At 40.8% G+C, this 288,358-nt stretch overlaps 2 protein-coding genes across 17 annotated transcripts; one reads left to right on the top strand and one right to left on the bottom strand.

Moving 5' to 3' along the window:
* The first annotated feature begins 28,792 nt into the window (after nucleotides 1-28,792).
* On the top strand, nucleotides 28,793-110,331 carry LOC144685385 (uncharacterized). Of its 9 annotated transcripts, none has more exons than XR_013577715.1 (25): nucleotides 28,793-28,949; nucleotides 39,336-39,692; nucleotides 58,197-58,268; nucleotides 62,925-63,032; nucleotides 66,806-66,892; nucleotides 66,988-67,071; nucleotides 71,986-72,042; nucleotides 75,499-75,555; nucleotides 75,731-75,823; nucleotides 78,590-78,682; nucleotides 81,333-81,410; nucleotides 81,615-81,701; nucleotides 82,786-82,860; nucleotides 85,615-85,710; nucleotides 86,565-86,642; nucleotides 89,433-89,603; nucleotides 90,199-90,282; nucleotides 90,403-90,474; nucleotides 92,265-92,348; nucleotides 92,476-92,568; nucleotides 99,704-99,781; nucleotides 100,661-100,834; nucleotides 103,145-103,234; nucleotides 107,750-108,332; nucleotides 110,185-110,331. XR_013577715.1 is itself a non-coding variant. In XM_078549787.1 (25 exons), the coding sequence occupies exons 3-25, from the start codon at nucleotides 39,494-39,496 to the stop codon at nucleotides 110,277-110,279; spliced, it is 2,205 nt and encodes a 734-aa protein (XP_078405913.1). In that variant the 5' UTR covers nucleotides 28,896-28,949; nucleotides 34,763-34,841; nucleotides 39,336-39,493; the 3' UTR covers nucleotides 110,280-110,331. The 9 variants fall into 9 exon arrangements, 8 of the variants coding, with proteins under 8 accessions (XP_078405914.1, XP_078405911.1, XP_078405915.1 ...); XM_078549787.1 differs by lacking the exon at nucleotides 107,750-108,332 and adding an exon at nucleotides 34,763-34,841 and having other exon boundaries at nucleotides 28,896-28,949; XM_078549788.1 differs by lacking the exon at nucleotides 107,750-108,332 and having other exon boundaries at nucleotides 62,943-63,032.
* A 22,289-nt stretch (nucleotides 110,332-132,620) lies between these two features.
* On the bottom strand, nucleotides 132,621-263,098 carry znf618 (zinc finger protein 618). Of its 8 annotated transcripts, none has more exons than XM_078549795.1 (14): nucleotides 261,537-263,098; nucleotides 179,218-179,510; nucleotides 167,387-167,473; nucleotides 163,053-163,130; nucleotides 162,512-162,556; nucleotides 156,393-156,482; nucleotides 152,634-152,714; nucleotides 149,390-149,479; nucleotides 145,127-145,210; nucleotides 143,890-143,931; nucleotides 143,595-143,678; nucleotides 140,786-140,863; nucleotides 138,148-138,306; nucleotides 132,621-136,343 (listed from the first exon to the last, which is right to left on the bottom strand). In XM_078549795.1, the coding sequence occupies exons 2-14, from the start codon at nucleotides 179,414-179,416 to the stop codon at nucleotides 134,827-134,829; spliced, it is 2,634 nt and encodes an 877-aa protein (XP_078405921.1). In that variant the 5' UTR covers nucleotides 179,417-179,510; nucleotides 261,537-263,098; the 3' UTR covers nucleotides 132,621-134,826. The 8 variants fall into 8 exon arrangements, with proteins under 8 accessions (XP_078405921.1, XP_078405922.1, XP_078405923.1 ...); XM_078549796.1 differs by having other exon boundaries at nucleotides 262,144-263,096; XM_078549797.1 differs by lacking the exon at nucleotides 261,537-263,098 and adding an exon at nucleotides 194,446-194,537.
* Nucleotides 263,099-288,358: the final 25,260 nt, after the last annotated feature.

Here is a 288,358-nt window from a genome sequence, read left to right as displayed (position 1 = left end):
GGAACAGAATCAAGGGTTCCTGGGGTTGCGCTCAGACCTGCAGCCCTCACACAGGCACTGACCTCAGGTGGCCAGTGCGAGTGTGGGAGATGGATGGGGCACCCAGTATCCCAGTTTGGTGCCCGTCCATCAATGGCAAGCAGGGAGGTCCAGAGCGACCTCATTTTGGTGCACGAGCTGCCTGTCATCTCTGTGGCTCCTCTCAGGGCGCTCTGGATGATGGCAGCAGCTCCTCCGCCCCTCTGCCAGTGAGCGTGGCATCTGATGAGGCTGCGGCGACTGGGGAGATGGTAGCCATGGCACTGGTCGCTCCCTCCCAGACGGGGCCAGCACAGGCTCCACTGGCCAGTGGACAATTGCCAAGGTCATCAAGGCCAACAAGACACCAGAGTCAACAGGCTGCCCCCAATGCCGCTGCCAGCGGGGGGGCGGTACCAAGACATAGCACTCGCAAACGTAAGTTTAGGGCACAATCAGCACAAGAGGGACTGGTCACAGGCGACCTTCTGGTGTGTATGTTTTGTTTATGTTTACTGGTCTGGAAGTGAAGACCAGAGAAGGGTATGTTAATTTTTACGGATTGTCAAAATGAGATACATTTTTTTGTCCCACTGAGTACGCTTCACCTTTGTATTTTTTTGGTGCAGGATACGCCAGTATGTAATGCTGGACATGAGTGGCTTCAAACCTTATTACACAGACACTGTGTAGACTTTGGGTTCAAATGAAAAGGCCATTTCAGACATCTGGGATGGAGGAGGCAGCCCTGGCATGAGGTGGAAGCAGGTCTTTGGTAGCCTGGCTGAAGGAGCGTTGGATCAAGGCATCTCTGGTGTCTCTGCTTCCCTGAAGGGAGGACTGGCTCCACACCCTCAGCGTTCTCCTCACCGTGCTCCTCTTCTGACTCACTACTGGATTCATCCTCTGTGGCCTGTGGAGCTGCATCAAGATCCTCTTCCTCCAGTGGGTCCCCCCTTGCCAGTGCCAGATTGTGGAGAGTGCAGCATGCAACCACTATCAGTGGCACCCGCTGTGCGGGGTATTGTAGTGCTCCCCCTGAACGGTCCAGGCATTGGAAACACATCTTCAGCAGACCTATGGTTCTCTCTACCACCCGCCTTGCGGAGGCGTGGCTCCTGTTATAACACTGCTCAGCCTCTGTTCTTGGATGGTGGAGAGGCTTCATGAGCCACTTTCTGAGGGGACAGCCCTTGTCACCCAGCAGCCATCCATCCAGCCGGGCTGGAGCACTGAAGAGCCCCGGCACCTGAGAGTGTCTGAGGACGTAGGCGTCGTGGGAGCTGCCTGGGTACCTTGCACAGACTTGTAGAATCAGCATCCTGTGGTCACACACTATCTGCACGTTCATGGAGTGGAAGCCCTTCCTGTTGGTGAAGGCACCGGGCTCACCTGCTGGCACCTTGATGGCCACATGTGTACAGTCTACAGCACCCTGGACACGGGGGAAGCCAGCAATGGCCGCGAAGCCTCTGGCTCGCTGTGTCTGGCTGGCCTCGTCCATACGGAAATAAATAACTGTCATTACCCGCCTGAACAGAGTTTCTGTCACCAGCTTGACATGACTGTGGACAGCTGATTAGGAGACTCCACACGGATCCCCCACTGACCCCTAGAGAGGGCTCCTTTGGCATTGCACCTCTGACATACTGAGGTAGCTGCATCACCGTCTGTAAACTCTGACAGCAGGGTAGTGGTGTCTTCTCCGGACCCTTCTGCCTTGGAGTTGCTGCTGGCCCTTAGCCCCTTCTGCCTGCACCTCTCCTCCCACAGGTCCCTCCCCTGGGAGCTGCATTGGGACATCTGGCTTCCTCTCCCTTCTGCCCCTCTCTTCGTCCTCAGAGGAGGTGCCTCCAGTGGAGATCACAACCCCCTGTCTGATACCTGGAAGGGTCCACATGGTCTTAATATCCGGGGGTCTTGGTGACATCAGTGAGTCCTGAAATGATGCCTAGAAATGCTAAGAATGAAACTCAGAATGTAATTGAAGCTGTCATGTTTAAATAAGGAACCAGCAGCAAACTATCTCCTAAACTCCTCACTATTGACTGTCAATGCTGCTGACCCTTTTTATCCTGCCCTTGAATAAGGTTTTGCAAAACATGGGCTCCCCTCCTGCCTGTGTGCCGAGCGTGAAAACGCACAGGCAAAATCAGGTTCCATTGGGTTTTTAATGGCCTCAAGAGGCCTCTTAATTGATGGCGGGCGCAGCACCGATACCCACGTGTGCCCGCCAATCTGGAGATTGCACACATGCGGGATGACGTTGGGATGCTCACCTGACGTCTTCTCGCGCTATTTTATGCCCAATCGGGTCAGGCGCGCGCCCGCCCATGAGGCGTGAAATTCTGCCCAATGAGAACCTGACCAAGAAGAAATCGGCTTCATTTCCCTGTAAAGGTTTATCAATGAATGTTTAATGAATCATCACCTGGTTTTGTTATTTATTGCTTGTTAAATTGTATTTGGCTATGAATCATTGCATGGTCATGCACCAGACTATAAAATACTTTTGGATACTCGAACAGCTGTAAATCTTCAGCTACTCTTGCAGAACCAATGACCTTGGTAATTCAAATATCTTACACCTGTTTTAAAATGCTCATTGGCATTACTAGTGCAGAGGAAACATCCCTTAAAGAGCAACTGTTATTGTTACTATGGAGATAGAAGATCCACACAGTTCCTATTTCTGTGATGTATTTCAATGAGAATTATGCCATGTGTTTAACAAAAAGTTGCTTTAATTGGGCTAACAGACCAACCAGGAAAAAGTAAAGTATTCATTAATTTTGTTTTAAACATTTTAAAACGTCTTTTGTATAGCATTCATGTCCTGCCACACTATTCCCCTCAAACCCATCTACTTTGACACCGGATTTAAATAACTTTGTTTATTCTAATCGTCTTCTATTGAAAACTCTTAACTCTGAATCCAAGGCTGGTGATACTGTTTTCTGCACTGACATCATCCTGAGGCCTGTATAAATCAGGCCTGTCTCCCACTGCACTGCCCTGCTACCTCTCTTTGTGCCCCTGTCCTCCCCGCACTGGTGTCTCCCTCATTGGTCCAAGGACTTTTCCATTCCTGTCCCTTTGCCCAAAGCACCACTGATTAACCACTTCTCACCTAACCCTGATTGCCTGTACCCTTTCTCCTTGCATTTCACACTGAGAAAATCAGAGGGCTTCCTCGTCACTGGAAGTTAGGAATTACAGCATAACCACAACACGCACTCGAAATAATAAAACATTTTGCAGCTGGCTGCTAGAGAGACACTTCTGTAAACGTTTTCAGGGAAGAGGAGTGAAAGCCAGCACACTGTGTGCCTGTCGCTTCACTTCACCACTGGCTCATTCAGAAAAATCATTTGCTTTTCCCCATATATCTAATTAAAAAGAATAAAGCAAGAAACATATAATGCCACAATTCTGAAATTTGAACAAGGACTGAACTTGTTCTGACAAAGCCACAACTCCCTGTGGTGCGATGGTAATTAGGGTGAAGGAAGACTTGCATTTTTTTTTACGATTATATATAGCGTCTTAGCTCATTTCCTAGAATCTTTTCATTTTACCTACGCTAAATTATTTTGAAGTACAATGACAGTTGATATATAAGCAGACACAGCAACCATTTTGCACATAGTAATATGTCACAAACAGCAATAAAAATTAATGATCGGCTGTTTAATTGTTTGGCCAGTGTTGTTTGAGGGGTGAATATTGGCCTGGGCATCAGGGCATCCCTTGCTCACCAGGAACCCTTTCCAGCCTTCCATCAAAGTTTTCCCAGGTGAGATCTGCTCCAGGCATCACTGCTGCTATCAGTTAAGATCATGCCAGGATTCGATGGCATAATTGGACACCAACATTGTATGAATATTTTAGAAGGTTCCTGGGCTGCCTGGGAGATTGGTAAAGATAACATGTTTCCACCCAACACCATCAGGCTAGTTAAATCCAACCACATGATATTAATCCTTCCAATGCACCACACCCATTTGGGTGGGTAGGATTTAAAATCGATCATGTTGTTTTAAATAAAGCAAAATATTCTGAAGTTCCTCTTAAATTTGTCATATTAATTATGAAATATTTCAATACATGGCCTTATTGACCTGTAGCTGTGGGAATAGTTCTGTTGGTCTAGCTGACACTAACCAGGGTAGTTGATGGCTAATAATTGCAATACTTGCAATACTTAAACCTGGCAAATGAATTTCAACACAGATAGGTGTGAGGATTACAATTGATAAGAAAATTGTAGAAGCCACATATTACTTGGAAAATTGTAATGTAAATTGGGCAGAGGAGTGCTGAGAGTCTAAATCAAAATACACAAATCACTAAAAGTAGCAAAGTAGGTTAATAAGGCCATAAAAATAGAAGCAGACCAAGCACTGGGTTCAATGGTAAGTATGAGAAGTTATGCCAAACTTATATTGACTTGGTTAGACCACACTTGGAACCAAAATTGTACACTGTACTTCAGGCTCTTAAAAACGATACAGGCATTGGCGAGAGTTGCAAAAAAGATTTTTTAAAGGGGATGACACTAAAAATGCAAAGTTATACCAATCAGGGAAAAACTGAAAGGCCGGGTCTCTTTTCTCTTGAAAAAATAGCTGGAAAGTGACCTAGAAGGTTTTAACATTATGAAAAATTTTGATAGAGTATTTCCACTTGTGGGCAAAAGCAAAATTAGAGGCTACCAATATGAGATAGTCACCAAAAAATCCAACAGGGAATGCAGAAGAAACTTCTTTACCCAAAGAGTGGTGACAATGTGGAACTTGCTACCATAGGGAATGTTGAGAAGAATAGAAAAGATCCATCCCATGGTACAAGTCAGGAGTGTGATGGAATACTCCATACTATGCTGGATGAGTATAGCCCCAACAACACTCAAGAAGCTTGTCTCCATCTAGGACAAAGCAGAGGCACTCGATCCAACATCTTAAACATTCGTTCCCTCCACCACAGGCGCTCCATGGCTGCAGAGTGTACCATCTACAAGATGCACTGCAGCGTCTTAGCAAGACTCCTTCAATGGAACATTCCAAACTCGGGACCTCTGCCACTTAGAAAAAAAAGGCAGCAGATGCATGGGAACACCACCATCTGTAAGTTCCCCTCCAAGCCACACACCATCCTGACTTGGAACTTTATTGTCATTGCTCCACTGTCACTGTGTCAAAACCCTGAGACTCCCTTCCTACACCACATGGACTGCAGCAGCTCAAGGTGGCAGCTCACCACCATCTTCCTCATGGCAATTAGGGATGGGCAATAAATGCTGGTCTCCTCAGCAACACACGTCCCTTAAATGAATTTTGGTCCCTTACTGCAATCACATACTACTCTAACAAGTGATGAGTGAGTAAGCAATGGAATGTTCTAAGCAAGAAATAAATCATTTGCTCTCACATTTTATTCATTGGGTGTTTAATTTCTGAAGAGAGAAGACTGACAAGATCGCAGTTACTCTATGCAACCTGCCAGCTTCCTAGCAATCGCACAACACTTGACAATTGAGTGCTGAGATCATTGTACTCTCTGGGTAATTGATCTCATTGCTGTTGTGGGATATCCCTGTGCATAAAATGGCCACTTATAGTGTGGACCTATAGTGGGGATTCGTTCTTTGCTTAATTCTTTCTCACCTTCTTCTGCTTTTCCTTGTTCTAATCCTTTTCCCTTCATTCCTTCCAAATGACAGGTAGGAATAAAAGGAAAAGTGGTTAACAATATGTAATAACAAAAAAAGTTTACAATATCATTGCTTACCTCCCCCTCCCTATCTCAATAGCAATTGCTTTCACACCTTACTACCCCATGCCTGACCTGATATCACAGACCATTTCCTCAGGCTACTGGTGGCAGACTCCTACTGTGAGCAATCCCAACCTCTGCCCACCAGCCACCTAAATATTTCTACTAGATTTGCACAGGAACAAGGCCCAGCTGTTAAAATTGGCCAGGCCCCACTTTTCTTCACAAATTCTGGTGGGCCTCCTGCCATAGACCTTGGGTTAAAATCAACCCCTATGTTTAGAAGACAAAATCTGGTTGCCTCTGTTGCTGTGGCATTGTTACCAGGCTGGCTGCTGGTCACTGAGCAACTCACCCCATCTGCAGGGTTTAATAATAATTAGTTTTTAATAAATCAATTACAACTATACAAAATTGAATGAGAAAGGCAAATAGGAGTCAAGAAATCAGCTGATGGAAAAATACTTATTTTAGGAAATTACTTCCAAGTCCTGGGATTTATAAGCCAGAAGCATGTCAAGCTAATTTATTATATCAGAACGTTCCATGTTTTCACAAGGTTTTTCAATAATGAACTAAAATACATGAACATATTAGGCTCTAAGAAGGACAGGATTATTATTGCTTTGGGAAAAATTTGATTCTGCACATAGCAAGGGGTTGAGTTATATATTGACTCCATAGTTAATTATAGGACCTGGACTCTTCATCATAGAAAACTGTTGTGAACAGCAGTTAGTGTAAAATTTAGCTTACCTTAACAAGAGTAATATTCTAATTTAGATTTTTGGTTTCCTCAGCTTTAACAATTTAAGCAGCTTCATTTTGCAATAATATCTGAAATGCCAACGTGTTAAGTGACAATACATGATGGCTAAAAATAATTTATCATAAATGTCACCTATTCTTGGGAGGTGGTGGCACAGTGGTATTGTCACTGGACGAGTGTTTCAGAGACCCAGGGTAATGATCTGCGGGCGCAGGTTCGAGTCCCGCCAGGGCAGACGGTGAAATTTGAATTCAATAATCTGGAATTAAGTCTGATGATGACCACGAAACCATTGCCGACTGTCAGAAAAACACATCTGGTTCACTAATGTCCTTTAGGGAAGGAAATCTGCCGTCCTTACTTGGCCTGATCTACATGTGACTCCAGACCCACAGCAATGTGGTTGACTCTTAAATGCCCTCTGAGCAAGGGCAATTAGGCCAGTGATGCCCACAACTCATGAACAATTTAAAAAAAACCCCTTAAACAATGCTCAACTTCATGTGTTAAATTATTTTCTGATCAGAGTACACATTTTAAATATATGTATATACTCTACCTTTATTTTTCCTTGGGAGGATCTGCAGCTGGCCACTAGGATGTGAGCAACAGGGGCAACTATAGAGTAATGGGTTAATGGTTATGTTAATAAGACAATGGTGTTGATCATGTAAGCATGCAATCAGGATCAGATGACCAAGAGGCTCCAAGACAGCAAAACACAGAACAGACTACCCATAGAACCATGTGCTTACCATGCAGTCCTGTAAATAGTGTAAATAAATAGTTTCTAGAGATAGTCAGTATATGGTTTTTTTTTCAAGTCGCTCATAGAATAAGTGAACCCTCTCCAAGACATGGTGGCAGCCTGGAGGCCACTGTTTAAGAAACTGCAGACTGGTAACCTACAGGTTAAAACCTTGGAACAGCTCGACTTTGCAACAAAGAACAACAAAACCAAAACGTACCTTGGTAAGGGAAAGTAAATCACGCATGATGTTGACAGCCATCAAACAGCCACTACTCCCACAACCTGTCCAACACATTGAGGGTCTGTAGCAAGGAAAATGATGGGAGCTCTGGAGGAGACGGTTAGGAAGGTACCGAACGGCTTTGAGGTTACAAGGAGAAGAGCAAGATAAAGCACAGAAACACCAAGTCTATACCCTTTTATATGCAACTGGGGCCATAATTGATGATGTCCTGGCATGAGAAGGAGCCCAGGAGATCTCGGCATCCTACAACAAAGTTATGAGAGCTTTTGATGATTACTCCAGCCCTACGAAGAATATGGTCATTGAACAGACACGGTTTAACCATAAGAGCTAAAAGGCAGGGAAATCCATTGATTCAATTAGTAATGGCTTGTAGTGACTGGCCAACAGGTGTGACTACAGAGCTTTAAAGTCTAGTTAAGGTAAGTAAAAAGGAAAACAATAAGTAAAGTGAGTGTTGGTTCTCTAGACAGTGGCAGTGGGGAGTTTATAGTAGATAATAAGGAAATGGCAGAAGAAATTAACAAATATTTTGCTTCTGTCTTCACTATGGAGGATACAAAAAACATTCCAGTAATAGCTGCAAATCAGGAATTGAGTGGGAGAAAGGAACTTGGTGAAATTGAAATCACTAGGGAAATGGTACTGAGCAAATTGGTGGAGCTGTGGGCTGGCAAGTCTCCGGGTCCCGATGGACTACATCCTAGGATCTTAAAAGAGGTGGCTAATGAGGTAGTCGATGCATTGGTGTTAATTTTCCAAAATTCCCTAGATTCTGGAAAGGCTCCATCAGATTGGAAAGTAGCAAATATAACCCTTCTATTCAAGAAGGGAGGGAGGCAGAAACCAGGAAACTATAGGCCAGTTAGCTTGACATCTGTCATGGAGAAGTTATTAGAATCAATCATTAAAGAGGTTATAGCTGGACACTTAGAAGAGCTTAATGCAATAGGGGAGAGTCAGCATGGTTTTGCGAAAGGAAAATCATGTTTAACCAATTTGTTGGAGTTTTTTGAAGGAGTAACATGCGCAGTGGATAAAGGGGAGCCTGGAGACATACTGCACTTGGATTTTCAGAAGGCATTTGATAAGGTGCCAATCAAAGATTATTATGGGAAATAGAAGTGCATGGTATAGTGGATAACATATTAGCATGGATAGAAGATTGGTTGGCTGGCAGAAAGCAGAGAATATGCATAAATGGATCTTTTTCTAATTGGCAGGATGTAACAAGTATACTCCCACAGGGGTCTGTACTGGGGCCTCAACTTTTTAGGATTTACATCAATGACTTAGATGAGGGGAGTGAAGACATGGTAGCTAAATTTGTAGGTAACACAAAGATAGGTAGGAAAGTATGCTGTGAAGAGGACATGAGGAGATTGCAGATGGATATAGATAGGTTGAGTGAATGGACAAAGATCTGGCAAATGGAGTTTAATGTGGGAAAATGTGAAGTTGTTTGCTTTGGCAGGAAGAACAAAAAAGCTGAGTATTACTTAAATGGAGAACGGCTGCATAATTCTGAGGTGCAGAGGGATCTAGGTGTTCTAGTACATGAGTCACAAAAAGTTAGTATGCAGGTACAGCAAGTAATTAAGGCGGCTAATGGAATGCTATCCTTTATTATGAGAGGGATTGAACATAAGAGGAAGGATGTTATGCTTCAGTTATACAGGGTATTGGTGAGACCACACCTCAAATACTGAGCAGTTTTGGTCTCCTTATTTATGGAAGGATGTAAATACATTGGAGGCGGCTCAAAGGAGGTTTACTAGATTGATACCTGGAATGAGTGGGTTGTCTCATGAGGAAAGGTTGGACAGACTGAGCTTGTTTCCACTGGAGTTTAGAAGAGTGGTGGGTGATTTGATTGAAGTTTACAAGATCCTGAATGGCCTTGACAAGATGGATGTCAAAAGGATATTTGACAGGTGAGTCCAGAATTAGGGGGCACTGTTTTAAAATTAAGGGTCGCCCTTTCATGACGGAGATGAGGAGAAATCTTTTCTCTCAGAGGGTTGTGCGCCTTTGGAATTCTCTGCCTCAGAAGGTGGTGGAGACGGGGTCATTGAATGTTTTTAAGGCAGAGGTGGATAGATTCTTGTTAGGCAAGGGAATCAAAGGTTCTTGGGATTAGATGGAATGTGTAAATCGAAACACAAGGTGATCAGCCATGATCTTATTGAATGGCGGAGCAGGCTCGAGAGGCTGAATGGTCTACTCCTTTACTATTTCTTATGTTCTTATGTTCTAATTCGTGACTTCATCATAGTCAGCATGCTCGGCAATGTGCTATTGGGCCTTCTGCAAACCAAAGAGGATTTGGCCTTAGAAAAGGTTGAATGGTTTGTAAGGAAGGCTGAGCTGTGACAGTACAATCAGGGTGTACTTTGGGAGATGTCAAGGCTCCTGTATGTAGGCCTAAAGTTAGGAGCCCCACCCACTGAAAAACCCATGAAAAATCCCACCAAAACTGCTAAAAGGGCAGGAAGAACCCTTCCACTTATTTTAAAATGTTCCAGATACAGTGCCAAACACAGTACTGCTGCAGAAAATACTCTGTGGCAAGACCAGACATTTAAAAGAATTCTGCAGATCTAAAACACAATTGAAGGGAAGAGGGAGGGAAGAAGCTTATCATCATTCTAAAATACAGCAAATTGGAAATGAAGACATTCAAGATGAAGATTTCCTCAGGGAAGTAAAAGATCCTAATAAAGCAGCTTTGGTCTGTAGAGCTGGATGTCAAAGATTACAGAACATAATTTAAACTGGACACAAGTGCTGGGGTCATAGTTTTATCAGGCAAATTGGACCTGGTTTAATAAATGTTGAAATCCAGCCATCAAAAATGCAGGGGCCAAGAGGCAGACCTCGAAGTGAAGAGGCAGATCAACTATAACTCTTAAATATAATGACAAAGAAATTTAGGAAACTCTATATCCTGTAGAATCAGCAACTTTCTTTGCTGAGCAGGGCAGCGTATTGAGGCCTTGGTCTTCTACAAAGGGTCGATGAGGTAGCATAAGATGACAGCGGGGCCATATTTAGCAATGAATTTCCTAGGTTGTTCTGGGGACTAGGAAAGCTTAAAAGTGATCACATCACTCTACTCCCAAATGTCAAACCCATCTGTTTATTTACTCCTAGGAGGGTACTACACCTTCTGATCGGAAAAGTCAAAGAGCAAATTGACAGGCTGCTGCGCCAAGAAGTTCTCTCTCCTGTTACAGTGTCTACAAAGTGGTGCTCAGGTTTAGTGATGTTCCCTAAACCTAGCGGTGCAGTCAGACTCTGTGTTGACCTGACACAGCTATTAAAGCTGTTCAAAGAGATGTCCTCTGTTGATGACAATCTGGCGAAGTTGTCCAAAAGTGTCCTTTTTATGAAGCTGGATGCCAACAGTGGTTTTTAGCAGATTCCCCTTGACCAGGAATCAAGGTTGTTGACAACGTTCATCACTCCTCTTGGTCGTTTTTGTTTCAATCAACTTCCCTTTGGCATATCCTCTGTGCCAGAAATCTTTCAATGCATGATATCCAATATCTTCAAAGGCAAAGGCAGCATTATTTGTCACATGATTATTTGCTCATCCATGATGCTACAAAAGGAGAATACAGCCATAGAGTCTGGGAGGTTTTAAAAGTGTTTGAACAAGCAGGCCTCACCCTGAGCAACAGATGTGAGTTTGGGAAGGCCACCCTCAGATTTTAAGGCCACATTATACACCAAAAAAGGAATAACAGTAGAGCCCTGAAAGACCAGGGCAATTAAAGAATTTTCACAGCTCAATTTCACAGCCCAATTGTGTTGCTGACATACAATGATTTTTAGGCATGGCCAATCAGGTGGGGAAATTCTTCCCAAACCTTTCCGCCATCAATGAACCTCTACAAGACCTGATGAGAAAAGTTCAGCAGTGGTATTGGGGAGTCGAGCAGATGAATACGTTTGACAAGATTAAACAGCTGTTTGTCTCCTCGGACATGCTTGCCCCTTATGACTCCAAACTGAAGACAATAGTGGCAGCTGACGCATCAGTGACAGGACTTGAAGCCGCTCTGCTACAGATCCAGGAGAATGGCAGGAAAAACCAGTTTACTATGCCTCTTGATCGTTGACGGAGACTGAAAAATGTTATGCAACAATTGAAAAGCGGGCACTAGCAGCAACATGGGCCTGCGAAAAATTTTCAGGTTACTTAATGGGATTACAAGTCAGGATTGAGATGGACCATAAACCTCTGGGCACTCTCCTGAACTCCGAGAAAATTGCAAAGATGCCATCAAGAATACAACGTTTCCTGCTAAGACTCATGCGGTATGATTGTAGAATAGAGTACTTGCCAGGAAAAGTCCGATAACTGCCGACACACTCTCAAGAGCTACAGTCAACCAGGTCAAAGAACCTCACTTGACACTAATCTCCGAGGTGGAAGCATATTTTTCAACAATAACGGGGCCTTACCAGCCTCTGAAAACAAACTCTGGGAGATCCGACAAGCCCAGCTGACGGACATAGAATGCAGTCAGGTCAGGGCACACTGCCAAGGCAGTTGACCCAAATATGTCCCAAGCAATCAGGTATTAAGACAATACCATGAACAACAAAAACATCTGATGATTGTTGGCGACCTTCTGGTCTTCAACAACAGACTGGTAGTCCTGCGTGTGATGTGAGAAGGCATTCTCCAAAAATTCTATGGTGTTCATTTGAGCATTATCAAATGCAGAGCACGGGTACAACAATTGGTATGGTGGCTGGGAATTCTTAAATCCATCAAAGAATTTATGTCCAAGTGCCATATTTGTGCCATCAACAGCCAAGAACTGACAGAATCATTACTACCATGAACATTTCCATTCAGACCTTGATAAAGGCTAGGGATGGATCGGTTTGACTTTGGAGAAAAAAATCATCTTCTCGTCATTGACCATTACCCTCGCTGGTTGGAAATCAGCATAGTTCATACCACAACAGCAGAAGCCAAGTAAAAGCTTTGAAACACATTGACTCTACCCATTGCATCCCAGATGAGGTAATCTCGCACAACGGTCGACAGTTTATGAATGGGCATTTCTGACAATTCGCAGCACAATATGGATTCTACCATGTGACCAGTTCACCACACCATCTGCAGGTGAATGGTGAAGGGGAGAGAGAGGTGAAAACCCAAAATGTTGATGAAAAAGAACAATGACCTAGAGCTAGCCGTACTTGACTACAGGGTGATGCCATTAAGGAATGGCTTTTCGCCAGCTGAATTATTGATGGGGAGTAGGCTAAACACCCATCTTCCTTTGCTCCAACATCAACTTAGATCTAACATCACTTTATGAGACCATGACCAAGTAAGCTGCCACGAGCAAACACACAAAGAGTAACAGTCCAACTGGTATCACCACTGACATAGATCAGGAACACAGCTCACATTAGAACCAGAGAAAAAGATCTAGATCAGAAACCGTCAGGTGGAAGGTATGGTCATAGACCAAACCCAGCAGCTGTGGTCAGAACACTCGGGGTTCGACGAAGAAATTGAAAGTCTCTGACACCTCCTGAAGCTACAAGGAGACAGTCATTCCAGTATTATTGTGATGAGGCTGATGACACAGACTCTACTGCAAATATCCCCAGAAATAGCGTTTAAGTCCAAGAACCAGGAATACACCAGCACCCACAACTGAGTATGCTCAAGACGAAATCAGGCAGAGCACCAGGCAGACTCTACTTGTGAGGTTATGACTTTGGGGGGAGATGGCAGGTATGTAAATAGTTTAACAAAATAATGTAACAGTTTTAAGGTTATACTTTGGAGAGATGTAAAGATGAATGGTGACGTTAATGAGATAAAGATATTAATGATATAAGCATGACATCAGGGTCAGATGACCAAGAGGCTCCACGAGAGCAAGACACAGAATAGACTGCATCCATAGAATCATGTACTTACTGTAATGTACAAATGTAATTAGTGCTTAATGGACAAATGCAAATAGCAGTTTAAGAAAATAGTTTCTAGAAAAACTATACACCGACTATCTCAAGTCACTCACAGAATAAGTGTAACCTCTTCAAAACAGTAATGTGCCCTTCCTGGAAGTAAAGCTACCTAGTTATTTCTGCTCGAGAGAGTTTGGTCCCAACTATACTGCTGAGATGAGCCAATAATTGATGAGAATAGGTAGCTTTCATGCTTGAGAAACCAGTGTCAGAATTTGCCAAATAACAATCCACTCACATTAATGCCTGTTCATACGAAAATCACATGTTATGTATCCTGCAACAAGGAACCTTGGTGCTAATTTTTAAAAATTAATTTAGGGATGTGGGCAGCATCTATTCATGATCCCCAATTACCCTCGAGATAGTGGGGTTGAGTTGCCTTCTTGAACCGCTGCAGCCCATGTGGTGTTGGTACATTTATTAATGAGAAGTCAATTTTGAGAATGAGGAATTTGCATTTGAAATCCAGAGATGACAGCAATTTGGATTTAGGAGATATTTCTCTAGCTGTGGAACTTTGAAGCAATGCTGTAACAATTTGTCTGGGATAAGTGTTCAATTGGTATCCTAAGCAACTGCAAGACAACTTCAAAATTCTGTTTTATTATATTTAAATCCCATATTTAAAATTACACAAAATTTATTTCACACTTACACCATCTTAATGAGTACTCCTGAGATAGGAAATAAAAATTGTTAAGTCCTCAAGCTTAAAAATCCAATTAAAGTTCCATAAATATTTGACATTTAATCTAAAACCACTAAAAAGGCGAACAAATGGGGACAATATACAGATTCAACACTTACAATAGCTAATTAATATTTTATGTAGATTTTTTTCAGATCTCTAGTCATACAATTCCAATTAAAATACCATAAATATTTGACATTTCATCTGAAACCATTAAAAATGAGAATAAATGGCACAGCGTTGCAAATGAAGTACTTAAAATGGATTTTCTATTTATCTAATCATGGAACATTAATTTTAGAATTGTATTTCTTTGCAATCCAAACTAGCAGATTCAACAGTTTGGAGTTTTACAAAATATTGGGAGGTAAAATGATTAAAAAAACAAACTTTTGTCTCCCTTATTCACTTTACAGGTTTATTATTGGCTTAGTATCCACTGGAATAAAAGATGATAGTGATGAATAATCAGTCACAACTGACCTGAATTCATTAAAATTACCTCATGGAAGCTACATTCCTAGCTAGTAGTGACTTCTTTCCCGCCAATGCATAAAAATATAATTTGTAAAAAATGGATTTTTATTCTTTAAGATGTGCCAAAATTACAGTACTGTGGTGGACACAGAGGTTCATGAAAAACAAATCCTACATCGTAAAAGAAATGATTGTAACATCAAATAATGTCACCTGTTTTAATACTCATAGAAAGAACGAGCATTTACTTAGCACCTTTCACAACTTTAGGGGCAGAATCTTCTGCTCGGCGAGTGGGGGGCAGGGCCCGCTCGCCAATGCGTGAAATGATGTGGGATGATGTCAGGTGTGCGTCCCGACGTCACCCCGCATCATTTAGATTTTCAGTTCGGTGGAAGTGCAGCCGAATTGGCTGCGCGCCTGCCAAACTATCAAAGGCCTATTAAGGCCATTAAAAAAGCAATTAACATGATTAATGGGCCTGCCCGTCCAATCTTAAGGTTGGCGGGCAGGCCGGGAGCCCAGGTGGGCTTCTGAGAAAACATGAAACCTCATCCATGGCGGGACGAGGTTTCATGAGGGTATTAAAATGTTTATAAAATGTTTAAATAAAAAAAATTGACATGTCCCAGCTCATGTGACAATGGCACGTAAGTGGACATGTCAGTAATTTTTTTCCCCTTCTTTACTGAAACTTTCAAACTTGAGCTGATCTCCCTGAGGTAGCACTTTGCCCCAGGGAGACCTGTGCACTCTTACACATGTATGCGCGAAGGAGTGCACTCCCAGCTCAGGGAATCCCACCTCCTCCCCCGCCCACACAGGGAGCGCATAGCGCTTCCTGGCGAACGTCATGCTGGGTGGGCCAATGTAAAATGGCAGCCGATTGGGAACCTGCCTACTCGCGCCAGCCCCAGCACAAACCCCACCCCCACAGCTGGGGGGGAAGATCCTGCCCTAGCTTTCCCAAAGTGCTTTCTAGCCGATGCAGTACTTTAGAATTGCAATTGCGAGCCAGGAAACATATGATTTTTTTCACCAAAGAGTCACCAGGGAACGGATCCCCATTAGTACTGGCAGGCCTACAGCTTTTTAACACCTCAAGGAGAGATAATTGGCTGGAGGTGGGGCCTCTCACTCAGGAGGAAGTCCCGCCTCAGAGCAGCTCGCCAATCGGATTGGCTGGCAGCTCATTTGTACCAGCAGTGCCAGGGGTAGCAGTGGCCAAAACTGGGACTAGGTTCCCAAGTCCCCAGGTTCAAAGTCTCAGAGTCCAGGACCAGATAAACGCAGGTAGTCTCACAGTTGGGTGGGAGGTGAGGCCTGATGAGTAAAGGAGGTGATTGAGGGAGGCAGACTCCGCCCCCCCCCCAACCCCTTTCTGGGCTTCCCTCTGTAAATGAAGATCTTTTGGGGAACTTCATTAAAAGGTGGATAGACAATGGCTAATATTTAAGGAATGAACGCATGCATTGCAACCGTTATACATTCCTTTCTGGCACAAAAACACAACAGGAAAAGCAGCCCAACCGTGGCTAACAAAAGAAATTAAGGATAGTATTAGATCCAAAGGGGAGTCATATAAAGTTGCTAGAAAAATAGCAAGTCTGAGGATTGGGAGCAGCTTAGAATTCAGCAAAGGAGGACCAAGAGATTAGTTAAGAGGGGAAAAATAGAGTATGAATTAATTTGCAAGGAACATAAAAGCAGACTGTAAAAGTTTCTGTAAGTATGTAAAAAGAAAAAGATTAGTGAAGGCAAATGTAGGTCCCTTACAGTCCAAAACAGCAGGATTTATAATGGAGAGCAGGGAAGTGGCAGTGTAATTAAACAACTACTTTAGCTGTCTTCATGGAGGGAGACACAAATAACTTCACAGAAATGCTAGGGAGCCAAGGGTCTAGTGAGAAGGAGCAATTGAAGGAAATATGCATTAGTAAAAAAAATAGTGCTGGAGAAATTAATGGGACTGAAAGCTGATAAATCCCCAGGGCCTGATAATCTACATCCCAGGGAAGCAAAGGAGGTGGCAGTGGAAGTAGTGGACACGTTATGTCATCTTCCAAAATTCTGTAGATTCTGGAACAGTACCAGCAGATTGGAGGGTGGCAAATGTAACCCCACTATTTAAAAAAAGAGGGAGGGAGAAAACAGGGAATTACAGACCAGTTAACCTAACATCAGTAGTAGGAAAATGCTAGATTCTATTCTAAAAGATGTGATAACAGGACACTTAGAAAATACCAACGGGATTAGGCAAAATCAACATGGACTAATGAAAGGGAAATTGTGTTTAGCAAACCTGCTGGAGTTTTTTGAGGGCATAGCTAGTAGAATAGATAAGGGAGAACCAGTGGATGTGGTGTATTTGGATTTTCAGGAAATTTTTGATAAAGTCCCACATAGGAGGTTAGTGTGCAAAATTAAAGCACATGGGATTGGAGGTAATATATTAGCATGGATTGAGAATTGATTAACAGACAGGAAACTGAGAGTAGGAATAAGTGGGTCTTACCTGGAGTGGCAAGCGGTGACTAGTGGGGTACCGCGTGGATCAGTGCTTGGGCCCCAGCTATTCACAATGTATGTCAATGATTTAGATGAGGGAACCAGATGTAATATTTCCAAGTTTGCTGATGACACAAAATTAGATGGAAATGTGAGCGATGAGGAGGGTGCAAAAGGACTTCACGATGATTTAGACAAGTTGAGTGAGTGGGCAAATACATGGCAGATGGAGTATAATATGGTTAAGTGTGAAGTTATCCACTTCGGTAGGAAAAACAGAATGGCAGAGTATTATTTAAATGGTGATAGATTGGGAAATGTTAATGTACAAAGGGATCAGGGTGTCCTTGTACACCAGTCACTGAAAGCAAGCATGCAGGTGTGGCAAGCAGTTAGGAAAGCAAATCGCATATTGGCCTTCATTGCAAGAGGATTTGAGTACAGGAGCAAAGATGTCTTACTGTAGCTGTGCAGGGCCTTGGTGAGACTACACCTGGAGTATTTTGTGCAGTTTTGGTCTCCTTACCTAAGAAAGGATATACTTGCCATAGAGGGAGTGCAGCAAAGGTTCACCAGACTGATTCCTGGGATGGCGGGATTGTCATATGAGGAAAAATTGGGTCGAATAGGCTTATATTCACTGGAGTTTAGAAGAATGAGGGGATCGCATTGAAATGTATAAAATCCTGATTGGGCTGGACAGACTGGATGCAGGGATGATGTTTCCTCTGGCTGGGGGGGGTCTAGAACAAGGGGCCACAGTCTCAGAATGTGAGGTCGGACATTCGGAACTGAGATGAGGAGAAATTTCTTCACTCAGAGCGTGGTGAACCTGTGGAATTCTCTACCACAGAAGGCTGTGGAGGCCAAGTCACTGAATATATTTAAGAAGGAAGTAGGTAAATTTCTAGACACCAAAGGCATCAAGAGGTATGGGGAGAGTGCGGAATAATGGTGTTGAGATCGAGGATCAGCCATGATCATTTTGAATGGCAGAGCAGGTTCGAAGGGCCAAATGACCTAATCCTGCTTCTATTTTCTATGCTTCTTTGTATCTATAAATTTCCCCAATTGATTTTCCTCCTTTCTTGTAGGCACCTGGCTCCAAATGGGAAAATGTTTGCCGGTATGAGGAAGAGTTCAAAAGGTAACTCTTTCATTTTGCTTGCATTTCTTGTGCGGTCCCATAACCATGGCATAAACCCTATTGGGAACTGATGCACCTACTCCAAGGTATCATTTGGATCTTTGTACACAATCATTGCTATTTTCAACACACTCTTTCATTGTGCCAAAGCTGTATAGCACACTTTCCTTGAGGGTCAAGTTGGCAACCAAGGAACAGCGAACAGAAGCTGAGGTATGACTATTCAGTGGGTGGACGGCGGGGTGGTGGTGGTGTGTGTGGGTGGCAAGGCGTCTAGAATGAGGTCAGCAGCCACAGAAGTACAGTGTTGCCTGGCCACCGAACAGACACACATCTGTTACTCCTTCTAATAATGCATACACCTTCCACTGCTACACAGAGGTGGTTGTTGACTGCGTAATGATCTTTCTGTGCCTCCTTGCAACAGGGAATGTTATAATTGTGTTGCTCTTACAAACAGTGTTTTCACTTGTAGGTGTGCAGTGTAGACTGCCTGATGTGACAGATGTCTCTTGTCATAGATTCTTAAGGATGAAGCAGCGTTAAAACTATAGACAGCAGTCACCTTCCCTTCTGTGCAAAGAGCAATCCCTGTTTCAGATGTTGCTTGCAAGCTATCCTGCAAGTTAAGCGTTGTGAGGATGAGGTTTTTAAAAAAAATAGGTACAATTTCTAAAGCCTTTTTTTCTGGCTGAATTTTTTAATAAACTGTAATTAGGTTTAAGGGAGATACAATAATTTTCATAATGTTATTGGAATTTATTGTAAAGTAGAACAATAGTGGGGTTTGTGTCTATGGGTCTGTGTGTATGGGTTTTAATTGAATTACAGACATCTGGTCTGGGTGCTTTGATGTATCAAGAAGAGAAGCTAGGTTTGAAATGTTAAATAGGTAAACATGGCTGGAGTTTTAGAATGTGAGGTGTAAAGGGAAAATTTTCATTTTTAGATAAAGTGGAGTAGTGAATTTCAAAGAGGTGGTAAGATGTTACACCTGGCCAACAAAGGCTAAGCCAAACAGGGTGTTTATTTTTCCCAAAACTTACTGATAAAATTGGTACTATGAAAGATTTTTATTATTAGAAAAGCAAAGTTGAAAAGACATGTTGGGACAATGGGATTTACATTGAAAAGGGAGAAATCTGTTTAAAGGAGGTGAGGTTGTGCGTAGGAAAGAAGGCATTCTAAGTTCTAACAAGTGTGAAAAACCTCCAGCCTCTGTGCCCAAACAGCTGTCTGCAAGAACTGAAGTTTAAAAAACTTACTTTGAATTTGACTGTTCAGGGTATTGTGTTACTTTGCATGGATCTTTTAAAATCTTGTGTTTTTACTGTTGCCTTAATAGAGGTGTAATTGGGAGTTAGATTAATCAGCGGGACTAGAAGTTATTATAGTAGTAATTTGTAAACCTATGTACGTGCTTAAAATATTTTTTTTATTTAATAAAGGTTTAATTTAGTTTTTTAAGAAATCCATAAGACTTGGTGGTCTTATTACTACTGAATTCAAGGCAGGCATCTCGAAATATACAAATTGCAGAACAGTTGTGGCCGTTGTTTCAAGTTTCCCTTTGGGATTTGAGCAGCTCAGCATTTACCATTGGCTGCGCCATAACATTAAGCTAATGGAAAGAGTGCCAGCTAGCTGAATATACAGCCTGCCTTCCACCCCCAAGTGGGATGAAAAGGAACAGACTCTAAAAAATGAAAGCATGAAAGACCCCATATCCTGTTGACTTCTACACTATTACTGTTCAAAGATTTGAGGTGAAACATCAAAAAATGTAATTAAATGATCTACAACACAATGACTATGGCAGGCTTGGTAATCAAATTCATCTGGAATATACAGTCAGAAAGGCTTTTTAAGAGCTTTTTAAAAACTAAGTGAGAGCAGAGATCAGAAGGATATACTGAAAGGCTGCAAGAGCCAGGTCTCTCTCTTTCTTGGAAGTATTGAGCATGGATATTACAGAGTAATCATCCTGAGAAGAGGAATCTGCTGCAAACTAAGATCTTTTGGGGATAAAATGTTGAAATCCGCTCCATAAAGCTACATCCAGAAAGACGACGGGACAAAACGGCCAGAACGTGGAATCACTGCATAGAGATCAACCAAAGGACAGTTGACCATATATTTCTTTGATTGTTTATTTTCTTCATGAACTATAAAAAAATCTTTAAGTCTATCCTCGCATTCTACAATCTGTACTAGTGTGTGTGTGGCCCAGGGAATGTGCCTGTGTGAACGAGGGTTATGAATTACCTATTTTTTTACTTCGGGAAGTAGGGTCAATAAAGTTATCTTGTTCTTTGGTTTAAACTCAGAAAACCTGTCTGATTAATTCTTTATAATCTGAAAGCGTACACAATGGAATTCCTCGCTAAATTCATTAAAAAAACCCTGTTACAGCCAGATCTGGAGTGGTAGATTGGGGAGTCAATTTTTACCCCTCCTCACGTGGTCATAGCATAAGGTAAAAGTCTGTGACTGCCATTTTTACAAAGGGGACCTGGTGAAGATAGTTTACCTCTGACAAGCCCAGGGTATGTGTGGTGGGTTCGTTAAATGCAGATCCCAGGGTAGGAATGAGAAAAGATCTCAGGTGCTTTTGCACCTGTGTTTGTTGGCTCCTCATGAACGACTTCATCTGAATCAGGCAATCCTATCAATATAATGAAGGCAAGTATTGGTAAGAGGAAAAGAAACAAAAATGCAAAAATAGTCAATTGTCCAGTTAAGAATTGCTGCATGGAACAAACCTTAACTAACAATGTCAAAACTATTCGCTATACCAATTGAGTAACATTGACCTACCTTTAAAAAGCCAACTTGACTTACATAATAGGATAGATGCTTTAGGCAGCATTTCACCCAGAGCCAATGACATTTTGCATGGCACCTACTCTGAATGAAAGTGTGTCTTTAATGACATTTGTGCTGATAGTTGTTACAATCTCAGCTGATATTAATACTGGACAAGTCAGATCCCAGAGTGAAACCTGGCTTGATAGGTCCTAGCATTTTTTTTTTAGAAAGCGTGGAGGTAAGTCACTGAAAAAATTCACAGGAGGCTGCTGATGAACTTTTAAACAAAAAGAATAGAACATTTATTAAACAAGAAAAATAAACTATATTACACCAGACAAAAATGGTTGGAAAGATCTCACCACAAACACGAAATGACTCAAATATTCACGATTCCTTCTCCCCAGCTATATTTTTACAGACACATACAAATTTGGAAATATAAAACTATTTATCATATCTGTCTTATACTCTAACATTCAGGGTAAGAATGCAGCACATTGAACCAACTGGCGAACTGTGGTCAGACAAACCACATGCCAAAGTAAGTAACAGGTGCGACCAGACAGATTCAATGGATTTCTCATCAACCCATCCAGACACTTGTTACACTGTGAGCCAACCAGTCTCACTGGACCTCCATCTGTTTCACGAGGGTTTCCAATCTCCACCTTCAAAGAGCTCGCCTTGGAATTCTCTCCAAACGTTGCTCCTACTTGGACGGCTTTAACCTGGATCCACCTCCAGGGTTTCAATGTTGCCTTATGAGATTCCTTTCCCTTGGATCTCCGAGTACACTCACACTTCACCTTCCAAACACACTTTCAGATCTTCTACCGTGTCAAGCAGAACACCACAGCTCCAAAAGGGTGCCTTTGTCCTTACAGCCCTTAGCACGGAGTTACCAACGTTCGGCTACCCTCTCGGATCTTCAGGCTTCTCTCCAGCCCACTTTGCTTCAAGTCTGCTCCTCGCAGCCCTCTCTTTCTTTAATTTGGAGCCTATTGCTCTGCTCCTTTTTCTTGACTTCACTTAACAGAATCTGTTTCTGATCTTTGTCCTTGTCCCTTACCTGGGACCTTCTTCTGGGGCCTGATTCTGCCCCACTCCCTGGTTTGGGACTTTCCCCCTGTCCCCCTCCCCATGTCCTGCTCCCTAGGACACCTTCTCTGCAATGGCACTTCTCTTCAGGTCATCAGACCTGCAGTTTTGCGCTTTTTCACTTTCCTTCTTCTTCTTCTTTTTCTTCTGCGTATGTGCACAGGGCCGGCTCCCGGCGTGAAGATTTGAAAAATAGACGCACTGCACATATGCAGAAGTCCCAAAGTCGGCTGGGAACTGTAGCCCTCGAGTTCCTGATCTAAACTCAAGGTAAGATTTTTTTCCCTTTTTTTTGTTCCATTACACAGTAGACCCAAAATCACATTCAGGGTATTAAAGGACAGGTTAATTTCTTACTACCTATCCTATTTCTGCCATTTGGGAAGTCTGAGAGTAAGGTCATAGTCTCAAAATTATAGCCAAACATTTCAGAATTGAGTTTAGGAACCACTTTTACATGTAAAAATGGTGACAGAAATTTGGAATTCTCTTCCACAAACATTGATGTGAGATCAATTGTTAATTTTAAATCTGAGATGGATAGATTTTTGTGAACCGATAGGTATTAAGGAATATGGAACAAAGGCAGGTATATGGAGTTAGGTCATAGATCAGCCATGACCTCGTTAAATGTTGGGTGCAGCATGCTTGCGAGGCTAAATAGTCTACCCCTGTTCCTACATCCTCCAACTTCATCTCAAAATTGGGAATAATGCAGTTTGGTTTACAAAATTGGAGACCTAATTATCTGTTCCCCACCCACAGTGAGGCTCCATGCCACAGACAGATCAGGAAATATCAAACCTATTGTGTCGTAATACTTATGCATTTGAAATCCCAATAAGACCCTCGCCTTACACTCTAAACAGTGGTAGCTGTGAGGAGCGTACAGATTAAAGTCAAAATATTCACTAAATTCACCATGCAGTTCTGGATACTTATGGACAGACAAACATGAGATCCTCTCCCTGTTTCAGCCTCAAGCGCTGGTTGACATCCACAGGCTCAATTTTTGATTGATCATTCAGGCAGATAATTTCCTTTCAAGCAGCTGCTGCTGTCACAATCCAGGTCAAACGTAGGTGAGGCAGCAACCACTCGACAGCTGACAACCTCCCAGCCCCCCCAAATTCCCTCAACAGCCGCACTTATCTCGTCAAGGATGCCACACGATCTGCAACAGCTTCTTTTCTATAGCCTCTTGTTAGCATCTTAACTCAGCCAACTCCTGTGAAAAGATAAACCGTCGGCTGTTCCTCTAGAACTCACCATATGTAGGCGACTAACCTGAACATAAGTAAATCCAACTGATACCTAGTCATTTTTATAAAGACAGGAAAGGATATAAAGAGTTAAAAACCTCCCAAATATTTTATCTTTTCACTATTGAGTGAATCTAGCAACCTTTACAAAATTCAGGGCCTTCTCCCAACATTGGTCTGATGGATTCTAGCTTTTGTTTTGGCATGGTAGATATCTTATGAAGTGCCTATTTATACTTAGTACTTCATTGCTAAGTGTATGATACAGAAGGGGTCACATTTCTATTTCAAGTCTGTTACGATCCCTGTAGAAATGGATAACTATTAAAAAGAAATTTGAATTTCTTGTTAATCACTGAGAGGACAAGTTATCACATTTTAAGATGTTTACTACAATAAACAGACTAAAAGTGCTATTGTTTAAACGCTACTTTTTGTAGGCAACTTACACTTGATTCTACAGAACATAACTTTTAACACAGCCAACCCACTATCAGGTGTGTGGTACACTGCCCTTTAAGCAGACATTCAGTTCTCCCAGAAGAAGTCCAAATGATTCTTAGCTCCCGAGGGTTTATTTCCAGTCTTTCCTTTTCCCAGCCTGGAAACTTAATACCAGAACTGTCTTTCACGGTGCAAGTTTTCCTGGAGACTTTTCCTGCTAGGTAAAGTTCGGCAATTCTTCTAGCCTCGAATTTGTTTTTTCTAATTCAAGCGTAAGCTCCTACCCACTTTCCTGTGCAGTGAACCTCAGCACCTTGCTGCCTCTGGCTGCTCTCCCTCTCCAACAGTCTGGCAGACCAACTTGTTTGAGTTTTCAGGGATATCTTAAACCCTCCCTCTCTCAAAGTCCATTTCCTTGGCCCATGTGAATCACACGGACCTTCTATCCAGGTAGGAACGCTGATTAGTTATTTTTGAGATTCCAATTTGAAGCAAGTGGACAGTTTCAGTTTAAAGTACAACTGTTTATAACCCAATATTCTCAACACTTTTCTGGGACTTTGAAGACTCACAATCTATCCACTGTTAGGTGTGAATACTTTGCACCTTCTTCTCAGTGAAACAATCTGAGCTTCCTCTAATCTCTAACAATTAAACTGCCAAAAGGTCAGATGACCCTTTCCTTTTACATTAAAGAAACAGTTCCAAAACTTAATCTTATAAACCTCAACAGTAACAAGATACATTTGCAGCAATTTGCTAAAACTACAAACACACCCATTCTACAGAAACAGAAACAGCTAATATCCTGCCACCTTTATATATACTTTTCAACTGCCAGGTAATATTTTCCCTAGATGAACACTATACTAATGTTTTTGCAAGTTTTATCCTAAAAGGATTTTATATATATATATACATGCATGCAAGATTAAATTCAGTCTCAGTTAAGTGCTTGGACCACTTAAGAACGTGAGCCAGCCTTTAATGTTTGCCTCCTTGTCTCAGTTTTAGAAGGTGGTTTTGAAGCCCAGACAGTCCCGCCAAGTGGAGGCTGGATCGCTGACTCTGAATTATGGGTTACAATTTAGTGTGATACCTTAGCTCAGTGGTGTGAATGGCCTCCCCTTCTGGTATAAAGATGATTCATGCCACAGTCTGATAATCAGCCTGTGAATTTTAATCCCAGCACATTCTGTTAACAAGGCACCCCCATTTTTGGGTGTTTTATTTATTTCAATTGTTCTAGTCTCAACAGCTTTTTGGGAGAGTTCCACATTTCCACGATGTTGTGTGAAAAATTGCTTCCTGATTGCACTCCTAAATAGTCTAGCTCTAACCTTAAGCTTCCTTGTTCTGGATTCCCCAACCAGAGGAAATGGTTTCTCTCGATTACTTTAAAATTCACCTTTCATAGTGATTAAGCAGAAGTGAATATCCCTGTGTCACTTTCACCGAGATTTTCATTAATTTTAATAAGGAGCAGATCGCACAGCTCAGTATTTGATTAGACACTCGATGAACCGAGCTTCCTGCTGGTGAAACAGTTGATACACTGGTTTTTGGCAACAGACCAGGTGCGATTTCTAACGTCCAAAAGAAAATTTTAAAAATAATTATTAGCTATGAGTGCATACGTTTAAAATTGGAATGAAATGTTGATCCTCAGTTTTTTTAAAAATTCAACCTGGGGCAGGGGTTCACCTTGCATTTGGATCACTTCATATTTAATATATGCAGTAACACAAGCTAGAGGAGCAAACAATATCTTATAATTTAGACAGGAGAAAATGGTGAATTATAACAATAGCATTATTTATGGGCAAATTTCAGACTGAGGAGAAACGTTATACAAATCTGGCTGCTGCATTGACTGACAAAATTTTTCCTCACATATACAAGATGGTGAGAGTTGGGAGCGCAACTTTCAAACTTCAATCCACGGCATTACCTACTGGCTGGGGACTACAGTTATATTATTTCAGACAATGGTTTACATACCATATTTCCACTCCAAAAGTTTATTTGTACATGGACTTAGAGGGCTGACCAAAAATTGTGCGGATATACATAAGATTTTCAATATATAGATTTACATCGAGCATAGTTGCCTAGTTTTATGTTATTTCATATAATTATATATTTAGATTAATACAATATATTATCTTTATACAGGTATAGGATTCTAATTCTATTACATCTTTATAGTCTCCTGGTCTAGTTTCAATTGCCCAAAGAGATTGGATAAGAATTCTCCTGATAGACGGATAAGGAGTGTGCCTATATTATGACATACAAAGCATCACAGTTGTGTGGAACAGGCAGGATGGACCTCATGGGTCTCTTCGTATCATTCATTGTTCATATAATCATATTAATATTTTTAGGTGTTGTATGTTTCTGAAACTTAGATATTGTTTTAATCATTATGCAACAAATTGTAATTATCCAACAGACGTGTGTATAACTGGCTTGGGTGACTGACAGTTTTATGTATCAGGAATGTGCAAGGGGGCACAGGTTTATGTAATTAATTAATCTTAATCTATTTTACCCATGAGAAATGTTACAGGAGATCCATTAGTATTTAATAAAAATTAAAACCATGGTGAAGCAGACAAGTTTTCATTAAGCATGGCATTTTGTATAATCACAGTTTTGCTGATAAGGAAGGTTTTTGACCCATCTTAATTGATCCTTCCAGAATGGCTCTAAAGTCTCTTCTGTTGTTGCATCCAATTGGTTCTTAAACGATTTCAGAGTTTTCACATCTTCACTACTAAATCTATTTAATTGCTCTTTGTTTTAAGGACATCCTGCTAGCAATCCTAAATTTACCTTTCACTACTTTGGATCTGTGTCCTCTTGTTCAGTTTTTATGACTTAATTCATAATTAATATTCCAGATTTACCTTGCTCATTTCTTTAACAATCCTACATGCCTCCAATACGATCACTTTTCAGACACTTCCTTTCAAAGCTGAAAAGTCCAAGTTCCTCCAAACTTTGTTCATAATTCAGATGTTCAGGATCAGGTTTGTGGCTTCTCTGTACTTTACTTCCAGCACTTAATTGTGTCTCTGGTGTTGCCGCAACCAGAATTGGATACAGCACTGAAGGTGCGGTCTGAACAGAGCATTATAACATTTAATTAGGAATTCCACTGACTTATAGCTCATTGCTTTGAATGTGGTGGTGATGATTTATCTAGGTGCTAGGCCAACCCCAAGACATTCTTATCCTTGAAAAGCATCAACCTGACTTTGAAACTAAAAGACTGGCAAGAGAATTGCAAATGGATTTTTGTGAATATATACAGACATTTCATTTTTCATGTGGCTCAACTGGTAGCCCACGTGCCTCTCAGTCAGAAGGTTGTGGGTTCAAGTCCCACTCCAGGATTTAAACATTCAAAAAAGGCTCACATTGCAGTGCAGTATTGAAGGAGACCTGCACTGTTGCACGTGTCATCTTTCTAATGAGATGTTAGACGCTAATCCAGACATTAAACATCTGCCCTTCCAGGTTGATGTAAGCAATCCCATAGCATTATTCTGAAGGAGAGCAGGGGTATTATTCCAGATGAACAGTTACAGCTCAATCAACATCACAAAAACAGGCTATCTGGTCATCACATTGCTGTTTGTGGGAGCTTGCTGTGTACAAATTGTTGTAATGTAGGAACCATGGTAGTCAATAACTGCACATTGGCTGTAAAGTACAAGACTTTCTTTTTCAGTTACAAGTAGCGCAATCCAGCTTGATTTTTTTTAAGTGTAAAAACCAGAATTAATGGTCTAGATCTTCAAACTGGGGTCCACAAAAACCTTCCAGGGGGTCCATTTATGCCTGGCCTTATGGGTGAGTGACTGCCCAAGGCACAGTGGTCAAACATAAGCGATGAGTGGGGGTTGATGTGCTTCTCTTTTCCTGCTGCTCCTGTTCTGTCTTGGTTCCTGCTTTCTGTGTTCTGCTGTCACAGTGCTCCTGCCCTTCCCTTAGCCCAGTGTTTCCCTGTTGTTATGTCTTGTGGTTCCCAGAAGTTCGAAATAATCACAATTTTAAACTCAAATGCCGGAGCTCCGAGTGTATTTCTCAGAGAACCCCATGTGCTGTGAACTGATAGTTTGATACACAGACTGTAGTGAGTGGTGTGGCATTCTGGATACTTACACATAAGCATGGGCGTATAGTTCCTATATTATTTCAATAAGATTTAAAGACTGTGCTTTGCTTTTCCCAGGCTGTGCTCTTTTCATGCTCCTGTTCTCTTGTGCTTCTGCTGTCCCCCTCCCCTATGCTTAGGGCTCATGTTCTCTGCGCTCCTGCCAAGGATAGACAGACTCTACAATGAGAAGCCAGCGTACTCATCTCATTGGTATAAATAAATAACTGTTTTCTTGAAGCATTGTTAAACATCTTGTACAAGCAGCACTTCGGTATTATGAGTATTAGATAGTATTGTAAGTAGATAGGGAGAGGGGTGGCCTCCATTGGAATAAGGGATCCTTGAAGCCAAAAAAAAATAGAGAGCAATTGGCCATAATGCAAATTGTTAGGAGGAGTGACCCCCAAACCCTGAGCCCACACTGTGCAACAATAGCAGCAGCAGCAGCATCCTGCATCCTGCAGCCATGCAGAGCCAGTGCACAACCTCCCTGGTCCCCATGGCACTGGTCAAGCTGCAGCAACCAGGGCTCACCTGTCAATCATCACCCGGGCGACCATCTCGCGAGAGGACGTCAACTGACGCCGGCTCAAACCCCCCGCCCCGCCCCCCTCCCGGACTAATTGCTGTGAGGTAAAAAAAAAATCAAGAAATTATTATTATTTTTGTAAAAAAAGAAAGAGTAAAAATTTATAGGCGGATAATATGTAGAAAAGAGAGAAAAGAAAAAGAAGTAATCGGGTTGGAGATGGTGCGAAGGCTCGGGTTTGGCGAAAGGTCAGTTGGACGGACGGACGGACGGGCGGTTGTGTTTTGGCCGTTGGGGGGGGGACAATGTCTGAGGGAGAGAGAGTGGGAGCAGCTCTGGGAATCTCCTCTCTAAACCCTTTGTCTGGTGCGGGAAACTAGCGTTTAAAATATAGACATTGGCCCAGTTGGAAAGACCCCCCCCCGCAAACACTGTGGATCCAGGTGATCCGCAGCTAAAAAGTTTACCTGAAGGAGCCGCTGATCCGCCAGAAATTGCTGGATTGAGCTGGGCAGCAAGGTCAGGAATTGGGGGATTTTCAGCTCCACGGGCGGGATTGCACTCTTTTCAACACTTTGATTTAAGTTCTTAATTTTTCATCTATTATTTGCACTAATTATTTCCTCAATAACTTCGTTCTGTAATTTACCTTTTAAATATTCGGTTGAAAGTAACTTTTGAATGACACTGGGGGTAAGGGTCTACAATTAACATTTATTTGCATTTATTTAACGTGTCAGATGTTGTTTCACACTCCTATTCCACCGAAGTTTGATGCAATACAGCATAACTATTGGAAACAGCAGAGACACAGGGATTCAGAAAGAAAGCAAGGCAAGTTGGATTAGTTCTAGATTGCTCCAACTAAGAGCTGGCACAGACACAATTGAAATGGTACCCTGATGTGCTGTAAACCTCTATGGTTGTACTACTTACAGAAAACATCTTAAAAACTCACGCTGGTGAAAAATGTTCCACGCGTGAGAAAAATTCATTGGACATTTGGGAAGTTTATAGGTTGTGACAAGACTTCAATAATTATTTAACAGTGCACGGATTCAGTGAAAGTAATGCTGATTTGAATTCTAGACCTCAAAACGGATTCAGTGACAAATAAATTTCTTGGAAGAGATCAAGTCCTTACATCACGATTCCTCCTCCTCCTGTTTAGAATTTCATGAACCTGGAACTCCAAATCTTAGCTCATTGGCAAGTTTGCTGCCACAAGTTTGCCTCAAAAGGTTGGCTTTGGAGAAATACTTCATAGACTGATAATTGGCGTTCTCCTGATTGACACCTTATGGGATTGCGTTTTTGGCAAATTTTCAAAATATGCAGAATAGATGGTATGCAATAGAGCTCCAGATGCGGAGGTTAAATTGCTGTTTCTCGTTGTTCCGTTTCTCACTGAGTTGAAGATGGTGATGCAAGACATGCAAAAAGCACAATGAGGGTCACCAGTTAATACTTTTGCTGAATCATCATGCTGCAAGCTGTCTCCAACAATCTGCTGCCCAGTGTGTTTTTCTCTGTGATAAACATGCTTGTTGTTTATCAATTTCATTTTTGTATTGTGAAATCCTTTCCACTTTATTTTGCTGTGTGGTGGTTAAAGTAATCAAAATTAAAGTCAGTCCCTACAATGTATTATGGACACACACAATTGCAACCTCTGCATGGCTTTTGTTCCCCTGCTGTTGATTCCATCACAATTTCAGGTCACAGCGGTTAGAGGTGAAATGATTGTTCAATGCTGAAATATCCTATTTACAGAGGTTGAATAAATTCAAGAGGAAAAGAAAATCCTCATGCTGATCACGCATTTGCAGGCTGCATTAAGTTATGGAAATAATCTGTACATAAAAACAAAAATGCAGAGAAATATTAAACAAGAAACAGAACATACTGCAGCTATAATCGTCAGTCAGGATCAAAAAACCTGAAATAATTCATTTGTCCTTTCTCCTCTCCGACTGAGCTGCTGTTCATTCCCTGGTTTACCATTATTTCCAATTGACATATCTAGTGCATGCAATTATAGTAATTTCTGCAGTAGTATCTTTGCATGTTGATCTAATGGCTAATGTATCCAGACATTTGCCTCAAAATATCAATGGCTTTGGTTGAAAAGAGAATGTGTACAGTCTCTTTCTCATAATTGTCTAATTATGTACTGAAAAAATTATCCACCATCTTGAATTACTTAAAGAAAATAATTCAGTAACATGATAATTTAGGGAGGAATAAGCCATATGAAGGGATTTAAATACAGAGACAAGACTTTCAAATTGGAGTACAGAAACTAGTGTATGTTAGCAAGGCTCCTTCGACAGCACCTTCCAAACCCATGACCTCTACTAACTAGATGAATAAGGGCAGCAGATGCATGGGAACACCAACACCTGCAAGTTCCCCCCCAAGCCACTCACCATCCTGACTCGCTGTTTTTTCACTGTCATTGGATCAAAATCCTGAAACTCCCTTCCTAACAGCACTGTGGGTGTATTTACACCACATAGACTGGAGTGGTTCAAGAAGGCAGCTCACCACCACCACCATCTGCTGCATTGAAGCTTGATACAATTTGCATAGCTAATGGAAGCACAACAAAGACACAGGGATTCGGAAAGAAAGTGGGGCAGTTAGGTTAGTTTTAGAGAGTACCCCAACAAAAAGCCGGCACAGACACAATAGATAATTTGCCAAAAACTCAATCCTCTCAAATGTTAATCAGGAAAATACCAATTATCGTTAGATGTGAAGTATTTCTCCAAAGCCAGACTTTTGAGGCACGCTTGTGGCTTCAAACTTGCTAGTGTACTAAGATTCGGAGTTCCAGGTTCATGAAATTCTAAACAGGGGAAGGACCAGAAACTCTGCAAATTGGCAGGAATCGTGATGTAAGAACTTCCAAGAAATGTATTTGTCACCGAATCTGTTTGGAGGTGTAGGATTCAAATCAACGTTAATAGTGCATGGATTCAGTGAAAGTAAGTAATAACAGAAGTCGTGTCACAACCTATAAACTTCCAAGCTCTGACAATATCAGGCATGGGCAATAAATGATGGTCTCGCCAGCGATGCCCACATCTCATGAGTGAATAAATAAAAAGAGAGATGGGCGAGTGGGACTTGGTGCAGATAAGGATATGAGCAGAAGTTTGGATGTTCTGACTGCAAATAGAGGATAAAGAGGAGATCATACAGGAGAGTTGGAGATGCACAGTGGTGAGACATGATGAATTGAGCTTAGAGCATCATGAATCAATGCCCAGATTCAGAGAAAGTTGGGGAATAGGAGTCACTCATGAAATTGTTTGAGGAGTGGGTTACACTCTCCACTGGACAACCCAAGTCACATGGCAGAGGAGTAAGGTGCAGTGAGATTGAAAACCATAGACCAAGAGCAGTGAAGTCAAGGCAGCTAGGAGAAAGTGAAAGGCAAATGCACAAAGTCAGTGCAGATGAGGGAGATGAGGACGTAGATCAGGAACTTGGGGAGTCAATCTGACCCAGCACAAAAAAAAGAGTGGTGGAGGAGTTCTGAAGGATTAGTGGAGTCAGCGGTCATGAGAATCAAGTGGAAAGCAGCAAGGGAGTAGAATCCAGAGAATGATGGGCATCCACAGGAACAGATCAGAGCTAACTCAGTAGATGATGAAAAGCCTCAGTGGCAGAGCAGAAAAAGGATACTGGAGTAATGGCACTTTAGAGAATACAGTCAATAAGAGCTGACTAAAAACAACTGATCTCACTAATGTGTTTCTAAAAAGATAAGTTAACAGTGTTTTGAAATAGTCTCAATCTCAGTTCTAGTTACACCACCATTTGGTTGGTTGTTACCTCATAATTAATGTTATTCCATTGCTAATACCACTAAAGTGCTGTTTGTCAGTTCAGTCACTTCAATGTTCTTAATTCCGAGTCACTTCAGTTAACTGGGTCCCTTTCTCTAACAAGACACTTTCATTTCCTAGCTTCTTATTCCATGTGCCTGTATGTTTTTTTAAAATTCATCCATGGGATGTGGGATTCGCTGGCTGGGCCAGCATTTATTGCCCATCCCTAGTTGCCTGCTGCTCTTGTCCTTCTAGATGGTAGTGGTCGTGGGTCTGGAAGGTGCTGTCGAAGGAGCATTGGTGAATTCCTTCAGTGCATCTTGTAGATGGTACACACCGTTGCTACTGTGATAAAAACAAAAACAAAAAACTGCAGATGCTGGAAATCCAAAACAAAAACAGAAATACCTGGAAAAACTTAGCAGGTCTGGCAGCATCAGCGGAGAAGAACAAAGTTGATGTTTCGAGTCCTCATGACCTTTCAACAGAACTAAGTAAAAATAGGAGAGGGGTGAAATATAAGCTGGTTTAAGGTGGGGGGAGAAGTGGGTGGGGGGTGGGTGGGGTTGTAGGGACAAGCAAGCAGTGATAGGAGCAGATAACCAAAAGATGTCACAGACAAAAGAACAAAGAGGTGTTGTCACAGACAAACTCTTCCGACTAGGCACTTTACAGCCTTCCAGACTGAATGTTGAGTTCAACAACTTTAGATCTTGAACTCCATCCCCACCCCCTTTCCGTTTCTTCCCCCTCCCTTTTGTTTTTTCCAATAATTTATATAGATTTTTCTTTTCCCACCTATTTCCATTATTTTTAAATCTATCCCTTTTATGCCCTTTTAGTCTTATTTCACCCCACCCCCACTAGAGCTATCTGTACTTTGCATGTCCTGCTATCCATTCTTAATTAGCACATTCTTTTAGATAATATCACCACCTTCAACACATCTTTGTTCTTTTGTCTGTGACATCTTTTAGTTATCTGCTCCTATCACTGCTTGCTTGTCCCTACAACCACCCCCCCCCAACTTCTCCCCCCAGCCCCCCACCTTAAACCAGCTTATATTTCACCCCTCTCCTATTTTTACTTGGTTCTGTTGAAGAGTCATGAGGACTTGAAATGTCAACTTTGTTCTTCTCCGCCGATGCTGCCAGACCTGCTGAGTTTTTCTAGGTAATTCTGTTTTTGTTTCTGTTGCTTCTGTGTGTCGGTGGTGGAGGAAGTGGATGTTTGAGGATGTGGTGTCAATCAAGCCGGCTGCTTTGTCTTGGATGGTATCAAGCTTCTTGAATGTTATGGGAGCTGCACTCTTCCAGGCAAGCGGGGAGTATTCCATCACACTCCTGACTTGTGCCTTGTAGATGGTGGATAGGCTTTGGGCAGTCAGGAGGTGAGTTACTCGTCGCAGGATTCCTAGCCTCTGACCTACTCTTGTAGCCACAGTATTTATATGGCTAGTCCAGTTCAGTTTCTGGTCAATGGTAATCCCCCAGGATGTTGATAGTGGGGGATTCAGTGATGGTAATGCCATTGAACATAAAGAGGCGATGGTTGGATCCTCTCTTCTTGGAGATGGTCAATGCCTGACACTTGTTGTGGCGCAAATGTTACTTGCCACTTGTCAGCCCAAGTCTGGATATTGTCCAGGTCTTGCTGCATTTGGACATGGGCTGCTTTAGTACCTCAGTCGTCGCGAATGATGCTGAACATTGTGCAGTCAGCGAACATTCCCACTTCTGACCTTATGATGGGAGGAAGGTCATTGATGAAGCAGCTGAAGATGGTTGGGCTGAGGACACTACCCTGAGGAACTCCTGTGTTGATGTCCTGGAGCTGAGATGACTGACCTCCAACAACCGCAACCATCTTCCTTTGTGCTAGGTGTGACTCCAACCAGTGGAGAGTTTTCACCCTGATTCCCATTGACTCTAGTTTTGCTAGGGCTCCTTGATGCCATACGCTGTCAAATGCGGCCATGGTGTCAAGGGCAGTGTGCAGGGCCTTACAAGATCATAGCTCTCTCCACTCTTGAAACTTGCCCAAGTTATTGCAAGAATCTTTCTTACTTTACATGAGCCTTGTTTCTTATCAAAGTCACATTCTACTATAATTCCTGATTCTTTTACACCTGGACATTCCTTAATATTCTTCTAAATGCTGCTGTTACTATCTTTTGCTCAACACTGCTGGTTACTATCTACTGCTCATCATTTATGTTGCAGGAGAACTGGAACATGCTGAGAACTGGATTCCAACTGTGAAATAAGGGGGGTAATTTTAACTTAACTGGCCAGGTGGAGGGTCAGTTTTATACCGCCTTCTATCCCCACTGACTTCAAAGAAGAGGGTGATGTGGCAGATGATGTGTGCCGGGTGGATCAAATCCACGAGGGAAACTTGATCACGCGGTCACAACAATTTTGCAGTTTATATTTTATTTGGAGATGCATACCTTGAATTCAGAAGTAATGAAGCAATAAGACTACCACGACTTCAGAGATTTTTTAGAAAACTAAATTAAACATTTATTAACAAAAAAGATTTCAAGCACATACATAGGTCTACAAGTTACTACTATAATAACTCCTCAAACCCCATAATTAATCTGACTCCCATTTACATCTCCATTAAAGCAACAGTAAAAAGAAATAGATTTAAACAGGCCCAGGCAAAGCCACAAATACCCTGAACAGTCGAATTCAGAGTGAGTTTTCTCAGCTTAGGTTCCTGTAGACAGCAACTTGATGCTGGAGGCTTTTCAAAACTAAAGTAAAAATACCTGGAAAAACTCAGCAGGTCTGACAGCATCTGAGGAATTTTCCTTAGTTCTGTTGAAGAGTCATATGGACTCGAAACGTTAACTGTGTTCCTCTCCGCAGATGCTGTCAGACCTGCTGAGTTTTTCCAGGTATTTTTATTTTTGTTTTGGATTTCCAGCATCCGCAGTTTTTTTGCTTTTATCCTGGAGGCTTTTCAAACTTGTATTAGATCTTAGAATGTCTTCTCTTCTCTCACATAGCCTCATCTCCTTTATGCATGTTTCTCCATTTTTAATGCATATTCCATTGTTCCAGTATATCTTTGCAACTTTACTTTTCTCATAATATAAATCCTTCATAGTACTAATTTTATCAGCAACCCTTGGGGAAAATAAATAGTGTTTGGCTTAGCTTCTTCTGGCTAGGTGTAATATCTTACCATCTCTTTGAAATTCAAACTAACCTCATTTATCTAAAAATGCATATGTTCCTCACACCTCACATTCTAAAACTTCAACCATGTTTAAGTATTTAGCATGTCAAACCGAGCTTCTTGTTGATAACTCAAAGCCTCCAGACCAGCTGTCTCCAATTCAATGAAATCCCACATACACACAGAGAAACTAATCCAAACCCTATTATTAACCCACATTTACAATAAATCATAATAATATTATGAAAATTATGATGTTTTCATGGCAAGAGCAAAGTCATGTTTGGTGTAAAACCAAGTGCAACTGATTGTCAGTTTCCTGATGAGTTGGTCAGTTTAAATTGCCCTCTTAAAAATATTAACTTTCACAGAGAGTGAAATTTTCAAAAAAAAATTAACAGCTTGTCATCTAATGCCGTTGATCTCCTGACTTTCACCATCCCACTCGGTTTGTGCAGCAACAGCCAAAATGTTTTAAATTAAATAAACAAAACAACTAAATAAAAAAACAAGACTTAAACAAAACAAACTTAGCGAACTGAAATGTTTTGTTTGAACACCATATTTTGTGAATCTATTCAATGAGTGGCGTCGAGAAAGGCCCGATGAGAAACTCATGTTTCTAATTTTCTCTCTGAGAACAGATCTTTCCCACAGGAAAGCAAAATAAATGAATTCTTAATTTGAGGTAGAGTTTCTGACAGTTTTCAGTGGCTGGAATATCCATGCTTAACTATTTGTGTACTGAATGCCCATGAAAAGATTTTAAAAGGAACATAAATCTTGTGCCACAGACTGCAATGTGTGTATCAAATAAATCTCTTACTAGCTTTTACAGCAATGGGGATTTATAAAGATTCACCATTTTGAGGGCATTAGTTTAAAAACACTTTTTCTGGAATTTAAAATCAATGTAGAAAGCTACCTTTGTTTTCAAAGGTTTAATTCTGTATTCCTGAAAACTGGCTTTCAAAACAATTGTTTCACATGAAAACTTGTCACGTATTTAGAAAAGTTGATGGTTAGAGATATGAACCTCAGTCTTCTCTGGAGCTCACACACTCAATCCCTCGCATTTTGTGTTAAGTCTTGCAATGCTGACATTTTTGGAAGGGTGGGGTGGGGTGGGATTGTGCCTGTTAGCTTTTTGGCTGTCAAAAAGAGTTGTAAATGGAATGCTTTGCCCCAGGAGTGGTGAGGCTGAGACCGTAAATCATCTTAAGGAACAGTAGATAAATATCTGAAGTGAAGTGGAGGAGGCTTCAGGGCTAGCGGAGACAGCAGGACAGTGGGACTAGTTTTGAACTGCTCTAGCTTGGATACTGAGCTGAATGGTCTCCTCCACTGTAAACTTCTGTGATTCTGCTGCATATTTTCAACATGAGATTTAGTGGCACAAAAGATATTGCACAAAGTATTCTTAAACAGGTATGAATGAACATCTTAATATGAGCAAATTAAATCTTTTAGGGGCTAGAACATTTCTGGTTAGGATCTGGACCTGAATTTAAGAGATGTTGCCAATGTGGTTTGAACAAAGATAGTGTGAAATTGTTCATATTCTAGAATTGTATGCTTGGATATGCTCAGAGTCACAAGATTGTCTTTTCGTTTGTATCTTGCTAATGTTCAGAGTATGCATACACAAAACAGAGTTCGTGGCAATAAGGGAACTTGGATGTTTGGGGCCAATCTGCTTTTTTCAACAAAAAAAATGCCAGATGGTTGAAGCCAGTGAAACAGTGGTTGTGTTTTTCTCTTTGAATTTGTTAACTGCTGAATTCATCAGTCTCTACATTTTTCCTCACAATGGCTGTCAGATGTAAGAGTTGATGATGCCAAAATGTTTTTGTGATACAGCGTGTAATTGTCTTGTTGCATAAATAAGTTCTGGTAATTATGTTGTTTTGTGGAGGTGTGATCACTGTCATAAATGGGAAATTTTATTATCGAAAATACTAGGGAAAAATAACTCTAGGTGTCATCTGAAAATCATGGATTTCACAAACTCAAGCAAAACATCCCACTAATGGTAACTAGAATCAATTGCAACTGACAAACCCACCCACGCGTTTGTTTCAAAACCTTATATATTTTTATAAAAGCAAAAAACTGCGGATGCTGGAAATCCAAAACAAAAATAAAAATACCTGGAAAAACTCAGCAGGTCTGACAGCATCTGCGGAGAGGAGCACAGTTAACGTTTTGAGTCTGTATGACTCTTCAACAGAACTAAGGAAAAATGGAAGAGAGGTGAAACATAAGCTGGTTTAAGGGGGGTGTGGGACAAGTAGAGCTGGATAGAGGGCCAGCGATAGGTGGAGATTGCCAAAAGATGTCATAGACAAAAGGACAAAGAGTGTTGACGGTGGTGATATTAGCTAAGAAATGTGCTAATAGGTGACATTAAGGGTAGCAAGCAGGACAAGAAAGATACAGATAGCCCTAGAGGGGGTAGGGTGGGCTAAAAGGTAGAGATAAAACAATGGATGGAAATACATTTAAAAATAATGGGAAAAGGTGGGAAAAGAAAAATCTATATAAATTATTGGAAAAAAGGGGGATCGGAAAGGGGGTGGGGATGGAGGAGAGAGTTCATGATCTAAAATTGTTGAACTCAATATTCAGTCCGGAAGGCTGTAAAGTGCCTATTCGGAAGATGAGGTGCTGTTCCTCCATTTTGCGTTGAGCATCACTGGAATATTGCAGCAGGCCAAGGACGGACATGTGGGCATGAGAGCAGGGTGGAGTGTTGAAATGGCAAGCGACAGGGAGGTCTGGGTCATGCTTGCGGACAGACCAAAGGTGTTCTGCAAAGCGGTCACCCAGTCTGCGTTTGGTCTCTCCAATGTAGAGGAGACTGCATTGGGAGCAGCGAATGCAGTAGACTAAATTGGGGGAAGTGCAAGTGAAATGCTGCTTCACTTGAAAGGAGTGTTTGGGCCCTTAGGCGGTGAGGAAAGGGGAAGTAAAGGGGCAGGTGTTGCACCTTCTGCGGTTGCATGGGAAGGTGCCGTGGGAGGGGGTTGAGGTGTAGGAGGTGATGGAGGAGTGGACCAGGGTGTCCCGGAGGGAACGATCCCTATGGAATGCCGTCAGGGAGGGTGAAGGGAAGATGTGTTTGGTGGTGGCATCATGCTGGAGTTGGCGGAAATGGCGGAGGATGATCCTTTGAATGCGGAGGCTGGTGGGGTGATAAGTGAGGACAAGGGGGACCCTATCATGTTTCTGGGAAGGAGGAGAAGGCGTGAGGGAGGATGCGCGGGATATGGGCCGGACACGGTTGAGGGCCCTGTCAACGACCGTGGGTGGAAAACCTCGGTTAAGGAAGAAGGAGGACATGTCAGGGGACCTTATCATGGTTCTGGGAGGGAGAGGAAGGTGTGAGGGCGGATGCGTGGGAGATGGGCCAGACACGGTTGAGGGCCCTGTCAACCACAGTGGGTTGAAAATCTCGGTTAAGGAAGACATGTCAGAGGAACTGTTTTTGAAAGTGGCATCATCAGAACAGATGTACCTTATATATTTTTAACTGTATTTAAGTGTGGAGTATCTAAATCAAACATAATTAGAACTGCAATTGTTTATTTATTTTATTTATAGGTGCTGTGGCTATCAAATACTACCCTTGAAAAAGACAAAATAGGAAACATTAAGAGACAAGACCAAAAAAAACAAAATTTCACAGCCAAGAGCCGATGCTTGTTTCTCTACTGTAACTGTGCCAATCGTGAGGAGCTGCCAAGGCTGTACTTGAAGAAATGAATTCTCGAGAGGCCCACCGAGCAAGGAGCCCAGATACCCATCCCATCACTGGAGAAGATTCTGTTGAAAGTAATGAGATTGCTTTTCTGGTGGGGGAAGATGGACAACTGCATTCTCTGCAAGAGGAGAGCCGTGAAGTTTGGCATCCTGAGAACAGCCCTGAACAAAAAAATGGGATCGAAAGTAATGGAAATGGTTCGTAAACAAATACTGCACTACAAATTTGTATCACCTCTAGAGTACCCATTTTGGCATTCTTTGTTATCCACTACGGTGTGGTGGCAAAAACTTGTCCAAGACTTAGGCTGAGAAACACCAAGAAGATACAGTGGATAACTGTGAGCTGCCTAGTTATATTTCATTGGTGAAGGTGACCTCAACTCTCTAATGATATGTATTATCACTTAATCACTACTATTTCATTGCAGAACCACCTCAATTTTTTTTAAACTTACCAGTCACGTTACATTTACAGTGAAATTTAGGTCCACTGGTGCTTCTCCATATTAATGTGATAGTTTTTTTTTTAAATCAGGCACTATTTTCCTTCACATGTGGCTGTATCCCTTCATGTGCACAAGGAGTCCATCCTAATTTTACTTTATAAAGGCTCACAATTTAGGGGTCATTTTCTATTGTACGCCACTTCAAATTAGAAGCTGTCCTGTGATCAGGAGAAATCCTGACAGCAGGGGAAGAGACTGCCACTCTAGATTGAAATTCCTCAGCAACTATTTTTAGTGCACTGGTTAGCATATTTGCATCAAATTCCTGAGTACGCTATTTTAACATTGGTGTTAACCATTTATTTTAAAATACACAAAAGTTGACACAGACCTATTAAGCTCTGCATTACAAATAGCATGCAGAGGATTCTCAAACTCTATACATGTTAGGAAAGAGCTATACCACCCCATAAATGCAGGTGGTTAATAAACTGCAATTCCTTCTTGCACACCTGACACTTTTGCTGCACTGGACTGACCAGTGCAACATCACAGCACAATTAGGTACAGCTTTAGAAGAAAGCAGAATTCTAAGCATTTAAATCTGCGTTGCTGCAGAAAGTGCTTTGAGATGAACATGGTGCTTTGCATTTGAGTTTAACACAGTAATTTTCTAATATTTGTGTTCAGCAGGTTCAGAAAATGAAGTAGATATGCACATTCCAGATGATATCAGTGCCAGTAACAGAATTAAAACAGAATATAATATTTTCCATAATGGTGCTTATATAAGCATTGGTAACATAGTAACCCAGGCTGTTTCTAACAATATGGGCACAAACTCCTTACAAACAGCTGTGTGGCAAAAATGAACATCATCCTACTTTGCTCCTGCCTCAGCGCATCATTTGCTGAAACCTTTTGTTTGTTTGTTCCCTCTAGACTTAACAGTTCCAACATTCTCCTGGCAGGCCTCCCCATCCTACAGACTCCATAAACTTCAGCTCTTGGAAAATTTTGCTGGCTGCGTCCTAGTCCACACTATTTTTTTTTATTTGTGGGATGTGGGCTTCGCTGGCTGGGCAAGCATTTATTGCCCATCCCTAGTTGCCCTTGAGAAGACAGTGGTGAGCTGCCTTCTTGAACTACTGCAATCCATGTGGTGTTGGGAAGGGAGTTCCAGGATTTTGACCCAATGACATTGAAGGAACAGCGATATATTTCCAAGTCAGGATGGTGAGTGACTTGGAGGGGAACTTCCAGGTGGTGGTGTTCCCATGTGTCTGCTGCCCTTGTCCTTCTAGGTGGTAGTGGTTATGGGTTTGGAAGGTGCTGTCGAAGGAGCCTTGGTGAATTCCTGCAATGCATCTTTTGATGGTACACACTGCTGCTACTGTGTGTCGGTGGTGGAGGGAATTAATGTTTGTGGATGTGGTGCCAATCAAGCGGGGCTGCTTTGTTCTGGATGATGTCAAGTTTCTTGAGTGTTGTGGGAGCTGCATTCATCCAGGCAAGTGGGGAGTATTCCACCACACTCCTGACTTGTGACTTGTAGATGGTGGACAGGCTTTGGGGAATCAGGAGGTGAGTTATTTGTTGCAGGATTCCTAGCCTCTGACCTGCTCTTGTAGCTGAAATATTTATATGGCTAGCCCAGTTCAGTTTCTGGTCAATGGTAACCCCCAGGATGTTGATAGTGGGGGATTCAGTGATGGTAATGCCATTGAACATAAAGGGGCGATGGTTAAATTCACATTTGTTGGAGATGGTCATTGCCTGACACTTGTGTGGCGCGAATGTTACTTGCCACTTGTCAGCCCAAGCCTGGATATTGTCCAGGTCTGCATTTGGACATGGACTGCTTCAGAATCTGAGTTGTCGTGAATGGTGCTGAACATTGTGCAATCATCAGCGAACATCCCCACTTCTGACCTTTATGATGGAAGGCAGGTCATTGATGAAGCAGCTGAAGATGGTTGGGCCGAGGATACTACCCTGAGGAACTTCTGCAATGATGTCCTGGAGCCGAGATGACTGACCTCCAACAACAACAACAACCTTCTTCCTTTGTGCTAGGTATGACTCCAACTAGCGGAGAGATCCCCCCCTGATTCCAATCGACTCCAGTTTTGTTCGGGTTCCTTGATACCACACTCTGTCAAATGCTGCCTTGATGTCAAGGACAGTCACTCTCACCTCATCTTGGGAGTTCAGCTCTTTTGTCCATGTTTGAACCAAGGCTGTAATGAGGTCAGGAGCTGAGTGGCCCTGGCAGAACCCAAACTGTGTGTCAGTGAGCAGGTTATTGCTAAGCAAGTGTTGCTTGATAGCACTGTTGATGACCCCTTCCATTACTTTACTGATGATTAAGAGTAGACTGATGGGGTGGTAATTGGATTTGTCCTGCTTTTTTTGTACAGGACATACCTGGACAATTTTCCACATAGCCGGGTAGATGCCAGTGTTGTAACTGTACCGGAACAGCATGGCTAGGGGCATGGCAAATTCTGGAGCACAAGTCTTCAGTACTATTGCTGGATTATTGTCAGGGCCCACAGCCTTTGCAGTATCCAGTGCCTTCAGCTGCTTCTTGATATCATGTGGATTGAATCAAATTGGCTGAAGACTGGCATCTGTGATACTGGGGACCTCTAGAGGAGGCCGAGATGGATCATCCATTCGGCACTTCTGGCTGAAGATTGTAGCAAATGCTTCAGCCTTATCTTTTGCACTGATGTGCTGGACCCCTCCATCGTTGAGGATGGGGATATTTGTGGAGCCTCCTCCTCCAGTGAGTTGTTTAATTGTCCACCACCATTCACAGCTGGATGTGGCAGTACTGTAGAGCTGAAATCTGATCCATTGGTTGTGCGATTGCTTAGCTCTGTCTATCACTTGCTGCTTATGCTGTTTGGCACGCAAGTAGTCCTGTGTTATAGCTTCACCAGGTTGACACCTCATTTTTAGGTATGCCTGGTGCTGCTCCTGGCATGCCCCCCTGCACTCTTCGTTGAACCAGGGTTGATCCCATGGTTTGATGGTAATGTTAGAGTTGGGGATATGCCAGGCCATGAGGTTACAGATTGTGCTCAAGTACAATTCTGCTGCTGCTGATGACCCACAGCATGGATGCCCGGTCTGGAGTTGCTAGATCTGTTTGAAATCTATCCCACGTAAACACAGTGGTAGTGCCACACAACACGATGAGGGCATCCTCAATGTGAAGGCGGGTCTTCTTCTCCGCAACTGTGGTGGTCACTTCTACTAATACTGTCATGGACAGATGCATCTGTGGTACGTAGGTTGGTGAGGATGAAGTCAAGTATGTTTTTCCCTCTAGTTGGTTCCCTCACCACCTGCCACAGGCCCAATCTAGCAGCTGTGTCCTTTAGGACTGCACCACCTTGGTCAGTAGTTGTGCTATCGAGCCACTCTTGAAGTGAACATTGAAGTCCCCACCCAGAGTACATTCTGCGCCCTTGCCACCTTCAGAGCTTCCTCCAAGTGATGGTCAATGTGGAGGAGCACTGATTCATCAGCTAAGGAAGGGTGGTACGTGGTAATTTCCTTGCCCATATTTGACCAGATGCCATGAGACTTCCGGAGTCGATGTTGAGGACTCCCAGCGAAACTCCCTAAATCCCATTCATCTATCATCTTAACCCACAGTAAACGCCATGTACCTATCACCCTGTGCTTGCTTAACTGGGAGCCAATGTAGGTCAGCAATGTCTCAAATGTTTTAATTCTCATTCTTCTTTTCAAATCCCTCCATGGCCTTGCCACTCCCCATCTCTAACCTCCTCCAACCCTAAAACCTCTTTCTATATTCTGATTCTGCCTTCTTGTGCATTCCCTATTTTAGTTGCTGCACCATTGGCAGCCATGCTTTCAGTGGCCTTGGCCCTAAACTCTGGAATTCATTCCCTAAACCATTCCACCTCTCCAGTTACCTCCCACTTTTAAGAGCTCCTTAAAATCTACCTTTGATTAACCTTTCAGCCTATTGTTCTGATGGCTGAATCTCATGGCTTGGTATCAAATTTTGTTTGAAAGCTTTCCTGTTTAGCTCCTTGAGACTTTTAAAATATGCTAAATGCATATGGCCCAATGCACGTTGCTGGTGGATGCAAGTGACTGTGCTTGCAATCTGGTAACCAGCATTTGTAATGATGAATCTTTCGTTAGAATAAACACACTTAAGATGAATGGAATTGACCATAAGATATTATTAAAGGCCTGGCAGCATCTTTACTAAGCAGGAAGGCCTGGTGAGCTTTGGAACAGCCCTGATCTCGTTTTAGGTATTTCAAATCCAATCTTGGTTCTGTTTGCCTCACTGCCCTGAATGTAATTCTTGCTGTTTTAGTGCATCTGTTCTGGTATCAAGGCGCAAGATTTAAAATTTTAGACACTTACTTACGTTATGCTGTGTGCAAAATATAAAGTTGTTAAATCGATTGTAGGAGGTTCAAGAAATTTATTGAGATGATACTAGGGATGAGAGGCATTACCTCTCGACTCGAGAACTCTTTATATTTTAAAGAGTTTAAGAACTTTGTGAAAACAAATTGACTAAAATAAAACTTCAAACTTTCAGATTACGTTTTTAAGGTGAAAACTAAAGGAAGCTTAATAGCATCATCAAAAAAAAACACTGGGACACTGGTGGGGATATTATTTAGGCCTTTGTCTAGTGTATACAGGTAGCACCTAGTCAGTGGTTGAGGGGTTGACAACTCCCCAGGATTGTTCTGGAGTCTCCAGTTATTAAAACAAAGTATTGTGCATTTCTTTCATTTTATTGAACTCCACTGGGCAGGATTTTTAGTTTGGCGGGTGCCCACAATCAGCGGGTCCAGGAGCGGCCGGGGAATAGACCACCGACCGCTATCGGTCCCCCCACCACGGTTTCACGCTGGCTGGCCAATTAACGACTAGCCAGCATGAAAGGTGTGCTGAAATACTCTGCGCTGCCGGGGTGGGGGTGGGAGGAGGGCGAGCACTGAAGTCAGCATGGGCGCAGGGGAGCGCTCACAGGCAGAGAGCTGCCTCAGGGAGCTGAAAAATTCAAAAGCAACAAATAAAGATTTTAAAACTCTGAAAAAAATGTCCACGCATCAGAATCAGTCTGAACATATGGATGATGAAGATTCTGTCCAAACATTTTTAAAATTAATATCGGAAACCTCATTCCACCCTTGGATGACATTTCCTCAAAAAGGCAAAGTTCGCCTGGCCGATTCGCCTGCCCGCCAACCGTAACATTGGATGGGAAACAAAAAATCTCCGGTAATTACAACGTTAATGGCCTTAATAGGCCTCTTAATTGTTTGCGGGCACGCTGCCAACTCTTGTGCGTGCCCACCGACCGAAATGTAGCGCAAATGCACGATGACGGGGCTCGCCTGATGTCATTGTGCGCTATTTCATGCTCGAGCGGGTTGGGCGCGCACCCGCCTGCTCAGCGAAAAATTCTGCCCATTGTTTTAGTGATAAAGATCTTGCAGATGGGCAAAAAGCTTTTTTACTAGCCGGGCAGATGGAAGTGGGAAGTCATGTGATGGAGAACTTCCGGGAATAATTCCAACCAGAGTTGGCAGCAGTGGTGGTGGGGAATAAAATGCTGCCCATTTCTTGACATTGTCGCTAGGGTCTTCCCAGGCCTACTGCTGGGCAGCCATAGTGTCTGCTTGCATCAGTGGGCTTTTATACACAGCACACATCCCACCTGATATCAGCTGGTGGTCTATCCACAGAGGAGCCAACAGGCAAGTATTTTTGAGGCATGGTTCCACAAAAATCAGCCTAGGCAATAAGGCCATTGCAATGAACACAGCCCACCCCCTCCACGTAGTCAGATCATAAAGCCAACAAATGGTGTAAATTGCCGTGAATGAGTACATTTATAAAATGGCTTAGAAGATAAATGCACAGACTGATATTGTTCTGAACTATTCAACAGATCACAGCAGACCAAACAGTTAAAAACAAAAGTTAGCAATACACAAATTTTTACATACAGCCTTCAGCCCTTTATCTTCACCTGTTGAGCTGAATGAGGGAATATTTGTAGTTCTGTCAGCACAAAACCAGCTTGAAAGCATTATCCAGCTGTCCATTTACCAAACAGTGTTGTGTGAAATAGTAATGGCAATAAACTCCATAGTTTCTGCGCAGTAACTCTGGGTTCTTATATCACCACAACACAAAACATTGAGTCACATTACTGTGATCTAATTCCTAAAAGTAAAAAGCACTGAAAGGGAGGTGGGGTGAAGTTAATAGCAATTAAAAAAATAAAATTGGACCTTGAAATAGTGCATTTTTTTTGCATAAGGTTCTGTTTCTGAAATAGTCAACAAGATTACCTTGTTAAGGGGAAATATAGTTGTATTATTTGATGCTCAGATGCTGTAGTAACACAATAAGCAACAGAGGAACTTCCTGTTTCATTGCTACAACTTCATATTTGATGTACAAGGAATGAACAGACTGCTACCATATATTGTCACCCATTCATAACATGACTTAGCTTCACAGACAATACAGGACAGTGATAGCCTCAGTAGATATGTGACTGTGCCACTGAAATGAAGGAAGGCGGGCTCAGCAGAGTTATAGGTGTGTTAAAACATTCAAAAAGTGCCCTCTGGAGGATTTGGGCACAGTGCATCCAATTTTATTTTAGAAGAAAAGGCATTACAAATGCTGCTGATGAGAAATCAAATTTAAAGAAAATGCCTCACCTGAACTGTGAATCTGGGCAGTATCAGTATTCTACCTTGAAGAAAACAATGTTCATTGATGCATCTGAATTAGTTCTGACCTCTGAAGAAAATAATTCAAAAACTGAGAAACGTATTGTTTTACCTGTTAATGATACCAAGCTGTTGGGGATGTGGTGGTAGGGCAGCTGCTGTTAACAGGGAGCAAGCCACTGTGACCACAGCAAATCTTGTAAGAAGTCTATTGCAGCAAAATAAAAGGTTCAGGCAGTTGGCAGGTCTCCTTACTAAAGTGAATTCCCACTGAGAAACTTTGCAGGGATTGGGTAGATATCCAAGGAAAGTCAAGACAGAAGACAATTTTTGAATAGCATACAATTTATACAGAAAAGTGCAAAGCATGTTAGATTATAAGCTGGCAATTTTAGCTGAGATATTTAAATGTATTCATGTGACATTCCTCTGACTGATTTTGTTAGAAGGGTTAATTTGTTTATTTTAAGTAGGCTTTTGTAGCGTGAGTTTCATAGCAACTCGTTTTGTAAATGAGTTGAATGGTTTTCTGCTCATAAGACTACCAGTAATCGAGGCTAATAACATATAAATTCAAGGGATCCAGTGCAAAATGCCTTGGTAATAAAAAGCTGTGATCGCATTCTTTTCTGGCACTATTCAAAACGCTTTCAAAACAGCCAATTGCTCACAGGACAGTAAGGAAATCTGCTGCAGCCCGAAACTCCTGTTTTACATGCTGTTGTTTATAGGAGAAATTGACATGATCTATTCTTTGGACCCATGCAACTATCAAGTTTGGAGATTCAGGCTGACCTAAATTTAGAGGTGCTTGAGTACAAATTCAATGTGGTTATGGTTATTTTACATCCATTTTAGAATTCTAAATTCAATTAGACTAGACGGCACTGTGCAAGATTAGACTATTTTAACCAGGCCTTCTTAAAGGGATTACTGGAAGGTCAGGCAGAATAATGCCAAATTTTGACGACTTTTGTGAAGTCAGAAGGTGAAGAGTGCTTTACCGAGGTGTCAGCTGTGGCTCAGTTCATAGCACCCTCGCCTTTGAATCAGAGGGTTGTGGGTTCATGTCCCACTCCCGGAAACCAAGAACTGTGAATGTACTCGAAAGAGTTACAATCTGTGACTGTTGATAACTCCAACAAAATAACAGTAGGCCATCCTAACCTACTCCCACACCCACTGTCCCCTGGACTTAGCCAAGGGCCACAGCTGACAGATTCATCCCCAACCAGTGAGTTGCCTGATTGGATGTCCAATTCATGCCTTTGGCTCACAGGAATTAAGACAAAGTATAAGCATCAATTTAGGATGGCCCTTGGTGCCTCTTGTTCTGGCATGCGTTTCCACCATGCTGCTTTTAATAATATAGTCAACCAAGTAACAGTAGACTTGGTTTTTCATAGGTAAAGCACTGATTCTAGCTGCATGTCTTTCCACAGATCTTGGGTGGTGTTACGGACAGGAGGTGGCGTTAATTTAAAAAGCACTATTTTCTCCTCTCATCACCTGTCCGTAAACGGAAAGGTGTTTTGATTGATTTCCCTCTTTATAAGCGGTGGCATATTCCCCAACCCCTTGGTTTTTGTGATCCAGTTTTCTATTAATAACCCCAGAGCAAACTCAAGATAGGATGAACTCAAGGGTTAGTTAAAAGCAAAATACTGCAGATATTGGAAATCTGAAACAAAAACAGAAAATGCTGGAAAAACAGGTTGCACAACATCTGTGGAGAGAGAAACAGAGTTGACGTTTTGAGTCCGTATGATCCTTCTTCAGAGCTACAGTGAAGTAGAAATCACATTTCTACTTTATAGCTCTGAAGGGTCATACAGACTCGAAACGTCAACTCTGTTTCTCTCTCCACAGATGCTGTCTGACCTGCTGAGTTTTTCCAGCATTTTCTGTTTTTGTTTCAAAGGGTTAGTTTATTTGCACAAACTCAAAATGCATAAGGAGTGTCACACCGTTGCCTCTTTTGCATTCATAACAGTAAAATTGGGATAGAGAAAAGATTTACAGTGTGGAGACCACAGAGAAAAGAAACATTGGAAGGCTCCAGAGTCCAGAATCAAAATTCAATGAGGTATTCCTTCATGGAGGTCAGAGAGCTGAAAACCAGTGCTTGATAATTCACTTTTCTGATGGTGTTGACTTTACACGATGAGCTAGGCATGCAAAGGTGGATCAGTCTTTTAGGCGGTGGTACAGAATTTCCAGCAGAAGTAGTGTAGATGGAACCAGGTGTCCACTCTGGGTCAGAGCACCTTGTCGGTGAGGCTGCTAGTCAGATGATAAAAAGTCAGACCGAGGATTTGCAGTTCAACAAGACAATATTACTTGTTCCACAAGCCAGAGGCCCATGTCACATGACTCCCATCTCTCCACACTGTCTTTGACAAGACGGGTATCCTTCGTCTGGGTCCTTGAGATCGTTAAATGTCTCAACCATTCAGAATTGAAAGGAAGGTTGCAGGCCCTTTGTCTTAGCAGACGAGCAGACTCTTGTTGGCCAACCTGGGTTATGAAATGCAGATGGCCTTTGTATTGTTCTCTTTGAATTTGGTCTGCGCAGCCCACCGGCAGATTGTTAGTGACTATTCAGGGATTGTGATGTGCAAGTTTCCCCAATACTCAGATAGCTTCTTTTGTTTGGGGTCACGGACAGACATAGGGCTGAATTTTCTGTTCTGCGGTGCAGGGGCAGGCCCTGCACGCCTACGCGTAAAATGACGTGCGGTGATGTCGGGCGTGCGTCCCGACGTCACCGTGCGTCATTCCAATCTTCCGTTCGGGGGCGCGCTGTGCGCCCGCCAAACTGTCAAAGGCCTTTTAAGGCCGTTAATTAACTAATTCACCAAATTGGCAGAGCTGCCCGTCCAACCTTAAGGTTGGCGGGCAGGTGAAGAGCCCAGGTGGCCTTCGCATTTTTCATAAAACCTCATCCATGGGTGGGATGAGGTTTCATGAAGGGTTTATTAAATTAATAAATATTTTTCAAACATCTGATAAACATGTCCCAGCTCATGTGATGCTGTCACATGAGGGGACATGTGTAAATGATTTTCCACTTTCTTTATTTTGAACTGAAATCTCTGAGGCAGCTGCACAAAAGAGCACAGGCCTCGACTCTCCCTCCTCCCCCAGCCTGCACATGTAGCGTTGAGCGCTACTGGGCTTGCATCATGCTGGGCGGGCCTTAACTGGCCTGCCCATGTAAAATGGCGGCATGCAGCTTATCGCAGGCGGCGATTGGTTCTGCGCCCGCCCGTGCCCGCTCCCGACCACCCTGCCTGATGGGAGAAAATTCTCCCCCTAGATTCAGCCATCCAGTTTGAAATTTTTAAAGATAGCAATGAGTATATCTCTATATATTTTATTAAAAAATATACTTAGTTTAGTTTTGTGATCCAGATCTGTGATTTGTCCCTCGTTTAAGATTTAATATTGAGAGTAAAATTGTAACTCCCAAAATCAGGTGGGATGTAAAAATTTATAAAAGACTCAAACCCTACTCCAATCTACCTCTAACTCACCCACTTCCAGTTTTAATGGAGGTGGGGCAGGGAGTGGGCAATGATCCTGCTCCCAGGAAGCAGGTATCATTTAAAGATTTTAATGAGGCTGCATCTTAAATTCTGTTGGCCAAAACATCGATGGATTGCCCACAGATCCCCCACCTTAAATTCCCTTTAAAATAGATGGGAATGCTGGGAATCATTAGCATATCCAGCAGTGTTTCCACAAGTGCTTGTTCATCTAACACACTTTGCTACATAAAACGTTAAGAAATTATACATGAGAAAACATGGAATGAGAGCAAAACATTTGGCCATCATTCATATCCCTTCTGCAGACCAGATACAACATATCTCCATCATTGACTTAATTTCTGGGGGCTAAACTTTGTATAAATAACCAAAAGGAATCAGCCAAAACCTCACACCTCACCCATTTCTATTGTTTAATCCTGGCATCCTTCCCTCTACAGACACCTCTTCCCCTCTCCAGGCCCGGGCTGCACAGAGAGTACTGTGCACTGCTCAGTCTATACTAATCCTTATAAACTTTCTTGTATCAATTATATTTGGTTGTATGCACAAATGGGGCGGGATTTTCTGCACCCGCCAGCCGCTGCGATTTTCCGGTCCCACCGTAAGTCAATGGGCTTCCTTCCCCTCAGCGTGTCCCGCCCACGACTGGGCCAGAAAATCCCGGCCATAGTGTAAAAAGAAGTGACAATTTAGTAAATATTGTCTGTCACAAAGGAACTGGAAATGTTTGTGTAACGTAAGGTACAACTTTTACCCCTAGATGTAAGCTGTTGAAGCACATGCAGCAGTAATGGGCAACCCAGGCTCGTGAGTTGGCTGCATGAGTGGCCCTCCTCCATCTCAGTGGGCTGCAAGATTGAAATCGGGCATGTGCACTAACCATGACCCCATGAATAAGATTAAATATATTTAATACATGCTGAATTTTTCATAAAGAGTTACAGAAAATGTTTAATCATTCAGATATTAATAGAACTGTCATCAACTTCAAATGGTAAAAACAAAAGAAATATTTAGGCTGCTGCTTCTTCCTCTACTTATTGATTTTGCACTTGATTCTGCTTATTATCATGCCACTTCAACACAAAGCGATCCATTCTATAATTAGGGGCAAATTAAATTACTTTTCCTAACTGCGCTTGCATACCTAGTATTTGTGGGGCGTGCCAATTGAACTGTAGCAGCATGGGCACAGAAGGAGCACACGGCTGTCACAGTCAATGTTGTGTGCAATTGGCGTGCACCTCACTTCATGTGACCTTGCTTTGCGTGCGTATCACCTTAGTAATACCGGTAGGAAAAAGCTACGTGAATGGAAATCAGCGGAATCTGGCAACCCTGTGTGTGGACAATGGTCAACAAAATGTTTCACGGTTTGCACTCAGAATGCTGATGGGTGGCATGCAGCATGTGGGCTGCAGGTTGCCCACCACTAATGTACAGTATGTACACCAGTATAGACTGTATGAATATAAATGGTGCAAGGAAAGATTTTAGACTCAGTGTTGAGCAGACACGTAATTCAAAGGTGAAGTGTAGTGCTGATATTGTAAATCAGTAGGAGGCAAGTTGTATGTGACTGTTACAATGTCAGGAATGACAAGAGTATGTTAAATCAGCATGTTTAAGTGTTTACAGTAAACCTGTTTGAATGTATTGAGAAACTGTCACTTTTCAGTGAATAAAGTGTAGCAGTGCATTTTAGGCTTAGGCACACAGTTAAAAACAAAAAGCTAAAAGCTACTGCGGATGCTGGAAATCCAAAACAAAATAAAAACAGAATTACCTGGAAAAACTCAGCAAGTCTGGCAGCATCGGTAGAGAAGAAATCAGTCAACGTTTCGAGCCCTCATGGCCCTTCAGCAGAACTGAAGCATAGTTTCAACAAGGGAGAAATATAAATTGGTTTAAGGTGGGTGGGGGGGGAAGAGACACATTGAGGGTGTGGTGTGAGCAGATAATCAAAAGATGTCAGAGACAAAAGGGTCAAAGAGGTGTTGAAGGTGGTGGTCTTTGTCTGAGAAAAGTGCTAATTAAGAATGCAAGACAGGATATTCAAAGTACAGCTCTAGTGGGGGTGGGGTGGAAAGACTAAAGGTTTTAGTTTTAGATTTAAAAATAATGGAAATAGGTGGGGAAAGAAGAATCTATATAAATTATTGAAAAAAAAGGCGGGTGGGGGGGGGAAAAGAAACGGGGTGGGGATGGGGGGAGGGGGAGTTTAAGATCTAAAGTTGTTGAATTCAATATTCAGCCCAGAAGGCTGTAAAGTGCCTAGTCGGAAGATGAGGTGCTGTTCCTCCAGTTTGCGTTGGGCTTCACTGGAACAATGCAGCAAGCCAAGGACAGACATGTGGGCAAGAGAACAGGGTGGAGTGTTAAAATGGCAAGCGACAGGGAGGTTTGGGTCTTTCTTGCGGACAGACCGCAGGTGTTCCGCAAAACGGTCGCCCAGTTTGCGTTTGGTCTCTCCAATGTAGAGGAGACCGCATTGGGAGCAACGAATGCAGTAGACTAAGTTAGGGGAAATGCAAGTGAAATGCTGCTTCACTTGAAAGGAGTGTTTGGGCCCTTGGACGGTGAGGAGAGAGGAAGTGAAGGGGCAGGTGTTGCATCTTCTGCGTGGGCATGGGGAGGTGCCATAAGTGGGGGTTGAGGAGTAGGGGGTGATGGAGGAGTGGACCAGGGTGTCCCGGAGGGAACGATCCCTACGGAATGCCGTCAAGGGGGGTGAAGGGAAGATGTGTTTGGTGGTGGCATCATGCTGGAGTTGGCGGAAATGGCGGAGGATGATCCTTTGAATGCGGAGGCTGGTGGGGTGATAAGTGAGGACAAGGGGGACCCTATCATGTTTCTGGGAAGGAGGAGAAGGCGTGAGGGAGGATGCGCGGGATATGGGCCGGACACGGTTGAGGGCCCTGTCAACGACCGTGGATGGAAAACCTCGGTTAAGGAAGAAGGAGGACATGTCAGAGGAGCTGTTTTTGAAGGTAGCGTCATCAGAACAGATGCGACGGAGGCGAAGGAACTGAGAGAATGGGATGGAGTCTTTACAGGAAGCGGGGTGTGAGGAGCTGTAGTCGAGGTAGCTGTGGGAGTCGGTAGGCTTGTAATGGATATTGGTGGACAGTCTATCATCAGAAATTGAGACAGAGAGGTCAAGGAAGGGAAGAGAAGTGTCAGAGATGGACCATGTGAAGATGATGGAGGGGTGGAGATTGGAAGCAAAATTAATAAATTTTTCCAGGTCCCGACGAGAGCATGAAGCAGCACCGAAGTAATCATCGATGTACCGGAGAAAGAGTTGTGGGAGGGGGCCGGAGTAGGACTGGAACAAGGAATGTTCCACATACCCCATAAAGAGACAGGCATAGCTGGGGCCCATGCGGGTACCCATAGCCACACCTTTTATTTGGAGGAAGTGAGAGGGGTTAAAGGAGAAATTGTTCAGTGTGAGAACAAGTTCAGCCAGACGGAGGAGAGTAGTGGTGGATGGGGATTGTTGGGGCCTCTGTTCAAGGAAGAAGCTAAGGGCCCTCAGACCATCCTGGTGGGGGATGGAGGTGTAGAGGGATTGGACATCCATGGTGAAGAGGAAGCGGTTGGGGCCAGGGAACTGGAAATTGTTGATGTGACGTAAGGTGTCAGAGGAATCACGGATGTAGGTGGGAAGGGACTGGACAAGGGGAGAGAGAAGGGAGTCAAGATAACGAGAAATGAGTTCCGTGGGGCAGGAACAGGCTGACCTCGCGGAGGCTGAGCGTCAACTCGCAGACGTTTCCTCCTACCTCTCCCTGGACCATGACCCCACCACAGAACATCAAGCCATTGTTTCCAGGACTGTCACTGACCTCATGTCCTCTGGAGATCTTCCTCCCACAGCTTCCAACTTGATAGTCGCCCAACCTCGGACGGCCCGCTTCTACCTCCTACCCAAAATCCACAAACAGAACTGTCCTGGCAGACCGATCGTGTCAGCCTGTTCCTGCCCCACGGAACTCATTTCTCGTTATCTTGACTCCCTTCTCTCTCCCCTTATCCAGTCCCTTCCCACCTACATCCGTGATTCCTCTGACACCTTACGTCACATCAACAATTTCCAGTTCCCTGGCCCCAACCGCTTCCTCTTCACCATGGATGTCCAATCCCTCTACACCTCCATCCCCCACCAGGATGGTCTGAGGGCCCTTAGCTTCTTCCTTGAACAGAGGCCCCAACAATCCCCATCCACCACTACTCTCCTCCGTTTGGCTGAACTTGTTCTCACACTGAACAATTTCTCCTTTAACTCCTCTCACTTCCTCCAAATAAAAGGTGTGGCTATGGGTACCCGCATGGGCCCCAGCTATGCCTGTCTCTTTATGGGGTATGTGGAACATTCCTTGTTCCAGTCCTACTCCGGCCCCCTCCCACAACTCTTTCTCCGGTACATCGATGATTACTTCGGTGCTGCTTCATGCTCTCGTCGGGACCTGGAAAAATTTATTAATTTTGCTTCCAATCTCCACCCCTCCATCATCTTCACATGGTCCATCTCTGACACTTCTCTTCCCTTCCTTGACCTCTCTGTCTCAATTTCTGATGATAGACTGTCCACCAATATCCATTACAAGCCTACCGACTCCCACAGCTACCTCGACTACAGCTCCTCACACCCCGCTTCCTGTAAAGACTCCATCCCATTCTCTCAGTTCCTTCGCCTCCGTCGCATCTGTTCTGATGACGCTACCTTCAAAAACAGCTCCTCTGACATGTCCTCCTTCTTCCTTAACCGAGGTTTTCCATCCACGGTCGTTGACAGGGCCCTCAACCGTGTCCGGCCCATATCCCGCGCATCCTCCCTCACGCCTTCTCCTCCTTCCCAGAAACATGATAGGGTCCCCCTTGTCCTCACTTATCACCCCACCAGCCTCCGCATTCAAAGGATCATCCTCCGCCATTTCCGCCAACTCCAGCATGATGCCACCACCAAACACATCTTCCCTTCACCCCCCTTGACGGCATTCCGTAGGGATCGTTCCCTCCGGGACACCCTGGTCCACTCCTCCATCACCCCCTACTCCTCAACCCCCACTTATGGCACCTCCCCATGCCCACGCAGAAGATGCAACACCTGCCCCTTCACTTCCTCTCTCCTCACCGTCCAAGGGCCCAAACACTCCTTTCAAGTGAAGCAGCATTTCACTTGCATTTCCCCTAACTTAGTCTACTGCATTCGTTGCTCCCAATGCGGTCTCCTCTACATTGGAGAGACCAAACGCAAACTGGGCGACCGTTTTGCGGAACACCTGCGGTCTGTCCGCAAGAAAGACCCAAACCTCCCTGTCGCTTGCCATTTTAACACTCCACCCTGTTCTCTTGCCCACATGTCTGTCCTTGGCTTGCTGCATTGTTCCAGTGAAGCCCAACGCAAACTGGAGGAACAGCACCTCATCTTCCGACTAGGCACTTTACAGCCTTCTGGGCTGAATATTGAATTCAACAACTTTAGATCTTAAACTCCCCCTCCCCCCATCCTCACCCCGTTTCTTTTCCCCCCCCCCACCCGCCTTTTTTTTCAATAATTTATATAGATTCTTCTTTCCCCACCTATTTCCATTATTTTTAAATCTAAAACTAAAACCTTTAGTCTTTCCACCCCACCCCCACTAGAGCTGTACTTTGAATATCCTGTCTTGCATTCTTAATTAGCACTTTTCTCAGACAAAGACCACCACCTTCAACACCTCTTTGACCCTTTTGTCTCTGACATCTTTTGATTATCTGCTCACACCACACCCTCAATGTGTCTCTTCCCCCCCCCCCACCCACCTTAAACCAATTTATATTTCTCCCTTGTTGAAACTATGCTTCAGTTCTGCTGAAGGGCCATGAGGGCTCGAAACGTTGACTGATTTCTTCTCTACCGATGCTGCCAGACTTGCTGAGTTTTTCCAGGTAATTCTGTTTTTATTTTGTTTAGGCACACAGTTCCCTGGTTTGGAAATATAACTCTCTGTTCCTTCATAGTTGCTGGATCAAAACCTGGAGAATGGCCTTCTTAACAGCACTGTGCGAAGTACCCTCACCACATGGAATGTAGTGGTTTAAGAATGTGGCTCACCACCCACCACCTTTTTTCAAGGGCAATTAGTGACGGGAAATAAATGCTGGCCTTTCTGGGGATGCCTACATCCCATGAACAAATGAAAAAGCTTCACACCCTTCCAGGTGCAATATTGAGTTAATCAATTTCTGATAATAACCTTTGCGCCCCTGTCTCTCCTGGTGATGATTCTGCTATTCCCAATTACACCTCTCCTCATAGACCCATCATTTGTTTCTTGTCCCAACATGCCTTTATCATTTAATCTCTTCTGCCTTCCACCATATCACAAATCTTCCCCTTTGGTTCTTTTCCTCTTTCCACTTTTCCTGGCTCTGCACTTGCTTAAAAAATAACTGTTGCACCTCTAACTTCTTCCAATTCTGATGAAAGTCATCAACCTGAAATGTGAACAATTTCTCTCTGCACAGATACTGCTCGATCTGCTGCTTAAAAACAAATTGTGTTTTAATTCAGATTTCCAATATCTGCAGTATTTTGCTTTAGTAGCAGTGCATCAGTTACATACACAAACCCCAATTCTCTCTTCCGTAGTTACAGGTGAACATCCTGCATATGTGTAAAAGTTCCCATCTATATATTACACTAAGACATACATTACTTACAAGGCTTACATTCCCTGTCAAGTATTTCCAGATTAGGAATTCCTATGTCTACATTGAATATGGGTTTTGACATACATAAACTCACCACTATGATTACATAATCCAATCAAATTGCTCAAAATATCCCCTCCCCCAAGTAAATGGAATGTGTCTAAAATACAGATTTAAACAAAAAAATTAAAATAATTTCTCATCTCACAATAACAGATTGAATTTTTGCTGTACTTGGCCTAAAGATTTATGTCTTTGACCCCAAGCACTGGAATTTGGTAATGTTTCAGCATAGTCCCATGATCTTGTGCTCAGTTTAAAATCGGAGCATGTGTTATAAACCTAAATTCCAGAGATGCATCAGTATCAGGGAAAGTTGACATATGAATATAGACACACGAATTTATAATGGAAATATAAAAATATGTGCACTTAAAAATAGGGACCAAATCATAAGTATGCTCTGGTCCAATTATCTTCTGCCCGCTGGCTCCATATCATCTGAAAACTACACTTGGTTTTCTGTGGAATGGAGTTAAGACCAATTGGGTGTATGCAGAAAATTTAGCTGGGGTTGCAGCAGCCATTTAAAGGAGATGTGCTTTGATGCAAGGTAAATTTATGCAGGCCCGGAAATATTGTCAAATAATGGAGCACGAACCTTGCATTTTGCATTTGCTGCTGCTGTCTGAAAATGGGTGAAGAGGGTTTGAATTATGGCATTCACGGCCACAGTCCTGACAGGATAACACTTTAGCCTGTCAAGGAGCTGGCACTGTAGTGGGCGAGTGCTTTGAAAGAGGCACTCCAAGTGCAGATGAGAAACATGTTCACCACCCTGAGATAACCTGCCATAGTACTCTGTCCAGCATTTCCTCTAAAAGGATGAGTGCCAAGTGTTTCATATAAACCAACTATACCTGAGCCTAGGGTCGAACACAAAGCATTTGTAAATCTTTATCCAGGAAGTAACTTTAAAATAAAAAAGTATATGTACATTAATTTACTCACATATACATTAGGATGAAAAATCTAGATTGTAGCAAAAGACTACTCTTGATTTGAAGATGCAACAATTAGGAAGAAGACCCGAGCACAAAGTATGGCACTGGTGCTGTGATGGTTAATCTCTTCAACTGAAGACAAGATCTTTTTGCTAAAATGTATATCAGAACTGCACAGTCCAATCTGTATTCTCATTCAAATGGAAACTAAGTAAAACTATTTATTTTACAGAATGTCACATCTTTGCACCAACCAGCTCATTTCAGCAGCACAATGAGAAGAATGATTTGCAGCAGACCTCTGGTAAATATCTAAAATATTTTGAGAAAAGAAAAAAAAACTTGCATTTACATAGTACTTTTCACAACCTCAGGACATCCCAACGTACTTTACAGACAACGAAACAGTCACTGTTATAATGTATGGAGTGCTTTCTAATGAACTCTAGTAATTAAAATGTCACCAAAATCTATGGATCGGAGTTTGCGGTTAGTGATGAAGAAAGGGTGCTCGTGTTGACCTTGAATACCTAATACCCAACCTACTCATTGTGTTTTGAAAAATTTTAGACATAAAATTGGAACCTTGATCTGACTGGATCTCCATCAGTAATACATATCTAGTAAAAAATTGGGTCAACTTCTCACCACGACCCTAGCTGTAATCGTTCTTAAAGGGATGGCCTCTGGAATTCCCACAGTCTACTGCTGGGATCAAGCGATCTAGCTGACTAGAATGTCACCTCAGTGGCACTACAACTGAATGTAGGCATGGGGATTCCCAGCATGAAACTGGAATGATGTCATCAGGCTGTACAAGCAGCCAGTCAGGTTAAAGGATTTTCACAAACAGGAAACTAACAGCATAAAATAAAAATCACTTTTTTTAAAAAAGAGCAAATTACAGATTGAGACATATACATTGGGTGAAGGTAGAGCTTAAAACATTCCGAAACACGTTATAAAAAATGTAGTTTAAAATCTACAAATTAATCACTTAATGCACGATTGTAAAACTCTTTTCAGGGCCAGTTCAGTTGTTCAAATTTTATTAAATCACATCACCGTTAAAAAACAGTTATGGAAAGTTGAAGTTCTCACTAATTTCTACGCAGGGTCCAGGGGTCCACTGCAGCATGTGCACCGAGTGACAGACTGCAATTTTAGGATTTCTTTGCTAATCTATGCACGCCTGATATTCTGAGGTTGGTCAGTTTCAAGGGGGGCAGTGATAGCGAACCTTGACAATTCATCCTGAACACACCCTGCAAAACCTGGGCCCAAGGCTTTAAGTTAAAGAAAAAAAAAATTTGGTATAGACCTGTGTAAAAATTGCCCATGTACTATTTTACTTTGTGCCGTATATTTGAGTATTCTTTGTTCTGTTTTTTTTTTAACCCCTGCTGACCTGTCCCCTTTTTAATATTCCTGACATCAGAATGTGCTAACATTAGACAAATATTCCTGCGATGACAACTAAATAACCCTTGGCTCAGTATAAACTTCACTGAAAATTAGGCTGAGAGATACTACAGTTGTGATCCTGTACAGTTTCGTTAACATGTTTAAGAACTTTACAATTATCCATCCTCTACTGTCTATGAGGATAGAAAATGTTTCCCAAGACAGATAGAGGGAAGTCTCAAGTGTAAATCTTGCTACTGTGAAGTTAGTAGGAAGCTGTCCAATTATAACAAAATGAAAATACTGGCATATTTCCACGTGATTTCTGGGATTATTGCCGTGAAATCAATCTAAGCCTTATTCTTGCACAGGATATGGGTGCCCCTAGCTAGACCAGCACTTGTTGCCCTCCCCCTCAGTGTTAGAGTTAATTACTTAATTAAATAATTTTCAATATGTTTAGAGAATTTATTATGTAAAACTAAAAAAAACACTCCAGAACAAGAGGATCCAGTCAGTCTTGATCTGCACTTGCAAAACGGCCTCCAGTTATTGCAGACGCATTGTCAGAGGTGCCAACAATGGACTTGCCAACATTCTGTTCACATGCAAATCAACATTGCTGTTATATGTCTTGAGTTTGTATGGAAAATTATGTTACCCAAGCATTTGCCTGGTGAATGAGTTCCTGTTACAATGTTAGTATGCTTCTGTGTGTTATGCTCATAGGGTGCTCTGCTTTTAGTCAAAGCTTTTTGTTTTAGATTATCACAAAGAATTTACACACCAAGCAGGAAATTCAGTTCTGCTTTACTAACCCAAAGCCTGACTCCTGTGCTCTTAAATGCTATCCCTTAGCATGTGCTGGCTGGCCATGAGAATATGAAAAGGCAACAGCAGTATGAATATGTTTGTTCAGAATGATATCCTAACTGGAATATCTGGCTGGAAAGACTTTAAAAAATGCGTCTTCATTTTGGTTAAAAAGTTGCCGGGTTAACCTTGATGTAAGCGGCTGGCTATGGAGGAATATAAAAAATTGTTTTACTTGATGATCTGCAATATTCATTTCAGATCATTTTTTAAACTGGCCCACAAAACTAACTGATCTTAAAAAGTAGACCCTGATGGTTTAATGGAGAAATGAACCACCAGGTGTTAAATTGAGCCACACTGAGGCACACAGACCATGAATGTCTACTTTTCAACCCTTGATTTGGGCTGTATTAACTGATCTCAGCCAAGATAGTAAAGGAGTGCAGTTGGATGCAGCTTCTCTGGATTTGAGAGTCACTAACCAGTGGTTCTTTGTTGGAAGGTAGATGTGTGAATGTTGAGTAGTGACACAGGATTGGGTTTGATCATGATGTTTCCCAAGGTTGAAAGATATTGGCACCCATAGTCCAAGCTTAGACAATGACCAGTGGCCACCACAGCAAGGTACGGAAGGTAGCCAACATCCACGGAGCCTAATCACAGAAAGATGCAACACAATCAGGAGAAGTGAGTTTATGTCATCAGGCTCAGGTTGGTGTTCTGTGGTAATTGAGGGATATATTTGGAACCAAATTGGTGTCAATCTTGTATTAGATTCCATATCAAGTTGGTGTAAGAGTTAAAAAGGGATTCACTCATCTGGGAATAATAATTTGATACAATTTGAGCTGATTCGGTGATAAAGGTAAACGCTGTGTATTTTTATTTCATGCAGAGTGCTACACCATGGGCTGGATTTTACCCCCCACCCAAAATTATGTTTGAAGGTGGGCAGCTCATAAAATGCCATGTGTGACTTGCCCACTGTCTTCCAGCCCCACCCCTGACTGTCTTCCATCTTAGAGGGCAGTCGTGGTGTTGGGTGACCAGCTTGTCCTTGGGCCTATTGAAGCCTTAAGTGACCAATTAATGGCCACTCAAGTGCCTCATCCTGCCCCTGCCACCATTTTACCCACAGCAAGGGAAGGCCCGGCCAAGCGAGTAGCCCGGCAACTTTTACTGCGTGGGCTGGTGTTGGACAAGGAGGGGAGGGGACTTCCTTTGGGGATTCCCTATGCCCAAAGGAAGCTCGTTACCCCCCTCCACCACCCCAAGGTCATATCCCCCTTTAACCAGTCCTCTCAAACCCAGCCCCCCAATCCCCTCACCTACCTACCTCTCTGGAGCCTGCCAGCCAGACCTCCCCCCACCCGTACGCCCCCCACCCACCGCTGTTCAGTGAGCTTACCCGTGAGTCTGGCACCCTCAAATCTGGCGCTGCTGGGATTACAGACCCGTTGGCCAATTGGATTGGCTGGCAGCTCTGATGGAAAGGCAGAAGGCTCATATTAAAGCAATTAATGCCCCCTACCCCCCACCCCGCACACAATGCTAACTGAAAATAGACTCCCAGGAAGCAGAACCTGATGAGGTTTAATAATTGTAGAAGTACAATTGGCTTCAGCACCCTGGATTATTCAGTTATCTGTATTGTTTTGGTGGTAAATATCCAGTCAATAGCTGGCTCCATCCTGCTGCAAAAAGTGGGAGGAGAAGGAAAACTGGGGCTAGAGAGTGCAGAAAATATGCAGTTGCTCTGTAAAATATGGAGGAAATGCACTTTGGGTGTGATGAAAGCAAATAAAAGGCTGTCTGACAGAGGGGTACAACTAACTGTGAAAGATTTTTCAATGAACAAATTTGTAAATTTAAGAATTCATGAATAAATTAATGATTTGTTTAAATAGTATCAAGTCAATTTCTACATTAATTTATGATAGTTTATGTCTTAGTAAATAATCTTAAAGAGTTGAATCTATCCTTAGCAAGTAATTTTTAAAAAATAATTTGTGCCTGTGCCAGTTGCAAGCAACTTAAAATTAAGTCTTTTAAAGAGCTGGGAGGCTTCCTAAATTGAAGGAGATTTTACACTTCATTAAGGGAAAAGAGTTGGCCGTAACTAATGCAAGTTTAATGTAGTCTTTTTTGTTCGAATGATTTATTCCAGTAATTACAGTTCAAATTAAAGTGCACCTTTCAAAGGGAAAAGGAACCTGCTGGCCAAGATGGTGCCATTAATTGTGGAACAATGTTGCTTGCAGCATTTGTCCCTGAAATATTTATAACATACAGCCTTCAACGCTTCAAGTTGAATGAACAAATTCTTTAGGGTTGGTACAAGTTATTCTGTAGCGCAGGATTTAAAAAAAACATTATTTCAGCAGCTTAGTGTTAGTGAATGTTCCAGTTGTAGCATAGAGGTCAAAAACACCCCATCAAGTTTGTTGTTGTCAGTCATCCTCAGCCTGTTTTCTCCCACCCCTGCCCCTGCACCAAGGTTTTGGCCTGTTGAAAAGGTGGCATCACAAGCACAAATACAAACCCCATGCTTGGTTTATGGACCACTTTCTTTTGGTTGTCGTTTTTGTTCTCGCCAGAGGAAAGTATAGGTTAGTAAAAATTGATTATTTTTTCATGACTAGTCTGCCAAGCCCCTGAAGAACCCAACTAGGAGGTGCATGTATTCAGAAGGTGCTTATTGCTCTGGGTATAGGATATTTAGAAACTATATCACTTGCAGTTGGTTTTCTGTTTGCAGAGAATCTGAATGGAGACCAACAGGCCCAGCCATGTACTGCAGTTAAGCAAAAGATACCGATGAAAGAATCAGGTCCAGCCCTGTGGTCAGGTACAGTGAGAAGCTGGTAAACAGTCCAGTTAGTACTGGCAAACATTTCCGCATGCTATCTTTGGAACAGATCCGTGCCTATACTTCTAATGACTTTCCAGAGTTTACTTTTAAGTCAGGTCTTAATTCTGGTTGACATTGAAGGTTTAGTGTTGGCAAGAGATAATTTCAGTGTGTACAAGGTAAATTTGCAGTGTAAATACCCTTTGTTACAATTGAAGTTTAGTTTTAAGATTATGATGTTTTGGGACTGTCTTGAAATTTAGGGTAAACTGAAGGGGGTCATGTGATCTGTTTTGAAGTCTGCCTGACAGCAAACCTGAGGGGAGTGGAACAGAAGTAAACTTGCAGGAGTTAAGAATCACTTTGGACTGATTCTGGGAGAATTGAAAGTCTTCTTAAAGGACAGTGTAATGTATACTTGATTGTAGATTTTCTTTCAGTTGTGTCTGTTCTGTAGAATAAATTAAGTTGCCTACAAAGATAGCGTTTAGTTAATAGAGCCTAGTCTTTTGTTACAGTAAATGTCTTAAAACGTGAAACCTTGCTGTGTCATTCTTTCAGCTATTAACCAGAAGATCGAATTCCTTTTTTAAAAGCTATTTGGTCTTTATGTGGATCATAACACCTCACAAACTTCAAAAGAAATCTTACAAAATAATCCTTCCCACCAAAAAGTTACCTGGATGGTTTGATTCAAGCATTGCACTTTTGAATATTGCTGCAAAAAGACATTTTGTCGAAGCTTTTCATCTTGCACTCATCAGGACAATCGCAAGAATACCAATGTCAGGGGAAGCAACAATTTTATACTGTACGAGAAGAGTGTGGTTGGAAACCAGTTTCTTCTCGTACAGTATAAAGTTGTTGCTTCCCCTGACATTGGTATTTTTGCGATTGTCCTGATGAGTGCAAGATGAAAAGCTTTGACAAAATGTCTTTTTTCAGCAATACTCATGTTCTGTACTACCAAACGACCATTGTACATTTATCTTAGAACTGTTTGCACTGGAAACTGTTGGCTCCCTTTGTTGTTGAATCTGCCCTGTAAATTTCACTGCACTAATTCAGCAATAGTGGAATGACACATATGGGTTGGTTGAGCTGTAACAGTCACTCCAAACTCTTGAACACGATTTTAGCAGAAGTTTGCAAGGGCAAATTTCAAGCATTCACAGTTAAAACAAATGAAGAGGGCACTCAGTAGAGTGCATACCTCTGCCATGCTGTGTTAACTCAAATGTTATTACAATTATGCAGATCTTCCTCAAGGCTTTTCCCTCACTGGTTCATGATCTGTAACCAAAGCTGAATGAAAAAATCTTTTTATTAAGACCTTCCATCTCACTGAGGTGGCTTTAGGCCAATCCATATCCAACAACCTGCTCTGAAAACTCTGCTCACATTTTGACAACTGTGACAAATTCCACCACAGCAGCTGAGACAACATTCTAAATAAAACAACCTAAAACATTCTTAAAAAAAGTTAATTCTCCCCATCTCCCAGACATAAATGGATCCTTTAAAAAATTCCAAGACTTGGATCTGCATCTTCACCAAAAAGTAATCAGTTCTTCCTTGGGCCATAGCCTGTGTACCAAGTTTTGTTGAAATCAATCCATTAGTTTGAGATCTATTGTTTACAAACAGACTAACAATTAGGCAAAAACATTATTACCTTCACTGAAGGTGGATGGAGGTAAAGGGAGTAATTGCATTTCTGAAGTGCCTCTCAAAGGAATGTCCATTCAGGCCAGGAATGACAAAAGCCTTTAAAAAATCTTCCTGTGCATCTGACAGCACTGGCGTTGCTGTGCTTACCATAAAGGGCATCCTTGCACAGTAAAGAAAGTAAATGGGGTGTTAGTTAGAACTCTGTTATGAACCTCACAGAGACTGATAACTTTTTAACAAAGAGATACGAATTTCCCAGTGATCGGCACAAAAGAATCACACAACAAATTTCACATTAAGACTTTTACTGTAACAAACCAACATAAAAAACATTAGTATTAGTGTATTAGTTGCCTAAGTAAACCATAGAAAAGGTATTACCACCTCTCCCCGCCCCCCCCCCCCTCCCTCCCCCCCCCTTACTTAACACAACCGAAAAACCCTACGCCACATTTTACATTACACTGCAATCTCCATAGTGATGTAGTCTTGGGTTAAAGTCTAAAGCTCATCTTGACTTTAACAGGATCCCTTCACTCTGCTTCACCAAGATTAATCTTCCAGTGTCCTTTTAAAGGAAGTCCCCTTCACTTCACTCAACCCTTTAAACATTATCAGATGGACTTCCCATTGCATGGTACCCTATGGTCATTCTGTGGTCTTTCACTCTTCAAAATTCTTGTTTCCTTGAACATGGGTTCCAACCTCACCAGCCCTCCACTTGATAATTAACATAAAACAGTCCTTTTTTTCATCCTGGCATTGCAGCACCCGTTGTGTTTCTCCCTCCCCAAAACTCTCCGTCTGACTGTCCCTGAGAATCTGTAGGTCTGTAGCAGCAAGAGCAGCTGCCTTCTCTTTTGAGTTCAGGTGTTAAAGCTTTTGACTTTTAAGCTTGACATGGGCCGTCTCCATGGCAACCAGATCACACGGCCTGTCGCTGGGCAGAGTTCAGTACAACTTCAGCTGTGGCTCAGTTCATAGCACCCTCGCCTTTGAATCAGAGGGTTGTGGGTTCATGTCCCACTCCCGGAAACCAAGAACTGTGATTGTACTAAAAAAGAGTTGCAATCTGTGACTGTTGATAACTCGAAAGAGTTTCACAACATCCCCCATTCCAGGGCACTCTACCTTAAATTGAGAGAGTTTAAAACATAACCATCTATCTAGTGGTCATAACTCTGCACATTTTTGTTACAGCACAAAAGATTACAAGACACATCGAGAGCTGATATCAAAATGGGTTGCAGTAAAGGTTCAAGAGCATGGTCACAATCTTCTTTTCAGTCACTTGCATATTGAAAATAGTTTCTAATGAACTGATCAGCATTGGACGATCTGTGGGCAGTCACTGACCTGCCATTGCTCTTTCACATCAGTATATTTGATGAGATTTTATTTGCTTGATTGGATAGTAGTAACTAATTGTTTCCCATTGAGGAATTAATTAGTCAAGAATTTGGAGATCAGATCAAGGACTTTTCTGCTCTGCATGACTCATTTACTTACTGATTAAACTGGCTGAACCAAGGGGAATGGGGGAACCAGTTTACTTCATCTTTCCTGGTATTTTCTCTCCACTACTATACTTTGATCTCAATCTGTTCTCCAGTGACTTCACAGCCACTATCTTGGTAATGTTCATTTTTATACTCATTACGATACCATTTCCCAATTAAGGGCAGCCAAATGGCCCTCATTAATTGCCTTGATCAGTCCTTATCAAACTGGAATGGACAGTAATCACAGGGTGACTGCGTGCCCTCCCTCCTGTATTGAGGATGCTTGATGTGGCTTAAGCCTAGTCTGGAGCCCAACTTATTTTGGAAACTCACTGTGAAACAAAGGGCAGTGAAACATCCCACAGCTCGAGAGCACAATAATGCCATTAGGCCATCCTGCTTGTAGCAATCGATCTCATCAACCAAGAAAAATAAAATGTGCAGAATGCCAGTTTTCAAAATGTCCAAGGAGGAAAATGTATTACAGATCAGAAATAAATCATTATCTATTATAGTGATATATTTTGTGGCTGAAATAATGCTCTAAAATGGACTGTAATTTTTGTTTTAGTATTCATGCATGTTGTCTTATTTCAGGTGATTGCAAATTGCCTGCAGCTTGCCATTACACTGCGTTACAGAATTCCCTAAAAGAGGACAGTCCAATTCAAAACCATCACTCAGGTTAAAAACAAACTTGCCAACTGCCCTTGTTAGACACATGTTTCCCATTTTGTTAGAAACAGCATCAATAATTCAGTAAACTGTTTTCTTTCCAGATGACATGGTTTGTAACATTTGTGGTAAAAAGTACAAGTACATGTCAAGCTTCTGGAAGCACAGAAGAGATCATGAAACAAAAGGTGAGCAGTAAAATACAGAGTCAATGCATTACCACTTGATGTGCTGCACTCTTGTTGGATGCCCTCTCACTGTAGGGCGGAGGTTTCAGTTGGCACCTTCAGTGCCAGTGACTGGAATAGCTCATTCTTACTGGTACTTAGAAAGCTTCCTGTGAGCAGTGAAGGGGTGGGAGCTTTCTACAAAGCAAAAGGGGAAAATGAAGGGATTGTGAAGAAATGAGACCAGGGACGATCAAGATCTCAGCCTGAGCTTCCGTTATGTATCGTTCAGCCCTGATCAGTTCCCTTCCATTGCAGAAGCTGGAAATCGGAAACAAACACAGGAAATGCTGGCAGCTGCTCAGCGGATCTGGCAGCATTGGTGAAAAGTGAGAATTTTTCAGGTCATCAACGGCCTTTCATCAGAACTGGAAGATGTTAGAGATTAAAGTTTTTAAACAAGGTGTTTTCCAACATTTTTTTTATTTGATCAATTTTGTTCAAATAGAAAATATTTCCATGGGGCAGGATTTTCTGCCTGTCAGGCGGTCGGGCTTGACCCAATCGCTGGCGGGCCCTGTCGCCATTTTACGTGGGCGGGCCAATTAAGGCCCGCCCAGCGTGATGTTCGGCGGAAGCGCTATGCGCTCCCTGTGCGGGCAGGGGGGATTCCCCAAAAGCGAGAGTGCGCTCTTTCCCACATCCGCACAAAAGAGCGCACATCTCCCTGAGGCTAACTGCTGCCTCTGAGAGATCGCTGACACTTTTAAAAACATTAAAAGTAGAAAAAAAAAATTCTTTAACATGTCCCCCTCATGTGACAATGTCACATGAAATGGGACATGTTCATAATTTACATAATAACTTTTTAAAAATGTTTAAAACCCTGCATGAAAGGTTTCATGTTTTATCTATTTGCCGCTGGGGCTCCTGGCCTGCCCGCTAACCTTCAGGTTGGACGGGCAGGTCCTTTAATTGTTTAATTGATCCTGTCAATGGCCTCAATTGGCTATTGATAGGTCGGCGGGCCCGCAGCTGATTTTGCTGTGCCCCCGCCTTCCTGAAAATTTAAATGGGGCGCGGTGACGTCGGGGGTTCCGCCTCATCCCAGATCATTTTACGCGTCAGCAAGCGGCCCCCACCCCCTGGTTGCCGACGGCAAAATTCTGCCCATGGTCTCAGTGAAATGGAAGTATTGTAACATGTATGATTTGATAAGTAATGTGAATAGTTAAAGATTTTACAGCAACTTCAATCTATATGGTGCCACAAATATAGTAGCCATCTTAAGGAACCACTTGTATCCAGACTTGGGATATCCTATCCCTACACTATTAAGGCATGTCAGAGGTAGGCAATTATTTTACACAAAAAACACCCAATTAGGAATGCTGGTGCTCATGTAAGTAAGAAGCATCTTAGTTATTGCAATTAGTTTGCATAGAAACAACCCAATTAAGAATGCTGCACCTACAACAATTAAGGCATATACTGAGCTGGGTAGTTAGTTCAAATAAGCAAAACTCAATTGTGAATACCAGTGCCTGGCGTTTTAATAGCCATTTTTCAGAAGTTCACAGGTCTTCATCTTGAATGTTTTATAGAACAGTATAGCAGTATACTTGTTCAGTTACCAAAACCTCTCCTCTTACACCACCATTCAGGACAGTTTGCTCAAACATCACTGTTTCCCAATGCCCATCGCCCCCGACTGATAGTACAACACTATCTACGTGATGCACTGCATCAATTTCAAGGCGTTTATAAAAGAAAAATGGCATCTCCCTCCCCCAGAGCATCCACTATAGAGAAGGACAGTGTTGGGGTACACCACTTCCAAGTCACACAGTATCCTTACTTGCGACATACATTGTCATTCCTTCATCGTCATTGGGTCAATATCCTGGAATCCCATACCAAACACCATTGAGAGCCATAACCATAATGACTTGGCACTGGTTCAAGGTAAAAGCCCACCAACCAGCACCTCCTTGCATTAGTAGGGGTAGATAGGAGAAATAGCTGCCAAGAAGCTTCGAAAAATGAGCTAGAGGAATGGACCAAAAAGGCAATATCAGAGGTTGCAGAGTAATTTGAAGCTTTGGAGAGCATGCAGTCCAGAGAGGTTCAGACAGTTGAACACTCTCACTAAAGATAAAGAAAGATAAAGCAGAGTATTGTTGGCGGTGATGGGGTGTGGGGTCACGGGAGCAAATAACACAAGTAGAAAGAGTTCTTACTTTTAACTGGCGTGTCTTTGTAATTGATGAAACATTACTATGGCGTGTACTGGTGTTTTGGATTGTTGGGCTCTTTTGACTTTTCCAACAAAGTCATAAAATTGTCTCCTTAAATTCTGTTTGGACATTTGAAGACTATACATTTCTAATTTTTACCTTTTAATTTATTGAAATAATGTTGAAATTAGTTAAATCTACTGTAACAGCTGATGAATAATAGCAAGTCAATTCAAGTTCTATAATTGAACTTTACAAAACTGAGACACCATGGGTGGAATTGTCCCAGTTTTGCACTAAGTGTAGTAGCTGGTGGGAAAAAGGACGTTTTACCCGCTGGCTGCAGTGGCGGGTTTTCACGGCGTATCATCCCAATCCCACCTCATTAATCATGCATTCCCGGGAAACATGCCATTTCGCAGGCGGGTGGCCTCCGATTTGCCCGCCTCACCGTCACCTTGCCACTTCCTCACGTTGGGTGCCATATTTAAAGTGCAGCCATGTGCACACCTCTCAGTGCTTCCAGCCCAGGACTGCTGCACAGAAGACATGGCCCCAAAAGGCAAGAAGACTGCAGCCCAGTGACGCTTCCCAGGGATGCCTTCTGAAGGCTGTTGGAGCCCACCATGATGTCCTCTACCCCCACTTTCACCGCAGGAGGCCCATAAGTGTTACCACTCCGGGTTGGGAGGCGGTGGCAGAAGTGATCAGTGCCAACGCTGCACAGAAGAAGTTGGCTATCCAGTGCAGAAAGAAGATGAATGATATCATCCATGCCACCAGATTAAGGCAACCATCTCATCACTTTAAACTCACACAATCAAGGCCACCACACATTCACTGGCATCTCTCACTGCCAGCTCAAGGGACATCACCACTCTCTGTCACACACACCCTCACATCTCCATCTGGCCTCATCTCCTCTGGAGACTGCCTCCTGAGCCCTCGCCCTCTTGAGGCCGCTTACACAGACCAACATGTGTCCCCACACATACCCTGGATACCCCACTTCCCCAAGCAAGCCCTAACCCTGCAGCCATTGAAAAGCCACCCCTGCCTTACAGCTTGTAAGTAGAGACCTGCCCGTGAGCCCTCCTAAAAATGATGTGGTGCTGCCTTGCGAAGCCTGGCGCTGATGATCTCGAGTGCTGCCTGAAGCAAGGTAGGCAAACGTGCCTCAAAGTACCGAGTGAAGTGCACCTTGCCAGGTGCATGTCGCTTATGTTCAAACATGAAACATGTCAGCATGTTTCTGGATGATCCAGCATTGCGGGGTGGGGGGATGATTCCGGTGAACTGGGCTTAAAATGATATGCCGATGTATTAAAACTAAGTTCCCGACATCTGGCGGCAGGAAACACGGCCAGTCAATGACAGGGGGAGCGGACGATTGCAAACTGGCTTCACAACGTCGTGAAACTGAATTTTGGCCTTCCCGCCATATTGTCTGCTCACCCCTGCCATGACGCTAGATGCCAGCGGGCACGGAAAATTCTGCCCTATGTATCAGGGATGTTCATAGAACCTATACTAATTGGTATTGGTATATGAACCATAATCTAGATCATATCAAGTGGGGTGAAAATCTTGTCTTCAGCGATAAAGGTTGACATCACTCAACACATGAGTAGGTGAAACCTCTGTCAGCTGTGATCTTCGTGCCAACTGTGGATCAGTTGGAAGCAATCTGACTGCTGAGTCATAGGCTCCAGGTTTAAGTCGCAGTCCAGGGCTTGAGCACAAAAGTCATGCTGACATTCAGCACTGAGGGAGTGCTGCACTGTCAGAGATGCTGTCTTTTGGATGAGATGTTAAACCGAGGCCCCATTTGCCTACTCTGGTAGATGTAAAGATCCCATGGCAATATTTCACATAAGAGAAGGGAAATTATCCCTGGTGTTCTAACCAATATCTATCCCTCCATCAATGTCACAAAAGCAGATTATCTGATCATTGCTGATTATCACATTGCTGTTTGTGGGAGCTTGCTGTAGCAAATTTGCTGCCCCATTTCCTCCATTACAATAGTGCCTACACTTCAGAAGTTTTTCATTTGCTGTGAAGCGCTTTGAGGAGTCCAGTGGTCATGAAAGACGCTAAAGAAGTGCAAGTCTTTCCTTTTTCCTGTGCTGCAGTACCCTTCTGTTTTTTCACGCTGCATTAACCTCACATGATATTTAACAAGAAAGGGAAAGCTATTTAAAGAAACAAAAAATTTTACATTCTGTAAAACACATTCCACTTATTTTGCTCACTGATGTAGAGCCGATAAATCAATCTCTGAGAGCTAAAATAGTCGGTCTCCCAGAGGTTAGAATCAATTTAAATCGATAGGTTCATTGTTAGCCAGAAATGCTAAATATGTTTTTAACCAATGACTTCAAAAGGATAATATTTCCAATGTTTGTTAAAGATTGTTTGTGATTTTACCATAAGTAGCACAACAGAAACCTTCACCTTGCCTGAAAGTGACTGAAAGACCGCTCAGTTCTGATTAACCTCGGTACCCATTGCTAGTGTAGGTAGAGGTACAGTTCTCAGAACTGCCTGAATACTCAATTCAATGTAGTGTATTATGTAATATACACAGACACCACACATGCATGTATTATTTCAAACTACATTGATCTATATAATTAAAATAATGTAGGTGATTTTAATTGCTGGGTGTGCTTTATGAAAGCTCTTCTTTCCACAGGAGAATTTTTCACTGATTTCATCTCTAGACCTGATGCTGCTAACAAAAATACCACAGGTAAGATGCTGGAAAAGTTTCAACATAATGATATTATTCTAACTATCGTTATAAACTTATACATTTTAGCTTGTCGCTTATTGCTAAGAATGTGATGAGAAAGGCCCAATCACTAAAAAAACAAAATCAGACCCAAATTGGTTCTGTTGCAAATAATTAGTAATGACTGTTCAAATATATTTCTGATACAATTTTACATCAAATCATAGATTTCGTAGGTAAATCACTGAGAAAGTTGCTCGACATGGTGAGTTGGAAGTTGTCAGGCATTTCATTTGCAGACAAAGAGCATCGTTTTCAACCAAGTGTCAAACAATCTTCTAGCAGCAAACTCTTGATTTAAAAAAAGTCCATAGAGGATTATGTACAAGAAACATTCCACTCCTGCAAGCTATCTAATGCAAGATGGTTCAGGCATAATAAAGACACTTAAAATGTTATTGGCAATATCTCCACGTTAAATAATGCAAACTCTTTTCCTTTGCACTCAAAAGTGCAGAACAAAGGGAAGTCCCTACATTTCTGTTGTGCAGTGCAAAACAAACATAAAAATAAGTCCCACTCAGACTGATGCCGTGTCATTATCTATTGCCTTTGTGTCTAGTTGTGATAGAAGGTTCATTATTAAGTGTGCCTATGCAAATGGAAACAATAACATTCCTCAGTTGTCAGCTTATCTACCTTTCTTGCAAAGAATTTAAATATTAAAATATGACCATCATTTTCAAATAAAGCAGTCATTTTCTTAAAAAAAAGAATTCTGGAAACAAGCCACTGGAGGAGAGGGTGACGTGATGTTTCCCTGTGCCCCAGAAATTTCTGCAACTTCGACTAAAAATAGCCAGCGAGAAAGAAATTCTTCAGAAGATTGCAACAAAATTAGAAGTTGTAGATGGCTCAATAGAGTTGCTGCTCCATTGAAAAATCTTGCCCCAGAATTCTAAGTCAGCTGGACCATTCACTCTCACAATTGTTGAGAGATTCCACTAATAAATTTGTTCAGTATACATGGGCACCAAAACTCAAAAGGTATACGTCAATAGAACATTTAATCAAATAAATCATTTTTTTTTGTTATGCATGAAGGTATTCACATAAGAATTAGGAGGAGAAGGCCATTTGGCCCCTTGAGCCTGCTCCGCCATTCAATAGATCATGGTCGATCTGATTGTGGCCTCAACTCCACATTTGGCCTACCCCCGATAACCTTAGACTCCCTTGTTAGGCAAGAATCTGTCTACCTCTGCCTTAATCACATTAATTGTTAGATCTGCTTGGGTAGAGTTGTACCGTTGATAATTGCATCTTCACCCATGCCTTTTTTGTAACCATTTTAGCTCTTTTGACTTTTCATTGAGATGACATAAAATGTCACAGAAGCAGTGTCCTGCTTTTCTATTAAGTAGTAGCATCCAACCTATTAACCTCCTCACTGACTGGATTGTCAGTTGTTCCACTCCTTTTTTCTTCTCAATCATGGATGGATTTCTTGCTTATTGTCCAGTTCTGAAGAGTTACGCCTCAAACCTTTCTCTTTACAATTATTGGGTGCTATCCATCGTGTTTGCAGCATTGTATTTTTCTTTTAGATTTCCTATTCTAAGAATTTTTGTTACTCTGATCAAATCTAGCTCAGACTGATGGGATGAATGTCCACTGCATCTGCCAGCTGCAAACATCTGATACAAAACAAGGAGCAATCTCAATCCAATGCCTACTGGGCATGGACCTAATCCACACAATTATTTTGAATGTCTGCATGGCTCAATAGGTGGCATTCTCACTTGTCAAGAGGTCATGGGATCAAGTACCTTTCCAGAGCTTGAGCACAAAAGCTAGGCTGACACTCTTGTTACAGTATTGAGGGAGCCCTGCATTCTGAGACTCTTTTCATCTTTTGGATGAAATGTTAAACTAATGTCCCGTCTCCCTCTCAGGTGAATGCAAAATATCCCAGGCCATGATTTGAAGAGCTGGGCAGTTCTTCTCTGATGTCATGGCTAATTTTTCTCTTTTACCAACACCACCAAAACAAATTATCTGGTCATTATCACACTACTATATGGAGAACCTTGCTGTGCTCAAATTGGCTGCTGTGTTTCCTACATTACAACAGTGATTAACACTTCAAAAGTACTTTTTTCTCAAAACTTTTCAGATGTTGACATACTTCTAAAAATATGCATGTTGACAACTATTCATTTAGCCACTCAGTAAATTAGTGAAAATGTAAATTTAAGAATTAATTTCAAAATGAATTTTTTCCCATTAACATATTTTACTATTTAATCTTTGGACATAGTGAAAGCCTGCGGAAATGCTTCCACCTGAGTTTCTGACACCTCAGTAGCTCACATACACCAGCCTGACTTGGGACTATATCACCATTCCTTCACTATTGCTGGATCAAAATCCTGAACTCCCTTCCTAATAGCACTGTGGGTACGCCTGCACCAGATGGACTGCAGCAGCTCAAGAAGGCAGCTCATCAGCACCTTCTCCCGGGCAATTAGGGATGGGTGACGCTTGCCAGTGATACCCACATCCCATGAAATATAAAAAATCCTGCTGTGATTACAATAAATTGTATGTTTGTGCATGCATTTGACTCTAAAGACTAATCGGACACTCAAACTGCTGTAATAATTATTTGCAACAATCTGGCCTTATTTCTTAATTCGTGGGAAAGAAAACTCAGAAGCCATGTGTTGTAGCTGAAAAGGTGACAGCAAGGTTAAGGGTAATCAGAATTCGATGTGTCATTGCAGCTTGATCTGCATATTTAAAAGGGATCCTGCTGGCTTGAGGCAGTTGTCCTTTCCTTCCTGGATAGGATAAAGACAAAATGAAATGAGGGTGGACCCACTGAGCTGGAAAACAGAGGTGGTGTGTTGAAAGTGGACCTTGTGGTCAACTGTGGTAGTTCAAAATTGCAACCAGCCAGGTTGGGCAGTAAAGGAGTGGGTAATACGCCCTTTCATTATAACTGTCCCTAACTCCTGGCCTGTTTTCTGCCAGGTTGGAGGGGTGGGTTGATGATGGAATTACAGTTGATCTCATTGTTTATGTGGCACATGGAATACCACAATATATATATATGGCACCATTATGAATATTAGTTGGAGAAAAGGTTACCGTTACCATCACAGAAATCCAAATTAGTTTTTGAAACATCTGAGTGCAATTTAGCATGAAACAATTTGGTCCTGGAATAAATATCTTCCTTTGCTCTCTATATGTAAGAGAATACCATTTTTGTTGCATTTAGCTATTAATATCTTTCAGAATAAGATGTGTATGAATTATTGTATTAAAAATGATACCATATTCAAAAGTATCACTTGATCACAGGCTGTGATTCACTGGTTCATGTAGTTCACATTGAAATACAGTTGAAATGTAAACAGAATTACATAAAACTTTAACAATTAACTGTTTGTATTCACTTATCACTAGGAATGGTGCATTCTTCTGCTGCCAGTATAAAAACTTTGATTTCACAAAAACTCTTTGGTAAGTTGCTGGATGTTCTATTTTTGCTTGTGATAATATACAAAAATGAAATGTTGTTGAATTTCTTTTGATGGAAAACTCAGCTTATGCAATAAATTTAAAATTCACTTGTACTGACACATATCATTTTGGTTTCCCACTTCTTTAAACCTTTGTTCATTTGTATTTGTTTTAGATAGATCTGGAAAACTGTGTCCTCAAAAGGAACTAAATCCAGTGTCAGAGCCCAAGCCAATTATGATGAAGATGGAAAAAACTAGTCCCTCCAGTAAGCCTTGCATTTGGATGCACTAGAACATTACCTGCATCTCAAATATTTACGATCCTTAAATCAGTTAAGAAAAGGACTAGGTACCCCTGAACTATATAAACTCCCTGATAAAAGTGTTTTCATCAAAAGATTTATAAAAATTTTGCCCTTAATACAATTGGCCACATCATCCTTCAACACCTCTCCTCCATTGTCCAGCTCAGTGGATCTACAAAGATAAAGAGATAGGCATAACTGGGGCCCATGAGGGTGCCCATAGCCATACCTTTTATTTGGAGGAAGTGAAAGGAGTTTAAGGAGAAATTGTTCAGTGTGAGAACAAGTTCAGCCAGATGGAGGAGAGTAATGGTGGATGGGGATTGTTCGGGCCTCTGTTCGAGGAAGAAGTGGAGAGCCATCAGACCATCCCGGTGGGGGATGGAGGTGTAGAGGGATTGGACGTCCATGGTGAAGAGGAGGCGGTTGGGGCCAGGGAACTGGAAATTGTTGATATGATGTAGGGTGTCAGAGGAATCACGGATGTAGGTGGGAAGGGACTGGACAAGGGGAGAGAGATTTAGTCTACTGCATTTGTTGCTCTCAATGCAGTTTCCTCTACATTGGAGAGACCAAACGCAGGCTGGGTGACCGCTTTGCAGAACACCTTCGGTCTGTCCGCAAGTATTACCCAGACCTCCCTGTCGCTTGCCATTTTAACACTCCACCCTGCTCTCTTGCCCACATGTCCGTCCTTGGCTTGCTGCAATGTTCCAGTGAAGCTCAACGCAAACTGGAGGAACAGCACCTCATCTTCTGACTAGGCACTTTACAGCCTTCCGGGCTGAATATTGAGTTCAACAACTTTAGATCATGAACTCTCTCCTCCATCCCCACCCCCTTTCTGATCCCCCCCCCTTTCTGATCCCCCCCCCTTTTTTTTCCAATAATTTATATAGATTTTTCGTTTCCCACATTTCTATTATTTTTAAATGTATTTCCATCCATTGTTTTATCTCTACCTTTTAGTCTATTTTGATCCCTTCCCTTCACCCCACCCCACCCCCACTAGGGCTATCTGTACCTTGCTTGTCCTGCTCTCTACCTTTAATTAGGACATTCCTTAGATAATATCACCACCTTCAACACCTCTTTGCCCTTTTGTCTGTGACATCGTTTGGTTATCTCCATCTATCACTGGCCCTCTATCCAGCTCTACCTGTCCCAACCCCCCTTAAACCAGCTTATATTTCACCTCTTTTCTATTTTTACTTAGTTCTGGTGAAGAGTCATATGGACTCAAAACGTTAACTGTGCTCCTCTCCGCAGATGCTGCCAGACCTGCTGAGTTTTTCCAGGTATTTTTATTTTTGTCAGTGGATCTACACCTCATTTCACTCTTTCTTATCAAATTGTAGCCAGTAATATGTTTCTTTTCCAGTCCCTGCAACATGAGCTCTGGTCCCTAAGACATGGTCATCTCCCAGATGCCTGCTGATGGCAGCCAGGTCTGCCTGGATGAACTTCAATTTTCTCCAGTTAAAAACTGAAAACATTAAAAAGTCATCCTCGTCAGCTGCCACCAATTACATCTCTCTTCTCCAGCCTGTCAGAGTGAACCAGACTACTTGTGGCCTCAGGATCTTATTTGATCACGAGCTGAATTTATGGACCCATAACTTCTTCACAAAAAACTGCCTACTTTCATCTGATTTATTTCGCCTCCATCTCTGCCTCAGCCTATCACTTGCTGAAATTCTTATCACAAGTCCATATGTTTACCATCACAAGTCCATACGTTTATCATCATAATAGAACCCAGTGCCATTCTAGCCAACCTCCCATCCTCTGTAAACGTCAGCTCTTTCACCTGTTGCCCTGACTTGTCCTGCACCAAGAACTGTTCATCTGTCGCTGCCATCTTTTGTTGACCTACATTTGCTCCTGGTTTCCCACCTCCCCCCATGTTGCTAGTTTAGTATTTTAATTCTCGTATTTAAATCTCTTCATGTTTTCGCCCTGTCAGTATCTTTAACCTACCCCAGCTCAATAACCCCCTATTCCCACTTTCCCAACTCTGCATTCCTTCGACTCTAGTCTTTTATGTCCCCATTCCCTTTGCCTCCCCATGGGAAGCATGCCCTTAATTGTCTAGGCCCCATGCTCTGGAACACATCTCCTCCAAGACCACCTTTAAAATCCACTTCAGACTAAGCTTTTAGTCACCCTGCCAAATATTTTTTCTAGCACGGGATCCATTTTTGACCGATTTATTTATATTCAAAGGCAAAGTAAAAATGCAAAATAGTCATAAAGTAATTATTTTTTTAAATTTGGAGATTGTTTTGAAAGATGTATTTGAAATTCTCATTTAAGGGCAGCTTGCAGCAATTTACAAAGCTTTATCAACATTTGTACGATCAAGTTAGCTGCTATTTCAAGTTGGTGTTTATTAGAGAGTAAAATACAAATTCTGGAAACACTCAGGTCACATAACATCTGTGCACATTTCAGGAACAGGGTTTTTATCACAATTGGGAGACAGCACAGGTGAATAATGATCCAAATAAGGGTAAAGGAAAAACACGCAAAACACAGGAAAAATAAGCAAGCTGTAAAGAGCAAATGTTACACAATGTCACTCCTGTGAAAGGTTCATGCTTGAATTGTTAGTTTATTTGTTTTCACCACAGATGCTGCATCATCCGGCTTTGTTTCCGATTTTCATCATCTGCAGCGTTTTGCTTTTTCACATGTTAAAAAAAAAATCAAATCAATCTCTTTCAGATTCATGGCAAGAGAAATTTCACAACAAAGGATGTGGCTCAGTGCCAGGATCCAGGCCATCAGTTATAAAGACAGAGGAAGCTGTTCCATATTGTGAGTTCTATAAAATAAATACAATTTCTCCTCGGTAGCCATTAGCATTGATTTAAAAATTTACATTTAAAATCTTTCATCGGGTTATTTGAGTAGGGTAAACTCAGGTCCAGCATAAGATAATTGATAAATCATCTTATGCTGTATCTTTGGTTCTGAAACTTAAGCTACGACCTCCTGATACATTTCAGTTTCTTCCAACACTTGACCCAAAGCTTTTAAAATGGAAACAGGCCAACAAGCCAACAGTAAAATGCCACACATAGACCTGGGATCCCAAGTCTCAGTTGTCTTTCAACTGCACACTCCCGAGTCTGCAGGTTCCCTCAGTGACTGCCTTCCCATTGTATCCATTCTCCTTTCAAAAGGCAAGCAGTAACGATGGCTTCTGTCTTTGGTTGCATTCTGTCCTTTGCACCAGTACTCAACTAAATCTTTCATAGGAAACTGGGGGGATTGTTTTGCACAAGGCAACATCTTAAAAAAATGCAAGGTACAGGTGTGTCATTTTAAGTTATGCATAGTACCCAGGAGTTTTTATTTAAGGTAATGCAATTTTGTGCTTTTTAAGGTGGGGTTAATATGAGTATGGAACAGTCTCCAATTTTATTAGCCTCCAGCCCTCAGAGGATGGCATAAATTGGATGCATAATGATGCCTGTTGTAGTTCATTCGAATAAAGTTCTTTAGCCCAAGCTCAGTATGATACCCTCTTGTCCAATATTAAAGTAGCCTTTTCATTTTCCAACATTTGCCAATCCTGTAGCTTCTTGGAATGAAAACATAAAACTGTGTGCCATTAATCAGTGTGAACTGCTTAAAGTCCCAACAACACCTAATAGGATGCCCAATATGGGCTTAAAGAGACTAGTTTAAGCCAGACTCAGCTGGCTGCACAATCACAGTTGCCAAAGTGGTTGTTGGCTGCAATAATGAGAATCCATGATCCAGAATAAATTACAGATTGGATGTTTTACTTTTCACTTTTTAAGAACTGTAGTAAAACCATTCTCAGAGGAGGAATTACACAAGGCTTCATTAGGTTAGGGGAAAATGCCATCTGTTATTATGTTATTATAAAGTGGCCTGAGCAGTTGTCCAATAAATGAGAAAAAAGACTCATTGCTTTTTACAAGGACAGAAATGACAGGAAAAAAATATCACGTTGTTTGTGGGAGATTTCTGTGAAAAAATTGACTGCCACATTTCCTAAATTATAACGACTAGATTTCAAAAGCACTCCATTGGTTGTAAAATGCTTTGGGACATCCTGAAATCATGAAAGGTGCGATATAAGTGCAAGTCTTTCTTTCTACAAGAAGGATAAAATTACTGACTTTCAAAGATAGTCCATGGAAGGAAGAAAGCAGGTGGAAACTTATTGCTGAAAGCTATGCCCAGATTAAAAGTAATGATTGTTGCTTTTTGCTGTGTGGCTGGAACATGACTGAAGGACTTTTCTTAATTTCCATATAGCATTACTCATCCTGCTGCAATTTGAGTGTGGCAGGATTACTCCCAACAAAATAAACTGAATTATTTGCTCCAAGATCACCAAGGAAATGCTCAGCACTTGTCTTAAAATGGATTATTCATATCAAACATTAATTTCCTATAGTGCACTCAAATACTAGCAAAGAGCTGTCTGATCATTACAACCCATTTATTCAGAAGCTGGATCTTTCTGAAAAATCAAATCCAATAATATGTGGAGGAGAATAAAATATCCATCAATCGTTTCTGTTGGCTTATGATCACGATATTTTTCCTAAACCTGCAACCTCCCTAGTGCAAGTCAGGACTGTGATGGAATACTCTCCACTTGCCTGGATGAGTGCAGCTCCAACAGCACTCAAGAAGCTTGACACCATCCAGGACAAAGCAGCCCACTTGATTGGCACCCATCCACCACCTTTAGCATTCACTCCATCCACTACTGACATACAGAGGCAGCAGTGTGTACCATCTACAAGATGCACTGCAGCAACTCACCAAAGCTCCTTCAACAGCACCTTCCAAACCCGTGACTTCTATCACTTAGAAGGACAAGGGCAGCAGATGCATGAACTGCAGCGGTTCAAGAAGGCAGCTCGCCACTACCTTCTCAAGGGCAATTTGGGAAGGGCAATAAATGCTGGCCTAACCAGTGATGCCCACATCCCATGAAAATAATTAAAAAACAACTTGCTCTACTATTTCATGGGCTTCTCATCCTTCAGTTTTCCTATTTGAAAAAATTGGAAGAGAGAAATCCAGCTGGGCAAAGGGGCGGAAAGGGATTTTGAGAGAGAGAGACTTTGACGTGAAGGGGGAAGAGGGACCCTGTTGAAAGTGGCCCAAGAAAGGAAGATATTTCCTGTGCAGCTGTATAGGGAGAGATGCTGTTGAGGGAGTAGGAAGAGAGGATAAAGAATGGGAAGCCAGAGTGAGGGCAAAATCCATCCTGGGAAGCAGAAGTAGTAAAAAAAGCTATTGTTGAGGGAGAGCATTTCATGTTCTGTTGATTGCCATTGGAGCTAGGGGGCCTAGTTTATAGAAAACAACCTTGGATTCACCCATGAGCACTGCTACAAGAGATGCACTAACGGCTATGTTCAAGACAAGTTCAAGATGTGGTGCAGATTGCTAATCAAAATTTTTATAAATCCAGGTATAGCAGAAAAAGTTTCAAATTTCAACATTACCTCAAGCAATCCTACCCCTGCATTGCAACCAAGACCACTCCCAGGTAACATTGATTATAATCCTCACATTGCTCTGTTCTGTTTGTTTTGTATGTAATGTATACGTGCACAGCAACACACTCAAAGCCTCCTGGAGGTTTATTTAGATTGCAAAATGACATGCAACATCTTAATGTTCTGAGAGATCTATGATGCTTCCTGATTCAATTAAGTCATAACAATAAAATGTTCCACTCTTATATTCTCAGATTACTTTTTCTCATGTGAAATTTGTGGGAAGAAATACAAATACAAGTCCAGTTTCTGGAAACACATTGAAGACCATAAAAACTATGGTTAGTACGGCATACTTGGTGATTTGAAGGAGGCAGATAGCATCAGCAAGTTTAAGAGGGAGCTGGATAATTTTTGGAGAAAGAAGAACTGAGGGGTGGAAGAGATACAATACAATGCAGTATTATTTGAACTTCTGGCCAGATGGATCACAGTGATCTTTATTAAGTTATTTTCTGTTTTTTGAAGATTTTCTGGCATTTGAAGAGATACTTAAAAAGTATTTCAGCGTACTCCTATTGGGCTCCCATATTATTCCCTTGGCAAATTTTCAAAGCTGCTGCCCATGTCCTAACTCACATCAAGTTCTACTTATCCATTTCACTTGCTGATCTACGTGGGCTCCTGGTTAAGCAATGCCTAGATTTTAAAATTTGCATTCATGTTTTTAAACCCCTCATGACCTTGCCCTTCCCTATTTCTGTGTTCTCCTCCAGCCTCAGCACCATGCTCCCCACTACCCCTGCCACTGAGATCTCTTTGCTCCGCCAATAGTGGCCTCTTGAGCATTCCCTATTTTAATTGTCCACCCTTGGTGGCTATACCTTCAACTGTCTAGGCCCTAAGCTCTGGGATGCCTTCCTAAATCTCTGTTTCTATACCTCCCGTTATTCCTTTAATGAAGCTGCCTAAAAACTACCTTTTTGACCAAGCTTTTTGTCATTTGGCCTAATATCTCCTTACATGTCTCTTGCCAAATTTTGTTTGATAATGCTTGCAAAGCACCTTGAAATGTTTTATGTTAAAGGTCCTATATAAATAGAATTTGTTGCTTGATAACAACAGATTTTTTGATTATTTAAATTAAAAAAGAAACCAATAATTTTGGGTGTGTATTTTAAAATGAATATTCTTGGAGTGTAATTTTGCTTGTACATGATGCAGTATTTACACTGGTTTGTTTCTTATTGGAATTATTCCTCAATTCTGCCGTTCATCTGCTGTTCAACAAAAAGATCCACATTAAGTTCTTTAATGACCGAGAGAAAAAGCATTTAGAACATTTACTTAACAGTCTGTGCTATTTTGTCCTATGTTTTGCTCATTTTGTTAAGCTATGCTGTAACATATGTTTTCTTTTTCTAGTTGTTGATAGTACTGTTTCTGATCAAGGTTGGAATCTAATAGCTGGATCACAGCTGGCTGAAAAACAAGCTTATAGTGAGTCCGCTACAGTTGTACTTGAAACTAATTTTAATTACATGATTTGTTTATAGATTTCTTGTGCTTGAGGTATAGATTGCTAAATGCTAGTGACAAAAGCAATTTTCCATTTTCATCATCTTGCGTCAGTATCAAGCCCTCTGAGGGCAGATTTAGCTTTACTCTGCCTCAAAAAGATACTCCTGACTGTATTACTCTAAATATTTCCATTTTCTTTAGCAGTTAGAAGAGAAGAATAAAGCGGTTGATATCTTGACTGGGATTACAGACTAGGATACCAGACTGAATAAATAAATTATTCTCTTTATAAAGAACAAGATTGAGGAGAAGTTTCATTTCCTATAAATAATGAAGAGACTGGACAGAATATGGCAGACAGTTGTAATTAGGAAGCTACTGGCAAAAAGAAAAAATGATTTTTCTCTTAGAGGTTATTGACTAAGTTACCATCTAATTCACTGAAGTTTACACCTGTAGTTGTTCAAAAAGACATTTAATTGGTTTTCTCAAACAGGTGAAACACATAAGGTACAAGACTGGGGCTTGTACCTCAGAACAAGATTAGCGCTCAGTGTGTAGTAATAAATAACTCAAAATGTGTTGGAAGACTCAGCTAAAATTGATTGATATTCAATGACATTCAGACTATAAAGTGAGCTGAAGGAAATTAATAGGCCTTTCTTATTGTCAAATGATAAGGCCGTTAGCAATCTTCCACTCTACTGGGGAGAATATCTGTTTTGAGAATTGTTTTCACTGTGTAGTTCAAATAATATACTAATAAATGGTGGGACCTAGGGGTGCTTTTTTTTGTACAGTTCCATGGACTAGGTTTTCTAGTGAGTCCTACTTAAAATGTAAGGGATTGTCTGCTGCCTTATTATCTGCTTTTCTTTTGACAATTACTGTTCTAACAGTCCACAATGACTAATTTCAGCTTCTAAGCAAAGCAAGCAAATTCTTATCAGACTGTATTTGGTTTGGAGAGGCCAATGTTTAAAAGTGCTTTTGGTTCCCATTACTACATTTATAAAGATTTGCCTTTTCACCCACACTTTTATTTTTGGCAGGGCCGTGGGGGGGTGGGGGGGGGGGGGGGGGAGGTGGAGTGGTGGTCCCTGAATTAGTCATCTTTCTCCTAATCTCTTAGTTCTCACGATGAATTTGCTAGGAACTGGTGCCATGTTTCTAAGCATATTGCCTGTAACACCAATTTAGTATCTCATCAAAGGTGATAAGGGATTGCCACTGGTCAGAAAATTGGGCCCATTAAGAACCTGCCCTTGCATCTGTATTTCTGCAAAAACTGAATTTACTTCACTGGCAAAGTCAGTCACGGTTCTGTTACTGCACAGCCGATGGTAAATGCTGAACTGCTCAAATCCCAAAGGGAAACTTGAAACAACTGCCACAACTGTTTTGCAATTTGTATGTTAATCTGAGATGCGTGCCCACTGAGTCTTAGAGGGTTTTTACAAAACTAAATTAAACATTTATTAAAAGAAATTATTTTAAACACATGCATAGGTCTACACATTATTACCATGATAACTCCTAGCTCCCCTGATTAATCTAACTCCCAGTTACACCTCCATTAAGGCAACAGTAAAACACAGATTTAAAAGGCACAGGCAAAGTAACACAATACCCTGAACAGTCGAATTCAAAACAGAAACAGAAATACTTGGAAAAACTCAGCAGGTCTGGCAGCATCGGCGGAGAAGAGCACAGTTGACGTTTTGAGTCCTCATGACCCTTCAACAGAACTAAGTAAAAATAGGAAAGGGGTGAAATATAAGCTGGTTTAAGGGGGATGGGTGGGGGGGTGAGGGAGGGGTTGTTGGGACAAGAACAAGGCAAAAGAGAGATACGAAAATCCTGATGGAGAGTAGAGCAGAATTTCTTCAAGGTAGGCATTTCTTGAAGAGAAGTGGCAGTCAATTAAACACAGAGATAAAAGCAAAGAACTGCGGATGCTGGAAATCCAAAACAAAACCAGAAACAGAAATACCTGGAAAAACTCAGCAGGTCTGGCAGCATTGAATTCAAAGTGAGTTTTCCTCAGCTTTGGTTCCTTGTAGACAGCAACTTGAGGCTTATATGCTGGAGGCTTTACACATTTGTGTTAGATCTTAAAATGCCTTCCCTTGCACATAGCCTTCTCTCCTTTATACATATTTTCCCCTTTGAATGCAAATTCCCAGTGTTTCACTATGTCTTTGGACTTTACCTCACTAATAATAAAAATCTATCATAGTACCAATTTTACCAGTAATCTGGTAAATTTGGGGGAAAGTAAACACTTTCTTGACTTCTCCTGGCTAGGTGAAACATTTCACCCCCTCTTTTGAAATCAAACTACTCTGATTTATTTAAAAATGCAAATGTTCCCTTTACACCTCACATTCTAAAACTTCCCCCATGTTTACCTATTTAACATTTTAAACCTAGCTTATCTTTTGATATATCAAAGCCTTCAGACCAGCTGCCTTTAATTCAATTAAGTCCCACACACATGCAGACCCCACTATTACTCTACAATAAATTCCAAATAACATTATGAAAATTATATCTTCCTGACACTTTAACTAAATGGAATAACGCCCTCTCACCACTGCTAAGCTTAAAAAAAGTTTGCTGTTAACCCATTGTGCTGATGCTGAATTATTGCTTCATCAGCTTTTATTTTTTTAATGATTACATTGTGATATGTAGATGATATATGATAATAAAATATATTACCTTCTACAGATGGTGAACAGTCAGTTAGAAAAGTTATAATTGACATCCAACATCATAATTTGCAGCCCATTAGAGATGATAAACAGCAGGTGCAAACTGCAAACAGTAAGTCACATTGATGCTTATCTTCACTCCCTTTGTTTAAAGCATGTTTTCCTCCCTTTTGTCTGGTTCCTCATCTCGGTGGATGCAGACAAGCTCTCTCATACAATGGCTCATTCTGCCTTTGAACTAGTTGCTAGAATTTGTATGAAATGCAGGATGACCACACACTTCTGATTATTTATCATTTCCTCAGTGGCTCAGTCTCAATACCGCATCACTTCCTGATACTCCATCTTGTTGGGATTACCAATTTAGCATGTATCAGATCATAGGTACAAACAAACTCACTTCATTTTACTTCCTACATAGTGGAGCATCATCACATTCTGAGCCTAAGTGCTCTATACATTTCAGCATTCAGACAAATCTCCTGTAGAACTTCAGATTACAAAAAATCATTGGTGAAGTCACAAAAGTGTTTAGGCAAAATCCAGGTTGGAACAAATTATGGCAATTATATTAACCATATTGAAAAAAATCTGCTGCACATTACATTAGTAGATCACTGACCATTGATCCACTATTTACTGTAAGTAACTTTTTGTCAGGAACAAAACATTTCAGTGTTGAGATATTTGTACTTCATGTGGCTTGATGCTAACAAATCAGCTACTCCTTAATTCATGGGATGCAATGTACAAATTCTGATAACTCGCAGACCCCAACAAACCTCTAAACCCAGGTAAATTCTTGCCGTCATAGTTTCTTGTCAGCTTAGTTACTACAGTTCCTATAATTTAAGAAAACTGATAAATCAATAATGTACGGTTATTAAATAATACTTGGAGCTTATTTATATTCAAGTTCTTCCTTTTTATTTTTTCTATATAATGCTTAATGTGTCTGCATTGCAGAAGGACAAAGAACTCTTTATTTTGATCACAAGCATAGGCTTTACAACGATCCCATTCATGACCCAGACTTGTCCATAGGTAAGGCTGAGTTTCTTTACTGTTTTTGAACATTGAGAAATATTTACTTTGCAGCATTTTAAGGATTTTTTTATTGACCAATATTAATGAATAATGGTGACCATCATTCACTGCTTCATTCAGCTCATGCCAGGTAAAAGTGGTACTGACTGACTATGCATGTGTAGCTCTTCAGTGTGCTTACACGTTTACAATCAGAAAAAGTAGTAAGACACTACTGCAGTCCATGTGAAATGCTAGAAGTTACCATTTAGTGTAAACACAGGGCAATGCAAGCAGGTGATTTAGTTGTAAATTCGGGGACTGTATCTTCATGGTGATGCAGTGTTAAGCGAATACAACCAATGTCAGACTAAAATTTGTTATAGAAATTTCAGTTTTAATTTTGAAAATGATTCTGGTCAGTTGGCACCAACCTTTAGAACCAATGTTGTCAATTAAAATAGCAAAACAATATTTAAGTTGTCACCAAGTGCCAGGTTGTTATTTCTGAACATTTTCTATGACCTTATAAAACCATAAGAAGTGAAACAATGGACAGAATTTTGCCCTCGTCGGGCGGGCGAGCGGGAGTGGTTGGGAAGTTGTCCGCCGCCCGCGATCGAGCCTCGACCATGATTTCATGCTGGCAGGCCAACTAAGGCTCGCCCAGCGCGCTGCAGCGCTTAGTACTCTATGGGAGGGGGCGTGGAGAAGAGGAGGGCAATTGGGGAACTTTGCTCATGAGCGGGGGTGCATGCAGTAAAAGGTCCCTCAGGGAGCTGAAGATATAAAAAATCAAAAATAAAGAATGTAAAAATGTTAAAAAGCATGTCCTCTCATATGACCCTGGCACGAGTAGGGACATGTTATTAATGAAAAGTTAAAATTTTTATTTTATTTTTATTTGCTGTTGGAAACTTCACCTCGCCCATGGATGAGGTTTCCTAAAAAGTGCAAAGGCCACTTTGGCCTTTTCGTCTGCCCGCTAACTGTAAGGTTGGACGGGCAGTGAAAAATTACATTTAATTGGTACTTTAATGGCCTCAATAGGTCTGTTAATTGTTGGCGGGCGCGCTGCCAACTCCTGCTGACCAAAATATCGCGAAAGTGCGCGATGATGTCGGGATGCTCGCCCGACACCGCGCATCATTTTACGCTCGTTCAGGTCAGGCGCGCGCCTGCCTGATGAGGTAAAAATTCTGGCCAATAATTCTTATTTTTGTTGAGACATCATTTTTGGAAAAAACCCTTAAAAATAGAACAGAAATATGAGAAAAACAAATTTTCTGACAAAATTAATTTTCAAGATGAAAAGCTACAATTTGCCAAACTTTGCAAAACAAGACTAAAAACATTTCTCCTTAACGTTTCAAACAAAACTCAAAATGAAATTAAATTTATTTCTCAGATTAAAGCATAACTTATATATCTCTTCTATGAGAAGGATTTCCTTTTACCTTTTCTCCCTCTATTTTTCTATTGTAGCGCCATACCAGCAACTCTGCTATTTTCAATAGCAGCCATAGTTGATGTAGGAACACAGAGTGAAAGTTGTCATGCTGTGAAAGGCAGAAAGGAACCATTCAGCTCATCGAGTGTCTTCTGGACCTTTCAGAGAGCAATCCATTTGCCCCCCCCACCCGGGTCCCGCTCTTTCCTTCATATCCCTGCAATTTTTTTGCCCTTTTCCAAATATTTATCCAGTCCCCTTTGCAGACTACTATTGAATCTGTTTCCACCCTCCTAATGGCCTAATCCTAACAATTTGCTGCATAAAGAAGTTTTTCCTCATGTCACCTCTGGTTCTTTGGCCAATCACCTTAAATCTGTGCTCTCTGGTTATCAACGCTACAGACCATTGGAAACAGTTTCTCTTTACTTGCTCTACCTAAACCACTCATGATTTTAAACATCTTTTAGCTCAAATCTCCTCGCAGCCTTCTCTGCTAAAAGGAGAGCAACCCAAGCTTCTCCAGTCTATCCAGTAACTCATTTCTCATCCCTGGAACCATTTTTCATAAATCTGTTCTGTACACTTTCCAAAGCCTTCATGCCCTTCCTAAAGTGTGGTGCCCAGAATTAGACACAATACTCCAGCTGGGGCTAAACTAGTGTTTTGTATAAGGTTAGTATAACTTCCTGACTTTTGGACTCTATACCTCTTATTTGTAAAGCTTGGAAAGCTTAAGATTGCATATACTTTATTAACTGCTTTATTCACCTCTCCTGCCACCTTCAAAGATTTGTGAATAAGCACCCCCAGATGGCACTTTCCTTGCACCCTTTTAAAATTGTACAGTCTAGCTTGTATTGTCTCTCTTCATTCTTTCAACTAAAATCTATCACCGCACCTTTTACTGCATTGACTTTCACCTGCCATCTGTCCACCCATTTCTTGAGCCTTTGTCCTTCTGGAATCTATTATTTTTGCCTCTCCAAGTGATTACCATTGTTTTGTTAAGGGAAGCAAGCAGCACATATCAAATACATTACTGATGAAAATTGATTTTGAGAGAATTTGTTGCCGGTAAAGAGTTTCATGTCTAGTACACTTTCCTATAATCTGTTGGAAAGAAATTGAGTGTTCCAGCAATGCCTCAGTTGCAGGAAATTTGAAACAGGAAATGGCCATTATGCTGAGCAAACCTATCCTGACTTGAAGGGATACACTTAACCTATCTTTTTTCAGATGGTCCATGGCCTGCAGTAAATTCTGTTTTTATTTTCCATGCTGTTAGATTGTGTGACCTGTGTACCAAAATACATTCGTATTCAGAGCCTGCTGCATGTTACTTTATTTCCTTACAGGGCAGTTCAATACCTGCCAGTTGTGTGGAGCAAACTTTTCACGAAAGAGTGGCCTGGTAGACCACATTCAGTTTGTGCATCAGAGGTATAGGCCCCATGTATGCACATTATGTGATCAGAAGTTCCGTCGACCATCAGAACTCAAAAGACATGTCCAACGGCGTCACAACAGTGAGTCTCATCTTCAACACAGGAATCCATCTGGAATCTTTCTTCCAGAAATTTCTGCCAGGCCTAGATACAATGTAAATGCTGGAAATGTGCTGTATATGTTGAGCATTTCCCTAGTCTTTCTTTCTCAAGTTAATGCAAAACATCCAGAGATATTGTTGTTTCCAATTTGATTACACTCTGAACCAGTATGACTTTCATGCAGTAAAATAATCATCAATTGCCTTTCTATTCTGAATTAAATAATCTCATTTGCAGTTTTATTGTTTGGTAATTCATTCCTTAATTAAAAACTGAAAAGGCCGAGCAGATCATAGCTACTTGTAATTTTGTTGAATATCTCAGATCATCTTTAGGATCAAAAATGACCACCTTTTGTTGAAATGCTGTCAAGAAATTTAACTATGTTAAATTTAATTAGTTTTTAGACACTTATTTATAACATTTTATATTTTTATTTGTTTTATTTTAATTTAAAATTCAGTTCAGTCATCATCTTGAAATATTATTTTAAAGTATCTGGTTTACTGTACTTCTTTAGTGTAATGCATTGTTCCACCTTGGAGCATAATTGTCCATTGCTTCTGGTTTACAGATTGCTTATCTGACATCCAGATTAGCAATGTTACATTCCTGGAAAGAGCCTGCACTGTAGAAAATGGGCTGCTAGGATTACCAGGTATGTTACTAATCTGTTTTGTTTAGAGATACAAGCTAGGCAGAATACCTTGACTTAATACTTTCTTGAGCACCTTTGTGAATTTTAATTTTTTCTTTTGTGGGCTTTATTGTCCCACAGAAGCATCTCACAAAAGAACAACCAATGTGAATGAGACGGCTGGAGATACGTCTGTGAAAGCTTTGTCCCATGGTAAGCTTCATTTATATAAAAGCAAAAAACTGCGGATGCTGGAAATCCAAAACAAAAATAAAAATACCTGGAAAAACTGAGCAGGTCTGGCAGCATCTGTGGGGAGAAACACAGTTAACGTTTCGAGTCCATATGACTCTTCAACAGAAAGCTTTATTTATGTTTTTTATCTTTGAACAATGATGTTAGCCATTAGGTGTCAGTCTTGGCTCACTGGGAGTACTCTTGTCTGAATCAGAAGGTCAAGTCCACTTCAGAGACTTCAACACGTTATGTGAGTGAAACTTCAGTGCAGTGCTGAAGAGGTGTTGCATTATCAGAAGTGTGATCGTTCAGATGCGACATTAAACTGAGACCCCTTCTGGCCTGTCAGGCTGGCATAAAGATCCCTTGACACAATTAGATATAGAACAGAATAGTTCTCCCAGTATCCTGGGCAATATTTATCCCTCAATCAACACAGCTAAAATAGATAATTTAGTCAAATATCATTACATTTTGGGACCTTGCTGTGCCCAAAATGGCTGCTACATTTTCCAAATACAAGTAGATTTGACTATACTTTAAAAGTAACTCATTAACTGATGTGCATAGGGATGCCCTGAGACCATGAAAGTTATTTATAAGCTCTTTCCCCATTCCTTAATCACATCATCAGGGATCTTGCCATTTATTCCAGTCATGTGAGGATGAGGTTATTTTACTCAATGCTCATCTTCACCAACCAAGTGAACAATGCTTTTGTCATGCAACATGCCAGCACCAATAATTTGAGAATTTAGAATTCACCATAACCTAAGATATGTATTTGTATCAAAAACATGTAAAAATGAAGATCATTTTCATTAAGCAAGAGGTACTGGTGAAATTTGTTCTCAGAGACACTATTACTGAATTCAAAGTTTAATCTGTTGAAATATAACAAGGTAACCTGTTACACTAGTAGTAAATACAGACATTAAATGCACAAAACTATTTAGTAGAAAGTTGTCTTCAAAATTAAACTGTAACTGAATAGAATTGGTTTTCTGTATGATACAGTGAGTCTGTTATTAGGACTCCCAACAGAAATACTGGGCTTATTTAAAATCAACATATTCATATTTGGAAATACTTCAATAGCTCCTTTTTACTTCAGACTTGCATCTTAAAATATAAGTTACTTGGCTGTAGTGTTTTCCCTTAAAGGAAAAAAAGTTTAACCATATCGTAATAGATTTTGTCTGTCAACATCAGTTAAAGCTCCCGAGCCTTCACATATCGAATTACTTTTAATTTTATTCGCTAAACACAATCAGAAACATTCGTCAACCTGTACCCAGCATTTCAGCTTTGTTTTGCGTGACTTCATTTAAAAAAAGAACTCTCTATTCCTCCGACTCTGGCTATTTGTACATTTCCACCTTCCTTTGCCCCACTATTGGTGGCCAGGCCTAAGCTCTAGAATTCCCAACATAAACCCCTTCTGCCTTTTCAATGCCTGCTCTTCCTTTAAGACCTTGGTAAAACCTACCACTTTGACCAGACCACTCCTAATTTTTTTTTTTTTGTCTGTGTCTTTTTATGATTCAGTTAAGCACAGTGGGATGTTTTCTGCTTTAAGGGCATTTTATAAATGCATGTTATTGTTGTATTCTTACAAAATTACTCAGTTTGCGTAAATATTTTGAATTTGACAAATTACTCATGTTACATTTATTTATCTGACCACATTAAAGTATTGTTAGCATTATTTTAGTGTGCTCATGCTTCAAACCTGGTATAATAGTGTATAGTTTTCTGTCTTACAGATAACTTACCTAAGATTCAGATAAGTAATGTTACATCTTTAGTCAAATTCTACATTGATGAAAATGGTGAGCAGAAATTATCAGGTAGGTTTCAGTTCGTTTTGTTTAAACATGCAGGGTATTTTGCAAAGAGAAGAGAAACAGCAAAAAGCATTGCGTTCATCTTTTTACAGGATTTTATTTTTACTTTGCATATCTTCCTGTCCTGCAGATGAAGTGAAACTTGTCCATGGTGCTGCCTATCAGGTTCAAACTGGCAGAACCGCGCCTGTGAAAAAGAAAAAGGCACTCAAAAAGCCCAAGAGTAAGTTAATTTTTCCCCAACACCTTTTACTCTTTTGAAAGTTTTGCCTTGTGCCCGGGCAAAATTTGAAAGGCTCTGGCAATCATCCTACGATTTACTTGAACTGAAATTCTTCGTAAAGAAGCCAATGAGTGTCAACAGTCCATTCAGTTATCGAAGGAATCACAGAAAGGCTAAATTGTGTTCTTATCAATGACTACAGTGGCAAACATACCACCGAGAGTCACTGGACTGGGAGAAGGAGCAGGGATTATAATTCATTCTTCTAGTTATTTGGTCGTACAGTACTTGAGTATTGCTAAAAAAAGAGACATGTCGAAGCTTTTCATCTTGCACTCATCAGGATACTCTGCAAGAATACCAATATAAAAAGGGAAAATAACAATTTATACTACATGTGAAGAGTGCTGATTGGTTGGCAAGTAGACTCTGGTAGAGGCGTAGCCATGGAGAATGTACCAGTGGTGGCGACTGACAGCTGCCAAGCATTGTTTGAAATTTCACCAGGTAGCTTGACCCTGATTGGTCAAGGCATTGCCCTGAGGAATGAATCAGCAAATGGCTGTCACTTATTTTGTTTAGCTGAAACATGCGCAATGTGTGCACAAGTTCTTTCTGTCAGCAAAGAACAGGGCCTTATGTATTAGTATATGTAGCTTCCAGTACACAAATGCACCACACTGCAAGCCCAACTGACGAACTTAAATTGGTTATCAGCGTAATACTTAGCGTACTTTAGCATATGTTGTCCAGTCGCAGAATCACATCTAATATTGAACAGAGTGTTTTGAATTTTGCAAACGCAGGCTGTTTGGCTACAGTCTGTACCTTGCCCGTTGTGAACAGCGGCTGGGATATGCTGTTTGATACAATCTAGCATCACACTGGCGCTGAAATTCATATATCACATTACTCATTTGTGTGATAGGCAGAACATGTTTTCGGCTTAATGGCAGCATCCTGTTAGTGGCGAATAACACTCGCGTTGCTACTGCATAGTAGCAGCGTAAAATAGCTTCACCTGTTGCTCAAATTTTTGAGATGCCTTGCCCTTCCAGGGTAATCTGAGGTAGACTGGGCACTTGTCAGGGCTGAAAGTGACAGCCTTAGGCCAGTCCATGAGTTTGCATTCTATATAGCATGAAATGATCTGATCAGGATAGCCATTATCCTGCAGGATGCCTTTGATGCGCCCTATTTCAGCATCAAGCTTGCATGGTGAGCAAATGGCTTGGGCCCTATTTACAAGGTTGCAGATAAGACCAATCTTATAATGTGTGGAACTGTAAGTGAAGGTAGGCATTTTTACAGGCTTGCGGTAGACAATGGTAGGGAACCCCTGGCAGATTTCTCAACTAGTACGTCAAGGAAAGGGAGTTCATTTGACTGCTCCATTTTAAAGGTGAATTTGAGTGCAAGATGGAGCCCATTAAGACATGTAAGGAAATTGTTACATGCAGTTGCGGATTTAAATATAACAAACATATCAACAACATATTGGAACTGTGCGAAGGGTAGGAGGTTAGGTTTCATTTCATTGAAGACACTTTTTGTTGGGTTCCATGAGGATAATGGCTGCCCTGATCAGATCATTTCGCACTGTATATCGCGCAAACTTATGAACGGGCCCAAGGCCATCACTTTCGACCCTGAAAAATGATTCCACGGTGGACGACATTTGCTAAATAATCCTCAGTGTGCCATGTATGACACTAACAACCAATTTAAGTTCGTCAGTTGGGCTCGCAGTCTGGCGCATTTGCATGTACTGGAAGCTATGTATATTAATACACAGGGCCCTGTTCATTGCAGACAGAAAGAACATGTTCACATATTTTGTTTAGCTGAAACAGGTGCAATAAGTGACAACCATTTGCTGATTAATTCCTCAGGGCAATGGCTTGACCAATCAGTGTCAAGCTGCCTGGTTTAAATTTCAAACAATGGTTGGCAGTAAAGCTATCAATTATAATTAGTGCCTCTAAATTACTGAGATGAAATTGCAGAATACAATATTAGCACATAATGCAATTTTGTATACAAAAGCATTCACATGATATTCTGCTGTCCACTATGTTAACAGGGCATCCAATAATTTACTTTAAATGGACTATGTGTTCTTTAACAGAGTGCAAAAGGAATTTCACAAATGCGTTGATAAATGTATTTGTTGATAACCCACAGTGCAGTTTCATCCAATAAGCTTCATGTCGGTGTTGAATTCCGGGGGTTAGGAATAATATTAAATAGATGAGAATTTCTTGATCTTTCAGAAATTTGTAACTAGAATTCCAGTTCAATTTGCTTAGAATTTCAGTATCTAAGGAATGTAGGGAGAAATGTTATGATTTAGTTACCCCCTGGTACAGAGCTCCTGAAGAAAAGAACATGCATCAGTAATTTGGATATTGAAATTAGGGTGCCTGACTTCTGGCCTGCACCATCTTCCACCCATTAAAGCTAGGCTCTGCACCAGGCACAGTTGAAAGCCTCAGTGGGAACAGTTGATGTTGATTAGATATTACTGGATACATCTGAGGGCAGAGATTACGAGGCTCTGCTCTGGACAGTAAACCACAGTGAGAGCAGGAAACATTGCTTGATGGAAGCAAAAAGTATGCAGAATTAGGGCTGCAATGTTTTGAGGTCTATTTCAGAGCCACATCCATGTCCAACAAGGCTCCGTGATGACAGAACATTTCACAATTTCTGCCCTCATGCATGTTCAGTTACGTAGACTGTAAAGAACATGGATTTGCACTTCCATTAAAAGCAGATTTTTTTTGTTGATTTTTAAAAAACATTACACGTACATTAGTGTTAAAAATATTTGAATCGATGCTCCTTATTACAGGAAAAGCTTATTCTGTTGATAATCATTTAAGTCTTTCTTCCCTTAAAAGTGGCACTGTGAAAACATTAAAATTCCCTACAGTTTACCAATTTACAAGTTTAATTTATGGAGGAAAAGCTTATTTTAAATTGTACTGGCTCTCTTTACTTTTGAAAATAACCTTTAAGCTTGTTATCCTGCTACAGTCCATTACTGAAAACCAGATTGAAATTGATCATAGAGAGGGTTGCACTTACTGCAGACATGGTTTTCCTGGCAGTTGGATTCACCAATTTCTGACCAACCTTATTTTGGGCTTTGTCAATTTTTCTAGAGAAGGTTATTGATTTTTTTTCTTCCCCTACCCTCACCCTGAAATGTTTAGAGAACACATTACTTTTGTTCTGCCTACAGGAACAAATTTTCCTGATTCTTGGCTCTCTAGCTGTTCCTCCCAAAGAGTTCCCATTCCTCCCCAATTCCACATTTGATGATTAGGAACATTTTTCTCTGATGCTACATATGTATTTTTATAACAGGATAGACAAGTGCTGCATTGATCAGTTAACAGTCTACACTCTATTTGCAATGATCGTGATGAAACAGTTGGTGCTGAGGCACATGTCATCAGTATTGGGCACTTTGAGGTCAGCTATAGTGTGCATTATCCGAGCAGCAACAACATCATGTATTTATATAGCTCCTTTAATGTAGGAAAACATTCCAAGGTGATTCATAGAGATATAAGGAACTAAAATGGATGCTGGCCCATATCATTCTTCAGCCAGGAGTGCTGAGTGGAAGATCGATTTATCTCAACCTCCTAAGGACCCCAGCATCACAGATGCCAGTCTTCATCCAATTTGATTAATTTCACGTGATATCAAGAAATGGCTGAATTCATTGGATACAGCAAAGGCTATGGGTCCTGACAGCATCCCGGCTGTAGAACTGAAGACTTGTGCTCCAGAACTAGCCGTGTACTTAGCCAAGTGATTCCAGTATAGCTACAACACTGGCGTCTATCTGGCAGTGTAGAAAATTACCCAGATGTGCCTGTGCACAAAAAGGACAAATCCAATCCAGCCAATTACCACTGCATCAGTCTATAACGCAGTTTATACTCAGTCATCAGTGAAGTAATGAACAATGCTATCATCGACAGTGCTATCAAGTAGCCCTTACTCAGCAATAACTAGCTCACGGGTGCAGTTTTGGTTCTGCCAGGGTCACATAGCTCCAGACCTCATTAAGCCTTGTTCCAAACATGGACAAAGGAGCTGAACTTAAGAGGTGAAGTGAGGGTGACTGCCCTTGACATCAAGGCAGCATTTGACGGAGTGTGGCATCAAGGAGCCTTAGCAAAATTGATGTCAATAGGAATCATTGGAAACTCTACTGGTTGGATTCATACATAGCACAAAGGAAATCACTGTGGCTGTTGGAGACCAATCATCTCAGCCCCAAGACATTGCTGCTCAAGTCCCTCAGGGAAGTATCCTAGGCCCAGTCTTCTTCAGCTGCTTAATCAGTGACCTTCCCTCCATCATAAAGTCAGAAGCTGGGATGTTTGATCTTGATTGCAGTGTTCAGTGCCATTCTCAACTCCTTAGATACTGAAGCAGTTTGTGTCTGTATGCAGCAAGACCTGGAAATCATTCAGGCTTGGGCTGATAAATGGCAAGTAATATTCACACCATACATGTGCCAGGCAATGACTGTCTCCAACAAGAGTTAATCCAGCCATCCACTCTTGATGCTCAATGGCATTACCTTCACTGAATCTCCCACCATCACCATCTTGGGGTTACCAATGACCAGAAACTGAACTGGACCAGCCACATAAATACTGTGGTTACGAGAGCAGGTCAGAGGCTTGGAATTCTGCATCAAGTAACTCGCCTCCTCACTCCCCAAAGTCTGTCCACCATCTACAAGGCACAAGTCAGGAGTGTGATGGAATACTCCCCACCCGCCTGGGTAAGTGCAGCTCCATCAACACTCAAGCAACTCAACACCATCCAAGACAAAGCTTGATCAGCACCCCACCACCACCTTAAACAATCATTCCCTCCACCACTGGCACACAGTGGCTACAATGTGTACCCTTCACAAGATGCACTGCAGCATCTTGCCACGGCACCTTTGACAGCACCTTCCAAACCCATGACCTCCACCACCTAGAACAAGGACAGCAGACACATGGGAACACCAGCATCTACAAGTTCTCAAAGTCACACAGCACCCTGACTCGGAACTATATTACCACTCTTTCACTGACGCCTGGTCAAAAACCTGGCACTTCCTCCTTAGTAGCACTGTGGGTATACCTACACAAATTAAATCTAGGAGTTCAAGAAGGTGGTTCATCACCGCCATTACAAATGCTGGCCTTGCAAACAGTACTCACATCCCATGAAGAAATAATGTATTTCTGTTCAAAATATTTCCTTATTGAGAGATTTCTAATTTCAAATTTTGTTCAGGGAATGATGGTTCCTGCCTTCAATTGAGGCAGTGAGAACATGATAGAACTGACCACATGCATGTCCTCTTTGATTTTTATCTATGTAGATGCAAGACAGACTCCTAGATGCCTGCAGTCACAAGTTACATTGCTGGGATCTGCCATTAGTCCATTGCCTGAGAAAAATCTTGCAATCAGCTCAAATGTTAATTTACAAAGACAAAATTCTGATTTTGATTTGTAACAAAAATTTTTTGACAAGGTGATATTTCAACACATTCGAACTTTCTGTTGAATTTTTACTGTTTTGAACAAGCTTGTTTGCCAATCCACTGTATATACTGTTTAAAAAATTATTTTTCTTTTTCGTCAGAATTTTTCTTTCTACATTTGTGCAATACAGCTGGCTTCTCCGCTGTATTAAATGACTGCAGTAATTCACAGAAGCTAATTGTTGCAAAACTTTGGAAAATGGCACCTGTTCCATATTTTTTGATGGTGATGTTAGATAGGATGGGTGACCAGCAGCCTCACCATTATTTTCTGTTCTACATTCTGTAGCAACAGGGCAGTGGTTTGTGTTCTGCTCAGACTCTTTTTATCCATTTTAGGATTATGGATATTAAAAATGACATTGTGGTGTAAGTAACCTAGTTATGGGGATTTTTTTTTAATAGAATCTAATTGAGTAATTATTCAATCTTTGAATTTTCCTTTCTTCATTGTTCCTTTTAACCTTTCCATTAGTGTTGTTTTCTCTCCCTCTTTGGATCCACTGGCCAATGGACCATTTCCCAAAGTAGTATGCAGATGGGTGCCTTGTTCCAGGCTTTTGTCAGTACTGTTCCTGAACTGCTTGCTGGAAAGTGCTAAAGAATAGTTCAGCTCGAGTCACTGACTTGTTTCTCTTCCTCAGTGGAAGTGCTTCACTTCATCTTAACGTTAGTGCTGCCACCTCAGTTGAGGTCCTCCATCATATATAGTTTCTAACCCAAGTCCTACTATGGTTGTTAATGCACCAGTGGGATAAACAAAAATCCCTCTGAACTATAAATGCTTCACCCCCAAGGAAAAGAATAGTGGAGGTGAACATTGTTCTGTATCGATTCCAGGCCAATGCAATATCGCTCCTATTGTCATTTAAGAGGTATGTAACAGTGAGACTCCACCCAACTTGGCATTTTCTTCCTCCAGGGAGTACCACCGACCACTTACTGCCTTATGTGGCAGAGATTGTGAACTCAAAGGAACAGGGAGCTTGAATTTGCACCTCTTCTTTCCATCCATTGCTTGGTCTCGTGCCAAGCCACGGTGCAATCCTTCAAACATCTTTGCTTTGCTCATCTCAACATAGGATCTAAAGTTCCATTTACAAGATTTCTACTGAATGCCTTCCTTGTATTTAGAATTAGTAGACATTATTGCACAGATAGATCTTGCTTTACGTTTTACTTTTGCTTTTTTTCAATCCAATTTTTCCACCCAAATCAACCTAGAGGGCCTACATACACTGTTTGGTCTGTTAGCCGCCTCCACGGACACCCTCAACAACGATCTTGGCTGACCTTCAATTTTGGCACATTTCATGGGAGTAAGCAACCCTCCCCAAATGCTTATTCCTATCCTCCATAGATGGACTATTTAAAAGTGGCTAACCTTTATGTAGCAGATTCCGCATGTCAGTCAAAATAGAGGTTCTAAAATTTATATTTCCTAATAAGGCATTGTTTTAATATTATTATAGCATCTTAAGTATGCAGTGAGAATGTGTTCATGTGTCAGCTTTGGAATCTTTGGCCTAATGCTCTCCTCATGCTATCATTTTATATTTTCAGGAGTGCACAGTTGCAGTCTTTGTGGGAATAAGTACTTGTATTATTCTATTCTTTGGAAACACAAGCTTATGCATGGAGGTACACTTTCCATCAAATCTTGCAACTTAAGATAATTTAAGAGATTCAATTTTGGCTAATGACACATTTGATCAATATAAACACATTTAATAGCATTTAGTTTCTTTACTGAGTTCATTAGATTAAAAAAAATTGATTAACAAGTACTCATTTTTCTCAGTTATTTCCTAAAGTATGTAAGATCGCAGATTTCGCAGATTTGGCGTTTTGTGCAGAAATATTTAAGGACTAGACCAGTAAAGGAACCTGGTGATACACCATGTCATTTATCTAACATGGTGTAACACAAGCTGATGGGTTGAAAATTGTCTCCTGTGAGTCGTCAATGCTGATCCCCAGTGTTGGGCAGGAAAAGTAGAGGACAAAGAGATCCATGCTGCCATTCTGTACTTACCAGCTGGAAGAAAGATAGCATTGGGAGAGGCGTGCAAATGGGGCACCTATTCACCTCATGCTCAGGATATCATGTAGAACATAGGAGAACAGTAACTGAAAGGAGCAGAGACAGGAAAGTAAAAAGTGGGACATCTGTCAAAACCTACCCAGTTAGCTTGAGAAGAGCTTTTATTGGATGGACCTTAACTACATTGACTAATATCATATCATCAAGCTGCTCTCTTATTTGTTAATCTGTTATGTCCCATATGAAATATTAAAATAAATTAACAATTTTTATTTTTTTGTTTGCATTACATACATAGCATGCATCAAGGAGACAAAATTAATTTTTTTGGGTGGGGTACTGAAATGAGTAGAGGTGTGGGTATACAGTAGACTAGCATACAGTAATGATAAAACCCTTCAGCTTTATTTACAAGTTTATAGCTTGTGAATGGACTGCATGTAATGTAAGTTTGAGAAATGCATTTTTACTTACAGGAAGAAAGAAACATTTCTGTCTACTGTGTGGATCAGGCTTTTTCAGGTCAAAGGATTTGGATATTCACTTCAAATCAGAACATCTTCAGACCTTTAAGTTTAAGTGCCCACACTGTGAAAAAGGTTTCAACCGACCTATTGATGTTCAAAAGCACATAATTGTTAGGCATACAGGTAGGTTTACAGTGAAGTGGTAGGACTTCCTCTTCAGAATTGAGAAAATCTTTAATGTGATTGGAATCCACATGCTCTCTAATCCCTGAGGCTAGAAACTGTTTAAAGATCACAAGATAATTACTGATAAAGAAAGCCATTCAGACCAATTTGTTTCATTCATCCAGAATAACTCTTGAAATCCCAATTAATATAAACTAGTAGTTCATAACGACATAATTTTTCTCAATGAAACTAGAATGAAGGAGGGCAAGCATGATCTACACAGTTCTTAATATTCCTGGCAGCAGAAGCTCAGAACAGTGCTTGTTCCTTGCTATTTTGTCCAGAAGTTAGGAAACAACACATTTGATGACTGAAAGATGTGCTGGAATCCCAGGGATGAATGGCTCTGAAGGGAGAGGGGTCTTGTAGAAACTTAAGTTTAAGTTAACAATAATCTGAAGAGTATAAGAGCTTGAGAAGAACCAAGATACATTTGCACACCCACATCCCAACATCAAATCAAACAGTTAAAGATAGAATGGATTTGCATTCAAAGTACTGCAAAGTGCTCCAAAGCCAATACATTACTATAAATGAAGTCACTGTGTGTTGGCAAAACTGCACCTGATTTATCTAGTTCTACCTTAAAAATATTCAAAGACTCTGCTTCCACCACCTTTTGAGGAAGAGAGTTCCAAAGACTGAAAACCCTCAGAGAAAAAAGTTCTCCTCATCTTTGTCTTAAATGAGCAACCCCTTATTTTTAAGCAGCGACCCCTTGTTCTAGATTCTCCCACGGAAGGAAATATGCTCTCCACATCCACCTTGTCAAGACCCCTCAGGATCCTAAAGGTTTCAATTAAGTCACCTCTTACTCTTCTAAATTCCAGTGGATACAACCCTAACCTGTCCAGCCTTTCCTCATAGGACAACCCGCCCATTCCTGGTATGTGTCAAGTAAGCCTACTCCGAACTGTTTCTAACACATTTACATCTTTCTTTAAGTAAGGAGGCCAGTACTGTACATGATACACCAGATGTGGTCTCACCAAAGCCCCGTACAACTGCAGCATAATCTCCCTTCTCTTGTAATCAATTTCCCTCACAATAAATGATAACATTCCATTAGCTTTCCTAATTACCTGCTGTACCTGCATACTAACCTTTTGTAACTCATGCACTAGGACGCACAGATCCATCTGAATCTCAGAGCTTGCAATCTCTCACCATTTAGATAGTAAGCTTCTTCTTTATTCTTGCTGCAATATGAACTTTTTCATATTTGCCCACATTATACTCCATTTGCCAGATCTTTGCCCACTCACTTAACCTGTCACTTTGTAGCCTCCTTACATCCTCTTCAATTTACTTTCATAACTATCTTTGTATCGTCAGCAAATTTAGCAACCATCCCTTCAGTCCCTTCATCCAAGTCATTTATATAAATTGTAAAAATGTTGAGGTCCCAGCACTGACCCCTGTAGCACACCACCCATCCTGCCAACAGAAAAAGACCCATTTATGCCAACTCTGCTTCCTGTTAGCTAGTCAATATTCTATCCATGCCAATATGTTACCCCTACACCATCAGCTTTTATTTTCTGCAATAACCTTTGAAAATGCACAAAGAATATTGTCTTGAGTATTTCTTCAAATGTTCCTGCCTTTGTACAAAGTACAGGCATTCTTAGTGTTCTGGAGAAATGGCTTTATAGATCTCAACAACACAGACTGCTTATCCAGTCCTAGCCCAGGCTGCCATCTGTTGACAGCACTACTCAGGAACTGAACCTTTCCATTGTGGACAGTCCCTGATTGGGTTGAGGATCAATCAGAAAGTAAGACACAAAACACTTCTTGAACCTATGGGAGCCAACTGATGCAAAATTCTGCTAGAGGATTTTTACATGCAGTCCTCGACAAAAGAAATGCATAGTGCAAGGAGCCAAGCAAGGAAAGTAAATCTGGACATGTTAAATATATACATTTTTAAAAATATATTACAAAGGCAATATTTACTGCTTTTGTCATTCAGGCTGTTTGTGAAGTGTGGCTCTGACTGACAACATACCCAACATCTCTTAACTGCTCAGACAGTATACTACAGTCAAACCATCAAAATATAAATCATTGCTGAAATGTCATTTGACAGTTGGTCAAAAGAATGGTCCTTGAAGAATAGTCCTTCACACTAGAGTGCAGCCAGGAATCAGGTTTTAAGATAGGCCAGTCTGTCAACTGAATGTTTAATTCTGCATGCACGTCAAAGACATGATCTGTAATAACTACTGCAGCATCTTCATGTTGCATATTTTTAACTTTCAGATTTGGAGAACTTTATTTGTCGAATATGTAACACAAACACAGAGACAGCTTCAGAACTGCAGAATCACATCAAAAAGTTCCACTCTCCAAGTGAGTTAAGTTTGCCATCTGTACTAAGTTCATCACTTTTTAAAAAAATAGTAGTATTGTTCATTTGGATAACTTCTAATAGTTTGCCCATCCATTATACAGTCCATTTTAAATATATTCGATTTTACTTTCCATATCCCGGGTATGTCTTGTCCCACTGGCAGGACATACCCACCAGAGGTGGAAGCACAGACAGGAGAGAATTGCCCTGGGAGTCCTCAACATTGAATCCGGACCCTATGAAGCCTCATGGCACAGGTCAAACATGGTCAAGGCAACCTCCTGCTGATTACCACCTACTGTCCTCCTTCAGCTGATGTATCAGTACTCTTCCATGTTGAAAACCACTTGGAAGATGCATTGAGGGTGGCAAGGGCACAGAATGTACTCTGGGTGGGGAATTTCAATGTCCATCACCAAGAGTGGCTCGGTAGCACCACTGCTGATCGAGTTGGCCAAGTCCTCAAAGATATATATCTGCCAAACAGCGGCAGGTAAGATAAAGAGGGAGCCAACAAGAGGGAAAAACCTCCTAGACCTTGTGCTCACCAATCTACCTATCGCAGATGTATCTGTCCATGGCAATCTTGGTAGGAATGACCACCCAGACAGTCCTTGTGAAGACAAAGTCCCATCTTCACACAGAGGATACCCTCCACGTTGTGTGGCATTATCACCGTGCTAAATGGGATCTATTCAGAATAGTTCAAAACTGGCCATCAATAGCAGCAGAATTTTAACCCATGGCTCGGCATATCCCTCATTCTAGGATTACCATCTAGCCAGGAGATCAACTCTGGTTCAATGAAGAGTGCAGGAGGGCATTGCCAGGAGCAGCACCAGACATACCTAAAAATGAGGTGTCACTCTGGTGAAACTACAACACAGGACTACTTGCATGCTATACAGCAAAAACAGCATGTAATAGACAGAGTAAGCGCTTCCAAAACTAACAGATTGGATCAAAGCTCTGCATTCCTACCAAATCCAGTCATAAGTGGTGGTGGACAATTAAACAACTAACCAGAGGAGGCAGCTCCACACATATCCAAATCCTCAATGTTGGGGGAAACCAGCACATCAGTTCAAAAGACAATGCTGAAGCATTTGCAACCATTTTCAGCCAGGTGGATGATCTATCTCGGCCTCCTCCTGGAGGTCCCCATCATCACAGATGACAGTATTCAGTCAGTTTGTTTCATTCCACGTGATATCAATGACTGAAGGTATTGGATATATTGGCAAGACTATGGACCCTGAGAACACCCCAGTTCTAGTGCTGAAGACTTGTGCTCCAGAACTAGCCAAGCTTTTCCAGTGCAGCTACAACATTGGCATCCACCTGGCAATGTGGAAAATTGCCCAAGTATGCCCTATCCAAAAGCAGGACAAAGCTAATCTGGCTAATACCACCCTATCAGGCTACTCTTGATCATCAGTAAAATGATGGAAGGTATTGTCAACAGTACTATCAAGCCACACTTACACAGCAATAACCTACTCACTGATGTTCAGTTTGAGTTTCGCCAGGGTGACTTGGTTCCTGACCTCATTACAGCTTTGGTCCAAACATGGATAAAAAGAGTTGAATTCCAGAATTGGGGTGAGAATGACTGCCCTTAACATCAAGACAGCATTTGACCAAGTGTGGCATCGAGGAGCCCAAGGAAAATTAAAGTCAGTGGGAATCAGGGGAAAATCTTTCCACTGACTACACTTTTACCTAGCACAAAGGAAGGTGCTTCTGGTTGTTGGAGGCCAATCATCTCAGTCCCAGGACATCACTGCAAGAGTTTCTCAGGGTAGTGTCCTAGATCCAACCAAATTCACCTGCATCAATGACCTTCCCTCCATAATGTTAGAAGTGGGGATGTTCACCGATGTTTGCACAATGTTCAGCACCATTCACAACTCCTCAGATACCAAAGTAGTCCTTGTCCATATGCAACAACACCTGTGCTTGGGCTGATATGTGACACGTAACAATCGTGTCACACAACTGCCAGGCAATGACCATCTCCAACAAGAGAGAATCTAACCATCTCCACTTGACAGTCAACAGCATTACCAGCATGACCATCGCTGAAACCCCACTAACAACATCTGGGGCTTACCACTAACCAGAAATTGAACTGGACCAACAGCATAAATACTGTGGTTACAAGAGCAGGTCAGAGATTGGGAATTCTGCAGCGACTAACACACCACCTGACTCCCCATAAGCCTGTCCACCATCTACAAGACAAGTCAAGAGTGTGATGCAAAATTCTCCACTTGCCTAGATGTGTGTGGTGGCAACCTCAAGAAGCTCAATACCGTCCAGGACAAAGCAGCCCACCTGATCGATACCCCATCCACCAACTTAAAATATTCACTCCTTCCGCCACTGACGCACCGTGACAGCAGTGTGCATCATCTACAAGATGCACTGCAGCAACTCATCAGGACACCTTCAACAGCACTTTCCAAACCTGTGACCTCTACCACCTAGAAGGACAAGGGCCGCAGATGCGTGGGAACACCACCACCTGCAAGTTCCCCTCCACGCACACTATCTTGACTTGGAAATATATTGCTGTTTCTTCACTGTCGCTGGATCAAAATCCTGGAACACTAACACCATTGTAGGTGTGCCTGCAGCAGTTCAAGACGACAGCTCATCACAACTTTCTCAAGGCAAATAAAGGATGGGCAACAAATGCTGGCTTTGCCAGTTACTCCCGCATCCCATGAAAGAATAAAAAAAAAATCCTTGAATATTAGTGGTTCACAAGATGAATTTGCCAACAGTCTGCTGTGATGGAGTACAGAATCAAACTGTGCCAGGACACTCTTCTGCCCCAGACTGGACAGAGTCAAGACGTTTGTGCTATAAGAAGTTATGTCCAAAGGTAGACTTCCTACACCAGGTTGTCTGGGCAGTAAGCTGGAATAAGTCACTTTACCTTCTGGTTCTCATCTTCGGACACAGTCACAAAGAGGACTATCATACTCCCTTATCCTAGACAGTCCTATTAATTAGAGAATCAGTCCTGGATCATATAAACAAAATCCATGGAATATAGGCCTATACATTACACATTTAGTAAATCTTCTGCTCTAGTTTCACAACTTTATTGGCAGAGAAGGGAATAAACACCCAAGTAGTGGCAGGAATTACTTTCAGGGCAAGTGAAGCATGGCAGATGCAGAGGAATAGTTACCCTTTTGTTCTTCCATTGTATGAGCTTTAAGCTCATCATTAGAGAAGTGCTGCAGTGTGTCATTTTTGTTCCCATTCACACATCAGCAATGCTGAAATTAGTGGCTGAGGACCACACTTCCAGTTTGAGATTTTGTGAGTGGGTCCTACATTAGGGAGGAATGGACTAAAGTTATCTTGGGCCCTTATAGAATGAGGAATCTAAGTTAAATTCAAATTCTGATTACAGAGCCCTGGGTGCTAACAATGTGCACCATCCAAATTTGGAAAATGATTTTAATGAGATTGGGATATAGATCAATTTATCTTCTTGTTGATAATCTGATGCTTTTTCAGTCCAGGTTTTAGTCAATTGATGCCTTCTACAATAAATATTTTAAAGAACCACTATTTTCAGGAAAAAAAAGCTAAAAATCAATAAATCAGAGCAATAAATTACATCAAAATGCATCTGCCTTTACTTGGGCAAGTCCTCAGTGATGATAATTACATACAGCTCTTCTAGCTATCCTTCCTCCCAAACAAAAACGTTTGTCTTTACTATGGTAGGTGTTCATGATCTCTCTAAAACCCTGCTCTTATTGGAAAGAGGTTTTAGTTTTTTATTACAATTGTTTGATAAGAACTAAAACATTATTTTTCTTTAATTCCAAACTTAAAAGTCTTTTATCTCTGGTAACCTTGATCTCTTTTATGTCAGCAGAGGTTTGTTTCTATGTTAAGCAGTTGGCTGCTTTTCTCCTGGGTTATGCTACACTAGTTCTGTGGTACCTAATCCAGTGGTAGTTTCCTTCATTGGTACTTGTGTTGACAAACTTCTCCTTTGTGTACCTTTAGAGGATCAAACCACTGCCTAGTCTCATCTACAGAGACTTAATGATTGAATTGATCTGAATTTTGGATAAAATTGATGATAAGCTTTTTTGTGGGTTGGAAGTTCTTTGATGTTGCTCATTTCCAGTTTGCTTATAGATCATAGTTTGTGTCTCTTTCCCACCTTAACCATTTGGTGATAATGACGATAAATATTAGAAGTGATCAGTTGATCACATCAGTCCCAAGTCTGATATTCATCTTTCAGCAGAACTGGCAACTGCAGTCATGTAGAATGGATGCTTTACATAATAATTCCTTCACTTGGTTGTTATTTACTAGTTATTTTATCTCAGAGTACATGGCACTATAGTATTTACTTCTAGTTTTCGTTCGGGTTTGATGGTTTTTGTTTTTCAGGCTAGGTTTTTTTCTGAAAGGAGATGTAATGACTGCTTGTCAAAGCTAAAAACTTCTTTTATACTTTATTTCCCCCACAGAAGGTCCCTTGCGCTCACTGTGATTTTCTATTGGAAAACAAATTGCAACTTCAGAGACACATGGGAAAACATTGATTACAATGTTAACACTGGATTCCTCTAAGCATTCCATCAAAATGAGGTTGATGCAATCGAGAGCATCCAGCAAAACGAGAAAGGATGACCTCAGTTGTTTTTTCTTGGATAAATAATGAAGGGACATGACCCAGTTTATTGAAATAAGGAACATAATTTATGTGGATGGAAGCAGCTGTTTGACATAGACTAAGTGCAGAACTAAAGAACAAAAATGCAAAATTAAACAAGCTTCAACTGAGCTGGAGATCAATACACAACAGAATTGCAGCAAAAAGCTGATGGTCATGTCAAGCAACTCATGGATAAAAAGCTGGATAAACACACCATTGGGAACAGGATTCAATATATAGTAGCTACTGAAATTAGTCAAAGACTGCACAGAGCAGAGTGATTTTTAAATGCAGGGGTGACGTAGTTTGGAAAAGTCATCTGTTGAGGTCACCACCGAGACTGGATGGGAACTAAGAAGTATTCTTGTATTTTGCTGGATTACTTTAACCACAAGGTAGCTGTTATTCATAAGAAATAAAATGCACAGTGTAAAGTTTATGATAGCGCAGGTTGTACATGGTCTGGAGAAGGGTTAAGTTTTTCATGTTTAGATTCTTATGTTGTGTAGTTTTTGCACTAATTAACAGGACATCTTCAACTCTGCGACAACTCAGATCTCTACATTCTGAGAATTTTGACCTTTTGCATATTCCCAGTTATCATAGCTCCACCATTGGTGGTGTGCCTTCAGCTGCCTTGGCCCCAAGCTCTGGAATCCCTTCCCTAAACCTTTCTGCCTCTAGCTCACTCTTTCTTAAAATCTGCTTCTTTGACAACCTTTTGATCACCTTTCCTTATATGGTTGAGTGCCAAATTTAGTTTGATAAAGCTTGTGAGGTACCTTGGGATATTTTGCAATGTCAAAGACACTATATAAATACAAGTTGTTGCTGAAGTTAATAGCTTGGCTCTGTTTCTGAACACAAACACATGGATGATTCATTATAGAAACATAGAAAATAGAAGCAGGAATAAGACATTTGGCCCCTCGAGCTTGCTCCGCCATTCAGTATGATCATGGCTGATCCTCTATCCCAATGCCATACATCCCCTCTCTTCCCATACCCGTTGACACTTTTAGAGTTTAGAAATCTATTTCCTTCTTAAATATATTCAATGACTTGGCCTCCATAGCCCTCTGTAGTAGAGAATTCCACAGATTCACCACCCTCTGAGTGAAGAAGTTTCTCCTCGTCTCAGGCCTAAATGGTCTACCCCATTTCCTGAGATTGTGTCCCCTTGTTCTAGACCTCTCCCCCAGCCAGAGGAAACATCATCCCTGCATCCAGTCTGTCAGCCCTGTCAGAATTTTATACGTTTCAATGAGATCCCCTCTCATTCTTCTAAACTCCAGTGAATACAGGCCTAGTCGGCCCAATCTCTCCTCATACGACAATCCTGCCATCCCAGGAATCAGTCCAGTGAACCTTCGCTGCACCCCCTCTATGTCAAATATATCCTTTCCTAGGTAATTATGTAAGATTTATACCCACACCTACTTTACTAAAGTTAATGAATGATGGAAAATAATATCCCAATGTCTTTTAAAAGCTTTGCAGTAGAATGGGAATATTAAGTTCCTAAAGCTCACATTGTATATGTCAAAGTCTTTTAACATCCATTATGCAGTCAATTAAGTAAATCTGTAAAAATCTTGGTTTCTTCTTAATGTGTACGCTCATGGCTTTAAAATATGGACCAGGCTGTAATGGAGTAATCAGCAGTTATATCATGTTAACTTTTTTTGCTGACAATCCATATTGTATTGCATGGCAAATGTGGAGGAGAAACACGTTAATTTTTTCAGAAGTCTGCATTTCTGGATGATGACTATAAATGCCCACTGCCTTAATGGAGAGAGGGAGACACACATATCTGAAGACCATATCAAAATGTGAAGCTCAGCATTTGATGGCTAGAATAAATTTTTTTTTAAATTGAAAGACATTTCAGGGTTTTTACATTTAAACATAAAGATATACGTTGTGTAATATTAACACAAAAGTCTGCTCATTTTCATATACCCAAATACTGGTGTTTATGCAGACATATACTTTAGCCCATTTGCTTATAATTTCTGAATTGAAATAAGACAGAACTTAAAACCTGTTTGTTGTTTTCTACCTGTGACAGGAGTTAAGCATTCCTGGTACTGCACTTGTTTTTCCCCCCCAAAATAAACATAGTATTCATTATTCCAGTACCTTTATTTTGTTCAGATCAATTAAAGGTTTTTTCTAAACCTTCCATTTCCCTATTTAATGGCACATCTATACCTGAAATGTACCATTTCTTTTGTTTTACAGATACTGATGGACCTATTATGTATTTCTGGCATTTTATGTTTTCCTTTCAAATTTCCAGTAGTTGTAATTTTGTAAAAAAAATGAAAATGTTTTAATTTTTGTAGTTTCTTAGTTTCACGTTTTACTTCAATAAAAACTAAACCAAAACGTGTCTTTACTTTTCGTATTCTCAGGGCATCCCCAAGCATTTCATAGTCAAATGAGTTACTTTTGAAGCATAGTCACTGTTACAAAGTAGTGCATAACACACACACAGTTATTTAGTACAGTATTCTGTAGACAAATGTTACCAGCAATAAGTTCAGTGGCGAATTCACAATTTCTGTGGCAGGCTTCAGTTCAACAATCAGTACCCAACATGCATCTCCCTCTGGTTCGTTTATCTCCTTGGATCATCTAACAATTTTGTTTTCTTACAACCATATGCTAACATATTTTGTTAGGTTACATTTTTAAAAAGTGTTTTGTAAGACAAGGGATTTGTGATGAATTTGAGAAACAAAACGTAAGTGCTAACTTAAAAAATCTATGCTCTTCTAAGCTTGAAAGTCATTCACAAAAATAGAACGCAGTTCTCAGTAAACCTTAAACTCTATTCTGATAAATCTCTTGACATGAATTTGCATTCATGTTAAAACTATTGCTTAAAATTAAAAACGAAGCCATATAGGGGAACCAAGGACAAATGGTTTGTATGCTGTACAATTTTAAGATTTTCCACTTGCTTGTGTAGCTTGTGCTATCTTTCAATGCATTTTAATCATCAATTGGATACCAAATATTGGAAACGAGATCAGGCCACAGAACTGTATGGCTGTGAAGTGCAATTTCAACTCTAGTAGACAGGACTAAATATTTTTCAGTGTTGCTTTCAAATTAAACTGAGTGAAAATATAGCCTAATTTATAGTAGTTTTATTTATATTAGCTTGGATATAGCAGGCATGTTAATTAAAAAATGCTGGCTAAGTAAGGCATCACATGAACACAGCTGAATTTAATGATTAATGGCTTGTAAAATAACAAAGGAGTGTGTAGATACCTTCGTATAAAATGCTGTTATGTGGAGCTGAAGTCCTCCGTGGTTTGTATTTACCTCCTATTCCAATTAAAACCTGTTCAAAACATTTTTTTCCAAGTATAGATCGCCAGTTCATTTTAATAGCCAAGCTTAATGCATCTTTTAGATCAAGTTTAGATGTGCAAATTGCTAAATTAATCTCTGAAAGAAAACACCCATTAACAGTGTGCATATTTGAATAGTAGCTTTGCATTTTACAGCCTATATGAGCAATTAGGAAACAGAGGGAGTTTACATTTATTTTGTCGCAAAAGTGGAGAATGTCTTATGTAAAGAAAATCAGTAGATGCAGCACAAGAAGACCAGCTTCAGAGAATGCCACGAAAATTCAAATAGTAGCAACAGTTTATAGTTCCTGCAGAGCCAATAATATTTTTCAAGGGCATCAAGTGTTATAGAACATTGTACTGTTTTAGATGCAGAACATTTTAATTTGTTTTATTAAAAACAGAGTTTATTCTTGGCCCCCATGATTAATTGTACCACAACTGTCTTCTAGCAATACAACAAGATCTTAGTACTAAATCTCTGCTGCGTGTTGCAGACTGTACTGTGCAGCAGAATGATGTTGTGCAATACCTTGTTTCTAGTGAGGTAAATATAGAGCATTTTGGAAATGAACCAGACTGCATACTCCTCCCCTCCAATTCATCAGCAAGTCACAACAAAAGACAATGATACGAAATTACATCTATTCAAGACAATTTTACACCACTAATTGAAATTAGCAACGCATAGCAGTACAGAAACAGGGTGATGGAGCAAAACTATTTAATCCATTTCATTCTGTTAATGTACCCTCAATGGCAAATAATTACTGAAATAGAGACCACCATTTTATCAGTGATACAGAGATGAGGTGCACAGTGTTGGGTGAATGAATTTCCTGTGCTGTTCTTTAGTGGTTCATCTTTAAAAGCAATGCACTAGTATGAAGATGCATATGTTCTAAGATGCAAAGTGTAAATGTACATACATTCAAAAAGCTGAACTAGTACCTGCATTTAGTGGGTTGGTACAGTGTTGCTGGTGCTGAAATGCTTGATGCTTTGTGGCAATGATTAATCCCTACATACATGCTGACAAACTAATGAAGCCTGGTATTGTAATTAAAGAAAAAAATTTTGCTGTATCCCAGTTAAAGGTATTGAAAGTCAGCTGAACTGAATGCTTCCAACATTTGGCAATTCAACAAGAAATCTAAAGATAATTTTCTTTTGCTTTTATGTCCAGTGAACACTTATAGCTGGGCACAAAGCAGAGGAAAATCAAACAGTTGAAACCAATCAGCTGATTTTCTGCTGCCTTGGCTTGGGTGGCAGAAAAATGGAAATGCCAATTTAACGAGGCAGGGGTTAGGCTAAGGCGTATTCTGCCATATAGTCTTGGGTTCATTTTGGATAAATACTGTCTTAGGTGTGCCAACCACATGAGCGTCTTAAGTTTAGCAGCCTCACTCAGATAAAGAGAATCAGAACAGGAGGCTGAAAAGATGCAAGTGGTCTTTTTAATCCACCAGGGTCTTTACAGGCAGTAGATTTTCTGGCTGTTTTGGACAGCGGCCAAAAGGCCCTGGAACTGGCAGCCATAAACATTCCTGCAGACATCTACACACATATATTACAGTGGTGAACGTTCATTAAAAAAATGATTTTTGTTTTTAAAATTCAACTTTGGTGTATGTGATGCTTGAACTGTAAAACAGGTTTAACATTTAAAAAGTCAAGTTTCACAAATTTCTAGGAGGTGAAATATTTCTGATAATTTTAACTTGACCTTTTCTAAATTACGTACACTAGCAGCATACATTTAACACTGCAAATAATGTAATTTAAATTATGCCAACCATGTCAACTGTATTTTAAAAACAAATTTTGCACTATATCAGTGTTCCATTTTATTTATATTGTTTTTCAAAATGCTAAATGAAACTGAGACATAAGGGAATTTTTATGTTTTCAAATCCAGTTCAAGTGCTCAATTGTAAAAGCAAAAATATGTTTCAAACGTCATTCATCCAAATTTTACGACGTTTCCACGGGAAAAATATTAACTTGTGTCTGCCTCAAGTTACACATTCTATTTTATATAACAAACGAGGATAAAACTAAGTGGGAAATGTTCTGATTCATCTGGTTTCCTTCCAAATCTAATTTTAGACAATCGCACAGATTATTTACCACAATTCCCACTGCAGTTTAAAGGATTTTTATAATAAATAGGCAGTCTAATTAGGAAATTTCACCAACAACAGTTGCAAGGGGTTCTAAAGAAACAAGAAGCTGAGCCCATCATAGCAATTTCTTATTCCTCCTCTCAATTTTGAAACCATTTAAGGATAAACTTAAAGACAGAAATAAATGGAAGATGCTGGAAATTCTGCAGTCAGACAGCACTTGAGGATTGAGAAAGAGTTAATGTTTTGGGTCGGTGACCTTTTATCAGAATCGTGATGAAAGGTCATTGATCTTATACGTTAACTGTTTCTCTCTCCACAGATATTGCCTGACCTGCTGGGTATTTACAGCATTTCAGTTTATATCAAGGATGAATCATCTTTGAACAGTAGCTTCTTAGTTCATTTTGTCCCTACTTTGATATTTTTGTTACTACTTAAAGCCGTGTTAACCATAGCTCATTGGTAGCTCACAAGCTTTTTAGTCAGAAGGTTGTGGGTTCAAGCCCCACTTCAAAGATTGAAAACAAAAATCTAGACTAACACTTAACATCTTTCAGGTAGATGTTAAAAAGTCTCATGGCTCTACATTATTCAGTTAATGCTGTCCCTTTTAACATTGTTGCACTTTAACGCTGGTCAGTTAATGGGGCCTACATTCTCTTTTAGCATTTTTGAGATTCATTTTAAAACTGTTTCCTGCCGGTCTGATGCAGGGCTGTGACCCGATCAGCACTGATTGGAGCGGCCTCTTCTGCTCCCTAACCCACTCTCTTGCTGACAACACTCTGACTTGCGTTCTCTGCCGCTCTCAGTCTCACCCTCTCACTTATTCCCGCTCTCGCCGAACCTCCTGCTCTTTGACTCTCCACTTCCTGCTCCTGAACCTGCATTACTGTTCAAGATCCAGATGCGATCTGAAGTTGGAGCTCCAGGGCTGTGAAAATATGGGACCTAATGGTGCAAAAATGGAAAGTTGGGGCTGTTATAATAGATTTTTAAAAAGTGTGCCTGCTTGCCGCTTTCCTCTCCAGAACCCTTGCTGTGAGCACAGACTCTGAAGATGAGCAGTGAGAGGCAGGAGGAGCAGTGTTGACAGTCAAAGCTCACAGCAAAAGTTCAGGATAGGGAAGTGGTGAGCAGGAGTTTGGGAGCAGGAGGTTCAGTGAGAGGGTGGTCAGGAAGCAGGCAGGGCCACAAATCGGGTTTAAAAAGGGATCAAAGAAAATGCCAAACAATTATAGGCCAGTTAGTCTTACATCGGTGGTGAGCAAATTAGTAGAATCAATCCTGAGAGATAGGATTAACTGTCATGTGGAAAGGCATGGACTAGTCAGGGATGGTCAGCATGGATTTTATAAAGGAAGGTCTTGCCTCACAAGTTTGACTGAATTCTTTGAGGAAGTGACAAGAAGGGTTGATGAAGGTAGTGCAGTGGATGCTGTGTACATGGATTTTAGCAAGGCATTTGACAAGGTCCCACATGGCAGATTGGTCAGGAAAGTAAAAGCCCATGTGATTCAGGGTAATGTGGCAAACTGGATAAAAGCTTGGCTTTGTAACAGGAAACAAAGGGTAATGGCCGATGGATGCCCTTGTGAATGGAAAGTTGTCTCAAGTGGTGTTCCACAGGGCTCGGTGTTGGGACCCTTGCTGTTTGTGTTATATATTAACAATTTGGATGTGAACGTGGGGGGGCACGATTGGGAAATTTGCAGATGACACAAAGATTGGCTGAGTAGTGGATAGTGTAGAGGATAGTCATAATCTCCAAAACAATATAGATGGGTCGGTGGAGTGGGCGGTAAAGTGGCAGATGGATTTTAACATAGAGAAGTGTGAGATCATACATTTAGGGAGGTCAAACAGTTACAGGGATTACACAATAAATGGGAATATACTAAGAGGGGTGGATGAAGTGAGAAATCTTGGCGTACAAGTACACAGGTCCCTGAAGGCAGCAGTTCAAGTAGACAAGGTTGTAAAGAAGGCGTATGGAATGCTCTCCTTCATTGGCAGAGGTATAGAATATAAAAGTAAGGATATAATGTTGGAATTGTATAAAACACTGGTGAGGCCACAACTGGAGTATTGTGTGCAGTTCTGATCACCACATTACAGGAAGGACATAATAGCTCTGGAGAGTGTGCACAGGAGGTTTACAAGAATATTGCCAGGGTTAGAAAAGTGTAGCTATGAGGAGAGATTGGATAGGTTGGGGTTATTTTCCTTAGAACAAAGAAGGCTGAGAGGTGACTTGATTGAGGTGTACAAAATTATGAGGGGAATAGATAGAGCAGACAGGATAAAATTCTTTCCCTTGGTGGAGAATTCTAGAACCAGGAGACATAGATTCAAGATAAGTGGCAGAAGGTGTAGGGGGGACATGAGGAAGAACTTTTTTAAGCAGAGGGCAGTGGGTGTCTGGAATTCGCTGCCCAAGTTGGTGGTAGAGGCAGAAACTCTAAACTCTTTTAAAAAGTACCTGGATCTGCACCTAAAGTGCTGTAAGCTGCAGGGGCTATGGGCCGGGTGCAGGAAGGTGGAATTAGAAAGGGCACCTGGGTGTCCTCGGGCTGGCATGGACAAGATGGGCGGGATGGCCTCCTTCTGTGCTGTAACTTTTCCATGGTTCTGAGAGGGTGGGTTAGGGATGGGAGAGGCCATGAACCAGATGGTTGCCTAGAGGAAGGGTCCGCAGCTACCAAAAGGTCAGAGGGTGGAATGTGTAGCAAGTGGGAGATTTGGCAAGCAGAATCTGCAGGGAGCAGGAGGTACTGCAAGTAGAAAGTTACCATATTTCTTTTCTACAGTATTTAACTTTTAAAATAAAATAAATTTTATGTCACTTACCTACACAGGAATTTAGCAATGTAAAGTATTTCAACTTACAGGGTATAATGTTTTAATAAAAGCAAAATACTGCAGATGCTGGAAATCTGAAATAAAAACAAAAAGCGCTGGAAAAACTCAGCAGGTCCAGCAGCTTCTGTGGAGAGCATGCTGTAAAATAAATGCGATGTAGGATTATTGATCATATTAAATCGCTGATAAGGGATGTCTTTTCTGTAGTTTCAAGTATTAGTTGCCTACTAAGTAATGTTTCGTCAATGTTGCTTTTTGTTTGTTACAGTAAAAGTCTTAAAGGAATTGTATGACATTTCAAGTTTTAAGTCAGTCACTGAGAATTCTTTTATCATTTTAAAAGTTATAAGTCTCTCAGGGATTGTAGCACTTGGTGAAAACCTGAAAGCCAACTAGCCTGAGAGTAAGGTCCCAAAAACAGCAATGTGATAACGGTCAGATAATCTGTATATTTTTAGTGCTGTTGTTTGAGAGATAAACGTTGGCCAGGACATGGGGAAAAGCCTCCATGTTGGTCTTCATAAATACACTAAGACCTCACTTAAGGTTGTCCTTCCATTCCTGAAAATCGTGACTTTAAGTGAAACAACTTTAATCAAATCACATTTTCCCATTAAAACTAATGTACAAGCTGTAGTTAAGTTCTGTTGGACCTTCTCATCAGAAAAAACCATTAAAACATTATAATTAAAAACAGAAAATTCTGGAAAAGCTCAGCAGGTCTGGCAGCATCTGTGGAGGGAGAAACAGCGGGCAGAATTTGGCCGACGCGGGAGCCCCCGACGTCACCCCACCCCATTTAAATTTTCAGGAAGGCGGGGGCACAGCAAAATCAGCTGCGGGCCCACCGACCTGTCAATGGCCAATTAAGGCCATTGACAGGATCGATTAAACAATTAAAGGACCTGCCCGTCCAACCTTAAGGCTGGCGGGTCGGCCAGGAGCCCCGGCGGCAAATAGAGAAAACATGAAACCTCATCCACCAGCGGGATGAGGTTTCATGCAGGGTTTAAAAAATTTTAATAAAGTTATTTTGTAAATTATGAACATGTCACATGAGGGGGACATGTTAGGGAATTTTTTTTCTTCTTTTTTAAATGTTTTTAAAACTGTCAGTGATCTCCCTGAGGTAGCACTTAGCCTCAGGGAGATGTGCGTTCTTTGGTGCACATGCGCGAAAGAGCGCACTCTCGCTTTTAGGGAGCCCCCCGCCCGCACAGGAAGTGCATAGCCTCACGCTGGGTGGGCCTTAATTGGCCCGTCCACGTAAAATGGCGGTGCAGCCTGCTTCGCTGGCGGGGATCGGCTCCCCATCCGCTGGAGATTGGGTCGGGCCCGCCCGCCCGCAAGGCAGACAATTCTGCCCAGAGTTAACGTTTTGAGTCCATATAACTATGACCCTAAGTACAGCTTTTACACTGGTTTTAATGGGAAAATGTGATTTGCTTAAAGTGGTTTCACTTAAAGGCATGATTTTCAGGAATGCAAGGACAACTTTAAGTGGGGTCTTGGTGTATTTAAGACCACCAGCAGGGAAGCTTTTCCCCGTGTCCTGGCCAACGTTCATCTCTCAAACAATGGCACTAAAAAAAATATAGATTATCTGGTTATCATCACGTTGCTGATTGTGGGACCTTGCTCTGAGGCTAGTTGGCTATCAGGATTTCACAAAAGTGTTACAATCCCCAAGAGATCTATAACTTTTAAAATATGATATGAATTCTCAGTGACCGACTTAAAATTGGAAATGTTGTGCAATTCCTTTAAGACTTTTACTGTAACAAATAAAAAGCAACATTGACGAAACATTACTTAGTAGGCAACTAACACTCGAAACTACAGAAAAGACATCCCTCATCTGCGTTTTAATATGACCAATAATCCCACACCACATTTACTTTACAGCATGCTCTCCAGAATTGCAGTCTTTCAGGAAACAGTACAAAGTCACTCCCAGCTTCCAACAGGTTCACTGCTCCGTTTTGCCAAGTCACAATGCCCAGCGTCTGTCAAAAACCATTTCCTTCAGACTGAGAAATCCCAAATCGATCTCCAGCAACTTGGTTTACCCTGATGATTCCTTCCCCTGGCCATGCCAGGACAAATCTTTCAGAGTTCTTAAATTCCTGCTGGTTCCCTCTCCTTGACTCTAGGACCAGCTGCCATTAGCATTCTGGCTGGCAGCTAACAGAACAGCCGTTACCCTGCAGCACGCAGCCATTGCTGTCTGCCTCTGCCAGACTCCCCCTCTTTCTCTGTTCCTGCTCAAAGTCCCTGAGATATAAAGTTTGTAATACCAAGAACATCTGCTTCTGCCTTTGTTTTCAGGTGTTAAACATGACACATGCATTGCGACAGCAGTCAACCTGGACTCCCCCAGTCCCCATGGTAACTGGGTTACACAGGCCTGCTATCGGGCGGGACTTGGAGCAGATCATATGATTCTCTTCATTTTTCCATTTTACCTTAAAGAGAAAGTTTAAAACATAACCATCTTATAAAACCACACATTCATAACAAGAGTGACTACAATTCAAAGTAATTAATTGGCTGTAAAGTACTTTGGGACATCAAGATCTGAAAGGCATTATCTAAATGCAAGATTTTTTAAAAAAACAATGCTGCTGAGTTATATTTGTGCTTTTCATTTTTTTTTGAAAACTTAAAAAAAATGCAGGTTTTAAAATTAGGATTTAGCAAAATCCCAATCCTAGGCTTTGCACCCATATCAAGCAATGGTTTTCACTATCTTAATACAGCAAGAGAGGAAGTAAAGCTCTCTTTAAAAACAATCTTGTATCTAATGAATAAAGCAAGAATACATCCCTTATATCAACAGAATTAAACAGTAATGTTCCAATCATACGAAGGTGGTCTGTTTTTACATAACAATGGTAAACTATGAGAAAAGCTCAATAGTAAAATCTCAATTTATTAAATTTATTGCACTAACACGGAACGTAAAAGGAAAAGCTAACTTTTTAGCTAAAAAAACTCTGAAGCATGTTTTGTTACGGCAAAAAATGACAGATTACATTTATGAAGAAAGATTTCAGAAGGGCTTTTTTCACCAATGTTGGGTAGATTAAGGAGTGATTTGATTGGGGGGGTGGGGTGGGAGGGGGGAGGTAGAAAGGGAAGAGGTCTTTAAAATAAGGTGTTTGGCAGGATAAATAATGATAGACTGTTTACTGTGTTTGGTGAGATGGTAACAAGAACACAAATATATGACCATAAAAAGAATCAAAGTGCGTTCAGTTAAAAAAATCTTTAGAGGAAATTAGATTATGGAATTCTTTGTTAAAAGATAACATCTAGAAGTAGAGAATAAGAAATAGCACGTCTTTCTCAGAGGAATCTTGTGTTTAACCAACCTCATTGAATTATTTGAGTATAGAGTAGGCCAAGGCAGTGCAACGGATGTGATACATGAAGACTTTCAGAAAACCTTCGATAAAATGCCAGATGAGACTCATGACAAAGTTCATGTCTTGTGGAGGCAGAAACCAGGTACTAGAATCAATTGAAAAGTGGCTACAGCAGAAAGCAAAAGGTAGGAGTTGAAGACCCACATTTATATAGCACCTTGCACATTCACCAAGCGTCCCAAAGTATTTTACAGCCAAAGACGTACTTTTGAAGTGTAGACACTTATAATGCAGAAAAAATTAAGCAAATTTTCTCAGACTGACAGAGATCTATTTTGGGACCATTGTTATTAACCATATACATAAATTATTCGAACTCAGGAATGAGGCATGGTGTTGCAATTTGCAGATGCAATACTAAATCATGGGATGCAGCTAACCACAATATGGAGTATGCAGCAAAATATAGGAAGACAAACAGGCTTGCAGAGTGGGTGCATAAGATGCGAATTATATTTAATGTAGCGCAATGTGAGGTGGTTCATTTAGGGAGGAGAAATAAGGATGCAATTTGTTTCTTGAAAAGCAAGAAACTATTTCGGAGCAAAGAGATGTGGGAATAGAGGTATATAAATCACGAAAAAGTAGCCAAACAAGCAGGTAAGGCTCTGAAGAGTGCAAACAAAACGCTGGAGATCATTTCTAGAAGGATAGAATAAAGATCAGGGAGATATTGTTAAACTTATATTAACACCCTTGGTTACACCACACTTGGAGTACTGTGTAAAGTTCTGGTCTGTAAAGAATACTGAAGCAGTATTAGGGAAAATTGACTAGGATGGTGCTCATTTCTTTGGAGAAGAGTAAACTAACAGACCATTAGTTTATGACAGAGATGATGACTAACGACAGAGCTTGTTAAATTATTAAGGGGTTTGATGTGGTGAATGAGGAGAACATTTCCATTTGTAGACAAGTGGTATAAGATAGCCACTAACAGATCAAGAAGAATTTAGAAGGATTTCTTTCCACAGTGTGGAAAGAATGGATCTTGCTGCCACATGGAATGTTTGAAGCAGAGAACATTGATGCATTAAAGGGGAAGCTTGACGGACATGAGCGGAGAATACAGGGATAGAGAGGCATGTTTGGAAGAGGTAAAGTGGGAAGAGGCATGTGATGAGTATAACCAACAGCATGGACAGGTTGGGCTGAATGATGTGTTTCCATGCTGCACCTTCTATATAAGAATAATGTTGAAGCAAAGTCTTAACTCTTTTCAATGAATGACACTGTTGCTTGAAAAATGTGTAAAAGCTAAGGGAGCTAAGCGGGCTCATGTGGACACTAACACATGCTGACTTCATGGGAAGAATGGCCTGTTTATATGAAGTAACATATTATAACTATGAAAATCCCTTAAATGAATGGATATCATTGACTTTCTTGGATGTAGCTGTCAGCTTTAAATATGTATTAGAGTCTAATGAAAACACCCAGAATCAGACACCACCATAGTATACCCAAAGCACTTCTTATCCAGCTAGGTCAACATTGTATACTTACCTGAAAACGGGTCATTTTTTTTCTTAAACAAAAACAGAATTACCTGGAAAAACTCAGCAGGTCTGGCAGCATCGGTGGAGAAGAAAACAGTTGACGTTTCGAGTCCTCACGACCCTTCGGCAGAACTGAAGTATAGTTAGGAGAGAGTGTTCTTAATCAGCAGCTTGACAGACATTGCAAATATTGTGACTTCTGCACATTCAACAATCACATGTTGCCATTTACATTCAGGCATTTCAAGCCTAAAAATAAATTACAAATACTATTCAGCTCTCCTACTACGATGCCTAGCCACATATCGGGGGTTATGCAACTTTATATTAGACGTAAAAGATGCAAGGTTATAATGGCTGCATTGTACAATAGCTACAAGACACATTGAAAGATGCCTACAATTTGCAGACTTGCAACTTATCAAGTTAAGGCAAAGAAAATTTGTAAATCAAAGGCAGACCTGAGCATTCTTGTATAATGCCAGCAATTGACTGTCATTTCATTAAGACAGTGTAACAACCATACTAAGTAAAATGCTTTGCATGTTGAACAGGTTTTATCATCCATAATGCAAACTTAAATTCCCAAAGGTCTTTGTGATGGGCCTCCAGCACTGACAATAGTTCTCAGACACAAATATGTATGTAATACATTGATTTGAATGACACAATTCACACAAGACATCAATGTACAATCAACTTATAACTGTTGATAGAATGGGTTTCACCTGGTTTGGTAGAAGTGAGATCAATGACAATACCCGAATCTTAATGTGACAAAATTTCATACATTGCTATTGGGTTATTTTCCTGACTCAGTTAAAAAAAAACAGGAAGCAGATTGTCCTAGTAGTATTTTAAATTGCCTCTTCAAGCAAAACCGACATAACAGCATTTTGAAAAGAGAAGGTTGTCCAGGTGCCCTTCAATGCAAGAGCTGGGTAGGGTTACTAGAAACATACACTCCTGTGACAATACATATTTTCTTGCCCATCTCCTATTTAGCTGTCCCTTTGGTTGAGCACCATTCTCAGACTTTGCTGAGGAAGGGGCAGGCTGCCCGTAGGTTTTTGTTAGAATCACTCTAGTTACAGCCACAGCTAATTTGCTTACCAGCCCTCCAACCACCAACTCCACCCACACCCGCCACCCTCCCCACCCCAGCCCGCCTTTGCATCTGTAAAAATGCTTAGTCTCTATCTGGTACTTTGCTATGAAAGAATGTACTGCATCAGGAATTCCTCATGTTGAGAATCGCATGTCCTACCACTCAGTGGCAGTGTTGGAGCCCTCTCAAGCTGCATCAGCATGTTAAGCTATTACATAACATTTTAGTGAAAACTTATAAATTATACATTTAACTTTTATTTTAGAACAAACTGGTTGATCTATCAAATATTAACAAGCAACTTGATCACCAACAGCTCTTCTTGAGCTTTTTGGCCAGACCAAGACACTAAAAGCTATAAATTATATAAGCTAGATTCAGGAATATACAATATTCCATATATGTATATAAAACTATACCTATTTCTTACTGTGACCAAATTACATACTGAATTTTCAGTCTTTGAAATGCTTTAAGTAACCTTTGAGTTGATTAAAATTGTATACGTCTTTAATAAAAAAAACCTATAATGCCCAATTACTATCATTTCACCATAAACCAATTTGTATTCAAATGCAGATCTAAATCTAGACTAGTGCTGAAATGATCACCAGTAAGAAGTAAACTTTTTATAATACCAATGTTAATTTAATAAAAAATATGAATGAAAGCAACAAATGAAGACAATCAAATGGATTAACAATTTATGGATGTGGTAACGTTTATAATCACACAAAACCTGATATATCTCAAAAGAGGATACAAAATACTGTGAAAACTGTTAGAATATTACACAAACAGACTGATAAAAGTAATAAAAATAAGGCAACAGTCATCAAGCCTAGATGATGAGAACTGCTGAAAAAAGTAGCTTAACAAGGCATTATTTTTGAAAATACTGGAAATAGCACCTTCTTAGATCTTATTTGAAAACCTCTACTGCTGCCCTCCAATCTCACATCAGGTACTATAACTAGTGTTTTAGAGACCTGAACACAATTTTTGTAGAACAGTCATATGAAGATGCATGAAGCAACTATTTTTTTAAATGAAAGATTGTTACAGGTCTTAACAAAATCAAACATATACACCTAAAGGCCTAGCAAAAGAATATTACCCTAACAAATTGTTCCAATTTCTGACACAGACACACAAATCAAATGCCACATTTGCCAAAATAACCGTATGCTTTAGATTTTCATTTCTGATACTGAATGCCTGATATATGTTCTTTACCTTTCACCGCAAATTAAGTTCTTAGTAGTGCTGTTCAATGAATGATGCACAAGACCAGCAATTTTAAAAAAATGTAGAAATGGCCAGTCTAGCGCATTGTGTTCTCTAATACAAATATATTTGTTTGATGAATTATATGATATATATATATAAAATATATATATATATATATATAAAAATATATCTGGGTGCCATGACTACAGTTGATGTAGTTCATTTTTACCTAAATTTTAAATAATGTCTGATGCCTAAAGTAACAATAGTTTAAATATTTAAATACAAAACTGAATTGCATACTATGTTCTTAGGCATTGTGAAAGTACAGGAAACATGGTACCTTTATCTGAATGGCACAAAGGAGACATGTCTCGAGTCCACTCTACAAACTTGAAATTTAACTATTATATATACATACATATATATATATATATATATATATATACACGAAATGGTTAAACAACAGGTAATGTAAATATCATACAGCGATACTAGGGGTATCTGGAACATTGGAGCATTTAAAAAGTAAAACTCAGCATGCTTTTGTATACTGTATCACCAAGAGGCTTTTTCTTGGTGATAATGCCTCCCTATTGTTTACTCTAGCAACTCCCATTTCAGGTCTCTGCCAATATAACCCACTCAGCTCTATGATGGGCCAATTCACACACCTGCCTTTATGAATTTACATTGGAATGACCCAAAAACATATTCCCAATTTCTTTTCTAATGGAGAAATATATCCATAAGCTCATCAACATGATACTGGCTCAGCTCTGCTCTAACTCTTATCACTTTCTTGCATTTCCAAAATTTTGAAACTTTATTCTACCACCTTCACTCAATCCATTTTAAACAGCACAACAAATGCTAACTTCCAAAAGCAGAACATAAATGCTGCTGGATAGTTTTCATGAACCACACAGTTTAAGATTCCCAAGAATGTATGGACAGTATTTCCAAAGTTGTACCTGCTGTAGTAAGTTCTTTCTTGGCCAAAAGGCATGTCACTGATCTGTTTTACTATGCTAATACCACACAGTATTGCAATAAAAGGCCAAATGCAATAAGGCAAGATCTTAAGATTTCTCATTTAACTGGGCTTTGTTTCTTCCTGCTGTCAAGTATGTGCAAAAAACCATATACATGGTCTACAAGAGCACCATCATTTTGCACGAGTAAATTCATTTTGCATATCCCCCCACATCATATTAAGGATTCTTACATCATTTTTTGAGAAAATAGATTAGTTTCAATCCTACTCTGCAAGCACAATGACTTCAAATGAACAGCACGATAGATTAGGTAGCTTTCCACAATCCTTGGCCATTACAGTAAACTCGGTCCTCCTTGGGATACTACTCAACAGGGCTGGGCAATTTTCCTGCATTGAGTAGGGGTGTTACTCTGGTTACTGCCAAACTGAAAAAGAGGCTAATAAAATCAACAGCTATCTAACGAGCCTTCCCAAAAAGGCTGTTGCTCCAGGTACTCTAATCCATCCTAAGATATCAGGAGGCTTTCACCCCATGATGAATCTCAGGTAATAGGACCTCGTACATCTCAAGATATAGGACCATAGTAGTACCCTATTCGAATGGAATGATTTTATGGCTTTTTTTTGAAAAACAGGCAAAATACTTTGAACTCAAGTGTTGTGATCCATTTAGGAAATATGGGTTAAAGACTCAACAACAAACATTCTTCTGGTGTCTTTAACATAATAAATGTCCCAAGGTACTTGACATACAAGCTTCTGCAGAGAAAGGTAATTAAATATTTTCTTGTAATACATTCTTATAGTATGCATTATTGTCACAAATAATGAATCAATTACAACTTTAAAGAGGATTAAATAAACCCACAGAATGAAGTATTAAAGGTCTGGAGGAAAAGATCAGGGAAAATTGACTTGAGGGCATGTCCAAAGTTGAAAATAGCATCACCTGATGGACCTCTGTGCTGAAATTCCTGGAATCCTACAAAAGGGCCGTGGTTGATCTAGATACAGAAAGCCGTAATGGGATGATTCATTCAGAACAAGATGTGAATGGTTATGACCTGGAATGTATTGCCTGAAATTGCAGCGGAAGCAGATACAAGCGTGGCTTTCAAACTAGAATTGGATAAGCACCTGAAGAGAAAAAAAAAACCACAGGGCTACAGGCAAAGGACAGGGGTGTCAGATTAGTTGAGGTGTTCTTGCAAAGAATTGTCATAGACACAATGGGCTGAATGGCCTCCTCCAGTGCTGTAACCATTTAATGATTCTGTCACACAAAGGCAAGACAATTATGCTTGTATGAAAAAAGCTGGTTAAATCCCAACAATATGCAAAAATATAAGCCAGTTGTAGCATAACAAAAGATGGAATTAGCCCATCTAAACAGATACATGAATACATCCATATCTTCTACTAAGAATTCATAGATACCTTCTGTTGGAAGCAGCAATGAAGTCATCTAAACAGATATAGTACATCCAGACACTTGAACAGAAATACCTGGAAAAACTCAGCAGGTCTGGCAGCATCGGTGGAGGAGAAGGGTCATAAGGACTCGAAACGCCAACTGTGCTCTCCTCTGCCGATGCTGCCAGACCTGCTGAGTTTTTCCAGGTATTTCTGTTTCTGTTTTGGATTTCCAGCATCCGCAGTTTTTTGCTTTTATCCAGACACTTGAAGTCTCTAACTAGTGCAGATGTAGGACTATGAATCAAGGTTCACATTGTAACTTAAGATAAGGCACAGTCATCTTGCTTCATGCTAATCTTTGCTGCTGTGAAGGGGAATCAGACCATCTCTGTGAAGGAATAGATTTAACTGGCATGATCTTTGTCACAGGAAAAAATGTTCCACACCTAAATGTCATCCACCGAGATTGGTTATGACAGAAAAGATTAAAGAGCTTAGAAGTGGTCACCTTTGCTGTAAAAAAAGAACCTTCAACATGATTGGTCTATAAAAGTTGGATGGAGGGAGCGAACAATCACCTAATGCATGAAATATCTGGAATTTTACATATGACTCAGAATTCAAACTAATGCCCAGGTCAGAGTACATGAAATACTTAATTCAGCATTCAGTGCACAATACCTGAAAATTCACAGAGATGGATAGATCTCTCAAGACATGTGCCCTTTATTGGGAGCCTGACTTAAAACACTCACCCCTAATTCAAGTTTAAGGCCAGAATATGGCAAGACTTGTAGTGTTGGTCTTGAAAGAAAGCATGATTGGTCAATCATCCTTAGTTACAAATACTTAGGATTATTTGGCTATTTACTAAGCGCATTCTACTCTGGAAATCCATGATTTGGCTGAACAATTTCCCCTCAATAACAGTACTAAAATCAGCCAGTTCAGCTACTTACTTTCTCCTTTTTCTTAGCAAGTACTACCACAATCCAAGAAACATTACTTACAGGAGAACTGAAAAAGGAGACAGGTAGATTACTCACTAAAGAGATAAAAAGTCTAAATTTAGCAATTCCTCCACAAAACGGATATGACTTTTTCAGCCATTGTTGGAAGGGCATGAATATAAATTAGTTCTATAAGCTGCTTTATAGAAAGCTTCCTATTAATATGCTTGATCATACCAATATGAGGGTAGTTCATTGGTTTCTGCATTGACCAACAATATTAACCAAAAATGCATAAACCATATATATCCAATGATAGGGCATACAAATTTTTCATAAGACATTTAAATAATTAAGCTTGTGTGGCTCATCATGCTGAAGTTCTTTCACATATGGGGCAGATGCATTATTTCTCTCGTGGAGTGTTGGCTGCAATATTAAAGAGGTAGACAAAGTAAAAGAATAAGCATTACAGCTACTGTAATTTTTGGTGGATAATCCACCATTTTAAAAAACACAAAAAGATATTAATTTGCCCAAAATAACTCATTTCATGAAAAACGTCTCCAGGTGTGGCAACCCTTACTTCTACAAGCTTTAAACAAATTTAAACTGAGGCTTTTAGTAAACTAAACTGAGCTAAACGTGAAGATAACCTGTATCTAAAAATGGAATCTTTGACATGTTGCAATCCATTACTTTTTCAAATATTTTAGCAGGGCAATTCACAAATAATTTTAGAGGGACAAACAAGTATAGACATGCAACTTCGTCCATAACTAATTTTCGCATGGCAATAGCAAGATTTTTATAAAGAGTTAGAATTTAGATATAATTATATACAAATGAATGGAGAACATATTTATGCATGTGCGTCTCCAATGAAAATACACAGAATTTTTTAAAAACATCTTGTCCAAAGTATGTTCACGAGCCTGAAGAATTGTACCCACTTTATATTACATTTATTCCACCCATTGGCTGAACTGAGCTGAAGTTGCAGCCTAACTGTGAACGCTGTAATTAGGAGAACAATTTGAACTGCAGCACTGGCTACTACAAGTGCCAATTAATGTTACTAGAAAAATATGTGGGTGCAAAAGTTACAAGCGCATTTATACAGTATATCGATAATTTAAGAACATGTATCATATTGCCAAATGACAGCAGTGTAAAGCTTTATACATAGAATGATGAAATGGAGGCTTGTGAAAATAAAGTTAGATATATCACAGAATAGGATTCCTGGATATCAAAATGAATCTCAGATGCAGGATAGCATTCTTGAAGGTGGAGAAATATGGTACAAAATGCATGTTTACCTGTTAGCTCCAAATCCCCAATGTTAAGTTAAATACTTTGATTATTTATTTTAACCCAATAGCACTGATTAGTGTTTTCTTTTAAAAATGAAAATGTTGTAAAAAATTTAATTTTGAAAATGGCTGACTACTTTGTATAGTGCCTCCTTGGCAATCCAACAGTCCAAGACTTTAGATGCTGCTGCTTTATAACTGTAATATAGAACCATACAGGTTTAGAACACAGAAGGCCATTTTTCTGTTGTATTTTCCTGTTGTTTCATTGCCCTGCTCTTCCCATAACCCAATATCTTCCTCTACCTCATTTATCCTCACTTTCTAAAAAAAATGGTCCATTTAAAATAATCCCTATGGCAAAGCCATCCATGTTCAACCAATTCTTGAAAGAAAAAAAATTACCCTAGACTGTTTCCATACTAACTTAGTAACCAGTTTAAAATAATCACTCACCACTGGCTTTGCTAAATCCTTTGCAGAAAAAGCAGATGAGATCACAGTTCTAACATTTCATCTGGAAGATGGTACCTTTGGCAATACAACATCACCTCAGTACTACACTGAATTATTAACCTAGAATATGCAAAGTCTGAATTTATAACTTTCTGACCTCCAGCACTGTGAACTGAAACCAGCTGATACCTGATATATTGTTCATCTTAAAAATAAAATCTTAGCGTTGAGATTAGAATTGACAGATAAAGTTAATATAAATAATTCAGTAGAGAGGCAATGGCAATGAACATAAAAATAATGTAATGAAAACAGCAAATTCTGGATATCCTCAGCAGGTCTGGCAGCACCTGTGAAGAAAGAAACAGAGTTAACATTTCAGGTCAAGGACCTTTATTCAGAACTGGGAGAAATTAAGCGATGTAATCGATTTTAAGTAGGCGAAACAGGGGAAAGCGAACGAACGAACAAAAAGGGAACATCTGTGATAGGAAAGAAGGCAGTGATTAAATGACAGATGGGTTCATGGTGGGCAAGGCCTCAGGGAGTGGCAATGCAACAAGTATAAAAACAAAAGATATATCTATGGAAGGTGTGAATAGAAGAATCATGAAAAGCTGCTGTCCAAAAGCAAAAGAGGAGAAAAAATGAGAAATAAACTAAAACCAGCAAAACGAAACAAAATGGGGGCAGAGGTTTTGATTTGAAAATGTTTAACTTCATGCCAAGTCCAGGAGGCTGTAAAGTGCCTAATCAAAAGGTGAGGTGCTGTTCCTCAAGCTTGTGTTGAGCTTTATTGGTTCACTGCAGGAGGCCGAAAACAGGGAACTCAGAATGGGAGAAAGGTTGCTAATTAAACGACAGGAGACTGGAAGCTTGAGGTCACGCTTGTGACTGAACAGAGGGTGTTCCACAAAGCAGACAATCCAATCTGCTTTTGGTCTCCTCAGTGTAGAAGGCACTGCGTTGTGAGCAGTGAATACAGGACACTAAATTGAAAAAAGTACAAGTAAGTGAATTTTTCTTTACATGGAAGGAGTGTTTGGGGCCTTGGATGTTCAGAAGGGAGGAGGTAAAAGGGCTGGTGTTGCACCTCCTACACTTGCATGGAAATGTGCTATGGGAAGGGGAGGGGGTGATTGAGAAGTGGACCAAGGTGATATGAGAACACAATCCCTTCAGAATGCTGAAAGGGGAGAGAAAGGAAGATGTGTTTGATGGTGGCATCACACTGGAAATGGCAAAAATGACAGAGGATGATCCATTGAGCATGGAGGTGGTTGCGGGTGGAAGAAGACGACTAGGGGAACCCTATCATGGTTCTGGCAGGGAGGGGGAAGCGAGAGAGCAGAAGTGCATGAGATGAAATAGACACAATAGAGGGACCTGTCAACCATGGTAAAGGATAGGATTCCACAGTTGAGGCAAAAGGAAAATATATTGGAAGCGCTAATATGGAAGGTTGCATCATCAGAAGAGATGCAATGGACATGGAGAAAAAGAGATTGGAACAGAGTCCATACAAGCAGGGTGAGAGGAAGTGTAGTCAAGGTAGCTGTGCGTGTCAGTGGGCTTAATGTGAGTAGCAGTAGCTTTTAGCTTTTTTGTTTTTATCTCTGTGTTTAATTGACTGCCACCTCTCTTCAAGAAATGCCCTCTCTGAAGAAGTATTGTTCTGTTCTCCGACAGGATTTCCGCCTGTCTCTTCTGCCCTGCTCACCTTCATTGCTTTCCATTTCTCTCCTGGTGTTTGACAAGGTGTTTACTATCACCACCTTCAACACCTCTTTGATCCTTTTGTCTGTGACATCTTTTGATTATCTGCTCCTATCACTGCTTGCTTATCCCCACAACCACTCCACCCTCAACTTCTCTCTCCCCCCGCCCCCCCACCTTAGACCAGCTTATATTTCACCTTTCTCCTAACTATACTCAGTTCTGCCGAAGGGTCATGAGGACTCGAAACGTTAACTGATTTCTTCTCCACCGATGCTGCCAGACCTGCTGAGTTTTTCCAGGTAATTCTGTTTTTGTTTTGGATTTCCAGCATCCGCAGTAGCTTTTAGCTTTTTTGTTTTTATTAATGCGAATATTGGTTGATAGCCAATACCCAGAAATGGAGATGGAGAAATAAAGCAAGGGAAGGGAAAATTTGTAGGGAGACCATGTGAAGATGAGAAGGGTGGAAACTGGAAACCAAAATTGATTAATTTTTTCCAGTTCGGGAGAGAAAATATGGAAGTCCTGAATGGAAAGGTGTGCAGTGAGACTAAATGAAAGCACGCATCACAACATATCGGCAGAAAACTTGTGATGATTCCTAAAAAAAAAATGGACTGAGAGCTGCAGAAGCTTGTATAGACTCCAGTGGTATACTTACTGGAACTGTTGACTCTTAATGAGGCCTTTGAGAGTTAAGGGCCTTCGAACTATAATTGTTAAAAATTGTATAATAAGCAGAATGGAGTTATTAAATTGAGCAACTGGTGAATTCTTCTATGTTCAGTAGTGGAGGCAATAAAATATGAGTAAAAACCTTTTTTTGTGGCACATATACCTCATCTAACAGACAGTAAAGCTAGGGATTTTTCTTATTAAAAACTGTAGATTTACATTTGAAACTTCTCAGCAAAAATGAGAAATACTTGGAAGGCATTTGACAATCCAAGCAACCATTGCAAGGACTAGGGCTGGAATTGGAAAAGACCAAGCTGTGTGAACCACAATCCCAGCAAACCAACACCTCAAACTCTTGTGGGGCCCTCCATCCCTGCTACTGAGCCAACCAGATCAACCCAAGGCAGGATGGAAGATGTCAACCAAAGCTTTCAGCTTGCACATTATTCATACACTACAAAAGTGACCCCTTGTATGCCATACTCTGTGACCACACTCTACTTATAATCAGAGGGTCTTTATTAATGCAAGATTATGTAATGCTCATGATATGTGCTAATTATTCAATTGTATCTCTGCAAACCACTGTAGAAATTGATTTTTTTTTTGTTAAATTGATATTCTCATAGCATAGAAAACATCAGCCCAGTCAGACAGGTTCTTCCTGGCCTCTGAACAGCACTGGAGCAAGACAATACAGAAACACCAACTGGTTGAAAAATGAAGGCTTCTTCTATTTGAGATGCTTGCTCTGGATCTTAAATGCACAATGCTTAGTAATTTTGGTATGACAAGAGGTGGAGTTGATTGTATTTAAACTCCTTAGGTTACAAACATTGATCAATTTCTTTAATTTTCACCATTAACAAAACATTTCATAAATTTTTTAAGAGTCTATTGATATGCAGGCAGGTGGACCCTGCTCAAGTATGAAAAAGCTATTACCGAAGGACTTTGTAAGTGTGGTATTTTGATTAGTTTCCTTGCAAATCATAATTAATGGAGCTTAAGTTTGAGCCTTTGAAACTATGCCCTAATATTTAATTCCAAGGCAGAATGGTTCCAGAGGTGAGGGATTAGGTTAGCTTGGAGAAGCTAGGTTTTTCTTGGAGCAAAAGGAGATTGTGGGGAGATTTGATAGGGATGTACAAGATGATGACAGGTTTGGACAAAGATAAGTTGTTCCCATTAGCAGATCATACAAGGATGAGAGGACACAGATTTAAGGTTTTGGGACCTGGAACTATGAGGGTGGTGGAAGCTGAGACAATAATTTCAAAAGGAAATTAGATGGGTACTTGAAGAAAATAAACTTGCAGGGCTATATGGATAGAGCAGGGAAGTGAGACTGACTGGATGTCTCGACAGAGAACCAGCATGGACTTGAATGGCCAAATGGCCTCCTCCTGTGCCATCATGACTATTGGTTTTAGATTCAATTGGTTCTAAGGGAAAAGTGGGAGATATTTCATTTTGTGAAAATGCTTAAACAAAACAATTAATTTCAGTCCAATATGTCACCATTCTAGTTTAATTCATATATACAGATCAACAAGAAGCCTGGCTATTTTAAAGATTAGGCTGCACAGGATTAATAACAATTTATTCAAAGTAAGTGGTGCTCTTGTGAACATATCCAGCTTAAATATCACTTCCTATTCATAGAGTTCTAATGTGACTACACAGCGCCCTTGCATTTAAGATCTGAACTTTACATATCCTAAATAGTAAAATATTTGCGTCTCTCTATGCTTTGAAAAAGTCTGACACATTCTGTGTGACAGCAAGAGATCATAGGACAATTTGGAAAAAGGATTTTGTTTACAAATTTCATACGAGGAATACACTAAATGTCAGACCGTATATTTGTAATAGATAGATCCAAGTATTATGAATACAGTTCAAAGTTATTCATAAAATCTATGGGACATCAGACTTTGAACAACTGGGTTAATGACCAAATACTTTCATCATGAATGTAATTAGTCAGTGGGTACGTTCTCCCATATTTGGTAGAATATCTGAGGTTCAAAGAGTTATTAGAAAGTACTTTTGAATAATACAGACATTGTCAAATGGAGACTTCTAGGTACAATGGCACACTCCTACTGGGCAATATTGTTAATATTGAAAGATTCCTTTTGTCAGGATAACAGCAGCTTACACAAATCTTTGCAAGGGTTGTAATGCAGCATTGGAAGGAGAAGGACCAAGTGTCAATGAGAGGATGAATAGCCTTGGTGTAACACAGACTTATGAAGGGCTCTTAGTATCTCCTTGGGTGGGGGTGTGTGGGTGGAACAAAACCACTGTGGTAAATTAAGGAACGTCATTGTAATTTTTTCATTTATATTGGATTTAGTAAAGATATACCAATCTATGGTGAATGTATGCTGGTCCATCTGTTAGTTTGCATTGGTTTTGATACTACCTTCTACCTAGATTCAAGAGTCAGGTGCATTGCTCAAAAATCAGGTTGGGATGAGGAGTTGCTCATATGCTTTTTTTTTGGTCGGTTGTTGTGTTTCATATTCAAGGTTTTAAGTCACTTTTGTTACAGTACTGTTACACTATGTATTTTTGGATTGTTGTATGTTAATATTTGGTTTTTGAGTATATGGCTTTGTTAGTTTAAAATAAAACCAGTTAAAATGAAACAAGTGTTCAGTATTTTTCCAATGTCCCTCACATGTCTCTCGAAGGAGCTACTTTGGTGCAATCTTTTTCTTCAAAACATTTAGCAGATATCTGAAAGTCAGACTTTCATCTAGTTTCATCTAGATAAATATTTAATACTATTTAAATCAAGTTCCACTAATTTGGACATCAAATTTCATAGTCTGGGAACTTTCTATTCAGAGAACATGACATTTTAATTATATAAATGACTGTCAGATAACCACTTTTGAAACAGCTGACATATCTCATGTAGAAGATAATAGCTCCACTGATTTTGACAAGTAATATACAACAGCACCATCTGCATACATTGTAATTTTAGACAACTGCCGATATTAAAAATGGTCAAAATACAAAGCCAGGAGAGCACAGGCTGAGTGTAGAACCATGGAGGACTCAAACTTTGGCTGGGAATCAATTTTCTTGTCTCTCATTATCGGTTATATTTTTAACAGTTAAGATCGGAACTATTTTCTTCTTTGCGCATTTGGTACATATAAACAGGGTATAGTCAGAGACAACAGTAACAAAGACAGAGATCACACAGATTTGACCCTGGTGGTTGCTGGAAGCACAAAATGGACAAGCCACAGATTTCCCGTAACTTAATGCATGCTCCAATCTTAGCATGATGGCTTCAATTAAAATGTAAATTTAACCAATTTGTTGCAAATTATGCAACCAATAAACTTAAATCCTTAGTTCAGGAAAACATGTTTATGATCAGTATGCTCTAACTACTTATTTAGATTAATAGTAACATGGCCCAAAAAGCAGTTACAGCTCATTCTCTCATTACTTCAGCACAGACAAGGGATCAAATCTGGGCCATTCCTGGTCTGCATGGTCCAGCCACTCACTGAATAAACTCAGTAAGCCAACAGGGACAGCTCATCCATAACGTCTTAACAAATACAGCGTGGCCTGACCACAGAAATAAGACAAAAATTATCACAGTAAGAAAAAGTTATGTAATAAAACTGACTTCACCACCTGGGTTTAGTTCTGCTTTAGAGCACCAATATGTCAGACAGAGAGGCAGCTATTGCAAGTTTGATCTCAAAAACATTAGTTTGTTCACCACCTCAGGTGTCAGCTGCCCTTTTTGCTTTCCTGAAAATGTGTCACCAAAATTATTCATACAGTCACTTCTTGCACCAACAGCTGGCACAGCCAAAAGCCAAAAGGCAAGTTTGGCTAACTTAGGATGCTTTTGAGTGGCATTCGACCAGTAACTGAACAGATCTACAGTTTTATTGGGCACAGGTTCCTTTAAATATTGAAATACTTCATCTTTTCGCTCATCCTGGTTCACCTCTTTCTTTGGTGATGTTTTCAGGTTTTCATTAATCCCACACATTTTCTTTCTTGCAGGTTCAAACTCAATGGCATCTTCACGAGACTGTCCAATGTCCGAGATCATTTCACAAACTCTACTGATTACTTCCTCTTGTTGGTAGTGTGGTACTGACCTCAGATGCTTCAGATGTGGGTCAAGGACCATTGCTACTTTGTGGGCAGTCTCCACTTTAAAGTTCTCCTTTAAAGACTCCAGAAAAAGGTGGCACAGTTTGCTTACAGTGCCAGCATCATTAGCTTTGGAAGTGAAAAGTTTCTCTAACTTTACATAGGTTGGGAGCACGAGCTGTAATGTTGGTTTGTTTTCACAACTCAGTTCTATTACAGCCTGCTTTACTGGAGCCAAAATGGCTGTAAGGTTGCTCAACAAACTTTTATTGCAATTTTGGAGGTGCTTGAGTTCCTTCCTTCCACTGATTAATTCTCGTAACTGCTCATACTTCTCATGTACAAGGAGGAGAGAATCTGCAACAGAATTCCAGCAACAAGGGACCTGCTGCCCTTCAAGAAGGCTGGATAACTCCGGAGTGACGGCACCTTGCTCCAGTGAGCTCATTAACTGTATACAATTACTCACAAGTTCAGTAACTTCTGGCATATTTTGTGCCTGTAATGTCCTTTCATTAAGTACACTCCTTACTGTTGAGTTTAATGCACAAGCTGAACATCGTAGACACATTCCAGCTTTCAACAGTGTGGCTGAACTGACTTTGCTATCCGTGACGTAAATTGTTCGCATCTCTGACATGACAAATTCTGAAAGTACATTCAAAACCCACTGGTGAACCTGCTCACCAGTTTCTTTGCCATCTACTTCTTTAATGCCTAGGACATATCTCTTCATTTGCAATCCCTCTACCTGATGTGCTGTTAGAATGTAGTATGACTCCGAGCCAACATTCTGACAATGACAGGTGACACCTATTCCCCAGCATGCATTGCTTCCAAGTGCACACGTGACTTTTACCTTCACCTGGTTGTACATTCTGGGCAGATGTTTCAGAGCAAGTGTATTCATGTCCCCAAGGACGTCAGCTACAGGAAAGGATCCATAACGGGCCCCAACATCAACAAGTGTCTGCGCAAGTTTGACAAAGTCTTTTCCATTTATCACAGTCAGTGCATTCAGATCAGAACACATCACTCTGAGCAACTTTTCAGCAATTAGTTGGCGTTCTTTTTCAAGGACTGAGCTATTCACTGCAAATAAAAATAAATCATTATGCAAAAAACTGCAATTCACAATTATAAAGATGCTTTCTGATAGCTACATGAGGCTCCCACAGTTGCATGTCATAGAGCTTCTTTTAATCATTTACCTTGCCTATTTCATCAAGTTAACAAAAATGCTATCATGTATACTTGCATATAAGCTGTTCAAACATTTAAATGGGGGAATGGGTGGGGGTGGTCAGGGGTGAGGCAGGGGGATTGTGCAGGCAATATTCAGATAATCTTTGTGGAGAGTGGAACTTCATTAATACAGAGCTGATATCAACAGCACAGTACATATACACCAGTTAAAATTAAAGGATTCAATTTACTGGGATCCAGAAAGCAACTGTGATCAACAAGGTGGCCCCTCAAACCACAGAAAATTTGAATTCTGTTTGAAGCATCCAACTGGATTTTTAAAAAAAGACATGGAGATTTTACCGGACAACATGGCTTAGGGAGCTGTTCACCTTAAGAGAACAAAAATTTAAGATTTTCACTGAAAAGACAGAACTTAGTAACTGCAGTATCTAAAGTAACACAGTCAGCAAGCAAAGTCCATCGCAAAACACTCAATTAATAGCTACTGAGGAAATCCCTGAGCCTTGAAGAACAATTCAAAGTTGATTGCAGACAGTTCCCCTCCAAACTCATTTAATATATCTGTCCAAATTAGTTACAAGATGTTTTTCAAAGCTGAATAAACTTTATATTGTTTGTGCAATGTTTTTTTTCTTACTTTGTTACCATTAATTTTCTTTTAGCATCAGTTGAAGAATGATGAATGTTATTATCACATTCTTGTTTAGTCAGGGGAATAACTTGAGTTATATAGACTGATAATTACTTGATGTTCTGTATTTAAAAAAATGAAAATGCAAACTACACTAATACTTTGTCAGATCCCTCACAACTAGGCATCCAGTACTGTTTTCAACCGTACACATTGCTTTGAACATCAGATATACCAACTTAACTGTGCCATGTAATGCAGCATTCGCAAAAAATGTCCTAACTAAAATTTGACATGAATAAAGTTTTGTTAAGTTTCAGTACTGCATTATGCTAAACCTCTTACCGTGGAAGATTTTTCTGCTTGGTTTTTAGGTAGAAGGTGAAGGATAGGGTATAAGTCAGGGTCAGCATCTTATATGCAGGGCATCTCATACACAAGTATACGTGGCATTGCAATACTTCAACTAAAAATAGTATTGGTTGCTTTGCCTCATTTGATGGTGGAATACATTTTTTGGGACAGATTCGAAAAAAATCAGAAATCAAATCAAACATACAAATTAGACTAAGCAGAAAATATATGACTCAGTTATGTTATTTTAAGTTCACTGCACTTTATTAATTAAGCAGGCTCTTTAAAGAAAATGAACACACCCTCAAATTGCTTTCTTAGAAAAATTATTTCAGTCATTCCCATATAATTTCTCATTTAGCGTTCACATAGTGAGGTGAGCACGTATGTGAATTCTAAATCTGAATCATTTACCTTTCCAATGTTTGAGTCCCTGTATTAACCCTGCCCTGAGACTTGTGCAAAATAGACACTTACTACTTCTGTTCACATGAAAGGCTATGAAACTGAACACTACAACAAACCCATTTCCTACCACTGTGAAGTATGGCATTATTCAACACTTTTGTTGTTTTGTTTTGATAAGAATTAAAATTAGAAAAAGAAACCCAGATCTAAGCTCAGGCGACACCAATATATCCATGTTAGAAACTCAAAGCATCTTTTTACCACATTTTCCCAGCACTTCAATATAGTACATACCATCATTTGTGCAGTTGCTCTGACGATGTGCATTCTTCTTCTCTGGAGAAGCAGCAGCAACGGCTGTAGTAGTAGTAGCAGTAGCAGAAGTAGACGTAGTGGCAGCAGCAGTGCGAGGTGTCTGTACTTGTTTAATCGCTAAGCTGTTTTCATTATCAGCTAGAATAAAAGAAGTCATGTGGATTACAAGACTAAGTAGAATGAAAAAGAGGATTAGCAACCTTACAGAATGCTCAGTTGTCCAGAACAAATTCCCCACACAACTGGAGTCTGACCACCACTGAGCCATATTGGTTGAGGTGGAAGAGAGGAAAGTAGGGGAATAAGGCAAGGCAAAAAAAAAGTACCAGCTCCTTTCAAGATGTTTTGTCATGCCATGCATTGGTGCCATCGCACACTCGGTTATTTCTTGTACTACACCGTTTAGTTAGGTAATCCCCCACCTTTGCATCCATGGGTCATGGTGTGGAAAATGTCCCTGGGAAGAACAAAGAAACCTCAAAGCTCACCATACCTTCTCAAGGGCAATTTGGGCCTTGCCAGCGACACTCGTGTCCCATGAATGAATAGAAAAATGCAATCTTTGTCAAAGAGACTATATCCTCTGCACACAAGAGGTGAACAAGTAGCTATCAGGACTGGAGGAAGGAAGTTCATGAGTGTAAGACAGACCTGCACAGGTCTAAAAATATATTTGCTGAAGGCTGGTAGATTGCTTCTTGTAACTATGTTGCATGCATTCCCTGTGGACACCTATTTAGGAATGTCCATTAAGCTTGGAATGGCCTTTAGTTTTCTGACAACTAGATGGTATCACTGCAATATATATTTAACAAAACACCTGGTAGTTGCTTTTTTTGTGACATATTTATCAAGTACCTTAGATCAATATCCATGCTTGAGGATTAAAGCGCCACATGGATGTGTAGCATGAAACCTCAGGGGTCATACAGAGCTCTTAAATGGGTGCTCACACAAATTTGCATTTCTCTCAAAATAATGACCTTAACACATCTTGATGTTCCAATTTAGGATACAGGCATATGTTGCTAGACTTCAAGGGCCAGATTGATCAGGGTTGAAAAGCAGCTTGGCATTCTTGTCCATATAGAACTGCTAGGATTAGTATATTTCAAAAGAAAAGGTTGCTGCTCCAAGGGTGATTCAATTAGTAAGGGTGTGGATAAAAATTAGGTGATGTGATTTCTTGACTCAAATGAAACTTGGATAGAACTTATGACAGGAACCAAATGCTCCTAAGTATCACATGATCAGAATGTCAAATAAAGCAAAGTTTGTTAGCAAATCATACCTGAATCTCACTAGCCTTAGCTGAGTGTGGTTTCCCATGAGAGTTTTGACTAAAAGATGCATTAACTTGTGGCAAACGAGGCAAGTGTCCCTGTTTGTACAGTGATCTATCTCGATTTACTTTATACACTGCTTTCATCAACCAATACAACCAAGGATGTTCTATCAAAATGAAGCAAGAGGATTATGAAAAGTGGCACAATGGTTTGCTGATAATTCCCAATGCATATATATCCTGGACTACCTCACCCAGTGTGCAGCTAAGAAAATACACTTAGGCACATTTTTAAATGTAATCCTTACAATAGCTAATTATGCCTTGGTATGATTCATCTGCATTTAGTATATATTAAGATTTGATGTGTTGGTATGATACCATTTAAATTCTTTTTTAATAATAGTCACTTAATAATGCAGAACTTGAGTATTGCTGAAATAAAGAGGCATGCTGTCAAAGCACTCATCAGGACAGATGCAAGAACGCCAAATTTGAAAGGAAGCAACAATTTATACTGCACTAAAAAGGGTGCCGATTGGTTGGCAAGACAATTCTGATTGGTGAAAATATTGCCATGGAGAATGCATGTTCTTCTTGCCTGCAAAGAACAAGTCCCTGCGGATGAATATATGCAGCATCTAGCAAGCGTAAGTGAGCCACGGCGCGAGCCCGACTAATAATCTTAAATTGGTGCCAGTGCAATGCCAGGTATGCAGCTGTACGTCCCAACGACTCGCGAACGGTATCAAACAGCACGTGCTGTTCCCTGGTGCATTTTCCATGGCAACACCTCTACCAATCAGCACTCTTTTCTCATGCAGCATGAGTTGTTTCCTTTGACATATAGCATTCTCGCATCTGTCCTGATGAGTGCAAGACCAAGAGCTTCGAAGCTCATCTCTTTTTTCAGCAAAACCCTTGTGTAATCGTGTTTTTGTAGAAATAATTCATTGTATTCAAAATGCTTATTCTACCCCCATTTGTAAAATACCATTAATAGCTGAAATATGGTGCCTGCTTTCAACACACAATAAATGGAAACTATGAACCCTCAACAACTACTACCTTACTTCTAAATTTCAAAGTAGACCTTAATTTTGCATACTTTTTATAATTTAAGTGAAACCAGGCATTTAAAAAATACAACTTTTTATAGCAATGTATGTTAAAGAATCATAACTTAAAAGATGCCTGTATTTTGTAAGGCTTTACATTCTCAGCATACAATAAAATTCCTATACAAGTACAATAAATTGAATTTATTTGTAGTGAGGGGTGTTTAATACCCAAGTGAACCAACATAACTGTTAGGGAAAAAAATACCCTTACCTGTGTGGGAATGCATGTGCTCTATTAGATTGTTATAAAACTGGAACTGAATTCCACATGCCCCACAGGTGTATTGCTCTTAAATGGAACAGAAAAGATAAAAATCAGAAACGATAAAGACAATGCAACAATGGAGTATTGTGCTCCCATACAAAAATACCAAATTCAAATTTTAACTGTGACCATTACATTGGTTTTTCCTATGGGCAAAATTCACCAGTTCTTAAATAGATCCTCCAAGGCAAGTTTCCCTTAAATCATGCTCATGAGCTCACATAAATGATGACATCCCCTTCTAAAGCAGCATGGATGAACTAATATGGATGGAAATGAAAGGAAATAAAAGATAAAATTAAAAACTGAATATGAAAACCAGATGGAAGATTTCTTTAATAAAAATGCCTACACTGACAAACCAAATCTGGTGTTGAAAAACCACACCCTATCATGCAATATTCAAATATGCAATAAACATTGCACTGTTTGGCCACAGCATCTCAGAGATCTCAAAAATACATGTAGCATCTAGTTAAAATCTTAAGAAGCAATTGGAATTTTAATACCAAACAGATGCACTTGTACAATTTAGTTAGAAACAAATGCAATTCTTCAATTTCAAGAATAGGATGCCATCAATATTCTCTCTTTATGATCTTACAAATTCATTATTTATATTACATTTTCTAATATGTCACAACTGAACAAAAAGAGAAATTGTGTTATGTTTGGGGTGCTCTGTGGAGAAGTTCTGGTTTGTTTAATGCACAATTCTCTGGCACTGACTTAATCCTAATCCTTCGTAATAGATTTAAGTGAGATTTAGCCACCTAAAGCTTTACTCAGACACTTACTGAAATTACTTTGATTTTAAGGGAATATTATATTTAACTGATAGCCTGATGCTCTTTTTAACCACCCCATCTCTATATTACCTTCTGTGACATCCATTCTTTAGAGCGCGAAGGCAGATAGATCACAGCCAGTGTTGTTTGTAGGTGATTAGCAGGAAATGTGCAAGTGTTATTTGGGAGGACTCATTCTGCTTTCTCCTGCTGAAGGGGTGCTTTTGCCCAGCACCTCCTGAGACTCAGAGCAGAACAGTAGCATATCAGGAATATCAGCTGTGAACCAGTGTCTTACTGTTCTATTAAAAACAGCAAGTTGGCACACTAGAAATTGCATCCCTGAGCCACTTAAGTTAATGAAAGCAATCATGACATGAAGTCTTTTTTGGAGCTATATTTTTGGTTATTCAACATCTGTTGGAAGTAACATTACTTTGGACAAATTGATTCAAAACGCAGCTTAAGTTTTTTTCAGGCTGAAACATACAAATAAATACTGATGAGATGATAGTTTCAAATGATAACTTCTCATTAATATAACTTACTATACAATGTAAATTTGGTCAGACTGAATTAACAAGAATGATTCAGTCAGAGTGCTTTTTACTATCCAGCCATTTTTTAACCTGTGTCAAGCAATTTTCCTGCCCAATGTTCTGGATTGCTGGACACAGGAAAGGAGGGTGGAAATTTGTAATCTAAGTTTCAATCGCATTTCCACTTAACACGCCTTTCCTGTTGCTAAAAGGATTGGGCTGGAAGTGACATCATAACATCCCTGTATCATCATCTTGATCATACTGCTCAGCAAACAAATGACCTGAAGACTACCCATGAACCTGGGTAACAGGTTTTGCAGCACTATATACAAGATTGGGAAATCTGAAAAGTGACAACCAACAAATCGTGTTTATCTCAGGCAGGGCTGCACTGAGTGGATTGGGCCATTTAGTTGCTGTTTCTAACAACTCAAAAAATTAACAGTTTAGTTTTATATTGCTGAAGCCGTTAAAGTTTGCAGCATTTTACACCTTCCTGCCCCGGGTTGGGAACAAGTGCCACATTAAAGGCCATCATCCAGCACATACAAACCAAACCTGCAAAAGCAGCATTATAGCCAAAGTCAAGTCAAGCAAATGCATGCTGCCTGACTTTCACGGGGGGTGGGGGTAAGCCAAAAACAGTCAAACACATTAACTCCAAGCATTTATCTTTATAATGTTCCTGCAAAATATATTGGATTTGCCCCTCTGGCATGGTATCCATTGTGTTGCAAAATCAGTAAGAGCTTTATTTCAGGTTAAAAAGCACTTTTGCAGCCAGTTCACAGATTTCCTGAACATATGATAAAGTTTCTAGATTGCTAACATTAATTTTACACTTTGGAGGAAAAGAGCTGAGCAAGTATCCCAAAGAACACAAATTAATGTAAATTCTGATGTGCAGTTGCATCTTAGTCAATAAAAAGCAAAGGTGTTTATACTGCCTTCACATCTGAAAAGACAACTTAATGGCTTTGGTGGTAGCTATTGAAACAAAAGATCTCTCAAAATGTTAATCTGTCTTTTCATACATTAAAGCAGGATATCACTTCCAGTAACAGAGGGGCAACTACAAACCAGTATCATGAATCAAATTTTTAAGGAAATCACAATGATATCATTGCAGCGATTAGTATACAACTGCAGCCTTATACCACATTAATGCTAGCAATATGAGTCACAATGAATCATCAGTAATGTCCATGACTTTCATGTCTTGGCGGGTTAGCCCATTCTTTAGTATCTAAAGGGTATCTAGGTGAAGACAAGCCCTATAAGATAATGATTTACCATGATTAAGCATAAACATACAGCGCAAATAAACAAATGTTCACTGTTGCACTGAACAATTGAGGTGTGAAGAAGAGAGTTTAGTTGTTAAACATTTGCATTTTTATCATTCTGTGCGCAGTAAATACTTACCTCTTGCTCTGCTATTATGTGCATGTTGTCTTAAGCAGGTGCAGTGCTTATGTTCATTTCCACAGCTCTGACATGTGGAGCCATCTGCAAATATTAAACAAACCATACCTCATTTGCAATTTTCAGAACAAAATTAATATTACAGAAGTTGTGTTCAAGCATTTTCATTAACAGTTTTTGTAAAAAAAAGGATTTATTTATTTTGTAAGTATACATTTTGCTTTTGTTTTAAATAAAAGCTTGCATTAAAAGTTAAAGCAAAGATTGACTGTCACAAACATCAACTCCAACTTACTTTTGACAGAAGACAGACCTGACTTCTGCACACTGGTACCTCCTGGAAAACATTTTAAAGAGATAAGTGCATTTACTTTAGAGGCATTTACAATGCAATATGCAGTCAGAACCTAAGAAAAACAAGTTCTTCTTGTAGTAATGCTATATATGCAAGATGTGTTCTGTAATGCAAGTAAGCTTTTCTAGTTATACTATTCTGGTTATAGTTATAGGCTAATAAATCGCCTATACTTCTAAAAACATCACAATAAATGTGAACACAGCTATTATACTGTCCCTTTTGGGTAGCTTATTGAACAAGCTCATCAGAATACAAACCAGTAACCTTAAAATGGAACAAAAACTACTGGAAACTATTTAGAGTAATGGATCTACAAGTCCAGTTTTTATTTCTTTTTGGAGTGGCAACGTGATGACAGTTTTCATGGTGGAGGTACTGACATTGTGGATCTGCCACAGTGAAAGTCACAAAATCTTCGAGCAACACTTGTGTTAAATTAGTACTGACTCCAGCCCCTCCATTACCAGAGGAGAAAAAGGGCGTTTAAAGCCAATGCTTTAACTGGTATTACATTTTGGGAGTGATCCCAGAGTAGGGTGAAAGAATTTAAATACTAAGTTTAAAAATTTTGCAAAAAAAGGGTAAAACTATGCTGAGTATTAAATTACTGCACTTACTAAATGATTATTCTTGATTTGAGAGATTTGTATTTTTTGACTATCAAGTGTAAATTCCTGCCTACACTGCAACTCACCTCATATAACAAAGCTGACTCTCATTTAAACGCTTCAGCTTCCATTTAAATGGTTGCCTTTTTGTCCACAACATGGGGAGAGATTTCAGACCTCAAAATTCCTGGATGATGAAACCGTCTGCATTGCTAATAACATTCTTGCACCTTCGATTCTTAAGTGTACAGCCAGAAGAGAAACAGGGCCAGAATTTCACAAGCAATGCTAGTCATGTAAAAAACAAGGAATTGAAGAACTTGTGACTTTCTGGTATCGGCATGCACTATTCCCACCAATATGGACATGTTGGTGAACTGAAATTTCCGGTCATTGCATCCATGATTTAATAGTTAAACATTATGCGGCAGTTAAAATAGATAAAATTATCTATTTTTTTTTTAAAAGTTAGACATTCAATAACTCAACTGTACAGATTCCGTGGCCTTTAATGATGTATCTCTTGAAGAGTCGTGCTACAGATTTATTTCACGCATCGTACATACCACTAGAATTCTGTGAGCTGTTATTTTCTTCACATGTATTTGGCAGTTTAGCTTCATTTCTTTTGCCAAGAGGACTCTCCGCATCTGTACATTTTTGAGAAATGTTAGGTTTATTTTTCAGAAAACATAGCATACCCTAAATAAAAATCATTTCAGGACCATATCTTTGTTTTTATGCTGAAATTGCAGAAACTTTGTCACAATTAATTTGAAGCCATGTCTTTTTCTTTGAAGTTGAATCTTAAGTAGAGGAAAAGGGTTGTACACTGTATAATTACACCTCAAAATCAAAAAACATATCAAATTATGAAATAAAAAACGTTTTCCATTTACTTCTGGGACTAATATTTCCATGAAAACATGGAATGCTATAAATTTAACTTGGTCTTCTCTAAATATGTATTATAGAGACTTCCTCTTAACAGGAACCAAATCAAATGCCCTGTCCATAATATAGCCCTCACTAACACACTTTTAAACTCATGGCAGCATTCAAACATGGGTAAGTAAACCTTCTGCTGATTACCACTTACTGCCCTCTATCAGCTCATGAATCAGTGCTCCTTCATGTTAAACACCACTTGGAAGTAGCACAAAGGACAACAAGGGCACACAATATACTCTGGGTAGGGGACATCAATGGTCATCACCAAGAATGGTTTAGGTAACAGCAGTACTGACTGAGCTGGCAGAGTTCTGAAGGACACCAGACTGGCAGGTGGCGACAGAACTAACACAAGGGGAAAGCATACTTGACTTTGTTGTCACCAATCAACCTGTTGTAGATGCAGTATTGGTAGGAGTGGCACTGCATTGTCCTTAAGACATCAAACTACTGTCTTCACACAGAGGGCACCCATAATCGTGTTGTGTGGCACTACCCTTTGTACTAAATGAGATAGATTTAGAACAGATCTAACAGCTCATAACTGGGCATCCTTGAGGCACTGTGGGCTAGCAGCAGAGTTATAGATCACTACAATCTGTAGCCTCATGGCCCAGCATAGCCCTCACGCTACTATTGCCATTAAACCAGTGGACGAATACTGCTTCCGTGAGAAGTGCACGCCAGGAGTACATGCACACAAAAATGCAAAAGCAACATGGTATAGACAGAACAAAAACAAAAATACCTGGAAAAACTCAGCAGGTCTGGCAGCATCTGTGGAGAGGAGCACAGTTGACGTTTCGAGTCTGAATGACCCTTCAACAGAACAGTTCTGTTGAAGGGTCATTCGGACTCGAAACGTTAACTGTGCTCCTGTCCGCAGATGCTGCCAGACCTGCTGAGTTTTTCCAGGTATTTTTGTTTTGGATTTCCAGCATCCGCAGTTTTTTGCTTTTATCATGGTATAGACAGAGTCAAGCAATCCCACAATCAATGAGTCAGATCAAAGCTCTGCCATGCCAAGTCCTGAAAGGTTGTGGATAATTAAATAATTAACCATAGGAGGAGACTCCACAAACTTCCCCATCTTCAATAATTACTGGAGTCCAGCAAAAGACAAGGCTGAAGTATTGCAATCATTATCAGCCTGGAGTACTGACTGATGATCCATTTTTCCTCCTCCTGAGGTCACCACCATTATGCCAGCTAGTCTTCAACCAATTTGATTCATCCCAAGTGATATCGAGAAACAGCTGTCCATACTGTATACAGCAAAGGCTGGGATCCGACAACATCCTGGTTGTAGTGCTGAAGGCAAGAGGGTGAAAGGTTATCGGGGTAGACAGGAATGTGGGGTTGAGGTTACATTCAGATCAATCATGATCTTATTGAATGGCGGAGCAAGCTCGAAGGGCTGAGTGGCCTATTCCTGCTCCTAATTCGTATGTATGACTTATGCTCCAGAACTAGTCACAACTGTAGCCAAGCTATTCCAGTACAGTTACAACACTGGCATCTACCCAGCAAAGCAGAAAATTGTTCAAATATGTCCAGTTTACAAAAAGCAGGACAAATCCAATGTGGCCAATTACTGCCCATCAGCCTACTCTCAACCATCAACAAAGTGATGGAAGGTGTAGTGGACAGTGCTATCAACTGACACTTGCTCACCATGTTCTGATCTGGTTAACTAGAACCACTCGGTTCCACACCTCATCAGTGTCTTATTTCAAACATGGATAAAAAGCTGAATTCTCGAGGCGGGGTGAGGGATGGTGAAAATGAATGGTGTGACGAAATCTGCTGTTTGCCCCCTTGGCCTTGCAAACATTTGCGGGCTGTTGTCTGCACTGACTTTGGTTTCTAAGCCTGTTTTTTTTTAAAGACAGCCCCTAACTGAAAGTGAAACAGTTTCTGGGAAAGGTGGCTGTAACATCAGATTTTTGAGAAATCAGACTGTGACCCTGGGTTGCTAAGGAAATGGAGGCTGATTGAAATCCAAAGGAAAACAGAGCTCTCAGGGATCAGATTTTAGCAGTTCAGTACAGGTAGGCTGTGGAGAATTGCGTGTGGAGCAGTTTGAAGAAGGGAACAAAGGTTGAATCTGGGAGTGGGGATAAGTAAAGTTACTCTGGTGTTTCAGTTATCTTGAAGGGACTGATTCGCCAGAACTGGCCATTTTGGTGAAGAGTATGCCCATGGGACACAGATGATTGGGAATGGCTGCTGGAGAAGAATCAAGTGGCAAAGTTTGTGTGGAGATCGGAGTTGAACTCTACCCAAGGGAGACAGCGTTTTGCAGGACTTTGTGACTCAACATGGTGCCATAGGGGACTGCCAGTAAATTTATGAGATCCATTTTTGTTAAATCAGCTGTTTAAAGTGTAATTTACAATTTCCATTGAATACAATTTTCCTGTTAATTGATGTTTAATTGAAGTTGATGTTGGTTTGATTCTTAAAGTAAAAGTTATAAAAAGTGAAATCTTGTCCAGCATTGTGTGTCGTTTGGTAAGTTTGTTTTTTTTAGGTTTTAGTTTCCACGGACAGCAAGGCATCAAATGAGCCCTAGTAAAATTGAAGTCAATAGGAATTGGGTAAAAACTCTTCACCAATTGTAGACATACCTAGAACAAACAATGGTGGTTGTGGTTATCGGAGGTCCATCAGCTCAGCCCAAGGACTTTGCTGTAGGAGTTCCTCGGGACAGTGTCTAAGATCCAGCCAGGTTCAGCTGCTTCATCAATGACCTTCCCTCCATCATAAGGTCAGAAGTGGGGATGGTCACTGATGAATCCAATGTTCAGTTCAGTTTGCAACTCTTCAGATAAAGAAGCAGTTTGTGCCTGCATGTAGCAAGATCAGGACAATATTCAGATTTGAGCTGACAAGTGGCAATTACCATCTCTGAGAGGGAGTGTCTAACCACACCCTCTTGGTGTTCAATAGCATTACCTTCACTGAATCCGTCCACCATGAACATCCAGGGTGTCACCACTGACCAGAAAATTAACTGGACCAGTGACATTAGTACTGTCACTGTCAGATCAGAGATTGGGTATTTTACAATGGCTAACTCCTGATTTCCCAAGAATTTATGTCATCTCAAAGCAGAAGTCAGTAGTGTGATGGAATACTCCCACTTGCCTGGGTGAGTGCAGCTTCAAATACACTCGAAGCTTGACAGCAACCAAAGTAGCTCACATGATTGGCACCCCATCCACAATCTTAAACGTTTGCTCCCTCCACCACAGGGCACACCACGGCTGCAGTGTGTACCGTTTACAACATGCACTGTAGCCATTAGGAAAACCTTATTTAACACCACCTTCTAACCCACTTAGATGGATAAGGGCAGCAGGCGCAAGGGAACACTAGCACCTTCCCCTTCAAGTCGCAGAGCTCCTGGAACTTCCTCCCTAACAGCACTTTGGGTGTACCACATCAACTGCAGCAGTTCAAGAAGGAGGCTCACCACCACCTTCTCAAAGGCAATCAGGGATGGGCAATAAAAATGCTGGCCTAGCTAGCGATGACCACATCCCAGAAAATAATATAAAACAAAAAGACTCAGTTTTTTCACTAAATCAAAACCGTCACCCTAATAGCACCATGCAAGTACCTTCACCACACGAACTGCAATGGTTCAAGAAGGTGGCGGACTACCAGTTTCCTTGAAGGCAATTAGGGAAGGGCAATAAATACTGTCCTTGGCAGTGATGCCCATATCTCATGAACGACTCATGAACGAATGAAAAAACAGCATTCAGGCTTTCTTAGTCGCTTGTAGAGGGTGTTTAGAGGGTGTACGCTTCAGCTGGCTTTGTGTGTTACTTATAAGAACAACAAATTTAGGTTTGGAACATAATACATACCAGAAGATGCATGCAAAGCCACATGTTCCTGGTAGGGAGTGTAATACTTGTAACGTTTGCCACAGTATTCACAGATGTAGCTGCCTGTTTCTGGAACAGTGAAATAAAATAGTTAGAACCAACCTCTCAGTTACTGTTTTTAGTATGAAAGCTCTTAAACACATCAAAAATAATAAACTATAGAAAAATACTACGATCCAGCTACCAAAACAGTTATAATAATGGTCTTGGCTGACGGTTGGACTCTTAACTTTCCCGGGATGGCAACTTAAAAATTGCACCAATTTGTCACTGGAAACGGGGAGGGGAGAAACAATCAAGAGCCACTCTTTTCCTGTGGCACTCAAGCAACGAAGTTATAATGTGCTAAGTAATGAAAATATCCAAGGGTGAAGAAGCTGCACTCCTCCAACAAAGGGTAATATAGCTGCAAACAGATAGATTTAGGTGGTGGAGGGACCATAAGCACCTAACACTGCATCTTTCCTTCTTGCAATTTACAATACATGATATAAATTTGAAAATGTTCTAATAATTGGTCTATTTAATTAATATGCTTTATACATAACTATAAAATTTACATTTATGATATAGGGTGGGTTCCAGCAATTAAAATGTTCAACTTTACAATTCAACTTAAATTGAAATACTGAGAGATTCTGAAGTTTGCAAATAACAACTGAATGAATAAAATATTGGCCCAGATCTTCCAGTCTGTCTCAGGATTGTCATACCCTGGAGGTACCCTGGAAGATGTGCTCGGGGACCCCGTGGAGTCCCAATGCAATGACTCCGTAGGAATTGTACAACCTTCAATTTCCGTTGGGCAATTACCGTATGTCTGGAACCCTCCAAAACTCTGAAAGTTACAGACTTTGGATGGTTCAGAATCACTTTCCAGAATGGTTACCCAGGAAAGATTAGGAGGATTTAAACCAGTTCTAACTGCTGGGTAATTATGCTACTGACCTGACACACACACCCCCATCCCCCTCCCCCACAACCACTAACCCTCACTACCACCCTCCCACTTACCGCCCACACCCCTGCCCACCCCTCACCTGCCTACCTACCCCCTCACGCACTTACCTTACACACTTACCTTCTCTTTGTAGCTTGTCAAATTGGCTTTCAGACATTCGAACTTACCGGTATATGGCAGCTAGTGCCGTAAAAAGGGGGTGTGGCTTTGCTTCCACCAAGGCTCCTGCATTATGAAGAAAGGACTCCAGGAGCAGGCACGTTCCACATTTCTCAGGAGGCCCGGTTTGGAAGTCCAGGCGAGAAATGTGGAGCTCTGGTGCAAGGTAAGTAAATAGGAGCAGAGTGGCAATCCCTTGGCGATTGCCACTCCTTAGAAGATTCAGCCCATTATGTTCTAGGCCCAATCTTCAATCAAATTTTACTTATGCTATAAACTTCATCACTGGGAGATTTCTTAGTTTACTTTCCTTTGGCTTACGTACCCTTTACATTTTTTCAACTGAGTAATTTTACTCTCGTCATGCTGCAGTTTCCAGTTTAGTGTTCAGCATTAGAGAAAAAGAGAGACAACAGACACCTAGTCATCGCTTTGGTGTTTGACATTTTAAAATATCCGTTAAAAATAAGTTTTCAACAAAAATCTGACTTGTGTTCAATAGGTCAAGTCTGGAATATGGGTACTTTAGTTGTTAAAAATTGGGCTAAAGCACCTGTAATGAATTTTTTTGGAAAATCATTTCAAACATTATTGCCACATTGAGGGATATTTTGATGACCCCGCTCTCTTCCCAGCAGCCAAACATAAACATGTGCTACTGCTCAAATCTGTCTTATATTATGCAGCATGAATAAAAATCAAGGCAATGTGATGTGATATCTTAACTTAGCAAATTGCAACAAATTGATTATTCCCTCCTGTGGATTTAGTGGACTGGACTGAGCGAGGCTGCTGCAAAATGTGCTGGATCGCATCATTCTGAAGAAAATTCAATCCATACAATTACAGCTAAAAGTGACCTTAATTTTACATAATCATAATATTTCAGTGAGGTGTTAGCAAATGTATTGGTGCTCACTGTGTTTTTAGTTTTCACGTTTAAAACTATATTAGACTATCGAAAAGCAAATACATCTAAGTAGTGTAGAAAGTTTCCCTGATCCAACATTAATGGAATTTGCTATCCACAGCACCCCCATCTATTCACATCATATTTCAAGATCACCTGTAAACAACATGAATATAAATAAATCTCAACGTTATTCTACAAAACTGCTACATTAGTGTCACTGAAAATATCAGAATATGGAAGCTATTCTGAAGTTTGCAATCCATGTTTTACATTACCTGTTGATATTAATGGTGCCATCACAGCCTTTTGTTTTAGTTACACATTATTATCCAATAATGCAACCCATCGCATTAGTTATTCTGAAATCATACAAGGAACCCAGGGAATGAGATGTGGGCTGGCAAATAGCAGAGGAAGAATAGAGGCAGGTATGGAAGCAAAAGTTCACAAATACCATTTTACAGTAAAAAGTGGAAGGGGCGGCTTAATACATGGGAAGTACTAAATTTCTGCCAATGCTTCACACATTTCACCCCTCTATGGAATGACTGTAGAGGAGCATTGGACAGAAAATCACAGTACTACATATATTCTGGTCACATCCTGCATTCAGGACAGTGGTACTGAAGCTAAATGAGATTATTTAATTCCTACACAGCTGGTAGGTCTATGCCTATGGAGCCAAGCCACTGGAGAAAGAGCATCCCTGGGAACCCTGACAAGTTAACAGCAGTGTCAATAATAGCTCCCTAACACCAGCCCCCTCCTTAGTATGTATGCTGGACACATGCCAGTTATAAAATTTAATGCACAGACTAAGCCTGGAGCTCTGGAAGTACTACGCAGTCTAGAATCCTTTCTTAGATTCTATTCTAATAACAAGGAGATAACTTGGAAAACTAAAAGCTATTAAAGATTCTCTTACATTCTGTGAAAGTTGCTTACGTGCTAACAACCTAAGGCAAATCTCCCTCCCCCAAAAGCCTCTCACAGGCAGGGTCCCTAAAATTTCAACTTGGCTGAGCATGAAGCACTCCTCCAAACACCCTTGACCCTTCCAAAGTGCATGGCTTCAACATGCATTTGACTATACAACCTCTTCTGTCAACGTAGAAGTACCACATAATGAAACTGCATGCAGACATCCTAAAATACATGTATTATTTTTCCAGTTAAAAAATAAATCATACTTGATCCAGGGCTGCGAACAGTTTCTTCCACTTGTTCAGTTTTCACCTCTGCTGGTGTCTCAACTGCATGATCATAAGGATCTATAATTAAGAAACAGGTTAATTAATTTATAGAACATCACAGTGCCAAAGGAACAGTGTTAACTTATACAACAGCTTTCCTAGTTCTCAGAATTAGCTTCTCCTTACAGTTCAAAGATGTTTTGGATGTCATTGCTAGGCTGTGCTCTTCCAGTGTTAGCACTACATAATAGTAATGTATCCTGAATTCACTGCAATATCAACAAAAGCAACTAAATAAAGTGAATCCCAGTATAGTCATAATTAATTTCATTGTTAAGATGAGCAATTTTAGTTTACATGTAAACCAAGAGTTTTAGTTAGTTGTGTGCATACCACAGCACTGCGGATCAATACCTACCATGCCTACAAAGTAAATGTCATGATTTAATTAGCAGCTTTCAGGGAAAGCTGAAGTGGGTCACCTTCACTTGACTGACTCTGAGTTTGGTTTGGGTGAAATAAAATATGCCACTGGGCCTGGTGAAACTGTTGACTGGCAAAGGAGATTAAAACAAGCAAATTTTGATGAATTAGTACAGGTGATCTGAGTTCAACAATAAAATAGGTGCAAATGTTATGACGTGGCAGATGGTGTGTGCTGGGTGGATCAAAACCACAAGGGAAACTTGATCACGTGGTCACAACTGTTTTGCAATTTGTATTTTATTTTGAGGCGCGTGCCCTGAATTCAGAAGTTTATAAGGCTACCGTGACTTCAGTGGTTTTTTAGAAAACTAAGTTAAACATTTATTAACAAAAGAAAGGATTTCAAGCACATACATAGGTCTACAAATTACCACCATAATGACTCCTAAAACCCCTAAATAATCTGGCTCCCAGTTACACCTCCATTAAGGCAACAGTAGAAAAACAAATAGATTTAAACAGACCCAGGCAAAGCAGCATGGCACCCTGGACAGTGGAATTCAAAGTGAGCTTGCTCAGCTTTGGTTCCTGTAGGCAGCAACTTGATGCACAGAGACTGGAGGCTTTTCACACTTGTGTTAGATCTTACAATGCCTTCTCCTCTGACACACAGCCTCATCTCCTTTATACAAGTTTCTCCCTTTTTAATGCAAATTCCATTGTTCCGATATGTCTTTGAAACTTAATACTAATTTTATTATTGGAAAAGTTATGAAAATATTTATATCAGTAACCTTTGGGAAAAATAAACACACTGTTTGGCTTAGCTTCTGACTACGTGTAACATCTTACCATCTGTTTGAAATTCAAACTACTCTAATTTATCTACAAATGCAAGTTTTCCTTATACCTCACATTCTAAAATTTCAGCCATGTTTACAAATTTAGCATTTCAAACTTAACTTCTTTTTGATGACTCAAAGCCTCCAGACCAGCTGTCTCCAATTCAATTAAATCCCATACAGAGAAACTATCCAAACCCCATTAACCTACCTTTACAATAAATCACAATAATATTGAGAATTATATTATTTTCATGACACAAATCACATAAAAGCCCATCACCCATGCAAATCTTTACTCTGCTCTCAACAAAATGAATCAAACTATAATCACATACTCTATTGTTTACACTACTGTCTGTTTAAATAATATTACAATTATGATGTATCTTGTGAATAAGGCAAAAGGCACTTGATTCCCTTTCTTCTTCCCCCTCTTCCAATTTTGATCACTCAGTGACAATATTAAGCATGCTCAGCTAAGGATCTAAATGATAATATTCACTACTAAGTTCACTTTACTCCATCTAACAAGGTGCCTCAGCCTTGAATGCAGAAGAGTACTGTTTAATGAAGCAGAGTGAAGATTTACATTTTCCACACCAATCATCCTCAATTCGAAGTGAGGCTGCTAATTTGCAGACAGTTTTGTGCTGCAGGTTCATGCACATAAGGAAATTGATTAAAATTATAAACATGTTATACAAGAATTATCTTAGAGTCAGAAAAGGAAAGACACTGTTATCCCTTGGATCCTCGAGGTGAAAAGCCTTTTACCCACAGAAGTGGTTCATGAGTGATTAGAAAGGAAAGTTGTTTAGAAACCAGCTGTGATTTCCAGTATTGTTCCTGGATTTTTCTTTAGTGCATTGATATCAATATGACAGATGAAAAATGGCAATAAACAAGTGCCTCCTGAAGCAGTGCAACAAGTTTTGTTTGCCACCCACAATTACTCTCACTCTCCCTGTTATATAACTGAAAAGTATGAAATCTAAATTTTACAGACAAAATCTATAATTTGCACATCCAAAATACACAGACAGTGAAATAATTTTCATACTGAACATAAGTACAAAAATTTCAAATACACATTTAATTTGCTATCCAGGGTGAAGCAATGTAATGCGGTTTTCAAATTTTTAAGAATTGCAGTATTAGTTTCCTATGATTCCAACGTTTCTTTTTTTTGTTGTTGTGCTGTTCATTTCAATTCTAGGCACCTTTTAACTTTTTAGTGCTGGCATGTATGCACAGCATCTTAAACAGAACAACTGTGCAATGTCTTCTGGGTTGCTATGCATTCTTGCACCTTAGAGGGTGCATTGATGATTTCTCGGTTTTAAGTAAGGCATCACTTTTTTGTTGCCAAGATTTCTTTTTAAATTCAGGTATTTGCAACTTTTTCTTGCCTTTATTACTGATAAAACGTTTTGATTTTAGGATTCAGTAGAATTTATAAATTGGTAAATTCTCCAACAAATCTGAAGTTGGTACTTATTTTAGCTTTTATGAGCTTGCCACAAGGCTATGCCCCTTTAATTTTGAAAATATGACTTTTCAAATTCCAACTGACTGGAAATTTTGCAATTTGAAATGAGACAGAACAGCCCACTTAAAAATGCAAGGCCACCTTCCAAGGTGAAGGTGAAAAAGCAAACATGACACCCTCAGGGGAGAGTAAAGAGAGGGACATTTCATATAATTCAAAGATCCATCAAAACTCATCACTATCTAAGGAAGAGACATTAAAATGCAAAGTGCTCAATATTGAAACAACCAGCTGCTACAGACAGACCCACTCAAAGCCCCCTGGAAATACACAATGAGTGAAGTATAACAGGCCAGGCTGCAGACACTGCAAGTGACACAGGTAGTGTCAAGAAAGTAAACAGGCTGTAAAGCTGCATCAACACAAACACAAAAATAGCTGGAAAAACTCAGCAGGTCTGACAGCATCTGCGGAGAGGAATACAGTTAACGTTTCGAGTCTGTATGACTCTTCATCAGAACTGCGTGCTCTCCCTCTCTTTCTTTTGGAAAGTGCTTACATCACCCGGTTCGAGAAGTGTACTTTCAGAAATCTACCAGCAAACCGAGATCTAGTAATAAGTGTAACATCTTCTACATCTGACCACATCCACGAAACCAGCTAGTCCAAATTGGCTGCAACATTTAACAATCTATGCTTCGAAGGCAAGCAAAGGATATTTAACTTAATATTCTTTTAACCTTTTTATTGGACTCTAACTTTTAATAGTTAAACATGTTTGATTGGCTCCTTATTGCTCAATGCATAAATAGTTAAGTACATACTAATTTGAAAAAAGGATATCCTTGTGAAAAATATACGTAAACCTTTGTTGTGATCGACCAAGGTGGTTGAATAGAGGGGTGTCAGATCACTCGTTCTCACCTGGTCATAACAAGCTGTAAGCATCATTCCTAATCCAGAATAAAGTGAAGCAACAACATTGCAAATACATACCATCTACTGCATGTAAATCCCGGTGTTCTTGGAAACAGCTGTAATATTTATATTTCTTGCCACAGATGTCACACATATACCTAAAATTCTCTGAAAATCAAAGGAGAAAACACGTCAATAAATTTGACAATTTCCATTTCCTTAACCAAACACAATGCCATAACATTAAGGAATTAAGATCTTATACTTCAGAACGTCACAAAATAGTATTTTTTTGAAATTACTACTGCAGTAGTTCTCTTCTATATTTACATTTGCTCATGAACATTTTTCTTGTTGGTTTTGCAGGAGCTTGTCAATCTTGTCAGATGTATTCATGGAGACCTGATCACGTGCATTTGATTATGTTACAACTATCAAATGACACTTGCCTATGATTTGAAAATGTTATTACATACACCTTATAAAGATCTGTAATTGAGTATCTTTGCACGCGCTTTCATTGTTGCAGAGAACCAACTGGTTGCCAGCAAGCAGGGGAAGCAAAAACGTGGATCGGAATTAAAAATACAAAACATGAATTTCACTTTTCTCCTGGGTTACAAGCACAAACTGAGATTAAACACATCTCATATTAAAAAAAATCATAGACACACAAAAAGCACTTGTATATTATGGCAGAAAGTGAGAAAATAAAAATTAAACAGAGGCTCCACAAAGCCTCAAAACTCTTTTAATTTCTCTTTCAGTTGATCTGAACTGGAGTAGGCTGCATTCAATACCAAACAGCCAGCCAGGGACTAACTATAATACAAGCAGTTCAAATCGTGTACTGAAGGGAAAAACTCAGCTCTAGTTCTTCCTGCAGATTAATCTGTTTTTTTGCTGGTTAACCTGTAGAATGTATACACAATCCAACTTAGTGCGCAAGGTATACAAAGCGTGTAGGCAAAAATAGTAGCTTGCTCTTGGTTTGCAAGTGGCAGTACACAGAAGGAAGTGGCAGTCTTCCTTTCCAGGAGGAAGATCAACTCACACCAGACTGACTAACATGATCCTATACTCAACTTTCTGTTTGATCTGAAGTACCTGTGTCTTGAATGTAAATTGGACTTAGAAGTCTCACTGGCAACTAAAGGACACCATTCTTTCTTACTGCTTTCCATCATTTCAGGCATTGATATTAAGTCCTCTGGGAGAGCTTAAAATAGGCTGGTTGTTACAAAACGTTACATGATTTGAGAATTCAATACAATCAGCACCATTGTTTAGTACCACAATGGTCCCTGAGGAAAAAATGAATACAGCTCTAAAATTTGGCTGCTGACTTCAACTGATTCAGACATCAACAAGGGTGAGCTACAATCTCAACTGCAGTAATGCTGCCGAATTGATACACAACTCAATTGAGCAACTTAAATGAGAGAAAGCAAGCTTCAAAACCCAGCAATTTCTAGACTGGGTACAGGAACTGGAAAGAAATTTGGAAAACCTTTAAGAAGAAAATTTATAAAAAACCTGATGGAGACTAACAGCAATCAAAATAATGAAACCAACAAAATTAACAGCAATAAAACAGATTATTCCAGTTGATGACCTTACATCACTTCCTCCATAAATTATGCCACACTTGCTGAGACTTTCCAGCATTTTCTGTTTTTCATTTCAGATTTCCAGCTTCCGCAGTATTTTGTTTTTATGTTAAAATTAACAAGTTCAAGATTTGATTCCAGGTGTGATTTATAGAGTGGAAGCAACAATTAGAGAGGTAGAATGGGTAGGGAAAGAGGATGTGGGGAGCTGTTTGATTTTCAAAAGGGATGGTAGGATGTTTACAACTAACAAGATAAATAGGGCAAGGTTATTATGTTTATTTTATCCCAAAAGGAAAGGCCATATTGCCAACATGAAAGATTTTCATAGTATGAGACAAGTAAGTTCCAAAAAGCAATGGGATTTACAGATGAAAAAGGAAGAAATATATTTAAAGAAGGATGGGACGTTTATCAGGGTGTGGCCGTATAAGATCCAAAAGATACAACGTGTGAAACAGACTTGGCAAAACAACCTCTAGCCGCTTTGCAGAAGTCTGATGTTCCAGTGACCAAAGTTATGTTAAAAACATTTGGAATTCCACTGTCGAGTGGGTGCCTGTGGTAACCTTGCTGGGCTGCCTACCTAAATATAAAATCTATTTTTTTTACAGTTGCCTTAAAGGGAGTGTGTAGTTGGGAGTCAGGTTAATTAGGAATTTTGGGATTTGTTATTATATTAAGTAATGGTGTAACTATAACCTTGTGTATGCGTTTTATTCTTTTCTTTGTTTAATTTTAAAAATCACTAAAGGCATTAGTAGACTCATTACTTCTGAATTCAGTGCACAAATCTTCTCATAATAAATTAAAATTGCAAAACTATTGTGATAGCGTGGCCAAGTTTCCCATGTGGCTTTGGTCGACCTGGCAAATACCACCTGCCGTTTCATAATGTTGACAACTAGATAAAATTAACCAGTCAGCAGGGTTATAAATATTGAACTGCAGCACTTTAATGAGCAAAGAAATTAAGAGAAACATTCTGAATAATGTTACCCTGACGTAACATTATTCAACAAGAACTGGGTAGTTTGGTCTCATCCAAAGCTGGTTGAATGACATTTAAACCTCAACGTTTGATATATTGCATTAATCCTGGGTGATGTTGGATAAAACCAGATACTTTTTTATGTGTCACAGAAATATTTCTTTTAATGGCACAACTCGTATTGTTCATTAATGACAATACATAACTTGAGGGTAATTCCAATGTGCCCTATTAGAAAGTCATATATTTGACTTCTTAAAAGAAAAATACAAGAGATTTTACTGTAAAACATTTTCCCTATTTGGAGCTGCTCAAGATACAAGCAAGGACCTAAAAAAAAAATCTGTCCATTGTTAGCAAAGCATGCCACTGAAATGATTACCTCTTAATTGATAAAATACATCTTCAAGAATGAAAATATCTCTCAAATTCCTCCTTTCAAGAGTTAAACTTAATGCTCTGCTACACTGTCCATAATTACTATTTTATAGTTATTCCTGAATTCAAAATCCAAGGGCAAATGTTTGAAACAAATGCATGTCCAAAAGCACGACATACATCATCGCTATTTGCAAATATTCAGCATTTCCACATCCATGCAGAATTAAATTTAAATTTATTCATAATGTTTTGGGAACATGAAGGATCAGTAAATCGCAGTCAGCTAGGAAAACTATACATTTCAAAATTAGACATTCTTCCAGCCGTGCAACAGCATGAAATCATTTAGTTACAGGAAGAGATAATAAAAAGCAAGAATGTCACAACAAGTAGCTATTATAAATAACGTATCACATGATATAGAACTGGAGAAGAGCAAGAATTTTATTAATAGGTTAGTCTGTGAATTCAAGGCGTCTTTGCCCCGACCTAGCTAAACAAATTCAAAACAAAATCTTTTCATTCCAGGAATCATGCAAATGTATAACTCCTACAGATTTCCAAGACCAAAAAGATAGTGTGTACACCTACAAAATCTATCTCTGTCATCCTGCCCACAAATAGAGCTAAACCTCAACATGAATTTGGCATTGACCAATTTTTTAAGCAAAAGATTATCTGTATCAAGTTTACTAAACTGAACTGATTGAAAATTCTTTCAATTTTCACAAGGGGGTAAAATAAAACACATAATATATTAAAAATCTAATGTCTGAGCACACTTCCATCCAACGTTTTGCATTGTGAATTTCTTTGTCGGCACTGATAATGAAAACAGTGAACCTAAGTTTGTCATGCTTATTAGATATCTCCCATCCTTTTGCTGTGCCACCATTGATGGATGGGTGTCGTAACTGTATTGTCTGATTGCAAAGGCAGTTCCCATTATAACTGTTGACAAAGGAATTTATAACAGAATTTATGTTAACATAAGGAATGTTACATTTTAGAACAGAGACAAAATTACACCTCCGTATCATGTTCCAAATATCCCTACCCTCTAAAACCCCTTCACCAGTAGAGTACATTAGGTTCTGACCACCCTAGTGTGCAAGTCCACAGGAGATTGACCAGTTGCCAAGAAACACAGGCGGCTTTAAGTGGAGGCAAATCAGCTAAACATACTTCTGCTTTGAAAACCGACTGGGAAAGAAGTTATTTTTAGCTTGCAGTTTTTACTGCGCTTAAATATTTGTTTGTGTATAGCCAGTTTGTTTAATTTCTCTCTCAATTTACTCAAACTTGCCCTCCATTTTCAAGAAGTCTTGAGTTATGTGAAGAGACTTTCATGGGTAGCAAACTGTTAAAAACTGGCTACAAAGGGAGTAAACAGTAGGGTTCAAAGCAGTTTCTCCATAATGGTTGGAAGTAGACAGCAGCATTCCACACGATTCAGTTCTGGAGCTAGTTCTGTTCATATCTGTGCATATCAATAATTTGGATGTACGCCTGAAGGGAGTTGTGCCAAAATTTGCAGATGATACCAAACAGAAGGCATAATTAATTCTTTAGAAGATGGGTAAAAACTGAGATGGGGCACAACGGGCCAAAATGTTGTCAATGGAATTTCAATGTCATTAAGTGTGAAGTGATACATTTTGGAAAAACAGCAACAGCAGATGAAGTTGACCTTGATGCTCTGGGGATAAAGGTTCACAGGAAACTAGCATGTAAGGTTAGTATGGCTGTTTTCAAGACTTTCGTCACAAGAACTACAGAACATAAAAATCTTTACAAGACCTCAGTTAAAAGTGCTGCATGCAGGGTTGGGACTCACTCTATAGGAAGGATATTGAAGGAACAATGCACATTCACCAAGGTATTGACTGCTATGAGGAAATACCAAAACAACATTTTGGAAATAGGGCATTTACCATTAGAACATTGCAATTTTTGAGACAATATGATGGAAGTGTTTAAAATTAAAGGGTTAGACAGTAGATAGAAGCAGACCGTTTCTAGCAATTAAGAGCTCTAAAGCAAGAGGCCAGATACAAAATTAAACATAGGGTAGAATTTTTCCTATGGCAGGCGGGAGTGGGCGCGGAGCCGATCTCTGCCCGCAATCTGCTGCGCGCCGCCATTTTACATGGGCAGGCCAATTAAGGCATGCGTGCGAAAGAGCGTAGCAATCTCCCTGAGGTACGGAGCTCCCTCAGGGAGATTAAGTAGACAATAAAACTTTTTTAAAAATAAAGTTAAAAAATTATTTAAACATGTCCCCTCATGAGCTGGGAAATGTTTGTGAAGTTTGCAAAATTTATTTAATTATTTTATAAAACCTTCAGGAAACCTCGCCCGTGGATGAATTTTCCTGAAAAACCCAAAGGCTGCTTGGGTTCTTCGCCTGACCGCCAACCTTAAGGTTGGATGGGCAACATTGTTAATAAGTTAAATTACTTTTTTAGTGGCCTTAATAGGCCGAATGAAATATCGAAATGACACGCTATGACATCGAGCCGCACACCCCCGCCCGCCGACGGTAATATTCTGCCCATGGGAGATTTAAAACAGAGTGCAGAAGAAACTGTTCGGCCAAGAGTTTCATTTCTAGATTCAGTGGTTGAATTCGAAACTACATTAATATTTATGGTTGAATTACATAGGTGGATGGAGAAAAAGCTGTTAAATGAATATTAGAGCAGGGTCAGCAAATGTGATTACAGCTATTCGCTCACGTGGAGGGTAAACTCTTATGAACTGGTTAGGCTGAATGGCCAGTGTCTGTATTGTAGCTTTGTGTACATATTTCTTTTGAGGAGCTTCTGGCTGTTCTTTGATTTCATTCTTGTTATTTAGTGCAGTAGACTTTTCCTTTGGTTTTGTCTCATCACCTAGGCGTATCTCTTGTACTCTCTTCCGCCTTCTTCCTGATGCTCTTTTTAAATCTCATTAGTCTTATTGTTAATTTATCTGGTCGACCGAGTCCTGTTTTAAAATAAACAACGAAGTTCAAAGCACAGATTTTCCCCTGTAAATGCTACCTTTCTGATGCTCTTTGTCCTTAAACCCAGCATCCAAGTGTGTTGACCTTACACTCGAGTGAAGCTGACCCTATCTTCGCCACTAACCGATACTGTCAGCCATCCATGTTCAAATGGTAGAGCAAAACAACGGTTATGAAGAAAGGAAGATATAGTACTTGCAGTACTTACTTGTCTGTGGGGAGCTCTCAGCTGACGCAGAGGAAGTTTCATTTTCTGTGAAAAGGAAACATTTTTAAAAATATATTCTAAATTCAGTCAGACCATAAATATATGCCCAATTATTTATTAAACCAAACTATATTGAAATATTTGGAAGAACAACAACAGCTGAATAACATCTTAGTCAAATACCATATACGTACAATAGGATAGTAAATGTATTGCAGTATGCCATTTTGAAACAGTCTGGTTGATGGATATCAAAGCTACACTATTACTGTAGTTAACCCTTTGAGTACTACAGGAGAAGTTTTGCTTCAAAATGAGTAATATGTTTACATCATTTTGATTTTATTCAACAAACATTGTCAATGAAGAAATGCTGTCAGGTTCCATAGATTCCTCTAACAGTTTATAAAGTTTAGGATTTGAACAACATAGCTTTCAAGATGTTAGATGACTAAGCATGTGCACATTTGGAAAGTTGTAAAGAAAAAAGTCACTACTCAAAGGGTTAAACCAATAAATGCTTAAAAAAATAAACATGTACCTAGGTGTGCTCTCACATGTGCCCGGAAACAGCTGTAGTACTTGTACTTCTTCCCACAGGCACCACATATATAGGCCCCTGAAACAAAGAAGGAGTCAGACTATATGCAGTGGCTGTTCACTGTTCAGGTGCAGTAAGAAATAATTTTCTTTAAAAAAAAAGGCCAAGTTGCGGAGTTTCATTTATTGTGAAAAATACAGCCACTAATTTCATAAAATACCTTACATTTATCTTAAACCACGTACACTGGCTCTTACTGGAGCTCTGGGCACAATTTTTCCTTTCCTGGTGTAAACGAATCCAACAGCACCAAAGTGTCAAAGGAAAACAAAATATGCATCATGGCTGCAGATACAGCATAATGCTGCAGTAAAGATGCATGCCAATTCAGTAAAAATGAGCAGTGCAGTTTGCTGGCAGTAATACTGTTTTGAGTAGCAATGAGTGGGGACCAGTTTCTTTCCCAATCTTACCACTTGATTTTTTATATACTTTTTCCCACTATTTATGTATGCTTCTGTCCTTTGAGTTTCAAAAGCCCCTTTTAACTTGTCCAAAATTTATTATGAGTAGATCAAAATGCAATGCCTAATATCATGAAAGAAACGGGTCTTCACTACAGTAAAAAGAACAAGCAAAAACAGTAAATGTTTGAAATGAAAATAAACAGATAATGCTGTAAACACAGCAGGCCAGCCAATATCTACAAAGAGAATGGATCAGTTTTGTGTGTCACCTTTCATCTGTACAGAAATAAGCAAGTATTTAAATAGAATCAGAACAAGGGTGAAAAAGAGGGATATACAGGTGGAGTAACCAGCAGCCCTTTAGACGGCTGAGGTAATCCTTCCAATAGATGATGTCATGAATTGCAATCAAAGGAATTTGCAGCACAAGAGAGGCAAAGAGCGTATGACTAGCTGTAGCAATGGGATGTCGAAGAGGGCAAGAGGAGAAGAATGGAGGTAAGAGCATGAGAGGGAAGGGAAAGCTGGCAAAATAGCAGGATCCAACAGCCCAAAGAAGAAATACAATTCAAGTCCCAATGTTTCTCCCCACCCTCAGTACTAACAATATCCATCTTACATTGCCAGTTACCTCCAGATGAACTATATATCAGGTATAGTTAACATTTTAAATGATTCAAATCAATGTTAATTTCAGAGGATTACAAAGTTATTCCTTGAGTTTGTACAGAGCTTCAATGAATTCAAGTTGCAGGGGACAGGGAGCTCAGGATTACACTTGCAAGTAGAATGGAAGCCTTTCGAAAAGCGGTTACCTAATCTATGCTCAGTCTTCTCGGTGCGCAGGACGCCGCATCATAAGCAGTGAATAGGTGTACTAGGATTGGAAGTACATCCTCGAATTCAGGTACTGCTTCTGATCTAGTGCATAATGTTCAAGGTGCAGGCTCCTCCATATTGGGGAGATCAAACAAGATTAGGGGGAAGAGAGGAAAAAAAATTAGAGGATTGGCACTTGGATGAGACCTTTTATCTCTGTAGTGTGCTGGGTAAGGGATTTACATTGTTGGTGTTGGACCATTATTCAGCCTGTCAAACCTGACCTGGATTGTCTGGCTTCTATTTTAAACCAGATTTACTTCTGGCTGTCTCAGTTAGTTTCCATTAAGTCTTAAATTTCTTTTGTTGACCTTCATCCAAATACCTGTTGTAAAGGTCATATCATCCATCTAGCCATGTCCTGCTTTACTTGTAAGCACATTACTTGTCATCCTTTTCTCATGTCTTTGCTTACTTGTTCCCCTTTCCCCTCTGTTCTGATTCTATTTAAGTATTTCCCCTTTTTTGTGGTAGGATGAAGAATTTTATCATAAATTGCATCTGATCTTTCTCCAAAGATTCTGAGTGTTGTCACAGTGACCATAATCCTTGGAACATATCCCAACAAACTGCATTAATTCAGCAAAGGCCCTCCTTAGTTTACTGCACAGTGCTATGCCGCAGACAAACTAATCCATAATTGTAATATGCTAAATCCAAAAACTATTCAGGCATTGTCCATGCGTTTCTCATTAATAAAGAAATCACAAAAAAATCCTGCAAAGAGGGCTTTTCTACAGATAGCAACCATGCTGTTGTGCTGTAATTGAAACTTAATGGTTATCGGAGCAAAGCAACTTCTATTGTGGAAGTTAACTTTTCCAACAATAGATATGTTTAACCTTTTAGGAATATACCAGCATTTCCGCATCAAATAAAAACATATAAAATTAGTTCTTTATTCAGAAATATTCTACGCTTCATAGTAATAGTAATTTGTCAGCAATTATATAAATTTTGTACAGTTTTGGAGCAGGGATATTTAGAAAGTGGCAAAGGGACTCAGTACTCAGAGGGTTAACTATCCATCATCATACTGTGACCAAGTTCTTTCAGACTGAAATATTGTGAACTATTATATTGTGCTGGAAAAATATTAGCACCAAAACTCCTGGTCAAAAGACTGACAAAATTAAAATTGTTCTTCCCCATATACTTAATGCATTTTCTATTAAATTCTTCAAAGAAAGTAATAACGGAAAAATATCAGTATTTCACTGATGTGACCAATGCTGGGCATTACCATCGGAACAGTCAGGATGCAGCAGAAAAGATTTTTTAGATTCATATCTGAATTAAGATTTTGAAAGAATCTAGGATTTGAACATGTTAAAACATGCCGTTTAGAAGCAACTTTTCTACTTAAAAAAATCTCCATTATTTTCAGTATAAACAGGCTTGCATTAACAACTGATCAATCCACCTAATTTTTGAAATATATCTAGATTATGCTCCCTATGAGATCTCACCTTTGAACTGCATCCTTTAATTAGGGTGACTGATAATAGTGCAGCAGACTTTTCCATAAACTCTACAATCAATTTTCCTCTATGTTCAGTGAACATGTGCTGTGTTGTGCAGGAAAGCAGCGGTTTGTTCTTTATTTTCCAAGGTTTCAACTCAATTGTATAGGCAGCATACTCAACTGCCAGACTGAAGCGAATAAATTCAGAAGCACGACTGGTGAGTTTAAGTCTTGTGCAACACTTGTTATGAAACCAACATCACAAAATAATACACTAATCAACGATCCCAATCCTGGGCCTCATCTGATGTTCACCTACATCTACTTCCAATAGGACATACCAAAGAAGTGATCAGGAGCAGAGAAACTGCCTGGATTCTCCCACCCCACCATCACAAGCCCAGAGGAGGTCAAATTTAAGCTCTGCCTACCAACAGTCAGCTGAAACCAGTTAACTAAACACAGATTGGAGATTGAACTGGGGACATTCTTATTTTGTATGGCCCAGCCATTCACTGAATAGACTCAGTGTTAGTTTGGCTCAGAAATTGTTCAACGAAGAACAAGGAACTGTCCAGAGTGCCCAGGCCAAACTTTTATTCAGCTCACTGCTACTTGTGGAATCTTGCTGTGTCCAAAGTGGCCACCACATTCACTTGTATAACACTCAATTGCACTTCAAAATTAGTTCATCATACATGAAACATTTCTCTGACAAACGTCAAGTGCTATATAAATAAAAATTCTTTTTGGTTTAAAAGAAGCAGCTCGATACCATTTAATAATTGGTTGAGCCAGAGTTCCCATTTAAATAAACTATTAACATGAATTATGGTTGTGAATTACAGTTCCGCCATACATGTTGTTGAATCACCAACAGGTTTCCAGTACAGTACTGTAGTGAAAAGAAATAACTGCTGTACTCTGGTAATGTTTCTAATCTACATTGAATTTCTGCTTACTTATAGAATCATTAGCCTATTCACTCAGTGCTATAAACTCAGTACATAATTGCTAAAGGCAAACTCACACTACTGACTAAACAATATACATCTCACCAAGAAAACAGGATAAGTGCAGGAGTAATCTTGTACTAATATTGTTAGGGTAGTACTCAACAGTCCTATTTTGCACAGTAAACTGGGCACTAAATTGTGCAAGATTTATCAAAAAGATTATGCTATAGAATGACCAAATACTAACTTGTCATGGTGCTGAAACAAGGCTAATGTGCTGTATTTTGTGCAATTTTTCAAAAATACTTCTCCATTTTTTAAAACATATTTAAACAAGTTAAACCTTGAGCAACATTGTTCTTTCAAATGATTCGCATAATGAATGAGTTACAGATCAAAATAGCTTGCCCAGAATAAAGAAAATACCCCAATCATGGAGTAACCATATATTCTTCTTATATCACAATCTAAAAAATGCAGGAACAACAATATCAGCTTGTTATTGCAGATGCCAATATTGCATAATTTGCAACTTAGTAATAGAAACTTTGGATTCTTGTTACTCACTTAGTGAAGCCTGCTGTTGTGGTTTCCACTCCATATTCTCTTCTCTGTCATTCACTTGGTTTGGTTTCCCTGGCTGCCCATTAAAGTCTGATGGAAGTAATAAAGAAAACAGTGTCTGAGACTTGGTTGAAATAATGTAAAATGGTCTCAGGTAACTCCAAGCCTGTTTAGACAAGGGAACTAAAACAAATCATCAGCTATAACTGTCACTGCTCGCTATCTAGTCATCCCTGTTAAAAACCGAATGCATGTAGAGCTGGGGGCAAGGACAATATTTCTCATTGCAGGGAAATCCCTATGGTTGCCAAGACAGACATAGCGAAACACATTTTCACCTTGTAGTTTTTCTCATGTCCATATTCCAAACTGCCTCTAAATTCTCTTATACTTGTACTGGATTTGATATTCACTAAGCACATCAAGACAGACTCAAAGGTGAATAAAAGGGTGAGAATAAAAATGACAGAAATAAATCTATTTTAGATCTAATATTGTGTAATGAGACAAGGTTAATTCACAATCTTATAGTAAAGGGTCCTCTGGGAAACAGTGATCTTAACATAATAGAACCTCATCTTAATTCTTGGAGTAACATGGTCCAAAACTAAGGTCTTAAATTTAAGCTTAAAAAAAGAGATAAAAGAGCAATTTGGCTGAGCTAGGTTGGTAAATTAGATTAAAAGATAGGATGGTAGATAAGCAATGGGAAACATTTGAAGAAATAATTCATAATTCTCAATGACTATATATTTCCTTGAGGCCTATACTCTTGGGGTTTAAAAGAGGGCTGTAGAGATAATGGGGTACTGGTTTTGACCTTTTAGAGTTCCCTAGATTTCAGAATGGTCTCTGTGGATTGGAAAATAATAAATGTAACCCTGCTGTTCAAGCGAGGGGTGGGGGCACAGGGGAGAGAAATCAGGGAATTATAGGCCAGTTAGCCCAACATCAATCATAGAGAAAATACTAGAATCTACTGTTAAGGCGGTGGTAACAGGGCACTTCTGATTAGGCAGAGTCAACAGAGTTTAATGAAGGGTTAAATAGTTATAAAAACAAAAAGCTACTGCGGATGCTGAAAATTCAAAACAAAAACAGAATTACCTGGAAAAACTCAGCAGGTCTGGCAGCATCGGTGGAGAAGAAAAGAGTTGACGTTTCGAGTCCAACATGACCCTTCAACAGAACTGAAGTATAGTTAGGAGAGGGGTGAAATATAAGCTGGTTTAAGGTGGGGGGCGGGGGGAGAGAGAAGTTGAGGGTGGGGTGGTTGTGGGGACAAGCAAGTAGTGATAGGAGCAGATAATCAAAAGATGTCACAGACAAAAGGATCAAAGAGGTGTTGAAGTTGGTGATATTATCTAAGAAAAGTGCTAATTAAGAATGGATGGCAGGATAATCAAGGTACAGCTCTAGTGGGGGTGGGGTGGAAAGACTGACAAGGTATTAGTTGTAGATTTAAAAATAATGGAAATAGGGGGGAAAAGAAGAATCTATATAAATTATTGAAAAAAAAAACAAAAGGGAGGGGGAAGAAACGGGGTGTGAATGGGGGGAGGGGGAGTTTAAGATCTAAAGTTGTTGAATTCAATATTCAGCCCGGAAGGCTGTAAAGTGCCTAGTCGGAAGATGAGGTGCTGCTCCTCCAGTTTGCGTTGGGCTTCACTGGAACAATGCAGCAAGCCAAGGACAGACATGTGGGCAAGAGAGCAGGGTGGAGTGTTAAAATGGCAAGCGACAGGGAGGTTTGGGTCTTTCTTGCGGACAGACCGCAGGCGTTCTGCAAAGCGGTCGCCCAGTTTGCGTTTGGTTTCTCCAATGTAGAGGAGACCGCATTGGGAGCAACAAATGCAGTAGACTAAGTTAGGGGAAATGCAAGTGAAATGCTGCTTCACTTGAAAGGAGTGTTTGGGCCCTTGGACAGTGAGGAGAGAGGAAGTGAAGGGGCAGGTGTTGCATCTTCTGCGTGGGCATGGGGAGGTGCCATAGGTGGGGGTTGAGGAGTAGGGGGTGATGGAGGAGTAGACCAGGGTGTTCCGGAGGGAACGATCCCTACGGAATGCCGCTAGGGGGGGTGAAGGGAAGATGTGTTTGGTGGTGGCATCATGCTGGAGTTGGCGGAAATGGCAGAGGATGATCCTTTGAATGCAGAGGCTGGTGGGGTGATAAGTGAGGACAAGGGGGACCCTATCATGTTTCTGGGAGAGAGGAGAAGGCGTGAGGGCGGATGCGCGGGAGATGGGCCGGACACGGTTGAGGGCCCTGTCAACGACCCTGGGTGGAAAACCTCGGTTAAGGAAGAAAGAGGACATGTCAGAGGAGCTGTTTTTGAAGGTAGCGTCATCAGAACAGATGCGACGGAGGTGAAGGAACTGAGAAAATGGGATGGAGTCCTTACAGGAAGCGGGGTGTGAGGAGCTGTAGTCGAGGTAGCTGTGGGAGTCGGTAGTCTTGTAATGGATATTGGTGGACAGTCTATCATCAGAAATTGAGACAGAGAGGTCAAGGAAGGGAAGAGAAGTGTCAGAGATGGACCATGTAAAAATGATGGAGGGATGGAGACTGGAAGCAAAATTAATAAATTTTTCCAGGTCCCGACGAGAGCATGAAGCAGCACCGAAGTTATCATCGATGTACCGGAGAAAGAGTTGTGGGAGGGGGCCGGAGTAGGACCGGAACAAGGAATGTTCCACATACCCCATAAAGAGACAGGCATAGCTGGGGCCCATGCGGGTACCCATAGCCACATCTTTTACTTGGAGAAAGTGAGAGGAGTTAAAGGAGAAATTGTTCAGTGTGAGAACAAGTTCAGCCAGACGGAGGAGAGTAGTGGTGGATGGGGATTGTTTGGGCCTCTGTTCAAGGAAGAAGCTAAGGGCCCTCAGACCATCCTGGTGGGGGATGGAGGTGTAGAGGGATTGGACGTCCATGGTGAAGAGGAAGCGGTTGGGGCCAGGGAACTGGAAATTGGTGATGTGACGTAAGGTGTCAGAGGAATCACGGATGTAGGTGGGAAGGGACTGGACAAGGGGAGAGAGAAGGGAGTCAAGATAACAAGAAATGAGTTCCGTGGGGCAGGAACAGGCTGACACGATCGGTCTGCCAGGACAGTTCTGTTTGTGGATTTTGGGTAGGAGGTAGAAGCGGGCCGTCCGAGGTTGGGCGACTATCAGGTTGGAAGCTGTGGGAGGAAGATCTCCAGAGGAGATGAGGTCAGTGACAGTCCTGGAAACAATGGCTTGATGTTCTGTGGTGGGGTCATGGTCCAGGGAGAGGTAGGAGGAAGTGTCTGCAAGTTATTTTCAATAATTTATATAGATTCTTCTTTTCCCACCTATTTCCATTATTTTTAAATCTACAACTAATACCTTGTTAGTCTTTCCACACCACCCCCACTAGAGCTGTACCTTGAGTATCCTGCCATCCATTCTTAATTAGCACTTTTCTTAGATAATATCACCACCTTCAACACCTCTTTGATCCTTTTGTCTGTGACATCTTTTGATTATCTGCTCCTATCACTGCTTGCTTGTCCCCACAACCACCCCACCCTCAACTTCTCTCTCCCCCCCGCCCCCCACCTTAAACCAGCTTATATTTCACCCCTCTCCTAGCTATACTTCAGTTCTGTTGAAGGGTCATGTTGGACTCGAAACGTCAACTCTTTTCTTCTCCACCGATGCTGCCAGACCTGCTGAGTTTTTCCAGGTAATTCTGTTTTTGTTAAGGGTTAAATAGTGTTTGACAAATCTAGTTGAGATTTTTGAGACTGTAACTAACAGGAGAGATAAGGGCGGGTTGGGGGGGTGGGGTGCGGTGCAATGAGAAACAGTGAATTTAGTGTATTTGGATTTTCGGAAGGCATTCCATAAACCATTACATAAAAGGTTGCTACACAAGATTTGTGTCTATGAGATATGAGATTGGAGATAATGGAATTTCTGGCGATTGGCCAGACTTCCAACTCAGCCCACCTGAGAAACGTCCAAAGTCCTTTCTGTGCAGTGTATCAGCGCCTGAGGATGCTAAGCCACGCCCCCTTTTTACGGCACTAGCTGCTGTAAACTGCTGAGTTTAAAGGTCCCAGCCACTTTGACAGGAGAGAAGATACGTATGTAAGGTAAGTGAGTGAGGAGATAGGGGGCTGCGGCGTTGGGTGGGGTGGGTCAGTCGGGGCTCAGGTAGTCAGAGGTGGTGCGAAGGGTGTGGGGTGGGGGTGAACATTGCTGTGGGTTCTGGAGTGCTTTGACACGCCAGCTGATTAATTTAGAGTTACGCTGGTTTTATATCTATGAAAGCTGCTAAAGTAAACATATGCAAAAATAGAGCAAACAGCCCAAGTCTGCATCATTCTGGCCAATCACAGAGCAATCCAGGCAGGGTAAAACTGGCAATTGGAAGTTTAAACTCCCCACATAAGTACCAGGGATGTGCTTACGTTGGGACTTCCAATAGTTCCCATGGTTGTCTTTCGGGATACCTCTAGTCTCAGACTATCCAGAGACCGAAGATCTGTGCCAATATATTATGGACTGAGGATTGGTTAACTGACAGAAAAAAAGACAGTAGGAATAAATGGGTCATTTTTGGAACAATAGGGTATAACTAACTAGAGGAGTGCCAAAAGGATCATGCTTAGCTATTTAAAATCTATATCAAAGATTTAGGGGAGAAGATCGAGTGGGAGGTTAAAAAAAAAAAGTAAAATTGCAAGTACAAGAAAGTAATTTCTTTTCCTCCCTCCTTCCACAATTTTCCTGCTTTCCCTCTTTTCTTTCCCTGCTGTCACCCCTGCTCCATGCCAATTCTCAGGAACCACCAAGGTGCTTTGCCTAGCTAATAATCGGACAGATAGAAAACAGAAATGAGAGCATATTTGGGTTATATTAACTTTTGCTGATAATGTTGATGGGGCAAATTTGGATTGATTGCCCTTTATAAACCCTTCCTGAATTTTATTTCGATTGACTTTAATGATGGCACAACGGATAAACTGATTTTTGGTTTATTATTTCTGTGCACCCTTTGTCCTTTTCTTTTAAGTAATGAAAGTTCTTGCCTCAAAATAAGCATGTAACTATTACATTCTGGAGATTTTTGATGCACAAGGATAACCGTGGTCAAAACAGGAGTGTGCCCATCAGGCATGGAAAACTATTTGTCATACAAATATATGTATGCATAAGCTATGCATTAGTAGCAAAACTCTCAAATTATTACTTAGTATTGAAACAACAACACAGACTTAATTTTGTAGAGCACTGGTGTGGATGACGAAAAAAGAATATAACTGCATGAGAAACCTCTTGCTCAAAATAGGTGCAACACAGTTAGTTAATAACTGAAAAAAGTTATTTGTGAAATTTGGTAACCATAAGACCATAAGACATAGGAGCAGAAATTAGGCCATTCGGTCCATCGAGTCTGTTCTGCCATTCAATCATGGCTGATAAGTTTCTCAACCCCATTCTCCCGCCTTCTCCCCGTAATCTTTGATCCCCTTTACCAATCAAGAACCTATCTATCTCCGTCTTAAATACACTCAATGACCTGGCCTCCACAGCCTTCTGTGGCAATCAATTCCATAGATTCACCACTCTTTGGCTAAAGAAGTTTCTCCTCATCTCTGTTCTAAAAGGTCTTCCCTTTACTTTGAGGCTGTGCCCTCGAGTCCTAGTCTCTCCTACTAATGGAAACATCTTCCCCACGTCCACTCTATCCAGGCCTTTCAGTATTCTGTAAGTTTCAATCAGATCCCCCCTCATCCTTCTAAACTCCATCGAGTATAGACCCAGAGTGCTCAAATGTTCCTCATATGTTAAGCCTTTCATTCCTGGGATCATTCTCGTGAACCTCCTCTGGACCCTCTCCAGGGCCAGCACATCCTTCCTGAGATACGGGGCCCAAAATTGCTCACAATATTCTAAATGTGATCTGACCAGAGCCTTAAAAAGCCTCAGCAGCACATCCCTGCTTTTATATTCTAGTCCCCTCAAAATAAATGCCAACATTGCACTTGCCTTCCTAACTACCCACTCAACCTGCAAGCTAACCTTAAGAGAATCATAGACTAGGACTCCCAGGTCCCTTTGCACTCCAGACTTCTGAATTCTCTCCCCATTTAGAAAATAGTCTATGCCTCTATTCTTCCTACCTAAGTGCATGACCTCACACTTCCCCACGTTGTATTCCATCTGCTACTTCTTTGCCCATTCTCCTAACCTGTCCAAATCCTTCTGCAGCCTCCCCGCTTCCTCAATACTACCTGTCCCTCCACCTATCTTTGTATCACCTGCAAACTTAGCCAGGATGCCCTCAGTTCCTTCATCTAGATCATTAATGTGTAAAGTGAAAAGTTGTGGTCCCAACACTGACCCCTGCAGAACTCCACTAGTCACCGGCCGCCAACCTGAGAAGGACCCCCTTATCCCCACTCTCTGCCTCCTGCCAGACAGCCAATCTTCTATCCATGCTAGTACCTTGCCTCTAACAGCATGGGCTCTTATCTTACTGAGCAGCCTCCTGTGCGGCACCTTGTCAAAGGCCTTCTGGAAGTCCAAGTAGATACATCCATTGGCTCTCCTTTGTCTAACCTACTCATTACCTCCTCAAAGAATTCTAACAGATTTGTCAGGCATGACCTCCCCTTGATGAAACCATGCTGACTTTGCTCGATTTTACCATGCACTTCCAAGTATTCTGAAATCTCATCCTTAATAATGGACTCTAAAATGCCATGTTGAAGCAATTAGTTCCAAATTGTTTTGGTCATCTGCAAAACTGACATCCATGGAAATCAATGATGGTCAATCATGATCCAATGTTTAAAAATCTCCAATCCAAGTTACTGAGAATCTAATGTAACCCAAAGCTGTCTGCGCACTAAATACAGGGACATGTGTTCTCACATTTTACCCCTTATGAACACCTCCCAGTAACTTTCATCTAAGACTCATGTTCCTTGTGATCTACATATTGTAAAGAACATATCTTATTTCTGTTGGACTGTGGATTAAAATTACAATGGCTGCAGTTTGAAGGGCATGTCAACTGGAACAGTGTGAGGGATATATACAATGTTGCTGTCCTGGAGCAGTGTGCGCCAGGAAAGACAGGATGGTGCCGAGGAGGAGTCTGGTCTAATAGGGAACTGTCTGGCAAAAATGTTTTAAGTGGCTCCTGACCAGGTGACCAGGATTTATGAGAGCAGTGCAGCAAAATAGCTCCTAGTCTGAAAGGAACAAGGCCTTAAACATCTGGCTCCTGTGTGTGTAAGATTCCAGTAATTCTACAATAATAGCTAGCTGTTTTTTCCCCTGATATTTCTATAACCTGCCCTCTCTCTGAAAACCCCTGTCAAGAGGAAAAGGGGAAAAGCACCATTAGAGACATTGAAAAGCAAGTTCTCAATCAGTGAACTAAAGGCTGAAAGTGCTGAAAAACTACTTCATGTCATCAACAAAGAACTGAAAGATATTTGGAAAACATCGATCAAAATCAACCCATCGAATCCTGTACTCAGGAATTGGTGTTATTGAACTGTTTTATCCTACTCTTAAAATCCATGTTTGTGTGTGTCTTGTATGTGTGTGTATAGGGATTTAAGAAGGGGCAGAGTTTAGGTTAGAGAGTTAGAAATTAGCAGTTCATATTTCTTTCTTTTGCAACTGGTTAAAAACAATTTGTTCAATAAACAGTTATTTACTTATTAAGTTTACAAACCTGTTTGCCTAAATTAAACAGTTAGGTGGGTTGATCAAACTTTTCAGATTTGTCGCAGCTCAGAGAGCAGTGGGGCTCAATGTTGCAGCACACTATCCCCAGTGAGTCGTGACAATATGAGGACCAGCAATCAGCTTGACCTCTTCTCTCCCTCCACCAATTATTTGGCAACGTACTACATACATAATGAAACAAATCTGTTGTGACATTTTCCTAGGTCAAAGTGTAGTCAACATTTCCATTACTACAGATTTTTAAATATCCTTAGGATAGCTTCTTGCCATTTTTCTTCTACCAATAGTGTACCAAAATTAAATAGCGTTTCAGAACTGAGATCGCCTCCTGTACTTGCAAGCTTTAAAACCATGCAAAGAATAATGCTGCACAACTTTTGTAATATTTTACAGACACCATTTCCCAGCTTTTATCACCAATGACATTCTTGGCTCAATTCTGATGATTTAAACACAGGAGTGAAATTGCAAAAAGATGCTCAGGATTTCCAGTCCTGATGACATTGCCTAACCTAAGTGTACATGTACAATTGGGACATTTTCCCTTTGAGAAGCTTCCTATTTTGGTGATGCTCCTCCCTTCCACCTACTAATGCAAAGAGCTTATGATAGGTTTTCTCCACTGGTGGCAGTATTTGAAGGTTTGAATTTCACAAAACAAGGCTACTAGATTTAACTATCAGTTACCTCACCTTTCTTGAAGATGAAGACTCATGCTGGTATAATTTTGTATATTATTGGAATTGAACAGGGTTTTTCTTCTAAAATATCTATTTGCTTTCCACAGCAACTGTCAAGAACCCCATTTGCAAAAGCCTAGAAACAACTAGTTGCACCCACAATGAATACCATAATATCACAAATCCTTTTATAACCTTCATTGGAAGGCATGTTAATCAACTATGAAACTGGCTGAAAGTAGACAATCATTTGTGGTTAATTCCTAAAATCTACACTTAAGAGCACCAAGTTGGGAGGATTCGATTTGCTGATTTAAAAAGACTGCCAAAAGGGCATGCAAAGTGTTCAAAATTATGCATAAAATTGACACGGTAGCAAGGCATTCCCTTTCAAAATTGGTAAACCAGAGATTACAATAAGCAGCATGGAAACAAAACAATGAAACTTAAAATTCTTTTTTTTGGTAGAATCAAATGTCAGCAGAAGTTATATATGTAGATCTTTTAGCCAATAAATGATTACGTTTCACATTATAGAAGCAATGGTTAAATAAAGCTGATATTAGAGTACAGAAGAGATATTAAAAAATTGGTGCATTACATATTCCTCATTCAGGGACTGCTGACCTTGTTGAATTACCTTCCATCATTGTTACTACTTCTTTTAGCTTTTCCTATTTACTTGGGTCACCCTTCTTCATCTCCTCCCGTCAGTCACCCATTTTTCCAATCCCACTGCGTTTAAATCTCTTGCCACCGCATCTTTCCATCTGATTTTGGACCTTCCTCCTCTTCTCCTTGCAGTCCCATCTCCTCCACTTGCTTCACCAGGTCTTCTCTATCCACACATATGACCATACCATTTCAATCTCTTCTCAGCCACTTTCTTTGATGCTTCCAATATCCTCACCAACCCCCTGATGTACTAGGTCCTGATCTTGTCACTTCACACATCCATCTCAGTATCTGCATCTCATTAGTACCCAGTTGTTCCTCTGTTCTTGATGTTGCCAAGTTTCTGCACTATATAAGAAGGCTGGTCTCAGAGCTATCTTGTAGATTCTTCCTTTCAGTTCCAGCAATACTTTTCTATTACATAACACCCTATCACACTTCTTCCAATTACTTCAACCAGAGATAATCCATCGCTTAATTTCCATTATTATACTTCCATTGTCTGCCTCCATTGACTGCAGGTGCTTGTAACTGCTCATTCTCTCCAAGTCTTCACCCATAATCTTCACATCTTCATTCTGATCCTCTTCCCAAGGCTCAAACTGACAGTCCATATATGGGGTCTTTGATATATTACCCCGGTCTTCCAGTGTTTTTCTCCAGTTCTCCAGATATTCATTCACGTTCTCATCATCTGCACCACATTGTTCAAAGTCATTTACGAACATCAATGACCATGGCGCCTCCTAACTCACTTGCTCAGTCAGAACTTTCATGACAATCAAGAAGAGGGTCAAGTGCTGATCCTTGGTCAACTTTGGTTTCCATTACTACTATCCATTTAATTTTCCTCCAGATACGCCAGGACAGGCAATTAAATGCTGGAGTGCCCAGAAATTGGCATTACGGCTTGCATCCAGCCCCCAACGGGTCAAAGTCTCTGAGAGGGGCAGGCACAACCATGTGACAACTACAAAGGCAAATTAATTTTTTTTTAAAAAAGCTCCTCCATCAGTCACTGGACACAGGACCTTCAGGTCTGATTTGTCTGGACAATAGCCAGTTGGTCTCCTCTGGACAGTAGCCAAAGGTCCCCAGAGCAAGCAGCTCTAACTGCTGCAGTAAGCTTTTCAAGCCAAGTGACAGATCTGCACCTGGGCTGTGTTGGGCCTAAACCTATAAGTATAGGAGGTGAAATGTATTTTAGGGGAACCAAAAAGGGAATAAAGTTAAAAGCAAAATACTGCAGATGCTGGAAATCTGAAACAAAAACAAAAATAGCTGGAAAAACTCAGCAAGTCTGACAGCATCTGCGGAGAGGAATAAAGTTATTTCAGCTAACACAATTTTGAAAAGTTCCTAATAACCATAACCACTCTGCAAGTCAATTCACTGCATCATCTTTTTAACTCAAAGCTTTTCGCAAAAAAATTTCTAGCTTTCTTTTGCTTGTTGTTAGGCTGTGCAGTAAAACAGAACAGTACAAAAACAGTATAGTAAAAATACAATGTTCAATTCAAAAGATACATCTACTCGTCAGTGGGTTTCATTGGGTGAAAGTTACAAGTGTACAACCAGTAGATTGAGCACCTTGAGAAGGACATTACTCAGAAGAAAGTAAGTTTACAGAATGTGTAGAATCTCTCCTGTCCAACAGACTTCTAAATAAACCAATAAAGATACCATATGGCAGTCAGTGGTAACCATACTGTGCTTAATGAAACCAGCGCTAGTCAATATTTCTGGTTAAACCAGCAGATCCCATTGCATTGCTCATGGTGAACCTGAGAATATATTGCTTTACAACATGAGGGGTGTTTTACACTGTAACATCAGGGTCACTGACATTTAGTGACTTCATTTAAACTCCATTTTCAAAGTTCAACTCATTTAACTGCTTTTAAATTAAAATGACTTTAGATTAGGAAAAGTACTGCCTCTCTGGGTCTCTTTTTGTCACGTAGGTGCCATGCTTACATTCTCTATGAACAAAAGGCAAGTAATAATCAGCTGGCATTTACGGCTTTTCTGCTTGGTTTCAGAAGTCAACGGAGTGTTCTTATAATTAGTAAAATTAGAATGAAGACTCAGTCCGCCTCATCTTAATATGTTTCCTGAGCCCAATAAAATATATTTCAGATATTGTAAAACAAGTATGTAACAGACAGACAAGAGACATGCAGCTTTTGAAATCTGTATTCTAAATTTTCTTCAATAGTTTTGACAAACAATTGGATAGACTTTGTAAGAGATTGAAAGAGAAGCACTCCATCACAAATAAACTCCAGCGTACTATGGATGTCTCCAGAGCATTCTGCATATTATATATGACCAGATCAGACTCCACTGTGCATATAGCCAACTTGCTTTGGGCAAAAAAATCTACATTAGAGGACAACTGTTTGGGGAGAACCTGAGGCTTCCAAGTAAAAACTTCAATGAAAGTATTAGAAGACAAAGAACAATAGCTAAGTTTAATCATGCTATTGTAAAATATGAGGTTTTAAGTGATTAGTTAATTAAACTATTGATTGTGAAATATTTTTGGTTTTCCTATTTTTATCAACTCCTTGCATTGGGTTTTCCTTTGTGATTGTTGCCCTATGGGTTTTCATAATAAAATGTAACACAGAAAATAGATTAAATGTAGAATTATATAGAATCTACAACACAAAAAAAGGCCATTTGGTCAAGATTTTTTAAAATAAATATGTAGGTAGACTTGAACATTAATATTTACCACTGGATCGGTTATTGGGTTGATCCTGTTCAGAACACCGTTGAGCCCCATCCTCACCAATCACAACACAGATCTCCGCTACCTCACGGGTGTTTTTGTTGCTCTTGTGATCTTTGGATTCATCTTGCCACAACTCAGCATGCACTTCACTCTCATCATCTCTATTTTCAGTCTTTATTGCTGCATCAAGGGAACTCATTGTGATGGCCTTTATCCAGTACTTCTTATACTTCTTAAAATTTTGGTCAGAATCAGGCGGAGTCACTGCAACAATCCTTTGCACTGTTCAATTTCTGTTAGGGGAAAAATATATATTAATGTCTATATTTGCCTTTCTGACTAATTTTATATTTTAGTGATAAGAATATATAACTAAGGTAATAACTAAATCTCTTTAAGTGTTTATTTTGATCTGGATGGATTCTTGCAAATGGTTAGGTTGTTCTTCATCTTCATTTTGAGGGAAACAGTGCACTTATTTTACAGACATTATTGCTATATGTCTGCTATGTGGATTGCAGCGACAGTTACCACTAATGACTTTTTAGAATAACCTCTGCATACTTTGCCTCATATCTGCTAAGATCTGATTGGACTTATGTTCGGTGAGATTATATTCCACTTAAGCACAAAATCTAGGCTAACTATTACTTTAGTGCTACATTTTGACTTCTTTTGGTTGAGACATTTAACTGAGGCCCCTTCTGCCATCTTTGGTGGGCGTAAAGGATGCCATGGCATTAATTTTGAAGAGCCGGGAAGGTTTTCTCTAGTGTCTTGTCCAATAATTATCCCTCAACTAGCGTCGCTAAAACAGGTGATCTGGCCATTACCTCATTACCATTTGTGGGACCCTATTCAGCACAAATTGGTCACTATATTACAAAACTGACTGAACTTCAAGGTACATTATTGGATGTGAAGTGCTTTGGGACAGCCTGAAGTCACAAAACGTACTCCTCAAACGTAGGTTCTTTCCATTTTTATGTTCAACCATTTATTTGTGTGTCAACTCCTTCTGAGACTGGGAGGAGCAAGAATATGTCTACATGATTGCACCTAGTTCTTCATAAAAGAAGAGTGAATGAAGAAAAGATGAAAAAGGAAGTTTGCACTTATATCGTACCTTTGCTCAGGATATTCAAAGGTCTCAGCAGTGATTGCTGCAGCTAATTTGTGCATTGCAAGGTCCACTAAATTGAAATAAGATGAAGGAAGAGGCATACAAATTGGCCAGAAAAAACAACAGACCTGAAGATTGGGAGCAGTTTAGAATTCAGCAAAGGAGGACCAAGGGATTGATTAAGAAGGGGAAAATAGAGTACAAAAATAAGCTTGCAGGGAACATAAAAACTGACTGTAAAAGTTTCTGTAGGTATGTGAAGAGAAAAAGATTGGTGAAGACAAATGTAGGTCCCTTACAGTCAGAAACAGGGGAATTTATAATGGGGAACAAAGAAATGGCTGACCAACTAAATACATACTTTGGTTCTGTCTTCACAAAGGAGGACACTAATAACATACCAAAAATGTTGGAGAACACAGGGTTTAGCGAGAGGGAGGAACTGAAAGAAATCAGTATTAGTAGGGAAATAGTGTTGGGGAAATTGATGGAATTGAAGGCCGATAAATCCCCGGGGCCTGATAATCTACATCCCAGATTACTTAAGGAAGTGGCCGAAGAAATAATGGATGCATTGGTGGTCATCTTCCAAGATTATATAGACTCTGGAGCTTTTCCTACAGATTGGAGGGTAACTAACGTAACCCCACTATTTAAAAAGGGAGGTAGAGAGAAAACAGGGAATTATAGACCAGACAGCCTGACGTTGGTAGTGGGGAAAATTCTAGAGTCCATTATTAAAGTTTTAATAGCTGAGCACGTGGAAAACAGTGTCAGAATTGGACAGAGTCAGCATGGATTTATGAAAGGGAAATCATGCCTGACAAATCTACTGGAATTTTTCAAGGATGTAACTAGTAGAGTGGATGAGGGGGAGCCAGTGGATGTGGTTTATTTGGACTTTCAGAAGGCTTTCAACAAAGTCCCACATAAGAGATTGGCGTGTAAAATTGAAGCACATGGGATTGGGGGTAGTGTATTGAGATGGATAGAAAACTGGTTGGCAGACAGGAAACAAAGAGTAGGAATAAACGGGTCTTTTTCCGAATGGCAGGCAGTGACTAGTGGGGTACTGCAGGGATCGGTGCTGGGACCCCAGTTATTGACAATATATATCAATGATTTAGATGATGGAATTAAATGTAATATCTCCAAATGTGCAGAAGACACAAAGCTGGGTGGGAGGGTGAGCTGTGAGGAGGATGCAGAGATGCTTCAGCATGATTTGGACCAGCTGAGTGAGTGGGCAAATGCATGGCAGATGCTGTATAATGTGGATAAATGTGAAGTTATCCATTTTGGCAGCAAAAACAGGAAGGCAGGTTATTATCTGAATGGCTATAAATTGAGAGAGGGGAATGTGCAACGAGATCTGGGTGTCCTTGTTCACCAGTCGCTGAAGGTAAGCATGCAGGTGCAGCAGGTGGTAAAGAAGGCAAATGGTATGTTAGCCTTCATAGCCAGAGGATTCGAGTACAGGAACAGGGATGTCTTGCTGCAATTGTACAGGGCCTTGATGAGACCACACCTGGAATATTGTGTGCAGTTTTGGTCTCCTTATCTGAGGAAGGATGTACTTGCTATAGAGAGAGTGCAGCGAAGGTTTACCCGACTGATTCCTGGGATGGTGGGACTGGCATATGAGGAGAGGTTGAGTCAATTAGGATTATATTCGCTGGAGTTCAGAAGAATGAGGGGGGATCTCATAGAAACCTATAAAATTCTAACAGGACTAGACAGGGTAGATGCAGGAAGGATGTTCCCGATGGTGGGGGAGTCCAGAACCAGGGGTCACAGTCTGAGGATATAGGGTAGACCATTTAGGACTGAGATGAGGAGAAATTTCTTCACCCAGAGAGTGGTGAGCCTATGGAATTCGCTACCACAGAAAGTAGTTGAGACCAAAACATTGTATGTTTTCAAGAAGGAGTTAGATATAGCTCTTGGGGCGAAAGGGATCAAAGGGTATGGGGAGAAAGCAGGAGCAGACTATTGAGTTGGATGATCAACCATGATCATAATGAATGGCGGAGCAGGCTCAAAGGGCCGAATGGCCTACTCCTGCTCCTAGTTTCTATGAATAATTATATAACTTATTTTAGTGATGTTTGAGAATGGTAAATGTTAGCCAGAACACCAGGAGAACTCTAAGATAAAAGCAAAAAACTGCGGATGCTGGAAATCCAAAACAAAAACAAAAATACCTGGAAAAACTCAGCAGGTCTGGCAGCATCTGCGGAGAGGAGCATAGTTAACGTTTTGAGTCCGAATGACCCTTCAACAGAACAGATCCTTCTGTTGAAGGGTCATTCGGACTCGAAACGTTAACTGTGCTCCTCTCCGCAGATGCTGCCAGACCTGCTGAGTTTTTCCAGGTATTTTTGTTTTTGCACCAGGAGAACTCTTTTGCTCTTCTTCCACACGCCATGGGATGCTTTACATCCACCTGAGAAATTAGATGGGGCCTCAGCTGGACATGTCAAGAGGTAGCACCTCTGACAGTGCAGCACTCTACTGAAGTGTCAGGCTACATGCAGTGCTCAATTTTCTGGCATAGGGCTCGAGTCCATGGCCTTCTGACATGGAGGTGCGAGTTCCACCTGACTTAAGACAGAAAATTTCCTCACTCTAATATTCCAATTATTCATCTAGCTTCTATAAGCAAATCTAGCATTTTGAAGAAATGATCAGCTTCAATTATGTGGATACTCAACATGGCTATCTCCAGTTCTTAAGAGACCAGAGAATGTGGTTGGCAAGTAAATTTTCATAGGTACAAAAGTCCAGGAAATACTTCATTCCAACATGCATTTTTATTCCGTTTTGTGCACTAATACAAGCAAGTTATGCCACAATAGCGCGTGAAATAGAGGACAGTTGCTCAACAGCTCACTTAGTGGGCGGCTTACCAGAGCATTTATCAGCTTGAGTTGTCCAATCAAGACAACAATTTTTCATGTGATTCCAAGTAAATATTTCAACATTTTTCAAATCAAAGTATGATGGAAATTTTAAAGCACACAACTGATCACAGTTGACCACAATAATCCCAAGAAGGAGAAGTAACAAAACTCTACTTGGGCTAAAATAAAATGTTACACAGTGGATTTATTCAAAACACTTGCCAGACCTTTTTTAGTCAAACAAGTTTTGGAAATTTTAAAAGCATTAAATAGTGGCAAGTTTCTCATTAAGTAAAATTGTAACGAAATGCCCACACCGTCAAATGCCAGCTTTCTTTCTACAATTGTAAAGCTTGTGGTCATTATGAGCTTTGCACTGTCAAGCTATTGATGTCTACTAGCAATTAAATTATCTTGACTATAAATATTTCATAACTTTAATCTTCAGAACAAAAAAGTACAAGCATGTGAAAATTGGACATTATCTGTTGTTAAAGGCAAAATACTTCAGATGCTGGAAATCTGAAGCAAAAACAGAAAATGCTGGAAAAACTCAGCAGGTCTAACAGCATCTGTGGAGAGAAAAGCAGTTAATGTTTCGAGTCTGTATGACTCTTCTTCAGAGCTAAAGAGAAGTAAAAATGTGTTGACATTTATACTGTTCAAGGAGGGGTGGAGCAGATGAAGCTGGATAGAAGGCCAGTGATAGGTGGGGGCTAAGGAGAGATTGACAAAGATGTCATGAACAAAAGGATAAAGGGGTGTTAATGGTAGTGGCAAGGATTAAAGGAGGTGCTGAGAGTGGCATAAAGGTAAGAAAGCAGAAAGTGATAATAGCAGGACAAGGGTAAGCACTCTTAAAAGAACATGAAGTGACAGATGGCCCTAGCAGTGGTGGAGAAAAAAAAGATCAAAAATAGGATAAAAGGTGGGGATAAAACAACGAATAAGTGAATTAAAATGAAAATAAATAAAAATAAAAATAAGTGGATAAAAACTAAAAATGAATATTGAAAAAAGGGGATAAAGAAGAGGTGAGGATAGAGGAGAGAGTTCATGGTCTGAAGCTGATGAACACAACGTTGAGTCCAGAAGGCTGTAAAGTGCCTAATTGGAAGATGAGTTGCTATTCCTCAGTTTGCGTTGAGCTTCACTGAAACATTGCAGCAGGCCAAGGATGGACATGTGGGCATGAGAGCGGGGTGGTGTGTTGAAATGGCAAGTGACAGGAAGGTCTGGGTCATGCTTGCAGACAGAACGAAGATGTTCCGCAATGCGGTCACCCGGTCTGCATTTGGTCTCTGCAAGGTAGAGGAGACCACATTGGGAACAGTGAAAGCAGCAGACCAAATTGAAGGATATGTAAGTGAAGCGCTCCTTCACCTGAAAGGAGTGTTTGGGCCCTTGGATGGTGAGGAGGTAAGGGGGCAGGTGTTGCACCTTCTGCGATTGCATGGGAAGGTGGTGGGAGAGGCATGAGGTGTTGGGGTGATGGAGGAACAGACCAGGGTGTCCTGGATGGAACAGTTCCTACAGAATGCCGACGGGGGTGGATGAGAGGAAGATATGTTTGGTGGTGGCATCATGCTGGACTTGGCAGAGGATGATCCTTTGAATGCGGAGGCTGGTGGGGTGAAAAGTGAGGACAAGGGGTCCCTTTTGCGGTTCTGGGGTGGGGGGGGGGGGGGCGCGGGGAAGGTGTGAGGTAAGAGGGGCAGGAGATGGGTCTGACATAGTTGAGGGCCCTGTCAACCACAGTGGTGGGAAACCTCGGTTAAGGAAGGAAGACAGGCATGTTAGAAGCACCGTTTTGGAAAGTGGCACCATCGGAACAAATGCGACGAAGCTAAAGGAACTCTGTTGTTTTTGTTTTACAAATGGTGATGAAATTCAACTTCAAAAGTAACAATTCCAAACTCAACAGTACAATTTGATGCAGCTCTCAGGAGCACACTATGTTTTAACATTGAGCCTTTATTTAATTTAAATTTAATAGTTATCTTCCTTCCAAAATCCAACTTTAAAGGAGAAGTATTTCTCTTGGGTAATTCTCATCAAAAGTTGCTGAAAACTTATAAAACAATCCAACCGTTTTGTGTATCATTTCCAGTGGGTTTTTACTGATTAGACCTGGAGTCCGTGGTTCGATCGCCTTCTTGACAGCATTAGTTTGCAGGTTTTTAAGTTAGAATAACTTGTGGTACACAGGTGGAAAGAGGGATGTGATCCTGCAGTCAGAATTTAGGGAGCTACGCAGGAAAGTAGCAAGCAGGACCTCAAAAAGAGTAACCTCCAGATTACTTCCAGTATCACATGCAAGTATAGAAATAGGAGGATAAAGCAGGTGAGCGTATAGCTGGAAAGATGGTGCATGAGGGAGGACTTCTAGATTCTTGGGACATTGGGACTGGCTCTGGGAGAGATGGGACCTGTACAGGCAAGACAGGTTGCACCCAAAAATAACTGGGGCTGAATTCCTTGTGGGGCATTTTGCTAATGCTATTGGGGAGGGTTTAAACTAATTGGGTGGGGCATGGGAACCAGAAGATATCAGAGAGGAATACCAAGGTGCACAATATGCTGGGAGGTAGCACTACAATAGGGAACACTAAGTTATTAGGTGGGGTCAGAGTATAGGAGAAAGGAATAAAATCTAATTCAGGATTACAGTGCATATATACATGAGTGCACAGAGTGTGGATAATAAGGCTGGTGAGCTACAGGCTCAAATTATCATGTGGAAATATGTTATGACTACAAGGGAGCCCTGGTTCAAAGAAGGGCAGGACTGGGTATTAATATTCCTGGATACAAGGTGTTCAGGAAACATAGGAAAGGAAAAAAATGGGGAGGGATGGCAGTATTAAGGAGAGCATTACAGTGCTGGAGAAAGAGGATGCCCCAGAGGCTTCAAGGACAGATTCTATTTGGCTAGAGCTAAGGAACTGAAAAAGGTGTGATTACATTGCTTGGACGAGTCTAAAGGCCATTGACTAGCGGGAAGGCTATAAAGGAACAAATTTGTAAGAAAATTACAAGAGAGATACAAAAGTTATGGAGGAGTTATAATGGGGGACCTTAAATGCTCAAATATGCACTAGGGTAGTTCCTGTGTAAGGGGCAGAGGGAATCAAGAGTTCCTAGCGTGTCTTCAGGAAAATTTTCTACAGCAGCGTGCTTCTATTCCAATGAGAAAGGAGTCACTACTAGACCTGGTTCTTGGAAATGAGGTGGGCCAAGTGGATCAAGTGTCTTTAAGAGAACATTTAGGGGGCAGTCATCATTGTCCTTCAGTCTAAACCTTGCGATACAAAGAACAATCCAGAGTAAAAATAATTAACTGGGGGACAGCCAACTTCAATGGGGTAAGAACTAATCTGGGACGAATAAACTGGAATCAATGGCTGGCAGTGGACTACATTCAAAGAAGAGATAGTTCAGCCATAGTCAAGGCATATTCCCTCGAAAAGAGAAAAGGTACAGCAAACAAATCCAGAGATCTCTGGGTGACAAAAGAGGCAGAAATTAAGATAAGGAAGCAGTATGCTTTCAACAGATTTGAGGTAGAAAATACAATTGAGAGCCAGGCTGAATATAGAAGGTTCTGAAGGGAGGTGAAAAAGCAAGTAAGAGAAGCAATGAGGAAATATGAAAAGAGACTGGAAACTAACATAAAAGGAAACACAAAGTCTTCTATCGGCATATAAACAGTAAAAAGGTGACAAGGAGGAGGAGCAGGGCCGATTAGGAACCAAAAAGGGGACTGATGCATGGAGGCAGAGAGAATAGTGGAGGTGTTAAATGAATACTTTGCATCCATCTTTATCAAGGAAGATGATGCTACACAGGTCATGGTGAAAGAGGAGGTAATTAATACACTAGAAGGGTTTATAATGGATCATAAGGAGATAGTGGATAGGCTAACTGTACTTGATAGTTCATAAAGACTCCAGGACTGAATGAGACGCATCCAAGGGTACTGAGGGAAGAGAGAGTGGAAATTGCAGAGACACCGGCCATAATTTTTCAGTCTTCCTTAGACTCAAGGGTGCTGTCTGGGGACTGTGGAATTGCAAACGTTAAACCTTTGTTCAAAAAAAGGGTGTAAAGATAAGCCCATCAACTACAGGCCCAGTCAGTTTAACTTCAGTGGTGGGGAAACTTTGAGAAACAATAATTTGGGACAAAGTTAATATTCACATGGACAAATACAGGTTATTTGAGGAAAGCCAGCATGGATTTCTTGAGGGAAAAATGTGTTTAACTAACTTGAAGTTTTTTGAAAAGGTAACAGAGAAGTTTGACGAGGGCAATGCTGTTGATCTGGTGTACATGGACTTCCAAGTGGCATTTGATACAATGTCGCATGACGGACTTGTGAATTATAGTTCATGGAATAAAAGGGAAAGTAGCAACACGGATACGAAACTGGCTGATTGACAGGAAACAGTGAGTAGTGGTTAATGGATTTTTTTCAGACTAGAGAAAGGTTTGTAGTTGAGTTCCCCAAGGGGCAGTGTTGGTACCCTTGCTTTTACTGATATATGTTAATGCCTTAGACACAATTTCAAAGTCAGTGGGTTACACAAAACTTGGAAGAAGTGTGAACAGAGAGGTGGATACTTCAGGAGGATGTACAAGTTGGTGGAATGGGCAGACAGGTGGCAGATGAAGTTCAATGTGGAGAAGTGTGAAGTGCTGAAGGTATGCATGCAGGTGTAGCAGGCAGTAAAGAAGGCAAATGGTATGTTGGCCTTCATAGCCAGAGGATTAGAGTACAGGAACAGGGATGTCTTGCTGCAATTGTACAGGGCCTTGGTGAGACCACACCTGGAATATTGTGTGCAGTTTTGGTCTCCTTATCTGAGGAAGGATGTACTTGCTATAGAGAGAGTGCAGCGAAGGTTTACCCGACTGATTCCTGGGATGGCGGGACTGACATATGAGGAGAGATTGAGTCAATTAGGATTATATTCGCTGGAGTTCAGAAGAATGAGGGGGATCTCATAGAAACCTATAAAATTCTAACAGGAATAGACAGGATAGATACAGGAAGGATGTTCTCGATGGTGGGGGAGTCCAGAACCAGGGGTCACAGTCTGAGGATATGGGGTAGACCATTTAGGACTGAGATGAGGAGAAATTTCTTCACCCAGAGAGTGGTGAGCCTGTGGAATTCGTTACCACAGAAAGTAGTTGAGGCCAAAACATTGTATGTTTTCAAGAAGGAGTTAGATATAGCTCTTGGGGCGAAAGGGATCAAAGGGTATGGGGAGAAAGCGGGAACAGGCTATTGAGTTGGATGATCAGCCATGATCATAATGAATGGCGGAGCAGGCTCGAAGGGCCAAATGGCCTACTCCTTCTCCTAGTTTCTATGATTCATTTTAGTAGGAAGAACATGGAGTGACAATATACAATAAAGGGTACAACTCTAAATGGGTGCAGGAGCAGAAGGACCTAGATGTTTATGTGCATATGTCATTGAAGGTGGCAGGACAGGTTGACAGCGCAGTTAAAAAAGCATACATAGGCTTTATTAATAGGATCATAGAATACAAGAGCAAGGAGGTCATGTTGAACTTATATAAGACATTAGCTTGACCTCAGCTGGAGTATTGCATCCAGTTTGGGATGCTACACTAAGATATAAAGGCATTGGCAAGAGTGTAGAAAAGATTCATGAGAATGGCTCCAGGGATAAGGAACTTCAGTCATGAAGATAGATTGGAGAAGTTGGAGCTGTTTCCTTGCAGAAGAGAAGGTTGAGGAGATTTGGTAGAGGTATACAAAATCATGAGGGGTCTGGACAGAGTAGGTAGGGAGAAACGGTTTCCACTCATGAAAGGATTGAGAATGAGGGGGCACAGGTTTAAAGTAATTGGCAAAGGAAGCAAAAATGATAGGAATAAAACCTTTTTCACCAAGCGAGTGGTTAAGATCTAGAATACATTGCCTGAATGTGTGGTGGAGGCAGGTTCTAACAAGGTATTCAAAAGGAATTTGAAAAGGAACAACGTGTAGGGTTATGGAGAGAAGTCGAGAGAATTGCATTAAATAAATTGCTCATTTGGAGAGCTGGCGAAGACACAATGGGCCAAATGGTTTCCTTCTGCACTGTAAAGCTTTTAAGACTTTGAATTCTGAATTCTGTGATTTAACAGAAGGACCACGTGAAGGTTGCTGTCTCCCTCCAATTGCTCAACCTGGTTCAGGAACCGCCATACAAAAGGTGTCAGATAGCCACCTCTGGAAAGTCATAAGGATCATTTCTGGAACAGTGAGACCAACGCAGCTCAAGTGGCTTTGTGCTAGCACATATTGAACCTCCTGATGTCCGCAGAGAAAACATCCTCCTCAAAGTAAACCATCGGCTGATAGCTGACAAAGCTCTCCCATTGACACATGACCTTAAAAAATAAACCCGCGCACCCATCTGAAATCCTGTAGCCCCGACTGAAACACACTGCGCACCCTACAAACTGATGGCAGCCTCACCTCCCAATGGCGCACCTCCTGGCTGACTGCAAACATCACCAACTGCAACCTGGTAACTGACCAGAGTGTGGAGTCCCAGCTTTCAACCTTCTAGGAAAAATATGGACAACCCTCAACCGCCTGAGGGCAGGCGAGGGATAATATGGTCACTTTCTCTAATGTTGAACATGAAGAACAGCTCAAATTGTGACTGTGGTCATCTAAGTCAGACCATCGCCCACATATTGAACTCCTGCCCTGAGAGATCCATTCCTGGTGGCATCATAACCAATCACACTGCATCAGCTGAAGCTGGTGAATGGATTGTTAACCTTGACATCGAACTATAACTGCTTCCCCAGCCATGTGGACGAACAAAATCACTTGCGTTCAAGATAGGGCAGTCTTGTACGCTGAGTTCTTCGTAGCATCCAGACCAGGTACACATTATGCTCTAATTTAAAGTGATGGCATTCCTTTATAGAATAGTCTTAATTTATTTTAAGCGACTATCCCTTTTTTTTTCTAGCTGATACTTATGATAAACTTTAAACAGTTATCTACTAGAAATGTCCCATGGCACTGTTCACAGATAGTCTAGTGGCTGTAGCACAGTTGTGATTTTTAACCTGTGCTGTCCTTTTAAGACTGCTGAGGCAAAATCACCAACTGTAGCGATTTTTCAGTGAGCATTTAGAACTGCTTCTAAATCTGATCAAGGTCATTGGAATGTATTTTCTAAAAAGAGGCTTGCATCCTTAAATTGTAATGTCCGCTGTGCTGGATCTGTGCTAGGCGCAAGGCATATTTATTTTAAGCACTGCCATAACAGTGCTTAAAAATAATTCTCAATAGTTTTAAAGATCAGGATATTTTAATTTATCAAAAATAAGTTCTTCCAAGTCAGTTTGGAAATGGCAATACTGACACATTCTCAGAAGTTCAGTCAATGTGAAAATGAATGCCTTATTGGTGTAATTAACACAGAGTGCTTTCTGGTTGGCAACATGCATTCCACACGCCTGCTCCTGGCAATATAATCTGAATGTTTCAAATGGAAGTATTGCATCATCTCATGATTTTAAGTAACTGTAATATAAATTCATAGCTTTCTAATTCTTAATCTAAGCTTTTTTGTGTTCAAAGAAGTTTGCTCTTTCATAGCCCTATGTTTCACAGTATTCACCATTGACGAATATGGTTGTGACCTATTTCCATTGTAAGATGTTGGAAGAGTTGCCTAGAGTGAATTACTTCCCATTTCCCTTCCACTGCTCTAAAAAAATGGAGTCTTTGAGGTAAAGGTTGGGAACTCATGTAGGCAGTCACAGCCACAAGGCAGCATTCTACCATATTGCATAATGTGATAGATTGTAGGAGCTATACATTTGTAATGTTTCATTTGTGAATGAATCTAAAATTGAGTGAAGATTGACTTCTGGTCTCCTCCTTCACCAACTGGCTTTGAGGAGTTTAACATCTAGTTTCCGAGTAACAGAAACTGCATACCCAAACTGTTTAGTGAAATCACACCACATAGCACATATTTATTATTAAGCAGTCTCAATCTTGCTCAGGAATAAGGGGAGACTTCCTCAATTAAAATGAAATACAGAGAAAAGCTGCAACTTTATAATACTGTTTGCTTGTTGCTACAACTAATTCTTCTAAATAAGAAAGAAATTCTGCAGCTGAAAGCTGTTGGGGCTTTATCATATACTATTAAACCTGTGCACTAGATGAGGTTGTGCTGGAAAATAGTATTCCAATCAAATTGCATTTGTGTCACAAGACACGACATCTACGTCTCCAAGAATACTAAATAGTTTAGCAGGCTATTTGCTTTGTTGATGAATATGTTAAGTGTCTCTATTACAACTATATTTGTGGAATATATATATTGCCCAGTTTTCTTTACCTGTACAATACTTCTCACTGCCACATAACTGAATATTGTTTGTCAACTTACTAAAATAAAATAAAAGAAAAGAAAGCCAAATGTGCAAGTCACTGCCTGTCAGTACACAGCCTCTCCACTGACAAGCCTTCAGCTATGCCTCCTCATGATGACACAGAAGCGTGGGCCAAAGCTTCAGAAGAACACATAGGTGGTTTGACCCCCAGACATACAGTTGACACACCTGGCACTCAGATTGCTCCACTGCCTTGTGGATACCTCAGGAGAGCGGAAAGCTAAGGAATAAACCCTAACAAAAAAATCTGGAGTAGAGCCCAAAGGCAGACTGATACCTAAATATATCATCTTTCCAACCAAGTCAGTGCCATAGTGCTTTGCATTCCTTTGGGTTCAACTGGGGAGGTTGTTACAACCACAGTCAATGTTATTTGCTGAGCTAGTCAAATCCCAGGAGGAAACTTGTCTTTCTGGTCATAAGCTTATTTTTGTATCTTGAAAACGAGGGGAAAACTACTGATCGCAGAAGCACTGAATCCCAGTAACACTTTTAGGATTTTAAAATTAAAAGATTTATTAACAAGAAAAAAAAACTTAAGCACACAAGAATAAGATTACACAGTTAACAGTCTTATAAAACATTCCCCCATCCCAACTTGGCCAGACATGCAAGTAAACTACTTGGCAACAACTCCCTTACAGGTTTTTAACCATAAAATTTCCCAAGGCAAAAACTGCTGCTACTTTAGTAAGGCATTCCACATGACTTCTCAATCTCTTCCATTCTGTTGTGGAAATCCAAGAAAGTTCAGAAACAGACTGCCTTCTGAAAACAAATACTTTTCTGGCTAGAAACTGGATGGCTGCTTCAAATTAACAACTTTTCTCAACACACAGCTGGTCTCAGACCACCAATAACTCATCTCAACATCTTTCCTTAAATTTCCATTTTCCCTTTCATCCTAGATTCCATTATCTTAAGCACCTCTTTGAACTCAACTTTTCCAAAATATAAAAATCTTTCATGTTTCCTACTGCCACCACTTGCAGGTCAAATAAAGTTTAAAAACCTTCCCTTGTTTACTTATGAAACCTTTGTAAGTTGTAAAAAGTCCCTTGTCATTTCCAAACTACCCTTTGAAATTTAACTTCTGAAAAGTCAAATCCCTAACACCTAATGCAAATTTTAAAACCCAACCTATTTACTTGTAAATCCACTCTACCAGAGTCTCTCATTACAAATGTATGCATCTAGCACCTTTACCTTTCATGTCTCAGTTCCCATAGATAAACTGTCACTCTGAACCTTCCCCTAGTTTAATTACCCATGGACACACTTCTTTACAGAATACCACCATACTCTCAAAAATATTTTAAAAAATAACATCCATCTTCACATGGTCAAGAGGGGGACTGTTAGGAAATAGATAGTTTAAGCAAGTTATATTGAAATTTGTGGGTGTTAGGAATGAGTCTTAGCTTTAATGTTTAAGCTTGATTTGTATTTCTGTATCTGTGTGTTAAGAAAGGTCAAATTGAGTTTTAATTTCACTTTAAAAGGGTGCTTGCATTTCTAATGAGGTTTTTACAACTGCTAAGGAGAAGAGTCAAGCAAAAACAGTGCTGTTGCCCAGCAACAGGGGCCCAGAGAGGTAGGTCCCTCCCACAGACACACAAAAACTAGAAACAGTTTGTTTTGGAAGCTGTTGAAGTTCAGCTGGTTTTGAAGACAGCTGCCAAACAGAAGCCACCTAGAAGGGGACAGATAGCCAGTCCCAAGCTAAATAAATTACCCCAAAAATCCAGGTGAATGGAAAAAAGGGTCAGTTCCAAGCAGATCTTCTAGCCAAAGGAAGAACAGGAACCTGGGAAAGGTCCTGTTAAGTGAAGTTAAAAGGGAGGGGAAAGGCTCCAAGCTTCAGATTTAAAGAGACAAAAGCTGCAGAAAGCAAATTTAAAGTGACAACAGCTTGCAAGAGGCAAGGAGGTCCAAAGAGACAACTGAAGGCCTGTAACTCTTCGTTATGGGCATGTGACACAGTGGTGTACTGCTAACGGTTGCATCAGAGTGTGTGGAAGACAGCTTAAATGCATATGGTGACCCAGGGGGAGGAACATCAGGAGAGTTTAAAACCCTCGTGTGAAAGTTGAGTTCAGTGAGACTGGTTGATTCACGGCGTGACAAGCATCTGGGGGGAGTTGAGGAGAGATCCATAGCATCTGCTTGAGGTGACATCTGCCACTTGGTTTCAGAGCGTGGGGTATCTGACCACAGGGTACCTATTGGTTTACAAAAACTTACTGTGTGCTTACTGTGAACATGAAAGCATAAGATAGCTTCTGTAACTTGTGTTATCCTTACAAATCTGTATATATCTGTAAATGTACAGCTGTGGGTGAAGGAGTATTGTAATATAGTTCATCTTTACTTGTTTAATAAATGTTTTATTCTTTTGTTAGAAGTTCATCAGCTGACTCCTGTGACTCTGTTCAGTAGCTACTCTCCACACATTTAAAACAAACAAATAAAAGTTAGGATCTATCAAGCTGGGTTCCACCCTGGGATCAGGCTTGTCCAGGGTAATCTCAGCTGGGATAACAGTCCAGGGTCTCCATAAGTTTTGCCCCAGGCTTGCGTCCTGAAGAGGACACTCCAGTTTCGCTGCATAGTGTTAACACAAGATGGGAGACAGCATTTACAACAAACCCAACTTGACTGGTGTCTCCGACGATGGGAGGGACCATAGTGTCCCACTGGTCAGCTATTGCCCATCTCAAGTCAGGCAGGCTCCAGCTAGTAAGGTGCTGACCTCGCCATGGTCCATCTGCTTCAATGGGTGCTCGGAGCTGAAAGCTTCTGTTCAACAAGTGGACGAAATCCATTGCACCAGGCAAACTAACTAAACAAAAGGATGTCAACTCTTCAATTGGCAAGCTGGTACGTCATGTGCATGGTCCAACAGACGACTTGCAGCTGGTCGATAATGCACACAATACAGCTTTGATCGACATGGAAATTGATAGGCTGAACATCGACTTAGCATTCCTACAAGAGACCAGGAGAGCAGATCGCTGAAAAAAAAACATTACATATTCATCATGCAGGGCAACAGTTCAGGAGAAACATGTGAACAAGGTGCAGGCTTCGTGGTAAAGAACTTGCCACTCTTGATGATAAAAACCCTGCACAAATAGTTCAGAACACATTCTCTCCAAGTGCCTCTCAACTCAAACAGGGCCAATTAACCTCATGAGTATTTATGTTCCAACACTGTGCTCCACTAGAAAAAGATGAAAGACCAGTTCTTTGAGGAGCGTGACACTCCCATCAGCGGAATTCTCACGTCAAATCATCCCTACCTACTACAGGATTTCAATGCAAGAGTGGGTGTGGACCATGAGGCTTGGCCCTCCTGCCTCAGAAGGATATATGAGAATGGACAGAGACAACTCGAGCTTTGCTGTTACCACGAGCTTTTTGCAACTAACATTTTCTTTCAGAGCAAACCATGCCATAAGGTGTCCTAGAGACTTCCAAGATCAAGGCATTGGCACCAGCTGGATCTGATCATCACCAGATACGACTGTCTGAACAGCATTCTCAGCACACGGTGTGCACTGAGGTAAGGACGCAACCCTTGAAGCTTTTTCATTCAAAGCCAAAATGCCATCCTCATATCAACTTCAGCCATCTGCCTACTCATATAAAAACCAACAGCTCTGCAAATCAATTGAAAGGTGCTCTCAGGCATTACCACACTGTGCAGAAGCGAAATGGAACATGCTTTGGGACACTATCAACAATACCATTCTCTTATCAATAGGGACGGAAATATGCTGACTGGTTCGAGGCTAAGATCACTGTGATGGAACCTGTCATTAAAGTCAAGTATGCCACTCCCATTAATTACAAGAGAGATCTGAGCGAGAAAACTGCGAGTGCACTAAAAGCCGCTCAAAGCAAGTCTAACAAACTGCTAGGTGGTGTGGCCAATGACTACTGGTTACAACTCTGCCAGAATATCCAGATGTCCTTCGAAACAGCGAATGTCAGGTCGTGCTTGAAGGGATCAAAAACGCAACAGGCCCATCTGCAACAACAGGGGAGGTCATAACTGACTACAGTAAACACTTGGAGATGGATGGAACACTACCTTGAGTTGTAGTCTAGGGAGAACACTAACGAGGAAGCTATAGACACCATAGAAAGCCTGTATGTCATGGCAGAGCTGGATATTGAACCAACAGTGGAGGAGCTTATTGACATGCCTGTCATGGGCAAAGCTCCAGTTGCCGATGCTATACCGCCTGAACTCATCAAGCACCGGAAACAGCCATTCCTGCACAAACTTCTCTATGCTGGAGGGAGGGGACAGTGCCCCAGGGTATGCATGATGCAAAGATTGGGACCACGTACATGAACAAGGATGACTGGAGCAAGTGCAACAAGCGAGCTTCTCCCTGCTGAAGACCATGGGAAAAGTATTTGTCCGTGTTGCCCTTGTCAAACTGCAGATCTTGGCTGAACACATCTATCCAGAACCCCAGTGTGGTTTCAGAACTGAAAGGTCTACAATTTTTATGATCTTCTCAGTCCAGCAGCTACAAGAGAAATGCCATGAACAAAGGAGACCACTATACATATACAATGCCTTCATCAATCTCACCAAGGCATTTAACCACATGAGCAGAGGCAGGCTATTTAAGCAGCTGGAGAAAATTGGCTGCAAAACAGAATGTTGAAATTGCTTGCCTCTATTTACCCAATATATCTCACTATTCATCAAGACTTTCTTCAAATACAGAAGACAACAATAATTTCCTAATTTAAGATTAGCACAACTCTGAATGCCTTTTAAAAACAACTTTTCATGTCACAAACAATTTAGTAAAATGCCTTTCCTAATACATCATCCCTTACAAACTTGAAAAATACATATCTACCCCAGCAGCACTCTTCAAAAGGCAATTATCACTGTCGACTTTTACGTAATTTTATAAATGCCCATGTCTAAAGTAGGAAGATACAAAAATGTTAGTCCATTAAGCCTGTCCCTAATATGAACTCATGTTGTTCCCATGCCGGATCAGGCATGGTGTGATAATCTGTTGCGCCCCTGATTACGTGTTCAACTTCATGGATTACATGAAAATAAGGAACCAATTAGTTTTCACAATACAAGTTAAAGTTTAAGATCAGAATAACAAACTTTGTAATAAAGGGCCCATCAAGTCTGAGAATTCATCAAATGCTGCTGGACTACACCTTGAGGTTTAAAAAAGAAGAAAATTGCATGTTGTTCTCACAAATGACGATTGGCTCAAAGAACAAAATTAGTACAGGTTGCCAGAGCATTTCAGCTGCTGGTGACCCAATAAGAAAACAGCCAAAACAAAAACAGAATTACCTGGAAAAACTCAGCAAGTCTGGCAGCATCGGTGGAGAAGAAAAGAGTCGACGTTTCGAGTCCTCACGACCCTTCAACAGAACTCAAAACAGCCATCCCTACTTAACACCTCAAAGCATGGCTACAATCAAGAACATGTGGCAAATTACATGCGGCACAAACAACATCGCAAATCACAAATTATTTCTACCACACAAGCATCCAGTGAGAATTATAGAAAAGACTTTGAAAATCTGAAGTTACTCAAGTTTATCTACATATTGATGAATCACATTCATGGCCTTGGTAACCAAATCTGAAAATATTTTCATTGTTCCGTACAGATTAGTTTTCAAAGAATATTTGGGCTTGAATGCACCAAGTATTTCCCAGCACATTGAACCTTAAACAATTCTAAATGATAGGTAGTGTTGGCACAATAGATTCCCACCTGTAACAAGTTCCTGATCTTAACTCAGTTACTATACCATGTAGTTGAGCAGAGATAGGTGTTTAACCAGTGAGGATGGCCCCTTTCACATCTTGCAGCCAGTTTTGCTTCAATCGACAAGAATTTATCAAATGTGAAATGGGAGGAAACCATATAAATTACTGTACTATCCAATTTCACAACACTGTCAAAACTTCAATGGGTCAGTTTTACCAGATTTTGTTAAAAGAGGAAAGTCTAATTTCACCATGGTCACAGGGACACACTTTGAAATGGGTTCAATTTCTTTCTATTAGCTATGAAAATCTGTAGAACGATCAAAGACTGGTGAGAAGCAGGAATATGGAACCCATTTACATTTCATGTCCAGACAAATTAACTATTTCATTAGTATTTAATTATATGTTATTGTATCACTGTTAAGTCAAACAGATCTTAGGAGTTATTATTAACTGCATAATCATTTAATACAATACTTTTTATTTCAGCTACTTCCCTCAAGGGCTATGTGCTAACAGTTACATAAAAATTCAGACAAAAATGTGCTTTACTTTAATTGTTTCATTTTCTTTCATGGTAGATAACAAAAGGATATTCATTCAACAGCTGAACAAACAAAACTGACAATTTTGCTCAATCGAGGGCAAGATTAAAACACTCACTTCCTGCAACAAAACACAACAGAAACCAAATCTGAAGGTGTTCTCTAAATTTTAATACTTACTAATAGGTAACTGTGACATTGCTTATGGCAAGTCTTCCCCTTTGTTTAACAATCTGCATGGGTCTCTCAATCCTTCTAAACCTCTCATCCATTTGTCTGATTTCTGACTTGGTTGAGATATTTGTCTCTGTTCCAATGTGTTTTTCCACTTTTGATTTCAGTCCCCAATTTAGTTTCACTTTGATGTTTCCTATCAATTTAGCTTTTTTGCCTTTTTACATTAATCTTAATCTCCGCCCCAATGTCACTTTGCTCTTTATTTCCTGATCTCCTATGTCTTGGGCTTCAATTGCGCTCTCTTTCTCGCAATCTGTTCTCAATCATTCATCATCTGATTTGCTCCTTTTCTGTAAGAGATGCAATTGTTAATTGTATATTAATTGTCCTTAATTGTATGCAGGTGGTGGGCTGGGGATTTACCTGAGCCGCCTTCAAGTAGGGGGGATGGTGGCAGAGTGGTAAAATCATTGGATTAGTCATCCAGATGCCCAAATTAATTCTCCTGAGGACATGGGTTCAAATCCCACCATGGCTAAATTTGAATATAAGTAGTCACAGACTCAAACTGTGGTTGTTGAGTTAGCAGTCATAGGTCAGATTCATTATAGCTCAGAAAGAAGCCATTTGGCCCATTAAGTCCATACCAACTCTCTATACAGCAATCCAATTAGTCCCATTACCCCACTCCATAGCCCTGCAAGTTTATTTCCCCTCAAGTGCCAGTCCAATTTCCTTTTAAAAACAAAGGAACATTCATCGTCTCCCAGGTCTACCACCCATGTAGGCAGTGTGTTCCTAGTCATTAGCATGTGGCGTGAAAATGTTCTTCCTCATATCCCCCCTCATCTCTTACCCTAAGCCTTAAATCTGTGTCCCGTAGTCAAGGTGTATGCTTGCAATGTAGACAAACGTGTATAAGGATTGCCTTCAGTTCTCTCTTTCACCAACTGGTCTTCTGGATTAGAAGAATTATTTCCATGATGCTGAGATTATGGAATCAAATGGATCTCCTTCAATGGCAGTTCCTGGAATTATTGTTTACACCATGCAACTGAACTCAGCCAAATTATTGAGGAAAGACCAAGGTGCAAGTTAATGGATCAAATTTATTGCCAATAAACAGATTTTCCATTGTAACCTCTATTACTATACCCCCAAATATATCTCAGTCCACCAAAACTTATTTTGCTTAACTCTGGTTGGTTGGTTCTATCACGTGATTCACCCCTATTCTTGACTTTCTCAAGAAATGCAGGAGACCAAGAAAGTTAATACAATCTAAAAACAACTTACAGCTCCAAGTTAGGTGTAAATGTAGGAAAGTGTAAACTTTTTAAACAGTTAATTTACAATAAAGATAATTTACACTTTCTGCCAGACACAATGTTTATGTTGGTGTGCAATTGAGATTCCTCTCTATAAGGAAATGCCTGCTTTTATACCTCTAACCTGGCTTGCAGCTTTACCTTCAACTGCATTTAAGAAAGCAATCTTACAGCAACACACACCTAATTTCTACTTTACAGAGCATAACATTCCTGCGACACTGCTCGCTAAATCAGATGGTACATTATTTAATGAAAGGAGCATTATACCATGTCATATACTGTGCACTATTCTCCTAAGGCACAGCTATACTTAAAGGCCAAATTCTAACTGTTTCAGGAAAGACAGCCCAAGGCCACTGTGAATTTAACTGGTGTTTGCTGACGCAACCTAATAGATCAAAATATGCTTATGGGTTTGGGGTTGCAGTTTGAAGAGTGCTTTATAATTGTAACAAGGCATGATACCAATGCATACTAATAAGCTGCTTTCATGTTACTAGCAAGGCTCTCTATGACATTGGTTTAGGGCAAGTCAGATGATTTTGTTTTTATGTCAGACACACTATACCTTCTATTATTCTGCTGCCAAGATGAAGTGGTATCCCTCAAAAACCATGAAATCTAACGACTGTTAAGAAAACATTAAGTGAGTTCATTCAGAGTTTAATTATTCAGGCTGCACATCACAACTATGGCTTTGTTTTTTTAAAAATGCAAGTAGTAAGGCCATTTAACAGGTTGAAGACATCGGGTCTTGTATTTTCTGTTTCTGGAGTTCCTCTGCACACAATCTGTGATTTCAAATCATTTTTAGTGCGTAACAAACAATTGTGATAGTAGAAGTGCGACAGTCAGGAACTATTCAATGCGCAGATCTTTCCAATACATACTAACTCATTTGCCGTGGTGCTGCACAAGGTCTACAGAAGTAATAGAGTTGATTGTAACGAAGGTTTCTCTACAATACAAGCTGAGGAGCTACAAGATGTAAAACTGAAACACCGATAGCCGTGAAAGGGGGAGCATTAATAGGCTGACAACTTCACGTGGACGGAAACAATTACAAAGTGAACAAAGGAATTTATGGTGGAAAAATGTTGATCCATAGATGATGGAACTTAGGAATACCATGACCCAAATCCTTCAACAGCCCTTAACAAATCTCATTGGCACTCTGACTCTAACAGTTTTTTAAAATTCTGCTGTTGCTACTACAGATAGCACTGTTCTCTTCTTCAGTTGCCTTTTGTAGATTTTTGTAGCCACACTGTAGATTTTATTGTCTTTCACAGATCTCTCAACAGCAGAAAAATAACTGCAATCCTTGAATATGATAAAGTCACAAAAACTGTATAGAGCAGTAATAAGGCTCCTTAAGGCTCCCAATATATATTAAAAAACACACACAAAGTAGCCAGGAGCAACATTGATGCAACACTAATTATTTGAGAGCATAACAAATGGGGAAAGCTTGAGGCACATTTAAGACACCAAGCAATAAAATCAAAGTGGATGAAAAACAATCAAAAGGATTAAAAAGCCTCTTGTAAAGCCCAAAGTGGTTTCCTTACATCTTTCACACATTGCAAGCAGCCAAAACTATGCCGCACTAATTCTTTATTTACCAGGAGTATGGAAAAAAACATGAACCTTTGAACACGTTAATAACACTAAGACTGTAAAATCTGAGCAAGGAAACATCAAAGAGAAGTAAAAGTACTTCCCTCAATTTTTTAAAAAACTGCACAAGTAGATGGCAGCCAAAATGGTATCAGGCTCTGCTCGGGGAGGTTGAAGGCAAGGACAAAGATAATCAAATAAAGTTAGCAGTACAGTATTGTGCAAGAAGACTGAACGTACAAGTATGGTACAGGAGGTATGATAATATAACTTAATGTTATGCAAATTTTTGTAGTATAAAACATTTCAATTCTGCCAACATTAGATGGCGCTGTGGCAAAAAAAGGTCTGCCTGTCATTTTGCTTTTCATCCAATTTTCCCTTGTGTCAAGTTTTACTTTAATTTAATATATTTCCCTTCACTAAATTTACATCGATTCAGTTTTCCACCTGCATACACCTTAGACTTTTCCTTCCAAAACCCCATACTTTTGCCCCATCACCCATTCTCCTCCTTTACATTGCTTCTCCACTTCTGCTGCCTATATCTGCCAAACCCTTGCAAATTACTAAATTATCTTTGCAGCTTTAGCCTTTAATGGGACCACCAACAGTTTTGCAAGCCTGCTGGGTAGACTTCATAGCCTTTAACTCATCTAAGTTGTTGAACACTAAATTGTTTCCAACTCAAGAGAAGCAACATTTCAAGTTTTGTTAAAATTTTAAAAAAGACTTGCATTTACTTAGCACTTTCCACAATCACGAATGTCTCAAAGTGTTTTACAGCTAATTAAGTATCTTTGAAATATCATGACTGTTGTAATGTAGGAAATGCAAAGTCAATTTGTACACAGCAAACTCTCACAAACAATAATGTGATAATGATCAGGTAATTATTTTAATATGTTGACCACTGAATGATAAATATTGGCCAGGATATCAGGAATAACTCCGCTGCTCCTTATGGAAATTCTTTGCTCTTTCAAATCCACCCAAGCAGGCAGATGGGACCCTCGGTTCAACATGTCATCTAAAAAGGGCCCACCTCCAACAATGTAGCACTTCTTCGGTACTGCAATGGAGTGTCAGCGTAGATTTTTATGCTCAATCACTGAAATTGGACTTGAAACTAGAACCTTGTGACTCAAGAGGCCAGAGTTCTCCCAACTGAGCCATGGCTAACACATAGATTGGATAATGTTGCAGGGGCAAAAAATGTTTGGGTGATGCTGCAGAGGAGATTGCATATCTATGAGGATGGAAGTGCAAATGTGGTGGGCTGTAAAAGGGAAATGGAAGAAGCTGATCGGATTGAGGGGCAATAGAGAATGGTGGTAGGGTTGAGAAGCAAATAGTTGGAATTGATGAAGTTTTGGACACAAGAGGAAAGAGGTTGCAACTCAAGGGGCTGCACAGCATTTAAAGGAATGAAGAATTGGGAAATTGAAAAAAAGATGGTGGTGATTCAATTGGGCAAAAATGTAATACAGTAAGAGGTCAAGTGACCGAACAGGAATGATCAGAAACACAAAAACAAGATATTTGGAAGGTTAGGAGGTGGAAAAGAGTGTCACAAGGGGGAAAGACATGGTACACTAAGGCTACAGGGAGAATGAAGATATAAATGGCAAGGCAAAGACTAAAATGACAGAAAGGGGGACACAACAGGAAAATGGGGAGCAGCAAGGGAAAGACACAAGAGACAACAGAAAGAAACTCAAAACAAGAGAAAGGCAGAGAAATGTAAGCAACATCGACAAAATGTGTTTTCTGATTCACGCAAGCAATCCCACAGGCAATCTAAGATGTACATCTTTGTTTTAGATACAAAACAATCAAGTGCCATATGCCATTGAGCTGAAGCATGAAACAGATGAGCACATTCCAATTTGCAAAGTTCCCTCACCAAATAAGTTCTGAACAACCTGAAGCTCAGCTGACTTAACTGTTAAGACTCTGTGGCCTTGAACACCTACGCTTATACAGCGATGTTTCAGCTAATGTAATACAGCAGATTAGTTAGTATGTGCATGTGTGGGGGCAATTGGCATAGATTTTGTATTGATAAAAGTGGAACAAGAATTCTGTAACTAAAAGAGAGAAAATATCTTCATGAAGAAAAAACTCCAAGTATCAAAAAGACTGAAAAATTAGCAAAGTTACTTTTTTCTTCAGCCAGCTGACTACACAAAATAGCTTTGTATCATAAAATCATTGAGACTGATTTTTTAAAAACCTGTGAATTTACTTCTAAGATTGTATCCTCTAACATTTTTATTTGGAGACCTCAGTCTCCCCTAAAAAGCCTCATTTTTGAGTAACAGCCTTCTTAAAGCTATCACTGAATTAACAACTTACACCAGTGTCTGTAAATACCCAACATACTGCAATTTGACTATTGTTATGAGTGTTGAACTTTATAAGGCTGTTATGTTTTAAATGCCTTCTGAACTAGAGCGCAACTAGGGATGAGTAACAAATGCTGGCCTGGCCAGCGACACCCACATCCCATGAACGAATAAAAAAAAATGTTTTAAAATGTCTCCTCTAATTTAAGGTGAAACAGAATCTGCTGGAGAGAGAAATGGTGGCCCTACTAAACCTCTGCCCAAAGATAGGCCTATGTGATATGGTTGTTATGGGGAAAGAAACCCAAAACAATTGAAAATCAAGTGACAGTTTTCACACCTAGGCACAGAGAGGGGGACGAGCTTTTTTTTTGGGAGGAATTACTGCTATGTGGGAGTAATAGCAGCTACTGCTGTGAAGAATAGAGGGAAAAGACTGTTTTTGTGTTAGCAGCCAAGCAAGATGCTGGTGAGAGCTGGTTCTCTGTTTCAAAGAGGACAGGATAGTCAGGACTTTTGGAGATATGGAGCCCCCAAGCAGGGCTTTGCTGCTGGAAGTCAGTTCTGGAGTACTCAGGCCGAGCGACACCATTTTTGAAGGGCACTGGAAGATTCGACCTGGTGTAGCAGGGAGAAGTGAACCAGTTGGAAAATTGGGACTAACTTGTGTAGCAATACAAGATTAAGACCCATGTGCCAGAAGCACAGTGTAAAGTAAAGGTATTTCGTACAGCATATTTTGATTGTTAATTATTTAATACAAAAGCATCTTTTTCTTTAACTTGGTGCATTAGTTGCCTGTCAAGTAGAATCTAGTCTATGATTTGTTTGTTAAAGACTTCAAATATCTTTTGGTTATTTCTGCTGATTGTTGGGAAATTCATCTCTTTAAAAAATTGTGATCAGTCTCTTCAGGAACCATGACACTATGTACATTGTACAAAATGTCTTCATATGCACCTGTCAATACCTCTGCAATTCCAAGTGTGCTCTTCTTCAGGATTTTAACAATTAGGAGTTAGTTTTTCCAAATTCTCAGAATAAACTGGAACATTTTCTGAGATAAGCTTTGACAGAAAACATTTTGAAGTGATCATTCTTATGACACACAGGCAGAGCAAATTTTTAAAATATTTCCTAATTTAATCAAAAAAAATTTACAGAAATTTCTATATTGACTTCAAGAAGGACTATTGTTCAGATAAACAGGCTACTCTGTATTCCTGAGAGAGAGAGAGAGAGAGAGACAGAGAGCTGGACTGGTTCCTGACTAGAGCGGAAACTGCATCACATGGTAGGTAAAAGTGTCTTTGTAGGTAACACAGCCCATGTGATTGTCTGGGATGGCTTTGATCACCTCAAGGGGTCAGAGAGGAATTCCTGATTACTCTTGTATTGTTTTTTGCCTCTTCCAGTGGCAGTGGGGGTGGGTTGGGGGGGCAAGGGGAAAGGGAGGGAACAGGTGGTCCTGATGGCTCAGCCATTGTGGCGTTCAGTATACTTGATGGACTAGCTAGTTTTTTCCTGCCTATCATTTCTGTACATTAGTACTTCACTGTGAGCTACACCGTGGGAGATATGACATTTATATTGCAGGCTCTATATTATTTCTGCAATTAAATTTTCCTTTCTATGCTTTGATCCTTTCCATTTTCCACATGGCTTCAATTTCCCTCCAGTTATTCCTGTTTATTTTCCGCCTCTCCATTTCTAACTTAGTTTACTTATTCTTCTATCCTTTTTTCTGATCTTCATCACTTGCAACTTTGAACAGAACAAACAAATCAAGGATACAATTCCTATTTTATTTATAATCTCCAGCAAGACTTTGATTTAGTGAACTATGGTAGCGCTTTCCTAATCCGTGAAAAATGTCTCATCTTCATTGCTGATATTACACAATATTTAAAACAAGTCAATTACATCAGTTGCAATTTCTTAATAAAAATATCCAACTGCTACAGATTTTATGCAGATCAGCTAGTTATTCTGAACTCATTACATTTCAATCAAATTTCCATTAACACTGTTGCACTGTACTACTTTCCAGTTGGCAAACAGATAACTGTCGTCAAGATTGCCTATAAAGGAACTGGGCAGGAGAAGAAATTTGCAGTGCCTGGTAGTCACTACAACACTTTGGCACCTCATACCCTGATCATTTATAGGGAGAAGCTGTTCAAAGTTAAAAAATGGAGAGGACAAGATTTTGTCAAGGGGAATTTGCAGAGTTTTGTAATAACATTAGCAAAGTAGATTCTTCAACTGAAGGGTTATATGGACTCGAAACGTTAACTCCGTTTCTCTTTTCACAGATGCTGCTAGACCTGCTGAGTTTTTCCAGCATTTACTGTTTTTGTTCCTGTTCGAAAGATTTGGATTTCTAATGCCTTTAAGATCAGGGAGATCAGGCTTTTTGTTCCAGAAATCTTTTCAAAGCTGAATTGAGGAATCATAGTGAGATGAGGCCAGAACAGATTAAACTGCTTTATTTCACAGCAAATGAATATACATCAGAATCACATATTTCAATCAGTAACTTGTCTTTGTAAAAATAAACACCCTACACTTCCTGACATCAAGGCATCATGTTGCTTGATAAACAAAATAATTACAGCATTCTTGCCTATATTGGGCCTGACTGCTTCAAAGCTTTGTCTAACCGAGCAACTTTTGCTGGACCTGACTGCCTAGGTCTGTTTCTTTTAAATACATTTTCCTTAGTTTAGAGCTGGAAGAACAAACTTGCCAGGGCACCAGAATCAGAAACTTCCCAATACAACAGGTTCAAGGTGTTTATCAATATCTGCATTGAGCTAATTGATCACTCAGTTTTATAGTTCTTGGGGAAAATAACTTCCTTGAGTACGCCATGTTTAAAAAAAAGTATGAAAAACATGAAAAGTAACTTTTTTCAAATCCTTAGTGAGATGGTGGTCAAAATTGCTTAAAACAAACTTGGGGAGGTGGGGAAGACAACAAAACTCTCTTAAAACAGAAAACCAACTAGAACACTGATGCAAACGAATCTGGTTCTTTTGTGTCTACAGGTTATTGTACTACTGACCATTAATAAAGCAATTTAAAATTACCTCTTGCAGCAACCTCTCACTTGCTCAATTATTGGGTAGGATTTCATGGGGCCGCTAAGAGAGGGGAACATGCAGGTGGGAGGACTTCATCAGGGAGTAGCCAAAAATCTTGCCCCGGTGTCAAGTTGAGTTTGTAAGATAAAGTGGACAGCGTGTCAGTAGTTGACCAGCAAACATATTGTCAGGTGGCAGCAAACTATTTACCATTCATTTGCATGCCATGAATACTTATTAATTGGGAAGCACACCAAATTCAGTCTGGCCTTCAAGGTTAAATCAGCGACGCACAGGAAACTCATGCCTCCTGGTTCCCATTAGTTTAAAAATGGCATGCAGGTGAAGTTGTTCAGTCTTTGGATCCAAGGTGAGGTTTTGTGTTTGTCTAACTCGGCAGCACAGGGGATGTTACCGGGGAAAACAGAGGAAAGGCCAAGACAGGGGTGGAGTGTGGTGCTCGGGTCCTCAAATGGCGCAGCAGTTGGGTTGGCAAGAAGGTAGTGCTTGTTCTCATGTTCTCAAACGGCAGCACAGTAAGGCACTGGCATGTTTGGGGGCAAATGATGATTGAAGGGAGCCAGGCTCTTGCCTATAGACTGAGATCCGTTGTTGCAGTGGGCTCGTCCTGCATGCCTGAGGGAGGCAGTCACACAACACATGGCAAATCAACAGTTAGGGAAGGGACCTTGAGTTTGAAGCAGGACAGGTCCAACTGCAGGGGAGCGGATCTAAGGTCTCTGAGGGAGGGGTGGGGGAAAGCAAAAGCAGGAGAAGGATGATGGTTAGGGAAAGGAGCAGGGTAATGTTTGTTTGGGGTGGGGGGGCGGTTGGCGTAAGATGGTAGGGGTTGGCGTAAGATGGGAGGGAGCTCGAGGGTGGCAAGAGGTAAATGCGGCCCTAAACTTCTATACCAATGGCTCATTTCAGGGCTCCATGGGGGAGCAGGTGTGCCCCATGTGTGGCACTTCCAGGCTTCAACACAGATGCATATGGAAGGTAACCAATCCCCTATTTAGTAGGGCCAACAAATTCATCGAATTCTCAACAGATGCAAATGGCCAGACTGACAGCAGTTGGCTTTGGGGGCATCACGTGGTTCCCACAGGTAAAGGGTGTAATCGACTGAACACACATGGCCATTAGGGCTCCCTGGGAACAGCCAGCTGAATTTGTAAATAGGAAGGGGTTTCACTCCCTTAACATTCAAATTGTCTGTGACCATCGGCAAAGAATTATGCAGGTGTGTGCTCATTGTCCAGGGAGTTCACATCTTAAGACGCATACATCTTAAGGAGCTCCCAGCTGCCACAGCTATTTAATGCCCTTGCCCAAGTGCTGGTTTAGATCCTGAGTAACAAGGGCTATCCCATCAATGTGATTCAGGACACCAGTGTGTAATCCCCAAAGCCCTGCAGAGGAACATTATAATGTTGCACACTGCTCAACAAGGGCAATCATAGAGCAGACTATAGGATTGCTCACAATGCGCTTCCAATATCTTTACCAACAGAGCTTTACAATATGTGCCACAGAGGGTGTCCAGAATTACTGCTGACTTACTTAAATTCTATACTACCAAACGACTATTTGTGTCCAGGATTGTCACTGTCCGCTAAGCCTTATATAAGAACATAAGAACTAGGAGCAGGAGTAGGCAATTCAGCCCCTCGAGCCTGCCCTGCCATTCATTATCATGGCTGATCTCATTTCGGCCTCAACTCCAATTTCCCGCCCTCGCTCCATAACCTTTCAACCCATTACTAATTAAAAATATGTCTATCGCCTCCTTAAATTTATTCAGTGTCCCGGCATCCACTGCACTCTGAGGTAGTGAATTCCACAGATTCACGACCCTTTGAGAAAAGTAATTCCTCCTCATTTCTGATTTAAATCTATCACCCCCTAGCCTAAAACTATGGCCTCTGGTTCTAGAATGCCCCAGAAGGGGAAACATCCGCTCCACGTCTACTTTGTCTATCCTCCTTAAGCATCTTATATACCTCAATTAGATCTCCTCTCATCCTTCTAAATTCTAGTGAGTATAGGCCTAAACTGCTCAATCTCTCCTCATAAGACAAGCCCCGCATCTCTGGAATCAATCTAGTGAACCTCCTCTGAACCACCTCCTGTGCAGCCACAACCTTTCTCAAGTAAGGGTACCAAAACTCTGCACAGTACTCCAGGTGCAGTCTCACCAATGCCTTGTACAGTTGTAAAAACACTTCCCTATTTTTATACTCTATTCCTTTAACAATAAATGCCAAAATTCCATTTGCTTTCCTTATTATCTGCTGTACCTGCATACTAGCTTTCAGCAAATCATGAACGAGGACACCCAGATCCCTCTGCACTGAAGCATTCTGAAGTTTCTCTCCATTTAAATAATAAGTCGCCTTTTTATTCTTCCGACCAAAATGGATAACCTCACACTTATCCACGTTAAGCTCCATCTGCCAAATTTTGGCCCATTCACCTAACCTGTCCATATCAATTTATAAATTTCTTATTTCTTCATTGCAACTTACTTTCCCACCTATTTTGGTGTCATCTGCAAATTTAGCTATAGTACCTTCTATCCCTGAATCCAAGCCATTAATATAGATTGTAAATAGTTGGGGCCCAAGGACCAAACCCTGTGGCACCCCACTAGTTACAGCTTGCCATCCATAAAAAGACCCATTTATTCCAACTCTTTGCTTTCTGTTGGTTAGCCAATCCTCTATCCAAGCTAATATATTACCCCAAACTCCGTGTGATCTTATCTTGTGTATTAATCTTTTGTGCGGCACCTTATCAAAGGCCTTCTGGAAGTCCAGATACACTACATCTACAGGATCCCCATTATCCACTTTGCTTGACACGTCTTCAAAGAACTCTAGCAAATTAGTTAAACATGATTTACTCTTCATAAAACCATGCTGACTCTGATGGATTGCATTTTGACTTTCCAAATGCCCCATTACTACTTCCTTAATAATAGATTCCAACAATTTCCCAACGACAGATGTTAAACTAACTGGTCTATAGTTTCTTACTTTCTGCCTTCCCCCCTTTTTGAATAAGGGCGTTATATTAGCATTTTTCCAATCCACTGGAACCTTTCCAGAATCCGGGGAATTTTGGAATATTATAGCCAATGCATCCACTATCTCCACTGCCACTTCTTTTAAGACCCTGGGATGTAGGCCATCATCTTGCACAATTTCGCACTGCAAATGGGAGAAAATTGCCAATCAAGGACATGGAGAAGCTGTTAACCTCTTCACGTGAGGATGACCGGAAGCAATAGGAGGACAGAGGTCTCGCGGCAGCTCTCCCAGATGTCAGGGCCATGCAGACACGTGCCAGGGCTGTCAGGGACAACCTCATCTTCAATGGTTTTGACCACAAGCAACACACCTACCTGATCATCATTTCCTCGCCTACAGACCTTCGCCTGCTCCAATTGTGCATCCACATCTGCCAGCCTCCATCCAGAACTACGTCACTAATCACGTCCTCTATCCCTAGAAGAGGAGGAGAGTGGACCATTCTCACACAGGGTGAAAAGAGATGACTCCCCCCAAGGAAACTGGCTTTGCACTGACATGGATGCCAATGATGCTATGAGCCATCTCTCTGCTCCTTGCCCACACTGTCAAGGCCATGATTGCACGAGCAGCACATCACTTCTCATGTTCAGAGACCTCGGCCATCTGTTTGGTAAGCTATTTATGGAGGCCAGCAGATGTTGCATCTGCAGCCATGTCGCATTGCCTTGGGAATCAAGCAACACACAATACAATCCAATAAAGAATCATCTCTAACACACTGCCACATTATTGCCTACACAGGTGAGATGTCCCTCAGTTCCCTTCATTCAGCAACAGCTACCAAAGCATGACAGTGCAATATGCTGTCCAAAAGAGAGTGTCCCAACAAATGCACATAAATACACACAAGTCAAGTGAACAAAATATATTCTGATAGCCAAATACATGTGCATACACAAGTGTCTCAGCACCCGTGCCCCCATTAAGCCCTCAAAGCTTAATTTTTCTTTCACAACTACTACACCTTGCTACGACTCAGCTAATGTACTTTAGGGAAGGAAATCTGCTGTCCTTATCTGGTCTAGCCTTGATGCGACTCCAAACCCATAGCAATGTGGTTGCCCCTTAAAATGCCTTCTCAAATGGCCTAGCAAGCCACTCAACCGCTAAAAACAAGTCAACGAGGAATGAAACCAGGTGGACCAGCCGGCATTGGCCGAGGCACTGGAAACGACAATCACAAACTCAGCCCTGCCAACCCTGCAAGTCTTCCTCACTAACATCTGGAGACTTGTGCAAAAATTCAGAGAGCTGTCTCACAGGCTAGTCAAGCAACAGCCTGACATGGTCATCCTCATAGAATCATACCTTACAGAAAATGTCCCAGACATCACCATCAACATCCCTGAGTATGTCCTGTGCTACCGGCAGTACAGACCCAGCAGAGGTGGTGGCAGTGTTATACAGTTGGGAGGGAGTTGCCCTGGGAGTCCTCAACATTGACTCCGGGCCCCATGAGGTCTCATGGCACCAGGTCAAACATGGGCAAGGAAACCTCCTGCTGATTATCACATAACGTCCCCCCTCAACTGATGATTCAGTACTCCTCCATGTTGAACATCGCTTGGAAGAAGCACTGAGGCTGGCAAGGACGCAGAATATACTCTGGGTGGAGGACTTCAATGTCCATCAGCAACAGTGTCTCAGTAGCACCACAACAGACAGAGCTGGCCGAGTCCTAAAGGAAATAACTGCTAGACTGGGTCTGCGGCAGGTGGTGAGGGAACCGACAAGAGGGAAAAACATACTTGACCTCATCCTCACCAACCTGCCTGCCACAGATGCATCTGTCCATGACAGCGTTGGTAAGGGTGACCACCACACAGTCCTTGTGGAGACAAAGTCCCGTCTTCACGTTGAGGATACCCTCCGTTGTGCTGTGTGATGCTACCACTGTGCTAAATGGGATAGATTTCAAACAGATATGTAACTCGACTGCACAACCATGAGGCGCTGTGGGCCATCAGCAGCAGCAGAATTGTACTCGACCATAATCTGTAACCTCATGGCCTGATGTATCCCCCACTCTACCATTGCCACCAAGCCAAAGGATCAAACCTGGTTCAATGAAGAGTGCAGAAAGGCATGCCAGGAGCAGCACCAGGCATACCTAAAAACAAGGTGTCAACCTGGTGAAGCTACAACACAGGACTACTTGTGTGCCAAACAGCATAAGCAGCAAGCAACAGACAGAGCTAAGCAATTCCACAGCCAACAGATTAGATCTAAGCTCTGCGGTCCTGCCACATCTACTACTAGTCATGAATGGTAGTGGACAACAAAACAACTCACTGGCAGAGGCAGCTCCACAAATATCCCCATCCTCAACGATGGGGGAAGCATTTCACATCAGCACAAAAGACAAGGCTGAAGCATTTGTAACCATCTTCACCCAGAAGTGCCCAGCGGATGATCCATCTCAGCCTTCTCCTGAGGTCCCCATCACCACAGATGCCAATATTCAGTCAGTTTGTTTCACTCCATGTGATATCAAGAAATGACTGAATGCACTGGATATTGCAGAGGCTATGGGTCCTGAAAACACCCCAACGGCTGTACACAAAAGCAGGACAAATCCAACCTGGCCAATTACCGCTCCATCAGTCTACTCTCGATCATCAGTAAAGTGATGGAAGGGGTCATCAACAGTGCTATCAAGTGGCACATGATCAGCAATAACTTGCTCACTGACACAGTTTGGGTTCCAGCAGGGTAACTCAGCTCCTGACCTCATCACAGCCTTGGTTCAAACATGGACAAAAGAGCTGAAAGGGGGGCGGGGGGTGTGTGTGTGTGTGTGTGCGCGCTGAGAGTGACTGGCCTTGACATCAAGGCAGCATTTTACCGAGTGTGGCATCAAGGAGCCCTAGCAAAACTGGAGTCAACGGGAATCAAGGAAAAACTCTCCATTGGTTGCAGTCATACCTAGGGCTATCATCCCAGTTCCAGGGCATCACTAAGAGTTCCTCAGGGTAGTGCCCTAGGCCCAATCATCTTCAGCTGCTTCATCAATGACCTCTCTGGTCAGAAAAAGGGATGTTCGTTAATGATTGCACACTGTTCAGCACTCAGCACCAATTACAACTCGTCATGTACAGAAGCAGTCTATGTCCAAATGCAGCAAGGTCTGGACAATACCGAGACTTGGGCTGACAAATGGCAAAAAACATTCACATCACACACGTGCCGGGCAACGACCATCTTCAACAAGAAAGAATCTAACCATCTCCCCTTGACACTCAATGGCATGACCATTGATCCAGCGACACTGAAGGAACAGCGATATGTTTCCAAGTCAGGATGGTGAGTGGCTTGAAGGGGAACATCCAGGTGGCAGTGGTGTCTGCTGCCCTTGTCTTTCTAGATGGTAGCGGTCGAAGATTTGGAAGGTGCTGTCTAAGGAGCCTTGGTGAAATGTTGCAATTATTACGAGATCTTGGGTTTGCTGGTAGTTTTAGAATTGACTTCTCGAACCTGGCGACACAATTATTCAAAAAAGAGAGAGAGGGAGAGCGCGCAGCTGACAGCCTCTTTCCTCTGCTGAAGACTTCTCGACACTGCCTGTGTCACATGCAATCTCTCTCAAATGGTTGGGCAGCCTTACCTTGAAATAAGTCGTCCATTGTGTACTTCCTAGAGGTCTTGGATGGGTCTGTGGCAGCCGTTGTTTCAATATCCAGTACTTTGTATTTTTAATGTCTCTTCCTTCAACAGCTATGAGTTTCAGTAGGTTTCTGGATTATAGGAAATGTCTCTTTCTTCACACTCTCGAGGCTAATTTGTTTGTATCTCAACTTCACTTTGGAATGTGGCCTTGCATTTTTAAGCAGTTCAAATTGCAGAATTTCCAATCAGTTAAAAGTTGAAAAATCATATCTTCAAAAATAAAGGGGCATAGCCTCGTGACACCTCCTTATCAGAAAAAAATGAAATGAGATTCACTTTCATTTCATTACAAGGTATAAAAACACAAAACAAAAGGAACACATTCACTTCAATTCAATTTCCTAGAACTGATGGGATAATCCAGACCAAGGCTAACTGGGTCTCTACATTCTGGACAGAGCGGCTGCAATCACATTTGATTTCCCTGCAATTTGGGTGATTTTTAAGTGATATGGTTAGAGAAATAAACTCTTAACGGAATAACCTTGTATTGATTTTTGAATTTCTCCACAAAGGTCAAAGGATCGTGGTTGGTTTAGTCTGTGGTCCCCCTGTATCCATTTTGGACATAAATCTCAATGTTTGAGAGCCAGAAATAAACCAACAGTTTCTATTTCTAACGTGTGATACCGTTTCTGATGTCTGCTCAGTTTTTTGGAAAAGTACCTCATTGGTTTCTCTATTTCTGGTTTGTCTCTATATTCCTGATTTGCCATTCTGGAGGAAGATAGCCCTCCAGCCAGAGATCATTTGCATCCATGTCTACTTTAAATGCTTGGTTAAAATCTGGAGCTGATAGCAGTGGTTCATTTATTAAAATGACTTTTAGCTTCTCAAACGTTGTCTGGCATTTCTCAGTCCACACTACCTTTGCTTTTTTCTGTATTAGATCTGTCAGTGGGGCAGCTACAGAGCTGAAGTTTGGGACGAACTTGCAGTAGAACCCACACATCCATAAAAATCTGGTGATTTCCCATTTTGTTGTGGGAATGGGAAACTGTATTACTGCTGGTACCTTTGCAGCTCTGGGCAGTACCTGTCCTTGACCCACCACATGTCCTAGGTAGGTCACCCGAGCTTTTGCAAACTCACTCTTTGCAAGATTGACCAGTTAATCATCAGATTGTCAATTCTGGAAGAGGGCTTCCAGTTGCTCTAAGTGAGTTTCCAAGGTGTCACTGTACAGTAGGTGGTCATCTAGGTACACAAAATTGGAAAAAGCCTGCCACTACCTGGTTCATCAGCCTTTGAAAGGCAGCTGGGACATTTAGGAGTCCAAATGACATGACTCCGTACGGTTATAACACATCTGGAGTCACAATGGTAGAGATTTCCTTTGTACAGGCAGCCAAAGGAACCTGCCAATATCTTTTGAGTAAATCTATCTTTGTAAAGTAGGCTATGTTACCACCCTATCTGTGCAATCTTCCAGGCAGGGGATCAGGTATTTGTCGGCTCTGGTCACTGCATTAACCTTTAGGAGCTGCCCAGCTTGGCCATGAGCACAACTGGGGAGCTCCAACTACTACTGTAAAGGCTCTATTATTTGGTGCTCCAGCATGTAGTTAATCTCCTCCCAAACATGGGCCAGCTTTTTTGGACCTAGATGATAGAGCTGTTACCTTGTGGGAGGGTCTCTCCCACATCCACATTATGTAGAGCTGGAGTGGCGCAACCTGGTCAGGTCTCCTCACTGTTCTGCATTTAGGTAGGTGAATATGAATTTTGCTAGAATTTACATTTGCTAACTGGACAGTAGAGGGTTCAACGTGGGCCTCACTCACGTCTCCCTCAAATTCATCCTCACTGTTCCTCTCATCCTCTAGGTCTGTTGTTATTGGACAGACCGTTACCTGCCTGTCCCCTTCTCAGCTGTGATACTGTTTCCTCATGTTGACATGGCATAGCCTTTGCTTTTTCCTGCAGAATGGGGTGTTAGGTAGTTCATTTCCCCAAGCTTCTTTGCTACTCTGTACAGGTCACTGAACCAGGCTTTCAGGGGATTGCCCAGTATTGGTAGGAGCACTAGCATGTAGTCTCCTGACTGAAAGGCTTGGGCCCTGGCATGTTTGTCTGCTTGGTTTCCACTGCTGTTTGGAGATTAAGCGCTCTTAAGCCATATCACAGGCTGTCATAGTTGCTCATGGAACACAGTTACATAGCCCAACATGGAGACTTCCTTTTTGTTCAAATAATCGCTCCTTGATTAGTTTCAGAGGACCTTTCATTTGCTGTCTGCAAACCAATTCAGGGTAAAACAGATGGACTCATTGGGTGAGTCTCTGGTAGCGAACATTAGAAAACCTAGTCCTTTATCCCAGTCATGGGAGTACTCATGGCAGTATGCCCCAATCATTGTTTTTAGGGACTGGTGGTCCCATTCTAGCACCTCCTGCAACTGTGGGTGACACGCTGAGGGCTTCAGCTGAGTCACATCCAGGTTACCCATGACTTCCTGGAATATTCAGGACATGAAATTTGACCCCTGATCTGACTAGATCTCAGCAGGCAGTCCATACTGGGTAAAGAATTGTTAATTCCCCCACCAGTATTTTGGCAGATATGGTTCTCAGGTGAAAAGCCTCTGGGAAGCTGGTAGTCGCATGCATGCTAAGGACATACTGCTAGCCCCCTTTTGTTTTGGGCAGGAGTCCCACACAGTCCACTAGCACCTTGCTGAATGGTTCCCCAAAAGCTGGCACAGAAATCATAGGTGAGGATTTGATTACAGGCTAGGGTTTTCCCACAAATGAGCAGGTTCTGCAAAACCTTACTACTTCCTTGTGGAGGTATGACCAGTAAAAATGCTGGCTGATGTGGGCTTGGGGTTTTTCATAAACCAACATGCCCAGCCATCAGGATTTCATGTGCTAGCCTTAATATTTCCCCACAGTACCTCAGCAGCACCGCTACCTGGGGGATCACTGTCCATTTTTCGTTTGCAGGTCTGTGAGGTGGTCTGCACTTCCTCATCAGCACCTCATTTTTAATGCAGTAGCATTCAGGGGTTGCCTCTGCCTCAGCTTGGGCAGCTCGAGCTAACTTTTTTTTAAACAACGGGTCAGCTTGCTGAGCCAAACCAAGGAAGACCTACTTATTACCTCCTTAGGGTCCTCTAGACTCACAAAAAGGGTGTCAGATAACGAGACAGTAGGGTCATCTGTCTGCAGTGCCACTTCAGTCTCCTCTGATGGAATTTGTCTGGCCATAGACCTGGTTACCCCACAATCAGGGAAAATGCCAGGCACTTTCTCCTGCAGCTGTTCTGTCTCAATGGCCTCGGTTGGCTTCTGAGTCTACAGGGAATGCCAACACTTTTGATCCTGTCAGGTCATTGCCGAGGGGCAGATTGACCCCATCCACAGGCAAACTGGGACAACTCCCACGGTCACCAGTCCTGACAAGGCTGCACTCCGGGTGCACCTGGTATAAAGGGATTGGCATGTATCCTCCTTCAATACCCTTTACTAACACCTTGGCACTTACTACACTCTCTGGTGGAAAGGTCATGCCTTTCCACAGCTGTAGAGTTTGGTTGGCCCCTGTATCTTTCAGTATCACTATAGGCATACACACACTGCTCTGAGGAAATGTGGCCATTCTTACTTCTGATACAAAATCCTTGCAATAGGATTTTTTTTAAAACTCACCGGCACTCTCAGTAGTGCATCCAAAAGGATTTGCTGCCACAGTCAGAGCCATAGCCTGGTCTGTTATCCTGTTCTGTCAGACTTTCATTTTCTGCACAAGGTGCGTGCCCCCAAACAAATCCCACGTGTTTTTTCCATAACTTTCAGCAATCAGCATGGAGGGGTCATACCTTGTGGCAGTTAAAATACACAGGCTTCTTGGCCTCACTGCTCTTCTCAGCACTATCCTTTCTGGCCTGAAGGGGTGCTCAGTTTCCTATCAGTCTTCCATCTTCTATCCTTCCCAGTTGGTTAGGGTCGACTAGGGAAGGGTTCTCTTTGGGATGAGGGCTTGTGGACAAGCTCAATCATCAGGCAGGGTTGTGGCCTGTCTGACCCCGTTATTCTCTGTTCCTTTATGAAGGTTCTTATTAGGAAGGGTACGGAGCTTTTGAACTCAGAATTATTTCACAAAGGTTTTCGTTGGTGTCCTCAATTTTAAGTACACGTGCCCACCAGTAAAAAGTGAGCTGCTTAAGCCATTCAAATTCCAGGTATGTCTGTTCAGGCCATTTCTGAGGTATGGAGTTTCTTAGAGTATGCCTCCAGCACTAACTGGTACGCATTTTAAATCTTTTTGCTGCCTGCTAGCTTGTTGCATTTTCCTCAGGCAAGAGTGATTAAACCACGTGAGCTTTCAGCTTACTCTGCAACAGCAGGGACCAGTGTTGGGCTGGACACTAACTTCTCTGAAAGGTGCTAACCTTTCCAAAAACAAAGGAGGTGCCCACCTCTTCTTAACCAAACTTAGGAATTAAATGGGCAAACCTAAATACCTCAGCCCTTAAATCTGAGCTAGGGTTGATTCCCTCACCAGGGGTGCCTTCAATGGGCACAGTGGGATCCTTCTTGCTCAGGTCTAATGGTTTTAATTTAAACTCCCCTTTCCTTTTCTTTCTTTCCTGGAATTCTCTCTTCTGTTCCTGCTTCTCTCTCCTCTTCCCTTTCCTCAAATTCCAGTTCCAATTTCCGCTGCTCCAATCTTAATTTCTCTGCTTCAGTGTCCTCAATTTCCATCTCTATATGTTGCGCTACTTGTTTTTAAGTTTCCCTTTCTCTAGCTTTCGGGTGGAACTCTACCTCTAAGTGCCTAGCTGTACCTTTTTTTTAATTCTTCCAAGGACAGTGCCCTTAACTTCTTGCCAGTTATCTCATCCTGTTCCATGAAAGCATTGACACAGAATGTGGACGTTTTAGCACTTTGGTATTACAGACACACGAATGCCTTTTGCATATTTTAAACTGGCTTTTGAAGGAACAATTTACTTTCCCCACTCTAATTCTTTCATCAGTCTGTGGAAGCAATCCTGGACATGAGGCCTCAATTTAGTTACAGTTGAGAAGGGGGTGAAATGGCTCCCCTCTATTCAACCTTCTCAGTTGGTAACAAAGGTTTAACTTTTTTTCACAAGGATATGCCTTTTCCAAATCAGAATGTATTTAATTATTTAAGCTGTGAGCAATAAGAAGCAAAACAAGGTTTCCCAAGTCAAAAAAAGTAAATTTATTAACTACTAAACCCAAAAAAAATAAAAATGCAATGTTGAACATTCAGCCCTCACAGTCATTCAGACACACACTTACCAGAAATAGGAGGAAGTTAGAGCCCAATAAAAAAAATAGGTAAAAAATATACAGTTACATGTCCTTTGATTGTCCTTGAGGCATAGATTTTTTTTAATTCTCTAATGGGACGTGGGCACCACTGGCTAGGCCAGCATTTTTATGGTCCTTGAGGTGATGGCGAGCTGCCTTCTTGAAACACTGCACCTACAGTGCTTTATTTTAAACACTATGGCTGATTTAGGTTAGTTGGTTTCTTGGATGTGATCAGATGTAGATGATGTTGTAATTATTACAAGACCTTGGTTTACTGGTAGGTTTCTGGTAGAGTTGGCTTCTCGAACTGGGTGACACACTTATTCAAAAGTGGGGGGGAGGTGGAGAGAACAGCTGTCAGCCTGTTTCCTCTGCTGAAGACATTCTTGATACTGCCTGTGCCACTTGCAATCTCTCTCAAATGGCTGGGTAACCTTGCCTTGAAATATGTCATCCGTTGTGTGTTTTCAAGAGGTTTTGGGTGTGTGTGTCTGCGGCAGCCATTGTTTCAATATCCAGTACTTTGCATTTTTAATGTCTCTTCCATCAACAGCTTTGAGTTTCGATGGATGCTTGGATAATAGGAAAAGTTTCCCTATTCACACTCCTGAGGGTAATTTGTTTGTTTCTCACCTTCACCTTGGAATGTGGCCTTGCATTTTGAAGCAGTTTGTTCTGTTTCAGTTCACATTCAAAATTTCAAGTCAAGGGGCACAGCCTGGTGACACAGTACAAGCACGGAAACTGATCAATTATGTGAGGAATGCATCAAGATACAGAAAGATATAAACAGGCTTGCAGAGGATAAATGACAAATGAGATTTCACATAGCGAAGCATGAGGTGGTTCAATTTGGTAGGCCATTTATTCCTTCAAAGCTAAAATCTAAATAGCACAGAAGAGCGAAGAAATTTGAAAATACAAAAGGCCATTAAGAACTCAAACAGAATTCTAAAGGAATAGAATAAAGCAGTATGGAGGTATTGTTAAAATTACATGAAACCTCAATAGGCTACAATTGGAGTACTGATCTCTACACTGCAAAAAGGATGCTGAAGCACTGGGGATGGAGCAAAAACAATTTAGAAAGGTGTTACTGGATTGAGAGGATGCAACAGACAAGAAAGAAAAAGTGAACAGATGGAGACCTTTTTGTCCTGAAAAAAAGATTGCTAGAGGTCTTTAAAACTATAAGAGGTTTGATAAGTGATGTGGAGAAGCTGCTTCCACTCATCCAGAGCAAGAGGGAATGAATAGAAGAAAGCCACAAAAAGATTAAGTAAAGAAGTTGGGCAGAATTCCTTTCCGGAACATGAGAAACTAGCTGCCACATGAACCGGCTGGAGCAGACAGCAATCACACATGTAGAGGAGACTTGATACATACACTATTGAGAAAGGAAGAGAGGGGCACAGGGAGAGGTGATCAGAGTGGGAGGAAGCCCCAATGAAATATAAACACTGACATGCATTTGTTCAGCTATATGACCTGTTTTTGTGCTGTAGATAGCACGTAATTCTGAAATAATAGCAGGCAGTAACAAAATTAAGGAAATTAAAGTGCTTTGCAAACCTAGTGTTAAGAAAACTTAGGCCTGATCCACATAATTTGTAGTGAATGTCATTGTGCAATCAGCAAATTCCTTTTTTCATAAAAATGGTGCATTAAATTGTGCTTATAGAACATAAGCAGCTATTAAACAGAATAAATGGCAGTCTACACCATTATTACGAAATATTATCCTCTGTAAAGAAATTCTGCACTTACAACTTGTACATCAACAGTTAAAGGTCATTCTTTATTCTTACACATGGTCCTAAAGACAGCAATAAACTCTGGAACAATAAATACATTTCCCCTAACAGATCAGTGGGCTTGATCAGAAATTCTCAGCCAAGGTTACATGTATTACTCATCATCTGCATTATTTCATGGCATCGAACGGTTTATTTGCTCCTGTGAGCTAAAATAGAAATTACAGCTTTCAGAACTACAGATTATATATGAGATCAAAGTCTTTGTAGCAACTCAGCTAAGCCAAAAAAGCAGCTCCCAGTCAATTTAGAAAAACACCTATTGAGAGAAAGAACAATACAGCAAGTAGGCACAATCTACATGCATCTTTCTAGCTGACTACACCTCCATTTGTTCATAGTGCCTAACAAAACATTTATCTACAAAGCAGTAGTTCCAAAATAGCATTGCAAAAATTTGAAAGTGATAATATTCCCCCACCCTGCAGTATTCTTTTCCTTCAAATCCAATTTCTATGCAAATATGAAAACGATAAAGACAGCCATCTGCTCTGTGAAGTTTTCCCCATACAGGAATGATGTACCCTCATAACCCAGTGATTCTCACTTCAGTAAGACTATCACCTGGAAGAGGCAAAAACAGAAACAATTAACCAATGGTCAATTTAGAAGAGAACACAAACATTCCTCTTCAATCCCCAAGGCAAACAAAAAATCTTCAGGAGGCCATGGTAACTCAAGTCTCTGTACTTGCAACTGCTCAGTAATCTACCTTTTATTATTTGTATGTAGTTCAAATGCAAATATATTGTTGATCCATGTTCTTCACTGCAAGGCCCGTTTTTAAATAAGTTTTGCATTATTCAGCTTTTATAAAGCTTATTTGCATAGATGCATTTGTAATTCCTTATATTTTCCTAGTTATTATTTCATAAATGCTGTATTTTTTAAAATTATACATTTTAGATTCACACATTGCTCTGTTAGATTACATCATGAAGGAGTAGTAAGCAATGATAATTTAGTAGTCGATACGGCTCTCAAATTGCAGGTTTTTTGCTAAAGCGGCCCTTGTCTGAAAAAGAGTGAAGATCACTGTTGTAGATGATCAACCATAAAAGACTGCTGTGTCATTCAGTGATCGTTTACAACAAAGACGTTTAGCTCTTAACATTCACATTGCCAGGTACGTCCAAAGAGATCCCACACCCTTGAATAAGATGGCTCGTGTGCATTTCCTGCCAAAGTCAATAAGAAATGGAAATTCAAGGAATGTACCAGGGTCTACTAATTTAATATCAGTTAGCATGTGGCATGAAATTGATCAGGCCACTGTTTAAAAACACAGAACACCTGCATACGGTATGAAGTGATCCGAAATAAGCTTTCAAGCATGTTGAATGACTGAAAGCTTAATCAGCAGAAAGAACTTAAGAGTGTGAGAGGAAGCTAGCTAGAAACGTAAAAGGGATAGCAAGAGTTTCTACAGGTATTGGAAAAGTAAAGTGAGTGTTGGTTCTCTAGAGTGTGACTATGGGGAGTTAATAGTAGATAATAAGGAAATGGTGGATGAAATGAACAAATATTTTGCTCCTGTCTTCACTATACCGGATACAAAAAACATTCCAGTAACAGCTGTAAATCAGGAGATGGAAGGGAGAGAGGAACACGGTGAAATTACAAATCACTAGGGAAGCAGTACTGAGCAAACTGACAGAGCTGCAGGCTGAAAAATCACTGGGCCCTGATGGACTTCATCCTAGGGTCTTAAAAGAGGTAGCTAATGAGGTAGACAATGCGCTGGTGTTAATTTTCAAAAATTCGCTAGATTCTGGAAAAGTTCCACCAGACTGGAAAGTAGCAAATATAACACCGCTATTCAAGGGAGGGAGGCAGAAAACAGGAAACTATAAGCCAGTTAGCTTGATGTCTTTTGCGGGGAAGATGTTAAGAGTCGATCATTGTTTTAAAAATAGTTGGTATAAATTTCACTTGAAGGTTCTGAAATATGTTCTCTAGCTTTTCTTCAAATTTAGAAAACGACTGAGGAGAAATTGCATCATAGCTGACTGAATCGTGCTGATGCATCCAAGGAATTCAGGTACACTGTACATGCTCAGACTATGCAATCCAAATTCTGCTCACAGCATCATTATCCTGGACAAAAATATCAAAAATAAGCCCAGGTTACTGGGAAAGGCTGAAATTAATAAGTGACAAAAAGGTCAATTCAATGGTTAAATTTAAATCTGGTTATTGTGAAATATGTAATTGTAAGAATTTTTTCTTTAAAATTTCAATTACTGAGAAAATCAAGATGATTAAGATGAGAAATTTTCAGAAAGCATTTCAAACAACTTGGAGAAAAGTCTCACTAGTTTTTATAATTACAGGGTGAGAAGCTTACATAGGCAAAACATCAAATGCCGAAACAGGAATTTATAATAGCAAAACATTGACACAAAAGTGTGACAAAGATTAACAGCAGGTGCATGCAAACATTTTTAGCAAGTACAGAATTTATATATAGATACATATCCAATCCTCTTAATTCAAAATATCTGTTAATCCAACCTGAACATGCAAAAACTGGCTTGCATTTTGTTAAACTTAAACTTATTAATTTAAACTACTGGATAATTTGAATTTCTATCCCCCCCATAAAAAAACTTGAAACGAACAAAGCCGAATATTGTTTTTAAAGCATTCCCATTAAACTCACCAGCAGATATTCCTGGCTCACATCAACAATAGCAGCTCAAAATTCACGTGTCAAATCATACGAACATATGAAATAGGAGCAGAAGTAGATCATTCAGTCCCTCAAGCTGCTCAGCCATTCAATAAGATCATGGTTGATCTGTTTGTGTTTTGAATTCCACATTCCCATCTACCCCTGATAACCTTCGGTTCCCGTGCCTAACAAGAATCTATCTACCACTGCCTTAAAAATGTTCAATAACCCCGCCTCCACCACCTTCGGAGGCAGAGTTCCAAAGTCACACAACCCTCGGAGAGAAAAAAATTTCTCATCTCTGTCCTAAAAGGGCAACCCCTAATTTTAAAACAGTGCTCCCCAGTTCTGGACTCAGCCACAGGAAGAAACATCCTTTCCACGTCCACCTTGTCAATACCATTCAGGATCTTACATACTTCATTCAAGACACCCCTCACTCTTCTAAACTCCAGTGGAAACGAGCCCAGTCTGTCTAACCTTTCCTCATAAAACAACCCGCTCATTCCAAGTATTAATCCTTCCTTAAATAAGGAGACCAAAACTGCGCACAGTATTCGAGATGTAGTCTCACCAATGCCCTGCATAACTGAAGCATAACATCCTTACTTTTGTGTTCAATTCCTCTCGTAATAAAGGATAGCTTTCCGTTAGCCTTCTTAATTACTTGCTGTACCTGCATACTAACTTCTTGTGATTCATACACTAGAATACCTAGATCCCTCTGCAACTCAGAATTCTGCAGCCACTCTCCGTTTAAGTAATACTCTGCTTTTTTATTCTTCCTGCCAAAGCAAACAACTTCACATTTTCCTACATTACACTCCACCTGCCAGTATTTTGCCTTCTCATTCAATCTATCTATATTCGCCTGCACCCTCCTTATGTCCTCTTCACAACATACTTGCCCACCTATCTTTGTGTCATCCACAAATTTAGCTACCTTGCCTTCACCTCCTCATCTAAATCATTGATATAAATTGTAAAAAGTTAAGGCCCCAGCACAGACCCCTGCAGGACTCCACTCGTCACATACTGCCAATCAGAAAAGAATCCATTTATGCACAGTTTTCTGCCAGCCAGCTAATTTTCTATCCATGCTAATCTGCTACCCCCTATACCATGAGCTTTTATTTTCTGCAATAACCTTTGATATGGCACCTTATCAAATGCCTTCTCGAAATCCAAGTATAGGATGTCTACAGGCTCCCCTAAATCCACAGCACATGTTATTCCTTCAAAAGAACTCCAATAAATTGGTTAAATATGATTTCTCTTTCACAAAACCATGCTGTCTTTCTGATCACCTTGAGTTTTTTTAAGTCCCCAGCCATAACCTCCTTGATGATTGATTCTAACACCTTCCCCATCACAGACATCAAGCTAACTGGCCTATATGCTTTCTGCCTCCCTCCCTTCTTGAATAGAGGGGTTAAATTTGCTACTTTCCAGTCTGATGGAACCTTTCCAGAATCTACCGAATTTTTGAAAATTAACACCAATGCATCTACTATTTTATTAGCCACCTCTTTTAAGACCCCAGGATGAAGTCCATCAGGTCCTGGAGACTTTTCAGCCTGTAGCTCCATCAGTTTGCTCAGTGCTTCCCTAGTGATTGTAACTTCAAAGTTATCCTCTCCCTTCCACCTCCTGATTTACAGTTATTACTGGAATGTTCTCTATATCTTCTCTAGTGTAGACAGAAGCAAAATATTTGTTCATTTTATTCGCCATTTCCTTATTATCTACTATAAACTCCCCACTGTCGCTCTTGAGGGCCGACATTCATTTTACTTAATCTTTTCCTTTTTAAATACCTGTAGAGATTCTTGCTATTCGTTTTTACATCTCTAGCTAGCTTCCTCTCATACTCTAATTTCTTTCTCCTGATTTATCTTTTAGACATTCTCTGCCATCCTTTCTATTCTGACCAATCATCTGACCTACCACTCATCTTTGTGCAGTTATATGCTTTTTCTTTAGTTATATGCTTTTTCTTTAAGTTTGATGTTTTCCTTAACTTTAATTAACCACGGATGGTGGGTCCTCCCCTTAGAATTTTTCTTTATAGTAGGAATATACTTACTCGGAGTATTCTGGAATATCCCCTTAAATGTCTGCCACTGCTCCTCTAGTATCCCAGTTCACTTCAGCTAGCTCAACTTTCATGCCCAGAGTGTTATTTAAGTTTGAAAAACTGGTCTTGGACCTACTCTTCTCCTTTTCAAACTGAATGTAAAATTCAATCATACTGTGGTCGCTACTACCTAGGGGTGCCTTCACTCTGAGGTAATTAAATAATCCTGTCACATTACACAATACCAAGTCAATATAACCTGTTCTCTGGTTGGTTCCAGAACATGCTGCTCTAAAAAATTCTCGAAAGCATTCTATGAACTCTTCATCCAGGCTCTTACTGCCAGTCTGATTTTTCCAGTTTATATGTAGATTAAAATCACTCATGATTATTGCTGTCCCTTTATCACAAGCACCCAATATTTCTTCTTGTATACTTTGTCCTACATTGCTGTTACTGTTAGGGGGCCTGTAGACCACTCTCACTAGTGACTTTTTTCCCCTAATATTCCTCATCTCCACCCAAACCCAGTTCTACACCCTGACTTCCTGAACCAAAGTCATCTCTAACTATTGCACCAATACCATTCTTGATCAACAGTGCTACCCCTCCACCTTTACCTAGCTTCCTATTCTTCTTGAATATTCAGGACCCAATCCTCATCACCCTGCAGCCACATCTCCGTAATGGCTATCAGATCATATTTATTCACTTCAATGTACGCTATCAATTTATTTACTTTGTTATGAATGTTATGCACATTCAGATATGGAGTCTTTAATTTTGTCTTCTTGTTATCTTTGTAACATCTGGTCTTGACTATTGGTGTATTCTTAGATTTTAACTCTGTCTCTTCCTGCTACTCTATGATTCTCATTTTCCATCTTACTATTATGGTGTCCTACCTTGAATCTACCCCTTGATTTGTCACATCTACCCGAGCTTGATCCCTCACCCCCCTTGGTTAATTTAAAGCCCCCTCTACTTCACTAGTTATGCTATTCGCAAGAACACACATCGCAGCATGGCTCAGGTGTAGACCATCCCAGCAGTATAACCCCCACTTTCCCCAGTACTGGTGCCAGTGCCCTGTGAACTGGCACCCATATCTCCCACACCAGTCTGTGAGCCACGCATTCTTCTCTCTAATCTTATTTGCCCTATGCCAATTTACACGTGACTCAGATATTAATCCAGAGATTACTACCTAGCATTTCATACTGACTATGCAGAACCTCCTTCTTTGCCCTGTCTATGTCATTGGTACCTACGTGGACCACGATGACTAGATCCTCCCCCTCCCAAGTTCTTTTCCAGCTCTGAGCAGATAGCCCAAACCCTGGCACCGGGCAGGCAACACAGCCTTCTGGACTCTTGATCTTTGCTGCAGAGAACAGTGTCTATCCCCCTCACTCTACTATCTCCTACTACTACTACTAAATTCTTGTTTGCTCCCCCTGCTTGAATTGCTTCCTGTGCAGAGGTGCCATGACCAGACTGCTCATCCACCTTACAGGCCTCACTTTCGTCCACACAGGTTGTGAGCGCCTCAAACCTGTTTGATAATTGCAAAGTCTGAGGCTCCTCCACTACTGTCTGCTTGGTCCTATTACCTACCTCACTGACAGTCTCATCCTTCTGTCCCTCACTGCTGACCAAAGCAGACAACCTTATTCTAAGAGGCGTTACCATCTTATGGAACAAAGTGTCCAGGTATTTCTCCCCCTCCCTTATGTTGCGTAGTGTCTGCAGTTCAGCTTCCAGACCAATAATCTCAATCAGGAATTGCTCTAGCTGCTTACGCTTTCTGCGGATGTGTTTGGCATGGATCGCCTTGGCTTCCAAAAGCGCCCACATTCCACAGCTGTAACATACCACCTGTGCTGTCACTGTTATTCATTATTTAGTTAACTTAATTACTCTCCTAATTAACTTAGAATAATTCCATTGTATGCCACACTTCTTTCCCCCATGCACGAACTCCCACGTGAACCTATTTTGCTACTCAGTCTAAGTCTCACTCCAGCGTAGTCGCCTGTCTCCTTGTGCGCCCCTTATTAATTGTGCGGTTTGAAAAGCCTGTATCTTTTATAGACCTTCTGATGAGTCACTAGCTCGTTTAGCTCCCTGCTACAGTAATTAACACCACTTGAACCAACTGCTTTCAGGTGATTGACAGATAATTGTCACTCCAGGCAGATCTCTGTTTAACAAGCTAACCTAACTTACTTGAAGGTCAGTACTATGTCAGGTCTTGATTCTTAATCTATAGTCAAAATCTGAAAAGGACTTACCAGAATTTAGCACGTGAACCTAATTCGCTACTCACTAAGTCTCTGTCTCACTCCGGAGTAGTCGGCTGTCTCCTCACACACCTCTTACTTAGTTCTAAAGGCAGCAGAGATGAGCTGTGCATAATAAACTCTGGAATATTTACAGCAATTTCTAAGAAAGTTTGTTACATTGTATTTACAGCAATTTTTTTCAATGCAAACTACACAACTTTGGTACTGCATTATGAGAACACTTTTCTGGAGGTATTCCAAATTGTAAGACATTTCACCATGCAAAACAAATCCAAATTCTAATAAAATCATGAGATTTGTTTTATCTTTATGGACTCCTAATAACTAAGTTAATGATACTATTTTTTTATTATATTTTTGTAAAAAGAGTATACAAAATGTATTAAGGACAAAATGTTAGTGAGGTTCTCAGTGATGATTTTCATAGCAAACTCTGAAGAAATCAGCAAAGTGGCGTTTCTTGGTGAAATCCATATTCTTGTAGATCAAAATAATAGTGCAAATCCCGTCAGTTCTTCATGGAATTTGGCAAGATCATCTTTGAAAACTTCATGAATGCCACCAGAAACTTTTACTATGCTATTGCTCACAACTGTAACAATGATCACGCCTCAAGCTGTCCTTCACAAGATAATGACACCAAACAGCAAGCCAGGGAGTGAGAACAACTACAAAAAAGTTCACTCGCATTGCCTGGATTTGGTGAGAACAATTGAATCTACCTCATACTGAAGACTGGTTCGTCACAGGTATTGGATCGATATGTTTGACGCATGTCCAAAAAAGCAATGATGAAATGAAAGGACGATATACCTTAAATGATTCCATTTTCTAACCGTCTTATCCACATGAAAATGAACCAAATCATACCAGGCTGTTATAATGTCTATTGTAATTTAACACGCAATGTTGAGAATCTGTTATCTTTCAGAAATTAAAAATGTGTAACAGCAAAAACAATGTCTCAATCATTTTCTCTAATTCTCAGAAATTAGATTTTAAATCTTTGCAAGCTATTCTCTTAAGCAACCCTTCTCCCTTTGTCATGAGAAAATTTCCTTTGACTAGGCAGCAGGAAATTGAATTTCAACGCTCAAGGCAATGCAAAGTAATAAACAGAGGATGATTTCACTTTTATGGCTTAAAGCGTTCTACAAAATGAACGAATTCTGAAGGAAAGTTCAATTTTAAGCTCAAGGTTACCACATGTCAATTTCATATTGTGGTGCAATCAGACAAGAATATTGAATTTTCAGAAAATATTAATATCTCAAGTCTAATTTTCTCAGTTGATTACAAAAAGGCTTTGTAGTCTACCAAAATTATCTGGGAGATTTGGAATATATGGGAAAATTATCTTGCTTTACTGTCATGCATAAAGCCTTTAAGCTGTTGATGCTTTAACGTGTTTGTCAAGCCATACTTTGTGATCAGCTGCTATTTGTACTGTAATTAGAATTTTTGTTAATAAACTGGTATTGTAGCTATTAGCTGCTCACAGACTTTGACAACAATTTATAATGGTTAACCCCAGGTAGAATATTTCATTGAACCCCTTAAAAAAGCAATATACCTTTTGTTAGAACACCAGTGCACTGGAAATGCTTGCTCTGTTTGTCCACATTAGTTGCATTTGGAAACTTCAAAAATGAGTCAACAACTAAGAGTGGTAAAATCTGTTACCTAGTAAATACTAGCTCAGTTGAAGCATTCAAAAAGTGAGACAAGCATACTCTTAGCATAGAGGTTTAATGAAAAAAGGGACAAAAACAATTCAATCAGGTCATTGTTAAACTCCTGAAGGAGGAGACCATAAGTCAACCTTTACTTAATTTTAAAGATTTATTCACAAAGCAAAGCATTAAGTATAGCTCCCAACTCTGCTACCCTACACCAGTGTCAGTATCTCTTTATATGTGCTCAAGTAATCATTCAATGAATGCCCTTCACCTGTATATACTTAAGCTGAAATCATCTTGTCCCTATATTTCTGGCCTTCTTTCAACTTCCTACAATTATCAGAGGTATCAGCTGTGGCTCAGTTCATAGCACCCTCGCCTTTGAATCAGAGGGTTGTGGGTTCATGTCCCACTCCCGGAAACCAAGAACTGTGATTGTACTCGAAAGAGTTGCAATCTGTGACTGTTGATAACTCGAAAGAGTTTCCTACAATTATCATTTTCTTCTTTTCTTGTATCATTGACTTTTTGCGGTTTGATACAACTGAGTGGCTTGCTATGCTATTTCAGAGGGCATTTAAGAGTCAACCACATTGCTGTGGGTCTAGAGTCACATGTATACCACCGATGCAAACTCAGAATTTCGCACCTAAGCCCTATCCTATTCTCAACAGACACCCGTGTACATTTCCTGGATCACAAGCAGAGTGGAATCCATGTTTAATTTCCTCCTATTTAACCCAAAAGCCACTTCTAACAATTCTATTGCCACTCTAGCTCAAGTCATCTACTCAACATAGGTCTGGCAGCATCGGTGGAGAAGAAAAGAGTTGACGTTTCGAGTCCAATGACCCTTCAACAGAGGGTCATTGGACTCGAAACGTCAACTCTTTTCTTTTCCACCGATGCTGCCAGACCTGCTGAGTTTTTCCAGGTAATTCTGTTTTTGTTTTTGTTTTGGATTTCCAGCATCCGCGGTAGTTTTTTGTTTTTAACTCAACATAGGTCGTTGCTTAAAATTTGAGACCTCCTTCGTCTACATGGATTAAGCCAGTTACTGGCTAAACCTGAACTATTGACTTAATTCAAATCAAAAGTTTCAATAAGAAAATGTCAAAACAACCTTTTCCTACTGCATTATAGTCAGAAGAAAGATTTAGAAATACTATGCAATTTAATGTTTAATAAATTTACACATAAACGTGCAAATCGGACTCAGTTTACCCAATTTAAAAAGCAATAATCTAAAATAAAATTACATTTTGGCAAAATGTCTCATCAGTGACACATATGAACTATCAAAATAACTGAAAAGCTACTGATAAATTGGACAGGAAGTGTTGTTTCCTGGCCAATATTTCATGTTTGCTTATGCCCACAAATGCTCCTTTGCAGATTCCCTATTCTCTCAAGCAAGCTAGTTCCTAAATTTGTGCATCCCAAAGCTCCTGATATACATCATACCTCTTCACAATTTCAACCCCAGTTAGAAGATATCATCACACTACTAAAACAAAACACTCATAAATCAAGTTGCTATTCTGGAAACTTCTATACCCCAAACATCTCAGATTTATGTTCTTATATAATTATTTTTAACCTAGAAATCATGAAAAAATTAGACTCCATGCCCAATTCTTATTCACAGCATGCTTAGGCAATGGACACTGGTTAAAACAGGGGTTCACAAACTATGGGTTGTGACCCCGCAATGGGGTCGCAAGGTCCGAGATAGTAACGATGGCCATGGAGTGGCCTAATGGAACTCTTGCAATGGGCCACTTTGATAGAACTACCACTCCCCAGTGTGCTCCACGGCTGGTAATCGCAAGATCTGTTGGAACCAGTCTGCATTTTGCTACCTTGAATTTGATCCAACAATATTCGCTCAGGAGGGATGCGGCAAGCAGCAGAGCCAGGGAGCAGGAAGGAGGTAGTTATGTTTGTTACAGGTACCTCTAGCATACATTGCAGTCTGAACTTTAACTGCCTGTTCTCTGGGGGGCACATTATTTAACTTATTGTGCACTTATATGTGGAGCAAGACAGCTAAATGCTCCAAGGTACAGTGCTTTGTCAAATATATCCACTCCATGGATTTATTAGTACACAAAACTTACTGTGCCACTGGAACAGAAATGATCTTAACGCTGCCACTTTATACCAGCCCTCACATATGGACGGCAAATCGTGACTGAATGAACATCCCTGCTGTAAGCAGTACAACTATAGCTTGATGGCTGACAGGGGTCACCGTTTTAAGGGTAGGGTGGTGATATCCAAGTCAGCACTTTAAGGAGAGTAAAAAGTGGTATAGCAATGTATCTAATTTGTCAGATTTCTGGACATCAGCACACTACATCACATGAAGCCTTTAGAAGACTTGGGTCACATCACTTACAACCAACCTGACGGCAATGCAAGTTCCACAGACACGCCGGCTCTCACTCTAGGGTCATGCCAATTTAAAAGCATTCCATCTTCCCTTCACCCCCCCTTGCGGCTTTCCGCAGGGATCGTTCCCTCCGGGACACCCTGGTCCACTCCTCCATCACCCCCTACGCCTCAACCCCCCTCCCATGGCACCTTCCCATGCAACCGCAGAAGGTGCAACACCTGCCCCTTTACTTCCCCTCTCCTCACCGTCCAAGGGCCCAAACACTCCTTTCAAGTGAAGCAGCATTTCACTTGCACTTCCCTCAATTTAGTCTACCGCATTCGCTGCTCCCAATGCGGTCTCCTCAACATTGGAGATCAGACGCAGACTGGGTGACCACTTTGCAGAACACCTTCGGTCTGTCCACAAGCATGATCCAGACCTCCCTGTTGCTTGCCATTTCAACACACCACCCTCCTCTCATGCCTACACGTCCATCCTTGGCCTGCTGCAATGTTCCAGTGAAGCTCAACGCAAACTGGAGGAACAGCACCTCATCTTCCGACTAGGCACTTTACAGTCTTCCAGACTTAATATTAAGTTCAACAATTTCAGATCATGAACTCTCTCCTCCATCCCCACCCCCTTTCCGATCCCCCTTTTTTCCAATAATTTATAATTTTTTTTACAACTATATTTTTTTCTTTTCCCTCCTATTTTTAAATTCATTTCGATCTATTGTTTCATCTCCACCTTTTAGCCCATTTCGATCCCTTCCCCCCACCCCACCCCCACTAGGGCCATCTGCCACTAGCTGGTCCTGCTTGTTACCCTTAATGTCCCCAATAGCACATCTTTTAGATAATATCACCACCATCAACACCCCTTTGTCCTTTTGTCTATGACATCTTTGGCAGTCTCTTCTTGGCCTCACTGGCCCCCTATCGAGCTCTCCTGTCCCACCCCCTTCTACCAGCTTATATTTCATCTCATTTCTATATGTCTTAATTCTGATGAAGGGTCATATGGACTCGAAACATCAACTGTGTCCCTCTCCGCAGATGCTGTCAGACCTGCTGTGTTTTTCCAGGTATTTTTGTTTTTGTTTTAAAAGCATTAAAATGGGGTCACAGTGGGAAAATATTTGGGAAGCACTGCGTTAAAAACTTCCTCAAACATTCCTTGTGCAGGCAAGCCCTTTGATTGCGCCTTTAATCTTTTGAATTAAATGTTAGACTGCCAATGAGAGACACTGGGTCAGTGACAACTTTGGTTAAATATTAATTTTAAAAGTACAACAGCAATGCTTTTCACCCTTCATTAAAATTCTGTCACAATTCCTGCCACAAATACAATTGTTCAACAGTTGCCTTGTTGTTAGACCACTTAACACTATTCCCAGATTTGGCTTTTTACAGTTTATAAAACAGGCCATTTCTCTTTGCTTGAATCGGCCTCACCTTTCACAACTATTCCACAGCTAAAATTTCTAAAAGAATACACCGCTTGAATGAAAGACCACAAAAGGAACCAGTGGTGAGAGTGGCTAAAGACAAAAAGGTCCGAAATTTTTTTGTGACAAGGAATCATGTAATTGTAGCACTTTTTATGATTGGTTTTAAATGCAAATACCTCCAGGCCACTTCAAATGAGTGGAATTACTAGACTTCAAATGAGTAGAAACATTAGTTTTCTCTTTGTTTACCTTATATTACCATCAAGACTGTGGACCAATGCATTTGTATAAAACCATCAAAGTGAACTCAGCATTTCAGCATTCAATGCAGTTGGTACATGTAAGACAGGATGAAGTCCATACTAACAATAGAACATGACCTTGAGCAATTATGTACATACAAAGCGAAGCAAAGGACTACAGCAGTGCTTTGCAAACTATTTTCCAATCTGACCCCATTTCAACTCACTACTAGCTTCTCAAGGGCAATCACAATGGGCAAAAATAAGCTGGCCTTGCCAGCAATGCCCATGTTTCATGAACAAATATATTACACACAACACATACACACTATACAACACACAGTCCTCTTGAAAATTAATGTGGCCCCAGAAGACAGGAAAAACAAAACAGCAACAGAGAAGTATTGGAACACTCGGTATGTTAGTATTAATGTTTGCGTTTTATTGATCAACGTACATAATATAAATATGAAGATTTTTTTTAATAAGTACTGTGTAAAATTTAACTTATGCACCCATGTAGAGTCAGAGAGTCAGAGGTCTACAGCACAGATAAAGGCACTTCGGCCCATCGAGTCTGCGCTGGTCAAGCACCTAGATATTCTAATCACATTTTCCAGCACTAGGCCCATAGCCTTGTATGCCATGGCACTGCAAGTGCACATCCAAATACTTCTTAAATGTTATGAGGGTATTTGCCTGTTACACCCTTTCTGGCAGTGAGTTCCAGATTCCCACCACCCTCTGGGTGAAAAAATTCTTCCTCACATCCCCTCTAAACCTTACATCTATGCCCCTGGTTATTGATCCCTCCACCAAGGGGAAAAGTTCCTTCCTGTCTACCCTATCTACGCCCCTCATAATTTAATGCACCTTCTGCTCCAGGGAAAATAACCCCAGTCTATCCAATCTCTCCTCATAACTAAAACTCTCCAGCCCAGGCTACATCCTGGTAAATCTCCTCTGCACTCTCCCTAGTGCAATCACAACCTTCCTATAATGCGGATTCCAGAGCTGCACGCAATACTCTAGCTGCGGCCTAACCAGCGGTTTATACAGTTCCAGCATAACTTCCCTGCACTTATATTCTATGCCTCGGCTATTAAAGGCAAGTATCCCATATGCCTTCTTAACCACCTTATCTACCTGTCCCGCTACCTTAAGGGACCGGTGGACATGCATACCTAGGTTCCTCTGATCCTCGGTATTTCCTAGGGTCCTATCATTCATCGTGTATTCCCGTGCCTTGTTTGTCCTGCCCAAGTGCATCACCTCATACTTATCCGGATTAAATTCCATTTGCCACTGATCAGCCTATCTGACCAGCCCATCTATATCCTCCTGTAATCTAAGGCTATCCTCATTATTTATCACCCCACCAATTTTCGTGTCATCCGTGAACTTACTGATCAACCCTCCTACAATCAAGTCTAAATTGTTTATATATACCACAGACAGCAAGGGACTCAACGCCAATCCCTGTGGAACCCACTGGACACAGGCATCCAGTCACAAAAACACCCCTTGACCATCTGAGGATATAGGGTAGACCATTTAGGACTGAGATGAGGAGAAATTTCTTCACCCAGAGAGTGGTGAGCCTGTGGAATTCGTTACCACAGAAAGTAGTTGAGACCAAAACATTGTATGCTTTCAAGAAGGAGTTAGATATAGCTCTTCGGTCGAAAGGGATCAAAGGGTATGGGGAGAAAGTGGGAGCAGGCTATTGAGTTTGATGATCAGCCATGATCATAATGAATGGAGGAGCAGGCTCGAAGGGCCGAATGGCCTACTTCTGCTCCTAGTTTCTATCACCCTCTGCTTCCTGCCACTCAGCCAATTCTGGATCCAATTTGCCTTGGATCCATGGGCTCTTACCTCCATTATCAGTCTCCCATGTGGGACCTTGTCAAAAGTCTTGCTGAAGTCCAAGTAGAATACGTCAAATGCATTGCCCTCATCTACACACCTGGTCACCTCTTCGAAAAATTCAATCAAATTGGTCAGACATGACCCTCCCCTTAAAACCATGCTGACTGTCCTTGATTAATTTCTGCCTCAAAGTGTAGACTAATTCTGTCCTTCAATTGCTTCCAACAGTTTCCCCACCACTGAGGTTAGACATAGTTCCCTGGTTTATCTCTTCCTCCCTTCTTGAATAACAGTACCACATTGGCTGCCCTCCAGTCCTCTGGCATCTCTCCTGTGGCCGGAGAGGTATTGAAAATTACTGCCAGCGCCCCTATCTCCTCCCTTGCTTCACTCAACAGCCTAGGATACATTTCATCCAGGCCTGGAGATTTATCTAGTTTAAGCCTGCCAGACCACTTAGAACCTCCTCACTTTCTATGCTAATTTCTTTAATTATATCACAGTCCTTCTGCCTGATTTCCATACCCATGTCATCCCTCTCACTTGTGAACACTGACACAAAGTATTCATTTAGAACCCTACCTCCGACTTTCGGCTCAAATTACCACTATGGTCCTTAATGGGCCCTACTCTTTCCCTAGTTATCCTCTTACTCTTAATGTACTTGTAAAATAACTTTGGATTTTCCTTTATTTACCTGCCAATGTTTATTCATGCCCCCTTTTTGCTCTCCTAATTTCCCTTTTAAGTTTCCCCCCTACACATTCTATACTCCTCTAGGGATTCTGCTGTTTTGAGCCCTCGGTATCTGCCACAAACCTCCTTTTCTCTTTATCCAATCCTGCATATCCCTCGACAACCAGGGTTCCCTGGATTTGCTGGTCCCGCCCTTTGTCTTTACAGGAATATGTTGGCCCTGTACTCTCCCTATTTCCTTCTTGAATGAGTCCCACTGCTCTTCGACGCAGATTTACCTAAAAGTAGCTGTTCCCAGTCCAATCTGGCCAAAACAAATCTGATCTTATTAAAATCGGCCCTCCCCCAATTTAGAACTCTGATTTCTGGCGCATCCTTGTTCTTTTCCATAACAACCTTGAATCTAACAGTGTTATGATCGCTATCTGCAAAATGCTTCCCCACTGATATCTCTTCCACTTGTCCGGCTTCATTCCCTAAAATTAAGTCCAGGATCGCCCCCTCTCTTGTAGGGCCTTCTACGTACTGGTGTAGGACCTTCTACATACTGGGTATGTAGGTTTCAGCCAAGCTCTCCATTTTTCACGGTGACAGGAGGCTCAGTGAAACCCCTCTTCCCCCCACACCCCTTCCACCCTTAGACTGTAATCAGCACTTCTCCCACCAACACACACTCTTCCCAACCCACTTCCCCCACACTCAATCAACAGCCCCTCTTCCCAACCCCTTTCCCCTTCACTCACTCATTCCCTCACTCAAACCTTCCATCTCCCCACCCAGACCCACTCACTCATGCCACCCTACCCCCAACCTGGATTTCTCCATGTTTCCTGGACTCAGCTTTACGTCACTACCACTGGACTTGCCAGTGGGCGGCTGCTGCTCCTCTCAACCGGTGTTTCTAAGATCTACACTGCCAGGAAAGGGTGAGCCACTTCCTCAGGAAACAGGAGCTCAGGTCCCTGGGGTTCAGATCCCGGCTGGTGAAGGAGCGCCACCTCCTCCATCACTGGGCACTCGGGTAGCGTTCAGGTCGCAAGTAGGCCTAGCCAGAGGCGGGAGAAAGTGGCGACTGCCAATGGCAGTATGCAGCTGAGACCACGGCCAGTTGGAATCTCCCTCTTCTTGAGGCTAGAACCTGAGTCCTAGCGGCATGCTGCGGCTGGAGTGGGGCCAAATCAACCCCATGGGTAAAGGGGCCTTGGATTGGGTGAGATGATCCAGTCATTCTCTCCCAGCAGCAGTGACTCCTACAGTGGAGACAGCACCAGGAAAATGGCCCAGCAGAGGGTCTTCTGTTCCTGGTAGCTCTGCAGCTGCACATGGGAATAGCAGCTACTAGGGGCAGGGCCTCTGCATTTCCCAAAGAAAGCAAGTCAGAATGACGGCAGAATAATCAAGAGTGGAGCTGAGTGATGGCTTCCTTGGGCCACGCAGTGGTCAGAGAAAAAAAATTAAAGGGCAGAGTTCCATGATCCAGAAGTCGGAATTCCGCCAAATGGCAGAAATATCTCATCCCTGTAAGAAAGAGTCCGCGATGAAATCTATACATGTTAAACTTCAAAAAACGGTTCGATGGGACTTCAGAGAACTTTGATCGCACATTTGATATTTTTGGTTAAAGTTCTGCATCTGAAACAATTTTAAAAGGGGTGATTCAGCACAGAAATTCTAAAATAAATTTATTTTGTAAACTTATTGCACCATTTTATCATACAGTACATGCAAACAAGAATAGACTGACAGTTAGGATTCCATCCTTTGCAGACAGAAGGAACATGTGCACACTTTGCACCTTTTTCAACTAAAAAAAGCTTTGGGAAATGTCATTCCCTGTTTCATTCCCCTGGGCAATGCCTTGACCAATCCGAGTTGACCTGCCCGTATTGAATTCGAATAAAGCTGGGCAGTTAATTGTTCCATGTTGCATTCTCCACGGCAACACCTCCATCAATTCGAGTCCATCTGACAACCAACCAGCATTCTCTTCTCCTGCAGTATAAATCACTGTTCCCCTATTACAGCAGGTAATTTCTTGCAAGCTATCCTGATGAGAGCAAGACAAAAAGCATTGATAGCATGTCTCTTTTTTTTTTCCAGCAAAAGCAAAATACTGCAAATGCTGGAAGTCTGAAATAAAATCAAAACACTGGAAATACTCAGCAGGTCTGGCAGCATCTACGGAGACAGAAAGAACACACACACACACATTGAGCCTGTTTCAGCTAAACAAAAGTGACAGCCAATCTCTGACTCATTCCTCAGGGCAATGCCTTGATCAATCAGGGTCAAACTGCCTAGTTTACATTTCACTTTACACAAACAATGCTTGGCAGTTAACTGTCAGTCACCATTCACTGGTGCAGTCTCCAAGGCACACCATTTGCCAACTAATCAGCACTCTTCACATACAGTATAAATTGTTGTTTCCCCCTTATATTGGTATTCTTGCAAAGTGTCCTGAAGGGTGCAAGATGAAAAGCTTTGACATGTCTCTTTCTTCAGCAATACCCAAGTTCTGTACTACCAAATGACTATGTTATACCTCTGTCTCAGGTATACAAAAAGACCAAATTCAGAAGGTCAACAACATCGTTTAACTTACAGGTAAGTTAAGAACAGGTAAGCTATCTATTGACTTTCTCCAAATGTGTATTAAACCCAAGGTTGTGCCAGTTTCATTTCCAAACGTATCTATAATATTAAAGAGAGACAGTCCTATGACCAAGCGAGTGTTTATGCGAGATGAGATTAAACAGATTGGTAATCGGGTTACTAATTTACACCGTGTCCAACACTGTGCTTGGTCTGAGCTGCGCAAATTTCTTTCATTTTGCAATTTGATCCATTTACGCCGTTATATTGCTTTGATAGATGACTGCAACATAAACAGTACCCGTTTGAAACACGTCCACACTATAAACTCACTTAAGTGGAAGCAGTTTGGCAACGCAATTAATGATGCCACTAAACACACAACAAATCTCTCTGACCATGTACCTCAGAAAGCGAAGAATTTGTTCTTGTACATGGTTTCAACTTTGGTGTGCCTTCACCCCAAATCAAACAGGAAGAGCTATTTACTGAGTTCGAACTCCTCTACTCCCAACTATCCAGCCACAAACCAGCATCCACTGAAAACGCTGAATCCTTTAAAGCACGCCTGATATAGCGCACGCATATTGCGTGATTCTGAATGACCTTCACGTGCAACGCGAATATCTTACAACGTTGCAAGGCCTTAACGACCAACCCAGACAGACATCAATAAGCCTGATAAGGGGACGGGAATAGTCATCCTTAACAAGCGTGACTATGTTAACAAAATATATGCCATTCTTAATGACAGGTCCAAATTCATATCCACTGACCTACTGCTCAACCTGACCGGAGAGCCTTGCTCGAAAGTAAGCTAAAAAAAAAAGGGTCATTCGGACTCGAAACGTTAACTGTGCTCCTACCCGCAGATGCTGCCAGACCTGCTGAGTTTTTCCAGGTATTTTTGCTTTGTTCTTAAAAAGAAACTTGCTGGATTTGTGCAAGAGTGATGAGCTACCATGTGATATTTATGACAGGGTTCGTCCTCATGGACGATACATACGTCCGTGTACGTATGGGCTGCCCAAGGCACACAAAAGTGACCTCCCATTTACTCCCCATCTTATCTATGACCGGTTCTACACAACATGAATTGACCAAATGGTTAGGCAAGTTGTTACAACCAGTTTTGACCAAGTTTCCCACATGCAAATGTGAAAAAGCATCCTTCAGCGTGTGAAGGCCACACAGGACTTGCATATCGATAGCGATGTCATGTCCATGTGCTCATTTAACATTGCTAGCCTATTCACCAATGTTCCACTTATGGAAGCCATAGATATTTGCACTGCAGCACCACATAATGGTGATCTAGACCCACCATTGCATGAATCAGTATTCATTGAACACATGAACTCGGCAACTCACGCAGTTGAGTTCAATTTTAATGACACCATGTATGCCCAAATAGATGGGGTTGCCATGGGATCCCATCTAGGCCCAGCTCTCGAAAACACCTTTGTTGGGTTCCATGAGAAACGGGTCTTCGATGGAATGACACCTAACCTCCTATCACTTGCATATTTTCGATGTGTGGGTGATAAGTTTGCTATATTTAAATCTGCAGCTTCATGGGACAATTTCCTTACATGTCTTAATGGGCTCCATCCTGTGCTCAAATTCACCTTTGAAATGGAGCAGTCAAATGAACTCCTCTTCCTTGGCGTACTAGTTGAGAAATCTTCCGGGGGTTTCTCTACCACGGTCTACCGCAACCCTACCTTCACTGGTCAATGTACGCGTTGGGATTCTTATAGTTCCACATGCTATAAGATTGGTCTTATCGGCAACCTTGTTAATAGGGCCTCAAGCCATTTATTCACCATGCAAGCTAGATGCTGAAATAAGGCACATCAAAGACATCCTGCAGGATAACAGCTACCCTGATCAGATCGTTTCGCACTGTATGTCACGCAAACTCATGAACGGGCCTACGGTAGTCACTTTCTGCCCTGAAAAGTGCCCAGTCTACCTCAGATTACCCTGGAAAGGCAAGGTATCTCAAAGATTTGAGCAACAGGTGAAGCTAGCTGTTTCACACTGCTACTATGCAGTAGCACATGAGCATTATTCACCACTAACAGAATGCTGCGTCAAGCCAAAAAGACATTCTGCCTATCACACAAATGAATAATGTGGCATGTGAATTTCAATGCCAGTGTGATGCTAGGTATGTAGGCCATATGTCATAAAGGCTGGCGGATCGTATCAAACAGCACGTTCCAGCCACTGTTCGCAATGGGCACAGTACAGAGTGTACCCAACCAGCTCCTGCTTAGAAAACTCAAAACATTGTCTAACATTAGATGTGATCCAGTGACTGGACAACATTTACTAAATAATCCTCAGTGTGCTAAGAATTACGTTTGCAACCAATTTAAGATTGTCAGTCAGAATTGCAGTGTGGTGCATTTGTGTACTGGAAGCTACATATATTAATACACAAGGCCCTGTTCTTTGCAGACAGAAAGAACATGTGCACACATTGCACCTGTTTCAGCTAAACAAAATAAGTGACAGCCATTTGCTGACTCATTCCTCAGGGCGATGCCTTGACTAGTCAGGGTCAAGCTGCCTGGTTTAAATTTCAAATAATGCTTGGCAGTTAACTGTCAGTCACCATCACTGGTGCATTCTCCATGTCAAAGCCACTTGCTTCACATATACTATATATTGTTTTCCCCTTACATTGGTATTCTTGCAAAGTGTCCTGATGAGTGAAAGACAAAAAGCTTAGACATGTCTCTTTTTTCAGCAATACTCAAGTTCTGTACTACCAAAAGAAATCGTACATAATAATTGCGAATGTATTGGGTTAGTACCTATACTTAACACAAGAGTTATCCATGCATATTTTCTTCAAATAAATTCACCTAAGCATATGATTATTAAAATTGCACACAAATGTTTCTAAATAGCTCACTGAACTTGCCTCCTTGCTTACAGACATTGCAATATAGGACATTAAATCTTAGCCTAAGAATATCATTGAAGTCCAGGAGAAGTATTTTAATACAAAAACACCATTTTTCAATACCACTTATTACGAATGTTGTCCCTGCTCAACACTGTTGACTGTGAACTTTTAGATACATTGGTCCCAATTCATTCAAATCACAAGACTACAGACTCCCAAAAGCTGTTTTGACACATTTGTGTGATGCTTTCATAACAAATAAATAAACCTGATCCAGTTCTGGTTATATTTTCACAAGGTGTCTATAAAAATAGATGTAGTATTGGCTTTACCACCCACAAGATGGTTATCAATATCTGTTAAAACAAAGATTATATTGATCAGGAATTAGTTAAGATAAAGGCTTTCTCTGAAATGGGGCTGAACCAACCAATGCTCTGAAGAACAGTCATACAGACTCGATACATTAACTCGGTTTCTCTCTCCACAGATGTTGACAGACCTGAGTTTTTCCAGAGGAGAGGAACACAGTTAACATACGGACTCGAAACGTTAACTGTGTTCCTCTCCGCAGATGCTGCCAGACCTGCTGAGTTTTTCCAGGTATTTTTATTTTTGTTTTGGATTTCCAGCATCCGCAGTTTTTTGCCTTTATCTGAGTTTTTCCAGTATTTCCCGTTTTTATTTCAGATTTCCAGCATCTGCAGTATTTTGCTTTTATCTGAACCAACCTTAGTTTCAAATGCTAATATATCTGTAAGGAAGCCTACTGTTTCTAGATATATTTCACGTGCAGCAGGCAAATCTAAGAGAAAGCCAACTATACATCATTTTCTGGGATCAATAAGTTAGACATTAACTCATCACCCAACTTGTTTGCCACTTCTATGTCCTATACCCTTGAAGTTCAATGCCAAAATAACACTTCAGAACAAAAATATACCAAGGCCCTGAAGTACTAAGCATTTTTTCTAGGGTCACTACCATGGCTGGAATGCAGCTTAGCGAAAGATCATTCTCCATATACTAAAGGGTAGAAGCCACGGAAATTGCTTTCAATACAGAATGGGCATGCTGCATAAATTCCAGCAAGCAAGTTACTACAATCAGGGTTAAGTGCCGCACTAAAAGCAATGGATACAGATTTCAAATCATATGGGTTATTGTGCATTTTCAGACCATTTGAATAAGAAAAACATGTTTGGAAAGCCCAAACAGTAACAGCTCTTGCTTATGATCTTAATTGCTCCCGAAAGTAAAAGATCTGTCACCATCAGTTCTTCACTTGACTCAAAAAACCCTCCAGACACAAATTTGGAAAGGAAAAAAATCATGAATGGAATGAAATGTAATGCACTGTTTTTCTCTCAGTATTTCACATGCCTGCCATTAGTCTTTACTGAACTCTTAGTGACAACACTGCTCATTATTCCCCTTACTCAGCACTGAACTATTTTTGTTCTCATGTTACTCCCACATGGGATTTTAAAATTATAAGTTTTCTAACCATTCCATAATTTGAATTTTATTAAGTAAAACGCAGGCCATGCAGCCTTTCACATCTTGTAAAAGCATCTGCCAAAATCTCTAAATATCTTGCAAATTGGGAAAATCCAAAACAGCAAGTCATCCAGACAGTCTTAATTTTGATAAAGCTTAAGCAGTATCTATGGTTGTAAAGTTGCAACAGCATGTCTATGGCCAATAGTTTGCATTTTTCATGAAAAGTGAACCAAATCATGACATTTTATTCCAAAATATTCCTGAAGATACTGGAATCCCATGCAATAAAAATGGAATTTGGATTATCCAATCAGAAAGCAATCGCCCTGATCATAAACTGAATTATGATGGATTTTTTTGCTTGCTGACATACTGGATGTGCCGGATTCATACAGCTGCCACCTTTTTACTAAGCATACAAATAAACAAACCATAAGCACTGGGTTCTGAGTTTCAAATCATAGGACAAAGTGAAAAGAACCGCAATTCAGCTAATATTATCATTTAGCACGTTCGATTTCCGAAACCAGAATGGTTTGCAACAGATCTGTTTACTTGTATTCAACCAAGCCCAGCTAGACATAATATCTTTAAGCAGTAGATAGAGAAATAATGAGTAGACATGTAACCTTGCTGTTGTTCCTTTCCAATCCTGACTCTTAAGTTATAGAGAGATGAAGACTTCTCTCAAACATTGTCACTGATAATTATGGCATAACAAGTGTGACTGTAATGATGATCCCCCTCCCTCCGAAAGGATATCTTTCCTTCAAAAAAAAGATGCTGTTTTCCATCCTGCTCTTCTATTATTCCATATCTTACATCAAACCTGACTTGTTTAGCTGCTTCTCAATGTGACAATGAACACAAGTCAAGACACAAATCTTATACATCCTTTTGGTTCAGCAAATACCTAAACTACACTGTCAGCTAAATTGCACCTTAACACATGAACCTTAAAAGCATCATAGGAACGAACAAGTTTTAACCATTTCATGAAATTTTTAAAAATCAGAAAGTTTAATAAGAACATTAAGAAATAGAAAGCAAGTAAACCATATGCCCCTTGAGCCTGCTCTGCCGTTAAGTACCATCATGACTGATCTCAGCCTCAACTCCATTTTGCTCTTATCGTTATGCTCCTGATAGCCAGCCGGTGAAGAAAGAGCCTGTCTTTATTTGGAATAGATTTATTCAGAATGAAATATTACAGGTATATAGCTCCTGACTCCATTCTACCCTGTGTCCATGAGTGTTTCTTTAAAGATGCTTAAATAACAATGCTCTCCAACGCAAACTGGAGGAACAGCACCTCATCTTCCGACTAGGCACTTTACAGCCTTCTGGGCTGAATATTGAATTCAACAACTTTAGATCTTAAACCCCCCTCCCCCCATCCCCACCCCGTTTCTTTTCCCCCCCCACCCGCCTTTTTTTTTCAATAATTTATATAGATTCTTCTTTCCCCACCTATTTCCATTATTTTTAAATCTAAAACTAAAACCTTTAGTCTTTCCACCCCACCCCCACTAGAGCTGTACTTTGAATATCCTGTCTTGCATTCTTAATTAGCACTTTTCTCAGACAAAGACCACCACCTTCAACACCTCTTTGACCCTTTTGTCTCTGACATCTTTTGATTATCTGCTCACACCACACCCTCAATGTGTCTCTTCCCCCCCACCCACCTTAAACCAATTTATATTTCTCCCTTGTTGAAACTATGCTTCAGTTCTGCTGAAGGGCCATGAGGGCTCGAAACGTTGACTGATTTCTTCTCCGCCGATGCTGCCAGACTTGCTGAGTTTTTCCAGGTAATTCTGTTTTTATTTTGTTTTGGCTCTCCACCTGTAAGTACTTAACCTCAATTGAAGGAATTAACACCCATATCCCTTGATTACCTGTGATGAAAAGCTTATCTGTCCCAGTCTTGAATATACTCAAACAATGCAGCATTTATAAACCCCCCTGGGGAAGAGAATTTCAAAGATTCACAACCCTTTGAGTGAAAACATTTCTCCTCACCTCAATCATTTATGATTGACTCCTTATCTTAAGATTGTGCCCCCATGTTCTAGACTCCCCAGCTAAGGGAAACAACCTCCATGTCCACTGTCAAGCCCCTTCAGAACTATGTTTCAATGAGACCACTTCTCATTCTTCTAAACTCCAGAGAGTGCAAGTCCAATTTACTCAGCTTCTCAGGATAACTCTCACCCCAGGAACCATTGTAGTAAACCTTTGCTGTACCATGTCCAAGGTAAGTATATCTTCCTTTAGTTATGGAAACCAAAATTACACCCAGTACTCCAAGTGTGGTATCAAAGTGCCATGCAATTGTAACAATACTTCCTTATTCTTGTACTCCAGTCCTATTGCAATAAAGGCCAACATGCCATTTGCCTTCCTAACTGCTTGCTGTACTTGCATGCAAACTTTATGTTCATAAGAGTACACCCAAATCTCTGAACATCCGAACGTTAAGCGTCACACCTTTCAAAAAGAATTCTACTATTCTTATTGCTGAAATGAATCTCATACTTCCCCACATCATACTCCAACTGCCACCTTGTTGCCCATTCACTTAACCTATGATCTCTGAAGCCTTTCAGAGTCTTCCTCTCAGCCTACGATTTGATCTAACTTTGTATCAGCAGCAAATCTGGATACATTACTCTTTGTCTCAGTTGTTAGTATGGATTGTAAATAGCCAAGTTCCCAGCACTGATCTTTACAGCACTCCACCAGTTACAGTCTGCCAACCTGAAAATCCCCCATTTATCCAAACTCTCCTCTTCCTGTCTGTTAACCAATCCTCCATCCATGCTACTCCATACCCCCCAACTTCATGCACCTTATTAAATGTCTTTTGGAACTCCAAGTGTACAACATCTACTGACTCCCTTTTATCTCCCCTTTGAAACTGAAGCAAATCTGATTATACACACATACACAACTATGGTACCCTAAATCAGGATTTCTTGAATTCGAGAAAAAAAAAATCCACTTTATCTTCCAAGAAGTTTTAATACTTACTGGATCCTACTTCCTCCCTAAGAAACTTAACATTTAAAATTGAGGCAACATTTAGTTTGCAGGAAATTTGTTAATGCAAACCGCAATTGTTCAGCTCACCTATTCGAATAGCTCCAGAAAGCCACTTGTTCTATTTCTGTCTGGCACCTAGTTTAAACAAGGCAAATACACAGAGGAGAATAGTAGTAGCAATCTGCCCTAGGGCAGCTCTTCTATTCACTTCTCCACACCCTGTGGTCTTGCACTTTACTCTTTGGTTGTTTACAGGAGACTTCCATTTCCAATTTCAAGTTTTCTATCATCATTCTCTTTCTCCCTCTTGGTCTACTTTCATCTAGCCTTTCTTCAATCACCTCCTTCAGCAAGTTTTCATGTCTTAGAATATGGCCAATCCAACCTTGTTGCCTTTTAATATTTTAGTGAATATTTACCATCCTGAGAGCTTTTTCACAGTTTGTGTTCTCTCCAACTGACCCACTCCATCCTTCTCCAGAACCACACTTCACAACTTCTTAGTCTGTGTGTCCGCTTTTCTTAACATCCATATTTTATTCCGGTACAAGATACTCCAAATCACAATCTTGATCATTTTTTAAAGATTTCAAATCATTCAAAGCTAAGAAATTGTTTATGTTTGGAGAATGCATTCTATGCCATTGCTGTTCTAGTTCTGATTTCTTTATGGTGGTAACCATCTTCTGACAAGATGCATCCCAGGTACTCAAATTGAGGTACCTATTGACTATTTATCTTGGCTTTGCTTTCCCATCATTATTTTCTGCATTCCATAAGCTTTCATCATTTTAGTCATTCCATCCATTAGTATCGCTACGTCTTTTGTTGTGCTAGGGCCTGGTCATCTGCAAATCTCACTACCTTCACCAACTGATCTCCTACTTTGACACATTTCTGAACGGAGTGCTTCTTTAATCATGGCTTCCACAATAATGTTAAAGAGCAATGGCGAGGGTCTCGTTTCACCCTGCACCCAATTACACTAGGTTCGGTTTCACCATATATTGTCCTGAATGTAGCAGTCAGTCCCATGTACAGAGCCACAATCATTCTTTCATCTCTCCAATCAGTTCTGATCGCCTCCAGCACTTGCAACAGCTTTTGTCAGTTCACCCAGTCAAAACCTTTTTCATAATCCACAAAGCAAACCTACACTTCTTGCTGGTATTCTGTGCTTCTTTCAATTAACATTTTCATCACTAGTTCCACAACGTTCCGAAAAACAAACGGATCACAGTCAAAGGCTTTGGCTTCCAATCTATTTGGTAGGATTAAGATTACCTTACCTTGGATACATATGTAATCAAAGTTATGGTGCAATGCTCTTCAGTTTGTTGTATCTGCCCTCTTCTCCAATGTGTTCCTCAAAGTCTTCTGCCCATTCTCCCTCTTTATACATCTCCTTACACAAATCAATCAATTCTCTTGTTGCCTTCTTTCCAAGTCTTTTTATCCTTTCAGCAGGGGTTACGTTACATCCTTCTGCTTTTCCTGGCTTCTGTTCTTTTACACACTCCTGAAAATCAGGTCCTAAATCATCCTGGGAAATGTTTTCTTTCTCTGGTTCTAGTTCTGTTGGCTTGCTATCTTTATCTTATAGGATTTTAGTGTACTCTTTCCATCTATTCTTTACTTTCTCAGGTTCTAAAAGCAGTGTACCATCTATAATTCAACTCATTTTTGCACTTGCTTATCTCCTTCCTCTAGTCGATTTCTTTATTTTCTCTGTGTACATTCTTCCTTCTTTTCGTAATTCTTCCAATCCTCTGCATGGCTCTCGCCACCTATTCTCTTGCCTGGTCAGTCTCTCTTGCTCAATGTTTTGTTTTCTGTACAGTTCTTTACCTTATGAGCAATTTTGTTCTACCACTTTCTTCTCCTGTCCATTTTCTTCAGCAAATCTTCCAAGGCCATTGGCTTTCTAACTCTTTTCTCTATAACCATACCAATGTTTTCTTTAGCACTTTCCAATCTATCCCACTGGCCTTGACAATTGCTTTCTTAACTAATCTTTAACATTTTCTCTACTGCTTCACGAAATGTAATCACCTCAGAGCCCTGCATCTTCTATACCACTTAGGATTTTGATTTCCCTTCTTGATTCTCTTTAGTTGAATTTTTACTTTCATGGCAACTAGACTATGGTCTGTTTCAGCGTCTGCACCTGGGTGGACATATGAATTTATGCTATTTCAATATTGCAGCTTGACAAGGGTATAATCAATTTTGTACCTCTTCAGATCCACAGGTGATTTCCAAGTACACTGTTTCCTCTATTATGCTTGATCCAGATGTTGTTAAATGCACAACTTCCAGGGATGGGAGATTTTAATCATAATGTTGTGCATCTCCTCCCTAAATATCAACAAAAACTGAAAACTGTAAAATCTGTTAAGAAAGTGATTGAAGTTTGGGATAATGTGGCCGTTCAAGGTCTGCAAACTTGCTTTGATAACATGAATTGGGATATTTTTTATGCAGGATGATGAAATATGCAGGACCACAGATATTATAAATGATTATGTTATCTTTAGTGAAGTTTCATGTCCAAACTAAAACAATTAAGATTTATCCAAACAAGAAACCTTGTATTACAAAAGGACTTAAAAGTAATAATAAAGCAAAGAAAAAGTGCATTTAGTGTTAGGGACCAAGACAAACTTGATGAGTTAAAAATCAAAGTGAGAAAGGAAATCCAGAATGGGAAAGATGTGTACAGAGACAAGCTGCATAATTGTTTTAAGGACAAATAATCCCAGAGATGCATGGAGGTGTATGGATGAAATGTCAGGCTTAATATCGAAAAAGAGAAATTACCCCTTTTTATCCACAGACAATCAACAAATGTGTGTTTTTCTGGGGGGGGGGAGGAAGTAATTAAAACGAGCGAATTCATGTAAGCATGCAGCCCAGATCAGAAGATCAGATCAGCCAAAAGATTCTGAAGTAACATGCTCATCAGTTGGCAGTTTCTCTCTGGTCTTTCAGAAATTGCTTGCCACACATTTATTCTTGCTGTTGGAAGTCAGCTATCATTGTTCCGGTTGCTAAGAAGTCACAGCCTGCTGAGCTGAATGATTACCGACCAGTTGCTCTTACATTAGTAGTCATGAAGAGTTAAGCAGATAGTGTCAAAGCATCTTTTAGACCCTCCTGTTTGACATAATGATCAGTTTCAGTTTGCTTATCAACCTCAAGTCAGTGGATGATGCTGTTCTGGTCTTGGTCCATTTCCATGGATAGACTAAGCAATAATGCCCACGCCACTTTTGTGGATTTCTCTTCAGTATTTAATACCATGCAACCATTCAAACTTATTGAGAAATTGAAAAACCTTAATGTTGATCCTATTCTCCTACTTTGGATGTGATTTCCTTCACAACAGGACCCAACACTTGTTAGTTTCTGGGTTCTACTCAGAGCCCATGTTAACGAATACTAGATCTTTCACCTTTGCTTTTCATCCTCTACATGAATGACTGTTGATCAGAGCATGCGACATAACGATCCTGAACTTTGCTGATGATACAGTACTTGTAGGCCTAATCAGGAAGAACAAAGTAAACTATTGGAACTCAGTGGAGAAGTTGATGAAAGAATGAGTTATAGACTTTAGGAAAAGCCAGTTAATGATATTATTCCCATGAAGATTCATGATGGGGATACTGAAATACTTACCAGCTACAAGCATCTAGGTATCAAGTAGATAATAAGCTGAATTGGGGGGAAAACAGTGTAGTCAAGGTGGCCAAGGGATATATACAATTATACTACCTCAGAGTGGAAATCCTTTCGAGTAGATCCCACAATCATGAAACTCTTCCAAACAGCTGCAATTGGGTGCCCTATCCTTTTTGGATGTCTCTCCTGGTATTGTTGTCTTAAAAAAGTAGATGTCTTATGGGTGCATAGGTAAGGGTTCAATCAGGCAGAAAGGGTTTATGATGAGCAGATCTTTCTTGACTAAATCTGTTCTTGAAGAATTTTGACCAAAGTAAAGAATATCATGAACAGTGAGAATCACCCATGTCTCAGTATTACTATTGGATACAAAAGGCTACAATCCCTTAGATGCAGGTCAAATCGCTTCTTGAACTCATTTGTGCCCTTCTCTGTAAGAAGTTTTAACAGGAGTTTGATGTATGGAGGAGAATATGCATTCATCTTGGGATTCTGACTGATTTTTCAATGTATTGGAATAGTTTTTAAATATATTTTAATCAAAGTTAGACTTTTGTGATAGGCTAATTTTCTTTTCAGTGTTATTATTCATTTGTGTTTTTTTTTAAAACGAACAAGCAATGCACCCAAAATGAATTCCCACATGGAGAATTTTGAAACCGAATTGAACTCAACATCCTGTCATTTCTGACACTCAGTCGATGGCTTCCAACTTTGTTTCCATCTCTGCCTTCACCGACTACATCATTCCAGTCTCCCATAATCAACAAGAATGTGTTTTTTTATTAGTTCTTCCAGGTTTGGTACTCTATCTCCACTTCTTCATCCAAGTGCCCTGATGTGGGCATGTACGTTGCTATATCAACAACATCCACTGGATCAACATGGAGCACCATTTTCAGCAGTCTGTCACTGTGCTGATCAATTTTCATCACACTGTGCCATTATCTAACATTATAGCAATGCCTCTTTGGCTCTGTTCGCCACCTGTATAAAATGATTCTCTTATCACCACTTTCAAAATTACCACAATCTCTCAAACTTACATACTTACTTCAGACAAAGTTCAGACTGTACCTTCCCATTTCTCTCCTAACATTTTCCTGCTTCCCCCTTCTCATCATTGTTGTCATATTCCAAGTTCCCATTCTCATCAGCTTTCAGTAAGGATTTTGCATGTTGACAACCTGGAAGGGCTTATTCCCTCTCCTGCCAGATGCAACACCACGCATTTTGTTGGTCTCATTTACGTAGTTAGTCTTATATTTGTCAACTATGAGCAATATGACTAGGGAAAAGAATACACAAGGTGGTTTCCAGTAGCCTTCCTCACGTGTGCTTAAAGGGAACAAATCCTCTTCCCAAAGGACCCTCTGCCTGTAAGCAGCCATTGTCCTGAGGTTCTGGCTTTTCCACTATCATCGTGCAAAGTTCGCTAGTTCTGCCACTGGCCATGGCTCATAACTCTTGAGCATGGGGCCTTGGACCTGAGAACAGTATAATGTTGACTTCATCATGTAAAAAAACTGTTACTGACTGGAGGTGTTGGTCAACAGGCTGTATCCTGTGAGAATGTTTCAGAAATTAAATACTTTGCCATTTAGTTACTGTAAAGCACACGTATAGCCTATTTTTAAAAAAATTAAATGGTTTTCTTATCCACTGCAACTTAATGCATAAACTCAAGTTGGGATGAAGTTCATAAACAATTCACAGAATTTTAGAGTACAGAAGGAGGCCATTCAGCCCATCATGTCTACATCGGCTCTCCAAATGAGCATTATGACCTAGTGTCATTGCCCTGCCTTTGCCCCGTACCCCTGCACATTGTTTCAAATAATCAGCTAATGCCCTCTTGAATGCCTCGATTGAACCTGCCTCCACTACACTTCTAGGCACTGTATTCCAGACCCAAACCACTCGTTGTGTGAAAAAGTTTTATCTCACATCACATTTGCTTCTTTTGCATATCACTTTAAATCTGTGCTCTATTGTTCTTGATCCTTTAACAATTGGGAACAGCTTCTCCCCATCTACTCTGTCCAGCCCCCTCATGATTTTGAACAGCTCTATCAAATCTCCTCTTAGCCTACTTCTCTCCAAGGAGAACAGTCCCAACCTCTCAAATCTATCCTCGTAACTGAAGTTTCTCATCCCTGGAACCATTCTTGTAAACCTCTTCTGCACTCTCTCCAATGTGTTCACATCCTTCCTATCATGTGGCACCCAGAACTGTACACAATACTCCAGCTGAGGTCTAATCAGCGTCTTATATAAATGCAGCATAGCCTCCTTGCTCTTGTACTCTATGCTCCTGTTAATAAAAGCACAGGATACTATATGCTTTATTAACAGCTCTCTCCACTTATCCTGCCACCTTCAATGATCTATGCACATATACACCCAGGTCTTTCTGCTCCTGCACACCCTTCAAAATTTCACCCTTTATTTTATGTTGTCTGTCCATGATCTTCCTACCAAAATGCACCACCTCACGTTTGTCCGCATTGAACTTCATCTGTTAACCATCTGCCACTCCACCAACTTGTCTATGTCCTTTTGAAGTTCTACACTGTCCTCCTCGCAGTTTACAACACTCCTAAGCGTTGTATCATCCGCAAACTTTGAAACTGTCCCCTGCACACCAAGATCTAGATTCATTAATAAAAATCAGGAAAAGCAAGGGTCCCAATATCGACTCCTGGGGAACTCCACCACAAACCTTCCTCCAGCCCGAAAAATATCCATTACTCTCGGCTTCCTATTTTTCAGCCAATTTTGTATCCACGTTGCTACTGTCCCTTTCATTCCATGAGCAATAACTTTTCTCAAGTCTGTCGTGTGGCACTGTATCAAATGCCTTTAGAAAGTCCATGTACACCACATCAACAGCATTACCCTTATTGATCTTTTCTGTTACCTCTTCAAAAAAACCACAGCAAGTTAGTTAAACACGATTTTCCCTTTAGAAATCCATGCTGGCTCTTCCTTATCAACCCATATTTTTCCACGTGACTACTAATTCTATCCCGAATAATTGTTTTTGGGATTTTGCCCACCATTGAAGTTAAACTGACTGGTCCGTAATTGCTGGGCTTATCCTTCCAACCTTTTTTGAACTAGGGCCTAATCTTTGCAATTCTCCAATCCTTTCGCACTTCCCCTGAGTCTAGGAAAGACTGAAAAATTATGACCAGTGCCCCTGCAATTTCTACTCTCACTTCCTTCAATATCCTTGGTTGCATCTTATCCGGTCTGGGTGCCTTGTCAACTTTAAGTGCTGATAGTCTATTCAACACTTCCTTATCAATTTTGAACCCCTCTAGTGACAGTTTCCTCGTTGTCACCATGGCCTGGGTAGCATCTAGCTCCTTGGTAAAGACAGATGCAAAGTATTCATTTAACACCTCAGCCATGGCCCCTTCGTCCATGTGTAAAATCCCTTTTAGGTTCCTAATCGGCCCTACCACCCTCACTATTTATATGCCTATAGAAGACTTTGGGATTCCCCTTCATGTTGGCTGCCAGTCTTTTCTCATTTCGGTTCTCTAATATGATTTTTCACCTCCCCTCTAAACCTTCTGTATTCCTCTTGGTTCTCAATTGTATTTTCTACCTGACACCTGTCATAAGCACACTTTTTTTTCTTTATCTTAATTTCTATCACCTTTTTGATCCCATGGAGCTCTGGGTTTGTTTGCCCTACCTTTCCCTTTCAATGGAATATACCTTGACCCAAACCAATTATTTTTTTGAAGGTAGTCCATTATTCAGCTAGTTTTTCCCACCAACCTTTCATTCCAGTCTATCTGGCCCAGCACCTGTTCTTGACCCATCAAAGTCGGCTCTCGTCCAGTTAATTATTCTTACTCTGGATTGCCTATCGTCCTTTTCTATCATCCTAAAATGTACAATACAATGATCACTGTCTCCTAAGTGTTCCCCCACTGACACTTGATCTACTTGGCCCACCTCATTTCCAAGAACCAGGTCCAACACTGTCTTTTCTTGTTGAATTGGGCTGTAGAAAATTTTCCTGAATGCAATCTAGGTACTTTTGACCCTCTCCACCCTTTACATTACCACTGTCCCAGTCTACGTTTGAATAGTTAAAGTCCCTCATTATAACTACCCTATAATGCCTGAATCGCACTGCAATTTCCCTGCAGATTTGTTCATCTACATCCTTCTCACTATTTGGCAATCTATAGGCTACACCGAACAATGTAATCACACCCTTTTTGTTCCTTAGCTCTAGCCAAATTGATTCTGTCCTTGAACCCTCTGGGACATCCTCTTTCTCTGGCACGGCAATGCTCTCCTTAACCAATGCCGCCGCCCCTCCTCCTTTCCTATTTTTTCTATGTTTATGTTTGTATCTTTTCTAAACAACTTATACCCGGAAATATTTAACACCCAGTTCTGCTCTTCCTTGAGCCAGGTCTCTGTCATCACCACAACATCATATTTCCACATGGCAATCTGCACCTGTAACTCCTCAATCTTATTTGCTATACTCCGTGCATTCAGATACATGCATAGTAGTCCCGATTTAGATTTTGTTACTTTCACCCTCACCCCGACTTCACCCATTAACTTACTATTCTCTACACTAGTGCTATCTGTCCCTCCCAGTATCTTGTGCACTCTGGTACTCCCCTCTAATATTTTCTCTTCGTTCCCGCACCCCTGCCGAGTTAGTTTAAAGCCCTCCCAACAGCACTAGCAAACATCCCGCAAGGAACTCAGTCCCAGCTCTATTCAGGTGCAACCTGTCCAGCTTGTACAGCTACCATCTCCCCCAGAGCCAGTCCCAGTGTCCCAGGAATCTAAAGTCCTCCCCTCTGCACCATCTTTCTAGCCACACATTCATATGCCTTATTCTCCTATTTCTGTACTCACTGGCGTGTGGCACTGGGAGTAGTCTGGAGATTACTACATTTGAGGTCCTGCATGCTAATTTTCTACCTAGCTCCCTAAATTCTGATTGCAGGATCACATCCCCCTTCCTACCCAAGTCATTAGTACCAATGTGGAGCATGACCTCTGGCTGTTCACCCTTCCCTAGAAGAATGTCCTGCAGCCACTCTGTGGCATCCTTGACTCTGGCACCCCAGGGAGGAAACATACCATCCTGGAGTCACGTCTACAACCATAGGAATGCCTGTCTGTTCTCCTAACCAGTGAATCCCCTATCACTATTACTCTTTCTTCTTCCTCCCCTCCTATACAGCCAAGCCCCTCGTGATGCCACAAACCTGGCTCTGACTGCACTTCTCTAAGAACCAGCACCCTTCACCAGCTTCCTACTTCTACCTACTTCTCTTGGACTGCCTGGTGGTCACCGATTCCCTCTCCATCTCCAGGCCTTTAAGCTGCGGTGTGACCACCTCTCTGAACGTGCTATCTACATAGCTCTCAACCTCACGGATGCACCAGTGACTCCAGCCACCGCTCAAGCTCTGAAACCCGGAGCTCAAGTTTCTGCAGTTGTCGGCACTTCATGCAAGTGCTCATCTAGGACACCGGTAGCATCCATGATTTTGCACATATTACGGGATATGCATTCCACTCGAGTGAGCTGCCCTACCATGTCTTAACTCTACTGCCCTTACATTAACTTTATTCTACTTTGGATTATTTATATTACTTTCCAATATTGGCCCTAAATTTCCCTTACTCCTGGCGCTGAGTTAAATCTAAGTATAGGTATTTGTTTAAAAATATTGCACTGTTCTAATTTACTCACCAAGTCCTACTTACCAAGGCCTCTGCTCTCCTTTCTGAAGAAAGGTAGAAAAAGAAAGGAGCACCTACTCCCTCCTCACCAAGCTCCCTCAGTCACCTCTGCACTCGAACTCTCGCCACTTCTCGTGCTATTTTTATAGATCCTCTGCTCTCCTCTAGGTGCAGCTGACTGCCTGGCTCGGGGTCCTCCTCTCGTACTCTCCTCTAGGTGCTGCTGATTGCTTGGCTCAGGGTCCTCCTCTTCCACTCTCCTCTCGGTGCTGCTGACCGCCTGACTCGGGGTACTCCTCTCGCACTCTCCAAGTGTGCTCTATATTTCACCCACATGACTGAGTACCAATTCATTCCTTTCCTCATACCAGGATAACTAGTCTTTTGAGTAGAGGACCTTCATGGCATTTAACAACAGAAGGCTTAGCTGATTTTCCCCTCCCTGGTTTAGAGGGACCATGGCCAATCATCTTCCCCATCTGCTGCTTCAGCAGACCCGTTACCAGATACTGCACCTTATTGGTCTTTGTACCTCACTCTCACATTACTGGTGCATTTAGCCACTAAGTCATTGAGAACAGGATCCAATTCTTGAAATGGACCTAAAATTAGCTTGTTTTATATCCCAGAAAAAATAAACCATGGCCCAAAATTAGACATTCTCTTTATGGACCTCACCAAAAACATGGGTGACATCAGATTTATATTCTAATGCTGTTTACTAATATGGCAACCACTCAGCAAATTTCATACACAACTCATTTGCAAGCAAAAAATAAAAATAGGAAACTGTGCTTGCGTGTACATGCAGGTGGACAACTGGTTTTTAAACAGGCTTTTTTTTTAAACAGTAGGTCACAAGTATAGCTCAATTGCCCAGTACATCTTGAAAACAGAAAACAGACCATTCGTTTCATAGCTCATGTAAACTTTCCTACATCATCTACTTCATGATCCCTTCCGAACTCGCTCCATATTCTAAAGGAAGATTTTACAATTTCATCCTGTTCCCAAAGGTAAACAACTCCAAAATATCCCACATTATTTATACTTTCTTGGCGTGTTTCCAAGATCCCAATAGTTTACGAATCATGTCCCACACAGTATTTGACTGGGCTACATTCATCTTTATAACCTGTGGTCCTGTTAATAGTCATTCAGTTAATTTTGAAAATGTATCAATTTACAGGAGTGATTGTATAAGAAGTTGGCTCACATTAACTCAGGTCAACAGCACCTTGGATCTTGGACAAAAAACCCAAAGGAAAAAAAAAAAAGAGGCCTCCTTATTCCTTCACACAAATACAGGAGATCTCAAGTTTCAAACTTGAGACAACTTTAGATTATTTCTCAAAGTCCCCAAATCAAATAGGAAATGCACAAGTCAAGAGCATGAATTTGAGAGATAATACCTCTTTTGAATAGATCCACTCTATAAACACAAGGTTGACTTGACAGATGGTTTGAAAATGTTTTGCTGCTTGTGGCTTTTCTAAAAATACACTTTTTTAAAAAATAGTTTGCATTGATAAATGTCTCTCTAATCTGTGTTTCTATAAACAATCACACAAAAGAATTCTGCAGTTAATTCCCAAGTTATTTAATCTTCATCACTTATGTCAAAATAATTTGCTAGTTACTATACTCATAGAAGACTCAATGAAAAATTTTAATATATGACATGTATTCTTATGTACTGTCGCTGTTTAAGAAGTTTGTCAGTTTGTGTCCACAACTAGCTGCACATGTAATTATCTCCAACACCTGTAGGCAACACTGAAATAGTGCTTTCCAGTTAGAGATCTTTCCAAAGGTAGTTCAAAAATTCAACCAAAATGCTATTAATAAAACCCATCATGTGTACCTTCCTTCAGTTCTGACGAGTCATATTCTGAAAACATTAACTCCATTTCTCTCTCCAGAGATGCTGCCAGAGCTGCTGAGTATTTCCAACACTTTGTTTCTATTTCAGATTTCCAGCATCCGCAGTATTTTGCTTTTATGCTATTAATTACACTCAAAAGCTGCAGGGATCCAGAGTAAATTTTGGGAACGGACAAGAAATTAGCTGAAGAGTAGAAAAAAATAGGTACTTGTCAGAGGGTACAGAGTCATGGGTGGGGTGAGAGATAGAAGTGCTGACTGGGGTCTGAGCTGGAAACACTTCTGTTTGACTTGGATTCAAAATCTCAATGCACTTGATCAGATTTGAAAATAATACCAAACTAGGAAGAACATTGGAATCTGGAACAGCTCAGAAATTACAGAATGAGCTGGACAGAATACATAAGCAGACAAAGCACTGAAATTTAATTTGGCAAAGTGTAAAATACTGCACAGTGGAGAAAATATTGATGTCACAGATACCCAACAAGTGATGTTGAAAAACCTAATGAAGAAGTTGTCTTTAACAATAATAAGACTCAATTGGCATGCTGTTGACTGACCGGCACAATCACGAATTTGAGTATTTGTAAAATTTATTTTCACTCAATTACGTTTTAGCAGCTTCTTATTGCTGTTTTACAAATTAGTTTATGTATTGCATGTCAAGCAGTTCAGTAATGACTTATTCTGCAATACCCGAGTCTCTTGAAAATTATTTCACGTTCTGGTACTCTAACATTTATTCCCTCCAAGATTTACAATAACCCTGATTTTCCTGCAATAGTGATCTACACCATAAATTATGTGACCTACTGCAACAATCTTGTCCACTGACAGCCTACCCCATATTTTCCTGCATTTGTAAAATCTGGTTAAACACAGGGAAATTATGATTACTACGGATTTTAAATGGGGCCAGAATTACCTATTTTCAGCGAGGGTAACGAGAGCGTGGCACAAATATTCCAGGAAATAGAGTGGGAAGAGATTTTTCCTTTTATTCATTCATGGGATGTGGGTGTCGCTGGCTAGGCCAGCATTTAATACCCATCCCTAATTGCCCTTGATGTGGCGGTGGTGAGCTGCCTTCTTGAACCGCTACAGTCCATGTGGTGTAAGTACACCCAGAGTGCTGTTAGGAAGGGAGTTTCAGGATTTTGACACAGCGACATTGAAGGAACGATGATATTTCCAAGTCATGATGTGGCTTGGAAGGGAACTTCCAGGTGGTAGTGTTCCCATCTGTCTGCTGCCCTTGTCGTTCTAGATAGTAGTGGTCATGGGTTTGCAAGCTGCTGTCTAAGGAGACTTGGTGAGTTCAGCAGTGCATCTTGTAGATGGTACACACTGCTGCCACTGTGCATTGGTGGTGGAAGGAGTGAAAGTTTGTGAATAGCATACCAATCAAGCAGGCTGCTTTGTCCTGGGTGGTGTCAAGTTTCTTGAGTGTTGTTGATACTGCACTCATCCAGGCAAGTGGAGAGAATTCCATCACACTCCTCACTTGTGCCTTGTAGATAGTGGACAAGCTTTGGGGAGTCAGGAAGTGAGTTAATCACCGCAGGATTCTGAGCCTCTGACCTGCTCTTGTAACCACAGTATTTATACTGTAGTTCAGTTGAGTTTCTGGTCAATGGTAACCCCTAGGATGTTGATAGTGGGGGATTCAGCGGTGGTAATGCCATTGAATGTCATGGGGTGATGGTTAGATTCTCTCCTGTTGGAGACGATCATTGCCTTGCACTTGTGGGGCACAAATGCTACTTGCCACTTGTCAGCCCAAGCCTGGATATTATCCAGATCTTGCTGCGTTTGGACATGGACTGCTTCAGGATCTGAGAAATCGCAAATGGTGAACATCACACAATCAGCAAACATCTGACCTTATGATGGAAGGTCGTTGATGAAGCAACTGAAGATTGTTGGGCCTAGGACACTACCCTGAGGCAGTCCTGCAGCGATGTCTTTGAACTGAGATTACTGACCTCCAACAACCATAACCATCTTCCTTTGTGCTAGGTGTGACTCCAACCAGCAGAGAGTTTTCTCCAATTCCCATTGACTCCAGTTTTGCTAGGGCACTTTGATGCCACACTCAGTCAAATGCTGCCTTGATGTCATGGGCACTCACTCTAACCTCACCTCTGGAGTTCAGCTCTTTTGTCCATGTTTGAACCAAGGCTGTAATGAGGTCAGGATCTGAATGACCCTGACAGAACTCAAACTGAGCATCAGTGAGCAGGTTATTGCTAAGCAAGTGCTGTTTGATAGGACTATTGAGGACCCCTTCCATCAATTTACTGATGATCAAGAGCAGACTGATGGGGCGCTAATTGGTCCCATTACTGTAAATCACTTATTCCATAACTTTCTCTTTCCATTGTGCCATTCAAGGGTTTCCATGCCATAGGACTCAAGTCCTCAGAAAAATCAGGGTCAATAAGTTCTATTAACACTGATTGAAGAGTATCTGAAAAAGAAGTGGAATGCAGTGGCTATATTAATTTACATTTAATCTGTCAGGAACTTTAACTTTACAGAACTCAAAACATTGCAACCCTCCTCACAGGAGCTCAATAACAAGACTGCTCTAACTTCAATGTGGTTACAAAAAGCAATCAAATTGCTCATGATTCATTTACTCTGATGAAGGGTAATTAGCCTGAAGTGTTCACTGTTTCTCTCTACAGATGCTGCCTGACCTGCTGAGCATTTCCGGTAGTGTTTTTAAAAATCAAATCACTCAGACTGATGAATTTAAAAAATAAATTAGCACTTAGATTTCACAAATTCTATTCTCTACCAATCTATTTGTAATTAAGGCCATTGGTTTCCTGTGGCTTATGGTGAACGAAAGTCTCATTTACTACAAGAGATGTCAACTCCGGATTATAGGTGTCATATTCCATAATTCCACCACTTCTCATGAAAACTACAAATCATAATGATCACTCCAATATGTCCCTTCTCCCTTTCTGCAGCAGACTAACTTTTACAGTTAAATGGGCTGAGCAACTAACATATCCAACATTACCAAGCTAAAGTAACAGTTGGTCATTAATATAATTTACCACTCTGCAGCTGAAAACAGAAACAATCAGACAATGCAATTTCTGTAAGCAGTTTGGTGGATACTTTGTGCTTTATTCATTGTGAGATCTGCAGGTTTATCAATTTTAATGACAATCACCATTGACCTGATTCCAGATATTCAGTCATCCAAATCAATATTGGTAAATGAAAGCACTATTACAATCTTCCTTTCTAACATTCACACTCAGCTAATTCAGTCAAAAGTAGCACAGCCATATTAATGAAAGGTTCCATGTTAAGTCCCTAGGCCATGTAAAGCAACCTATCCAAAGCTTGGTGCTATAATTGGCCTCATGGTCCCTGAACTGGGGACAGGGGGAAAAACAGGAGAATAAATTATTAGATCTCTTGTTCGCTTTCTGGAGATTCATGCTGAAGGTATACACACAAAGGTTGGGTTGGCAGTGATGCCATCTGCAGTCTGAAAGGTTCATTGGTGCCATAATAGTCAAGTGGAGAAGATATTGGCACCCATAGTCACAAGCCAACTCAGTAGGGGAGTAGCAAAGGGTAAAAAGTTACCAGATAATTAAATCATGAAAATTTTATTTTTCTCCATTTGCAATTTCTTTGGGAAAGCCTCACCAGCTAAAGAGAAACGTATGATTTGAAACTTGCATAAACTATTCTATTAGAGCATCCGAACTAAACGTTTGAGTTTTTTATTGATGTTTTCCTAATTAAAATATAAAGATATTTTCTTCAAAATAGTTCCTTTCCCAAAATACCCAGTATAACTGATGTCTGACAGGAGCCTCGCACCCCAAAAATCAACACAAGAGTCAGCACACTGCAAAGTGATCGCTTCTATTGTCCATTCCCAAAAATGTAACTGGGTCTTACCGATAGTCCTGCCCAACAATTCTTGCAGTATTGCATATTACACTATGTCCATGACAGTTCAACATAAATGGACGGAAAGATTCATCGAAGCCGTTTCCTTACACCTGGGAGTCCAGTAATTCAAGACATTCAAATAAACTAACCATTCTAAAACTATATATGAAGCTTAACCATATATATATATATATATATATGTTTTTTTTAGTACAATGACCCCGTTAGACATTTACAATCAGTTTGCACTCATTCCAAGGCATCTCAGATCTAGATCAGACGCACATAGCACGGAACAGAATGGGCAGCAATCAGGCCACATTCTCAATATCACACTGCATGTTGAAGGCAACATACCCCTCCTTTGTTATAATAAAACAGTGCAAATAATTGTGTATGCTCTTATTACCTCATCTGCATGCAGCTGATGTGGTTCATGTGGCTTTGAGCTGAACTCTTAGCAGCTGGAACGCAATCAATCTCCCCGGGAGATGGTGATGAGGCTTGTGTGGTTGTGGAATTACAGCGAGCCACAGGTTTGCATCCCCCCCACCACCTCCTCCTCCTCCTCCTCCCCAACCAACCCCCGAGAGCGTTAATACTTGCGGCGAATCCGCTCGCCCTCCCGTGCAGATAAATAAAGAGACGGGAGCCCGGCTAGATGAAAGGCTGCACATAAAAAGCGCTGGCTCCCTTCATCTTACAGTACATTCACCGCCATGCCAGATCTGGGGCAGCCTCAATCTGCAACAACGATCCCAGAACTACAGCACCGAAGGAGGAGGAGGAGGGGGGATGATGATGAGGAGGAGGAGGAGGTGTTTAGAGGATTGGGGGCGCTGGCCAACCATGAGACTGCACAGGGCACAATCAACTCCTCTTATGAAGACAGCGGAGGCCACCGCTCCCACGAAGACGGAAAACTCTCCTTGGCCGGAAGCAAACGTCCAAACAAACACAGGCAGCGAGCGCAGGGATGAGGCATACTCCTAGCGGTGCCGGAGTTGAATACTGACCATGACGGGGGCAAAATGGCCGCCACAAGCGTTTGGTGGCGAACACCCACTCCGGAAACGGAAAATGGCCGCCTAACCGCCGCCCGCGCGCCCGCCCGCCGCCGCCGCCGCCGCCGGCTATAAACGTCACGCGTGGATCCGACCAATCCAGAGGGAGCTGCGGTGGCCCCACGTGATGCAGCAAACTTTCCTGCCCACCTTCTGGGAAGGTGGCGGTTGGTGGTGGTGGTGGTGGTGGGCGCGCGGGGGGGCGGGAGCCGTCGCGCGCTGTCCGAGTCCGGGTTTCGGATAACGGTTCTCGCTCGCTCGCTCTGAAAAGCCCTTCGTCTCCCTCGCGTTCTCTGTGGTAAATGTTGGTGTCAGGTTTCTCCCCGCCTTTCCCTTCACCCTCTCCTCCGGGAAGGTGATCCAGAAATCATTGCCATGTCTTCTTCTTCTTGGTCGCCTTGGCGACTTTGACAAAGGCAGAAGGCGGCAGAGCAGTTGGGGAAAACCCCGAAGCAAAAAACACAAAAAAACAACAACAACCACTGGAAGCGCTCAGCATCTGCGGGTATTGGCTTTGTTAGGATTAATTCCTCTTATTCCCTTTTGAATGTGTCGCGGGGGCAAAGTCAGTTCAGTGACTCCAGGAGAAGTTCAGCTGGGGAATGATCTCAGCGCCGCTCCTGCTGCAACGGAGAAGAATGGGGGAAACCTCTGGGAAATAATTAACACGGCTTCAATGTGAGGGATGCACTTGTCATTCAGAAGTTCGCCAAACTCCATTAATACAGGATTATACTCCATAGAATCTAACGCAGCAAAACAAGTCTCTCTCTCTCTCCTGTCCGCCCGGTCGGTGCCGGCGTTTATGCTCCATACAGGAGCCCCTCATCTCTCCATCGCAGTCCCATCAACACGTTCCTTCTGTTCCTAAACCCAAAGCAAAAATCGTTCAGATACTGAAAACCTGTCATAGAAAAACAAAAAAAAAATTTTGGAGAAAGAAGTGGAGTTCATGTTTCAGGTCAATGACCTCTCATCAGAATTGGAAGTAGCCAGTAATAGTTCATGAGAAAATACAGAGATGGGGAATGAAGGAAGACAGAACAAAAAGGGGATATGATATGGTGAAGGGTACAAGGGTAGGAATGATAAAATGACAATTGTGCAAAGGAAAATGGTTGGCAATGGGACAAATAAACAAAAAGCTGTACGTGGGGGGGAAAAAAAACCAACTGTTATGCCCCAACTACTGTTGGAAAAACTCTATGACTCGAATGCAAGTATTTTTCTGAGCCAAATCCGTGTAAAACTTTATCTTGTATATATGATCCTGGCGTAGCTCCAAAGTCTGTGTTGCTATTGCTTAATTAGCAGTAATTGACAGAGGAGGTGAGATCACACAAGACAACAGAACCAAAAATAGCTCAAGAAAATCTATGTGAAGAAATCTTCCATGCCAAAGTGAAAGGTGGCTGAAATAAATGGTACACTGCAAAAGCGGTGTAGTGGCTATAAGATTGAGGCAGTGCAATACAACCAAGACCATATTGAAAATTGTCAATAGTGGCAACTGTGTAACATTCGTTATGGAAATGTATTCTGGATATAGTTCCCTGCCCAAAGTTCAGATCATAATGAGCCACATGTTTGGACACCAAGAAAACTCGCCAGTTCACTCAGCCATGGCTCGATTATCAGCACTTTAACCTCGAGTCAGAAAGCTGTGGGTTCAAACCACAAAAAAAAATACAAGGCTGACCAGTCCAGTCCTTAGCAAGGGAGTGTTGCACTGTCAGAGGTGCCATCTTTTGGATGAGATATTAAACCAAGGCCCCATCTGCACTCACAGGTTGATGTAAAAGATCACATGGGCACCATTTCAAGGAAAAGTAGGGAAGTTATTCCCAGTGTTCTAGCCAACATATATTCCTCAATCCATATCACAAAACAAAAATTGTCTGGTTATTATCATGTTACTGTTTGTGGGAGTTTGCTGTGTACAAGTTGGCTGCTGTGTTTCCTACCTTACAACAGTGACTGCACTTCTGAGGTATTTAATTGACTAAAGTATTTTGGGATGTCCTGACATGAAATTTGCTATACAAATCATTCTTTCCTTCAACTAGAAGTATAGGATCTTTTACATCTGTGAAGGCAGACAGGTTCTCATTTTAGCATCTCACTCAAAAAATGGTACCTCCAACAATGCAGTACTCACTCCATACTGCACTGCAATGCCAGTTAGATTACATGCTTAAGTAGAATCCAATTTGATGACAATTGCTTGATTCAAATATAATTTGTCATATATCCATGTTATCCTGAAGTGATTATTTTACTTATCCTTGTGGAGTGTGTTGTGAGAAAGTAGGAGACCATACTCAGCAGAAAGAAATAGCAGCGGCTAGCAGAATCAGTAGGACATTGCACATGGTAAATTGGATAATATGGGCACCCTTGCCTGCCTTTGCTTTCTGCATGTTGGTCTTTTCTCTTTCTCACTCCTTAACTCTTTCCAATTCTTTGCTCTCTTCTCCCTGGCTTTTGTTTCTTTTTGTGTGGGAGGTGGTAGATGGCATGGTATAGCAAGAGAAAAGACACTACTAGCTGCAGGCACCATTTGAAGTGATTATTACATGCTTCCCCCTACCCGATCCCTTCCTACTCCTTCCATATCAACTTGCTTCTTATTTGAACTACCCATTTACACTCTTTCACTTCCCTTGCTCCAGTCTCCAGCATGATGCCACCACCAAACACATCTTCCCTTCACTCCCCCGGCGGCATTCCGCAGGGATCGTTCCCTCCGGGACACCCTGGTCCACTCCTCCATCACCCCCTACACCTCAACCCCCTCCCACGGCACCTTCCCATGCAACCACAGAAGGTGCAACACCTGCCCCTGTACTTCCCCTCTCCTCACCGTCCAAGGGCCCAAACACTCCTTTCAAGTGAAGCAGCATTTCACTTGCACTTCCCTCAATTTAGTCTACTGCATTCGTTGCTCCCAATGCGGTTTCCTCTACATTGGAGAGACCAAACGCAGGCTGGGTGACCGCTTTGCAGAACACCTTCGGTCTGTCCGCAAGTATTACCCAGACCTCCCTGTCGCTTGCCATTTCAACACTCCACCCTGTTCTCTTGCCCATATGTCCGTCCTTGGCTTTCTGCATTGTTCCAGTGAAGCTCAACGCAAACTGGAGGAACAGCACCTCATCTTCCGACTAGGCACTTTACAGCCTTCCGGACTGAATATTGAGTTCAACAACTTTAGATCATGAACTCTCTCATCCATCCCCACCCCCTTTCCAATTCACCCCCCTTTTTTTCCAATAATTTATATAGGTTTTTCTTTTCCCACCTATTTCCATTATTTTTAAATGTATTTCCATCCATTGTTTTATCTCTACCTTTTAGCCTTTTTTGATTCCTTCACCCGACCCCACCCCCACTAGGGCTATCTGTACCTTGCTTGTCCTGCTTTCTACCCTTAATTAGCACATTCCTCAGATAATATCACCACCTTCAACACCTCTTTGTCCTTTTGTCTGTGACACCTTTTGGTTATCTCCACCTATCACTGGCCCTCTATGCAGCTTTACTTGTCCCACCGCCCCCCCCCCCCCCCCCCCCCCACCCCCCCCAACCGCCTTAAACTAGCTTATATTTCACCTCTCTTCTATTTTTACTTAGTTCCGTTGAAGGGTCATTCGGACTCGAAACGTTAACTGTGCTCCTCTCCGCAGATGCTGCCAGACCTGCTGAGTTTTTCCAGGTATTTTTATTTTTGTTTTGGATTTCCAGCATCCGCAGTTTTTTGCTTTTATCTTAGTCCAGTCAGTGGCAGTTACTCACCAATCAGCTTCTTTCCCCTGTACTTAAGTAAGAGCCAACTACTGGAGCCTGAAAACAGTAGAAAAAGGAGCACCTCCCTCACACTATGTACTCAAAGCAGCACTCAAGTCTAGACAAAGCAACACCGAGGACTCCCTGTTTTTATACTTTCTGAAAAACAACTGATTCATTTAGCAATTAGAGTCACTTATGGTGGTAAGCAATTAGCCGTTAACTTTTCTAACTCATAATATGAGAATTATTTTCAATATTCGATTTACTTTGAAGATTAAAAATATTAGTATGAAGAAAACATTTCTCTCCCTTTTCACTTCATCTCTCAAAACCTCCCCATTTGTGCTTAATATACTTCATCAAATTCATTAAACTACAACAAATGTGCAATCAGTACACTAATTTGTTTTTCTCTCCACATGCCTGTTGCCTGTTTCTAAATGTATACAAATAGATGTTACCTGAATAAAACCTTTGAAAACATTTAAATAATTTTGAAAACTGAGCAAATTGCTGGAAGCTAAAGAAAAATAATACAGTTGACTAAACACATTAGCATATCTGCAACCGCAGAAGGTGCAACACCTGCCCCTTTACTTCCCCTCTCCTCACCGTCAAAGGGCCCAAACACTCCTTTCAAGTGAAGCAGCATTTCACTTGCACTTCCCTCAATTTAGTCTACTGCATTCGTTGCTCCCAATACGGTTTCCTCTACATTGGAGAGACCAAACGCATACTGGGTGACCACTTTGCAGAACACCTTCGGTCTGTCCGCAAGTATTACCCAGACCTCCCTGTCGCTTGCCATTTCAACACTCCACCCTGCTCTCATGCCCACATGTCTGTCCTTGGCTTGCTGCATTGTTCCAGTGAAGCTCAACGCAAACTGGAGGAACAGCACCTCATCTTCCGACTAGGCACTTTACAGCCTTCCGGACTGAATATTGAGTTCAACAATTTTAGATCATGAACTCTCTCATCCATCCCCACCCCCTTTCCGATTTTCCCCCTCCTTTTTGTTTTTTCCAATAATTTATATAGATTTTTCTTTTCCATCTACTTCCATTATTTTTAAGTGTATTTCCATCCATTGTTTTATCTCTACCTTTTAGTCTATTTCGATCCCTTCCCCCCCCACCCCACCCCCACTAGGGCTATCTGTACCTTGCTCGTCCTGCTTTCTACCCTTAATTAGCACATTCCTTTAGATAATATCACCACCTTCAACACCTCTTTGCCCTTTTGTCTGTGACATCTTTTGGTTATCTCCACCTATCACTGGCCCTCTATCCAGCTCTACTTGTCCCAACCCCACTTAAACCAGCTTATATTTCACCTCTCTTCTATTTTTACTTAATTCTGTTGAAGGGTCATTCGGACTCGAAACGTTAACTGTGCTCCTCTCCGCAGATGCTGCCAGACCTGCTGAGTTTTTCCAGGTATTTTTGTTTTTGTTTTGGATTTCCAGCATCCGCAGTTTTTTGCTTTTATCTTAGCATATCTGTAAACTGGATGAATTGAATCAATACAGTTTCTTCATGGGATGTGGATGTTGCTGGCCAGGCCAACATTAGCTGCTCATCCTAAATTGCCCATTAAAAATGTACATTTTAAAAACAATGCAGAATACTGTCAAAACTGAAACACATTGCAATTGCAAACAAACCTACCATAGGCTACATCACAGTCTTTCCAAAAATGAAGTCGGTGCAGATGAATTTATTCTGTTGAAATAAAGCTTCACAGTAGTTTGCTTTTTTGCTTCCAAATGATCTCTTCACTGAGTGTACATGGCAGATGTGGCTCTAGTTGATTCTTAAGAATAGCTGCCGATACACACTCTTCAACTCAGAGGTCCTAAATTTATTAAGCAAAAATGTTTTACATACATGATACCAATATAATTATGCGGCATTTTTCTTTGATATGTAGATCCAATTAAGTACTTTTTTCAATTTTCCATACACTTGAATAATGATATTTCACAGGCAAGTATGTTCCTGATGTTCAGCATGATACAAGTTGCTCATATATTTGTGCATAGTACTTCATCTAGTTTTGGCAGCATATCACCCGTGTACCTCTGCTTTTACGCTCATTCTGGGGAGCCAATCTTCTGCATGTTGGATTTAGAATCCGACAGAGAACAAATGTAGAGTAACTGAGTAGAACCTAGTTATCTCTACATGAGAGTAAGAAATTAAATTGGGATTCTACCAGATTACATGTGAGCCATCCTAGGAGCATGCTGCTTGGTTCCCCACATACAGTTCTGAATACAATTTTTCAAAATCCATATCCTTTCCATTCAACCCCACCATCTCCTGCCTCTAATGTTAATAGGAGGAAAAATGCAGATTTTATTTTAAAATGGGACTCCAGTGTTGCTCAACATTGTAAAATATTGTCCAAAAAAAATCACAGTCTATTTGTGTGAATCAACCAATACTGTTGCAAGCTTACTTAGCTTCCACATTTGAAAAGCTGTTCAAATTTTTATTTCTGCCTTTATTATTTGATTGGGTCAGATAGTTAAATGCAGCCATGTCACTTGATAACACACTGATTTGCCAATTCTTAATTTATTGTTACATATTGCAACAATTTCCCGGCTTTATAAATTGTACTTAACATGTTTCAACCATTGCTACCATAATAAGTTTAATTAGAAGTCTAAAGTAATGAATAATATAGGCTCAGAATCCCATTTATTTTAAATCTAATCATGAATTAAATTCTTAGAAATGTTTAATTCTTTACAAGCTCACTTGAATCTGTCAGTCTTTTGACAATACTAAGTTATTTGAATATCCTAAGAGAATACTCTAGAGACGATTCAAGTTACACAGATGATCCATTATCCATTGGCAATTACTAACAAAGCAAATTTATTTTCAACATGCCTTTATTAGATACTTCAGTTTTATTTTAAACAGCTGCTCGTAAGTGGTGCAGGACTACCTAGTGGGAAGGGAGTAACTTTTGGGCGTGGAGCAGAGAATGTAACACAGGGCCAAATGAGTGAAGAAGCAGTTAGGCATTTGGAGCTGCTGGAGACAGAATTGAATTGGGACTCCTAACTCATTAGATTTTGGCTTTTTATTCATTATTATGCTTCTGTGCCTATCAGTTTGCTCAAGCACTCCTGCCCTCTATCTTTAATGCCATTGGCCGCAGTGAAACCTTTACTCTCTCCCGTCCTGGTTGTTTTGCTTGGTTTGGCTCACGTCTTTACTCCCTCAAGCCCGTGCGATGCAGACTTGTCTAACAACACAGCTGGTTTAACCATCCATTAGCATCCCCTCACGATACCTCTCCAACTCAGTGGGCATTCTCTCATTTGGTCAGTCTTCAGTCTTAGCTATCCAAATGTAGCAAAAGCATCTCCAACAATGATTTACCGTCTCGCTCCCTATGGAACCCTAAGACATATCTTTAGCCCCCTTTTTCTACTTCATCTATATGCTGTCCCTTGGTGACAGCATCTGTGGACGTATGGCTTGATTTTCAATCGCACTTAGGGGATGAGATAAGCGCGCTTTGAAAATCATGCTGGATGATGTGTCAATGTCCCAACACCTCCGGGATCTGCTGTTATTTTCAAAGCATGGGTGGTGGGATGGGAGCTGGAAAGCTGCTCACCTTCAATTAACTGCCCTTGAGTATCTTGTTAAATGGCTTGGGAGGGCCAGAGGTTTGAAATTGCAGAACAGAGAATCCAAACTGCCTGGTGCACGTTAGTGCACAGTTGTTGGGTGCAATGTACAGGGCCATCAAGCTACATTAATACTGAAGAAAAGCTTTTGGCAAAAAAGGTTATTCTGTCGGAGTGGATCAACTACCTTCTTATTGGCTGTTTAAGTCTGCTGGCCTTGTCTCTTCTGTTTTGCAAGGCAGCAGCAAGCCCAGTCATGGTTGCTGTCTGCCTTTGAGGATCGCACCTGGGAGTCAGTTCTCACATTGGGGATATCAAACACAGACTAGGTGATCGCTATGTGGAATACCTCTGCTCAATTGCAAGCATGACCTTGACCTTACAGTCGCTTACCATTTCAATTCACCATCTTGCTGTCATGCTCACATTTCTGTCCTCAGCCTGCTGCAAAGTGAAGCCCATCACAAGCTGGAGGAATAGCATCTCATCTTATGATTAGGCACTTTACAGCCTCCTGTAGTCAACATTGAGTTCAACACCTTCAGACCATGAACTGTTTCCATTTTGATTTTTTTCCCCCTAAGTGTCAGTTTGTATCTTGTTTTCATGTTTTTGCCTTCAGAGCTAACCTTTATTCTGCTATTAACACCTACTCTGGACCAATGCTTTATTTCTTTACTACTACCATTACCACTCCCTTTGCCTTACCACTACCTTTGCTTTTAGTTCCATAACATCTTTAGTTTATAATCTCCCCCATCCTCTAACCTATCTATGACCTTCCCTTTTGTTCCACCTGTCAAGCTTCCCCCTTTCTCAACAGCATAAAACCCAAAACAAAAACAGGAACAGAAATACCTGGAAAAACTCAGCAGATCTGGCAGCATCGGCGGAGAAGAGTACAGTTGACGTTTCCAGTCCTCATGACCCTTCAACAGAACTAAGTAAAATTAGGAAAAGGGTGAAATATAATCTGGTTTAAGTGTGGGGGGGTGGGGGGTGGTTTGGGACAAGCAGCCAGTGATAGGAGGAGAAAACCAAAAGCTGTCACAGACAAAAGAACAAAGAGGTGTTGAAGGTGGTGATATTATCTAAAGGATAATAAAGCATAAAACCCATCACATTTCTGCCTCTCTTTGGTTCCGAAAAAGTCCTATTGAACTCGAAACATAAACTCTGTTTCTCTTTTCAGAAATGTTGCCAGATGTGCTTCCACCACTTTCTGTTTTCATGTGAGTTCTCACCCCTGGCAATGCTCAGCACCATTAATTGGGTGCCGAGCTCACTCTGCCCAATTAGGTGATCTTCATTTGAAGAATGTGTCGCATCAGCAACACAGACACCGCAAAGGGCAGGAACCCAGTAATGATCCGGGCATCAAGTTCCCTACTCTGAATCCACATGTATACTGATAGCACTCGGCTCTACCTCTCGACTACTCCACTTTCCTCCTTGAAAACACTCAAATATAGGTCGATTACAGACAGAGTATATCACTATTTAAGTAAAATATCATTATAGCCAGATGAACTGTTAAAGACTGCTTCCTTTGAAGTTCCAGTTGGCCCTCAGTGTTGTGCTATTTTTATCCATTGTCATTCCAGTTAGTGTCAGCCATGGCTTAGTTGATATTTGTCTCTGAATCACAAGGTTCCGAATTCAAGCCCAATTCCAGGGCTTGTGCACAAAAATCAAGGCTCCAGCACAGTACTGAGGGAATGCTGCACCATTGGAGGTGCAGCCTTTTGGTTGAGTCATTAAATGACATTAGATGAGACGTGTCCCATCTGCCCGTTCGGGTGGATGCAAAAAATCTTATGGCACGAGTCAATTATTGGCCATGCCCAGGTGAATATTTCACCCTCAACATCACAAAAACAGAATATCTGGTCATTGCCTCATTGCTGTTTGTGGGAGTCTACTGAGTGCATATTGGCTACTGCATTTCCTACATCACAACAGGGACTACACTTCAAAAGTACTTCATTGGTTGTAAAGTGCTTTGAAATGTCCAATAATCATGAAAAGCACTATGCAAGTTTTTTTATATAAAGGTGTAAAGATCCTTTATTCTACATTGTTTTATTTCATATTAGATCAAATAAAGTTGATTATTAAGCTAGAAGGCACTCCAACAAATTATTCCATTCTTATTTGAGTATGAATGATATCGATTTTAAGCCATACAGGATATGGCTTTATGTTCTTAACAGTCAAAGACCAACATTACAGTGTAAAGCATGTGATTTTAAATATTCCTTTAATGATTAAATAATTAATCAAGAACTAATTATGTATAATTATGTATGAACACTTCAGAATTGTAGTTCTTTTGTCACTGCCATCTCTTAACAGATGAAGTGTGGGTCTGTATCCATTGAGTATTTAGAATAATGTTATTGTTAGATATCTTTTTAAAACTGTTCATTCACTACATTGTACAATTTACTGTAACTGTTAAGATATCAAATTGAAGACGGTAGTGATGCTTAATTTCTTCAAGAATTGTGTGGAATATTATATAAAGTTCTTTTTTCCTGGAATGTGGTGTTTTGAAGCCATTTGAAAGAATACTTAGCAATTTTGAGCTGTTAAAAATATGAACACATTTATACAAAGGGAGTTAAATTACTCTTTTTATTAGGCCCTTCTGCCTTTTCAGTATGAAAATGTGCATAAAATCTTTATAGGGTTGTGACAAATTTAATGAAATTAAACCAGATTAGCATTAAACGTGGGCCATAAACAGGTATATTATCACTTGCAACAACCCAGGGGAATAGTTGCTGACCTTTCAATCATGTGGTGGTTCTAAGAATCTTTGACATTGTTTGGGTAATGGAACAGAGTTACAACTACTTAGAGAGATGTGAGGAAGCAGCTTAAATAGGTGCACTGATCACCTCAGCATCCAGATTCCTGCCATTAAACTGGAAGTTATGAAGATTCTGTGCAATGTTCTGCTGACATAGGATTTCATGGCTAGAAGTAGAACAAAGAAGGTGTACCAAGGAGTTCATATTGCACCAGATACAGACTTGCCACATCCAGCATCCTGGCAGAAACCAGGGGGTGGATTATTAGCCCCCGATTAGCGGGTAGGGAGGTGGTGGGAGTGGAAATTAACACCACAGCATCACCCGCCCCCAGGCTATTTTCCCAGAGGTGGGATGGAGGACCCTGTGGAGACATAGAGAAAAAACAGCTAAAGCAATATAAATGTAACTGCATGAGGAGAACACTGCAAGCAGTGGGTAGCCAATTAAGGCTATTTAAGGGCTTACTGTCAAAGACCAACTGGAATTTTCCAGTCAGCTTCCAAGTCCCCTGAGGCTTCAGGAACTAGGACAGCTTTCCAGAGGCGGCCTGCCGGTGGCAGACTGGGAGGGCCAATGATCCACACAAGTTTTAAGTCCTCCCTGCCTGCCTGGTTTCAGCTGCAGCCACAGGACTCCCTGTGGAGAGGTTCTCCCTTGACAAAGTTGGCCCAGCTGCTAAGGGCATTTTTTATTTAAAAGTTTAAAAGGTTGGAGGGAGGATGCCTCCATCTTGAGGCACACTCTATCTCTCCAGGAAAGGCAGACTGCTGCTTCTTCAGTTCTGGAGGGCCTTCTATTGGCTTTCCAGCTTTGAGAGCCAGTCCATCATCCTTAATTGAATGGTGAGCTCATCCTCTGGCTACTAATTGGCCAACTTGGATAAATCGCTGTCAGCTGACCATTCCCCACACACACTGTTGGGTTGTGACCTGACATCTAGGTCCTGGACCAAAAGGCAAAATCTTGTCCCATGTCTACAAGTCCTGGTGTAGTTCTCTGACGATGTGGAGAAGAAGTGTTCCCAGAGGCTCATTTATCAGGAATACATTATGGAGCCATGTCACCTGTTGCAAGGACTCATCATAAAACTGCATCATAGGCAGTGAAGGTCACCTTAGCCCTAAAATTTAATGCCCCCACCTCATTCCAGGTACTCCAGGAATATCTGCAGAATTAGCCAATTTGCTGCCCAAAGATGTAATGGAGACCATAATATTGCAACATGGCGACCCATAATATTGCACTTTCAGTTTGAGCTGAAACATGTGATGAAATGTTTTGTCAGAATGTCTGATAAAATGTATCTAACCATATACAGGTGTACTTCCTAGGTTTGTGAAAACATAAAGCTGTGTATATCAAAGTTAGTTTTAAAACATATTTCAGTATACAGTTGCAATCTATACTACTTTTCTTATCAGTTGGCAGTTTAAATCAATGAATATATATAAATATGTATTTTATATAAATAATATGTATGTATTTATATGTAAATAACATATATGTATATATATTTATATTGCCACTATTTATTCACTTCTTCAATATATTAAGTTGGAATTAATATATTAAAAAATCAAGGTTTAGTGTTGAGTAATTTGTCTTCCTAAAGCCATCAGGAATATCCTGTGGAGACATGGGATAAGAACAATAGCATAAGCATTATAAACAAAGGTTTCCTCTTTGTTATCTTGCATGCATAATCAAAGTTACATCAATATCAAAGCAAGTGCAAGTTCTCTCAATGATCAAAGGAGTGAAGGCTCTCATACAAGAGTAGTCTGAAGCACAAAATTACATCTAGGTAAAAGATCAAAACACAACAACGTTGCGACATTATATAACTGCCTTTGACAGGCCAACTGAAAGAGTAATAGGTTCTGAGAACACACTTCGTGACATGCATACTTTGGCAACTACTTGATATAGGAAACTGCTGGATACCTTAACACCTTACCTCAGTTCTGCCAACTCCACTCACATTTGCAGCCAATTCCTCTGAAAGTTCCAGGGAGCATTCACCCAGTCGGCCATGTTCTACCATATGCTTTGGATAACTGTTTTCTGAGGTGTGTCTGAAGTGCAATTTTCCTCTGCTCCACTTCATGGAGCAAGTCAGGTGCTGCATCAGCAAGTTTTGTAATGTTGGTTATGGAATACTCCAATGTAATGTAGTCCATAACTGTAATCCCTTGTAATAAGGACAGACAATGTTGGAAATACTCAGCAGGTGTGGACACAACTGTGGAGAAAGAAACAGAATTAATGTTTCAGGACCGTAATCTTTCATCAGATTTCTAGCATCCACAGTACTTTGTTTTTGTCATCTCTTGTACTCTGCCAAGAGTCCTACCCTTTAAATATTTGCTGCAACCCTTTAAATAGTCACAGCAATCCTACTATTAGAGGAAAAGTGGAAAACCATTTAAGCAGAAAAAGATGAAATTCTACGGGAAGAGAGCAAGGCAGTGGGGTTAGTTTTGATTTCTTTAGCAAAGCACTGAGACCAACTGGATGGACCAAAAATGACTCCTTTGCTGTAAACTTATATGGTACCTTATTAAAGAAACTATTTTTTGAAAAATTTGGTCAGTCATATATATTTTAACCACATTTTTCTAACTATACAGCTATATAAATATAATTCTCCACAATTATATTTTAGCATGCATGATTTTGATAACATAACCTCTAAATATTTGTCATTTTTCCACACAAAACAAATTTGGAAATCCTGTGCATGCTTATAAAACAGGTGCAAGAAGATCCCAGGTGTTGTAGAAATCACCAGGGCTGTAACAGGAAAGCAAATACGTTTGCAAGGTTTTTTAAATGTCAGCTTATTTTCTTCAGGTTATTGCACTGTGTCCAATGGCTGGGAAGATACAAGGATGAGATGCAAAATCACTTTGTTGGCCTGTACAAACTGCTTAGTTCTTCAACAATGAGAAAATGTGTTTTCTTCAAGCTCTGACAAAAATGTTAACACATTCATGCGCTCCTCCTCTCACTGGTCATCTCCCCTTGTTCACACCAATACTTTCCTTTCACCCTAGTTGATTCTGGCATAATTCTCCCTCTCCCTCTCAATTCATGTTGACAATTCTCTCACTCCCCCTCAATTCAAACTGGCATTCTCTCTTCCTTTCTCCAGCTCAAGGTGGAACTCAAAACCTCTCCCTGTTGGAGCTGGCAGACTTTCATGTCCGATTTTATGATGACACGCTCTTCATAATCAGATTGCCAGTCTCCCCCACACCTCACCCCTTCTTCTTAGGCAGTTCCTTGGGATTGAGGATGACTTGCTTCCACTCTTGTTCAATGGGTTTGAGATGGCTGATATATCCAATTCCCAATCTGCAGATTCTGCCACATGTGGGGCAGGTGGTACTTGGAAGCTTGGGTATATGGGTTGTTTGGAGGTCTGTGTGCTCCCTTTGATGCCTCAACCTCACCTCAGCACATTCCCGACGAAGTCTCTCGATAGGTTCGGTGCCTTGCCGGACGAGCCTTCTCCATTTTAATGGGTCACAAGCCAAGGACTCCTATGTGTCGGCAGGGATGTTTGACCTCTTCAGGGTTGCTTTGAGGACAACCCTAAAGCGTTTCCACTGTCCTCCTGGGAGTCTCCTACTGCAACCAAGTTCCGAATGGAGCAGTTGCTTCCGGAGTCTTGTCCCACCCCAGCGGAGCTGGTTTTTAGTGACTAGTGTCTTGATGCTGAGAATATTGTCTCCCCACCCCCAAACCCGTACCACACACAAACATCCCAGCATTATTCCCTCAAAACTTCTCTAGGCTTCCATCTCCTCTGTTTCCTAAGATTGGACATTCGATGGGTGGGATTTTGTGATCTTGCAAGAAATCCCACCCAGTTTGCAGCGGCATTGAATTGTTTGGAGCAACAACTTGAAGTTAGTGAAAAGTGATGGAGTTAAGGAGTACAGACAACAGTGATGCTAAGAGGCAGAACCAGGATCCTTGCTTACTTTCATTTGTGAACTCAGATGAGTAGAGACTGCTTCAATATCATGTCCACATAAAACATAAGCAGTTGACTTGTGTGCTTACATTGCTACTAGGATGATTTTGTCTTAGCCTTAATTTACCTTTTTTTGGGACATCTCAATACCTCTGAATGTAGGATTAGCATTCTGTTTATTTTATCAGGTAATTAGTATGATTAACAGAGAACAAAAGGATGGAAGTATTGACATCTAATCTTTCACGTGATAACCTACTAAACTGATATAAATTTACAAACAATAATTGTGTGATTACAATATATTTCAGAGGAAATTTATTTTACATTAAATATGTGGAATATGATTTGGATTACTAAAGCATTTTATATTTACTGATGCAGAACATAGAGTGATGGAGATATGTGTGGGAGAGTAGGGAGTTGAGTTCTCAGTCTTTCAGTCTTCTTCCCATGAGGAATTCGCCTGGCGCTAAACCATTTTGGAATGGAGTTGAACGATAACACAGAAATGCAAGTTAGTTGTCATTGTTCTTCTTCAGCAATGCTTTATCTGTACACACTCCTCTTTTAGCTCCACCGTTGGTTTGAGGGTATCCTGGTGAGTTGGTAGTATGAACAAATCCATATGATGCCATGAACTCTTTAAAGTATTCATTGGAAAATAGCAATTCATTATCAGAGATCACAAGGTCTGGGACTCGTATTGCAAATATCTCCTTCACCGATGTAATCACTGCTTCAGAAGTGTGTCCCAGCAATTGCTTGACTTCTATCCATCTATTGTAGTAGTCTATTACAATCAAGAACATCATGCCCCTGCGTTTGAAAAGGTCCATTCCAAAATATTCCCTGACGAAAGTCTCCTGACGGTAAATAGCACAAATAATACATCTGATGTAATCTCTTCCAACGACTTCTAGAGACCTGGCCACAAAATAGGATAGCTTGCTGTAGCTCAGAACTCTTGGCATGACTGCTTTCTTGTCATTGATGTGATCAACTACACTGAAGTGTCCTCTCTGTTCATAGTACTGTCTGAGAATGTGATTATGTGGCATGTATGATGGCCATTATTTGATGCAATATTCTCTGACCTGAACACATTTTTCATCAGATTTCTGTGCATCTCTGATTTCATTCAGTCAGTTAGTTGTTGCTGGTGGAGTTGTGGTTGTTGTTTATGCAACGGTTTGTTTATTTATTTATATATTATTCATTTATGTGATGCGGGCTTCACTGGCTAGGCCAGAATTTATTGCCAATACTTAATTGCCCTTGAGAAGGTGATGGTGAGCTACCTACTTAAACCGCTGTAGTCCCACTGGTGTAGGTACACCCACAGAGCTGCTAGGGAGGGAATTCCAGGATTTTGAATCAGCGACATTGAAGGAACAGCGATATATTTCCAAGTCAGGATGATGAGTGGCTTGGAGGGGAACTTGCAGGTGGTGGTGTTCCCATATATCTGCTGTCCTTGTCCTTCTAGATGGTAGCAGTTGTGGGTTTGGAAGGTGCTGCCCAAGGAACCTTGGTGAGCTTTTTGCAGTACATCTTGTAGATGCTGCTGCCATTGTCCATTGATGGTCTAGGGGGTGAATGTTTGTGGAAGGGGTGTCAATCAAGTGAGCTGCTTTGTCCTGGATGGTGTAAAGCTTCTTGAGTGTTGTTGCAGCTGCACTTATCCAGGCAATGGAGAGTATTCCAATACACTCCTGAATTATGCCTTGTAGATGGTGGACAGGCTTTGGGGAGTCAGGAGGTGAGTTACTCACTGCAGGATTCCTAGCCTCTGACCTGGTCTTGTAGCAACAGTATTTATATGGCTGGTCCAATTCAGTTTCTGGTCAGTGAATGTTGATAGTGGGGCATTCAGCGATGGTAATGCCATTGAATGTCAAGGGTAATGATTCGATTCTCTCTTGTTGGAGATGGTCATTGCCTGGCACTTGTTTGGCACGAATGTTGCTTGCCATTTGTCAGCCCAAGCCTGGATATTGTCCAGATCTTGCTGTTTTTGGACATGGACTGCTTCAGTATCTGAGGAGTTGTAAATGGTGCTGAACTTTGTGCAATCATCAGCAAATGTCCCCACTTCTGACCTTATGATGGAGGGAAGGTCAATGATGAAGCAGTTTACCTTACCCGGCTATGTGGAAAATTGCCCGGGTATGTCCTGTACACAAAAAGCAGGACAAATCCAACCCGACCAATTACCACCCCATCAGTCTACTCTCGATGATCAGTAAAGTAATGGAAAAGGTCATCAACAGTGCTATCAAGCGGCACTTGCTTACGATAACCTGCTCACTGATGCCCAGTTTGGGTTTTACCAGGGCCGCAGCTCCTGACCTCATTACAGGCTGGGTTCAAACATGGACAAAAGAGCTGAACTCCAGAAGTGTGGTGAGAGTGACTGCCCTTGAAATCAAGGCTGCATTTGACAAAGTATGGCATCAAGGAGCCTGAACAAAACTGGAGTCAATGGGAATCAGGGGGAAAAGTCTCCACTGGTTGGAGTCATACCTAGCACAAAGGAAGACGGCTGTGGTTGTTGGAGGCCAATCATCTCAGTTCTAGGACACCACTGCAGGAGTTCCTCAGTGCCTAGTGTCCTAGGCCCAAACATCTTCAGCTGCTTCATTGCGCTAATTGCGCAATGTTCAGCACCATTCATGACTCCTCAGATTCTGAAGCAGTCCATGTTCAAATGCAGCAAGACCTGGACAATATCCAGGCTTAGGCTGACAAGTGGCAAGTAACATTCATGCCACACAAGTGTCAAGCAATGACCATCTCCAACAAGAGAGAACCTAACCGTCGCCCCTTGACATTCAATGGCATTACCATCACTGAATCCCCCACTATCAACATCCTGGGGGTTACTATTGACCAGAAACTAAACTGGACCAGACATGTAAACACTGTGGCTACAAGAAAAGGCCAGAGGCTGGGAATCCTGCGTCAAGTAACTCACCTCCTGACTCCCCAAACCCGTCCACCATCTGCAAGGCACAAGTCAGGAGTGTGATGGAATACTCCCCACTTGCCTGGATGAGTGCAGCTCCCACAACACTCAAGAATCTTGACACTGTCCCGGACAAAGCAGCTCACTAGATTGACAACACATCCACAAACATTCACTCCCTCCACCACCGACACACAGTAGCAGCAGTGTGTACTATCTACACTGCAGGAATTCACCAAGGCTCCTTAGACAGATCCTTCCAAACTCACAACCACTACCATCTAGAAGGTCAAGGGCAGAAAATAGATGGGAACACCACCACCTGGAAGTTCCCCTCCAATCACTCACCATCCTGACTTGGAAATATATCATCGTTCCTTCACTGTCACTGGGTCAAAATCCTGGAACTCCCTTCCTAGCAGCAATGTGGATGTATCTACACCACATGGACTGATGAGATGATTGACCTCCAACAACATCTTCCTTTGTGCTAGGTATGTCTCCAACCAATGGAAAAGTTTCCCCCTGATTCCCATTGACTCCAGCTTTACTAGGACTCCTTGATGCCACACTCAGTCAAATGCTATCTTGATGTCAAGGGCAGTCACTCTCACCTCATCTCTGGAGTTCAGCTCTTTTCTCCATGTTTGACCAAGGCTGTAATGAGGTCAGGATCTGAGTGACCCTGGTGGAACCCAAACTGAGTGTCAGTGAGCAGGTTATTGCTAAGCAAGTGCCGCTTGATAGCATTGTTGATGACCCCTTCCATTACTTTACTGATGGGGCGGTAATTGGTCGGGTTTGATTTGTTCTGCTTTTTGTGCACAGGACACAGCAGGACAATTTTCCACATTGCCGGGTAGATGCCAGTGTTGTACCTGTACTGGAACAGCTTGGCTAGGGGCACGGAAAGTTCTGGAGCACAAGTCTTCAGTACTATTGCCCGAATATTGTCAGGGCCATAGCCTTTGCAGTATCCAGTGCCTTCAGCCATTTCTTTATCATGTGGAGTGAATTGAATTGGCCGAGGATGATGGGGACTTCTGGAGCAGGCTGAGATGGATCATCCACTTGGCACTTCTGGCTGAAAATTGTTGCAAATGCTTCAGCCTTTTCTTTTGCACTGATGTGCTGGGCTCCTCCAACATTGAGGATGGAGATATTTGTGGAGCCTCCTCCTCCAGTGAGTTGTTTAACTGTCCACCTTTCATGACTGGATGTTGTATTCAAGGGCTACATCACCTTGTTCAGGCCTTTCCACAGTCTGCTGTTTACCCAGGACATACTCTGTCTTCGCATCAAGCCTAATCATCCTCAGTCTGAATCTTGTACTTGTGGAGCTATTTATGCAACTCCTTAGAATTTAAGAATGTTACTAAGGGCTTATGGCCTGCCTCTATCTTGAAGTGGAGACCAAGAATATAATCTGCGAACTTCTCACAAGCCCTTGTAGCAGCTTCCTTCTCTATCACTGCATATCTCTGTTCAGTCTCTGTCAGTGAATGGAATGCATAGTAAACTAGTCTGTGCCCTCCGTCCATCTGTATCTGAAAGTCTACAGTTCCTAGTCCTGTTGAAGATGCATCTGTAGCAATGGCAGTGGGTAGCTCTGGGTCATAGTGAACTAAAATATCAGGTGATATCAGCATCTATTTGATTTTCTCAAAAGACCTCTGTTGTGCTTCCTCCCAGTGCCATGTATTGGCTTGAACAGCTGACATAGTTGCTCATTGACAACAGCTAGGTTGGGCAGGAACTTTATGATTTGCTTTACCATACGCATGAATCTCTGGAGCTCAGTCACGTTCTGAGGAGCTGGAAACTCCTTGAATGCTCTTGTCTTTTATGGATCAACTCTGACACCAGATACATCCGCAATATGCCCAAGGAACTTGCAGTCAGCTGCGATAATTTGAATTTGTTGTTGACTGTAATTCCTTAAGGTGTCACAGCACAGCTCACACTCTAGTGTCATGTTCTGTCTGAGTGGATCCATGGTTCAGGACATCATACATGTAACATACCCATCCTTCCAGGAAGCTTGACATTGTCCTCTGGAAGATTTCTGGCACTAATGTCATGCCAAAGGGTTGTCTGTTAAAGCAAAACTTCCCAAACGGAGTGATGAAGGTTGTGAGAAACTTAGACTCTTTATCAAGGGGTAGTTGCCAAAATGCATTATTTGCATCTAGCTTCATGAAGTTTGAACTCTTTCCTAATTTAGCTAAGCTCTCATCCACAGATGACATAGGATGAACTTGATGTTCAACTGTTTTGTTCTGCTGTGCAAATTCTGATAGATCAGTTGGTTTTGGCCTTGGGACCATCCCTGAGCACCAGCTTTTTTCTGTCATGGGTGAAGTAACCCCCTTCTTCAACATAGAGTCAATTTCCTTCTTTACTTTGGCAAGAATGGGTGAGGAACATATCTGGGTTTAAGCAGGCACACTGGCTTCATTTTAGGATGTGGATTGATGTGGTAGGCCGTCTTCAGCTTTCCTAGTCCAGTGAACAGCTGTTGAAATTCGCCTCTGAAGTTTTTATGCTGATCTTCTTGGCTTTCCAATTCCTCTACTCTGCAAATCAGATGCATGTTGACACAGGCCTCCCTGCTTAAGAATGAACAAATCTGGTTCTGTATCACCTATAAGGTTTCTGTGATTTTTCTCTTCTGATATTGGAGGGTTGCATTCAGTTGTCCAATGACACTGAGTTCCATACTTCCCGGTCTGTATAGTTTTTTGCACGATGGCTGAAGAGAACTTTTTTCCAACCACAGTTCAGCATCAGAAAGAACCAAAACTGCTGCACCTGTGTCTAACTTAAAGCATGCTTTGTTTGCCTCTACTAGGATATCAGCACTCCAATAGCTTCCATTTGGTTCCTGAATCTCTCCAAGGAAAAGAACCTCAGTAGCATGGATATCATCTATTTCATGGATCTTGCCACCTTTTGAAGGCTTCCCTTTATGCATATTCTATACAGATTTCTTGCTGCAGCCTGGAAATTGCTCGTCTTTCTGCATAAATGGTATTTGGCCTCTCTAGCAGGGCCATTTTCATGCCTGTGCTTTTCTCTGCCATACCAATTACAGTTAGTTGGGGCTGTTGAGGGACACTCTTCTTGTCTTCCCTGCTTTTTCATGACCACTTCTCCATTTTTAAATTTAACATACTCTACTGAGTCAGTTGCTTTTGACATAAGGTTCCCCCATCACCTTGAATCACCGATCAATTTTACCTCCTAAAGTCAGCTTGTCTGCTCAATAGGATTACCTTTGTTAATGTGTGATTATCTCCCAACTGCAAGTGGTCAGACAAGGCTTCATCCATCACTCCAACGACAATTCTGTCCCCAATTAATTCACCTTTCAAGCTACCATATTCACAGTTCCCTGCAAACCTATACAAGCTGTTTATAAAGACATGAATGTTTTCCATTGGACGTTGGGTATGCTTGCTAAATTTAGCCCACTCAACAACGATATTCTTTCTCACATTGAAGTAGGTATTAGGTGCTTTGATTACTTCCCCGTACATGGCTTTTTCCTCATCGATACCCTGCCTGACTAGGATATCGCCAATGCAACCACCCATCACATATAACAGCATGCTGACCTGCTCACCACTTGCCTTCACAGTGAGGCCCAACTTGGAATGATATCTGGCAAATCTTTGGTGCCAATTCAGCCACGCTTCTGCTTGGTTGAGGCCTGTGATCTACTCGAAGCTTTCTGGTAATAGCAGAGACATTTCCATGCTTGTTCATTCACTCACTGCCACCATTTAATATTCTTGGTATTGTTAAGCTAATACAGAATATTTTCAGAGTCTGGTGATGTAAGAAAAATAATAACTGTACTGGAACTGTGAGCTACATCTTATCAAGAGGTTGTACAAGAAAGAGCAAGATGATGTGATGTTGCATCACTTCCTGTGATGATGTACATAGTGTCTGATTAGCATATTACACAGTTAGAATTCACCCCTTATATTACATACATTACCAGATGTTTTCACAAGTCAATGCTAAAACCAGACATATAGATGCTACAATAAGAATTAACATCTCATTACTGAGGAATACAGAGTTTGGGATGGGATATATAAATTGGCCATGTAAATCAAGCAGCAGCAGTGAAAAAAGGTGCTGAAGTTTCCTAGGTGGATCGTGATCCTGATGGCGAGCTTACCTTTGGACCGGGAAGCTGAAAGTGGCCATGATAGGATATCGGACACAATCTTGCTGAAGGTGGCCAATTAAGAAATTGCCTCCAGTAGCCCGGTCCAATTAGCAACATCGGCCTGGTTCCAACAGCAGGAGGTTCGCTCAGTGCAGTTGGCTGCCCTGGCAGTATGGGCACTACTGCAGGGCCAGCAGCAGGAGCATCAGCAGTGCCATGAAGATGCTCTCAATAAGAATGCAATAGCTGCCATCGTAACAAGAGCTACATTCGTGGAGACATCAGTCACCATGAAGTGGCTGCAGTGACGTGCCTTCTGCTTTGGGAGAACTGAACACTGCAATTTAATGTAGGCAATTTAACAAAAGGCCTTACATGGTTCACGACTCAGACCTCTTGCCGTGAAACTGTCTCCTTCAATTTCCGGACTCCTAACACAGCAGAGGGCCCTTGAGAAAAAGTGCGATCCAGTTCCACAACAGGGGCTAATCACCTCATTAAGTGCCCTAACTGGCTATCTGTCACTGCCAGGAGAATAGCCATTGGTGCTGGCATCCCACCTCCAGGGAAAGCACATAGAGTCAATTGTTTCTTCCTCACTCCCAAACTACCCCATCTCACCTCCTCCTAACCTGCCTCCACAGGGCTGGGAAAAATCAGCCAAAGTTTCAGTTCCCAAGACCTGAGGCAGGAAAACAAAAAGTCCTGGGAAAATTTTTTCATTTAACTGAATACACCGAGGTGGAAACCTGGTTAGTCATAATTTCACTGAAGAATCCTTGATTAGGTTAAGGTCAGTAATCATCCCAAAATGTCCATTAGTTTTTATCTTGCTTGGGTAATTGAAAGAACCACACTAATGTCTGCATCTTGGGTTAGTACTGCCCACCAATAATTACATAAGAAATATGCCCAGCCAAGTTTTACAAATGGCTTTTTATAATAAGGAGACAATGTAGGACTGTAGAAAAGGTTTCAGATAGCCCAATATTCCAAAAGGAAAATTGAGAAAAGGTAATACAGCTCGGGCTCACCCTAACTCCGATAGATCAGTTTGATTTCTGCAAACTGGATATATTGTAAACTCTTTTGTGAACATACTAATACTGACACATTGAATAGCTAGATTATAACGATGCCAAGATAAAGCTTATCGATTTACAATTTAAACTATGTTCCCATATTACACTTAAGTGCCATGAAAATTCCAATTTACCTAACAAAAATTATCCAAACTTAATCCCATTCTGCATTAATGTACAGCTTTATTCTCACTTCTATATCCATTATTCCATAAGTAATCCACAAATAATTAACTCAGAAAATCAAAGCCACAATCACCAAATTTTATTTGATATTCATTTAGAAAATGTCCTTGTTAAAGGACAATCATTATTGTTTATTTTGCTTTAATTTGTCCTGCTCCATTTGCTACATAATGAAGTCCATTTATCTTTTCATTTCAATTAGGCTCTTTGGAGTTCTAAAAGAATCCTTTGAACAGAAGAAATTGAATGGAATAAATGTCTAATTAAAATTTCATATACAGGTCACTTCATTGTTCTGCCACTTTTGAGTAACGCATATTTAAAATGAAAATGCAAAACCAGTGACCTCCAATATGGGTTTTATTTGACACCTGGTTAAAATTTGCAAGCAAGTCTTGGGGAAGGGAGGAATGCCATGATTTTCAAATGAATATGGGGCTAAACTGGATAGCCCCTCAATACAGGCACGGGGATTGCAATGGGTGATTAACTGTCTGTTGATTGCAATGCAGGCAACGCACCAACTTTGTGCTGTCTGCCATTGTCCATGATTTCTGTGTCCAGTCAGTGCTCACAATACTGTTGATTGGCTGGACACATCAGCAGGGGACAATGTTGTTTGTGGCTAGAAACGCTTACAGCTTGTCTGCAGTGCTTAAACTTAGCCTGCAGCTTTTAAAGGGAAGGTGCAGTGTGGCTGGAGCAGGTGCTGGGAGCAAAATACTGCGGATGCTGGGAATCTGAAATAAAAACAAAAAATGCTGGAAAAACTCAGCAGGTCTGGCAGCATCTGTGGAGGGAGAAACAGAGTTAACGTTTTCAGTCCATATGACTCTTCTTCAGAGCTACAAAGAAGTATAAATGTGATAGTTTTTATACTGTTTAAGGGGGGAGGTGGAGCAAAATAGAAGGTCAGGGATAGTTGGGAGCTAAGGAGAAATTTGACAAAGATGCCATGGACTCAGGGCAGAGGCAGTGTTAATGGCAGTGTTAAAGAACAAAGAAGATGCTGATAGTGACATAAAGATAAGATAGCAGAACAAGGGTCAGTGCTCTATGAAAGTAAAACATAAAAACAAGTGACCAATGGCCTCGTGTGGAACGGGGCAGGAGGTGGGTGGTTGGGGAAAAAGGGTATAAAAACAAAGACTTAAAAAATATAAACAAATAAGAATGAAAGAAAAATTGGATTAAAAAAGGGGTAAATGTGAGGAGAAAGTTTGCGGTCGGAAGTTGTTAAGTCTGGAGGCTGTAAAGTACCTAGTCGGAAGATGAGGTGCTGTTCCTCCAGTTTGCGTTGAGCTTCACTGGAACAATGCAGCAGGCCAAGGACGGACATGTGGGCATGAGAGCAGGGTGGAGTGTTGAAATGGCAAGCGACAGGGAGGTCTGGGTAATGCTTGTGGACAGACTGAAGGTGTTCTGCAAAGCGGTCACCCAGTCTGCGTCTGGTCTCTCCAATGTAGAGGAGACCGCATTGGGAGAAGCGAATACAGTAGACTAAATTGAAGGAGGTACAAGTGGAATGCTGCTTCAAGGAGTGTTTGGGGCATTAGATAGTGAGGAGGGAGGAGGCAAAGAGGTAGGTGTTGCACCTTCTGCGATTGCATGGGAAGGTGCCGTGAGAAGGAGTTGAGAAGTTGGGGTTGATGGAGGAGTGGATCAGAGTGACAATGTAATTGCAGAAGATGCAATCCCTGCCCCATTACCCCCTCCATTCTTACCGTCCGAGGCCCCAAACGCTCCTTTCAGGTGAACAGCACTTCACTTGCACCTCCTTCAATATTGGCTCATCGCCCAATTAGGTACTTTACAGCCTTCCGGACTTAACATTGAGTTCAACAACTTCAGACCATGAACTCTGGCCTCCATTTTTACCCCTTTTTAAATCCAATTTTAAAAATGTATTTATTTATTTATTTGTTTGTTTGTTTGTTTGTTTATTCATTTATCTTTAAATTATTTTTGTCCTTTATCCCCAGCAACCACCACACCACCCCCCATCTGTCCACCCACAAACACACACACACGTACACACACACACAAACACACAGGGCCATCTGTCACTTGTTTTTATGTTCTGCTTTTCACAGAGTGCTGACCCTTGTTCTGCTATTAACACATCCTGCTATCTTTATGCCACTATCAGCACCTTCTTTAGTCTTTAACACTACCATTAAAACTTCCTCTGTCCTGTGCCCACGACAACTTTATCAAATTTCTCCTTAGCTCCCGCCTATCCCTGACATTCTATTTTGCTCCACTTGCTCCACTCTCACTTAAACAGTATAAAATCTAACACAAACACTTCTCTTCTGCTCTGAAGTGTCATTTGGACTGGAAACGTTAACTGGGTTTCTCTCTCCACAGATGCTGCCAGACCTATTGATTTTTTTCCAGCACTTTCTGTTTTTATTGCTGGGAGTTATGGTTGAAAGAATCTGACTTGGAAAAGAGTGAGGACTGGCACAACATGAGAGAAAGTGAGTTCCAAGGTTTTTGGATGATCGACTGGAGGTTTTGGTGGAGGAGCTGGAAAGGAACGAGATGTCCTGACTCTGTAAGGGGAAGGCCCTCCAGACACAATGTTAAAAGGCAGTGAGAGCAGATAGCCAGGAATCAAACCCCAGGGAGCTGGGTGCAGTGCTGCAGAATGTTTAATGGCCTCATATGTGTGGTCAAGGTCAGTTAACACATCTTCAAATGGCATATTGTACTAACTGCACTACCAGCCTCAGACACTGCTCAATTCACCATACCCCCATCACTCACCTTCCAGCAATCTCTATCAATCAGGCTTCTTACCTAATATTCGCATGCTTCACCTCACCTCCAAATACTTAACACTGCTTCAAGCCTCACACCCACATCTCACAGGTTGCACACACTGCCAGCTATTTAACCATGGTAGTCACATCAGCCAAGCAGATTGCACGACACTCATTGATGCACTTCCCTCTCTCATAAGATAACATGACACACAGCCAGAGGCAGCAATAGCTAACCAGAGTGGGGCAAGTGGATCAGGGAGTCCTTTGGAGGAGACATTGCTGGCCATTATTGGGATGTCCATTGCTGGGGCCTTGCCAGTGGCAGGTCAGAAACCAAAAAAGACGATGGTATCCTCATACCTAATATCTTCTCACAGCCCACCTCCCTTCTCATCCCAGACTCTTCTCTGATTTACAGGCTGTAGATGTTGTAATCATGCCCCATTTACTTTTCCTGGTCCCCGTGTCACAATATTGACCTTGCAGATACACAACTGGTTCACCCTGGCTGGGCAATAGAATAACACTAAGAAGAGAGTGATGATGAAGATACAGCATCATCACTTAATTTCAAATTTGCATCCACTAGCTCAGATACTGACACTGCACATGGAGACAGGATCTGCATGTGATGGGAAACAGGACAAAAGTGGGTTGCAGCCATGGCAGGGGGTTAGGATAGCACAGGTGCCAGCTTTCCAGAGGGCCAGGTTGCACATAGGCTGCACTACA

The sequence above is a fragment of the Cetorhinus maximus genome, chromosome 10 (genome assembly GCF_964194155.1).
Source record: "Cetorhinus maximus chromosome 10, sCetMax3.hap1.1, whole genome shotgun sequence".
NCBI lineage: Eukaryota > Metazoa > Chordata > Chondrichthyes > Lamniformes > Cetorhinidae > Cetorhinus > Cetorhinus maximus.
This window is presented reverse-complemented; position numbering and strand designations above follow the sequence as displayed.

Coding starts and splice junctions, on each gene's coding strand:
- LOC144685385 (XM_078549785.1), top strand. CDS start 39,494: ATGAATTCTCGAGAGGCCCACCGAGCAAGGAGCCCAGATACCCATCCC. Junction 63,033..66,805: donor AGGTCCAGCCCTGTGGTCAG/GTACAGTGAGAA, acceptor GTCTTATTTCAG/GTGATTGCAAATTGCCTGCA. Junction 85,711..86,564: donor GCAGGTGCAAACTGCAAACA/GTAAGTCACATT, acceptor TCTGCATTGCAG/AAGGACAAAGAACTCTTTAT.
- znf618 (XM_078549795.1), bottom strand. CDS start 179,416: ATGAGTTCCCTTGATGCAGCAATAAAGACTGAAAATAGAGATGATGAG. Junction 163,131..167,386: donor ACAACAGCAGGCTTCACTAA/GTGAGTAACAAG, acceptor TCTTTGTTTCAG/GGGCCTATATATGTGGTGCC. Junction 143,932..145,126: donor CAGCTCACAGAATTCTAGTG/GTATGTACGATG, acceptor AATGTTTTCCAG/GAGGTACCAGTGTGCAGAAG.